The sequence below is a fragment of the Manis pentadactyla genome, chromosome 5, assembly GCF_030020395.1.
Source record: "Manis pentadactyla isolate mManPen7 chromosome 5, mManPen7.hap1, whole genome shotgun sequence".
Classification (NCBI taxonomy): Eukaryota; Metazoa; Chordata; class Mammalia; order Pholidota; family Manidae; genus Manis; species Manis pentadactyla.
Window position 1 is genome coordinate 157,338,074 of NC_080023.1, and position 286,863 is coordinate 157,624,936.

Genomic DNA, 286,863 nt, shown 5'->3' on the forward strand with positions numbered 1-286,863 from the left:
TTGGGTGGATCTGAACTCTATCTGTATGTGCACGCCTGCCTGTGTGCACTCCACTCAGCAGGAAATTGGGGACAGGAGCAGCTTGGGTGCATGTCTGGGCCTTCTCTTTGCTAGGAAACCAGGCTAGAGCTGGAGGGGCCCTAGCAGTGCTGCCCTGGCCCCGCCTTCTCCCTAGTACTCAGATGCCTGCTGGCAAGGGCACTGGCAGGTACCAAGTGGCTGCTGGCCCGTGGCTGCTGCTGACACACATCGTCTCTGGGCTACTCACATCTCTGCCTTTGACAGAAGACCCTCCAGTGGGGCAGAGGGATCACCACGGAGGGAGCTGCCTGCCTGCAGGACGAGCTGCTGCTAGCATGGGGAAGTCCTGTTCACCTTGCCAGAGAGGGCGTGCCTGGCTTGCAGCAAGGGGAGGAGGTCTGCCCTGGGAGGTGGGACCTGAGTTTCCTGGGGACTTGGAGTAAGTCAGATCCCTCTCTGGTCCTAGTCCATAGTTTCCCATCTGGACAGTGGCTGTGGAGTGGGATAGATTCGGTGATTTCAGAGGTTCACTGGTCTGAATCTCTGCTTCCCACTTCACTAGCTGTGTGATCTTGGGCAATTAACTTCACTTCTCTGAGCCTCAGAATATTTGTCTATATTCTTATCCCCATTTTAGTACTTACTTTCTAGGACTTCTGTGAGTAGAAGCAGGTAAAACTCATGGAATGCTAGGCACACAGCGTGCACGCAAGATAACAAGTACACAATCTAACAATAAGAGCTAGCATTCTTTGGGCCCCTCCATGCACCATATGCTGCAACTGTGTTCTCTCTTCACGACAGTCCCTGAGGTCAGTATGGTGGTTGTCCCCATTCTAACATTGAGGGAACTGAGGCACAGAGAAGGTGAGAACTGAGGCTGGGAAATGTGTAGCCTGACAGGCCATAGCTTCCTGCCTGTCCTGAAGTAGTAATCTCCTTTCCTGAATTCTCAACCCCCCTGCAGAACTGACTCCCAGAGTGTTTGCTGAGGGGAAGGAACCCTGTCTCAGGAGCCTGGCTGGGATTTCAGCACCACGGACAGCCCTCGGTGGCTGGCTGAAGGGGAGAGAACTGAGCCTCGGCTGTGCCTGGGACCCTGGATAACATGGGGGTGGGACACTGCCCTTCACCCTCTCCGTGTGGAGAGCACAGACAGCAGGTGGCAGAGGCACTCCTGAAGCCCAGGTCCAGGAATCCCAGGGTAACTTCACCTTGGGAAGCCCAGGGGCTGAGTGTAAAGGGTCCTGGAGCCGCCCCTGGCTGTACTCTCCCTCCAGCCGACTGTACAGATGGGGAAACCAAGGCCAGCAAAAGAAAGACTGGGTTCCTGGGCTGTGACAGCTGGAGAGTTCCCAGGGATCAGCTGGCCCCTCTGATCATTGTGGATGGCAAAGGGATCACCCTCAGGGAGCTCTGCCATAGGCACCCATGTGGTCGTCTTCTGGAGGAATCCCAGTTCCTTCCTCACGTGTGCCATGATTTGAAAGTATGTGTTTGTGTGTTTGGTGTCTTCCCTGCTGACAGACAAGCTGGGGTCAAGGCTATTTGCTCATGGCCATCTCCCAGAGCCAGTGCACACCTCAGTGGTTAGAGCATGGACTCTGGGACCAGGTAGGCCTGAGTTCAAATCCCAGCTCCACCACTTACTGCTGGGAGACCTTAGGCAGGTCACTTTTTCTCTCTGAGCCGCAGTTTCTCCATCTGTAGGATGGAAAATTGATAGCACCTTCCTCATACAGTCATTTTGAAGATTTGCTCAGCTAATAGGAGCACCAAGCATTGTGCACGGCAAGTACCAGCCAGTGTCATCTATTGTCTTTGTTACTGGTTAGTGGGTGCTTGATAAAGGGTGAGTGCAGGAGACCCACCAGTCTCACCGTAAGGGCTTTCCTCAGGACATCAGAGGCAGCCACCTCTCAGTTCTGTTAGGTTTTTTTTTCATTCTAGTGGACATTCACTCCTCTCCCATCTTGTTAGAGGGCCTTGAAATTTTGCATAATTAGAATCCCTTGGAGATACATGGCAATGCAGATTCCTGGTCCCATGAGACCACAGGGGTCTCAGTGTCTGGTCAGAGTCCAGGGTCGGCCTCACTGTGGGCACCCCACGCTGTCCTCAATGCAGGAGGCTCTTGTGGCTACCTTGAGGGTTCGGTGGTGAACTTTCCTGCAGCCTTAGGGCTGGCAGGCTGATGAGGTGTTCCTGTTTACCTTCAGCAGTGGTACCTGAGGCCTCTCTCCACAGGCACTGGAAGCCTGGGCCAAGTTAGGCCTACCCAAGGGACAGAGGGGTAAACCAGAGAGGAGCCATCAGGGAAGGCCTCCTGGAGGCAGTGGTGTTTCAGCCAAGCCTTAAAGAATGGGGAGGATGTTGCCCTGCTGAGATTGACAGATCACATAGAGGATGGAGGAGCAGCATGTACAAAATGGTGGAGGCAGGAAAAATTGGTTGTGCCTGATGTGTGGTGTGGGATGAGCTAGTAGATGATATATTTGGAGAAGTAGGTAAGGTTTATCCAGATTGTCTAGGGCCTCGAATGCTGTCTTACACAAGCATCTTTACTTCCTTTCTCTGTTTTTCTTCCATCAGTCCAAGGTCTTAGGACCTATTTATTCGACCCCCTGACCCCAATTCCCCCTCCTCAATCCCAGTTCTTTCCCACCCACCTTTGTCTCTTAAAACTCATTCATGCCCTGACCATGAAACTTGTTCTCTATGAAATGAATCCATGCTGAAGTCACAGTGGCTGAAAATGGGTTGATTATGGTGGGGATAGGGCCCTGGGGATGAGGGCTATATCCTGTAATGGGGGCTTTCAGTACTGTAGCCCAAAACGGGGATTCCAGTGGTGGGGCAGAAACTCAGGTACGACAGAGCAACAGGGAGGAGGCCAGGGTGGCTGCGGCACCTTTTCACAGGTCACTGTGAGGATAAAAAGTAACATGTCCAGCCTGTAACATGTCCAGCATTCATCCCAACATGTAGTAAGTGTCTCTTTAATAATATGCCCATGCCAATATTTTCTCAGGTCAGTTCTGGAGTAATTATTAACAGCTTCCCTTTCAATCTAATAAGTGTCCTCATTTGGATAATAAAATACATGGTCATTGCATCAAAAAATAATTGCAGTTTTGGGAAGCTCAAGCCGCAAGGTGTTTCTGGACGAGCAGCATCCTTAGCATCCCCAGGAGGACTGCCTGCCCACGTCAGCATCTTCCCTGCCCCAGGCCCTTTCCTGCCCCTGGTGGAACAGCCCCACTGGGCACAGCAGTGTTTGTGCCAGCCCCTCACCCACGTGGGCTCCCAAATGAGTGAGGGCACCACTGTGTTGCAGTTGCCACGTTTCAGCCTGTGGGTCCCGGGTGCCTGCTTGATTTCCCCAGACATGTCTCTGGAGGAGGAGCCTGGGGACAGGAAAGCAAACTGCACAGGGAGGCAGAAGGCTGGCCTGTGCCAAGCCTTGTTCATCCCTTCCGCCCAGCTTGGCTTTGAGCCTGGCTGGCCCCATCCCTCCCTTGGCACCAATTTCTCGTGTGTTGGAGAGACGGTCCCCTGTTGAACATGGGGCACAAATTAGGTAGCAGCTTAGTATCTCGGGGCTCTGGGAGGCAGGAGCAAGTTTCTGGGTCCTGGTGAGGACAGTCCCTCTGGCCCAGGGAAGCAGGTGGTCTCCTGTGATCTCTTTCATCCTCCTGGCCCTGGGGACAGTCCCTCTCCATGCCAGCACTTGCCCCATCTTGACCCTCCTGAGACTCAGAATTTGGCTTCCTCAGATACCTGGACTTGTAGGTACTTGATAAAACTGTATGCCTCACTTTCCTGATGTGTGAAATGGACCTGATATTACTCACCTGTTATTTCTGTGGGGAAAATGAGAACACTGTGGCTGACAAGGGGATTATCTAATGTACCAGCAGGTGGGGAGTGACAGCCCTTTGTTCCCACAAGCGTCAGCACAGGCCTCTGCACACAGTAGGTGAGTGCTAAGTGCTCCCCAGCAACGGTTGCAGGGAGGTGCTGTGTACTGAGGGGCTCTCTCTCCCTTTTGCACCCACTGCCTGACTCCTACTGGTTTGGGCATGAGGCCTCTGCTGCCCTCAGAGGCTGGTCATGAGTCAGGGGGCACTGTCCCCGCCACTAGGATGACCCTACCCTGCCTGTCACTTGGCAATACCAAAAGCCACTAACTCAGAACCAGTGACAGCCAGAGGGGTCAGTTTTAGACCAGGGCAGCTAGATTTGTGGGTGGGCAGATCTCAGTTTTAATCCAAGCTCCTGCTGGCCGTCTGGCCTCAGGCGAGTCATTTCACTGCTCTTGGAGCTTCCGGTTCCCTCTTTGTAAAACGGGGATAGTAGAAGAGACTTCACAGAGTTGGGGGCCCTGACTGCCTGGCACAGAGGAGCAAGTGGCCCCTGCTGCTGAAACTGTTCTTATCTTCATGCCGACTGCCAGTTGGCAGGACCTGGCAGGTCACTGTGATGGCACTATAAATGGCAGATGCCCTACAGGACAGGGGGCGGGTGCTAGGTCTTATTCATTTGCTCAAAAAATATTTATTGGTCACTTGCTATGTACCAGTTACTGGGCTGAGGGTTGCAGGTACATTTGTAGGGAAAAGAGATGGTGTCTTCCCTCCTGCACTTACCTTGGGGATAGGGCTCTTGAAGCAGCCAGTAAGCCTGCTGCACTGCCATGGCACACAGGGTGAAGGCTCTAAGGCAGCCGGAAGGACAGCAAGTGAGGGCAGAGTCACTCAGGGGTCTGAGTCTGGTCCCAGACAGCCTAGCTGGCAGAGGCCTCTGCTGGGAGCAGGAGCCTGTGGATACCCAGGGAGGAGTGCTCCTGGTGCAGAGGGGTCTGGGAGTGGAGTGGGTTGTGATGGAGGAACAGCGGGAGGCCAGTGTGCAGGAAGGAGCTGGGAGGTTTGCCTTGGGGAGTGGTGGGAGGTGAGACCGGAGGGCGCCTGGAGGCCCCGTGAGCCAGGGCAAGCCCCGCAGCTCCCAGTCTGAGTGAGGTGAGAGCCACGGAGGGCTCTGAGAAGACTTGCCTCTTAACGGGTCCCTCTGGCTGCTATGTGGAGACCAGTCTGATCTAGAGGGGAGGCAGGGAGGCCATTGGGAGGCTATGCTCTGACCCAGGAGAGAGATGATGGTGGCTGGGACCGGGTGGCAGAGGTGGAGATGGCAAGGGCTGGTTGGATTCTGGAGATGTTTGGAAGGTAGGGACAACAGAATTTCTTGATGGATTAACTATAGGGACAGAGAGACTGGGAACAGGAAGGGATGGAGGGAGGAGAAGAGAGAGAGAGAGAGAGAGAGAAAAGTTGGTGTTGAGAGCCACAAGGCTGGATGTGCTGGTAGAAAGGGGACTGAGCCAGCGTCCCTCTTGGTCATTTCAGAGAGCGATGTTTGAGTGACTGGAAATGTGTGTTGTGAGCTGAAAATCAGGGTGTGGGTCTGAGTTATAACATAAGCACATAAAGAAGAATAATGTCATAAAAACCGTTGGAAGGGACCACAGAACTGAGCTGGGTGCTGAGGAGGCACAGGTTCTGGGCTGGCCCTGCCCTGCCTGTGGTGTGGCCTTTCTTAGGGACCCACCCTCTTTGGGCTTCGGATTCCATTTGGAAGATCTGGACTCTGACTCTAATGGGTCACCTTCAGCCACCCCCACAGAGGTGCTGGGGCAGCTGCGAGGGTCCAGGAGGCCTGTGTTTTGGAAGATGAGGAGCAGGCTGGACAGGAGTCCTGGTGAGCTCAGAGCTGAGGGCAGGGAGAGAGCTGGCCTTTCCTGGAAGGGATTGCGGACAGAGCAGTCACAGCTGAGGAGGAGGAGGGACTCATGGAGAGCAGCTCGCCCCTCCCTGTCCAGTGGCAGGTCCTGCAAGAGGCACAATGACCTCAGGATGGGCCTCTGTCCCAGCAAATGAGCTGAGCTAGCTTCTGGGCTGAGCTTGGCTATATTCCCCCAGTGCAGCTCCTCAAGGGCCCAACATGATAGACGTGGCCCGTCTGCCTTCTCCCCAGCTCCATATAGCCTTTCTCTGCTGCTGACCTTTCTGGGGATGTATTTTGTTTCCACCATAGAGGGCAGAAACATATGCAGTAAGCACCTGGTCACAGAACTTATCATGTGGCAGCCGCAAGGGGCCTAAGAGCTCATTGTACAGTTGGGAAAACTGAGGCCTTGTATGGTAGAGTGACTTGCCCTGGCCACAGTTGCTGGGGCAGATCTGGGGCTCAAACCTGGGCCCACCACTCTACCATTCAGAAGTCTGCCCCACCATCTGCCCTGCTCTTCTGTTTTCCACCCCGTTGGTTGAGGGTCTGTGGGTAAAAGGAGCAGGCTCTTGAGGCAGGCTGACTTGGGTGCCAAACCCACTTCTGCCATTTACTTGCTGTGTGACTTTAGGGCAGCCACTAAACTTTCTGAGTCTCATTCTCATTGTTAGGCAGATGGATGTAACGATGACAATATGTCAGGGATGTGGGGAATAGCAAAGTGTAGAATTGGAAATAATAAGAGGCCCTTGACAGGTGCCAGTCTCATGCCCCCTGGGCTGATGGGAATGTGAGTTATTGGGTGGGGGGAGATGCCCAGAACTTGAGTGAAGTTAATGCTGAGAGTCTCCCCACTTGATATTTCACACAAAGATAGCACACAGAGCACACCCAGAATTTGTCTCAAAGGGTCAGGGATCCTGAGAGGGGTCTGGAGAAAATGCCAGAACACGAAGACCTGGGAGACTGAGAGCCACGCTCTGTACTCCTTTCAGTGCTGCCTCCTCCATGCCCTGCCTAGCCCTGGGTGCTGGGACCTTGAGATGCAGCCACCGTGTCCTGGTCAGCACACGGTGGCCTGGGCATGTCCAGAGCCAGCCCCAGGAAGAGCCATCTCCCCAGTGGGAGTGGCGGCTTGCTGGGGCATGGCAGCATGGGCTTTGGGCAAGCTGCCTGCTTCCAGGAGTGCGTGACTGAGCTTAGAGGGGCTGCATCCGCCCCCACACCGCCGTCTCCTGGTCCTAGCTACACCTGTCAAGAGGAGACCACGCCCACTGCCTGTTTTCACCTTAGCCCACTCTGCTCCCCGCTTCTCTTCCCAGATGAGCATCTCAGGGATGTTGATTACGCTCACCGACTCCACTTAATCTTCACCCACTCCCCATCCCTCCATGGCCGCTGCTCTCTCCAAGGCCCCCAGGACCTCCAGTGGTACACCCGGTGGCCACATCTCAGTCCTTACCAGAGGCAGTGACATGGTGGACCTCTGATAGCCCACACCTCTCTAGCTGCAGTGTCTCGTGCCTTTCCCATTTCTGTTCCTCCAGCAGTCTCCTGAATGTTTCTGTTTCTCAGGGTCCTGCCTGGCTGCCTTCTCTTCTCAGGTCCCCCATCTTCAGGGAGTCAGCAGCTGCTATTGCTTCAGTGTCCCTCTGAACACCCACGGTCCCCAGACTTCGAGCTCAGCTCCATCCTGGCCTTTCCCTGGAGTTCTTCTGGACAATGTCCCATGCTTAGCATGTCCAAAGAGACCTCAGCATTTGCTCTCAGGCCTGCCCTTGCCACTCTGTCCCCTGACTAGTGGGTGGCACCATTGTCCTCTGCATGGACCTTGCTGGCTATGCCCCAGCATCCCCTTTGTCATCAGCTTTTTCTAAAAAAAAAGCTTTATTGAACATAGTTCATATACCATAAAGTTTAGTTATTTTAAGTATTCATTTTGATGAATTTTAATAAATGTATACAGTGTGCAAGCATTACCAAAATCCGGAAGTTCCCTTGTGCGCATTTGCAGTTCGTCCCCACTCCCATTTCGGGCCCCAGGCAACCACTGATCTACTTTCTATCTCTATGGTTTTGCTTATATTTAGAAAATACATGTAAATGGAAAAATGCAATATGTAGTCTTTGTGTCTGTCTTCTCAAACACAACTCAGCATGTTGGTTTTTATTTTCATCTATGTTGTTGCATCAGTTTAGTGCTGAGTAATATCCCATTTTATGATATATAACTTTTTATGACATATGATATATATAATTTTTTTATGATATGACATTTATCTGTTCCTTCATTGATGGGCATTTGAATTTTAGCTATTAAGAATAATGTTGCTATGGACATTCTCCCACAAGTCTTTATGGAGACATATGCTTTTTTTTTTGCATTCCTCCCTTTTTTCCACCATCCCACCAGACCCTAATTTTCCTTGAGGTTCCAGGGAAACTACCTCCCCAACTCAGGCCCAGAGGCCCAGATTAAGCCAGTCAGTCCATTCCACAGACAAAATGATTGGTTCCTGGATGGGCATGTGACATAAGTAAGTCCAATCAGAGTGATTCTTGGGACTTGGGTTGGAAGGGTAATCCTTCCTCATTCCTCTGATGGTGTGATTTGTCTGGAACAGCTGCAACCATTTTGCATGCATGAGGGAAGTCAACCTTAGGATGGAGCTGACATATGGAGAAGCACTGGGTTGAGAAAATAATGGTGAAACAGACCTGGAACCTAATTGAACTGTGCCTGAAGTCCCCCCAAATTCTGACTTTTTCAATTATATGGGTTGGTCAATTCACTTTATTGTTAGAGCCAGCTTGAGAGGGCTTTTGTTGGTGGTTGCCTTGTGATTGTTCTTATAGCTCAGGGGTTGGCAAACTATGGCCATGGCTGGCCTGTTCTTGTAAAAAATATTCTGTGTAACACAACCATGCCCATTCACTTATGTATTGTCTATGGCATCTTTGAGCACTGAATGGCCCACAACTCTAAAATACTTACCATTGGCCTTTTAAGAAAAAGTTTGCTGGCTCTTGTTATAGCCAAAAGCTTAGTATATATATAGTTCACCAGTCACTCAGGACAGAAACCTGGGAATCATCCCTGACCCTTCCCTCTACCTTGTCCTCCATGTCTAACCAGCCCCAAGTCTGATTGATTTTGTAGTCGAAATAGCTCCTGCATCTGTCTGCTGTCCCCTAGTCCTGGTGCCTCTACCCTGGGCAGACCACTCAGCAATCACGTGGATCACAATGCCCACCTCTGGGCTGCTCCACAAGCTGCTGGGTGACCTTTCTCCCCCCTAAACTTTACTGAGCCCTTGAACTCCCCACTGCTCCTTTGGTAAAGGCCACACTCCCTGTACTGGCATTGCAGGACCCTCATGATCGAGCCCCCACCTGCCTTTCCTCCCCCTTCTTCCCCACACAGAGCAGCTTCCCACCTGTGCAGAATCTTTCCCAGTTTCCCAAACAGGTCCGGCTTTATCTCCTCCCTCTGCCTCCAGTGCCCACTGTGTCCACCTAGTGGACCCCTGTGCATCCTCCAAGGCCCAATCAGAACCTTACACCTTTTGGGGGCTTCTCGTATTCCCCCGGGCTGGTTGGGACTCCCGTGTGCTCCTGGCTTCCTTCCCGAGCTCCAGTCATATTGGACTGCCTTGTCTATTTACATATTTGCCACCCCCACTGATTATTTCCTTGCTCTCAGTGGCCACACACAGACAAGGAACTCAAGAAATGTTTGTTTGTGGGGCACAGTGTTCCCTGCCTTCTGCTCCAAAGCCACCATGAGTAATCAGAGGGGCTGCAGGCTGGATGAGGCTTTGCACAAGGGACCATCTGGGCTCAGTGTTAACAAGGGGAGATGGCAGGATTGGAGTTGCCTGGCACCCCCAGATGGGCATGCCTTCAGGAAGTGCAGAGAAACACTTCCCAAGGAGAACAAAATGAGCCAACCCTGGGCTCAGAGAAAGATTTGGAGAGCAGAAAAATAGGGCAGGTAAGAGCGGGCCACTGCAATGGGACCTGAGAATGCAGAATAACAATGAAGGGAGCACAGGGAAATGTCCTTAAAATGAAGGTCTTCCATGGCCTGCCAGGTGGCCAGTGGGGGGCCACTGGGTCCCATCACAGCTGCCAGAAAGTTTAGGGATTTGCAAGACTGGCCCTTTGGAGGATTTAGAGGTCATCTAATTTCCAAGTTCTCTACTGAAAACAAATTTGGGCACCAGCTGGCTGGATCGGGGGGTGAACCTTCCCAAGAAGCAGCTGTGGAGGATTCAGGGAAGCGCCAGCCTGGGAGTCCAAGCTAGCTCTGCCCTCACTCACCACGGGGGTCCTGGCTTCCACACCCCAGGGCTTAGAGCTGTGGCCCACACTCAGTGCTCATTCCCAGATCCCCTGCAGTGTATGCTGATGTGAGTCCAGAGTGCTGAAAATCAGAAACCAGGTCGGGCCTGAACCCCTCGCAGGGCTACAGCAGGGCCTCCTTGAGACAATGGATGTGAATGTGTCTTGCAAACCAGGAAGTGCTATGACTCCATTTCAGTGTCCCCTCCTCCACGCAGCCTTCTCAGACTCCTCTGATGAGCTAGTCACTCTGTCCTCATGGCTCTCCTGACTGTATAAACCTCATTCTTGCACCCACCCACTCTGTCATGCACCCCATTGTAGGATGTGCCCCCCACCAGACTGAATTTGTTGGGGGCAGGGACAAGCATGTCTTTGACATCTGGCTCATTGCCTGGCCCAGAGCAGGAGTTTGGCAACCAGTTCTTGAATGACCTGGAATTGTAAAGAAGCAGCTAACTTGTGGGTTCTGGGTAACCTCAATTTATAAAAGCAGGGACCAGGTGGTACACAGTAGAAATCTTTCTAGCAAAATGACAGAATGCTTTGGGAGTTGTGGCTCAAGAAGTGTAAGCATCTGGAAATGCTGTCTTGGGATAGAGAATGCTAAAAGCTGTCTGGTGTCCAGAAGGGTAGCTCTGAGGCACATGTGGCTATTTGAATTTAAATGTTTTAGTTGCACTAATCACATTCTGGTCTCTCAGGAGCCACATGTGTCTCATGGCTACTACTGGACGGGGCAGATGAAAGCCTCTCCATCGCTGCAGGAAGTCCTGTTGGGCAACGCTCCTCAATACCTTGAAAATTCATGTCTGCATTATCGTGGGCCCTGATCACTTGTGGAGGGTTTCTGAGGCTTCAAGGGGAGAGCAGGGCTCCAGCGTCTGAGGTTTTGGGGAGAGAGCAGCTCTCCTGGCCTCTTGGTTACAGAAGAGGGTCCTCTGTCTCCAGGTACCAACTTAGATTATGCTTGTAGAGGGCAGGGTCCCAGAGAAGGTCACAAACTGGACCCGAGACACGAGGTGTGTGAGATGCAGACAGGCAGCCAGTAGGAATTTGACTCTGTAGACTTGGAGCTCTGAGGGGCAAGGCGGGCTGGAGAGAGGAATGTCTGTGACAGAGGAGAGGAAATACGGAGCTCCTGACAATACTCCATAAGTATTTATTCAGCATTGAGCATATCTGTTGAGTGAAGTCTTCACTGAGTACCTCCACATGCCAGGTGCTGTGCCCAGCCCTGGGGACCTGGCAGTAAACTGAATAGACAAAACTCTCTGCCCTGTGGGGCCGACATTTTAGTGGGAAGGACAGGCAATAATTGGGGTAAATTACTCATTTACATATCCTGTTTATGTAGTGATAAGTGCCAAGAGGAGCACTAAAGCGGACTCTGGGGGTGTCAGGTGGAGCGCTGGGGAGCAATGATTTCAGCAGACGTGGAGGTGGCACCCGCTGAGTTCATTTAAGCCTCACAACAACCGTATGGGGAAGGTGCTATAATTACTCCCCATTTTAGAAATGAGCAACTGAGTCACAAAGAAGTTAAGAAACTTGTCCAAGGGCACTCAGCTGGGTAACTGGCAGTGCCTACATTTTTACCTCAAGCCCAAGCTCTTCAGTTAAGAGTCGCTGCGCTGAGCTGCCTTTGATCCTAAGGTCAGGTCTCAGCAAAGATCTGAGGGAAGGGAGGGAGCAGGGCTCTTAGACCTCCAGGCAACTGACATCCCAGGCAGAGGAAGCACAAGTCCTCCTGAGGCAGGAGCGGGCCTGGCGTGTCTGTGGGACACACAGAGACCAGCGTAGCTGGGCAAAGGGGGCTGGCGGGGAGTGAGAGGAGAACCAGAGGCGATGGACAGGCCACTGTGGCATCGGCAGGGCCGTCAGCTTTTACTGGAGGTGAAGTGAGGTCACGGAAGGCTTAGAGCAGAGGAGGGGCAGGGTCTGTTGTGTATATTAACCCGATTCCTCAGCTTTGTGTGTCCGGAGCAAGGACAGAGCAGGAGGCAAGAGAGGATGAATGATGCAGGCCAGAGCTGATGGCGGCTCCATGCACGGTGGGGGTAGCCACGGTGGTAGCCGGGGGTGCATCAGTTTTGTCAGGTATTATGAAGGTGGAGCCGTAGGGGTTGCTGATGATTTAGGTGTAGAGGGCAAGCGAAAGAGACATCAAGGAAGACTCCAGGGGTTGGGCCTGAGCGGCTGGAAGGAGGGGGTTCCATCAGCTGCGGGAGGAGCCCCTCCATAAAGTACTTTCCACATTCACTATCCCTTTAGTCCCCTGGCTACTCTCTGAATAGGCACTGAGACCCTCAAAGGTTATGTGACTTGCCCAGGATCGCTCCACCACAATGTGGTGGAGCCAGGACCCGAAGCCAGGTGTGCAGCGTAGGGTGGAGAAATTCGACCCATTCATTCAGCCAGCAAACATTTCTGGAGCGCCTGCTATGTGCTGGGCTCTGCACCAAGTGTTGATGATGTCCAGCGGCAGTGGCTCTGCTCTCACGAAGCTGCCAGTCCGATGGAGGAGGAAGTGCCAACCAATGGCCATGGAACATCAGCAAGAAAAGTGGCGAGAAAGAGTAACTGAGGGAGCTCTAGGAGCCAGTAACTGGGGACATGACTAGCTGGGAGGTCAGGGAGGGCTTCCTGGAAGAAGTGAATGTGAAGTTCAAAGGCCTCTGGGTTAGAAGGTCTGTGGGAGTGTGGGTGTGAGGGCTTCTTGGGAAGATGCTCCCTGGCTTCCTGGGACATAGTGGGAGAACCCCAAGGGGACTGCAGGCCCCCAAGGATGGCTGCCCATCTGGAAGTTGTGGAATCTTTTTAGTGTTGGGTTGTGTTAACAGCTTTATTGAGGTAGAATCCACATGCCGTACAATTCATTCATTTAAAGTGTGAGATTCAATGGTTTTTAGTATAGTCACAGAGTTGTGCATCCATCACCAAGATCCACTTTAGGACATTTCCATCATCCCCCAAAGAAACCGTGAACCCCGTCGCTGTCACTCCTGCCAGTGCTCCCCCGGCAACCACTGATCTACTTGCTGCCTGTTCTGGGTGGTTCATACAAGTGAAACCATTCACTATGTGATCTTCCGTGACTCACTTCTTTCACTTAACATGTTCTCAAGGTTCTTCCGTGTTGGAAGTCCCAGGCTCTGAAGCACCATCAGGGCTGGCAGGGGCCTGACAGAAGGCCGTATGTGCTTCAGCGCCTGTTGTAAAGTGCGGGCTCGCAGAGGAGACTTGCTCCAGTTCCTCAGCAGGGAATTGGGGGTCTCCAGAGCGCATAGAGCAGATCAGGACGCCTGCCTCTGCTGTCACCTCTTTCCCTCCAGCTTTGGGCTGTGGCTGATTTTGGCTAAAAGGGACACTTTGGTCAGGAATTCATCCTCCCAAGCACTAATTTTCTTGCCCTGTGGTTTATCTTGAAGTCTTTGATGCATCCTTAAGAATTTGTGTCCACTAATTCAGAATTTTTTGGAGTCTGGTATTTTGTTTTCCTGCTACTTAAACACTTTTCTTCCAGACGGTTGTGCCTGTTTTTCTTGGTGGGTGATTTTTCCACTGGCGGAACCAGGGCAGCGTCAGGGCTTCGTGCTGGGTCTTGGACTCAGGTGGCCTTCCTCTTCTTCAGTGTGTTCCATGGGGTGCTTTCTGAAGCTCTGAGCCTCAGTTTCTCCCTTTGAAAAATGTGGCTAACACTGGAAGGCTGCGGCAAGGAGGAAGTATGCCAGAGGTGCCTGTTACGGGCTTGGCACAGAGTAGGTGCCGATACAGGGAGGTGAGTGGCCGAGGGCTTTCCGGGACCCAGGGTAACCCAGAGAAGAAGGTGGACCTCCCCCAGCCCTGCAGTTCCTTTCTCCATATTCCTACTTGAATTGACCCTGGTGTCTCCCCTCCCAGGGCTGAGGTGGAAAGCCTGCGTTCAGAGCCCAGCTCAACCATTTGGGTTCTGTGTCCCCACGGAGCTTGGTTTTCTCTTTGCCTCGGTTTCTCCACCTGTAGAATGAGTGGGTGGAGGGGTGCGGCTCCCACTGAGGCCCCCAAGGCTCCTGGACAGGGGGTGTAGAATGGAGGGGGCTTTTTCTTCTCCCAGGAGGGCCTAGTTCCTGCTGGTTGAAAGTTCCAAGCAGAGAAATGACACCTGTTCAGGAGAGGTAGGTGGAGAGGACCACCTGGCTTCCCTTTGCTCTCACACAAGGCGCAACATGTGGGAGGTGGTGGGGTGGTGATGCATGAAGGGCCTCCTGTGCCAAGTGCAGGTGCAGGCGCAGAGCCTCTGTGAAGGGTGTGCAGCTCATACCCCTTGCCAGGTATTCTACCCATGTTATCTTCTGAGTCCTCACAGTGGTACTCAGACGATGCCCTCTTCTTCCCATTTGACAAGTAGGGAAACTGAGGCTCAGAAAGAGGCAGCTGCCTGCCCACTGTTGCCCAGCGAGTGAGGGGCTGAGTTGGGATTTGAACTCAGGACTGTGTGACTCCAGCCCTTTCCCGACTGCCCCCATCCACAGAAGGAAGGAGAAGCAAGCTGGTTGGGGGAGGATCAGAGCCTTTGGAACCCCAGCTTCCCAGCTGCTGTGGGGATTCTGTGGGTGGTGGGAAAGGCGTCGTAAATATGCACGACATATAAATATGCCTCTGAACAACATTGTGGGGGCCCAGACAGGCCCAGATGCCAGAGCGCTTTGGAAGATGTGGTGTTGTACAAGCATGAGGGTTTCTATGACTGTTGGTCCACGGTGTCCCCCTCCCCGCTATCCCAGGGCCAGTCCAGGGGTCCCAGGGTGGAGAGATTATCCCAAGAAGCTTCTAACTGATGTTCTCCCTTATCCTGCAGGCACTGTTGCCTCCCTCTCTGCCAGGGGCCTGGTGGCCAGAGCTGGTCACTCTGGGCCCTGGAGGGCCCCTGTCCCATGCTGCTCCCCACCAGCACCTCTGATCAATGCCTGGAGGGATGTGTGTGCCAGCCCTCAGTCCGGCGCCCACTCCTGATGTGACAGACTGCTGGTTCCCATCTTCCCTCTGCACGTAGCTCCCTGGCTGGTAAGTAACTGCGTATACAGCCTGGGCACATGGAACCAGGGCTGCTCACCACCCACCCCTGCTTGGCACAGTTGGGAAATGCCCAGCCTTCCCCCCAGCAGTGCCCACATGATAGGAGTGAAGGGACCTCAGTGAGAGCTTTCATACTTTGGGGCTCAATTTATAGTTGAACTTCTTGTCTCATCCAGTCCTCCCAACAACCTAGGAGGGGGCTATGGTGACTGCCCCCATGTTATAGAGGAAACCGCCTCAGAGAGGGGAGCCACTTGCCTGAGAGTGCACAGCAAGCCCAGCTCTGTCTACCTCACAGGCCTGGGGCAGTTGGGTTGGCTCAGTAGGGGAAAGGGAGTGGGGAGCTATGCTGGATGCCACAGAACCTCTGCGGACACTGGGGGCTGAGGCGAGGCCCTTAGAATTCCTGAATCTTGGGGGGACCGTCTCGATCCTGCCCACCCTGCCTGTTCCTCCCACACTCCTCCAGCCCCCACCTTGCATAACCCCAACTTGGGATGAGGAGCAGAGCTCTGCGGCATCTCTGACCACCCATCTGAGGGTGCCCCGGCCCGCCATGCCAGATCCGGTCATCCGTCCCCCAGTGATGGTCCCAGTAGACTGCCTGGATTCGGCGGCAGCTATGGCACTGTTCCCTCCCTGCACTCCTGCATCTCTGCCTCCAGCCACCTCCGGAGGCCATGCAGGCATGACTGGGCTCGTTCACAGAGGCGGGAACCAGGGCTCCAAGGAGCTCAAGGGGCTTGCCCAGGCAAGTCACCCAGCCACCACTCAGCGCTACATGGGGCCACTTGTTACAATCTGCCTCCTGGTCTGACCTCAGTTCCCCAAGGGTGAAAAATAACTGCTCCATTCCCCACTGGACAGCCAGCAGCTGGCACGGTGCCTGGCATATAGTGGGTACACAGTAAATAGCTGTGGAAGGTAGGAAGGTGGTGGGGAGGGAAGGCACTCTCACCCCCCCTCCACCCAGACACTGGCAGGACCCAAGAGCGCCCTGATCTTTTGGCCAGTGGCTGGTCCCTGCTGACCCTAAAGAGCTTGCCGTCAGCTCAGGCCAGCCCCTTGGGTCTCCATCCAACAGCTCCTCAGCCTCCCTGATAGAATAGTTATGAGAAGGGAGAAGACTCTCGTAAATATGTATAATATGCAAATGTCATAGGCTAAGAGAAAACCCATGGAGTTCGCTGCAGGTAGGTACAAGAAGTGCCTTTTCAGGAGCCAGGAGCTGCACGCTTGTATGATGCCAGCTTTATTATTAATAACTGTGAAAGGGCCCTGCTCATTTGCTGACCCCCACCCAGCTCCCTTGACCTGTTATAGTGACCCCAGACAACTGTTACATGTGGTTGGGAAGCTGTCACAGGAAAAGAATTGACAAGGACACCTTGGCCTGAGAGCTGTGCGTGTCTGTGGGATTTAGTCATTTGCAAACACTCCTGGTCCTGCCCTAGTTAGTGTCCTGCATGTCCTCCCCAGGGACTATGTCTATTGCTCAGGGAGCACAAGCATTTCTTGAGCAATTACGTTGTGCCTGGCAGCACTCTAAGTGCTCCATGTTCTTCCTTATCACAGTTAAACTACTTATGAGCCTGTGGGACATTCCTGGGGAGACTGAGGCATGGACCTGGGAGAGAGGGCTCATCTATCAACATTCTAGTCCTTCCAGAAAGGGCCTGCCTCTCCCCCTGCCGCAGGCCAGGCATGGTCAGAGGGTGGGATTGTGGCTGCTGAGAACGCAGCATAGCTGGCAGCTCCTGGAGTGTGTGGCCTAGTGACGGAGAAAGGGATTCCTTGGCACGAGCTGGGAGAGCAGCCGTCAGCATTGCGTGGAAAGACGGAGGCCCGGACGGCGGCGAGGGAGGTGTTACTGCTGTTATTTTGCTAACAAGCTGGTTATTTAAAGAACAGCTGAAGCCGAAATTGGGAAATCGGATGGGGAGTCTCTGGGCCCAGAGCAGAGGCAGCCAGGAGCCTGGGCAGGTCAGAGTAGCCACACATTTCTTTTTCATTTGCTTATTATCATTAATAACAGTGACAGCATCAGAAAAGTCTGGAAAAGCATTACCTTTGTGGGAAGATCTAAGGATTGGGAGGGAATCAGGAGGGGTTTCCAAGGGGCAGTGCTCTCAGTGACCCAGGTGGTGGCCACACAACTCTGTGTTTTGTGATAATTATTGCAGTAAACATTTTTGTTTTGTGCACTTTTCTCTGTATTATATTTCACATAGTAAAAAGGCTAAAAAGCGATTTGAACAGTAATAGTTAATATTTATTGAGCATTTAATAAATGCCAGGCTCTTTGGTAAGCATTTTAACCTTATGTTATTGAATCCTCACAGATTCTATTATTCTATCCACTTTGTAGAGGAGGAAAGTAAGGCTTAGAGAGGTAAAGTTACTTGCTGTGTAGGCAAAGAGCTCAGGTGGGGGAGACAGGATGAGAAACCAGACAGGCTGACTCAGGCATCACAACCCCATGTTTGAGCATTGGGGGGCCAGGAAGTTCCCCCCAAACGCAGGGGCTCCTCCATTTGTTCCTCAGCATGTATCAGCACCTGTTTAAGGCTTGGGAGGCCAGGCAGGTGTCTGTGGCCATATTTAGCAGATGGGGCATCTGGAAGTCTGACAAGGGTCAGAGCAGAACATTTAGCTATTTAACCAGAGTTGAAGGATAGGAATGGTATATCCCTAGGGACAGGCCAAGGGAGGAGGCCAGGGAATACTCAAGAGTCACTCAAGGTAAAAAGAGGTCATGCAGGTGAAAAAGGGTCAGACCTAACCTCTGAACTAACTGTATGTCAAGCCAAACTGCTGTTTTGTGAAGCCCTACTATATTCTGAGCACATCCATTATCTTTCTTAATCTTCAGAACAACTCCATCAGATCAGTAGTATTAGCCCCATTTTACTGATGAGGGGACTAAATAACTGGTCTAAGGCCATACAGCCAGTGGGTGGTAGAGCTGCACTGCCAGCCTCCCGTGCCCTGCATCCTGTGCAGGCAGCATGCTCGGCTCAGTGTCTGCAGGGCAGGCCCTGACATGGAAGGTCCAAGCAGCCCACGAGTGGAATCGAGTTCTAAGGCAGATCTGTGGGTCCCTGAACTGGTACTGGGTACATGGCATGGAGGATGGCATGGCAGAGCACATCTCCAAGCCCTGAAGGAGGGGTGCCTGCTCTGCAGACAGAGCATCAGCCTCAGAGGCATTGCTGTGTACCTGGAACATTTATTGAATGCCAGTCCCTGCTAGTCTATGCCCTTCACAGAGCACACGGCCTTGGGGAGAAAAAGACAGATACTACACAATCACCCAAACAAATAAAGTGCATATTGGTACAGTGAAGGAAATTAGCATGATGGTGTTATAAATATCAACAGGGAGTGGGGCCTCTGTGACATAGAATGGTCCAAGACAGCCTCTTTAAGGCAGTGGCATTTGAGCTGGGACCTGAAGGATGGCAGGGATCCAGACATGCTAGAGAGTGTTCACTGTGGCATTGTTGATAGTAGAAGGACAATTGGGGACAATCCATTTGTCCATCACCAGGGGACAAGTAAAATCCATCCACTGTGGCCAGAGTGGTGCCTGCTGCAGCTCTTAGAAAAGTGGCTGTGGATCTAAATTCCCTGTTACAAGAACTTCATAGTGTATTATAGAGTTGAAGAAACAGAGGGTATAAAGCAGCATGAGTAGCATGGTATCATTTTTGTAAGAACTATACATGTTTCTGAAAACTGTCCACAGTGGGGACATGGGCAATCTCTTATTTTTTTAAATTATTATTATTATTATTTTTTATTTTCATTTATCTACAATTACATGAAGAACATTATGTTTACTAGACTCCCCCCATCACCAAGTTCCCCCCCACATACCCCATTACAGTCACTGTCCATCAGTGTAGTAAGATGCTGTAGAATCACTACTTGTCTTCTCTGTGTTGCACAGCCCTCCCCGTGCCCCCACACATTATGAGAGTGGGCATCCCTGTCTTGTTCCTGATCTTAGAGGAAAAGCTTTCAGCTTCTCACTGTTAAGTATGATGTTGGCTGTGGGTTTGTCATATATGGCCTTTATTATGTTGAGGTACTTGCCTTCTATACCCATTTTGTTGAGAGCTTTTATCATGAATGAATGTTGAATTTTGTTGAATGCTTTTTCAGCATCTATGGAGATGATCATGTGGTTTTTGTCCTTCTTTTTGTTGATATGGAGGATGATGTTGATGGATTTTCAAATGTTGTACCATCCTTGCATCTCTGGGATGAATCCCACTTGGTCATGGTGTATGATCCTTTTGATGTATTTTTGAATTCAGTTTGCTAATATTTCGTTGAGTATTTTTGCATCTATCTTCATCAGGGATATTGGTCTGTAATTTTCTTTTTTGGTGGGGTCTTTGCCTGGTTTTGGTATTAGAGTGATGCTGGCTTCATAGAATGAGTTTGGAAGTATTCCCTCCTCTTCTATTTTTTGGAAAACTTTAAGGAGAATGGTACAATGTCTTCAGGCAATCTTTTTTATACTTTTCTGGATTTGGAGTCTTTCCTGGGTGTTAGGGCTTGGCAGGGAGGAACAGGGGGTGTGGGGACTTCCATAGTCCTGCCTGGGGCAGTTCCCTTCTCCTGCTACCTACCCCAGTAAAATGGGATAAGGCATTCGCTGGGGTATCAGCAGATCAGGACCAAAACCCAGCACCACTATGTCTTGGCTGTGTGACCTTGGACAAGTCACCTCCTCACTGTAAGGCTGTTTCTCCTTCTGTGCAACAGAAGCAAGAAGAGTATCAGAAGGGGTTGTGGCCTTTAGTGAGTCAAAACACATAGAGGGCTAGATAATCCCAGTGTTGCATCTCTGATGGCTGCCACTGTTACCACTGTGACCCCAGAGGTGACACCTACTGTGTGCTTGTCACATCCTTCCTGGGCTCTCAGTGCTGACTGGTCCCCCAGGCTCTCCCCTCAGTACCCAGAGTCAGACCCAGTGTGGGGATGAGGCCCAGGGAGGCGGGCAGCTTCGCTGGGCACACATGGCCAGCTGGACCCCAGACCAACACTGCCTCCCACCGCTCCCTCTTCCCCAACCACTTCCCCAACTCACTCGCTTATCTGCTAACAAGCATTCTAGCCAGAGATGCCCTGTTCCTGGGTTTGCTTTGTTTGTTTTGTTTTTTTTATAACCACTGAACCTGCCTGGAAAGGCAGTTACTTTACAGACACTCAGAGAATCTTAAATCTCAGGCAGAGAAACTTATGAAGTCAAATTCTTGGAATCGTGGAAACTTAGTCTTAAATAATCCAGCAAAAGCAAACATACATTTTACAAATAAGTTCACTACACCTTTCTTAATGATGGTGATAAATTAGAAACTAGCTGATTATCTATCAGCAAGAGATGGTTAGATAAATTCCAGTCTACTCTGACAATCATATTCTCTGTAGCTGTAAGGCAATGCCATAGCTCTAGACTTGTTGACACAGAAGCATTCTCAAGATATACTGTTGAGGAAAACACAGGAGGTTACAAAATAGTATATGTTATATGATTTCGCTTTTGTTAGAAAAAATATATAAATATATGCATGCTCTTGTCCAGAGAAACATCCAGAATGACAACCCTCAAACTGTTCATAGCAATTTCCTCTGGATGGTGAGATACAGAAGGGCCCTATTTTTTATTTTGCTTGTATCATTCAGGTACTTTTCAGGTACAAGTGCCAGAAAACTCTGCCCAAACTGCTTTAAAGAAAAGTAGAATTTATTGGCTTGTAACTGTAAAGTCCAGATTAAGTCTCAGGTCCAGCTGGATGCAGGTGCACGGACACTGTCACCAGGACCCCATTTTTTTTTTTTTTTTTTTTACCATTTCTCAACTCTGCTTCCCCTGGGTTGTCCCCATGTTCTTATAGGTCTCTCTTGTATAGGTGATAAGATGCCTGTCTAGAGGAGAATGCAAGATTTCTTCCCAGGTAGTTCAAACACAAGTCCCAGCTCTGAGTCTTGGCATTGATTGGTCAAATCTGTGGATGTGACCCCCCCTTCAACCAATGGTCCTAATTGACAACCTGAGCCTCTGCGCCACCCCTCAGTTGGAAGTGGAGCCACTACCAGTAGAACTTCACCAGTGAGGAGGGGGAAAGGGCAGCTCCCCCAAGCAGGAATGCAGGCTGTGGCCTAAAGTGGCCAAGCGGTGGCCAAACACAGCAAACTCCCTCTCCTGTATTTACCTATATTTCCCAAGATGCAGGACTTCCTAATCAGAGAAAACAACACAACTTTTGAAAAGAGTCCTGAGCCCAGACCAGACAGCCAGAAGCTCACTGAGGTGGCTTCAGACTCGCTTTCACAGGCCACGCTTGGACACTGGCTTTAAGGGGCTTGCAGTCCTTGGGGAGAGAGAGGAGCCCACAGGTGATTCATTGGGAATGTGGATATGCACATGGGCTGGAGGAACACAAAGTCCAGCTTGAGAGCAAAGGCCTTCCTGGAGGAGGTGGCACCTAAGCTGAGTAGCCAAGAAGATGGGAAGAACATTGTAGGCAAGAGAAATATGTCAGAGGCCCCAAGGCATGTGGTGGGGCAACAAGTGGCAGATGAGCAGTGGCAGGTCCAGACCACAGGGGCCTTGAACGCCAGGGTAAGAGCTTGGACTTGACCCTGAAGGCAGCAGAGAGCCTTTGTGGGAGGTTGTGGGAGGAAGGAAGTGTCAGCAAGCTTCACCTGGCTGGCGCCGAGAGCCAGGTTGAGGCCTCACCAGAGGAAGGAGAGAAGGAGGCCAATGGCCCCTCGAGGGGGCTTAGATACCTACTGGTCTAACTTCCTTCCCACCTTGGATCAGAATTCCTGTCCCATTGCTTGTATACCCCCAGAGATGGGAAGCTCATGCTCTGTTCCTTCCACCTCTGGTTATAGAAAGCCCCTTCACAGGATCAAGTCCACGATCTTGCCACTGCCTGAAGCATGCCTGGAATGCCCTGCTCCCACGCCACTGAGGTCTCTCTCCCAAATGTCCTGCTGGGAGGCCTGACAGGGGCCTGTACTTTCAGGCAAGAGGGTTCCAAGACCAGGGAGCCCTTGGTGTCTGCATGCCCTGCTGGGAGCTTGAATGGAGAGGGGTGGGCAGAAAGAGTCAACATCGACCTGACAGCAGAGTCAGTGTTGAGGCTTTTGGACACACATCTGCCTGAATCAATTCTTCAAATGCCCTTTGCATTTTACAAACAAGAAACTGCGGCTCAGGAGGCCAGGCCACCTACACTACAACCCAGAGCAAGTTACAGGCAGGTCTGAGACATGGACTCCACCCCTCCCACCCCTGCCCTCTCCGTGGCCCGCCTCCAGGGCAGTCCTGGTCATTTAATCTACTCAGGCTTGGAACTTTTTTCTGGAAGCTCCAGCCATCCCAGAACATCCCCTGATACCCTCCTAAACTTGAAGGCGACCAGCAAAATCCTCATTAATCAAATGTTTATGACTGCTTATTTTGACAGCAGCATGTTTTGTTTCTGATACATCAGAGCTATGACACACACAGGCCATGTTTTATGGGTCATCTCTGGTACTTCATTGTGCCCTACAGTCCCCATTTAATCACTCATTCTCACACTCGCAAATATTTATTAGCGCCTACCATGTGCCAGGAGCTGTGCTAGCTACCAGGCTACGCAGATGCGCATTAGATCAGCCCCTGCCTGGGGGAGATCGCAGTTCAGCCAAGGAGAGAGGCACCTCCCCCAGTGACAGCAGGTGACGCATGGCAGATCAGAGCAGAGCTGATCTCTCAGGGACCTCCCTGGCCAGAGCAATTGCTTCTCTTCCTCTGAGCAGAGTGTTGAAGGATGAACAGAGGTTCTTTAGGAGAAACAATGAAGAGGGTGAACCAGGCAGGAACTGGATCATGCAAAGATCTTGCCTGTCTCCTGCTAAGCTCTTAGGCCACAGGGTGTAAGGGGTGGGGGTGGGGCGCAGAAAAGGCTGGAGATGTTGGCGTAGGGAGCCAAGGGCCGGGCAGGGCCTGGTGTTAGAAAGGTTCTTGTGTTGGGGGGCTGACAGTTGGAGGTGACAGTGGGCAGGGCAGGACTGTGGGATGGTGTAGAAAGACATTTAGCAGAGAGATTGAACAGGACTTTGGGACTTAGTGGGTATTTAGAGGGAAGATGTTTTATCCTGGGATGGGGCTGGTGTGGGCTTGGGGGTCCTGTGGACTAGTGTCCCGGTGAATCCTTGCAAAGGCTGGGTTAGTGGCAGCGAGAAGGTCCTCAGGTGGGGCCAGCAGGGACCCCTTCAGCTTTCATGAAACCTAGAGCAGCAGCCCAGTGGGGCCTTCAGGGTCCCTGTGTCCCCACTGACTGTCTGGGGCAAGTCTCTTCCCTTTGTGGAACCTCAGTTTGCTCCTCTGTAAAATGGGGAGATGACAGGATGAATCCAGGGACTGTGGTGAGGGTTGGGAGAGGGCATGCATGGGGCAGGCTGCGCATGGTGCCAAGCACACAGTAAACACTGGGGGCTGGGGCTGCTCTGGTTACCATGGTCAGGGAGCAGAGGTAGACAAGGGAACTGGAATGTGTCACCTTCAGAAAGGAAACCAGGGGCCTGGAAGGGCCTTGCTCCCTGCCTTTCTGTGTCTGTTGGGAGAGACAGAGTCTGGATATGGAACTCACACGGAAAGCTCCAAGGAGGGACATTCCAGCTTAGGCTAGGAGAACCTTTTGTCTACAGAGAACTCTGCAGATGGCCTAACTTATATGGTAATGAGCTCTCCATCACTGGGAGTATTCAAGCAGCAGCTGCACCACACAACTTGACAGAAAGGCCTATTGAGTATGCATGATTCAGCTGAGGATCTGGAATTTCCTTTCCAACCCAGAGAGTTTTTGATTGCATGTTTTTCCTTCTCTGACCCTCAGCTTCCTTATCTGTAATATAGGGAAAATAGCAGCCTATAGCTTAGAGTTGGTTACAAAGTTTAAGTGAAATCATCCAAATAAAGTGCTTAACCCAGATTTAGCATACAGCAAGTGTTCCTGTCCCCGTGGCAGCTGTTATACTGCTGTTGATGTTATGCTAAATTCCTGCGTGTGTGTCGCCTCCATGAGAATGCCTCAGGTCGCTGTCAGTGGTGCACCTACCTGCCCGCCCTTCTGGACCTGCTCTGTGCCCTCCTCATTGCCACTGTCTCTGTCTCTAGCTCCTCCACCACCCTAACCACCCCACCCCCCAACCCTCCACCCTGGGAGATGGTAGGAATTCCAGACCCTTCTGGGCCCCTTTTAGCTCCCACTTTAGCGAGAGTTGGCAGGTTGGGGCGGCGGGCGCCATCCGCCTCCCATATGCTTCCTGCTATTTAGGGGAAAACTCTCCCCGCATTTCTCCAACCATACACGGGCTGACATTTTCAGACAGACGCTGGAATCAGCTCTTTGGGGGATTGGCAGATAAATTTGGCCCTGGCTGTTGGGAAAATCTTCAGCCTTACCAGGGAAGCGGAGCCCAGGCTCACTGACTTCCGTCCACCCTGCGACTCCCCAGGCCTGGTCCTCCAGGGGCTGGAACACTGTTCTACAGCCTTGCAGATTAGGGTAAGTCTTACCAGCCCAGCCTTCCCCCATGAGAACTGCTGGCCAGGAAGTTGTGGCATTCAGAGGCAGCGGAAGTTTGCAAGAGGAAGCAGTGCCTCCTCCCCTGACTCCAAGATACCTGGGTGTCGCCCAGCTCTACCTGGCAGAGGAGCAGGTTTTAGATTAAAGAGACTTTAGTGCAAGACTGCTTATTGTCTGTGTGACCTTGGGTAGGTGGCACCACCTTTCTTAGCGTTTTTCTTCTTCATCTGCAAAGTGGGGATAATAAGAATATCTCTCTGGTAAAAAACCTTTGGGATGGTGTCAGGCACATGCTAAGTGCTCCACGAACACTAGACACTGTCGCCATGATCATTGTCATCGTCATTGTTATCTGGCCTGGAACAATGCCTGGCACATAGTAAGGGCTCAGTAAATGTTAGAGTTTTTCACGTCTTCTTTCTTACAGCTGTTAACTACTTAGGGGATACTGGGGCATTTCAGTATTAGCTCAAACAGGGATAACTAGAGGCAGAAATGGAAGAAGGACATACAGAGGCTGCCACGTCCAAGGTAAAGTATAGGTAGCCAGACCCCCCAGCACATGCACATGCACATGCTCACTCTGTCACAAAGTTTCATTCACCCCCGCTAGAGTCTGGAATGCCCATCTGCTTGAATCCTGAGGATGTAAGACACAGAACAGCTTGGTTCTGATGGACAGAAGTTCTGGATGGGGGCAGGGGTGGGGGAGGCTCTGGGCAGCAAGTGCAGTGGGAGGGTTCAGGGAAGCTTGAGGAGTTCTGTTTGGCTGGAGTAGAAAGTGGGTGGTGGGAAGATGTGGGAAGCAAGGTGGGCTTCATTCAGCACCTCCTGATTGAGCCTGAGTGCCAGGCCTCATGCTAGACACTGGAGGAGCTGGTGGAAACGACAAGTGTGCTGCCTGCCCTCGAGACGCTCTGGTTCTGGTGGCGGGGAGGGGAGTAGATGGCAGACATGCAAGTGGTGAATTCACAAGATTCTAGGTTGTGCTCAGGTAGACCCAAGGGCTGAGAGAGAGGATGACAGGGGTGCGGGTTGGGGGGAGGCGGGGAGTACATGCTTGAGGCAGGGTGGTCAGAGAGGGCCTCTCTGTGCCTGGGGATGAACTGGAGCTGCCCCTGGAAGTGCTGGTCAGGGTAAAGGGGTGGAGGGCAGAGGGAAGAGCAAGAGCAGATGTGCGGAAGGTGGCAGGAGCCAGACCCTGGGAGCCTTCAATGCTGGGTCCAGTCAGAACTGCTCTTGAGGTGTGTCATTCTGGGGTGGGTACAGGGCCCTGGGAAGGAAGAGACAGGAACCAGGAGACCAGTCTGTGAAGACTGATTGAGAGCCTGGTGGGCGACTGTCAGTGGGGGAATTCTGGACCAGCAGAGGTGGATGAATAGAGAGGAGGGAGAGAGCATGTCACTGGGGTCAGGATCTGAACAGAATTCTGGGACTTGAAACAGATATATTTTGAAGGAGAGTTATGGACCTGTATGTAGCTAGGGGTGGAGTCAGGTAAGAGAGGAGACAACAGGGAAACTTAGAGCCAGACTCCAGAGTGGTCAGGAAGAGTCTTATAGGAAAGTGCTCGGCATAGGGAGGGGCTTCCTCACAGCCTGGGACTTCAGGTGGGAATGGCAGCACACAGGTGGCATAGAGAGCACAGTCTAGACCCTGCACTAGACGCAGGGCCGTTCCAGTTCTGTTTATCTACTGTGTGACTGGGAAATCGCTTGACCTCTCTGAGCCTCACCTGTTGTAATAATACTGAATCAGTTGGAATTACATTTGGCCCCCTGTAATAGACGGAACAAAAGTAACAGTGATATAAACATCCATGAGATTATTCTTCTCATGTAACTAGGATCTAGAGGCAGGCAGTCCAGAGCCAGTGAGCAATTCACGTAAGTGATCAAGGGCCCAGGCCTCTGCCATCCTTAGCATGTATCTTTCATTCTCTTGGCTCTGAAATGGCTGCTCCACCTCCAGATGTTGTGTCCAAATACCAGGCAGGACAAAGGAAGTAAAGACTGTATGCTTCCTGATTAAAATCTGCCATTTTTATCAGGAAAATAATGGATTTCCTGGAAGCCCCACTCAGTGGACTTTTACCTACATTTCATTTACCTGGTGTGGTCATATGGCCACCCTAGCTGCAAGGGAAGCTGGTGACATGAATATTTCTAACTGAGCACTTCTGTTAACTAGGCAAAAGGAAAGATTGGCAAGTAGAATAGCTAGCAGGATCTGCTTTGAAGTGCCTACCTCTCAGGGGCTGTTGGGAAGATTCTATGAGATAATTAATGCACATAAAACACTTAGGACCTGGAATACAGCAAACTCTATAGATAGTGTCTGCCTTTATTATACTGCTCTACCTGTGTTCATTCACTCATTCACACATCCAGCAAGTATATATTGTGTTCTGGGCACTGCGTACAGTCCCGGAGACATGACAGGGACATTCCCTGCCCTTTTGGCACTCACAGTGAGTGGGGAAAATGGGCAAGGAAATAAATTCACTCCACTGCAGTCAGTGTCATAGAGGATCGGAATGTCCCTTTGTGTCTGAGTTTTCTTACTGCTGTGGTCCTACCAGCTAGAACAGTGCCTGACATACATAAGGACTCAATAAATAATTGATGAATGAAATAATTTAAGAAACACTCATTAGGGGCCTACTATATACAAAGCTCTTTGGGTTAGATAAAGAAAGTGGGTGACCCCGTGCCCCTCCCCACAGCAGAGGTAGGGAAAGAAAATTGCTATAGGCCAAGCCTGTAAGTGGATGCTGGAGACTAGGAGTAAGTAAGAGTGTGGCGGCTCCTGCCCCCACTGAGCCCACAGTCTAGGAGCAAGAGCAGTGGAGGAGATCTGTTCGTGTGTCCTAAGTCCCATCCCCTCCATGGGCCTCCGTGTCCTCACCTGTATGACAGGTGTAACCAGCCCCATGTGGGATATCAGTGATGCTGGGGATGATGTGTGAAGGTGAAATGGAGGCAGGTGGGCTACATGCCAGTCTTTCATGTTCGCAGGGGAGGCAGCTGTTGCAAAGATGGGAGGGATTGCATCTGAGCCCCTTGAAATCTCCTTGGGGCCCAGGAGGGTGAGGAGTCTGTTCTGTCTCCATCCTCACCCAGTCTCTGTACCTGGTGGCTTGTCAACAGCCAACCAGCTGGGCATGGAGCTTCCAGCACTGAATGTGGACAAGCAGCAGAGAGGCTGTGCTGGCCTTCCGAGTGAGAAGTAAGGGTGACTGTAATTATCAGAGATCTGGAGGTGGGGAAGCAGCCTGAGGTTTGAGGGTAGAGACATGATTCTGTCAGTTACTTGGCTGTGTGATCTTCGGAAGATTTCTTGATCCCTCTGAGCCTTGATTTTCTTATCAACAAAATGGGTATAATAATACTTACCTTCCCTGCCCCTGAAGAATTCAACCCAGCACCTGGCACTCAGTCGTGGTAGGCACTCAATATTGGTCGTGATCATCATTGCCATCGCTATGTTTTCCTTGCTGGGAAGGGAGAACAAACATTCACAGAACCCTGTTATGTGCCAGACTCAGTGCTGAGTACACCATCTCATTTTACCGCAACTCAGAGGAGGTGGCCTTCGTCCCATTTATCAGGAGAGGACACTGGTATTCTTGTGCACCTCATCTTCCCCTTCTCCTCTCTCAGAAGGACTGAGTTGCTGGGTTTGTGGAGTTCCCACGGGACTGAATCCACAGGGGTCCTTAAAGAAGGGCCCAAGGCAGCTCAAGATGTTTGCTGGAGACCATGCCAGCGGCCTGGGAGGTCCAGATAGAGGTGTTCAGGGCAGGAAGCCAGGAAGCCAGCCCTCGTTAGGTGGCCAAGGAACCAGTAAAAGATGGCTTCAGGGATGAGTGATGGAATGGGACAGGCTGAAGGATCAAAATGCTTTTCCTTTTTATTCAGTGTGAGAATAGGGCCTTGAGTCCAGTCCTTGCGATGAGGTGGCAATGGGCCTGGCCCTTGCTGTCACTCTTGGCCACCACACTCTGCCCAGTGGCCATTACTGCTTGTGTCTGAAAAGAGGCCAGGAGTTAGAAGGGGAGGGCTTGGGAGGTCTCCTGGCCCAGGGAGGTAAGTTTTCCCAGCTGAGCACCCCCAGAAAGCCTCTATGGGGTCCCCTCAATCACCAGGTGAGAAACAGGAAAACAGGCCCCTAGAATATAAGACTGCAAATAGAAATACAATCGGAACTAGCCCATTGACTTTCAGTGCCACCCCAGCATGGGGCAGGGGGGTTGACACTGACTGACCCTGGCCTGGGCTGTTGGAGGTGCACAGAGCACACACATTGGCCCCATCCCTTGGGTTGATGTCACTGGTGTTGTCCTTGGTGCTGAAAAGAGAGCTTGACCCTCGCATCGTGGCTGCTGTCCATGGTTCTATCTTCAAGAGCGTTCTCATGTATCATTTCCAGGACTCTGGTTTTTGAGGAACCCAGCTGAGAGATCAGAGGCTTTAACACTGGTGTTGAGAAAACTGGAGCAATATCTGGGATAGGATTCGGGCCTGTGTTACTGTCTACCAGGCATCCCTTAGAACTTTTTATGTATTATGCCATTTATTTCTAAACACCAACCTAAAGGGGAGGTGCTGCTACGTATCCCCACATTAGATGTAAGCAAACAGAAGCTCTTGCCTTGGTTTCTTCCGTCGTAATAGGAAGGTTGATGATAGCATTTCACAAACTAATGGTTTGGGCCAGGCTTTGTAAACTGATGAACAGGTGGGAGATGTTAGTCTTACACACAGAGGAAGGCGTGAGGGGATTATTATACACATATACTCTTAGAATTCATGGGGTTTACTGGAAGGTGTGAGATTGGAGCAAAAGGCGTGTGAAGCTCAGGGATTGTATGGGAAAGAAGGGAATGCCCATCTATTGAACACTTCCTGTGTGCCAGACCTTGTGCCGGGCACTTGACCAGTCGGATCACTCCACCTCCACCACCACATTGGAGAGGAGTGACTGGCCCTGTTTTAAATATAGAGAAGCAGAGAGACCTCACAAGGTTACTTAGCTAGAAAGCATTGGAACTGAGAAAGGCCTTGACACCTGGGAGCCACAAACTGGAACATCAAGTCTGAAAAGGACCCAGGGTGTCATCTGGTCCAGCCCAGAGAAAGGGTATGACCAGCTGGGGGTGTACAGCCAGCAGCAGGGCTCAGCCTGGATTTGGTTTCCTTTAACGTCTTTCCTTTCCCAGGATGGTGGCACCGCCACTGTCCCCTCACCACCGCCTAGGCTCCAAGGAGATAAGAAATTGGCATGGTGTCACAAACCGGATTAGGTGCCGAAGAGCCCCAAAATTCAAGTCGTGGATCTGCCATCTGTGAGCTGCGTGGCTTCAGATAAGTCACTTGCCCTTTCTGGGCCAGTTTCCCCATCTCTAGCAGAGCAGAAGGGCACTGTAATCCCTTCCTTGCAGGGTGGTTTTGAGGATCAGAAGAGACAGTGGGTGGGAAAGGGCTGAAAGATCGTTGTTAGTGGAACTAAGACCCAGAGAAGGGAGGGAAACCTCCCAATGTAGCACAGCAAGTATCAGAAGAGCCTTGTAGAGAAGGGCCTATAACTGCTGTCCTGTGCCTCCAGTAACACCCCCTGGGGACACTGGCAGCCAGGCTGGGGCAGCACCTGGCAGCCCCAGCTGACAGACATTCCTTCTGGCAGGCAGACGAGCCCCAGAGCCAAGTGTCCCCGTGGGGTCGGTGGCCGGGTCAGCTCTGGCTGTTCCCATCACCCTAACAGCTCCAAGCTTAATGTGCCTCCCAGGGCTGTCTTCACACCCGATTAGTCTGTCCTCGGCCACCCTCTCTCCAGGTTCCTATTGTGATCTGAGGCCCTCGTTGTGGTCATGGCTACTGCCCTTGGCAGCTGTTTGGCTTTGGGGAAGAGGTGGCCACTTGCTCTTATGGTCGCCTATGAGAGGTGACTTCCCAGCACCGCCTGGGAGTTCCTTAGCTCCTGGGCCCAGAGATTTGGCTGCACCCTCCCCATACTCTTTCCTTTCACTCCAAGGCCTGGCACTAAAGCAAAGTGAAGGAAAGGAGGGAAAGATGGCAGGAATGGCGGAGGAGGGAAGGGAAAGGAAGGCAAGGAGCCGAGCACTGCCAGCCAACCTCCTCAGCTGAGGCTGGTGTCAGCCGTAGCATCACCCCTCCCCATGCATCTTAAGAGACCCCCCGTCTGCATCCTCCTGTGAGGCTCTCCAACGATAGCCATGCAGCCAGCAGGATGCAGGATCATGCACATGTCACAGGCCCCAAGAGACCGTGCGGCACAGGCTCTGAGGTGAGAGGTCAGTCTGCAGCCAGGCTTAGGGGTTGTTCTGGGGCTGGATTGTAGTGCAGTACTTTACATGGCAAGAATACCACTTGGGGCCTTGGACTCATGCCAGCACCTGTCAGCGCAGAGCAAGCATGTTTGAGGAGGGGGGCAGGGAGGGTGGAAAGAAGGAAGGGAGAGGGAAAGGGAGAGACGGAGGGCAGAAGAGAGGGAGGAAGGCAAGGAAATACAGAAAGGCATTCAGCACAGCGGGAACTTCACAAACCCAAGTTCAGGAGCATTATTAAATGGTTCTCTCACGTAAGGTATATCATAACAAATTCATTTTGCATTTTGCCTTTTTCACTTCCTTTTTTGACATCTGTCCAAGTGTAGCTGTAGTCCTTTCACTTGTTCTGCTAAGCAGTGTTCTACTTTTGTCCATCCTCTCGCTGGCAGACACTTTGGCCTTTCCAGCCCTTCACCAGAAGCAGTGCTGCCATGAACTTCCTGACGGACATGGCATTAGTGTTTCTCTGGAAGCAGGGTTTTCTGTTTTAGTGAACACTGCCAAATGGCCCTCCAAAGTAGTTCTGCCACTTTGCACTCCTGTTAGTATATACCTGAGTTCCCATTTCCTTAGCACCTGACCAGCAGTTGATTTATCACTCTTCAATTTTACCAATCTGCAGGGAGGAAACATTTCATTTTCATTAACATCATCTGACAGTTCGAGAGGCTGAGCTTCATTATGTTTAATGATCATCTGAATGTTCTTGTCTGCAAAGTGCCTGTTCTTATACTTTGCCCAGTTTTTTATGGGTCACTTATCTTTTTCCTATTAATTTGTTAAAGAGGTTTATATATGTGGATATGAGTCTTTGCTATGTTTTTAGTAAAGCATCATGTTTGCCTTTATTTACAACTTGTTTAAGAAGGCCTTCCCCACCCAAGGTCATAAATATGTGCTATATTTCCTTCTAATGACTTTAAAGTTTTGTTTCCTTTGTTTCATATTTAGATCTTTAATTTTCTCTTTGCATGTGGTGAAGTAGAGATCTACTTCCATTTTTATATGGATAGCCTGCTGCCCCAGTAGCATTAGTTGAATACTCTGTCCTTTCTCACTGTTTTGAAATACAATGTCTGTTTTATATTTAAGTGCTCATGTATTTGCAAGTCTATTTCTGGGAGTCTATTCTGTCTTGCTGATCTCTTTGTCTATCCTTTTGTCTATTCTAGTTCTACACTAACTACCGTATCTCATTGTTTTTCCAACAGGGACTTGTTAGCATTGGGGTAGGACAGTTCTTTCTTGGAGTGGACTGTCCTGCTCATCATGGGTTCTTCAGGACCCCTGATCCGGCCCTTGGCACTTGTACTAGTAGAATGCCTCTCCCTCCACTCCTCAGTCATTGTTAAAACCAAATACCCCAATCATTTCAAACAAGGGCCTAGGAAAGCAGTCACGACTGATGTTGAGAACCACCACATACAGCTCTCTAATGTGGTTTGATATACATAGGACAAGCCCTTGCTGCATTCCTGATTCTTCCTTGTCATGATCTCTTTCTACTCTGTTTGCTTTCAGCAGTGGAATCTGTGCTATGACGCTGGGTCAGATTTCTCTGGAGCTGGGACTTCCTTCAACCAAGGCAGCCCACTCCTTTGGGAGCAGTAGCGCTCTGATGATTAGAAATCACTGTCTAACACTGAGCTGAAGTTGGCCCCTGTGACGCACTTCCTTCCCAGATCTGGGAGCCCACAGAACACAAGTCCCTCCTCCCTGGCCTATCCTTCATTGACCTTAGACTGCAGACATTTCCCTTACACCTAAACTCTTCTCTCCAGACTCCCAAACTCAGTAGCTCCAGTTCCCTCCAATGTCCTCAAGAATTTGGCTTCAATGGCATGTTTGAGATGGAGTTGGATACACTGGATTAGAATTTCTAATCACCTACCTATTTGCTGTGTGACTCTGAGAAAGTCAGTTAGCCTCTCTGTGCCTCATTCATTAAATGGAGATAATATGTCCTCTGCCTCACAGGGTTAATAAGAGATGAAAATGATTCATTCCATGACAAGTCCTGGGCCTGGTGGGGATGCTCAAGAAGAAATAGCTGTTAATATTGTTCTTGTGTTGATTAGTTCTCTGTGACTCTCATGGTGCTCACTGTCCCATGAACACCCATGAAGAGAGGTGCCCAGAGCGGAAAGCACTGACCGGGTGGACTCTGGCCAGGGCAAAGACCACAATCACTGACTCTGCCTAAGAAACTGACATGTCAGGATTTGCTGCTGGACTGGTTGCAGGGATGATAAAGAGAAGTCAAGGCTGAATCCAAGATTTTGATCTGATCAACTAGGATGGAGAGACTGTGGAAAGGCATGCTTGTGGGGTCAGGCATGCAGGTTTGGACGTGTCAAGTTAAAGATGCCTATTAGATGTCCAAGTGAAGTTCTTGAGTGGACATTTGGATGCATGAGTCTGGAGCTCAGGGGAGGGATCCAGGCTAGAGATATAAATGTGGGAGTCATCAGACCTGCCCAGATCTTTTTCTGTGTCATTGCATAGATGTTGCTTTATTTTGTGTGCCTGTCTCATAAGTAGATCTGTACTCTAGTTTATCTGCAGCCTGCTTTTTTTCATATATTCTATGGTTTGGAGATTTTTTTTCAGGTCGATACATAGAGACAGACCCCACTCTTTTTGTGGCTGCATAGTATTCCACAGCATGGCTATATGAACATTATGTCCCCAGTTTCCCACTGTTGGACACTGGCTTTTCCTGCCTTTCTCTCTCACTCACTGTTACTGTAAGCAACCTTGCAGAGGTCTCCTGGTGTAGGTGGGCGGGGTTGCTCTTGCTGACCTTGGAGTTGCTGCTGGCTATTCCAGGCTTTACCCGTTTTTAATATTTGGCCTCTACTGAAGGATTTGTTTAAAACATTTCCTTGGAAAGTTTGAAAACAAATACTTATTCTAGGCTTGAGTTCACAGCCGCAGACACACCTGAGGATCCCTCTAACCTGGAGATCCCTGTGTCCTGGGTCTGGGGAAATAAAGCACATTGGTTATGCAGCCTGGCTAGGAAGTCAGATGGTTCAAGTCCCAGCTCTGGCTCTTTCTCACCATGTGTCTTAGGGCAAGTTACTTCCTTTCAACAGGCCTCTGCTTCACCATCCACAATGCATAAGTAACAAGAATGCCCACCTTGCCCTTATGTAATTGAGAAAAAGAAAGAAAGAAGAGATCAGGAGGAGAAAAAGCAAAGAGAAAAATGAGGTAATTCCAGGTTACAGTTTGCTAAAGGTAGGCTATAAATTTGCCTCTGAGCTTCTTAGTAGACCGAGGTAAAGGAAAATGCAATAGTGTCTTTGAAAGGGAAAGAAGGCAATTAATTGCTAAGGTGTGTGCAAAGTGACCATATCTTATGTGCCATTCATACAGTAAGTACAGTGGTAGGGGGGCGGAGGTATGATTCTACTCTGCAGATATGTGAGGTTCAGAGGGGTTGTCGGTGTGGGGTCCCTGGAGATAGGATACCAAGGGGTAGGTGGTGGAACCGGAGCTCTCGGCCTCCCAGTCTGCTGAGGGAGACGCCAGGACCACACGTACTCTTTTTCAGTGGGCTCCAGGCTGAAATGAGGGCTCAGAAGTGTGCAAACTGGACCCAGGGGCAGTGAATATCAGTGGGGGAAGGCTTTGTGGAGGAGGTGGTATTTGCCCCAGACCTTGAAGGCCAAGTAATACTTTGACCACGGGAGATGAAGATGGAAGTCATGAGATCCCGACTAGGTCCTGCCTGGGGAAGGAGCATCCATTCCTGGCCACTAACAGATAAGGGGAACTTAGAGATTTGAGTTCAATTGCCCTTCCCATGATGGGAAAACTAGCCCAGAGAAGGCAGGATGACCTCAAAGTCACACAGACAGGCAGGGGCAGAGCAGGCCTCAGACCCAAGCCTCCTGCCTCCCTGACCAAGGCTGGTTCTCCCCTCACACCCCCGCCCACCGTGGCTCCTGCTCTGGGTTCTGACTTGCCTCCTGCAGGGTCATTAACCACCTACGACCTGCCACGTGGTGTCCCCTTATATTTAACTCCCACGTTGTGACTTACAGAGGCCCAGAATAGCAGCCCTAGGAGGGGGGCCATGCCTCCACTGCCCTCCCCTCTCGTCTAACAGTTCCTTCCCCAAGACAAAGCAGAGTCCCAGATCCTGGACTCTGTGTCATTGCAATAAACTGGCTTGTCCCTAAGACTTGGGTATGAGAGGTGAGGTACCCACCTGGAGAGAACTGGATGCACACTGAGCTGCCGCTTGAATCCATCCCAGCCTAAATCCTGACCCTAGTCCCGCTCTGGGTCTTGATCTTCATCCAAGATTGAATCCTAAACTCTATCCAGGGTGAGCCCTGACCTTGGCCCCAGACTGAGCTCTCACCTTAGCTCAGATGGCTGGCAGTTGGGGACATGAATAGTTAGGTCAGCCCTTCACCCCATAAATGCTTGAAACTCAGCTGAAGACCCCTTCAGTCAAGGCCAGTGGTTCCTCACTCAAACTGTCTCAAAGACCTGCCCCCTACATGCTGGCCTTGGCCTCAGTGGCCTGGGAGAGCAGCAGCGTGGGTGCCAGACAAGCCATTCAGTCCCACCCACTCTGACCGTGAACTCTGAATGCTCACATGGGCTGCCAACACAGCTCAAGTCTTCCCTCCGCCTCCTAATTTGCCTCCCTTCTAATTCCCTGTGCCATGTGACCCATGGTGAGAGCTGAGATATTTATAAAATCTGTGTCCTTCATGACGAAGCCCCAGGGACCAGGGTCAGAGCAGCTCTATGCGTCCTTCAAAGCCCCCAAAACTTCAAACCACACCTACTGTGGAGGGCCTACCCTGAAGTTACACCCCCATTTTCAGAGCTGCCCCTCTCTTGTGCCCTGCCAGACTTGGAACACTGTTCCCAGAAGCCACCAACTCTGGCTGAGTCGAAGGGGCTGGGTGCTGCACGCAGGCAGCTCTGAGATGAGGCACTACCCATCTCTAAGCACCAGTCTCTGTCTTAGAAGTGGAACAGGGCCCCTGAGCCTGAGGGCTGGGAGTGGGATTCAGTGAGGTGCAAAGCGCTCAGCGTAAGACCTGGCAGAGGGGAGCTGCCACCGGCCACAACCAGTACCCTGTGAGCAAGTGGGCAGGACTGACTCTCACTTTCCCACATCCTTTCACAGTGCCTGACGGTGTACCATTTGGGTTGTCTAGAAATCTCAGTTAAAATACAAATCACCCTAGAAGGGAGGCAGTTTAAGGCTGAAATTGCAAGGAATTGCAAAGGCTCCATGTGAAAGGACCATGTGAAGTCAGGTGGGCCTCAGGGCCTGGGTGATAGGTAGAGAATGGCTTGGGGCTGTGCCCCTTAACAGTCCCCTGTACCATCAGCACCTTTACCAATAGGTCAGAGGCCTCAGAAGTCTTCCCCATGACCCGTTCTTAGGGCAGAACACTCCTCAACTTCGGCCAGCTTTACTCTGGCCTCTGCTTGCCAGCATCCAAGCTCACCCTCTCCCAAGCAGCCCTCTGCACCATTAGGTTTTCTCTTAAAATTTGCCATAATATTTATCCTTGTAATTTCTGCCCTCTTATCCAGATGCTTCCACTTGGGACATTTGTAGTTCAGCCCAGCCCTGTGCACTGGGTTTTGAAGACCCATGGGAAGTGAACCCAACATGATTCCTGCTGTCAAAGAGATCACAGTCTACTTTTAGTTCAGCTGGACCTGGATTCCAATCCCAGCTCCACTTGTTACTTGCTGTGTGACCTTGGGCAGGTCATGTAACCTCTGTGTCCTTGTCTGTAAAATGGGTTGCCATGCACACGCTATGTGGTGGTGTGTGTGAGGCTCCTAGGACATGGCTTGGCACATGCTTGGAACCTGATGTGGTTGGCTTGGAAGATGCAGGCTAAGGGCTGCATGGCCCAGGCTGGAATAAATACCCGCTCACCCTTGGGCAGGGGTGTGGTTTTGAGAAGGTGGTGTAAATCTGTGTGGCAGAGAGAGGAAGGCCCTCCTGGCAATGGGAACTGATGGAGGGAGGTCTGGAGGCTTGACACCCACAGGCTGTCATGGTGACAGAAGCATGTGTGTGTAGTGGCAGTTGAGGCTGGAGAAACCACCTGAGTCTGAGTAATGTCACAAAAGACCCTTGTCATTGTGCATGAAGTTTGGGCTGCAGCCTGTGGTCACCATGGAGTCAGCGAGGAGTTAGGAGGCATGGTCAGTTGGTGTGGATGGAAGGGACTGGACTGGTATGACCCTCCTGACAGGTGATGGCGGCCAGGTTCGGGGCTAAGGCAGCAAGGGTGCAAAGTAACAGGAAGATTTGAGAGTTGGCTCAGAGATGAATTAGCAGACCCGGCCAGTAGGTTTGAGGGGGAGAGGCTGCTGGGGCAAGAGACAGGGAACAGGGGACCTCAGCATCCACCGCAGGTGCCGGGGGCTGCCACTAGGATGGGGACACTGGAATTCAGTTCAAATGTGCTGAGTCTCAGATGCCTGGTTGACATGCAGGGGAGGTGGCCAGGGACTGATCGCTCATTCAGTCATTCATTTGTGCATTCTTCCACTCAGCACACATTTACTAAGCACTTCCTATGCTTCAGGCACTGCATCAAGCCCCAGGATTTTGCAGTGGACAAGACCCAGCCCCAGCTTTAATGGGGTTCTCAGTCTAGTGGGACAGATAGGTATTAATAAGCAAAATAAGTAAATGAACAAATGCTCTGAAGAAAATAAGCCTGAGTGACAGGGGGTGGGGGAGGGGCACCAGCCTAGATGGGAAGGGGGTCAGGTAGGCTTCTGAGGAGGGACATCTGAGCTCAGCCCTGAATAAAGGAAGGGAACAGCCACATGAGGATCTGGGGCAGAGCACCCCTGGTCGAGGGAACCCCAAGTGCAGGAACCCGAAGGTAGGAGTGTACTCCTGTGTCCCAGGAAGGAAAAGGAAGCCAGGCGGGCTGAGACCTGTGGAGAGGGGTTTCAGGAAGGAGTATGTGGCCTCCAGGAGGCGTCTGGTTTTGTTCAAGAACTCAGGTGAGGTTGAGGTGGGACTGGAGAACTAAGAGATGTCAGGGCAGAATGGGTGACTAAAATCCCAGCGGGGTCAAAGTGCACCAGGGAGATGGAGTTGAATGGGAACCATCTGCCTGGCTAAGAGTCTGAGGAGGACTGCAAGTAGCCCCTGGGCCTTTGGGTCAGAGAGGCCTGGGCTAGAACCCTGCCTCCTGCCCCCCATTCACTCGCCCAGTGGCCTGGGCAGGCCTTCCCTTTGCTGAGGGGTTCCGGAGGCCCAGCCCCTTTGGGTGAGCTGGGAAGGCAGGGTTGGCCTGGATTTCTGGACTTGCTTCATCCTGGAGTCCTGGACAGCACTGGGGAGAAAATCCAGCTTGGTGTGTCTGGTGGGGCGACTCTGGGCGGGCTGGCTGCTGCGCGCACCGACCACGCTAGCCCGCCCCAGCTCCGGCCCCATGCAGGAGCTGCTGAGCTGAGTGAGAGACCAGGGCAGTAGCTAGCACAGGAGAAAGAAGGAAACGGAGTGAGGCTCCATTTCTCCAGTAGCTCCTGCGTGCCTGCCCCTTCTGTGGGACTTCACACGTGTTGTCTTGAGATTAGGTATGTGAGTTGGGGTCTGAAGTGTGCAGATGAGGAACTGAGGCTCAGAGAGGGAAGCCCGCCCAGAGGTACACAGGGAATGAGTGCATCCCAGTCCTAGCCTGTCTCTCGGCAGCCCTGAAGCAGCTGGCGCCAGGGCTCAGGGATCCCGCAGCAGCCCGTGGGCTTGGCCGTGGGCCCTGATGTACACACAGAGAAGGCTGGCCTCAGCGGTGCAGTGGTGCACGTTCCTCCCGCCTCACTGGCCTCTGTAGTTCCTGGGACCTGTGAATCTTTTATTTGGCCTCGGGACTGTCCCCTTCCTAAAACACACACACACCCTCATCCTACTCATCTTTTAGACCTCAGATCAAATCTCACTTTCTCCAGAAAGCCTTGTCCGACTTTCTCTCCTTAACTGCTCTCCTCGACCCACCTACCCCATGTCCTAAACTCTGGTCACTACTGTCACTTCCCTCCATCCGTGTGGTCTTCTGTTTATCATCTCTCTCCCCTGAGAGACTGACTGGTTTTGCCCCTAAAGGCAGGGACCACATTTTTCCTAGTTTCCACGGGCCTAATGCAGAATAGGGCCTCAGGAACTCTTATTTGGGGTGCTGCTCTGTACCTCTGCCCAGGGGGTGTATGAGGCTGCAGGAAGTGTAGACCATCCCTGGCCCTGCTCCTGTCCCCCACACTACCACCTTAATCCCGAGACAGATTCCCTGGCCCCTATCTCCCCTGGGGTGACGTCAATCATTAAGTGACTTCTGAGAGGAGCAGGGATTGCGTGGGCTCTGTGGTGCGTGTGTGTGCACGTGGCCCTGGATGCACGTACATGTGCACATAGGCCTCCGTGAGTGATTCCAGTGGTGCCTCCAAATGCTGTCTCCATGGAGAGGCCGCCCCCACCCGCCCCAGCCCCAGGTGGCTTGCCTCTGCCACCCTTCCCAGCTCCCCTCCTGGCTTTTCTATGACCCAGATTTGACTCGCCCAGCCTCCCACATACACAGTGCTCTGGCTTCTGAAAGCTCAGGGTTCAGGGGCCTTTCCCCAGACATGCTTCTCATTCAGGATCAGCTCCAGGTTCCAGCAACACTTGTTGAGACCACGTGGAAAGAGAGAAGGCACTGGCGTGCAACTGCCTGGGTGGGAAGCTGGTTCCTTCACCTTGGCTGTGCGGCCTGAGGATGATGACGGCTCATTTTGTAAAGAGGATCCATCTCTCCTGTGGCCCCCAGGACCCTCCATGGTCTGCCCCTGCTCTGACCCACTCCCATTCGCCCCTCTGCTCCAGCCACACTGGCCCCCTTGCACTAAACCCACACTCACACACATGGACACACTGCATACACACAGATGCTCTGACACACACTCGCATTCAGACACACATTCTGACACTCCCACATGCTCTCCTTCTCTGGCACACCCTGTACCCCCACACGCTTACTGTGACACACTCTGGCACTCACACCAGCTCCACTCTTGCTTGTGCATCTGCTGCTCTTCTACCTGGAATGTTCTTTCCTCAAATAGTGCCAGGACTGACCCCTCAACTACTATATGCAAATACTGCTTTTCTAGAAAACCTGTCTTAACTATCCACAACTCCCATTCTCTTCACCTGCTCTAATTTGCTTCCAAGAAGGTATTGTTATCTGACATTATATTATATACATTTGTCTGTTGTCTGTCACCCCTCTAGAATGTCAGCTCTATGAGGACAGGAACTTAATCTTTGCTGCTGTATGCCAGAGCCCTGATTGCCTGGTTTGTAGTAGGTGCTCAGTAAATATCTGTTGAATGAATGAATGAGTGAACCTAAAGTCCTTTGCCTAGAGCCCAGCCCTCAGTGATTGGTGACATAGCTTTCATGGTTACTGCCACCATTGTTAACCCCAGAGCATAGTAGGAATGTGACAAATGTTAGTCTGCTCTGTACTGGGCACTTCCACACATCTTACCATTTGATATCCTTACAGTCAATTCTATGAGGTAGGCACAAATATTATTTTCCCACTTTCCAGAGGAGGGTCTGAGGCTTTGCAAGGTGCCAGGGATCCCTGAGCCTGGCCCAGCTGATGGAGTTGGAGTCCAGGCCTGCCCATTCCCAGCCTCCAAGCCCACAGCTTGCCACCAGCTCCAAATGCAGCAGTCTTAGGAGCCCCACTAAATAGTATCATGGCAGCTGGACTCCAGTCCTGTGAAGAAGGAGAAGCCAGGTCCTGGAGGCTGGAGCCTCAAGTTCTAGTCCCAGGTTGACCTCATTGCTGGGTAACCTTGGGCCAGCATCTGCCCCTTAGCACCCTGCGAGTTCAGTAAGTGTGGGACTCAACCAGCTTGAGACCTCTTCCAGGTCTACTGTTCCTGGGTCTAAGAGAACACCAGATAGCATGGAGCTCGGGACCTCCCAGCTCTAGTGCCCTCACCCAGCCCACACACCAGGACCCCATGAAGGAAAGGGATGAGGAGGTTTGACCTCATTTTTGGGTAATTTGAGGGGCCCCCTGAAGATCTTGCACCCCAGAAGTAGCCTAAATCAGCCTCTGCTTTTTTATTTATAAAACAGGGACCCTAACAAGCCCTTCCTGCCATCCAAGGACTGTTGTATTCAAATGATTCAGAGGAGGGAAGATGGCACTTGTGAGCCATGCCGTTTTGAGGAACAGCAACCAGCAATGACACCCCTGTGATAGGAAGTTGACCTGTGTTCCAGGAAGGAGTTTTTTGAAAGAAAAATCCTGAAGCTCTTAAGTGCGGGGGAATAACTATCTTTATTCCCATATTACAGGCAAGTAAACTGACTTGGATTTGGGACCTGATTTCTCTAAAGTTGTATGGAGCACATTGTGAAAACATCAGTGGGGAGGAGAGTCCCTAAGGGAAGGGTGGATTCCCTTGGCAGACACACCTGATCTCACACTTTTCTCTGAGATTGCCTGCTGTCCCTCACCTTGGAGCTCAAGGTCAGTGCACATGGGATTTCCCAAGAGCTTGTTAGGAAATGTAGGTTTTGGGGTTTCATCCCGTTTAGACTCGGATGGGCCCAAGTGATCTGATGCAGGTTGTCTTGGAATACCAACACAGAAAATGGAATAGTGAGAAACCAAACCATGTTGCACTCACAGCATGCATTCAACTGACACTACAGTCTTCCAGTGCTGATGGGCACCCAGAGATGCCCCCATGAGATGTGATGAGGGAGACAGATGTGGAAGTTGGCAAGCATTCCACTCTGAGTTTATTCTGGTGTTCTTTTTCTAATTTCTTAAGTTGGATATTTATATGATTTTCCGGTCTACTTTCCTAATATAAGCTTGTAAGCCTATAAATATCTCTCTAGGTACTGCTTTAGCTGCATCCTACAAATATTGATATATTGCGTTTTCATTATCATTCAGCTCTAAGTATTTTCTCATTTTCCTTTTGGCTTCTTCGTCATCCCATGAGTTATTTAGGAGTATATATGTGTATGTTTTGAAGTGATTATAAAATTTAGTGGAAGACAGCAAAGAAGATCTACATTAATTGAGAGATAACACTATATTCATGAACAGAAAAATTCAGTATCTTAAAGATGTCATGACACCTAACATTGATCTAGACCTATAGAGTTTGTTATATAACTAAACATTTAACTTACATGGAAAAGGAAAGAGTCAAGAATAGCCAAAACACCCTGTTACTATATTTCTAAGTGAGCTTTCTAAACCGTTAAGATACATGAGCATGAAATATACCAAAAATCAAAGTACTATGTGAGCTATGTGAAGCTGTTGGATACCAGTTAGGAATGTACATTTAAAATTTTTCAAACATATGGGTGACTTTAAGTTATCTTTTGTTATTACTTTGTGACTTGTTAAAAGATGTTTGTAAAATACTGTTTCTTTGCTAGTTGTTGAGAGTAATGGCCTTTCTAACATGGCCTAAAATATGGCCAGTTTCTGTAAATGTTGCATAAGTGTTGAAAAGAACATATATTTTACATTTATTTGGTTCAGGATTTTCTCTATGTTCTTAATGCTCAGTGTCAATTCTGATGTGTTAGAGAGAAAAACCAAGGGATGTGGGAACCAAGAAGAGGCTCCTGACCTAGTCTGTGTGTCTCAGGGAAGATATTCTGGAAGAGATACTACTTAAAAATGTGTTAGCTTGGTATAGGCAAGACAGAAAAAGCATTTTGTCCCAGGGAACAGCGTGGGCAAAGGTATGGGCAAAAAAGTGGAAACACTGGCAGAAGTTTCTAGGAATCCAGGAAAGGTAAGATAAACCTGACTGAGGTGGGAGGGTCATGGAGTGGTGTTTATTTATAAAACAGGAACCCTAGGGCATATGATCCTAGGATGGTAGGATGAGTCCCAGTTTCAACTAACATAGACATACAGAAGGCATGTTAGGGGGCAGGAGCTGCAATAATACTAATTCCAGCTAACATCTGTGGAGCTCTTACTACTTGCCCAGCACTGTGCTAAATGTTCTTCATGAGTGGCTCATTTAATCTCCTCAACAGCTCCATGAGGTAAACACTTATCATCTCCATTTTACAGATGAGAAAACATAAGCCAGAGAGGTTAAGTAACTTGCCCAGGGTCACACAACTCCAAGCCAGGCTTTGAAGGCAGCCAGGTACAATCTGACTCTAGCTCTCACACTCTTAGCCACTACACTGCTGTTTCCTAGCTATGAGAGGGAATTGTTAAGGAATAACGTGTGGCCCACTATGACTGGGCTTGGATTATTACCTGAGACAGGATGGGGTAGAAAGCACAGGCTAGACAAGGTAAGGGGTTTACCTTCAAGAGAACTGAGTTACACGGCTGACAGCTACCCAGCTCTGTGACCTTGGACAAGTCACTTCTGCTCAAAGAGCCTTGGTTTCCTTATCTGTAAATGGGCTTGATACCCCCTGCCCTGCCTGCCTCATAGTGCTGTGTAAGGATCAGGTAAGAGCACGCATGTGTTGCCGCCTCTGAAGTGCTCTGCACATATGTGTCATTATTTGGCCAACTCAGGGAGAGCTCGAAATGTCAGGCTAAGGGAGCAGGGCTGCCTGTTGTCAGCAGTGGGGAGCCATGGACAGGCTTTGAGCTGGGGAAGGGCAGGAATTCCTGAGCCTGAAGCTGAAAAGAACCTTGCAGATCCTTCACTCAGCTCTGTCAAGTTCAATAAATAATTGTAAGAGTTGAATATGTTTCAACATTAAGCCAAGTCTCAGCTCATGAGCCAATTCCAGCTCATGAGCCTGAAGATTCCAGGCCTTATTCATTCATTGAAAAAGCGAGTTTTTGATTAACCATGTCTGCTATGGGTGCAGGAAATGGAAACCATCGGGGTGGCAAGCTCTGTATCTGCCACCTGCCATTCAGCCTCTATTCTCAAGGGGTGAGTGCTGCCCCACCTCCACCCCCGCCACTGCCGCAAGGACCACTTTTGCCCCCACAGTAACTGGGCAGGCACTACTAGCATTTAGAGTCAAAGAACTGGGAATACTTTGGCCAGCCCCTTAAAGGAAAGAATTGGTTCACCTGTATCCCATGTGACTTTCAAATGTCCTGCCAGCCTTTCCAGCAGGCAAAAATGTCTGTTTCTAATTCCTGGAGTGGGCCCCTCACTCTTTTTCATATATATTCATGTAATATTTCCTGTACAGTTATAATATTCCCTGAATTTTCCAGGACTGTAACTATCACGTATACCGAAGGTATATGCTTTGCTCTTCATTCAGAACTTTACCAAGAGCTGGTTGCCATTTTAGAAAAATCACACCCCTCTCACTGGTGGTGCCGGTGATATTTGAGTGGCTGATGCAACAGCACACCTTCTCTGTCTGCATTTGGAGCTGTCACTGATTTTCTGCTTGGAGGTGCCAGCATCTGATTCCTTCGTTACGCCTTCCACTGGAGTTGTGTCCCAGCATTTATGCTTTATGATATGCTGTATTATAAATCCCTTTCATTTTTCTTATATATCAGTTAGAGCACTGCAAAATTATGCATGTAGATAGGTAATATTTTCTATGAATTTCATTTCAGGATAATACAGGGGGACATTATCAAATATTTGCTATAAATATGGGAATCAGGGTCTGATGGGTTTGGTGAGGTGAGAACTACTGCTGTAGCCTGACCCCTTCCTTTCAACCCCTCCTTCCCGCCTTCCTTTCATGGGGAAATGGAGGTCTAGGGAGGGAGGAGGCTTGCCTTTGTTCATATGGCAAGTGGGAGGCAGAATTTGAAACTTACACTTTAGGAAGATTTGTCTCATTTTGGAACAGAGAGAACATGGAGGCAGACCAGTGAGGCACCTGGGACAGAAGAAAGGGGCCAGAGGAGGGCTTGGCTGTGTCACTGGGGATGAGAGACTGTGCAGTGCTGAGAGATGGTCTGGGCCAGGCTGGTGCGTGTCACAGGGCCCTGGGCTGGGGTTGCTGGGGGAGAAATGCCTGTGCCTTTAGTTCTTTCTTGAGGAATTCCTCCCTTTGCAGGAAGAGCTGGCCATCTGTGGCTAGGAACCTCAGAGGAAATCGGGCCACCCCACAGAGAGGCCAGACAAATCTCTTGCCACCCACCCCAGAGCAATCAGAGGCCCAAACTGGGCCCAACCAATAGGGCAGCCTGAGGCCAAACCAGTTCTCACCCAATCCTGGGTGGCAGAGGCTTCCACTCCCTGGGAAAATGATGTGTCTGTTCCGAGAAACCAAATACCCTACAATGAATCCAATTAGATTTCATAGGCACATGAAAACGCGATCCATCTCAAATGTCCTCTGCAAACCTCCAGCCACAGATAAATATTTTATTTCATTCCAAGCAGCCCCAGGCAGAATATCAAGCAGCATTCAGCCACCTCCCTGGCGGGTGCAGCCAGTGCTGCCTGAGGAGGGGGTTCTGAGCAGAGACAGAGCCGGGTCTGTGCCGTGTGCCATTGCTTTAGCCCTCACGTGACCTCAGGCAGGTCGCTTCGCCTTCCTGGGAACTGCACGGCCTCAGTTGTAAAGTGGGTTTTGCAACAACCCCTGTCCTGCTTCTCTCCTCCCCCTGCAGTGCTGAGCAAGGTGCTAGGCAAGCCAGAAGCTCTTGTTCATTTACCTGACAAACAGTCACGGAGCAGCTGCTCTTGCCAGCGTCATGGTTGGTGTAGGGGACACAGCTGTGAACAAGACAGGCCAACCCCCACCCTTGCAGAGCTCATGATCTGGAAGGGGCAGAAATCAGCACATGAACAAAGACTGCCTTTGACAGAGATGAGTTTTGCAAAGGACACCGTCAGGCTGCTATGTTGGAGAAAAACAGGGAGTGCTCACTGTAGGCTGAAGCATCAGGGCTGGGAAGATCAGGATCTTCCCAGAGGCCAAGATCTGAATCGGGAAGAGTATTCGCAACAGGGCTCAGCAAGTGAAAAGCCTCTGAGGTTGGAAACTGGGGGGTGAGCTTGAGAATCAGGAAAACCAGTCTAGCTGGAGCAAAGTGCAGCAGGGCAGAGAGGTGTGAGAGGAAGCTGGAGCTAGAGGCAGGCCCATGCAGGATGTCAGGTCCGCGCTACACCTCAGCTTCGTGTTCACCAGATGAACCATGAAACTGTCCACAGCTGCAGATGAGCAGCAGGATGACACGCCTCACCCCAGCGGCAAGAGCCCTGAGGCGGCGCGTTTGGGCCCAGGTTCCCTCATGCAGCTCCACTGCTAAGAACAGGCTGGCAGAAAGCCATTTCCCCTGACCTCAGATCTCCCTCTGGAGATTTGCAGAGCCTGGGCAGAGTCAATTGGGGTTCAAATCTCAGCTCTACCACTTGCCAGCTGGGCACGACTCTTTATTTCTTTGGGCTCTGTTTCTTCCTTTGTAAAATGAGGCATAATCTCACCTTTCCGGCAGGACTATTAGGTGGGCTAATGTGTGTCGTGTTCAGTAGATCATATGTTGCTGTTATTATGCCTTCATCATTATTACATTAACCCATTTACTTCTCCAACGACCTCTGTTGTCCATATCTCACAGTGGCTAAGAAAAGGGAAATAACTCACCCAAGTTCACATAAATAGAGGAACTGGGATTCAAACCTGGGTCTGCCGGAGTCTGTAGGTGGTATTACCTGGGTAGGAACCTGGAGGTCCATCCTTTGAGAAAGAAGGCCAGAAGGTGGGGTGGCTGTGCAGCCGGCAGGGCCAGAGGCATGACCAGTCCAGGGTAGAGGGAGCTTCCGTCTTCTCTAATCCCAGGGGACATGAGGAATTACAGCTGGAGCCAAGGAGGAAACCCCAGGGAAACATAGGACTGAGCTGCCCAGTGACAGAGATAGCTTTATTAAGTAGTGAGCTACCCATTTCAGGAAGTATGCAAGCAAAAGCCAACATGTTACAGGGAAGATCTGTATTGATCAACTCCAAATAAAGTCTGGAGTTTAGTTAATAGTGATGTACCAACATTAATTTCTCAAATGTGCTGTTGTTATGTAAAATGTTAACATTAGGGGAACATGAGTGAAGGTTTACAGGAACTCGCCATGCTCTCTTTGCAACCTGGAATAATCTAAAATTATTCCAAAATAAAAGGCTTGATTTTTTTATTTCTAAAAAAACACGAAAAGTAAAAAGTCCTCCTCCTGCCCTTTCTTCCATCCACCCTGTTCCTAGTTTTTTGGGTAGCCTTCCACAAGTAAGCAAAGATGAATACTATTCTTTTGCCCCCTTTTTAAATGACTGTACCTTTCTGTAGCAGATGCCATGGGAGCCCTGCCCCTGCCGCCTCACCTCATGCCAGCTGCTTCCTTCTGCAAACACCTGTAGCTCTCCAGCTGAGGGCTTGCTTTCAGCCTGCACAGTGGCAGGGGGTGGAGGGGTGGAAGTGCTAGCAATTAGTGCCCCCGGGCAGCCCTCAGCCAGTGTGGAAGGGGGTGGAGAGCAGCTGCCCCAACAAACTCACCCTTGGTGGGGAGACTGAGATGCGTGTTCCCCCTGTGGCTCAGTCCCCCAGGGGGACTGAACCGAGCTGCCCGCAGCTCAGGAGCTCAGGAAAGCGTTCTTTATTGCCTTCCCTTGCTTCCCCCTCCCTCAAGTGCTTCCTGGTACAGATCAATCCCTGGCTGGGGGTCTGCCTCCAGGAGGACCCGGACTAACACAGATACCATCGCCCTGTTCTGCCCTTACTGTTTTCACTTAACACTGTATTTTAGAGCTTTTTATGTCAGTGCTTAGAGCAGCCTTACTCTTTTTTACAGATGTATAGTATCCATAGTATGCTAGATCACAATTTGCTTATCTAGCCTCCTAATAGACAGGATCTGATTGGTACAGTGTTTCAAAAGGCACCGTGCATGCCCCCATTTCCCATGGGCATAAGGCGAGGCTGCTGGATAATTCCTAGAAGTGGAGTTGCTGGTGCCAGTGGCCTTTGGGACCCTACTTTATTTTGTTGGTGGATGGCCTACAGTTTAAATTTAGAATCCCTGGGTTTTGGAAGGCCCTCCATGATCTGTCCCCAAGCATCTGCTTCCTCCTCCCTGTCAAAGCCCACCTCACCACATGGACAGCTTGCTGTTCCCAGCACTGCCTCAGTCTCTTCTTACCTCTGACCATGATTTGTCTATGCTTTTCTTTGTCACGAAATGCTCTTCTCTATGCCTTTATCTGTTGAAATCGTACTTGTCCTCAGAGATCTGGCTGAAATTTCACCTCCTCCAGGGAGCCTTCCTAGTGCCCCCGTGAGTATTAATCCCTCCTTTCACTGGGCTGGACACCCTGGCTTCATTACTTCCTGGAATTTCTTTTTCTGTGTTGTCTAATTGCTGTGTGTATTTCTGCCTCCTGCACTTGGCTGCATGCTCTTTAAAGGCTGGAATCATCTGAGTCATAGAGCAGGCCCCATAAATGTTAAAGGAATTGAATTAAATGTGCTGGCAATTGCTGCATTCTGACCATTTTGTTCCGCTGTTCGCCAACACGACCTTCCAGGATAGTCCCTTAGCAGGGGCCAGAATGAAACAGGCTGAAGCAGGTGACCTCCAGGGCTGCCTGCCCCACAGTCAGAGCTCTAAGCCCAGAGTGAGGGGCAGTGTGTCCCCTGAATGACCTTCCCCAGGAAGGTCTTGATGAGCAGGCAGTTAGAGGTTGTGTCCCCTGACCTAAGTCCCACGCTTTGTGAGCTGGTGGCAGATGGGACTTTGTTAGCTGAAAGCTGTGGAGTAGCTTAGGGAGGTGACTAGAGGCATGGGCGTGGAGCCAGACTGCCTGGGTTCAAATCCAAGCTTTGCCACGTCCTACCTATGTGACCCTGCGCAAGTCGCTTCTTCCTGTGCCTCAGTTCTTCCTCTGTAATGTGGGGCTAACAATAAGGTGCACACTTCATAGGGCTGGTCTGAGGGCTCAGCAAACAATTCATAGAAAGTGCTTGTGTATCTGGGGGGAGCACTTCATAAATAAGCTTCAGAAAGATCTCGAAAGGCTCTTGGGGTTCCCATAACAACAGCTCCTCTTCATCACATACCTACCAGAAACTTTACTGGATGGTCTGCAGGCACACTCTTGCTGAAGTTTATAAATATCCTGTTGGTGAAGTATCTTCATTTTTTAGACTGTAGTAGGATACATACTTTAACCAAAGTTAGCATTTTAACCATTTAAAAGTGTATAATTCAGTGGCATTAAGTACACCCACAATGTTGTGCAGCCGCCATCATTGTCTGTGTCTAGAACTCTTTCATCACCTCTAACAAAAATCTTATACCCATTTAACAGTCACTCCTCACTGCCCCTCCTCCCAGCCCCTGGCAGCCACCAGCCTACTTCCTGTCTGTTCACTTCCCTCCTCTGGGCATTTCACATAAATGGAATCATACAGCATGTAAGCCTCCGTGCCTGGCTTCATTCACCTACAGTAACATTCTCAAGGTTCACCCATGCAGCAGCGTCTATCAGCACTTCATGCTTCCTTATGGCCAACTAATAAGTAGTCTGTAGTATAGCAAGCAAAGTAGCTTATCAGTACTTACCAGCTGAAGATACTGAGGCTCGGAGAGGCCCACTGAGCCCCGTAAGGTCACATCCCTGGGAAGAGGTAGAGCTGGATTCAAACCCAAGTCAGATTGGATCCAACACCTGCTCTCTTCCTCTCTAAGCATCGCCTGGTTGACAGATGCTCTCCCATCCGGCCACATGCTAATCCCATTTGGCTCATCACAGGAGCCCCACACACTTGGGATAATCCCCTCCACTTCCAAATGAGAGATCCAGGGTGAGGAAGGAGACTTGCCTGGGGCCACTCAGACTGAGGGGCCCCACAGAGGTCCCTCCAGATGCTGGAATAGGAAGAGGAGATGAGTCCTGCCTCTGCCCCCTTCCCAGCCCGAGTCATCCAGGGGGTCCTAGAGAGCCATCCATGACCTACTGTCCCCCAACATCCATCCCAGAGCAGTTTTTTGACGTTTGGTTCATCAGCAAAAAATAATTTCTATTGACCAGCAGCTCTGCCAATCATGGCCTGACTACTGACTGCCCAGCCTGAGCAGCGGAGTGGGGGGTGCAGCAAGCAGAGAGTTGGGAGACCCAGGCCCTTCACAGCCTCCACCTTAGGTGAGTCTAGTTCCTGCCTGGGCCCAGTCAGCAAAGCATAGCCTGAGAAGGTTGGACAACATACGCCAGATTTAGTGCTGAATAATCCACAATTCGTAGGCTTTAAAGAGGCTTCTGTGGGGACTAAGAGGGCAAGACCCCATTTTCACCCCCTCCAGTCCCACATAAGCATCATGGGCAACCACCGCATGCGGAGATCAAGTTCCAGGCCAGCGCCGGCCCGGAGAGCTGGCTGTGTGGGTGGAAGCGCCTCTACTGCACTGTGTGGGTGGTAGCCATCAGCCAGATTGGCCAGTGAGCAGTGGAAATGTGGCTAGTGCAACTGAGAAACTGAATCTTAATTTTCACTTAATTCTTTTTAAGTTTAATTAAATGTCTACAGCAGGTCTAGACAGTTAGGCTCAGGGGACAAGAGGAGAGGTGAGGGCCACTCAGAAGGTACCCACAGCCAAAACACACCCAGCTCTTGGTTTGAGACCTCTAGAGAACACTGGCCCAGGTGTCCAGAGGCCTGGGTTCATATCCCAGCTGCCAGCAACATGCTGTATGATCCAAGCCAAATCTCATTCCATCTCTGAATTTCCAAGTGGCTAAAGAGAAGTGGTGCCCGTCCCTGTGGGTAGGTCCTGTTGGTAGTACAGCAATACCTGCAGAACACTCACTGCGTGCCAGGTGCTGCACCAAGCCAGCTATGTTAACTTGTTTATCTCCCCAACAACCTTCGAGGACGCTGGACTCAGGGAGGTTCACTAGCTGGCTCAGGAGCACACAGCAACAGGACTCAAACTTGAGGCTGGTTCCAGAGCCACATTCTCAGCCTCCATCTGCACTGCCTGCAGCAGCAGGGGCGTACTCAGCTCTCCCTGGGGCCACTGCAGGGAGTGGTTGGAGCAGGGTAGCTAGGCCTGGAGTGTCAAGTGGTGGCCCCCAGGTAAGACCTGGAGGTGGAGGAGAGGAGAACAGTCATGGTCATCAACCTCTCATCCCCCCAACTCAGTGTGGGGTGACCCTGATTCTGCTAAGAGTGAAGGGGTCCTGTCTTGGGAATGTAGAGAAGAAGCTCAGATCAGATCTCATTTACTCCATCTCAGCCACAGATCCCTCTTCCTTTGCCTGTGTTCTCATATTCTTGCTTGCTTGGGTTAAGCATATAATTCACCACCTAAACCATGACAGTTTTGAGAATGAAACAGGGCACCCACCACCAGGCACTCCAGGACAATGGGTGGGGCCCAGGCAAACCAGGGTGTATGTCACCCTCCTCCTGCATGAACATTGACAAGTGCCAGCTCTATGCAGGGTCCTGTTTCTGGTACAGAAGGAGACCCAGTGCCATCTGTGATTCCGTAGGGCAGTAGCTCCCATCAAGGGGACACCCAGGAGAGGCCTTATTCCTCACCTGCAAGGTCAGGGAAAACTTAGAGGAGGGGTATTTTTCTGAGCTTTAAGTAAGCAGGGAAAGAGCCTAGGGACAGAGCATTGTCAGGCAGCTTCTGAGGACAGAGGAGCTGCCACACCCACATCCCAGACCCTGTGCACAGAGTTCACCATCAGTATGGGCAGCACCGGAATTTGGCTTTGAGCAGAGGAGGGGGCCTGAGGTAGGAGCAGTGTTGGCCACACATCCCGATCAGCCCAACTCAGGGGGATCTGGCCCAGCCGTTGCCTGCTATCTCATTGACCAAACCACCAGCTGATTGGATGTCATGCTTTTCAAGCAGTTGCTATGGACACAGGCTTAGGCTAGAAACAGTTTGGACCTTGAATCCATCAAGATAACGGAGCTGTTGTAGATGAAAAGGATCCTGGAACCTCAGCCTAGTGGGCCAGGCCACGAAATGTGGGGCTCAGGAGTCAGACTGATTCGTACCAGGCTCCACCCCATACCAGCTGTGGGGCCTAGAGCAGGTGACTTTAGCCATCTGCTTTTTCTCCTCTAACATGGGTATATTAGTTCCATATTTCTGCATAAAAAAATTGTACCAAAACTTGGCAGTGGCTTAAAACAATAAGCATGTCTTATCTCACACAGCTTCTGAGAGCCAGGAGCTCAGGAGCAGTCTCAGTGGGTGGTTCTGGCTCAGGGTCTCTCGTGAGATTGTCAGCTGGGGCTGCAGCCACCTGATGTCCCAGCTGAGACTGGAGGATCTGCTTCCAAGGTGGGGCGCTCACAGGGCCGGCAGGTCAGTGCTGACGGCCTCAGTTCCTCCCCATGTGGACCTCTCCTTATGAGGGCTGCTTAAGTGTCCTCATGACGTGGTGGCTGGCTTCCCCCAGGGCTGTTGACCCAAGAGAGCAAGGCAGAAGCTGCAGTGCGGTCCTGACTTACCTCAGAAGTCATACTAGGCCAGTTCCACGACATCCTGTTGGTTACACAGTCAACCTTACCCAGGTTGGGTAGGGAGTGTGCACGCAAATTACCAGGAGGTGGGATCCCTGGGGTGCATGCTGGAGGCTGACTACCACAGTGGATTCATCATCCCCACCAAGACAAGCTGCAGTGAGAATAAATGAACTCACCTATGGGAAGCACCTGGTGTACAGTAAGCACTCAATAAAGGATCACTGTTATTATCTTGAGCTGAAAACTCAGCATCCTATAGCTGCCTCAATGTCTTCATCATTTCTAGGCATCCCCTAAGACCTTCTGCCCCTCTTTCTTTTAGCCAAAGCCGTATAAGCCTCTGCTGCATCCAGGCCCTGTGCAGAGTACTAGTGACACAGCAATGACAAAGTTTCAGGCTCCAGTGGACATCAGTCTGCGTGATACAGCAGAGGGCTGGCAGGTAAGGGGCAGCTGTTGACCAGTGGTCAGGGCTGGCCTCTCTGTGAAGGTAGCCCGTGCCCTGAGACCTGAGAGAAGTGAGGGAGTAGCTGTGTGGTCGAAGGGGGACACAGAGCATTTCAGGCAGATGACACAGGAAGGGCAAAGGCCCCAAGATGGGAGTTAATGGTCTGTGGTCAAGGAACAGAACGGAAGCCCAAGGGAAGAGGGGCAGGAAACGAAGTTGGGAGAGCAGGAAGCAGTCAGAAAAGTAAGAAGACTGGCTCCTAGTCTGAGGGCCACGGGAGTCTTGTCTGTGAGAGATGAGAGGGGCGTGGACCCAGCAGGGCTGTGAGGGAGGTGAGAAGTGGTAGGACTTTGGGCTGTCCAGAAGGTAGAGTTGCTTATGAAGGATTTGCTGTTTTATGGGATGGGGGCGGGGGTGAGAGAGGACGCAGATGATTCCAGGATTTCTGACCGGAGCGAGCAGGAGGATGGTGCTGCTGTGAGCAGAACCGAGGTGACTGCTGGGACAGGTCAGGGTGGGCGGGAGAGCAGGCACTTGATACTGGGCCTGTCACACATCCAGGGTGAGATGTCAGGGAGGCAGTTAGAGATATAAGTCTGGTGTTTGAGAGAGATGAGGCGGAAGATGTAAATTTAGGAATTGTCAGATTAGGTGGTGTTTAAAGCCACGAGTCTGGATGAGATCAGCAGGAGAGCGAGTGGGGAAGCAAAGGGCACCCAACTCCTTTAGCGTTTAGAGGTCAGAGGAGAAGAAGCCGGCAAGAAATGGAGCAGGTGTGGCAAGAGCTGGAGGAGGAGTACCCAGAGATGGGGGCGCAGTACAACTCAGCCTGCCTCTCTACCCCCAGCCCCAGCCCTGGAGGCCCCCCAGAGCCCATCCTTCCCCTTCCACACATCAGCCCCCTCAGAGGCCTAAGGCAGTTAGGTATCCTGCACAGACTGCTGCGAGCATCTCCAGAATGGTCAGCCGTTCCACCCAGGCCATTTCCAGTCTTCCGCCACTTGACTCACCCTCTCATGCCCCACCCTAGTTTCTGTCTCTCTCTTAATAACAGGGCTCAGCATTGAACAGGGCTGTCCCCTCCCTTCATTTAGACCCTCTATCTCTGTTAATGCAATCTTAAATAAAATCTGCCTTTCTAGTAGTACCAAATACAGAAGATATAACCAGGAAATAATAAGGGATCTGGGCTTGTTAAAAGGGGGCTGTGAAGAAGGGAAATGGGATTGGTAGTATTGAAAAAGAATTCAGGGTTAGATCAGTGAGGGTCATGCCAAGGAGTTTGAATGCAGAAGGGAACAGGATATGAAGAAGGTTCTAGATCAGGGAAATGAGGCGTTCAGGTGAGTTTTGCTTCAGGAAGAGCCATGCTGGGTTCTGTTCCTAGCTTTGTCCCCAGTGAGTCCTTCCACGCTCACAAGCCAAGTGCAGTTCCAGGATGAATGAGGGTAGGGCAGGGGGGCCCCACTCTGTGCAGATGGAGGTAGTGGCTGCAGACACAGAGGCACCACGGAGCAGGGATGGCTCCAGGGAGGCAACAGCTCTGCTGGTTCCCCAGTGTTTCCTTGAGGGCAATGAGGCTTATATTAATGAGAGGTAATTATGGGTACCCATATGGGCCTAAGTATAGCTCAGAGACAAAAGCAGTGCGAGGCAGCCAGCTGCTTCCCCTACAGGGCCAAGGCTGGCCTATTTTAGGGCCTCCCCGAGGTAAGGCTCCTGCCACCCCTGGGTGTTGGGTGGCTGAGGTGCAGGCGCTCGGTGTTCCAGGACCCTCACCAAGAGAGCTCACAGGGAATCAGTGTGATCAGATGCCCTGACCACCCTCACTCAAATCCCCTATTGCCTAGAGGTAGAAACTGAGGCCCAAAGAGAGGAACCAGTCTGAGGTCACAGCAAGTAAAGAGCAGAATCAGGATTTGAATCCAGGTCCAGCTACATGCACTTTCCACTCTGCTACACAGCATCCCTACACTGGAAGGCTCGGCCGGTCCCCAAGAAGCACAGTGAGGTGAAGAGGGGAGCATGAGTGATATTTATCCAGCACCTGAGTGCCAGATGCTTCCTATATGACATTACAGCAACTCTTTATAATAATCTTAAAAGTAAGCATCCTCATCCCTGTTGTAGAAGAGGAAATGGAAGCTTAGGAGCATTAATTAAATCAACCAGTGTCTCTGGGAAAGGAGGGAAAGAAGTAGAACCCAGTGTCCTGTCTTAGGGTCGGTCAGGTTCCCCAGGTAACAGACTCTGGGGTCGGCATGGAAGTCTCTTGTGGACACCTGTGACAGGTGAGGGGCACAGGACTGGGCAGAGGGAGGAGTTGAACAGAGAGGCAGGTACAATAAAGGCGACAGATAATCCCCTGGGGAGCTCTGGAGCTGGGATGGTCTTTAGGGTGTTCTCAATTGGGCAGTGGACCAGGCCTTGGTGCCTGGCCACCAACCAATCACTGTACACTTCAGGCTCCCCTGGGGAAGGAGATAGCCTTGGGTGAGGCATCTCCCGTCGGCTGAGAGCAAGGCCCAGCAGGCACCCAGCTGTGAGCTGTCAGCGGCCAGTGCTCTCGGCAGCTGGAGACATGAGTGCCTCAGTCCTAAAGGGGGGACCTGGGTGGCCACCAGAGCACCCACGACATCTCCATAGCCAGGTCCTTTCTCATTCTGCCCTCCAGATGAGAAGAATCAGCCCTTCCTTGCCCACAAGGAGGTTATGGGAACATGGGATCATGTTCCTTGTGGAGCTGATGGGCCAGGGGATGCTGGAGGGAAGGGAGGCCATCAGTGCTAATGAGGAAAGAAAGAGTGAGTGGTTGGTCCATCAAAACTTGAAAAACACTATCCATTAAAAACCTATAGAGACAGAATGGGAGAAAATACTTGCAAATCATGTATCTGATAAGGGTTTATTAATATCCAGAGTATACAAACTCCTAAAACTCAACAGCAAAAATGACCAATCACCCAATTCAAAAATGAGCAAAGGACTTAAATAGACATTTCTCCAAAGAAGATATACAAATGGCCAATAAGCCACATGAAAAGATGCCCAGTATCATTAGTCATCAGGGAAATGTGAATCAAAACTACACTGAGATACCAGTTCATACCTACTAGGATGGCTATAATTTTTAAATTTCTTAAAAGGCAAATAACATGTATTGATGAGGATGTGGAGAAATTGGAACCCCGTACATGGCTGGTGGGAATGTAAAATGGTGCAGACACTGTGGAAAACAGTTTACTAGTTCCTCAAAAAGTTAAACAATTACCATATGGCCCAGCAGTTCCACACCTAGGTATTTACCCAGAAAAACTGAAAGCAGGGCCTCCATCAGATACTTGACACTGGTATTCATTGCAGCATTATTCATAAGAGCCAAAAGGTGAAGACAAACCAAGTGCCCATCAGTAGATGAACGGACAAACAAAAAGTGCTACCTACATACAATGGAATATTATTCTTCCATAAAGACGAGTGGTATTCTGACACATGCTACAACATGGACAAACTTTGAGGATATTGTGCTAAGGGAAATAAGCCAGATACAAAAGGACAAATGTATGATTCCACTTATATGAAATATCCAGAATAGGCAAATTCATAGAGAGAGAAAGTAAATTAGAAATTATCAGGGACTGGAAGAGAGGGGAGAATAAGGAGTTACTGCTTAATGGTTATAGAGTTTCTGTTTGGGTGATGAAAAGGTTTTGGACATAAATAATGGTCCCACAACATCATGAGTGTAATTAATGCCACCGAACTGGACACTTAATAATGGCAAATGTGGCAAATTTTATATTTTGTATATTTTGCCACAGTAAAAATAAAATGCATGCAAAATAAGTAAATCCAGAGAGAAAGAAAATAGTCTGGTGGTTTCCAGGGGCCAGGAGAAGGAGGGAACAGGGGGCGACTGCTTATTAGGTACAGGGTTTTCTTCCGGAGTTAAGAAAATGTTTTGGAACTAAATGGAGGTAGTGGTTACACAGCGTTGTAAATGTATTAACTGTCACCAAATTATATACTTTAAAATGATTAATATTATGTGAATTTCACCCCCCATTTTAAAAAAAGGGTTGGGGGGAACCTGTGGGGAAGTAAAGTCTATGAGATGCAGCCAAATAGGTAATCAGGGGAAAATGCATAGCCTTTCCAATGACACATTTATTAGAATATAAGAAAGTCAGAAAATAAAGGAATTAAGTTTCCAACTCAGAAAGGTAGGCGAGTTGTTAGAGGAAAGAGAGGAGCTAAGCATTCATCCCCAAGAGCCTTAGGGAGCCACTGAAGGGGAAGAACATTCTTGCTTTGGCATTTTAGAAATTCATCCCAGTTGTAGTTTGGGACCTGGATTGTAGGGGTCTTAGAGTGAATGCAGAGAGACAAGAGAGGAGGCTGGTACGGTTGTCCAGGTGAGGGCTGGGAGTGACAGAGGTAGACGATACAGAGAGGGGATGGCATCAGGAAACAGAACTGAGACAGCATCACTGTGACAGTGACTGTCATAGCTGGGGTTCCCCAGAAGCATGCCCAAGACAAGGATTCAAGTCCAAGTACTTCATCTGGGAACAGGGCGCACAGTGTGGGAGTGGAGAGATAAGTCAGAGAAGGTGAGGCAGCCAATGAAGGGGGCTTTATCAAGCAAGTCACTGCCATAGACAACTGGAGCTCAGTCCTTCTGGGCAACTCCAGGAGTCAGTGTAGAGACTGGTTCTGGTGGGTGGAGGAGCTGGGGTATTTATACACCAGCTTCCTGACAGTCACTGGATGAGACCTCCAAATGGGTGAGGGGTGTTGGTCATTAATCTCTGACAGTTCCTGCTGGCTACCACATGTAAGCAGTGCAGGCTCTAGCTGCTGGACAAAGCCTCCCTGCCCCCACAGGGATGCCGATGCTGACAGCTGGAAATCAGCCTGTTGGCACCACAGTGATGAGACCATAGGAAATATGGGCAGGGCACCCACAGCCACTGCTGTAGTGACTGACTGGACATGAGGCCAATCAGTCAGGCTCTTGTTGAAAGACACATAACCCAACTTAGGCAAAAAGTCTCTTAACTCTCATGTCTGAGACATCAGGCAAGGTCTTGATGAAGGACTCTAGACTGATACTCTGCCCAGCACAGCAGCCTGAACAAAAGGGAGGGCATCTCTTTCCCAAGGGTCCAGCCATAATCCCAGGGCTGACTCTCATTGGTTAGCAAGGAACCTGTTTCCATCTCTGAGCCAATCAGTACTCAGGGATGTAAGGCTCTGATTGGCCAGGCCAAGGGCATGTGTCTGCCCCTGGGCTTCTGGGATGGGCTGGCTCCACCTGGATTATAGGAACTGAGACTGGGGCGGAATCATTGTTCAGGTACAGTGAGGCTGTTACTAGGGTAGGACGAGGAAGGTCAGGAGGAAGAGAAATTCAAGGCAATGCCCAGGTGTCTGGCTTGAACCCTACTGGGTGACACTAGAGCATTTTACTGATATGGGAGCACTGTGGACCTGCCCAGGCCCCTGGGGTGCACCAGCATTTAAAGTGGATTTTGACCACCAGAACTCAGGGAAGGGTTTGTCCCCCAGGGAATGAGCATGTGCCAGCACCTCACAGTTCACTGAGTACTTTCCTACACCTTCTCTCCCTCACTTCCCCCTCCTGGCCCCATTTGGCAGCCGCACAGTTTGAGGCTCGGGGAGTAACTATGGGTCCAGGCTCACAGGGTCCTCTGGGGGACAACTCTGGATTCCCTGGGTCAGGAATACCTGAGATGTGAAGCTGAAGCCAGCTTCTCCCTGAGAGGACTGAAGAAGGTGTCCTGGGCTGGGAGAACTAAGTATAGTGTGCACTTCCAGGGCAGGGCGGGGCTCTGCAGCTGCCTTGTGCTCCCGGTGACCAGCCCTCTCCAGCTCCAGCATTCCTAGGGAGTCAGGCCCCTGCAGGGCTGGGTTTGCAGTGTTCTCAGTTTTCAGTATCACTGCCTTAATTGAGCGGGCATCAAGGACGTATTGCTGAATCACACTTTCCCAGCTGGAGAGCCAGGGAGGCTGGCCCCTGAGCCCAGGGCTCACTGTATGGCCCTGTGGGGACATAAGGAGGCCAAGAAAAGCCTGGAGAGCAAAGGAAGGTGGTTTTGCATTTGCCTGAAATTATCTTCAAGAAGAGATTTACCTAGAGGAAGCTGCTGCTGCCTGGAGTGGAGCGGGCTCCTTGACTTCTGGGACACTGAGGTGGCTGAAGTCTGAGTTACCTTGGCTAGAACTGCCTCTCCCAGCCACAGTTCCCCCATCCGTGAAGTGGAGGTAATGGTCCCCCATCTCCTGCGGCTCTGTTAGAAGATGGTGTGGTGAAGGCAGAGGTGTCGGTCAGTGGACTTCCTCTCCAGGCTGGGGATAAATGCTCTGACAAGCCACCTGGTGGAAACATGTTCCGATGGGACTGCTGCACCATAAGGCTGTCACTAAAGTGCTCTGGACTCCAGGAGTGGGGTCTGTCTGGCTCCTAGAGGCAAGGAGAGTCCCTGGCAGTTCAGGGGGAGAATTTGAACCAGGTGGACTGCAGAAGTCTGAGGGCTCAGGAAGGTTTAGGGCACTGTTGGTCATGAAATGGCTAGGTCCCAGGAAATAATTCTCAGATCCTTGCAGGTCTTGGGACCAGCCAACTCAGAGTGACAGTGCAAGGCAGCTATGCAGAGGAGTAGGAAGAACTGTGGATCCCAGTCCTGCATCAGCACTGGACCCACTGTGTGATCTTAGGGAACTTCTTCCTCCCAAGCCCTCAGTTTACCCATTTATGAGTTTCACCTGGCCCGTGTTTTCATGCAGCATTTGGTGGGGTCTGGGATTTGCCTAAAGAGCTGCTCTGAGGGGTGGGAGGGAGTCTCAGACAACTGAACCCATGCTCGGTGTCTTAGTTTCCTATTGCTGCTGTAACAAATTACCATGAACACAGTGGCTTGAAACAACTGATTTATCCTTTTACAGTTCTAGAGGCCAGGTCTAAAATGGGTGGCAGGGGAACATTCCTTCTGGAGGCTATTGGGGACAACCTAACTTCTTGCCTCTTCCAGCTTCTGAAGGCTGTTTTCACTCCTCAGTTCATACCCCGCACCATGCTGACCTCTGCTTCCGTCTGTGCAAATTCTCAGACTCTGACCCTCATGCCTCCCTCCTGTAAGGACCCATGTGATTAGGTTGTGCTCCTCCAGATAACCCAGGACAATCTTCCTATCTCAAGATCCTTAATCATACCTGCAAAATCCATTTTACTATGTAAAATAACGTAATCACAGATTCTAGGAATTAGGACATGGGCATCTTTGGAAGCTCTCATTCTGCCTCCCACACTTGGCTTCAGCCAGAGCCTGCCCACTCCTTCCTAGCCCAGCCCCTCCAGGGCTCTTCCCTGCTGCTCTTGTCCTTACTTGCTCTGCTCCAACTACACTGACTCCATTCAGACCCCCAGCACACCAGGCACATAGTCCACACCAAGCCTTGGGACTCCTCCAAACAGGGTTGGTGGGGTCCAGGGCTTAGAAACTCACTGACCTCCCCTCTGCTCCATGGTATAAATGGAAAGGCTGGGGCCCAAAAGGGAAGGGACTTGCCTAAGTTTGAGACTAGTATTTCCAGGGTGTTCCTGGATGGAACATCCAACTCGTCCCACTACCCTATTTTACAGATGGGGAACTGGCACAGTGGTTCCACCTGAAGGCCACCCCATCCTGAGGCCTTATCCTGTCCAGACCTAAGAATGTGCTCCTGTTATTAACTCGCTAAGAACTCTGTTCCAGGATGGCTGCCATTGATTCATCCCAGTTGGAAATGATATGGTAGTGGGCTTGTTGGCCTCTCTGATGTCCGCAGCCCCCAGAGCCTAGCACAGAGGTCACTCTCAGCAGACATGTGTTGAGGGACAGAGCAGTTTTTTATAGAGGGTTTACATTTGATGTAGGATTTCTCTGCTAAAATGAGAGCTGGACAGTACTTTCATCAGACCTGGATAAAACTGGGCTCTACACTTCAGAAGGCCACTCTGGCCCTCTTGCAGCCATTTTCTTCCCTATCATGCAAGGCTTGTTCAGGGGCCAAGGGGCCATGCCCATCCAGAGTATGTCCCCACTTTAGACCACACTGTGGGTACTGGAACACTGGAATTCCAGACCCAGATGAGCAGGCCTGCTTCCAGCACCAGCATGGGATCACCCCCGAGGCCGACACTGCCAGTGAGACCATCCCTAGGCCCAAGAGGTGGCTGTTTGGGGGCATGTGAAGTGAGCTTGGGGGACATGGAGGTGTGCAGCTCCTGTGGTGAGGGACAGAGTCACAGAAGGAAGAAAACAGAGGGTAGGCTGTCCCCCCACCACATTCCACCATGGAATTTGGAGAAAAGCAAGAAGTCTGAGTTCAAACCTGTCTTTCCAGGTTATTGTGAAGATATGTTCATCAAAGTAGGAGAGTAGAACATATTTTTTGTTTAACAATTTCATGACCTGAGTTGTAACTTTTATTTATACGTATGGGCCTCCATTTGTATTCTTGTCCTGCACCCCACCTTATTAAGGGCAGGCCAAATGTCTTTAAAAAGAACCCAACCCTGAGCTCTCTGGGGATCTGGCTGACCTTCCTGGCACCCTGTCCCCTCCAAATCCAGCTGACTCTTCTCTGTCTTCTCCTCCTAGGATAGCTGCTGCCCGGGAGAGGCAACCCCGGGCACCCCACTAGGGTGACGGCCCCTGCCGCGAGGGCCAGGATCATGAAAGGCCTCGGTGACAGCCGCCCCCGCCACCTCTCCGACAGCCTGGACCCACCACACGAACCCCTCTTCACAGGGCCTGACCGCAACCCCTACTTGCTATCGCCCACCGAGGCCTTTGCCCGTGAGGCTCGCTTCCCTGGGCAGAACACTCTGCCAGGAGACGGTCTCTTCCCACTCAATGACCAGCTGCCGCCACCTAGCAGCACCTTCCCCCGCATCCACTATAACTCCCACTTCGAGGTGCCAGAGGAGAGCCCCTTCCCCAGCCATGCCCAGGCCACCAAGATCAACCGGCTGCCTGCCAACCTCCTGGACCAGTTTGAGAAGCAGTTGCCCATCCACCGGGATGGCTTCAGCACACTCCAGTTCCCCCGCGGTGAGGCCAAGGCCCGTGGCGAGAGTCCTGGCCGCATCCGCCATCTGGTCCACTCAGTCCAGCGGCTCTTCTTCACCAAGGCTCCCTCACTGGAGGGCTCGGCAGGTAAAGTCGGTGGCAATGGCAGCAAGAAAGGCGGCATGGAGGACGGCAAGGGCCGGAGGGCCAAGAGCAAGGAGCGGGCCAAGGCCGGGGAGCCCAAACGGCGCAGCCGCTCCAACATCTCAGGCTGGTGGAGTTCTGACGACAACTTGGATGGTGAGACTGGTGCCTTCCGCAGCAGTGGCCCAGCCTCTGGGCTGATGACACTAGGCCGACAGGCAGAACGCAGCCAGCCACGCTACTTCATGCATGCCTACAACACCATCAGTGGGCACATGCTCAAAGCCGCCAAAAACACCACCACCGAGCTGACCACCCCACCACCCCCACCTGCACCCCCGGCCACCTGCCCCAGTCTTGCGGTGGGCACTGACACCAACTATGTCAAGCGGGGCTCCTGGTCCACTCTGACCCTCAGCCACGCCCATGAGGTCTGCCAGAAGACTTCAGCCACCTTGGATAAGAGCCTACTAAAATCCAAATCCTGCCACCAGGGTCTAGCCTACCACTACCTGCAGGTGCGTCCCTGCCAGGGGCAGGGGTCGGGTGAGGAACTTGGGGAAGGCACCAGTTTTGAGGCCCAGCTGTACCACAGACTTGGACAGTTAATGCACTCTGTGAGTGAGGGCCTCTGCTTGTTCACTTGTGAAATGGATGTCTGGTGGTACCTGCCAATAAGGGGATTTCTTCTACTAGTCATGCCCTCAGCAGGCATTGATTAGGGCCCTTCTGAGCCTAGTCCTGAGTAGGGACTAGAACGTGTCCCTGCCCTTTAAAAGACAAACTTGGAAACTTCCATTCACACCCCTCATAGGACCAATTGCATGGAATTCTAAGTGCCAGCCTCTTGCCTGCTGTCTCCAAACCCCAGGACAGGGTCTGGCATAGAGAAAGTATTCAGGAAATGCAAGGAGAGAGGGGATAGAGAGAGGAACAGATGGACACTTAAATGAACAGAGCTAGAAATAAATAAGACATAGCCCCGATTATCAGGAAGCTTGAAGAGAAAGACACATGAACAGTCATGTCAACGTGAGCAGTGTGAGGAAGTTGGCATGGAGGGCTGCTGGAACCCAGAGGCCCTAACCCAGCTTGGAGGACTAGCTTCTTTCAAATTCTAATGTTTATTGAGGCCCTTTTATGCACCAAGCCTACAATTCTGCAAAGTGGCGGAAGGCTCAGAGATGTCCCTGCTGCTCCAATATTCCTGGGCTATCAAGGGCGGGGCGAATGGCTGTGACTGGGTGTACTTCCTCGGGGCAGAAGCCAACTGCGGGTGGAAATTTATAGAGAGCAGATTTCAGTACACATAAGGATGCAAGGGGCTGTTTCTGTACATCATGAGGCCTCATCCTGGGGCCCTGGGCCAGGGGAGTGGGGGTGCCAGTGCAGGCCTGGCCAGTCTTTGGGAACATTACATGCATTTTGAACCAGATGAACATCAAAGTCTAACAAAGCCCCGAGTTCTTGTCATTCTATATAAAATTCTAAAGAGAGTGAGACTATAGGGGAAAGCTCTTTTTTTCCAATAGGAGGAAAATGAAATCTAGACAGTATTTTATATATTTAAAGCTTTTGTGGCTCTCAATTCACTTCCTTGGTTCAGAAACATCCAAGAGGGTGGTGTGTGACCTGGCTCCCTCTCAGGGTGGTGTGGTTTGGTCTGATGATGCGAAAATGCTTTAGAACACCATGAAAGGGTGGCCCTACAGGCCTTGGGGTTTGTGCTGCCTGCTTAGGTCACAGGAGGTGGGTGAGTGGGGCTAGGGTAGCAGGAATATACAAGGCCACCTTCCTAAGAGGCAGGTGGAGGTTGCAGGATGGACTAGCAAATGGTTTGGGAAGTAGATTACTGCAGGCCCTAGTGACTGGGCTGGGCAGTTAGCTGGGGGATAGTGTATGGGAAGGTTGAGGGTTGTGGGTGGAAGTCTCAGATGGGGACCCTCCTTCCAGCAAAGACTGGCCACTGGCAATGTAGGCACCTGGAAGGATGCAGTGTCTATGCAAGTGTGCTGCTGAGAGTGTATTTTGCATAATGGATATGTTGTGTACACTGGGAAATGTGTGTATCTTCACTGTGGGTAAGTCTACACACCTGTGTTGAGGCAAGGCCATGGTGAGGTAGGGACATACTGAAATGTGTCCAGTGCGGTGACTGCTGGTACATGTATGAGGAGGGGTGTCAGTATGCTCTGTGTTCATATTGTGTACACCTTGAGGCACATGCTTGTGATGAAGTGGCCACTGGTGTGCATCCTTGATGAGATGGGTATGTATGGGAAAGTCTACCTGCTCTCTGCGATGTGTATAGTGAGGCAGGGTCGCTGTGTGCTCAGGACAAGGTACATGTAAGTGCTGAGTTGTGCATGCTCATTCATCACGAGGTGAATATCCACCAGGCGTACGTGTCAGTGTGCATAAGGTGGACAAGCGGTGGAGACTGCATACCACCCTGGAGCAGCTGGTAGAACCTGGCCTCAAAAGGGCAGCGAAGTTCCCCTCAGTTGGTTTCTGCTTCTGTAACTCCTGGGGACCAGGGATGCCCTCACAGCTGTGACCTCACTTGCCCACTTCCACAGGTGGTGTCCCTAAGGTTCAGATGGGAAAACTGAGCCCTTTTACCAGGTCACCATGTGGCTGCTGGACTTACAAAATCTTCTCCATACCTCAGTGTATCCACCTGTGGGATATGGACTGTTGACTGGCTCCAAGGACCCTGCTGCCATACTGATGTGCAAAGATCCTCTGACCAGCCCTCCTCCCAGGACCCTCCCGCCACCCACCTTCCTAGGGCCAGGCTCTTGGTGCCAGATCTGGGGGCCTCTCTCAGGCCTGCTGTCCTTCTCTGTGCAGTGGGATTATAAGTCATCCTCTGAGATAGTAGGGTGCATGATGGGTCATGGTGGGCACTCAGAAGGGTAACTGCAGTAGAGGCCATTGTGATCCTAAGGCTGGGTGGCTTGGGGGCTCACCCAGCCTGGGATCCATGGAGAAATCTGAGGCCGAGGGGGCAAGGATTTGCTTAAGGCTGCACAGTGAAGTGGTGGCAGAGCCGGCTCCGGAACCCAGGTATCCCTACCACCCCAGAGTTCAGCTGGGTGGCCTCGAAGGCAGTACAGAGCACGAAGGCCGAACTCTCCGGGAGTTCGTTCTCCGGGAGAACGAGGGAGCTTCAGAGTCAGGGGCTAAAGGTTCTCGCCCCCGCTCATTTTCCAGGTGATGTGCCCCAGGCTGGGCGCCGGTGGCATGCTGCGGGTGTGCGCTGCCCCTGCGCCATCCGCTATGAGGCCTGTCCGCCCATCTCCAGGTGCCCGGCGGCGGCGGCGAGTGGAGCACCGCGCTGCTGTCCCCACGCGAGGCGGACGCCGCGGCCGAGGGCCCCATCCCGTGCAGGCGCATGCGCAGCGGCAGCTATATCAAGGCCATGGGCGACGAGGACAGCGACGAGTCCGGCGGCAGCCCTAAGCCCTCGCCGAAGACGGCGGCGCGACGCCAGAGCTACCTGAGAGCCACGCAGCAGTCGCTGGGAGAGCAGAGCAATCCACGAAGGTGAGCGCGCAGCCCCGCCCCCTACAGTCCCGCCCACAAGCAAGCCCTGCCCCCTGGGAGCCCCGCCCACCAGGAGCCCTGGCCACTTGTGAATTCGGCTCTCCACGTGGATCACGCCTTTAAGGCGAGCCCCGCCCCCGATGGAGCCCCGCCCACAGGCTAGCCGTGTCCCATTGGAGTCGCGCCCTCACGTGAGCTCTCTCTGGGAAAGCTTTTCGCGTAAACAAGCCCCGCCTACAGGCAAGCTTTACCCATTGGGTGAGCCCCTCACAGGTATGCCCAGCTCCTGAGAGTATCGCCTTCTTCCCCTCCGTCCGCACGGGAGACGGTGGACCCAAGGATGAGTCCTGCGCTCCAGCCGCAGATCCAGGTGAACCCGCGTGCACCATGATCCAGGCCCCCTAGGTGAACCCGGCTTTAGGGTAACCCCCTCCCTGAGGCCCTCGTCCTTAGGCTGGCCCCTGCACTTTGACGAGTTGACTCCCGAGAGCCCTGCCACTTGGTTAACCAAGTCCTGACCACACAAGTGAGCCTCACCCTTTGATAAACTGTAAGAAGAGCCTCTCTAGAGTGACCGGCCTAGGTAAACCCTGCCCACAGGAGCCACATCCCAGGTGAGTGCCCCAGGGGACCTTCTTCCTGCCTTAGTGACCCTGCCACTCGTACCAGCACTGCCTGGGCAAGGGCAGAGTCCCCTCTGCCCTTGCCCCTGTAACTGATCCCTGTGGTGAGCTCCACACTGGGGAGGGGGTAAATCCAGTCCAGAAGCCAAGGGGGGATAGACTGCCTTCCCCTGCCCCATCACCTGCCAGGAATTCCACCATTCAAGCCCCCATCCTATGGCTTTAAGACTTGGAAGAGTTGGTGAAAGCGTGAACAAATAAAATGCGAACACACAGTAAGTAGCAATTAAATGTTAGAGAGAGGTAAGGCTTTACATATGAGAAGGATTAGAACAGAAAGGAATGAGAGGAAAGTTATGGCAAGTCTGTAGAAAGTACAAAACAGGTCAAACTTAGTAGAGGGGATTCAAAGTCCACTGAGGAAAAGAAACCAAAGAAGTCACAAACAAAAGAAGACTTGGAAGAGTTAAAATAAACAAGCTTAGTTCTACTTTTTCATCCACCCGGGGCCTCAGCCAGGCTTCTTGGAGGTAGGACTGCAGCAGAGGGGAGAGAGCCGCCCTTGACAGCACTGAGGGTGGGAGGCGCGGGGCAGTCAGAGGAGCTGGGGGTCTCGCTAGGGCAGGGATTTGCCTAAGAGGTGTACAGTGAGGCGGAAAGCAGGGAATTCATACCACTGCCAGCCAATGCCCGGTCTGCCGCTCTCTGAACCCCCGTCTCCCCATCTTTAAGTGGGGGAGCTGAGTTGGATGATCTCTAAGGCCCCTTCTAGTCCTGGGATCCTGCAATTCTATGAATGACCAGTGATCACTGAGGTGGGAGAGGTGAGTAGGACCGAGTCACAGACCTTGAATGAAAGGGAATCAATAATAGGAGGAGGAGGAATGTAATGGGTGCCATCTGTTAGCCCTTGTGGCACTCTGGGCTCTCTGCCTGCCCCAGTGCACTTTCATCTGCCTCACTAGATCCTCATCACAGCCCCAAGCAGGCAGGTACAGTTTCACCCCCACTGTGTCAAGGGCCTGAGTTGTTAACAGCTTGGAACTTCTCCCCAGAGCAGTGGTGAAGGAGGCCCAGGGGCAGGTAGGCCTGAGAAAGATGGAAGTGCCAGCGCCACGGGGAGAAGTGATGTCTTCAGGGACCTGATGGAGGCCGCCTGGACAGTGTGTGGAAACTGATGCCCTCTGGGCAGGCCTAGCTTGAAGTCAAGGCCGTGGGCATTGACCCACCCCCTCTATCCAGCTCCTGGTATTGTCCCACACCTGGAGGAGAGAGAGCTGTGGAATTGGGCTGGGGGTGGGGGTGGGCTGCCTTGGGTTTGAAATGGTCAAAAGCAGGCTTTTGCTGCCATCTTGTGGCCACATTAGATATGACAGGAAAAGGTACCTGCACCTTTTAAGACTCTCAAGGCCTCCAAAAAGCTGACTGTCCTCCCCTCATCACCCTCTAACACTGCCTGGACTGGCAGTGACTTCCATTTTCCCTCTGCCACTGGATGACCTTAGCCAGTCTTTACCCCCCTGGCCTCAGTTTCCCAGACTGAACAATGGGTGGGCTGAGCCCTGTCTGCTCCCCACTCCCACCAGGAGTCTGGACCGCCTGGACTCAGTGGACATGCTGCTGCCTTCCAAGTGTCCAAGCTGGGAGGAGGACTACAACCCGGTCAGCGACAGCCTCAATGACTCCAGCTGCATCAGCCAGGTGAGGGTGGTGAGCAGGCAGAAGGTCAGTTGGCTTGGGAGAGCCCCAGCTCCTCCCAGGAGGCTAGACATCCGGGCCCAGCCTGTTGAGCAGTCCCCAGATGTCTACACTGTGCTTCTGCTTGGTCTTTGCTCCTGAGGTTGCCTCTGTGTGTATCTCTGCCCCACCAACTGTCCTGTGGCTGGAGCACAGTCAAAGGCCTGACATTGCATGGCCTGAGCTGTGGGTCCTGAGGGAAGGGTCACACCACTGCTGTAGACCCAGGAACCCTGAGGATAGGGAACTGGAGGCCTGGATTTGAGTAACTGTCTTGTTACTGACAGTATGAACCCATGACAAGTCACTCTCTTCCTGAGCCTCAATATCCTGACTTACCACAGAAGGGTGATAATTCCTATTTCAAGGGTTGTGAGGAATACAAACATCATGTGCTTAGAAAAGCATAGCTACCTTTATAGCTATTGTTGTCATCTTGCTGTGTGACCTCAAACAAGTTGCTTCTCCACTCTGAACCTCCATGTCCCACCTGCTTATGGGAAAGTTGGACTTGCAGGGACCAGACAGTTCTGCCTCTAACAGCAATGAGCACACTGTACTATACTTTAATTCACTCAAACATCAGCTCCATGAGCCCTCACAGGTACCTCCAAAGGGGGCCTTTTTATCCACATCCACATTTCACAGGTGAGGAAACAGGCTCAAATAGGTGAGGTCACACAGCTAGGAAAGGATCCAGAGATGGCCAGGATCCAGGGCCATCAGACCCAGACCTGAATCACAGCCCCTGCCATGTGCACAGTACTTCAGGGTTTGCAAAGGGAAGACCAACTAAGGCTCAAGGGCATCCCTCTATGGTGTGAATGGGGACATGAGGCCAAGAGAGGACAGACACCTGCCAGTAGTAGCCCTGAGGCAGTGAAGACAGTCAGGTGCAGACCCAGTCTCCCGCGCTGGACAGGAACAGGCCCAGGTCCCACTGTGTGCAGCCCCACAGTCCAGGCTAATGAACTGCTTAGAATTGAAAGACTTTCAGATCCCAGCTCCTCACCATTCCTGTATTCCTGGCTGGCCAAGCCCTCCCCAGCATCCCCCACGCCTGCCCCAGGACTGTCATTCCCAGACTTCACGGAGACCTCCGATGTGGGGAGGGGCGAACACCCCAGCAACGGGACCCTCTGTCCAAGCAATCCTCATCTAGGACCCACCAAGTTTCACCTAAACGGTTGTCCTGGCCTCCATGCCTGCCACTTCCAGTCTGCTCTCAGTGACCAGAGGTAACTTGTAAACCTCGCCCCCTTGGCTCCCGCCTCACCCTGAGTGGAAGCCGGAGCCCTCACTCAGACCTGTGAGGCCCCGCCTCCCTCTCAGACATGATCCCTGACTTGCTCAGTTGCTCTCCAGGCTCCAGCCCCTCTGGCCTCCTGCTCCTTACACACCTTGTTCCTGCCCCACCTCGTCACACTTGCTGTCCCCTTCCCCAGGATCACTGTTCTCTCAGATCTTTGCCCAGCTGGCTCTTCTCTGCATTTCAGGTCTTGGCTCAAGTGTCACCTCCTGGGAGGGGCCTGCCCTGTCACTGTCTAAAGGAGCCCCCAGGGCACTATTCCCTTATCCTGTTTAACTTTCTTGACAGCATTGATCACTACCTGGAGTTATATTTGTTTGCTTATTTATTTGATGTCTGTCTTGCTCTTAAGACCCGGAGCTCCCTGCAGTTAGGGATCTTGCTGTCCTGTTCCCCACAGTGTCCCTATCACACAGCACAGGGTACGTGTTTGCTGAATGGACAACTTCCCACTGCGTTCTCTGGTCTCTCTGTCTTCCTGTTTGTGTCTGTCTCCCTCTGTTCTCTCCCCTCATTCACATTTTCCCCTCACTCTGCCTGACCCGGGCACATGGAATCAGCCAGGCTGGGGACCCTAGCAGGTCTTTCCCAGGGCCCAGCCCCGCTCTCTCCTAACCCAGCATCCTCTGAGCCCCCAAAACCTCACCTCCAGAAGTATGAGTGACCTGAGCCCCATCGGTGGCCTCTGTCAGAGATCTCCCAGGTCTGGCTGTCTCTGAGGCCTTGCCTCCTGCCAGCGGAGCTCCCCCACCACCTCCCACCAGATGCTGGACTGTGTCGCTCTGACCAGGGAAGACAAGGCAGTCTGGGGAAGTTAGGCCAGCCAGCTGCAGGGTCTTTTGCAGCTGAGCCTGAATATGCCACCCCAGCCCCGTCTCTGGTCTCCCCATAACCCTCCCCCTCTCTTTCCTGCAGATTTTTGGACAGGCCTCCCTGATCCCCCAGTTGTTTGGCCATGAGCATCAGGTCAGTATGTTTGCCATTCTCTGGTACCCCAGTCCGAGTCCAGGGCTAGGTCTCGGGCCTGGTCTCTGGGTGGTCTTAGCCCTGACCCGAGCAGGTACAAGCTGAGCCGGCAGCGGGAAAGCCGCCTCTAGTGAGGATGGAGGCGAGACTTACGTTGGTGCCCTGGCATTCCGCTCCCAAGTCCTATTGCTTTGATTCTCCGTGCCCCAGCTTCCTCTTCTCAAAAATGGGAAAGAATGGGCTCGGTTCTGTGGAGGCAAGAAATAGCCTAGGCTATACCCTGAGAGTCTTCTAACTTTTCCCTGCCTCTCCTCCCCCAAAGCCTGGGAGAGGTCTAGGGAGACTGCTTTATTTGGACGGGTTGAGGGCTGGTGATATTGGCCTCCAGGTCCCACCCCCCAGATCCCCTGATTTCTTGGGCTCCAACAAGACCTTTAAGGATGTTGGGGTGTTGGAATAAATTCAGAGACTTTTCAGTTTTGCAAAAGTTAGTGGAAGTGGTGTCAGTCCTGGTGCTGTCTGCCTGTGCCAAGGGTATCCCCCTCCCGTGCACACCCATCCTGCCCCTGGAAGTGGTTGAATCTTCCCACTCTCCCCCACCAGCCCCAAGACCAGAAAGAGAAGCAAGAAAGGTACTCTGAGCTCAGTCCCTGATTTTGGCCAGGTGTGAATAAGGAACTCATCATCCAAGGCCACACAGGGCCTGTAGGGTTGGCTTCACATTTGATTCCAGCTGTGGGTGCCTCCTGTGCCTCCCACCCTCCTGTCATAGTTCCTTTTGAGCATATGATTTGAGGGTCTTTGGGGAGCCCACAGTGGGCCAAGTGGCCTCTTCCTTCCCTAACTTGCACAGGCTTATGGTAAGGATATGATGTGCTAGCATGCAAACCCCCCAGGGCAGTTCCTGGCACACAGTATGTCCTCAGCGATATACACACCAATAGCACTGACCGCTAACCTCTCCTCCAGAGGGTAGGGGCATCTTAACCAGTATTTACACATCCTGGCACTCGCTGCACGTTGCTGCCTGTAATAATAGGTACAGAGCTACCAGGTGCTTACTCTCCTGGACACTATTCTAGTCATGTGATATGAATTATCTCATTTAATTTTGACAGCGACCTTATGAGACTCGGTCTGTATGTAATTAGCCCCTGTTTCACAGATGGGGAAACTGAGGTGCAGAGCAGTTAAGTGACTTGTCCACGTTCCTGTTGCAGGGAAATGATGAGTCTGGATTTAAAACTCTGGCCATCTATTCCAGAGCTGTGCCATTACTGTGCAGTCCATAGGAAGGCCTTACTGCCCTTGGCCATCACAGGGGCCTCTCAGAATACTTCAGGTTGCAGCTCTGGCGGATAAACACGTATCTCGTTAATAGCCCCTCCAAGTGAGTTTTGGGCATGCCACACAGCTTCCCTTTGCTTTAGCAGTGCAATCCGATAGAACTTTCTGCAGTGGTGGAAATATTCTATAATCCTGCCATCTGAGGAGGTAACATGAGCAAGTGCAAAAAAATGTGGCCAGTATGACTAAGGAACTAAACTTTTAATTCAAATTTAAATGTAAATAGCTACACATGGTTAGTTGCTAGCATTAGGACAGCACACATTTAGACCTTTCTAAACATACATGCCAAACCTGGTGATGGTCCGTCTAGTGGTTTTACCTGAGGCAGTGCCAGACGAGCCTGTGGCATTCCATTTCACACAGACGACCAGAGGATAGTGATGGCCCACAGAGCCAGGCAGAGCTTCTCCCCAACGTGGTGTTTAGTCAACTCCCGCCCCCTCTCATCTAGCCCAGGCCTCCCCCGGGACCTCCACCCAGTGTCCATCTTGGCCAGCTAATTCCTCAGCTTATGCACTGTGATCTCCAGTTACCAGCATGGCATGAGACGTGGGCTAGACAGACCTTTCCAGAACACGTGAGGAGTGTATGCATGCTGGGGCCCCTGTATGCTAAAACCCCCAGCTATGGATTTGTGTGACCTTGGATGTTCTCTAGAGGGACACTTAGAAACCACCTAGATGAGGTTTAACTGGATCTGAGATGGCAAATTGCAAACATACCACCATTCTCCACACTGCCCATGAAAGACATCACTGATCATTCCTCACTGTCACCACTCTCATTCTAGTCTTATCTTCTCTCACCCAGCTATTGCATCAGCTTTGTCTCTGGCCTCTGCCTCCATTCCAGTCTCCCTTCCCAACATTCATTCTATATGCCAGGGCTAGATTAATCTTCCTTAAATACACATTGGGAGTATTAATTCTGCATTTCCTCACTGAGTACACCTGGCAAGTTATCTTTCCCTCATTGGCCCATAGTTTCTTTGCTTGTAAAAATGAAAGAATTGGACCAAAGATGGTAAATATCTAGCACAACTATTGCTACCCCCATTCCAACATTCACGACAGACATTACTAATTGATTATAGCCTTCTTCCCCACTGAATTCAGATGTGACCTCAAAGTCTATAAATTGATCAGTGTGGACACATAAGATATCATCTAGTTGATACTCTGGTGAGTACCCTTAATAGTTCCTCCTGCATTGTAGAGATGGGAACATTGAGGCCCAGAGGGATGAGAGGAGCTGTGTATTTCTTAAGGGCTCCATCTGCCCACTCCATACCCTGAGTGAGAAGGGAAGGGGTGGGTGGGCTGAGCTGAGACCCCACAGACTCTCCCGCCTTGCAGCTGAGCTGACCACCAAACACCCTGTCCCTCCAGAATAGTCAGTGCTGGCCCCTGATGCCTGCCTTTGCCCGGACAGGTACGGGAGGCAGATCTGAGCGACCAGTATGAGGCAGCCTGTGAGTCAGCCTGCAGTGAAGCAGAGTCAGCTGCGGCAGAGGCGCTGGACTTACCACTGCCCAGCTACTTCCGCTCCCGCAGCCACAGCTACCTGCGTGCCATCCAGGCGGGCTGCTCGCAGGAGGAGGACAGTGTCTCCCTGCAGTCCCTCTCCCCTCCGCCCAGCACTGGCAGCCTCAGCAACAGTCGCACGCTTCCAAGTGAGTACCAAGATGGGGAGAAGTTCTTTGGGGACCATTCCTGGTGGGCAAGTGGTGGGGAAGACTGAGGAGGATCCATGTTGGGCTAGCCAGGACTGGAGGGATAGTTAGGAACAAATGCAGGAGGTCTTGAAGCTGGACTTCCTGACATTTAGCAAACTGGAGCTCAAATGGGGATCACAGAGGCACATATCGCCACTGGTAGTGGGTAAGCAGATTGGAGAAGGCTCAGGCGTGTGGGATACTTGGTTGCCCCTGTCTGCCCAGACTGTCTCAGGGCAGCCACCTGCTGGTGCGAAGGGCTCACTGAAGCCCTGCATACCTGTTTGGATTCGTTCAGGTACACCTGCAGGGAAGAGGATGGGATTGGCACTGAGCCTTGTCAAAGGGATGGGTTTGCAGCTCTCATATTCACAATTAGAGACAGCCCTCCCTTCCTGATACTTGTCTAAATCCTCTGAAGGTAACCCATGCGTGATCAGAGAAAAAAGGGAACTCTGTGTCATAAGCAAGCCATGAAACTCAAGAGCAAGGATAATCACAGCAAAATTTCTAGTTTAGCAGAGAGGGCTTTGAGCTTAACTCTGACTAGCTAGTTTTCCCCTCTGAGCCTCAGCTTCCCTATTTATAAATTGAGGCACAGCTAGACCCCAGAAAGTTCTTGGGGAGATGAAATAAGACTGTGGAGTATTCAGGTAGGGCCTTGCACATGGTAGGAGCTGACAATTGGTAACTTATTACTGGTTCTCAGATTTGATTCCTGACAACCAAAGGCAATGAGGGTTGAACTATTGTCAGAGGAAGAAAGACATATTTCAAGTGCTTAATTGGTGTCTGATGTAAATAAATGAAACCTGAATACTACAGATACTCTATACTCAGGAAACTAGCTTATTGACTGAATGAACTGATCTTTGCAGAGGGCAGAGCAAGAAACTACTTTGTTTTACTATTGCCTCTCAAACGCTGGGAGATATCTGGGGAGATCCCTGAGTTTTTCCAGTCACTTTTAGACCTTAAGGAAAGGTCTCATTTTCAGGTATAAAAAGTCCAGTCTGGTGTGATTGCAAAACTTTAGTCTTGTCCACCTCACCTGTCATGCACATGCAGCCAGAGCCTGACCTGGGCTAGGAGCCCACAGTGGGGAGCTGGTCATGATGGTCAGTGTCTTCTTTGTCCCTCGTTCACCAGAGGCTGGTTCTGGCCTCTCAAGGTGGGAGGGGAGGCTGTCTGTGCAGGTGTTGTCTGGCCTCAGGTTTCTCTGTATGGCATACGCCACCATCTGGCTCTTTCTCCTAGGTGATGCGTTTGTAGTTCCTCCTGTCCTGCAGGGCCCTCATGGCGCCTTCTTTGGCACAAGCAATCCCCCTCCAGCTCACTGCTTCTTATTCCCCCTCAGCTCTCCATCCTTCGTCCCACCCGCCCACCCTGCCCCTTTTTGCTAGGGAACCTGGCTCTTCCGGGCAGGTGTCTTGATCAAAGTCCTCCAGTGACAATTCCCACCCTACTTTCTTCCTTAACCTATGTGAAAATGAGCCCTTTGCTTTGCAGAACTCTGAAAGTGCTATATAACTAATAGCCACAGTTCACACTCCTGTTCAGAAAGAGGGAGAAGGGATTCAGAGTCTTACTGATCCATGACTGTTCTGAAGTCCTTTTGGGCAAATGTTGGTCTTCTACAGCCTTCCTTCTAGACTTCCTATCACAGGTAACCCTGCCAGCCTCTCCATTTTAGAGGTATCCAAGCAGGTGTTGAGGCCCAGGTTCTATGGCCTCCAAATCCAGGGGATCCCTGACAGGCTCTCATCTCCCAGTTACTCCACTGGAGTCTCATAGGAGCCTCAAGGTAAAGGATGAGGTCCATCCCCACCTCATCAGGCCTGTGAGAAGGTCTCTAAACATAAGGTAGGCCTGGTAGGAACAAATAGTATCCCAGCGATTTTTTTTCAAATAGACCCTCAGTCACTCATGAATGGGCTGAGGATGGGTAATCGGCTACATGTCCCAGAACTGTTTGGGTTCCAGTATTGGTCAGCTATTGCTGCAATAGTGCTATATAACTAACAGCTACAAAATCAGTATAATGTAACAGTTAAGATTTATTTCTTGCTCCCAAGTTTGGGGGTCAGCTGGGACAGCTCTGCTCCATGTGTCTCCTTTCATCCTCCTCCTGAGACCAAAGGGTTCTAATGGGATCCGTGGACCAACCAGGACATGTCCTTCTCATGATGATGGCAGAAGCGCAAGAGAGCAAACCTCACTCCAGTTGGCACAGTTCAAAGCCCCTGCTTGCATTATAGCCACTAAAGTTCTGTTGGCTCAACAAAGTAATATGGCTGAGCTCGAAGACAGGAGATGGGGAAGTACCCTTCTACCTTTGTGTAAGAAACTATTTATATGGCAAAGGGTGTGGATACAGGGAAGGGAGAAGAGTTGGAGTCAATAATTCAATCTACTGTAGTCTACTCTCTTGGTCACATTTATTTAGATCTCTCTCACATAGAAAATACACTTTACCTACAAGACCCCCAAAGTCTCATTCAATCTTAAAATCAGGCTCTCACAATTGGTGTCAGATCTGGATGTGGCTCATCTTGATTGAGGGACCTAAAATCAAAAGAAGGTTATCTACCTCCTACCCCAACCCCACACACACCTGGGATACACTAGTGGAATAGGGACAGGATAACCGCAGTTCACACTCCAGAAAGAGGGAGAAGGGACTCTGAGTCTTACTGAGCCATGACTGTTCTGAAGTCCTTTTGGGCAAGTGTTGGGGGAATGCTGTGGGATAGGGAATATTCCTTGATTAAGCCAAGTACCACTCCCTGGGGCTGACTCCCTAATCTCTTGTCATCCTCGGCTCTTGGCTGTGCTCTCTGAAAACCCTTTCTTTCCATTAGCCTTTTGGCCACTTCCTAAAGAGAGCATAGGCTGCCCTTTGGACAGTCAAACAGCTTTCTTAGCCAGCTTCCTGTCTGAAGAAAGCTAGGAACCCAGGTGTCTTTTATATCTTGAATGGTCTCAGTCCCTTTAGCCTAAGCTGATCATGGTTTTGGCCATGCATCTACCTCAGACACTTGATGGGTTGTCTATGTAACTGGTTCCATTTAATTCTATGTGCCAAAAGCCACACCTAAAATTATTTTTGAGTCATGCTAGTCTCTCTAGACTCATTTCTAACTACTGTGAATACATCAGGCTTCTGAGGAGCCAAGCCTTTAAGCTTTCTGGAAGCGCTTCTGAGCAGCTGAGGGCATCTACTAGATGGTATCTTATTATTTCAGAGTATTAATGAAAGATGTTATAACCATAGCCTTGATGTGATCTGGCCCATATGCTGTGTCTTAACTGGCTGTGTTTTTGGTTTGATCTTTATCTCCAAGCTGTAGCTTAATTTGAGAATGACTTACTGGCTGGAGAGGATGGAGTTGACTGATTTATTTTCCAACTCAGCAAGTTCTAGACTCTCTATATTACTTCTAAACACTCCCCACAACATTCCCTATTTTGTTTATGAGTTCTGCTCGTCTTGTAAGTCCTTTTCAAATGCAGTCCAAAGGAGCCAACTCTTGCTTCTAACATTTTTCCTGGAAACTATCTTGCCCAAATTCATTTGCTTTTTGCAGTTATTGTAGATAGACAGTTTTATTAAGCATTTGTCTCTATAGAATATGGGTCACCTTTTCTCAAGCCTCCTATCACAGTTTACTCACTGCTCACCACTGCAGTTACTTGGTCTCAGAGCCAATGCTACATATTTTCATTTTTGTTGCTAACACATCCCACTCTTGGTACCAATTCCTGTATTAGTCACCTGTGATCACACTAATGCTGTGCAACAAACAAGTACATACTTTCGGTGGCACACAATACACATTTGTCTTCATTCCTGAGTTTTAAGGTTGGTGGGTTCTGCTCTGCATGTCCTGCATCCTCCCCCTGGAACCAAAGGGTGCTCCTGGAATCAGTGCTCTAGCAAGGACACATTCTTCTCATGGTGGTGGCAGAAGTATAAAAGGGCAAACCCCACTGTTCAAGTATGTTTTAAGTCTGCCAATCTGCAGACATCTGGTTGGTCAAAGCAGGACACATGTACCCAAAATCAAGGTCCAGGGAAATACACTCCCCCTCTCGTGGGAGAAACTGCATTTACATAGCAAAGGGCATGAATACAGGGAAGGACTGAGAATTGAGGCCAAAAATATTCAGTCTATGCCCTTGCACTGTTCACCATGTAAGAACTTATTCACTATGTAAGAACTTGTTCACCATGTAAGAACCTGTTTGTTATGCTTCAGAAGATTGGAGACTGTTGAGAATTAGGCTTGGGGTTGATTAATGATTGTGCATTGAGTCCCCTATACAGAATTTTATCATTGTTAACAACCATTTGATCAATAAATATGAGAGATGCCCTCTCAAAAAAAAAAAAAAATTCAGTCTATCTCAGCCACCCACCCAGCACAACCCATATGGATGATCCAGCATCTGGCTTTATATATAGGGATGTGGGGCTCCAATTATTCTTATGTTAGCCCAAATCAATACCCTTAAGAAAGTGTCATATAGCAACAACTAACCCAGACATATGCACACATGCACCTAGTTCTAGACATATTTAAAGATGTAAAAACACATATAAAAACACATGCACACTGGTATTCTCACATGTACACACATATACCTAATCTGTACATACACCTGCATAGGCCTTCACATACATGAGTGTCTCCTTCAAGGCTCATGCCACCTCCACAACTGTGAAGAGATTGTGCCTCGATCAGATTGGAGTCACCAAAACAATTCACCCCCCACGTTTCCCCTGTCAGCTCTCCCTCAGGGCTCCACAGGAACCACCACACACTTGCTCCTCTCTCCTCCACCCTCCGACCCCCTCATGTTCAGCAGGTAAACCACCTGCCTCACAGAAAAAACCAAAGCCACCAGATTATCAAACCTGTGCCCAGAGCTGCAGCTGGTCGATGTGGTACTTTTGTGCTGGGTTAAGAAAGGGCATTTGCTCCCTGACACTTAACTGCCATCTGTTGAAAACTTGTCATGATGTACAATTTTTATTAGAACGAAGTTCTTTACTGCCATCTGCCACAAATTTGTCATAATAAGTATAAAATTCAATTATATTATGAGCAGCACACCTCCCTCACCCCACCCTGTATGTGGCATCTTTAATCAGTGTAACACTGGCACATCCGTGCATGGCAGTCCTGCCCATAATCACTTCCCTCCATACAGACACACACAACATGCAACACCTTGCTGCTCAGCCACTGTCTCCCTGCAGTGGCCACTCCTTGAAAGGCTGCCCCCTCTCCTCAGCATCTGTCTCCAAGAAGTGAGCAGTTCAGACCTTGCCCCCAGCCTAGGGCTATTCTGAGCCCACACTGCTGATGGGCAGGAGATTTTCCTACTTTCTCACTCTCACACGGGCACACATGCATCAGGCCATGTGCAGGTGCATGGGGATGGTTATTGAGGCAGTGAAAGCCTGGAAGGGGCAGGCACCACGTGTGTGGCTGTGGGCAGGGCATGGAGCTGCCCACCCACCCACCAGAGCCTGCCAGCTTCCCAGCTGCTGCTGCTGCTGCCAGCTCCCCCTCTCCTTTCTGACCCAGATTCCACATTCCAGAAATAGCTCTGGCAGGTGACTGGCAGGCAGGGTCAGCTCCAGCTGGGGTGGGGGGAGAAGCAGCAGCTTGTCTGTGTGTAAATGCCCCTCCCAGCCTTAGGACCTACTGAGGAGGGACCACAGGGGGTCCGTCACCCCTCAGCCTGCTCCCTCCTGCCTCCTCTTTGCCTCTGAGAAAGATGGGAAAAGAACAGAGAAAACTTCCCTCCCACTCCCTGCCCTTCTTCCTCTGCCCACCTCCCGTTAGTGCTCATCGCCTCCTCCCTCTTTCTCCCTCCCTTTCTCGGCTCCCTCTCCCCTCCTCCCCACCCCCTTCCTCTTAGCCTTGGGGCTGCCTCCCTCAGCTCTGTTTCTCCCACCCTTTCCTCCCTCTCAGTTTCTACCCTCCTTCCTTCCCAGCCTCCCTTTCTCTGACTCTCTCACTCCCTCTGAACCACAAGGGTGATGTCACCCAAGGGCCTTGGCAAGTGTGCTGGTGGTGGGCTGCTGGGTGGCACCCCCACTCCTGCCAACTGCATTCTCTGCACCTGCCCGGGTTTACACATGGGTACACACACATACACATGTGCACACACACACAGATACACACTCATGGGGTCATTCCATGGCAGTGCTTGAGGCTCTACACTGAGCCGGGATAGGTTCCTAGCCCAGGATACACCCTTACTCCTTGCTCAGGAGCCTTAGTTCAATTTCAGCTCCCTGTGTCACTCTGGGTGGGTGCCTCCCCATGCCTCAGTTTCTCCATCCATGTTGTAAGGCTTGAGTTTGGGGACCCCCTCCCAACCAGCCACCTCCCGTCCAAGTCACAGAATGTTCTACCCCCTTCTTTGTCCCCACTCCCATCCCCAAGAACTCTCTGTTTCTTCTCTGGTTTACACCCCCCTCCATAGACAAAGGAAGGGAGGCTGATAAAAATTCCAGTAGTCAACCCTCCAGTCAGCCTTGTCCCACAAGCCCTCTCCCAGGCCTAGCCCTCCACAGTCTTTTTAATACATTACAAGCTCCTGTCAGATTGGACACTTCAATCCCCAGAATGCCAGGGTGGAGAGGAACCTCAAAAACCATCATGTCCAGAGATTGCATATAGACTTCAGTCCATCTGTCCTTCCTGACCCTGGAGCTCAGGACTGAGATTTAGTTAAGCAGAGAAGTGTGCAACCATCGATTAGTGATGTCTATCATGGCCAAAATAGTTACACATATCTGACATTCCTGATTTAACCCGGTTTAACCTCACACACATATGCGTATACACATTTACAGATATTCTACAAAGAAACTGCAGCCTAGAGAAAGTGACTGTCAAGTCAGAGTCACCCAGTTAGAGGTCAGGGAGCTGTTTCCCACCTGGGTCTGTCGGACTCCAAAGCCTTGAGTTCTCCATCATCCTGGCGGGTAGGGGGAGCCATCCAAGGTCCTGGTAAAGAGGTGTGGTATGCTTATAGGAGTTTCAGGGAGAATGACCTGGCAGCCTGGGCAGAACGGATTGGAGGCTGGTACAGTAGTCCTGGCAGAGCACAGGGAGGCCTGGGCAGGGGCCATAGAGTCCGAGAGAGTCATGGGAGGACGCAGGATGCTTTCCGAGAGTGAGTGCTGAAGAGCTAGAATCCTCTACCACTGCACGTCTCCATAGAGAGCGCTGGGCAGAAGGCAGGCTTTCTCCCTGGGCTCCAGAACTTGGGCCAAGACATTCCTGGCTAATTGACTGCCTATTGTGTGTAGAATGCACAGGTAGTCACTCTTCTAAATTCCTTTTTAGGCAAACCTATTGGGTTCTCTGGGGAAATAGTAGCTGGGATTAAGGATTTGTGAGTAGGCCTTGAATCCCAGGATTGAGATTTTTGAACAAGACAGGGCATTCCCTGTACCCCCAGGTGCAGAGAGGTTACTCCAAAAGAAGAGAGACTGAGGTGCTCAAGTCAGACCTTGGAGGCCCTTCAGCATAGAGGGTAAGGACATGAGCCCTGCAATCAGGCAGCTCTTTCACTGGATAGATGTTTATTGATCACCTACAATGGGCCAGGTCATGCTCTAGGCACCAGGGACACATCAGTGAACAAAGCAGAACCCCCTGCCTTCATGGGGAGTATTCTGTTGAGGGAAGCAGACAAAATAAATGTAAATAACACAAGTAAGTATATGGTTCATTGGACAGTAGCACAGGGCAAAGGGTTTGGAGAATGCTGGCAGGGGGAAGGGTTGGGGTGTTGCAGCATAAACTGGGTAGCTAGGGTAGAACACATAGAGAAAGAGATGTTTTGAGATTAGGAGGAAGCTGGAGGTGTACTCCGTGCAGGGGCAAGAGTGATACAAAGGCCCTGAGGCAGGAGGGTGCCTGGTGTGTTGGAGGAGGAGCAGGGGCTAGTGTGGCTCCCCAGAGCAAAACCCAAGGCAGGCTTGTGCTTAGGAGCTTTCTGAAATTTTCCAAGTAAATAAATTTAAAGGTAAACACTAAATGAATAGTATGGTTGTTAACATAGTGTCTGAGTAGGACAAAATAAGCTAATACAGTTGACCCTTGAACAACACTGGGTTTAGGCGCCCAACACCCATGTAGCTGAGAATCCATCTATAGTTTATGACTCTCCAAAACTTTAACTGCCAATAGCCTACTCTTGACTGGAAACCTTACTGATAACATAAACAATTAACACATATTTTTGTATGTATTATATACAGTATTTACAATAAAGTAAGTTAGAGAAAAAACGTCTTTTCAGATTGGCAGATCTGAAAAAATTTTCCAACACATTTATTGAAAAAAAATCCATGTGTAAGTGGACCTGCACAATTCAAACCTTTATTCAAGGGTCAGCTGTACTTTCAAAGCGCTTACCACAATGCCTGATACCAAAATGGCTCAATAACCCACAGTTGCCTTTATTATTATACCTTTATGCGAATATCTTGACAGTGGTGTGGGAAACACTGTTACCTTCAGAAAGATACTTTTTTCTATTTCACATTTGGTAAAGAGATGCACAGAGAAGGTAAGGGACATGCCTAAGTCACCCAATAATGCAGGTCGGGGAACAGGAGCTCTCTGGAGATGGTGGACCGGCCATAGGTGCAGCCTGGATGAGGCCCTCAGGCAAACCAGGACCAGGATTAAGTGAGGAGGGGGCACTCGCAGAGGACCATGAGGCGTAAAGATCTCTTTACGATTCCAGCAGCACCTACTGCACTTTGCCCTCCAGGGCACGATGGGTTTCAGTTAGCGGAGGAGTCAGGGAGGTTGAATGAGCATTTCATCCAACGCCACACAGACCTCCAGAGGCAAAGCCAAAACTGGAGTCGTATCTGGGGTACTGCGGATGAAGACAGCACTGCGAGGACGGAGCGGAGGGTACAACTAGAAACACTTAGGACATGAGACGATAGTACTTGAGGACTAATTTCACTGTGACAGGGTGAGAAGGCCAGCTCAGGGCTGATTGCTCTGACCCTCAGGTTCTCCCGATAACGGCGAGGTTTCGCCACGGCGGAACGGTGCAGACTCCGCTAGGACTTCCCCGGCATGGAACACGTGTCCTGTTCCAGCTGGAACCGGTTTGGCTGGGAGTCTCGAGGGGCGGAGTCCCCGGTGCTCAGGCATGAGCGTGCCGACGTGGGCGCGCGCTCCCTCTCAAGGTCTGTCCTGGGCGTGGGCGGGACCCAGCACCCCGCGCGCTTGCGCACCGGCCCAGCCGCGCGCGCCCGACGGCCCAGGTGCCGAGGAGACTACGCGCGCCCCCGCCCTCCTCGGGAGTCCCGGGGGACGCGCGCATGCGGCTGACGCGAGGGGCGGGGCGGGGCGGGGTCGGCGCGGGGCTTTAACCCGGAGGCTCCGCCCCTCGGGCGTACAAAACCGGAGCCTCGGGCCGGGCCGCGTGAGGGAGGAGGGTGAGTGCCCGCCGCTGGCCGCAGCTGCCGCCAGCCGGTCCGTCACTCCGTCCGTCTGTCCGGTCCACGTCGTCGCCGCCGCCGCCGCCGCCTCAGCCCGGACGCCTGGGGCCCGCCCAGCGCCGCCCGGAGCAGCCGCGGCCCAGCGAGGAGACGGGCGCCGCCCCCGCCCAGCCCTGCCCTGCCCTGCCCCCGCCCTCGCCCTCCTCCCCGTCTGTCCGTCCGTCGGTCCACCCGCCCGCGCTTCCGCCCTTCTGTCCGGCCGTCTCCCCGCTCCGCCCGCTTTGTCTCTCCCTGGCTCGCTGTCTCTTTGTCTCTGCCCTCGCGGTGCCTCAGCCCCTCCCTCGCTCCCCGATCTCGGGTTCCCCTCAGTGCGCCCCTCTCATCCCTCAGAGCCTCCCTTTCTGAGCTCCTCCATTCTTCGGGACTCCCCCTCAAAGCGCCCCCGCGTCTTTGGGGACCCTTCCTTCAGCACATCCTCCACACTCCCCCAGCGCTCCCTGTAAGCTTCCCTCACATCCTTTGGGGTCCTTCTTTGCATCTGTACCCCAAATCCCTGTGGCCTTGCTCCTCTTAGCCCTCATTTCCTCAGGATTTCCCCTCTTTTTGTGCCCCCCATATACACTGGGACCTCCGAGATTCCTTGGGGTCTCTCTCCCTGGGACCCCGAAAAGCTCCCCAGCACCCTGCCGTCGGCTGCTGTTGCTCTCCGTGTTCTCTCCCAGACCTCCTCACCCGCCCCTCCCCCTCCAATTTCTCTGGGTCAGGGTCCCCTCCTTTGCTCTCCGTGCCTCTCTCTGCCCCTACATCTGTCTCGGTGGTCTCACGACTTAATGTCTCTTGCGCTGAAGGTCCCCTTTTGAGCCTGCTCCTTTGCCCAGGGCTCTTGGCACCCTCTTGCTTTCTCTGCCCCAGCCTCCAGTCTCCCCTGCTCTCTGCTCCTGTTTCTCTCCCTCTCCCCTTTTCTGTCTCTGCCGGTGTCTGGGTATCTGACCCCCATCCGGCCCTCATGGCTTTGTGTCTGGAGCTCTTGAAGCAATGTGAGTGGTGGGGTGTCTGGGTCGGGCGGAGCCCCCCCGCAGGCTGGCCGCGGCTGAGGCTCCATGGGGTTGGCGCTGGGGCAAGGGCTGGCGCTGGGGCAGGAGGCTCGGGGGCCTCTCGACAAAGGGGGCAAGGCGGGAAGGGCCAGGCCTTCTGGCAGAGGTGGGAGTGGGGGGCCTTCTTGCTCTGAGGCTTCTGCTTTATTCGCTTGAGTGTGTGGGAGTGCCATCAGCTGGACATCCCTGCCCGCTTGGCCCTGCATGGCCTGGCACTTTGTGATCGCTTGTGGGCAGGCCTGGGCTATTTTGGAGCTGGCAGGATGTGATATCACTTGGGCGTTTATTTAGACCCGGCTAGGGGTGGGGGCTGCGTTCCTGCCAACTTGAGTAATAAAATTTTGCAAGGGGGTGCGGCCTCCTAGGCAGCTGGGCTTTGTGGCCAGAACTTTGCAGGCCACCAAGCTGGGAGGTGAACAAGGGGCTGTGTTGCCTGGGTCTTGCTGAGACTTAACCATGATAAGGGGAAGGAGAGTTCTTCTCAATCTGACTGCCCTTGAGTATTGAGTTTGGTGGTCTCAGACCTCTGGGGCTTTGATTCTGCTGGCTTCAAGCTGTGTGACCTTGAGTGAAACCCTTGGCCTCTCTAAGCCTCAGTTTCACCATCAGTAACAAGGGGATAATTGTGCTTGCCTCACAGGGTTGTCATGAATATCAAACATCTGTAAACTACCATTGTGAACTGTCGTCCTGTGTTTAAATTGTGCCCCACATAGGGAAAGCAGCTTGCTGGGTACACACACCTACGTCATGGCAGAGCTGGAACAGGGATCCAGGCCCAGGACCCCCCACCCAGGGTTCTGTTTGCTCTCCATTACATTACCACCTGGTTATTCAGAAATACACCTGCCCTTCCAGTAGGGCAGTGAGTAGGCTGTCTCATTTATGCCCTAATTCCTGGTTGATCTCTGTTAGTTTGTAAAGATAGGCTGGTGTGCCCAGCTGGATGTTTGTGCTGGGAGATGGTTGGATTTTCCATGTTCCATCCCACTGTTATTTAAGAGGTGGGCCTTGCTTGGTCAGTGGCACTTGGGAATACAGTCAGTCAGTTCGTAGCTGTGAGCTTTTTTGTGCTTCCTCACAGGGTGGGAGAACAAAGGCCCCATCTGAGAGACTCCACAACACAGCTGGGGTCTCCTGTCAAGGAGCTAGGATGTCCTAGAACTTCGGAGCAGACACTGAGGTCATCTTATAATACCTTTGTCCTGTAGATGAGACCCAGATAGGCCAGGGACCTACAGAGGGCCTGTTCCATGGCACTGCCTCTGAGAAGGTCACTGTCAGGTGTTACTTGCCCATTGGCATATAATGACAATTTGCAACATCCATTGACCTTTTACTATGGGTCCTGTGCTTGGCACACTATACAGACTATTTGCAGTGAGGAGGAGGAAGGGCTTGGTCCCTGGCCTGGATGTGAGGAGATTAGGGATCTGGTCTGCACATGTCAACCACTCTCAGGGAGGCCCCTCTCCCCTGGGCTTCAGCTTCCTTATCTGTGAAATGCAAATAATAATCCTTGTCCTAAGACTGATTCTGAAATCATGGAATCCCTAAAGAAATTCTGTGAGGCAGAATGCCAAGGTTCTGTTCCTGGCTCTGATGCTGAGATGCTGTTTGACTTGAGACAAGTGTCTTCTCTTTGTATTTTTCCTTCTGAAAAATGAGGGAGTTGGATAACATGGTCTCTTAGGTGCTTCCAGCTCTGACATTGGAGGATTCTAAGGTAACTCCAAGGCCACCTGTTTGTACCTGTGTCACATCTTACCTGTTAGAAGTATGCTTGAACACAGAACAGAGGGAGAATGTGCTGAATGCTGCAAGACGTGTGCTGCTCATGTGTTGTGGATTTCATAGGAAAGGTCCTGTCTGGGCAAAGGGATCAGCAAGGCTTCCAGGAGGGGGCGGTGCTTGAGTTGGGCCTCTATACCAGGCATGTTCTGCCTCTTAAGAGAGTAGAGCAATTGTGAGCATGGAACACTGAGAGAGTACAAACAGTGTGGGTTTCAGAGCCACAAATATCTGGCTTTCATCGGTCTCCATCATTTGCTGCCTGTGTAATCTTAAGCAAGTTACTTTCTTTGAGCTTCAGTTTCCTCATCTGGACTGAATATAATCATATTTACATAGTAGGCTTAAGTGGGATTATATGTAAAAAAAAAAATCACAGGCACTTAATAAATGTGAACTTTGACTTCCCAATAATATCTGGATCACTTTTCTCTTTGTGGGACCAATACAGAGGCCCAACCTCACCTGTCCCACTCTGTGGTTAGGATTCACATGACAAGGAAAGCACCTTTAGGTGGTTCTGATAAATAATAGGATTTACCCTCTAATCTTTTCACTTGCTGTGTGAGGTATTGTGTAGTCTGTCAGGCTCTTTCCTGACCATTGTTGTTCACAACAGTCCTGGGAGGAAGTCAGAAGCCAGTGCAGTTCTGTTTCACAGGTAAATGAAGAATAGGGAGTCCAGAGAGTAAGAGGGACCTGCTTGAGGTCCCACAGTGTGGCAGTGTCGGGCTGGGCTTAAGCCCAGGACTCCTGACTTTTCTCCCCGCCAGCCCACAGCTTTGCTCCAGATTTTTTGCTCCTGCCTGGTAGCCTACCCCTCGGGCCACTTTCTCTGGGTCTGGCATCTGTTCTGCAGGGAGGGTTTGCTTGACATTTTCCCAGCCTCTGAGCTCATCTCAAATTTAAATGGGACTAGCTTCAGGCTGGGTGGGGACTGAGTCACCACCTTCCCTAGCTTTCTCATCCTGTGCATCAACCAGACACACCCAGAGGGCCACTGCTGGACACTAGTGGTGTAGACAAACACACAACAGGTTTTTCCTCCCAGAAGCTCAGATGGGCTCAGGAATGTCTGTCCCTAGGCTTTTGAGGGAAGGCTGCAGTGGTGGCTCCATATGTATTTCATCGCACCCCAGGGATCTAGAAGCACAAGCCACACTGAGCTGTTGTTGTCTGGCCTTTCCTGCAATCCTTTATTTGCCTGTACCCTACCCCTATGGTGCCCTCTCTTCTCTTTGAGGCCCATGTTGTCAAATGCCACCCTGTCCTCCAGGAAGTCTCTGATTGCTGCCTCTGGAGTCAGACTTTGAATTCCGTCCTAAGTCCATACTTGTTGAAAGTGACCTTGGCAGGTTTCTTCACCTCTCTGTGCCTCAGTTTCCTCATATATAAAATTTAGTTTCCTCGTCTTTAAAAGTTCAGGTTCCCAAGCTCCACCCCCAGGATGGAGGCCTGAGGGCAGGAATCAACTCTATAAACCAGCCCTCTGGAGCAGTCTTCTGCCCGGAGCCTGTGGGCTGCACTCTGGGAAAAGCTGAACTGAGAGTTTCCTGGGTTTGTATCACAGCTTGGCTTGTCCTACTGCCCTTGGATTAATCAACCTTCTGTGCCTCGTTTTCTTCTCTGTCATACTGGGATGGAAATACCCTTCTCATAGGTTGCTGTGAGGATGAGAGCTCATGTAGTAAAGGCCCCTCAAGAAATGGGAACTTTTATGCTACGCTGCCATTCACTGAGTGTCAGTGACTGTGCCAAGTGCTTTAGGGCTTTATTTCATTTCATTATTACAACAATCCTATGATATGGGTACCAGTATTACCCCCATTTTATAGATGAGGAAATTAGTTCCTCATCATCATCATCTTTGTTTCAGGCAGAATTGTTTGTTTCTTGAAGCAAGTTACCCTTCCCCTGCTTATCCCTGGCAGCAGACACTGTCAGACCTGGCCAGGGTGAGGGCTGTGGAATTGAACACCTGGGCAGGCATGCAATCTAGTCATTAACAGGAATTTAATGAGGTTGATGAGGTGTGCCGTGTGAGTACGTCTCAGGTTCCCAGCTTCCCCAGTCTTGGCTATGGCTGCCTCTGCTCTCTCACCCTGTGTTGGAATCAGCTGGTTCCTCACCCACCCACTCCTGGGAATCAAGGCTACTACCTCAAAGACAAATACATCCATATTCCAGAACTCAGAGAGTGTTTCTTGTTTCACAGTAAGGAAGCAGGCCCAGGGAGGGGGAGAGACAGGGATGTGCCTAGGATCCTAGAAGAGGACCATGCCAGGGCCAGGCAAAAGCCACAGCCCTGTGTCCTCTCCTGGGTCTCCCTCATTTCTGTGTGTTGCTGACTGGGTCACCCAGTGGAGACCTGGAGCACTAGGGTCTGGTTTCCTCATGGGAGGAGAGCAGGGGAAGTGGTCCCAAGCGGTGGGAGCTAGACTTGGCTCAGCCTGGGGGAACTGGGCTTGGAAAACACATTCTGACCTGAGGCCTGCCCTCCCAGCTCTGGGCCAGGCTCTGAGAGGATGAGAAAGGACAAATAGAGCCTCTGCTCCTGAGAACTTACGGTCTGACAAAGGAGACAAGGCCTGCAATTATGAGAGACTGTGTGACAGTCTGTAATTAAGTGTCTGCTGAGGAAAAGCATTGTCTGAGAAGGAAGAAGTGAGTGTGAGCCAGAGGCAATAAGCACCCTCCTGAGGGGGGCTGGATTTTGCAGAAACAGGGGGTGGGGCTAACCTTCTGGGGAATGGTTTGTGCAAAGGCTGAGGTTTGGGGGCTGGTATGGCAGGTGAATGTTATTTAGGGAAACAGTGGACTAGTTTTGTTGATGCAACAGGGCCCTGTATGAAAAATCTGGGAGGGGCCTCGAGGTTGTAGGCAGTGTTGAACATTAGCTGAACAGTAGAGGCTTTGGGGAGCCATGGGAGGTTTTAGAGCAGGGGTGGTCCAACTGCAACTAATTTTCAGGAAGACAAATCAGGCTGGGTGGATTGGAATGAATGAAAATGATGACTGGGAAGCTTTTCAAGCCTCCAGATGAAAGCAGAGGGCGAGGTTCAGATGGAGCCCATGGGATGGGAAGGCCTCGTTGGGGTGGCTGAGGATGTGCTCCCTGAAGACAGCCTGGCTGGGGCCTGAAGGGCCGGAAAGATGGGTGTTGCAGCTTTGGGAGGAAGTAAGTCTGTGTGCGTTACTTGTACACCTGCTCAGTGCCAGGCTCTGTGCCAGAGCCTGTGTCAGAAATCCTTAAAGTAAGCCTGAGGCAAGTGAAGTTAGCATCCCCTTTTACAGATAAGAAAAATGTGGCTCCGACCCAAGGCTGACTGTAAGTAAACCCTTGCTCTTCCCACAGTTCAGCTCTGCTGCTTAGAAAGGGAACTCCTACTTTAGGATCCCAGGAATCTGAACTTTCTTGCCCCTTGAAATGAGGGCATGCAAAATACATCCCCTCAAGTTCACAAACCCTTACTCTGGGGCCTCATGCCAGCCTAGAGTTACTTCAAAGTAGGAGAGTCAGGAAAGTGGGGTGTATTCACATCAGCAACTTTATTTGCCAGGCTATAAGCAGCCTCCAGAGTTGGGCCTCATATGTGCCTGGTCCCACAGTGGGCATGTCCATGGCGGGCCCGTTCAGATTCTCAACCAGCCCACACCAGACAGTGTGTTCCCTGGCCCAGCCCGAGGAATCACTTACATTACAAAGCCAGGAAGGGACTTGTTCCAAGGTGCTCTTGGCACAGGAGAGCCAGGTGATAGAGCCTAGTTTCCAGGCTGCAGCCAGGGATACCCATGGGGCATAGGGAAAGGGGAGTGTACTTATCAAGTGGCTGCAGTGGGAGGCAGCAATGGTTGGTCCTAGTGTGCAGCTAGGCAACTAATGGCTTGGCCAGTCATTCTCCTCTGCATGCCCCCCTAAGCAGGGCCTGAGCACAGCCTCTGTGTGCCTCCAGTAAATAACCCCTGGTCCATATGCCAGTCTGCTTTGGCAACTGCTTTCTGAGGCCAGCTATATGCAGGGCTAGCATTGTAACTGCACCCATGTTTTTATACCAAAATCTGGACAGGTTTTAATGAGGGATTTTTGTGCTACTGAGGAACAGACACAGCCTGAGAAATAGACCTTGCAACAGTGGACTAGAGTGACCTGTGTTGTCCTTTTCGGTTATAGTAATTTATTTGATTAATGCTTTACTATTTACCAAGTGCTTTCATGTAAATTTGATCATCTCACCTGTTTTCATTCTTTTTATTTTGTTTACAGCACATTAGTCCTGGATCCTTAATATTTATTTAGCCTATTTTTAATTTGCAAAGCACTTTTATCCACCTTATCTCATTAGATTGTTATACAGCCCTGGGATTCATTTCTGTTCTTGTCATCCTCATTTTCCAGACAGTGACTTGACCAAGGTTATTCTGGGATTCGCTGGCTAAGCTGCCTATTTATTCAGCAAATATTAAGTGCCTGTTGTTTCCCAGGCAGTGAGCTGGCCTTGGAGATAACAGTGGTGAGCAGAGCTTAAAGACATAGTTTCTGTCCTCCCAGAGTTCACAGTATCAATCGAGGTCTAACTAGTATCCACCCCAGCACTCTTGGCCTCCACCCTGGACTTTTTCCAATGCAGACCCCCTGGAGTTTGGGCCTGTGGCTTAGATCTAGATTGTTGTAGCCCGTAAGCCCTCAGCCTAGAGCATCATCACCATACAGCAAGCCAAGACAAAGTCTCTGCAAACTGAGCTCAAAAGTGACAAAAGAGGTCTTCAGTTATGACTTAATTATTGATAAGGAGGTGAGGAAGGGCATCTCAACAGAAAGCCATCTGCTCTTTCTCCCCACGGGGAAGTCACCCAAGGGCTGCCATACCTAAGATCTTGGCCTGAATTTTCTCCAGCCTCTGAGTATTTGATTATTGTCTGCACAGGTGTAGAGCCCTGTGGCCATGTGCTGACCTGGGGACCCTTCCTGCCTCCCTTAATATTAAATGAGATAAAATGAAGGCAGATCCTAGAATACCAGGTCTGGAAAGGACTCTGGCCCAGCCCCCTTGATTGCCATGAGTGGGAATAAAGCTAGGAGGGGAAGGGACTTGCCAGGATCCCATATTGAAATGGAGGCATTCCTTCCCTTTCCCCTATCTTACCATCCTGACTTAATTCCCCCAGTCCTTCTGGTAGGTACCCTCTCCTCCCAGCTGGACATGTTCCATATTCAAAGCCCTCCTCAGATCCTTCTGAAAACCTTAAGGACAAGTTTTTCCTGAGTCTTCCTGGACATTTGCTCCCTCACGCAGAACCCTACGGTGTCCAGGCTGCCTCTGTTTACTCTCAGAGGCTGACAACTTCTGCAAAGCTTGACCAGCAGCTGTTGAGGAGACTTCAAAATCCTGTTGCCTGGCTCTATTCCATGGGAGTCTGATGCCTGAGACCTAGAGGGAGGCTTTCTGGTGCATTTTGCTGGAGTTATTTTTGTGTGTAAAAATTGATGTTTTTATTGAAAGAGCAGTATGTGTATGTGGTTAAACATTTCAAACATTGTAGAAAAGAGTGCCCATTGAAAAATTAGTGTCTTTCTCGCCTAGGCTCTTAAATAATCACTGTGAACAGTCTTGATGTTTCCTTCCAGGGTATTCTGCATATTTGGGCAGCTGTGTCAGTAACAGTGCATTTTAATCACATAAATGGTGGCATATTCTCTACCTACTGCCCACTGTTTCTGTACCTTGTCTTCACACAAGGCTGTCTCTGTTGTAGGTTATTCCCTATGGACACACACAGGTTCATGGCCTCCTTTTCCATACTGTGTGACAGCCCCTCAGTGGGTAGACCATTGGTTGCTTGTCCAGTCTTCTCTACTCAGGGACACTGAAGTTGTTCCCAGTCTTCTGAGGCAGTGCTGCAGCCAGCACCCTTACCCGCATGTCCCTGTGCACACGTGTATGCGTAGCTGTGGGACCCATTCCTGCAAGTGGAATTGCTGTTTCAAAGAGTCTCTGCACCTAAAATTTTGTTAGATATTTTTGAGTTGCCTTCTTTTGCATTCTGAAAATGTGTAACTTTTTAAAAAGTGCCCTGTCCCCTCTGCTGGATTCAAATTCATTTCCTTAGTTAAGAATGAATGACTATTCTAATCCAGCCCAGAGAGAGTAAAGGAGTTGGCCAGTGTCACTCAGCAGCCCTCAGCCAATGAGGTGTCTCTAGAGTAAGGTGCAGATGGAAGGAAGTGAGGAATAAAGGGAAGAAATAGTCTGGAGTGGTGACAAGAGCGGGGCCAGCATTTGGGGGAGGGGACTGTGTTACAGATACCTTGGGACCTGTTTGCGACTTGGTATTCAGGGAGAGGCATCCCTTCCAGGGCTTTCTCTTCCTTCCTGTGCTTACCTGCTTGGCAACAGCTGGATTGATGATCTCATTCATCCAGCAAATATTTACCCAGCTCCTGAATCCCAGTTCTGGCCTGGCCACTGTGTCCCTGCCCTTTTCTGTGCCTCAGTTTTCTTCATCTGAAAGGTGGGGAGGTTTATCCCTGCCTTTCTCATGTCACCAGGCTAGTGGGAATATTCAGTAAACCAGCCATTGGGAAAACAGCATAAAACAGATTACAGTGGTCTTAGCTAGACACTGCACCAGGCACTCTGAAAGCAGCAGAGAGTCTGAAGTTTGGAGCAGTCCTGGGTGGGCTGCTGTCAGTCTTAGCCGATAGCCTGGTCAGCCCTTGGGCTAGGAATTTGGGGGCAACTGTTGGTATCTCTTCTTGATGTGCCAAGACAGGGTCAAGCTCATGCCGAGGGGCTTCTTGAATTTGCTTTGCCTCAGGTTGCTGGGACTCCAGGGCCTGCTCAGGATAAAGGCATTCAGATGACAGGTAGGGGAGAGGTAGTCAGGGAAACCAGGAAGATCTCACTGCAACCAGAGTTTTGCCTCCTCCTCCAAGCCAACAGGAAAGCATTTCTGCAGCTCCTTTTCAACCCTTGGTGGCAGAGATGAGGAAGGGAAAGCTTTATCATTTTTCTAGTTTAAAGTGACATTTTAAATCACTAGCTTAATTCCACCCTCTGTTTTATCAATGGGTAAATAGGCCTGGAGTTGAAGGCCACCTCCATAGTTTCCCAGTGAGTCTGCAGCCTTACCAGGATTAGAAGCTAGGTGTTCCAACACTTCCAGGCCTTAACTCTCACCATCTTCTCCACATCGTACTAGTTTAGTTTCACTTTGGGGTTAAAAACCAAACTGAAAGAAAAAGGCAAAGCAGGAAGCAGCTGCTTCAGACCTAGCCCAGGCTGGAGTGGGCTCTGGGGAACCCATGCCAAGCTGGCCTTACTAGGAGGGGAGCAGGCCTCTTCCCCACCAGCTCCCATCCTTGCTCTGAAGGCCTGGTGGGATGGGGCCCCTCAGGGAGAGACGCCAGGCTACAGACAGGCAGGCGGTAGCATTCTACCCTGGCCTGCTACTGTCTGGGAGACAGCCAGTCGGACGGGTTCCCTGGTGAAGTCAGCCTCACCTGGGTGCGGCCCCAGGTGAGGAGCCACTGCCTTTTAAACTCCTGTCCTTCCGGGGCAGGGCTGAGCTGGAGCTGGGTGTATGTTGGTCTGGGAAAGAAATCCTGGCCTCCCAAATCCAGCTTTCACAGAACAGTTCCACTCTTCCTTAAGGTAAGATCTAGGGCCCTGTCTGTACCATGAAGATGTAAACTTCTGGTCACTGTGGGCACCAGCTCCTCAACCTTAAGGACCTAGATGACCTGAAAGCCCTCTTGCCCTGGTTCCAGGTCCAGTCCCTGGGACTTGGAGAGGACTGGGGATGGGAGAGCAGAAGCCATGGCTGCTGCTTACAGAGTTGGTAGCTGGCCTCTGACAAGGTCCTTTCCAGCTCTGGACCTCAGATTCCGCATTTGTTTCTTGACAGGATGGTATTCCTACTAGCTCTGCTGTTCAGTGGAATAGATTTGGGTCCCTTGGAAACTAGTGAGAGAGTATCTTAACATCTGCTTTGGCTGGCTGTGTATTTCAAAGATTAGCTGTTACCTAACTAAATGGGGTCTTAAGTTCCTGTTTTCTCTCAGACTTGCCAAAGCAGACAAGGTTGTTGCTTCAGCAGATAAATTTTGTTGCTTCAACAAGTAGGGTTTTTGTGTACCTCTCCTCTGCACAATCACAACGTCTGCAATCATTGGTTCAGGTCCATTCCCTGAGGGCACAGGCTGAGCACCCAATAGGTGATCGGAAAGTTGAGTTGAATGACTGCATTGGTGATCTGCACCTGGCTATGCAGCCCCCAAGGTGGGGTATGCAGAAAGCTGGCATTTATAAAGCCCAACTGTGTAATGCTGAGGTGGGCACAGTGGGGAGAAGCCTACACCCCAAAGGTCATGCAGACCTGTAGTTAGAAGCATGGCTCTAGAGTCATACTGCTGGGGTTCAGATTCTGGGCTGCCACCCTAGAGCTGGGAGGCTTTGAGCAAGTTGCTTAACCTCTCTGGATCTCAGTTTCTTCACCTGCAAAATAAAGATGATAGTATTACCTGACATCAGTCTCAGCATGAGGACAAGAGAGAGAGTGTGTGTACAGCACTGAGTATGGTGCCTGGTACAAGAAGCCACTTAAGAAATGTTAGTTCCTGCTGGATATTCGAGACAGGAGAGAAGACCTGACGTGGCTAAAGAGTCTCCATGTCCCATGCCTGGAAAGATGTAGGCGGCTTGTGTGGTACATTTGGAAGGATGTCATTGTTTCATACCTGTTTGCCAAGTGCAGAGCTCTGATGGGGAATATGGAATGAATCAAGGCAGGCTTTAGAGAGGAGGTGACCTTCAGGACCTCAAAAGCTGTGTAGGTTCCAGGTGATGGAGATTTTGAGGGGAAGACTCCTGGGTGGGAGGGGGCAGGTACCCTGGGTAGAGGGAGGATGCCCTGGGTGAGGGGTGGGGAAGACACTCAGGCTCGGGGAAGGGAGGGGACACAGGTGGGGAGAGTGGGAAAGGGTGCCCTGGGTTGGGGAGGAAAGGCAGGGGTTGGCTGTCCAAGGGCCAGGAAAGCCAAGATCAGGCTAGAGAGGCTTGCCCAGGACCATCAGAGCTGGCCAAGCACTCAGAGCCTGGGTTTGTCTCTGCAGGGTCATCACTCCATGGGGCATTTTCCGGCTGGGGGCTATGGTAAGGAGAAGCCCACTATTGAGCGTGCTGTGAATAGATTTGGTAGTTACAGCCTCTCCTGGAATTTTCTTGCCTTCCTAAGCTCCATGCATCATGACTTGGCTGTTGCCCTGCACAGGGGTGTGGTAGCAGTCAGGAGGTGTCTGCCTACCCGCCCGCAGACAGTGCAGGCCAGGGTGGCGTGGGGAGGAGTGAGACCTGTCTGACAGCACCTGTAAAGGCAGGGCTACACCACTACCGCCACCCCAGCAGTTTCCTGAAAGGGACACACGCAGCAGTAGGTGGGAACAGTCCCCAGGGAGAGGTTTGGGGTTTATCCCAGCCAACTCCTCCCTCCTCCACACCCCGTCTCCGCTTCTTTTTCCAATCAGCCATTCTTGTGCTCAGAGTGCCAGGTGCTGAGCTAGGGGGAAAGGAGGGAATGAACGAACTTGTCTCTTTCCTCATTGAGCTTCTACCCAGCTTGGAGTTAGTCCCCCTCCAAGCAGGTAACAAATACGCAAGATACTGTCTGGTTGTGATAAGAGCCCTGAGGGAAACAAAGAGGTGTTGAGAGGGACCTACTCAGACAGGATGCGGAGGTCTGCCTCTCAGGGGAGGTGAGGTGGCCAATGGGAAGGAGGCAGTGAAGGGCAGACTGGAAACAGCAGGGGTCTGGACCTGGGGTGGGAGGTGTTTGGTATATTGGAGGAACAAGGAGAGGCACGGTTACATCTGGAGCAGTCTCCAAGGTCAGGCCGGGCTCATCAGTCCTGGGGAGCCTTGTTAGGTCTGAGACAGCTGTGCTTACCCTGTAAAAGGCAGAGGTGTGATAATCAAAGTATGACAAGTGATTGTGTTTTAAAATTAATTTCCAAATACTTATTATTGGTTTTCATACTAATCCTAAGTCATCAAGGAAAGGCTTCTTCAGCACTCCCTATTATTGCTAACTTTTCATGTACTACAAAGCTCTTTTGCATCTATTGCTAAGGGAGGAAGGTTGCTATTATTGCTGTTTTTAGAGGTGATGGAACAGAGAGGCGATGTGACTTGCCCAAAGTCACACAGCATAAGCAAGATTTGAAGTCGTGGTTCACTGTTCTCCCTACTCTGCCACACTACTTCTGCTTAAGAAGGCCAAAGCAGAAGTTTCTGTTTATTTTTCACGTGGTTACCATATCAAAATGATCATAGTTAAAAAGTTTTGGTGTAGAATGATATAATAATTGTGTTAGGGCAATAGGATTAAAAGGACTTGTTTTTTCTGTAGTGTCATACAAGATATATGGTTAATTTTTTAAGTTTAAATTTTTTTATCTCCACATACTCTCCCATTCAGCTCCTTTCCAAGGTTCTGTGATGCTAACATCCATCACTGCCCTTGCAGACCTCCAGTCTTTTTAATTTTCCATTTGAAGCCTTCCTTTTAATTTTATTTCTATTCCCTGAATCTCAGGAAAGAGATTGTAGGCAGATTATAAATCAGCCCCTGCTCACAGATACATTTAACTCAAATCAAAAATTTTTAAATTCATGTTTAAAGTGGTTTTATATATTTCACTTGTGACTTTTGGATTTGGGGTGAAAAAAATAAAATCAATTTGATAACTGGGGTTCATTTGTAGGGAATTCTTCACTAGCCCACTTTTTTAAATTGTGGTAAAATGCACCTAACAAAAATCTATCATTTTGACTATTTTTAAGTGTACAGTTCATTGGCATTAAGTACACTCCCATTGTTTTACAACCGTCACCACCCTCCATACCCAGAGCTCTTCATCTTGTAAAACTGAAACTCTATACCCATTAAACAACAACTTTCCATTCCCTCCTCCCTGCATCCCCTAGCAACCACCATTCTACTTTCTGTTACATGAATTTGACTACTCTAGGTACCTCATTCACTGAAAGGGGAAGTAGATGATGTCTGAATAATTAAATCTTTTGGTGGTGATTAATTCTCCAAGTTAATGCACACTGCAACCCTAAGCTTTCTGTGGCTGGGTTCCAGCAGAGTCGTTAAAAGACTGATCATCTCCTGGGAAGGCTTTCTCCACACCGGGAGCCTGGGTTTCCAAGCCCATGGTGGCTGTGTGGAGCCTGGCCACAGCCCTGCTGTGCAGGCAGGATGAAGCATCGTGGACTGAGGATTTCATCACAGGACTCAGGCATAATTCCTCAGTTAGCTACTTACTTGCTGTAGAATTTGTTCCAACCCCCTCCACCTCTCTAGGCCTCAGTTTCCTCCTCTGAGTAATGGGACAATACTTCCAAGTCATGTATATGTCCCCAAATCAGTGATACCATTAGTGAACTTCCTTTTGCAGCCTTGAGACTCCTAGCACATTGTTCAGATGTGCAAGGAAAACAGGCCTCCTGATCCCTTTTTTACAGAAGAAGCAGAAACTTAGAAGTAAACTGATTGGCCCAAGGTTAATTAGCACTTAAGTGGCAAAATTAGGCTGAAACCCAGCCACTCTCACTCTACAAGTCGCAGCTACTTAGGGTTCCTTGTTGGTCAGTTTTCTGAAAGACAGTAGGCTGTGACACAGATGTTTGCTTCCCATCTTAGTGGATTTAAAACTGCCCATGAAGCTCTCATGTCAACAGGCCTTCAGGGGAGGACAAGGGGTAAACGTTTGGAAGGGAAATCAAGGACAGCGATTCCGCACCATGGGAAGAGAGGCCTAGCGTATTTCTGAGGTGATCGTCTTGCCCAGGGACAGTGAATACTTTGCACTTGGCAGTCACTTCCCATTCTGAGCCATAGCAGACAGGATCAATCGATCACAACACTACCACTGAGCCCAGACAGAGCTTTAGGATCCTTCTTAACACAGGCAGATACTACCAACCAACCCGAAGTAGCCCAGCCAGTGGAACCTATGCCATCCCAACTTGGTGCAGTTCCCAGCTTTTACAGATAGATGGCAGTCCTGGGAGGGGAAGGCGGCTGTGAAGGACTAGTGATGTCACAGGTCTCTTTGTGAGTGTGGTGGAGGGTCTGGCAAAACAGCCCAAACAAAGCTTAGGGAGGTGATGAGTATGCCTGCAAAAACATCAGGGTAGAGCAGCTCCCAGACGGGTAGAAGTTGTCAAGGTGCGTCTGCTTTCCTCAGGTGCATCGTGGGTGCTGGCTGGGTATGAGGACTTCGTGAAAGTGCACTGTAGTCAGGCTTTGTCAGCAGGACAGGAAGGCCAAACTTGTCTTTCTGTGCCTTCCATGTCTAGTTTGTAGGAGTGTGTATGGCAGTCTTGCTTGTCAGCAAACTTGTGATTTTACTCCTTGTGAGACTGGATGCTACAAAGGTTAGATTCTGGAGACTGAAACCTGTAGGGTTTGCACTCAATAGATAGAACAAGATTTGCTGTGTGATGCTGGGCAAATCATTCAACCTTTCTGATCCTGTTTCCTCAGCAGCACAAGGGGAGAGGGTAAAAACACCTTCTTGTGGGCATCAGGTGTAAGGTATAGGTATAAGGTCCTTGCACAGTGACTGGGCCACTGCAGTAGCCACTGATTCCTGAGCAGTCAGTAAACACTGGTAACTGCAACTATCAGCCGCTGATGTTCACCCAGTTCTTACAGTGAGCTGGACACTGTGCCATTGTGGTGGCAGGGTTCTGGGAGTAGGGTTGGGGAGCTGGTGACCTTCCCTTGGGTAGGGGTTCTTTCAAACAGATCTTCCCAAATGTCACCAACATTTTGCTTTCTGAGGTAGTTGGGAGCCTTGTCCCAGCACCTCTGTCTCCTGTGCACCAAATTGCGTCTTACAGACTCTTCGCTACATACTACATCCTCAGTATCTTCCAGGGAGAAAGCCTTAGAGGTACACACTTGTGGAGGGGGGGGTCAGAAATGGGGTCTTGCCTCATAAGGTCACCAGGCATTTGCCTGGCCACCTCTTCTGGGCTTGGGATGGGGCTACAAGGATGGAAACCATGTAGCCCTGCCTTCAGGAGCTCAGGTTCTAAAGGGAGAAGTAGAGAAGTAAACGGGCCTGGAGCACAGTGTGGAGGCAAGGGTCTGTGGCATGCGTAAACATGGAGTCTTGACCCAGTGGGAGCCAGAGTGGGAACCAGGGGGACAGTCAGGGAAGGCTTTTTGGAGGAAGTGATACTGGGACTGAGATCTGAAGGAGAAGATGGAATTAGGGAGGAAGAAGGGTGTTGTAGGCAGGGAGCAGCCAGTGCAAAGCCTGGAAGCTGAGAACATGGTGTATTGGCTTGAAGGGGGTCGTGGAGAGAAGTTTGAGGGGAGCTTAGCAAGGCCAGGACGTCAGTGGTTATTACCCTCAAATATTAGAATGGCAATGCAAGTGTGGCATGGAGGGGGTGAGTGGCTCTTTGTCCTCAGGGCACTGTACCTTCGTGACCCAGCCCCTCACTTCTGCCCTAGGCTAAACACCCCCAGCCTCTGGCCTGTAGAGTCCCTTGGAGGGCCTAGATTTGGGCAGCAGCTATGCAGGCCCCCTGTTCAGGAGTCCTTTTCCACCTGTCTTCTCAAGAGATTCTTGCAGCAGTCCCAAGGCAAGCCAGGATTGTTCGCATTTTATAGATGGGAGAAATTGAGGCCTGGGCACCTAGGTGGTGCAGTGAGTGTGGGCAGGAACCCCTGCCCACATTCACATTTGGTGCTCACTAGCCTACAGGTTGCTTCTGTAACTCAGCAGCAGGTACTGGGGGGGATGTGGTTCATCTCCTATTCCAAGGATGGTCTGTCATCTCAGGCCAGGGCTCTGTGCTGCCAGACTTCCCAGAGGAAGGCATCTTAAGCCTTGGCAGTGCTGTCTGAGGCCCTGGTTTTAGTCCTCACATCACTTCCTGTGCAGCTTGGCTGTATAAACATTATCTGTCTTTTCTGCTTATTGATAACAATTCTCTGGAGGCAACAGTTTGAACTATGAATGTCACACACAAAAATGTGTCACATCATATCCAGAACTGGGTGTGAAGTAGGAGGGCAAAGAAAGAACCAACTTTTCAGGCCTGAAAGGAATCTTAAAGGTCACACCCATGGGGCTTGGGTCCCCTCCCCAGCATCCATCATGCCTGAGTCAAGCCCAGCTGGCCACCTCCTAGGCAGCTGTGCCCCTTAGAAAGTATGTCCTTATAATAACACAAACTCTGCTCCCCTTAACAGCCCCCACCTTCCTGTCCCCCTTCTTTGCAGTGTGATGATCCAGACTACATGTGTATGAGACAGTCTCCTAGGTATTTGAGGACAGTAGCCATGCTTTTCTGAATTGCCTCTCTTTTCCAGACCATCGTCCCAGTCTCTCCAAACCCTCAGGTTAAACTGGGCACGACTCATGGTGCACATGTGTCACATCCCATTTGTGGCAAATCTGTGACATACATCACTAATCAGCCACAGCACTCTTGTTCCCAGTTTTCTCAGGCAGAGCTCCTTTGGTCAGTAGAAGAAGCTTTTTATTGTGAGTTTCTTCAGGACCAGGGCTACTCCTGCTGGGTCCTAGCTCCCACCCAGGGTGACCGGATCCATGGCTTCCTCTGTATAAATAAGCACTTGTCATTAATGGGATGGATTTGAGATATCTCCTCATGTGATTGTCCTCTTCTCATCAGGCTCCAGTTTGGCAACATCCCTTGTCCAGAATCGCCAGCAGTACCACAACATTCATCCACCTATGTTATTGCAGCCTCAGGCTATGTCTGTGGTCAGCTGGAGTTGCTATGGCATTTTTCCACATGGGCTGCTTTCTTGTGTAATTGACTTAGGATCCCAAATTCAGTATCTTAAGCTGAGCTCTGAGGACTAGGTTCTCTCCCTTCCCATGTCTCTGTCCCCAGGCCTGGCACCAAGGCAGGCACTTGCCTGTGCTGACCTGAACTGAACTTATGGTTTTCCCCATTCAATTCTGCACTGTTCATCTCATCCCATTTCTCCCTTGGCCAGGGTTCTTGGCTCCTGACTCTGCTACCCGATCCTACCACCTGTCACTCCAGGCACCGTGAATGAGCCTGTTAACACCATCTTTCTATTCTAGGATCCTCTTGGTCATTGAGAATGATGAGAGAGGCCAGAGTTGAGGTGTGCGGGGCCTGGCAGTGCTGGCTTTGCACACTGGACAAAGGGGCCTGTGACAGCTTGGAAAAAGCCAGGCTTTTGCGACTCATCACCAGGGTTTAACGTGAACCCTGCAGAAGTAAGGGTGGTGTTTTGAGGCTCTTTCTAAGGAGTACTTCCCAGGCTGGGCTCTGAGATCTTAGGGCTTTGGAAAGGCTCCCGAGGTCTATATACTAGAGCCAGTATTTGAAATCCCAAATAGTATTTGAAAAGCTATATTTTGGGTCCTCCACTCCACCACCAGGCCAGATAAGGGGCTATATAGTCAGGTTTTTGCACTCGACTGGAACCATAGCAACATGTAACCCTGGTCGCCATCATCTCTTCATCAGCACTCCCTACTAATGGTTATAACTTTACTCTACAATGAAGAAGTCATTACTCAGTAGCCACAGCTTGGAAGCTGGCATCTTTTAGGTGGGACTCTCCGAGGTGGTGGTAACAACATGGCCTGGAGGGTAGGGCAGGGGCCTCTGAGCAGAGCTGTTGGCAAAGCTAACTCTGCAGGCAGAGGGTAAATAGGATGCATTAGTGGCAGATTCTGACACAGAACGGGAATGATGAGGGGCGCACATTGCCTGACAGGTTGCTTACCATGTACCATTGCAGTGGTGGTGCGAGTGTTTTTGAGAAACAGTATGCTGTCCCCTGGTCAGGGGCTGGGGGACATGGGGCTCAGCCACAGGCGGGTGCCTCCCTAAATGTGTGGAGTGCTGGTGGTCTCCAGGCTAGGAACCTGAAGGTGTATTCCTTTCTCAGTTGGGGAGAAGGGAACATATCCATAATCACAGCCCAGGGCAAGGGTCCCTGTTCTACCACCTTATCAGGAAGTACATTTGCCTTTCTGATCCTTGGTTTCCTTGTTTGTACTATGAGGAAGTCGAATTAGTCTAGTGGATCTTGAAATACCATGTGCAAATTCCATACAGAGAATAAAAGAAAAATGGTGCTGGTCTGGGGGACCTGGAGTTGGGTGGAGGTCAAAAAGCCTTCACTGGGTCCCTTCAAGGGCCCCAGAACCTGGTTTGAAAATCACTGGGATTACTGTCTCCCAGGACTCTGGAATTTGGAGGCTCTATATTCTCATTCCAATCCCAGTGCCCCATCAACTAGCTGTGTGACCTAGAATAAGTGACCTCACCTCTCTGGGCTTCACTTTGAGACTATAGTGAGACTTAAGATTTAGCCAAGCTGAAAAAGTCCTGGGTGACCAGGAAACCCATGTGAAGGGTTCTGGTGTTTCTGGTGAGAGGGTCAGAGTGTCTAGGACCACACATCTGGAGGATAAGGGCCTAAGGAAGGGCAGTAGGTGGCAGTGGTCACAGGCAGGGTGGGGTGCCTTTTTCTTCCATATGCTAGGATTCTCATCCAGGGTACATCAGGCCTCTACCCTCTGGCCAGGGGAGCCAGAGGCTGCTGCCATATAACTCCCTCAGAAGAAATCATTGAGCCCTGCTTGAGGGCAACTAACTCCTGCCTGAGGGCAGCATGGTGAAGTAATAGCTACAAGCACTGGCTCTGGGATCAGAAAACCTGAGCTCAAATCCTGGCTCTACTTACTGGCTGTGTGACCTTGGGTAGTCATTTCTCTCTGAGCCTCACCTTTCCTATTTGAAATGGGAATGATAGGTCTGGTAAAGAGTGCCGAGTTGATACAATTAAAGCACTTTATGCTAGGCAGCTGTTGGCCCAGCTGTTAGCCAGGAGAGATGCCCTGGAGCTGGTGAAGTATCCCGACCAGCTGCTTCCCATCCAAGAACCACCTGACAAGAACCATGGGCCCATTGGAAGGGCATTCATTGCTTAACCCCTTCCTCCAGCCCCTGTGGACTGAACATGTTGGGACAGAACCCCCTCACACCTTTGACTCCAAATAGGGTATGAACACTGCTTGTAAGGAGCAGCTGTCTCTGACAATGGGGGTGGGGGGGTTGTTACCCTGGCAACTGAGCAGGTCCCTCTCCGGCAGCTGTTCCAGGCCCATTAACGGGTGACCATATGCGCTCTGGATGGGGCTCTCCTGCCGCTGTGCCTTGAGCATAAAACCAGACCTGGCCTGCCAACTAGAAAGGGCTTTCTCTGCTTTAGCCTAGCTCTGAGACTTCATACGCTAGGATAGGAGTAGGGGTAGTGGGTAGGGCTGGGGCTAGGGCTAAGGTTAGGGTTATGAAATGACCTCTTGAAATGCCTCCTGGCTGCCTCAATTTCAAGGTTCTCAAGGGTCTCCTGCCTTTCCAAGGGGAGGCTCTGATGGACAGGCTTTCTGGAGAGCAGGGGAGAGGGGCTGGGGCTCCAGAAGGAGAAAATCTGAGGGCATCTGCTAGCAGCCACAAACTTGTGTGCCACAGGCAACATTAGCTGGCAGGCATGTACCTGCATGGTGTTTTTTAAAACTTCAAATTAGCTAACCCCATTTAAAAATTGACTGGTTTTATGATTTTTTAAAGTCCAGACTGGTTTCTCTCACCTGCTGTGGGCCAGAAGGGTTAGATGCTCAGTCTCCTATAGACATTTGAACTTGTGACCCTCATTCAAGGTCAGCCCACTTAGTTACAGCTGGGGAAACTAAAGCCCAGGAAGGATCAGGCCCTGTACAAATACATAGCCCACCATGGCCAGTGTTGGGTTTAGAGCCTGGCACCCTAGCCTCACAGAACAGAGCTTCTCTACATTGCCACTCTTAAACGTGAGAAGCCTGTGCTCTCATCTATAAATCATCAGTGATAATTACCTGTCCTCCTAGTCCTCTGTCTGGAATAAAGCAGCGCCTGGCCAGGACTTGCTCAGTATGATTATTTAAGTCTGTACACATGATCTGCCTCACCCGGGAGTGCCAGAAGCACTGCCTACTTTTTTTCTCTGCCTTCTTTCAGAAGTGGTTATTTTTCAAAAGTTTCTCATACCCAGTGCTTAGGGTTTGTTGAGCCCTCGTTTCCATGGCCTCATTGCCCAACTTCAGAGTTGGTCAAGGCTTCTCCTCCCACCAGACTGTATTCCAGGTGTGTGTGTGTGTGTGTGTGTGTGTGTTGGCGGCTGACCTGAAGGGAGTTCAAAGCCCTGGCCCTGGACATTAGACTTTAACTCACAGTCAGGAGTAAATCATTCTGCTTCCCTGAGACTCAGTTTACCCAACTATGAAATAGGGATGTCTTCATTTATTCAATAAATATTTACTGAGCCCAGCCATCTATTGGTTCAGTGCTGGGAAAACATAATTTCTAAGATACTCAAGGGTCTCCTCCCTAAGGAACCCATATTAAATACTCAAGGATCCCTATCTGGTAGGCAAGAGACAAAAGACAAGTGAACCAAAAAGTTGATCAATACTTGAACAAAACAGGGTCTTCAGAGAACGATTAACAGCTTTAGACAGGTGATCAGAGGCCCTCATTGAGGATGTGACACCTGACACTTGAGCTGAAGATGAGGATGGGAAGGTGTAGGCATGCAAAGGTAGGAGAGGGGATGACCTCAGCAGGTTCAAAGGCCCTGAGGTGGGCACATGCTTCAAGTGTTTGAGGAATAGCAAAGAGGATAGTGTAGAATAAAATGAGCAAGTGGAAAGTCCAGGAGTTGAAGTGGGATAAAGGGGGCATGGGCCAGTTCCTATTGTAGGCCAAGGTAGCAACATGCCTTTTATTCTTTGTGGATTAGGGAGCCTTTGAAAAGCTTTACAAAGGGGAGGAAGTAATCCAACTTGTACTTTTAAGAAATTCCTCAGGCTGCAGTTTGAAGAGTGTTCGTGGATGGGTTGGGCCACTGACAAAGCAGGGAGGCCAGGGGGTAGAAGGTGGAAGTCTAGACCAAGCAGGTGGGGATGAAGAGAAGCCAGTCTCAGTAACATGCACTTTTGTTGGGGAGGGCTGGAAGAGGTGGGTAGGAATTCCCAGGCTTCTTGGGTAAGAGTGCACGGGGTCCCCTCTCTAGGAAAGCAAGGCCATTGTTGGGGAGGGGAGGATCCAGATTCTTCTTGGACACACTCAGCTCCAGACAGCTTTGGCATTTCAGTGCTTGCAGAGCTGCTATTGAGATAGGAAGTGACAGCACCCTCCGGCTGCTCTCAGGTGTACCTGCAGACAGCATCTCTGACTGCAGGCCTATTGGGAGGGATTTTATGAGAGGTACTATGGGCAGGAAGAAGATGCGTCTGTTACTGCTGTCCAGGTGGCCCCAGGAAGCTTAGGACCCTCTCTGGGGAGAGGCATCTGCCTCTCAGGCCTCTTTGCTTCATCTCTGTCTTTCCTTCACTAGCTAAATTACTGAGATCCCACTTGGCCAAGCCATGCCCTGGTTCCATTTGTCTTCCTGTGCCTTGGCTGGCCTGCCCTGCTCCTTTGCTCACAGATGATCCCTTCACCCAGAAGCCCCGCATTTCCTTACCACTGGGTGACTGGTTCATCCTTCCAGGCCCAGTCAACCTTCATGTCATCCAGAAGGGCCCTCAGGCTGTTCCCCAGGAGGTGATTACGCTCTCTTTCATCCAGAAACCATGGTCACTGGAGTTGTGGGGGCTCACCCCACAATTACAAAGTGTCATCGGTAATTATATGTCATCTCCTTGGCTCTTACTAGGAGCACATTGGGTATCACACCCAATTTTCTGAGTGAAACAATTGATGTGCACAAGGCTGTGAGAGGCAGTTAGAAATGCCTGGCTATGGGGCATGGAGGATGTTGTGGTGTGTGGGGCTACCTGTTCCTCTTGCTGTAGTTTTAATTTAAAGTTTGATGTTGCTGACTCACTGAGGTAGCTTCTAGACTGACACAGTGGGAAAGTGGGGGCCACATGGGCTGTCAACAGGAAAGTGACTCTCAGAAGGCAGTCTGTCCCTGATGCTGAATCTGCTTGTTTGGAATTCTCATTTTGGGGGAAGAAACAGAGGGAAGAATTTGAGGCTGGGTGGGTGGAAGCCTTGAGTTCTGTTTTTGCCATCGCACACAAATGAGTTGCCCGATTTAGCTGCATGCTTTGACAGGTTACTTGGGGGAGAGAAGGAATGGGATCTTGCAGTCCTCAGCCCTTTGCCAAGCCCTCTCCTAAGCCTGACAGGGCCAGCAAAGGCAGTTTAAGGGATTCTGGCCCTAGGACCAGCTTTGTCTATTCACGTGGGGCCTTGGGTGACGGCCCTGCTACCTCTTCTGCAAAGCCTGCTGCATGGCTCCCACACTGTCTATAGTCTCCTGAATTTGTTCCTCTTCTGGAGGCTTGGCCTCTTTAGCCTTTCTTCCAAGCTCAGGCCTCTAGGAGCCAGCAGGCATGAGGGCTGTGCTGGGCCTCCAAGGACTTGCAAGGGGCTAACTTCCTGGGGTTGCCGTGTCCTCCAGATCTCTATCTTGGGAGATAGAGTCACAGCCACTCCTCTGAGCATCTAAACTGTTTGGCCGTCTTATACACTTTGACATTAAAAAACAAAATTCAGAAACAGATTCATTCTGACCTGATAAATAGTTTATCAGATAAAGTCTTGGGGCAGAAGGCAGAAATGAGACAAAGGGAGCTTCTACTTAGAAGAAGTAAGGATTTGTGCACTGTGGGGCAGGGAGGCTGGGCTGCATGTCTGAGTCTGGGGGCAGGCTGCAGAGATGGGGCATCGCACAACTGCTTCCTGTCTCAGCTTTGGCATGAGAGACTGGCATGGCCAATATGGGGACAGGGAAGCATTGCCCCTGGGCGGGGGGGATTCAGTGTGCATGCACTGCTGTGGCTCAGTGGATGTTTAACTCAGGATCTTTGAAAATATGCACAAGGACCAGCTGGAGGAGATGGTTGCTCTGGAGGGATGTTCACCCCCAAGATTCCTGGGAAAATCTGAAAGTTTTACAGAGTGAATGGACAAAAAGTTATTGCCATGTTATAAATTGTGGCACAAGCAATAGCATGTCTCGTGTAGCTCAGAGAAGACAAATAGGGACTCTGTGGCATCTTACTACACTGATGGGCAGTGACTGCAATGGGGTATGTGGGGGGAACTCGATAATAGGGGTGAATGTGGTGACCACATTGTTTTTCTTGTGAAGCCTTCATAAGAGTATATATCAATGATGCCTTAATAATAAAAAAAAAAAAGAGATCGCATGTTTCCCCAGGGCAAGGAGGGTCATCCTGGAGGATGTAAGGCTGGCCGGTCCAACACCTTTGGTCTCTGGGGCACTTGCTCCTTCTAGAGTTCAATTGGCAAATGATGGTTGTGCACCCTCTGGGCTGGGCACTGGGTTGCCAGCACGCATGGACCACAGTTCGGCAGGCTCCATTGGTCCACAGAGAAGGGAGAAGGGCAGACAGACTCTGCCTAGACCAGAAAGAGCTGGGGGTGGAGGAACTGGCAGGAGGACGACAAGCACAGAGTACCCGAAAAGGGATTCTGGTAGAAACAAGCGCAGGTGCAAAGGCTTGGGTGCATGAAGAGTGTGGTGTGTTTGGGAAAGGGTGCATTTGCTTCTGGGAAGCTGGAAGGGGCATGCTGAAAGGGGGTGGGCTGGCAGGAGATGAGTGGGCGGGGCCAAGCTTTAAAAAGGGCTTCAAATTTGGGAGGAGACTAGAAACTTGGATACTAAAGTGTTGGGAGCCTTTACTATGGCTACATAATCTTGAATTTTGGCAGTTGAGTTTTACAGTGATGATGAGGTTCCTTTTCTCATTCAACAAATACTTACTGAGAGCTTTCTGTGCCTGAGCTGTTACCTTGGGCCTGGGATATAAGCTGCTGTGCCAGGAAAGACAGTTCCCCCAACTGTGCCAGGCCTATAACCATCAGCAAGGAAATGCCCAAGTGAGCTGATGACCAATGTAATAGGTGCTCCTGTGGAGATCCCTGGGTGATGGGGAAGTTGAAGGCAAGAGGCCTCTCTGAAGAAGTGACATTTGAAATGTGAGGAGCCGAGAGAAACATTCCAGGCAAAAGGAGCAGCATGCATAAAGGCCCCGAGGTGGGAAGAAGTGCAGTGGGTGTGAGGTACACAGAGTGGCTGGAGCACCCGGTTGGAAGGGGCAGGGTGGGGATGTGGCCTGTATTTCCTGGTGCTACACCTGTGTAAAATGAGAGCCTGAGAGTCATTCAGTTGTGTCCCCTCCCCCTGCTGCTGGGGAGAAGAGTTCCGCAGAGCTGAGAGATGCCTGCAGCCCAGGGAGCCCCCAGGGCCCCCAGATGCCCTCTGTTCGGTGTACCACTTACCTGGCCGTGGCCTGTGCCCCAGGAAACACAGAGAATCCAAGACAAGTTCACTTTTTCTCTTACCACATCTGGCCTGGCCTCTGGTTAGTTTACTTTCTGTCTAATGAGCCTGGGCTCAGGGCTTCTACATATATATCAGCAGGACTCTGGGGCCTAGACAACCCTGAAAGAGGCTGGAGGGTCAGCCATCTGTCCAGACCCCTGGCTGTGGGCATCCCATTGTCTCCTGGTCGGGGTGCCTCTTCCATGCAGATCCCTGCATACACTGACTCCTCAGGCCAATAATAGGCCCCACCCCACAGATGGGGACAAGGACCCTGACTGGGATCATACAGCCTTAGCCAGTCTTAGAGCCACTTCTGGCTCCTTACACTCATTAACCCCTTTAAGAGGACATCTCCCCCTTAAACATTTTGGGCAGATTGGGGCTTCCCTCTTCTGATCTAGGGCAAAAACTCCTCTGAAATCCCCGGTGAGTCCTGTCTCTGCTGAGCACTGGTGCCATTGGTTTCAACAGGCTGCCCTAAATGTCCATCTCTTGGGGTAAACTGCCCCTGGAATGGTCAGAGAACCAGCCCAGCCTCCCCACCAAGGGCTGGGAAGTGGTAAATTTTGGCTCACCCGCTCTCCAGACCTAGCTCCCTCTGTACTAGAAACCAGTAGGAGCCAGGCCAGCCCTGGGCCTGTCTGAGCCTTACCATCTGTGATGTAGCCTGTTTGATCACTCCCTGTGGCCACACAACTGGTTCATGACAGCTGCGGCCTGAATTCAGCCTTGTCTGGTTCCCCACTGCCCTCTGGCTTCTGGATCCTCACCACCAAAGGAATAGACTCTCAAGTGATAGACTTTCAACAGTAAGAAGGGATTCAGAGCAGGAGTCCTAGCTTCAGTCAGTAATAGGAAGCTCCCCATCTGTCCTTGAATGAGAGAATGATTGAGAAAATGCTTTGAGTTTGCCAAGAGCTCTGTGAATGTGTTGTGAACTACACCTTTCCCTCATTGAACAGATGAGGGCACTGAAAAGTTCAGGGAAGGGACAGGGACTTCTGTGAGGCATTGCTGGGGCCTGGAAGCCAGGCTTCTACCTTTAGGCCTCTCCTACTCCAGCAGTCAGATTTCAGCTTGCATGTGCCCCTGCAGAGTGGTTCCAGGGTCCAGCAGTCTGCTGGGAGCACAGTGATCAGTGAAGGTCCAGATACTTGCAGGGAGGAGCCTGAGGCTGGGGAGCCGAGCAAAGTGGGCTGTGCAGCCGACAAATGTGGTTGCCACTTACTGTTGGCAATTCTGGGTAAGTTATCTAACCTTTCTGAGCCTCACATATCCCATCTGTAAAGTGGGTATAATTATATCCCCACCTCACAAAGTCACTGTGAGGCTTAAATTACAAAGCCATAAAGCTGCTGAGCACAACTCAGTAAATGACCCAGCTCTTGCATGTGAGCCTATGCCTTACGGCCAGCTGAACTTGGGAGCTGATCCCAGAGCAGGCCTGTCCCTTCTCCCATGGGGCCTGCACATTGGAGGGCCATTCGCCCTGTGGACCAAAGTCCTGCATCCTGCTTTGCCTACTGCCTTTGTTACCTGCCTGTGCGATGCCCTACTCAGGTTGGGGAGTCAGAGATCGTGGGTGTGTCTTTCTGTGGGATTCCTGGGTTATTTTCAAAGCCTGAGCAGGACTGGGAAATTCTGAATGGAGTAGGAGTTGAGTGCTCTGGCTCTGAGCTCCCAGCAACCTTGCCATCTCTAGACTAAGTCAGGCACCAGACACAGCACCCAGCTCCTGTGCTCTTCCTTTGCAACATCTGTTACTGTTGAAGCACACATTTCCAGCTGTTTCTCTGCTAGTGAGGGCTCCTAGCTTTCCTGGAATCCAATTCAGGACCTGGCTTAATAGATATCTATCTGGCAAACAGATGGAAGGGTTTTTTAAATTAAATTTTTATTTTTAGGTAACTTTCATTCACATATAATTTCAAGAAATAATACAGAGGGGTCCTATGTACCCTTGACCTAGTTTCCCTCAATAGTAAAATCTTGCAGTAATACATTATCATAACCAGAATAACGACATGATACAACCCACGAGTCTTACCCAGATTTCACCATTTTCACTTGGACTCACTTGCGTGTATTCAGTCTTGTGTAGTTTCATCACCTGTGTAGGTGATGCAGCCACCCCCCACCTCCCCACCTGTTTTGTCAGTTAGTACACCAGGTTTCTTCTTGTTGCCCTTCTGTAACCACATCTCCGTCCCTTCCAGCCTCCTCATCACCTCTCCCTAGTCTCCCCACCAACTGTTAATCTGTTCCCCATCTTTATAATTAAGTCATTTCAAGAGTATTTTATAAATAGAATAAACAGTACCTAACTTTTGGAGATTGCTTTTTTCACTTAACGTACTTTGCTTGAGATTGATTCAAGTTGTCGCTTATGTCAGTAGTCCATTCATTTTATTGCTGAGTAGTTCATTTTTTGACATTAAATTCATGACAAATAAGGCTGCCATGAACATTCATGTTTTTTGTGAACGTGTTATTTCTATGGGATAACTTCTCAAGAGTACAATTGCTGGGTTATATGGTAATTGCATGTTTAATTTTAAAAGAGACTGCCAGACTGTTTTCCAGGGTGATTGTATTATTTTACATTCCCACCAGCTGATTCAGTTTCTCCACATCCTTACCAGCATTTGAGGTTGTCACCTTTTTTTATTTTAGCCATTCTCATAGATTTGTGTGTGATAGTTCATAGTGGCAGATGGATGGATTCTGCTGTACCTCGTCCAAAACCTCTGTGGCACTGGGCCTTGTTTTGTGGTCACAGACCCATCAATATCACTGTGCTTGGTAGCTCCTTCTAGGCAAGGCTTAAAGTCACTGCTTTGGCTCCCCCTCCTTGCCTGGGCCAGGGCCCCAGTACAGTCTTGTTTCAGTCTTCACTGGGGAAAGAGCAGTTGGAGATAAAATACTGGGAAAAGCCTTTGGCTCTGACCCAGCCCCTCACTGCAAATAACTATTGCTGTTTGAAAACACCTTCTGTGTCAAACAAAAAGTTCTGCATTTAAGAAGCTAGCTGTGGGACAGAGGATTAAAGATGGCAGCATGAGAGGTAACACAGAGGCTTCCTCCTAAAACTGCATATAATACGAAAATATAATTAATACAACTAATCCTGAGAGAGCAACAGGAAATAGGATGGCGCCAGGGTGCATATACCTGGAGAAAAGAGCAGACCTCATGGAACAGGGTAACATACCAAAGCTGTGGCCTGGCAGGACCCAAGCCCTTCCCCCACCCCAGCTCATCAGCGAGAGGAAGAGAAACTGAGCAGGGAGGGAGTGGAGGCCTGGGACTGCTGAATACCTAACTCCGGAGATCTGCTCTGGGAGCACAAACCTACATTTCATGGTGCTTTCATGATACTCTGGTGATTACGGGGTTGGAAAGCTAAGACAAGCAGAATTCCTGAAGAGACTGAGATTCCAGCCGCTTGTGGAAAGCAGGGACCCATAGCCGGCTGCTCTGGGACAAAAGCTTATACCTGTGTGTTCGGACCACTGGTTCAGGTAGTGGAGACAGGCATAGCAGCCGGGAAGCAGGAAACAGCTCTTTCCTCCCCCCAAGCACCAATCCCACTCCCCTGCAGCCCCCGACATTGCTTCAGGGGGCTGAGCAGCTCCAGAGAGTAGAGCTTATGGACACTAGAGGGTGCCATACACAAATATGAAATGCCAAAGGAACCTGGTCCAGAGTAAAATTAATATAACTCCGGAGAAAGATTTAAATGATATGGACCTTACGACTCTTCCTGAAAGGGAGTTCAAAATAAAAATCATCAACGTGCTAATGGAGGTATGGAAAGATATTCAAGAGCTCAGGAATGAATTCCGGTCGGAGTTACAATCATTGAAGAGCACAATGGAAGGTATTAAAAGCAGATTGGATACGGTGGAGGAGATGATGAATGAAATAGAAACTAGAGAAGTGGAATGAATACAAAGAAGTTGAGGCACAGAGAGAAAAAAGGATCTCCAAAAATGAAAAAATATTCAGAGAACTGTGTGACCAATCCAAACAACAATATTCGCATTATAGGGATACCAGAAGAAGAAGAGAGACAGAAAGGGATAGAAAGTGTCTTTGAGGAGGTAATTGCTGAAAACTTCCCCAATCTGGGGAAGGAGATAGTCTCTCAGGCCATGGAGATCCACCAATCTCCCAACACAAGGGACCCAAGGAAGACAACACCAAGACATATAGTAATTAAAATGGCAAAGATCAAGGATAAGGACAGACTGTTAAAAGCAGCCAGAGAGAGAAATAAGATCACATACAAAGGAAAGCCCATCAGGCTAACATCAGACTTCTCAGCAGAAACTTTACAGGCCAGAAGGGAGTGGCATGATGTATTTAATGCAATGAAGCAGAAGGGCCTGGAACCAAGATTACTTTATCTGGCAAGATTATCTTTTAGATTTGAAGGAGGGATTAAACAACTTCCAGATAAGCAAAAGCTGAGAGAATTTACCTCCCACAAACCATCTCTACAGTCTATTTTGAAGGGACTGCTATAGAAGGAAGTGTTCCTAAGGTTTAATAGCTGTCACTAGAGGTAATAAAACCACAGTAAAGAAAATAGAACAGTTAATTACTAAGCAAATGCAAAATTAAATGAACTCTCCCCAAAGTCAATCAAGGGATAGACAAAGAGTACCTAATATGATACCTAATATATAAAGAATGGAGGAGGAAGAAAAAGGAGGAGAAAAAGAAAAGAACCCTTAGATTGTGTTTGTAATAGCACATTAAGTGAGTTAAGTTAGACTCTTAGATAGTAAGGAAATTAACCTTGAACCTTTGGTAACCATGAATCTAAAGTCTGCAGTGGCAATCAGTACATACCGATCGATAATCATCCTAAATGTAAATGGACTGACTGCACCAATCAAAAGACATAGAGTCACTGAATGGATAAAAAAACAAGACCCATCTTTATGCTGCCTACAAGAACTCACTTTAAACCCAAAGACATACACAGACTAAAAGTGAAGGGATGGAAAAAAATATTTCATGCAACTAATAGAAAAAAGCAGGAGTTGCAGTACTTGTTTCAGACAAAATAGACTTCAAAACAAAGAAAGTCACAAGAGACAAAGAAGGACATTACATAATGATAAAGGGGTCAATCCAACAAGGAGATATAACCATTATAAATATCTATGATCCCAACACAGCAGCACCTACATATGTGAAACAAATACTAACTGAATTAAAAGGGAAATAGAATGCAATGCATTCATTTTAGGAGACTTCAACACTCCACTCACTCTGAAGGACAGATCAACCAGACAGAAAATAAGTAAGGACACAGAGGCACTGAACAACACATTAAAACAGATGGATCTAACAGACATCTACAGAACTCTACACCCAAAAGCAGCAGAATATAAATTCTTCTCAAGTACACATGGAACATTTTCAAGAATAGATCCTATACTAGACCACAAAAAGAGCCTCAGTAAATTCAAAAAGATTGAAATTGTACCAACCAGTTTCTCAGACCACAAAGATATGAAACTAGAAATAAATTACACAAAGAAAATGAAAAATCCCACAAACACATGGAGGCTTCACAACATGCTCCTAAATAACCAGTGGATCAATGACCAAATAAAAACAGAGATCAAGCAATATATGGAGACAAATGACAACAATAATTCAACACCACAAAATCTGTGGGATGCAGCCAAGGCCATGCTAAGAGGAAAGTATATTGCAATACAGGCCTACCTCAGGAAAGAAGAACAATCCCATATGAGCGGTCTAAACTCACGATTAATGAAACTGGAAAAAGAAGAACAAATGAGGCCCTAAGTCAGTAGAAGCAGAGACAATAAAGATTAGAGCAGAAATAAATAAAATTGAGAAGAATAAAACAATAGAAAGAATCAATGAAAGCAAGAGCTGGTTCTTTGAGAAAATAAACAAAATAGATAAACCCCTAGCCAAACTTACCAAGAAAAAAAGAGAGTCTACACAGATAAACAGAACCAGAAGTGAGAAAGGAAAAATCACTACGGACACCACAGAAATACAAAGAATTATTAGAGAATACTATGAAAAATTATATGCTAACAAACTGGATAACCTAGAAGTACAACCTTCCAAGGCTGACCAAGGAAGAAACACAAAATCTGAACAGACCAATTACCAGCAATGAAATAGAACTGGTAATCAAAAACCTACCTAAGAACAAAATCCCTGGACCAGACGGCTTCACCACTGAATTTTATCAAACATTTAGTGAAGACCTAATACCCATCTTCCTTAAAGTTTTCCAAAGAGTAGAAGAAGAGGGGATACTTCCAAACTCATTCTATGAGGCCACCATCACTCTAATACCAAAACCAGGCAAAGATACCACAAAAAAAGAAGATTACAGACCAATATCCCTGATGAACATAGATGCGGAAATACTCAACAAAAATATTAGGAAACCGAATTCAAAAATACATCAAAAAGATCATCCATCATGATCAAGTAGGATTTATTCCAGGGATGCAAGGATGGTACAACATTCGAAAATGCATCATCATCATCCACCACATCAAAAAAAGGACAAAAACCATATGATCATCTCCATAGATGCTGAAAAAGCATTTGACAAAATTCAACATCCATTCATGATAAAAACTCTCAACAAAATGGGTATAGAGGGCAAGTACCTCAACATAATAAAGGCCATATATGACAAACCCACAGCCAACATCATACTTAACAGCGAGAAGCTGAAAGCTTTTCCTTTATGATCAGGAACAAGACAAGGATGCACTTTCCCCACTTCTATTTAACGTAGTACTGGAGGTCCTAGCCACGGCAATCAGACAACACAAAGAAATAAAAGGCACCTAGATTGGCAAGGAAGAAGTTAAACTGTCCCTGTTTTCAGATGACATGATATTGTACATAAAAAACCCTAAAGAATCTACTCTAAAACTGCTAGATCTAATAATATCTGAATTCAATGAAGTTGCAGGATACAAAATTAATACACAGAAATCTGTGGCATTCCTATACACTATAACAATGAACTAGCAGAGTGAGAAATCAGGAAAACAATTCCATTCACAATTGCATCAAAAAGAATAAAATACTTAGGAATAAACCTAACCAAGGAAGTGAAAGAGCTATACCCTGAAAACTATAAAACACTCTTAAGAGAAATTAAAGAGGATGCCAATAAATGGCATCTCATTCTATGCTCATAGATAGGAAGAATTAATATTCTCAAAATGGCCATCCTGCCTAAAGCAATCTATAGATTCAATGCAATTCCTATCAAAATACCAACAGCATTCTTCAACGAACTAGAGAAAGTCATTCTAAAATTCATATGGAACCACAAAAGACCTCGAATAGCCAAAGCAATTCTGAGAAGGAAGAATAAAGCTGGGGGCATTACACTCCCCAACCTCAAGCTCTACTACAAAGCCGTAGTAATCAAGACAATTTGGTACTGGCACAAGAACAGACCCATAGACCAATGGAACAGACTAGAGCACCCTGATATAAACCCAAGCATATATGGTCAGTTAATATACAATAAAGGAGCCATGGATATACAATGGGGAAATGACAGCCTCTTCAACAGCTGGTGTTGGCAAAACTGGACAGATACATGTAAGAGAATGAAACTGGATTATTGTTTAACCCCATACACGAAAGTAAACTCAAAATGGATTAAAGGCTTGAATGTAAGTCATGAAATTATAAAACTCTTAGAAGACAACATAGGCAAACATCTGAATATAAGCATGAGCAACTTCTTCCTGAACGCATCTCCTCGAGAAAGGGAAACAAAAGCAAAAATGAACTCATGGGACAACATCAAACTAAAAAGTTTCTGTATGGCAAAGGACACCATCAACAGAACAGAAAGGCATCCTACAGTATGGGAGAATATATTTGTAAATGACATATCTGACAAGGGGTTAAAATCCAAAATATATAAAGAACTTAACACACCTCAACACCCAAAAAGCAAATAACCCGATTAACAAATGGGCCAGGATATGAAGAGACAGTTTTCCAAAGAAGAAATTTAGATGGCCGACAGACACATGAGAAGATGCTCCACATCACTAATCATCAGGGAAATGCAAATTAAAACCACAATGAGATATCACCTCACACCAGTAAGGATGACCAGCATCGAAAAGACTAAGAACAACAAATGCTGGCGAGGATGTGGAGAAAGGGGAACCCTCCCACACTGCTGGTGGGAATGTAAGCTAGTTCAACCACTGTGGAAAGCAATATGGAGGTTCCTCAAAAAACTAAAAATAGAAGTACCATTTGACCCAGGAATCCCACTCCTTGGAATTTACCCAAAGAATAGAACTTCTCAGATTCAAAAAGACATATGCACCCCTATGTCTTTCACAGCACTTTTTACAATAACCAAGATATGGAAGCAACCTAAGTTGATGAATGGATAAAGAAAAGGTGGTACATATACACAATGGAATACTATTTGGCCATAAGAAAGAAACAAATCCTATCATTTGCAACAACATGGATTTTGCTGGAGAATATTATGCTCAGTGAAATAAGCCAGGTGGAGAAAGACAAATGCCAGATGATTTCCCTCATTTGTGGACTATGACAATGAGGCAAAACTGAAGGAACAAAATAGCAGCAGACGCAGAGACTCCAAGAATGAACTAGTGGTTACCATAGGGGAGGGGTGTGGAAGGGTGGGTGGGGAGGAAGAGAGAAGGGGATTGAGGGGTATTATGTTTAGTACACATGGTGTGGGGTATCACGGGGAGAACAGTGTAGCACAGAGAAGGCACATAGTAGATCTGTGACATCTTGCTGCACTGATGGACAGTGACTGAATTGGGGTATGGGTGGGGACTTGTTAATATGCGTAAATGCAGTAACCACATTGTTTTTTCATGTGAAACCTTCATAAGAGTGTATATCAATCATACCTTAATAAAATATTTTTTAAAAAATAGAAGCTAGCTGTGGGCCTTCAGTGTTTTGTACCTCAGATGGGTGTCAGCACCAGGCTGGGCTGGGATTCAGAGATGACCCCAGCTCCCACCCATGGCAGGTCCTGGTTCTTTGAATGTTGGTGGAGAATGAGAAATTGGACCAAGTGTGAGTCTTGGGGAGGCAGACTGGTGTACAGGGTTTTAACATGAGGAGGGTGGGAATGGCAAGACATCCTGAAGGATGTGTTGGCCTTTGACTAGACAGGGAAGGGGCATCCACACAAAGGGAACAGGTCAGAGGGAAGGTGGAATATAAGGAAAAGACAAGTGGGGAGCAGTGGGTCTCTCAGTGAGCTTGGGGAAAGCAAGGTTCTTAGCTGTTCTGACCTCCACTCACCTGTCACTGTTCCCACTGGCACAGGTCAGGCTCTGTCATCACCTGTGCCCCTGCTGAGTAATACATTTGTGTGTGACTTTGAGGCGGAGGGTGTCTTGGTCCCTGTTGGCATCCCCCACTAGACTTGGCCTTGGCCTTTCGAGGGTGGCAGGACCTATATCTGTCTGTCTTTGGTTATTGCTGTGTCTGACCCCCATTCTTCTACTCCAGAAAACCTATCTGCGGGAACGGCTGGGGACAGCTAGGGCCAGGTCAGGTAGGGCCTCAGACTTGAAAGGGGTTCCAGAGAGTTGAGACCTCACCTTCCCTGACCTCTTTTCACCCATCTACAGGTTCATCATGCCTCGTGGCATATAAGAAGACACCACCACCAGTCCCTCCACGCACCACGTCAAAGCCGTTCATCTCAGTCACAGTCCAGAGCAGTACGGAGTCTGCCCAGGACACTTACCTGGACAGCCAGGACCACAAGAGTGAGGTGACGAGCCAGTCAGGCCTGAGCAATTCATCGGACAGCCTGGACAGCAGTACCCGACCACCCAGCGTGACACGGGGCGGAGTCACCCCAGCCCCTGAAGCCCCTGAGCCACCCCCAAAACATGCAGCTCTGAAGAGTGAGCAAGGGACACTAACCAGCAACGAATCCCACCCTGAGGCCATCCCCAAGAGGAAACTGTCATCTATAGGAATACAAGTAGGGGCCCCTTTCACACTCTGTCCTCTGCCCATTCCATGCACCTGTCTGCGTGTAATTACATCTGGTGGAGGCCCACTAGGTCTCCTGGGAAATGGTAGCTTATCTATTTCTGGGGGTTGGCCCCAAGTGGCCAAACTAAATTCCACCCATAGCCATGCCTTCCTTTCATTCACCACACATGCCAAGCTGCTGTAGCCATGGGCACATGTCCCTGCTCCTCTGATGGGCTGTCCCAATGAATGTAGTTACACTCAGCCAGCCATATCCTGTCCACTGTTTGCCTGTCCACCATCTGTCTGTCCACTCCACCCTTTGACCTGCCAGCTGACGTGTGGGAGGCGGGACTGGCCTAACAGTTCTCTAATCCAAGGTTAGCTCGGGTGCGGAGGCCACAGTCCCGCTTGGTGGCGGGAGCAGCATGGAGCATAAACGCAGATGGGCCAGGGGCCCAGGACGCAGGGCCCCTGAGCTATGGGGGTTGCTTGAGGGGAACTTTGCCCAGAGCCCTCTTGGGCTTTGGGAACAGGTAGGTGGCTCAAGGATCCAAGCCCATGTCAAATTGAGAAGTGCAAGGCCAATCCCAATGCCCCCCTCCATGGGAAAGGATCCAGACAGACATTTCCCCAGGACCAGATAGCCAAACCCAGCAGACCCTCCTGGAAGCCAAACTGCGCCCATGGCTGTGGCACACAGCTGGGCAGCATATGCCAGCTTACCCTCCCCTGCTGCACTGTAACTCCTGCGGGCACCTGACATCACCAATCTGTCTTGTTAGAAGACCCGGGGAAATTGGGGCCCTGCCTTGCAGTTTTTAAGAGTTGCTCTAATTGCAGAATGAGAGAACTCTTCTGCTCTGGCTGGCCCCCCAGACTAGAGTGGAACGCAGGGCAGGGATGGGGCAGCTGAGGAAGACAGAGCCCTCCCAAACCTGGGAGGGTGGGGGTGGTGCTCAAGGAGGTCATGGTGGTGTGCATTGTGGCCTAGGGTTGGGAGGGATCTCCATGGATGTGGCCAGGTGGATGACACAGCACTAGAAGCAGGAGGAACTTGGGACGCAAAGGGGGTCTGAATGGTTTGGACCAGAGAAGACACACTGGCTAATTTCTTATACTTGCCTGGATTTTTACCTACAGAGGCCAACTCAGAGCTTCAGTTTCCCCACAAGAAGAGAGTTGGCCAGGAGACTCTTCTGTTTTCTGGGCTCCTTCATAAAGGCTCTAGCCCCTGCCCTGTACAGCTGCTCCAGGAGGGATTCTTAGGAACACAGAAAATGGCCTAGTTTCTGGCTCTTGATCCTGACCACCCCAGGTCTTTGGCAGCCCCACCTCTCTTTGGTCAAACCATAAGGTCTTATCTTTCCAGAAGGCCTGAGAAATTTAGGCTCACCCTTCATTCCTTTCACAAGAAGATCACATGGGGATAAGGACTCTAGCTCTTCTCCTGTCCTAGACTTCCCTTTCCCAGATTCACCCATCCCCATTCCATGCTCTCCCACAGCCCCTTGAGATCCAGGGGTGCTGCATTCCCTGAGCCCGCTCTTGCTGAAGGAGAAATCCACCTACATCCCCATGGCGAGGAGGAGCCTGGCACTCAGCCCCCTGCCCCAGAAAGTCTCACTGGCCCCCATGAAGCCAAGAGACTGGAAAGTCACCAATTTCCAAGGATACCCTGACAATCCCTATCCCAGCCCTTGGTGCCTCAGGCCCTAGGTCAAGGGTGGGTTCTCCCTCATTCATGAGCACAGATGGAAGGGCTGGCCTGGCTGCTCCATGGCCACACACACACACCTTTGTCCCAGAAAAGAACAGCAGGCCCAGGGCATCCCTGTCACCAGGTCTTCTTCCAGTTCACAGGAACGTAGAGAAATAGAGCTAGCTTAGCACTTGGCCCTGGCCCTGGTCCTTCCTCCTGCTCCCCAGACCCACCCAGTGCTGAAAGTAACCTCAGCCATTGAAGCCCAAGGACGGCATTCCACAGTGTCCAGGGATGTTACCAGCTATTGCCCTTGTGGCAGTTTTCAAATCAAGACTACTGTCCAAGATCTGCCCCTAGTAGAGGCACCTCCAGCCTGCCCTTCAGCTTCAGGGCCGGGGGACTGATCTTTGCCTTGAGACAGCCCCCAGCTGCGACTGCACCAGATAACGGCTGTGGCTTTGTGTGTGTGTGTGCGTGTGTTTTCTTTCTCTTTCGTTCTTTTTTTTTTTATCTTCTCTCTGATGCGTGTAAAGGAGAGGACTAGAAGGAACGGTTCCCATCTCTCGGAGGACAACGGACCCAAAGCAGTCGATGTGATGGCACCCTCCTCAGAGTAGGGAAAGCCAGTCATCTCCACCCCATCCCACCCTCTGCCCGCCTCTGCGCGAATGAGCAGTGCCCGGCTTAACCTGGTCCAGCCTTGGACCCACGTGCAGTGTCCGCATGCCTCGTGTCCGTCTGTCCACATGTCTGTTTGCATTGTCCCACTAATGTGAATTTCAGCAGCAAGTGTGCTGTTTGTTTTTTATTTTTGTCTTTGTCTCCGTGCCGTCGCTGTCGTTGTCCTTCAATAAGGTTGACTGCATTCAGCCAGTGCCAAAAGAGGAGCCCAGTCCCGCTACCAAATTCCAGTCCATCGGGGTTCAGGTAGAGGACGACTGGCGGTAAGTCACACAGAGGTGGTGGCTGCTTCTCCCCTCTCCTCTCCTTCCATCTGCTCTCACCTCTCCTGTGCCTTCTCCTCCTGCTCTCCCTAACCCATTTCTCCTTGCTGGATTTCTATTAACCGAGCTGGGTTTGGGGTGTGGGCGGTGGCCCAGGCATGGGAGGCTGGGCGGGCAGGGGGGCGGGCAAATGAGCGCTTGCTCTGAGATTAGTCAGCCCCCAGGGGGCCACAGTCGGGCTGAGACGTGGCCCAGCACCCCGTTGTTGGTGGTCTTCCTGGCCCCACTGCAGTAAACAGGCAACCTTATAACCTTGTCCATGTGTGTGTATGCGTGTGGGCGTGGGTGGGTGGGGCAAGGGCTGAGCAGAGAATGAGGGGGGCTGTGGGACCCGCTTCAGGCGCATGGTGAGCAGATGATGCATCCGTTTCTCTGTCTCCCGTGTGTCCGGGTTGGGATGGCGTCCAGTCTCTGGTCCTCTTGGTGACTCTCCCCTTTCCTGTCCGTCCCCATCCCACCTCACCCCCACCCTCAGAAGCAGCGCCCCGTCTCACAGCATGTCCTCCCGACGGGACACTGACTCAGACACCCAGGATGCCAACGACTCAAGCTGTAAGTCATCTGAGAGGAGTCTCCCGGACTGTACCCCACACCCCAACTCCGTCAGCATTGATGCCGGCCCGCGACAGGCCCCCAAGATTGCCCAGATCAAGCGCAACCTCTCCTATGGAGACAACAGCGACCCTGCTCTAGAGGCATCCTCGCTGCCCCCTCCTGACCCCTGGCTTGAGACCTCCTCCAGCTCCCCAGCAGAGCCAGCGCAGCCAGGGGCCTGCCGCCGAGATGGCTACTGGTTCTTGAAGCTACTTCAGGCAGAAACAGAGCGGCTGGAGGGCTGGTGCTGCCAGATGGACAAGGAGACCAAAGAGAACAACCTCTCTGAAGAAGGTGGGTGCTGCAGCCATGGCCCTGGGGTGAGGGGAGGACGGTCCATGGCTAGTTCTCCAGCTTTGGGGCCTCCAGGTGGGGAGGGTCTCAGGTTCCCTTCTTGGGTCAGTAGTGAACTCCCCTCCTTTCATTTCTTCCTCTCTTCCATCCTTCTATCTACCTAACCTAACCTTTTTCCAGAAAGGAAACTGCTGCTAGTTGTACAGACTGGAGTCAGCCACACCTGGATTTGAATCCCAGTTCAGCCCTTACTATTAAGTGAAGTGACAGTGGTTGAGTTACTCTGAACCTCAGTTTTTATATCTGTAACATAGAGATGATCCTACCCTGTAATTGCATAAGCATTTGTGAGGTTGAATGTGGCAATGCACGTACAGGACTCGGTGAAGTGCTGGACACAGAGGAAGTTGTTACCATAATTATGCTTTCAGTAGCTCTTTATTGGGTGCCTACTGTGGGTCAAGCACCAGGGATCTAACAACCTCCACAGGGTGTGAAGAACTATGAATTGGTGAGACAAAAGTTTCTACTTATGTTTCTGTCTACATCATGCCTATTTCTAAATATTGCCCTGACAAATTAGTTCAAGAAAGAGCTAGAAGCATGTAGAGAGCCAGGGTTCATAGGTGGGAGGGGTGGCTTGGAGGCAGGTCCCTGGGAAGCTCCAGGCCCCAGGGAGGGCCCCCTCCACAGAATGCACAGAAGGACAGGTCTCCAGAGTATCCAGAAGGGGCGGAGCCAGCATCCCACTGCCCCTGATGGATAGGGCCTGAAGAAAGTGCCCTTGGATAATTCAGAGTTCACGAGTCACTGTTGTCACACTGCTGAAGAGAGGCAAGGAACAAAGAGGGCACTGAAAAGCCAACAGAAACCAGCCCACTGCCTTACCTAGCTGTCCCCACTTCCAGCTCTCATCAGCTGTATATTCTGGAATTTACCTTCATTTTTTTTAAAAATGTGATTACCTTTTATTTCCACTCTAAAATTATTATTATGTGTTGATTTCCTGCTATAATAGATGAGTATTTAGCTCTCACTTCCACACTCCCACCTTCCATATAGTCCACCACAGTTTTGTATTAAATGACCAATGGTATTTATTATGAGTATGTAAATAGTGTTCACTGCAGAATTAAAGATATATTACTTTAATTTTCTCCTCTTACACATTTTGTTTTTCCTAGAATTAATGGTTGCTCATCTTTTTTATGTACTTCATTTTCTAAGCTCTTATTTATAATTTTTCACATACTTCACCAGATGTGCCAACCTGATAATAAACCAAGGAACAATTATTTATTATTTAATACCAAATATTAAAATCATCAATATTTTTTTCCAGGTATAAAAAAATGTATCAGATAATCTCATGATTTCATACTTTCCCTGGTAGCCTCTGCCCTCTGCACTGATCTGACCAGGTTGTCTTCTAGGTCTACTGCCTAGTTCCTATCTAGAGACTGACTTCCTTTTCATCATCTGGGACTGCCCTTGGCCTCTTTCCCATGATGGATGCCATGCTTTTTGGACCACATGGTTTTCTGCTTTCTTGGTTTTAGTACCTCGTTTTAGTGGCACACCTGAATTCAATTAGAGCTAAATTTTTGGAAACTGCATGTCTTTATTCAGATCTCCCACAATTTGGCTGGGTTTAAAGTTGAAAATAATAAATACAAATTACTTACATAAATGTATTTGTTTATATGTATATGTAATCTATATATACATATAAAAATTAAGTTGAAAATAATTTTCCCTCAGAATTTTAACAGCTATATGTGTCGTGCTTTCATTACTTGTGCTGAAAAGTTCAATTATCAGTCTTTTGCATTGTTTTTATCTCTGGAAGTTGGTAGAACCTTTGCTTTACTAAACTCTCCTGTGAAATTCCTTAGTGATGTGCTGTGGAATGGGTCTTTGCTCATTTTCTATGCCAGTAGCTCATAGACCATTTCTATGGTGAGACTCAGGTCTTTTGTTTCTGAGAAACAGTCTCACATTAATTTTTAAAAATAATTTCCTTACTTACATAATACAGTGAACTGTTTTCTTTCTCTAAAATTCCTGCCGAATGTGGAACTGCTGGATTGATCCTTAGTCTCTGATCTTTTCTTCCTCATATCTATCTTTTTGTTGTCTCTTTCTGGAAACTGTTTTTCATGCTATAACTTTATTGAGATGTAATTCACATGCCATAAAATTTGCCCTTTTAAAGTGTACAATTGAGTGGCAGTTAGTGCACTCGCAGTGTTGTGCAAGCATCATTACTCTCTAATTTTAGAACATTTCCATTACTCCAAAAGGAAACCCCATAACTGTGAGCAGTCACTCCTCATTCCCTCCTCCCCATGTTCTGGCAACCACTAATTCTGCCTCTTGTGAATTTGCCTATTTTGGACTCTCATATAAACAGAATCATACATTATGTGGTCTTGTGTGTCTGGCTTCTTTCGCTTTGCATTTTGAGTTTTCATCCGTATTGTGGCATGTTTCAGTACTTCACTCCTTATTTCTGAATAATATTCCATTTTATGGATATACTACATTTTTTTTTTTTTTAATAATTATTTTTTATTGAAGGGTAGTTGACACACAGTATTACATTACATGAGTTTCAAGTGTACAACACAGTGGTAGAACATTTATATACATAATTCTAGGTTCCAGCTATCACCCTACCAGGCTGTTACAATATCTTGACTATATTCCTTATGCTATACATTACATCCCGGTTACTAATTTATTTTACCATTGGAAGTCTGTCCTTTTTTTTTTTTTTTTTTTTTTTTTTTTGTGAGGGCATCTCTCATATTTATTGATCAAATGGTTGTTCACGACAATAAAATTCTGTATAGGGGAGTCAATGCTCAATGCACAATCATTAATCCACCCCAAGCCTAATTTTTGTCAGTCTCCAATCTTCTGAGGCATAACAAACAAGTTTTTACATGTAGAACAAATTCTTACATAATGAATAAGTTACATAGTGAACAGTACAAGGGCAGTCATCACAGAAACTTTCGGTTTTGCTCATGCATTATGAACTCTAAACAGTCAGTTCAAATATGAATATTCATTTGGTTTTTATACTTGATTTATATGTGGATACCACATTTCTCTCTTTATTATTATTATTTTTAATAAAATGCTGAAGTGGTAGGTAGATACAAGATAAAGGTAGAAAACATAGTTTAGTGTTGTAAGAGAGCACATGTAGATGATCAGGTGTGTGCCTGTAGACTATGTGTTAATCCAAGCTAGACCAGGGCAATAAAACATCCACGTATGCAGAACATTTCTCTCAGAACGGGGGGGTGAGGTTCTAAGCCTCACCTCTGTTGATCCCCAATTTCTCACCTGATGGCCCCCCTGCGACTGTGCCTGTCTTAGGTTGTTCCTCCCTTGAGGAATCTTACCCGTCTCTGGCTAACCAGTCATCTTCCGGGGCCATACAGGGAAATGTGAAGGATATACTACATTTTATTTATACATTCAACTGTTGATGGACATTTGGCTTGTTTGTACTTTCTGGCTAGCATGAATAATGCAGTGAACATCTATGTACAAGTTTTTGTATGGATGCATGTTTATTTCTTTTGGATATATACCTACGAGTGGAGTTGCTGGGTTATATGGTAATTCTATGTTTAGCTTTTTGAAGAACCATCTAACTGTCTTCCAAAATGGCTGCACCATTTTACATTCCCACCAGCAAAGCACAAGGGTTCCAGTTTCTCTTCTCAGTAACACTTGTTATTTTCCATCTTTTAAAAAAATTATAGCTACCCTAGTAGCATCTCATTGTTCTTCTGATTTGCATTTCCCTAATAACTGATGATGAGCATTTCTTCATGTTCTTACTGGTCATTTGGGTATCTTCTTGGGAAAAATACCTATTCAGTTCCTTTGCCCATTTTTTAATTGGGTTGTTTGTCTTTTTGTTGTTGTTGAATTGTAAGAGTTTTTATATATTCTAGTTAATAAGCCCTTATCAGATACATGATTAGCAAGTATTTTCTCCCATTCCATGGGTTGTCTTTTCACTTTCTTGGTAGTATCCTTTGATGCACAAGAGTTTTAATCTTGATGAAGTCCAGTGTATCTATTTTTCTTTCGTCATTGTGCTTTCACTTATTTTTTAAATTATGAACATATATTAACTTAATAAAAATAAAAATTAGGACAAAAGATTGAGACACTGAGAAACTATCTGGCAGCTCAATGTGGGCAGGACTTGTTGAAAAGTAGACTTCTATAGACACCTCAGAAATTACTTTAAATAGCATAAAGTAAAAATTATACAAACATCACCTTACTTGGTTCTCACATTTCTGTGAAGCCAGTGTCAGAACAAACCTGAATTATGCTTCTCCTCATACTTATGTTTATATAAAGAGGACTTGGTGATCACCTTGGACTGCGCAGTGATAGACGGCCGCGTTACCAAGTACATGCTCAGCAGAGGGGCACAGACACGTGGTGGCAGTTCGCAGCTCTGCTCTCTGTACCCACTAGAGAAACCACTGCCCTGAATCCTCTGTATTTTGGTGAAATAAAGACTCTAAGTCTCTCAGGAAAAAAAACAACTGTATGAAGATAACAAAGGAAACTTTACATTAATATAATTATCAAAGCACTAAATAAATTTTGTGATATGGTACAGTGATACATGTACTTATCTGTTAAGGTATTAACACAGTCTAACAGTCTAATATGACTTTGAAGTACTGATGACAGTAAACATTATTTGAAGATAACTGTGACAACTATAACATTGGTATGAAATTTTCTGTGATTTCCATCAGTGACAAAGTGACAGGTGCTCCTAACATTAAACTCAAGTGGTTTGTTGCCTATCTAAGTTTAAGGACATCCTGTTCTAGGTGCCTGGGTGACAAACTGGCCCTTTCCTTATGAGAAGACCTTGAAAAGTCAGTATCATTTCTCTGAATTCAGAATCTTCAGAAAAAAATCCTCTAGTTTCTCTGAGGGGCAATATTTTCTTTCATACTATTGCTTGTCTTTTAAAGTTAATGATGTTTATCACTATAGTTATTTTGAAAGGCTCATACCTGTTCGTTTTGCACCTTTGATGCTTTTAAAAAAATTTTTTTATTGTGGTGAAGTATGCATAACATTACCATCTTAACCATTTTTAAGTGTACAGTTCAGTAGTATTAAGTACATTCACATTGTTGTGCAACCACTACACCATCCATCCCTATAACTCTATCTTGTAAAACTGAAACTCTACACCCATTAAACAGTAACTCCTCCTTCTCCCCTCTCCCCAGCCCCTGGCAACCACCATTATACTTACTATTCACTACTCTAAGTACCTCATAAAGGTGGAATCATACAGTAGTTGTCTTTCTTACCATAACGTCCTCAAGGATCTTCCATGGTATACATATATCAGAACTTTACTCCTTTTTATAGATGAATAATATTCCACAGTTTGTTCATCTGCTCATCCGTCAGCAGACATCTGGGTTGCGTCCATATTTCAGCTAATTAAATAATGATGCTATGAACATGAGTGTACAAATACTACTTCCAAGTTCCTGCTTACATTTCTTTTGGTTATATACCCAGAAGTGGAATTGCTGGATCATATTCTATTTCTAGTGTTTTGAGGAGCCACCATACTGTTTTCCACAGTGGCTGTACCATTTACATGCTCAAGGGTTCACACTCTTGCCAACACTTGCTTTTTTTATTTTTTATTTTTTATTAAGGTATGATTGATAAACACTCTTATGAAGGTTTCACATGAAAAAACAATGTGGTTACTCAAGACAAATGCTGGGCATAAAAGCCACAGGGCATAAATCTGCAAAGAAGTAAAAGCTAACCTTTTCAAACAATATTGCTTCTCTCTCACTTAACAACTTTACATTTCCCTGTATGGCCCCGGAAGATGACTGGTTAGCCAGAGATGGGTAAGATTCCTCAAGGGAGGAACAACCTAAGACAGGCAAAGTCGCAGGGGGGCCATCAGGTGAGAAACTGGGGATCAACAGAGGTGAGGCTTAGAACCTCACCCCCCGTGTTTTGAGAGAAATCTTCTGCATGATCATCTACATTTGCCCTCTTACAGCACTAAACTATGTTTTCTACCTTTATCTTGCATCTACCTACCACTTCAGCATTTCATTAAAAAATAATAATAGTAATAATAAGGGAGAAATGTGGGATTCACATATAAATCAAGTATAAAAATCAAATGAATAATCATATCTGACTTGATTGTTTATAGTTCATGATGTGTGATCAAAACCGAAAGTTTCTGTGATATGACTGCCCTTGCACTGTTCACCATGTAAGACTTGTTCGTTATGCTTCAGAAGATTGGAGACTGTTGAGAATTAAGCTTGGGGTTGATTAATGATTGTGCATTGAGTCCCCTATACAGAATTTTATTGTTGTTAACAACCATTTGATCAATAAATATGAGAGATGCCCTCTCAAAAAAAAAACAAAAAAACAATGTGGTTACTACATTTACCCATATTATCAGGTCCCTACCCATACCCCAATTCAGTCACTGTCCATCAGTGCAGCAAGTTGCCAGAGATCCACTATGTCCCTTCTCTGTGATACACTGTTCTCCCCATGATCCCCCACACCACGTGCCCTAAACATAATACCCCTCAGTCCCCTTCTCCCTCCCTCCCCACCCGCCCACCCACACCCCTCCCCTTCAGTAACCACTAGTTCTTTTTTGGAATCTCTGAGTCTGCTACCATTTTGTTCCTTCAGTTTTGCTTATTGTTATACTCCACAGATGAGTGAAATCATTTGGTACTTGTCTTTCTCCACCTGGCTTATTTCACTGAGCATAATACCCTCTAGCTCCATGCATGTTGCATATGGTAGGATTTGTCGTCTTCTTATGGCTGAATAATATTCCATTGTGTATATGTACCACATCTTCTTTATCTGTTCATCTCCTGATGGACACTTAGGTTGCTTCCATTTCTTGGCTATTGTAAAAAGTACTGTGATAAATATAGGGGTGCATATGTCTTTTTGAATCTGAGAACACTTGCTTTCTGTTTTGTTTTTTTTCTGATAGTAGCTCTCCTAACAGGTGTGTGGTAGTTTCTCATTGTAATTCTGGTTTGCATTTCCCTCATGATTAGTGATATTGAGCATCTTTTCATGAGCTTATTGGCCATTTGTATATCTTCTTTTGAAGTCTTTTGCCCATTTTTAAACCAAGTTGTTGTTTGTTGTTGTTGAGTTTCAGGAGTACTCTTTGGTATCATAACCAAGGAATCACTGCCAAATCCAATGTCCTGAAGATTTTGTGTATTTTTCTTAGTCTTTGATCCCTTTGAATACATTTTTGTATATGGTATTAGATAAATTTCTTTTTTCTTTTGCATGTGGATATCCAGTTCTCCCAGCACTGTTTGTTGAAAAGACTATCCTTTCCCCATTGAATGGTACTGGCACCCTTGTCATAAGTGATTTGACCATATATGCAAGGGTTTCAGAGCCATCATCTATTCTATTCCATTGGCCTACATGTATGTCTTTGTGCCATACCACAGTTTTATTATGGTTTTGTACTGATTTTGAAATCAAGTTTGTTGTTCTTTTTCAAGATTGTTTTGCATACTCAGGGACACCTGAGATTCCATATGAATTTTGGGATGGCTTTTTCCATCTGCAAGTAACATTATTGGAATTTTGAAAGAGATGATGATGAATCTGTAGATTGTTTTGAGTAGTGTTGCCATTTTAACAGTATTAAGTCTTCCAACCCATGGCCATGGGATGTGTTTTTATTTATTATGTCTTTGATTTCTTTCAGCAGTTTGTAGTTTTCATCATACAAGTCTTTTCACCTCCTTGGTTAGTTAATTCCTAAATATTTTATTCTTTTTGATGCTATGGTAAATGGAATTGTTTTTGTTACTTTTTTCAGGTTGTTCATTGTGAGCATATAGAAATGCAACTGATTTTTCTGTGTTGACTTTGTATCCTGCTCCTTTGCTGAATTTATTTATTAGTTCTAATAGTTTTTGTGTATGTACATGGAATTTTTAGGGTTTTCTATATATAAGATCATATGGTCTGCAAACAGATATTTTCTTTTTCTTCTCTAATTGCTCTGACTAGAACTTCCAGTACTATGTTGAATAGAAGTGGTGAAAGTGGGCATCCTTGTCTTATTCCTGATCTCAGAAGAAATACTTTTAGTCTTTTACCATTAAGTATCATGTTCATTGTGGGTTTTCATATATGGCTTTTATTATGTTGAGGTAGTTTCCTTCTATCCTAGTTTGTTGGGTGTTTTTTGTCATCAAAGACTGTTGAATTTTTCAAGTGCTTTTTCTGCATCAATTCATATGGTTTTTTTCCCTTTATTCTTTTGTTGCAGCATATTATATTGATTGATGTTCTTATGTTGAACCATACTTGCACTCTAGGGATAATCCTACTTGATGTTTAATTCTTTTAATATGCCTCTGAATTGTTTGCTAGTATTTTGTTAAGAATTTTACATCAGTATTCATCAAGGATATTGGTCTGTAGTTTTTTTCTCTTGTAGGGTCTTTATCTGGCTTTGGTACCAGGATAATGCTGACTTCATTGAATGAGTTAGGAAGCATTTCCTCCTCTTCAATTTTTTGGAAAAATTTGATAATTGATATTAGTTCTTTAAATGTTTGGTAGAAGTCACCAGTGAAGCTATCAGATGTAGGGATTTTCTTTGTTGGGAAATTTTTGATTACTGATTTAGTTTCCTTACTAGTTATAAGTCTATTCAGATTTTCTATTTTTTCATGATTTGGTCTTGGTAGGTTTTGTTTCTAGGAATTAGTCCATTTCATCCGATTCATTTATTATATCCAGTCGGTGTACTATTGTTCTAACATTCTCTTACAATTCTTTTTATTTCTGTAGAATTGGTAGTAATGTCCCCACTTTCACTTCTGGTTTTAGTATTTGAGTCCTTACTGTTTTGAGTCTTTTTCTTGTTGTTAGTCTTCCTAGCTAAAGTTTTGTTGCTCTTTCTGAAGAACCAACAATGGTTTCATTGATTTTTCTGTTTATATTATTTCCCTCTTTCTGCTAGCTTTGGGTTTAGTTTATTCTTTTTCTAGCTCCTTAAGTTGTAAAATTAGGTTATTGATTTGAGATCTTTCATACATTTTTTAAATGTGTTTATAGCTATAAATTTCCCCCGTAGCACCACTTTTGCTGCATTCCATAAGTTTTGGTGTGTTATGCTTTTGTTTTTATTCATCTCTAAGTATTTTCTAATTTCCTTTGTTAAAACCTTCCCAAAGATTTCTTCTTTGATTCATTTTTTATAATGTTATGAATTTTACACTTTTCCCTTTTTATTTCTAAATTTATCCCATTGTGGTTAGAGAAAGTAGTCTGTATGATACCTGTTTTAAAAACTCTATTGAAACTTAATTTGTGACCTAACACATGGTTGCTCCTAGAAAATATCCCATGTTACTTGAGAGGAATGTGCATTCTATCATTGGGTAAAGTATTCCATCAGCTTTATTTGGTTTTCTGTGTTGATTAAATCTTCTGTTTCCTTACCTCCCTTCCAGTTGTTTTGTTATTGGGAATGAGGATATTGAAGTCCTCAGCTACTATTGTAGAACTGTCTACTTCTCCCTTCAATTCTGTCAGTTTTTGTTTCATATATTTTGATGGTCTGTAATAGGTGCATAAATGTTTATAATTGTTATATCTTCCTGCTGCATTGAATGCATCTTTGATTCTTAATACCTTCTGTGTCCAAACAGCATAGAAATTTTTTTTATGGTTTCAAAGTTTTGAGTATTTTTTTTTCATTTTCAGGTGCTTAATCCATCTGCAGTTTATATTTGTTCATTCTAGGATCTCATTTTTCTTCTTTCATATGGAAAGCCTGTTATCACACCAGTTTTTGAAGTCTCTACTTTCATCTCAGATTAGTGATAGTCAGTCATAACCTCTGCTAGATTTCCACCTATGCAGGGGTGTGTTTCTGGGCTCTATTCTGTTCTGCTGCTCTTTTGTCTATCTCTGTTTTTTTTTTTCTGTTTTGTTGTTTTAATTATCATTTTAAGACCTTTATTAACAGGTGCTTGCTGTTTGTTGACTTTTTTGAAAAAAATCAAGTTGTAAACTTTTATTACAAATTAAAAATGAGGTTCTTAAAAATCTCAACTTGACCAAATATGAACAATTTATAACCCTTTAAAGGTACAGTGAGAAAAACCAGGCTTTTTTTAAAACATTGGTCATTACCAAAAAGAGACATCTTTAGGTAAAAATAATAAAAACCCCATGCTGCATAGATAGTTCTGGTTATCTGGTCAGTGGGAAAAAAGCAAGCACTTAAGGTCTTCAGCTCCAATATTTTGTGATTTCTCATTTCTGGAATTTCATATTCATTTCTTCTTGTTGGATAACTAAGCCAAATGATGGTAGAGAAGGTAAGCTGGCATTTACTCAGCCCCACTCTGCTCGGCCTCTGGAGCAGATGAATTCTCAACTGGTGGGTTGACTGTTTTTGTCTCTTTGTGATCTTGTGGTTTAGGGTTTTCTGGGCATCTGCATCAGTAATTAAAGTTGTGACAGTACTGACATCATGGTGGCTGCTGACCTTAGGATTCATCTTCTTCATTTTCTTTGTCCTCTTCATTGCCATCCTCCTTTAGGCTGGACCCTGTGGAATCATGGTCTCACTGGTCTGCCTCATTCTCCTGTACCCTGGTTGTCAGCACCCTCCGCCACTTCTCTCTGCACAGGAGGGTTGGAATATTGTGGTCAGTGCCCATATGGTCTCCACATGTAGTAAGGTGGGAGCTGTTGCCTGTGGTAGGGCCAGCGCTGTTGGGCCTGGCCTTCAGGAGCACCCTCCAATCCCTCATTCTTTTCCCACTCTCACTGTTGTGGTAATTCTGCTGGTAATTGTGTGGAGTACCCCTGTGACATGGGTAGCATCTATAATGGTTAAGGTCTGCTGTATATTTACTGCCTTGCACTAGCACTCCACCAGGACCTGTAACATTTGCTGTCTTTGCACCCTTTTCTCCTTCAACATCAGACTCCACAGTCTTCCCATCTCTGACACTATGAAGGTACTTCCTGGAGCTATTTTTTTATGACAGTCTGCTCTACAAACACATCTTCCTTTGTATCATCTCTATTGATGAAACCGTATCTGTTTCTTACATTGAACCAACCATTTTACTATTCCCAAAACCTTTGTTGCAATGACCTTCTTGTCCCCACTGGCAGACGCTGCTGTCGTGAAGCTGCCGGGGTCCCCACCCTGTGTGGTGCGGGGATTTGTTTTGGCAGTGCTGAGGGCAGGGGCAGCAGCAGGTGGCTGCTGTGTCTCAGCCTCACTGCTCTTGGTTGTGGTGATGGTGATGGGCCAGTGGCGGCACTGGGGCTGCTCAGGGCTCTCTAGGCTCTGCTCTCCACTCCTATTACTTGTCCAATTCTATTGCTGTGTTAATACAACTTTTAATTGCCATACCTTTTAGTATGCCCTGGTGTCTGGTAGGGCGAATCCCTCGTTCTTACTCTTTTTCTTCAGAAAGAAAAAGTCTAGTTAGATCTTCATTCTTCCAATACTGATTTAGAATTAGCATATCAAGTTCCTCAGAAAAATCTTTCTGGGAATTGACTAGAAATAGAGTTTATAGATTAACTTGGAAAAAATTTATACCTATAAAATACTGAGTCCTCTTAGCTCTGAAGAGTTTCTCTATTCAGATCTTTTATATCCTTCTACTCAAGTTTGATTAATTTCTCTGTGAAGGTTTTACATATTTTTATTAGGTTTATTTCTTGGTACTTTCTAGTTTTTATTTTAATAGTAAAATGAATCATTTTTATATTTGTATATTCTAGTTAGTTATTTGGGGACTTGTACATTGATCTTGTGTCCAGCAACCTTGCATAACTCTCAGTTCTCTTGGATTTGCAGAATGATCATGTTATTTGCTATAATGGCAAATTTATGTCTCTCTAATCTTATCTTGTGTATATATTGTGTAACTGCAGGACAGTTACTTGGTGGAACAGCAGGAGGAAATCATCATCCCTCCTCTGCTCCTGACCTTCCTTCATTCAGTGAATATTTACTGAGTATCTACCAAATGCCAGGGACTGTTCTAGCCTCTGGGGATGTAGCAGGCAGTTGGATCAGTGAGTCAGGGAAAGGTCCCGATTGACAGTTATATGTGGGAGCTATCCGAGTATAGATTAAGGTTAAAAAATGAGAATGCCTAAGGAGTAGAGAAGTGAAGGGTTCCAAGAGCCCTAGACAAGTAACGGAGGGAGTGATTGGTGAGGCCGGAGAAAAGGCCACTGGAGCTCCACTGAATCGTTTTCAAGAGCAGAATCAACTGTGTCAGATGGTGCTGATGGACTCAGCAGGTCAGATCTAGAAATGTGAGGTCATTAGAGACCCTGAGAGTTGGTCTGTTTGGTGGCATGGTGATGGTGGGGGCAGAGGGAGGGCTAGCCTGGTTGGAGAAGGATTAAGAGAAAATACAAGAGTAATTGGAGACCACAGTGTAGACTGTTGTATTGATGAATTTTTCCATACAGGGAGCAGAGAAATGAAGGGACATAGGGCCAAAGGAGAGGGTTGGGTCTGTTTTGTTCTTTTTGTTTTTAAACGGAGTAATATGTGTTGAGAATGACTTCATAGGGACAGGATATTCATTGTGCAGGAGAGAAAGGGGGATACTGTATAGAGGTGATACTCGCAGGTAGGGGAGACGGCACTGTGTTAGTGCCCCAGTGGAGAACAGAGTCCTTTGCAGTGACAGAAGGAAGCAAGGTGTTTGAGGAGAGTGGCAGCAGAGCAAGGAAGTAGGAGGCATAGGCGGCTGAGGAGAGGTCCTGGTGGTCACTGAGTGCAGGGCCTCGAGATGGGGTAGAGGGTGAGCTGGTGTGGGAGAGGGGAGGGCTGATCCAAAGACTAGCTTGTTTTCAATTAAAGTGTGCTGTATTTAGGGAATGTGTATCATACTGCTTTTTCTGGGTTGGTGAGTTTGTCCATTTCTCCTTAGAATTCTGTCAAATTTTCCTTTATATTATTTTGGAGATATCTTAGATGCGTCAAGTTTAGTATTGCAATATTCCTGGTGAACATTTAGTGATCCAGTGTCTATTTTTCCAGATGTATATTTGTGTTTTGCCGTTTCACGTGTGAGGACTGTTGTGCCACCTTGCCTTGGGTAGTGTTTGCCGTAGACGTGTCTTTTCCATCCTTTCACTTTCATTCAGCCATTCGCTGTCCTTTATAACCATGTCTTTTATAATCAGCACTTACCTGGATTTTGTGCTTTATCCACTCTGCTTTTATTTCAGAAGTAGAAAATGTAGTCCATCTACAGTGGTATTTCTATGTGTTTTTTATTCCACCACGTTAGTTTATGATGTTTGTTTTCCAGGTTTCTTTTTTCCCCTTTCTGCTACCTTTTGGATTAACACACCCCTCACCCCATTCCCTTTACTAGTTTTGAAACTGTATTAATTGGGATTAGGTTTGCCTACAAATAATGTTGAAAATAAAGAAAGAGAGAAAAAGTGGTTTGAACATAACTGTATTCCTCTCAAGTTCAAGAATGTCCAGGATAGTGATGCTAGAGCCCCAGGCTTCTTTTTTCTTGAGGTTTGATGTTGTAACTGGCTTCCACTCACAAGATCTCTTCGTTCCAAGTGGGTGCTGGATTCCAGAACCCCAAGTGCATTCCAGCCAGCAAAGAAACCAGTAGCAAAAAAAGGAGCATGCTGGCTCCACACAACACTTCTTTTTCTACCCCTTTGACTAAGCTTGTTGCAAGGGTAGTTTAGGAAATGCTTGGGTCCGGGCTGCTATGTGCCCAGTTAGAAATGAGGGTCCCCACAGATAACTTGTTCTCAGACACAGTGTGCACATTATAGAGATGTGACATAATACTAACAACAGAAGTCCTTATACTAACCCTGACTCTAGTGTAACTTGCTATATGATTCTGGTATTTTGCATCTGCCACTTTGTCACATTTTGACACTGCATTTGACACTCATTTTCCATTTGACAGTTTGTCCTAGAAAATTCACTGTGCTTAAGAAGTTTCTGTGTTTTCATCTGAGTAAAGCTGCTATTTGACATGAAGGGAAAAAATCAGAAGTTCTATTTCTGAGGGAAAAGGAAAAACATTTGGGACAACTAACCATAACTGCCACAGAAGTTACACACCGTATTTTTATTCTTTTAACCCTTAAAATTTTAATATTAAGCTACTCAACATCTTTACCTTTCTCCCAGATAACACAAGGACCTTAAAATATGATTTATCTAGTTGTTTTCTTATAGTTCAACCACATAATTATTATCCCATCGTTTTCAATTTATTATATAATTATGATAATTATTATTTTATACATGTATTTATTTAGTTTTTCTATATGTTTTCTCATTTTCCTTGCTCACTCTTCCCTCCTCCATCTTGGATCATTTACTTCTTTGCTGAGTGCATCCTTTAGAGCTTCCTTTAGTGAAAACCTGAGCACTGGCATTAACCCTTGTTTTCATTTATCTGAAAGTCTTCATTTTGCTCTCATTCTTCTTCTTAACCTTTATTTTTATTGTAAAATATACAGAGTAAAGGAAAATAAACACTAGCTGTACCCACAACCTCCTGTAAGAGAGAGAATGCTACCAGTGTCTCTAAAGTCCAGAGATACATCTTGCTGCTACAGAAGTCAGCCTATCCTCAATTTTGTTAGTTACACCCTTGCTTTTCTTTGAACTGGTACCATATGTATGTGTGACCCTCAGGAATATATTGTTTAGTTTAGCCTGTTTTTAATGTGTATATTAACAGAAGTGCAGTGTATATATTTTTCTGAGGCTTGCCTTTTTTATTCAACCTGTTTTTGAGATTCATTCATGTAAATGCTTTTACCATCCCTGTAGTACATTCTTTTTATTGATACATAGCATTCCACTGTACGAATATACTGTTTATCCACTCCATTGGTGAACATTTGAAATGTTTCTAGTTTCCACTTGTAAAGTTTTTTATAGCATGGTTGAAATATAACTTCCATACCATAAAATTCACCCCTTGGAACTAAACAACCCAATCGTTTTAGGTATAGTCCCAGAATTGTGCAACCATCCATCGCTGCTACTAATTTTAGAACATTTTTATCACCCCAAAAAGAGACCCTATAGCCATTCAGTCATCATTCCCTAGCCCTCTTTCCCCCACCTGCCGCCCCAGCAAACGCTCATTTGCCTTCGGTCTCTGTAGGCTTCCTGTTCCGGACACCTTGCATAAGTGGGGTCATACAGTACAGTCTGCTGTGTCTGGTCGCTTGCACTGAGTATGTTTCCAAGTTTTATCCCTGTTGTAGCAGTATCAGCACTTCACTCCTTTTTATTGCTGAATAATATTACATTGTATGGATGTATCCCATTTTGCCTATCCATTCATCAGTTGTTTTTACTTTCTGGCTACTAAGCATTCTTTGAAACACAAAAAGTTACTTTAGTCAAGTCCAGTTGGTTTTTTCTTTTGTTGCTTATGATTTTAATATCAAGTTTAAGAAACTTGGCAAAACTGGACAGCTACATGTAAGAGAATGAAACTGGATTATTGTCTAACCCCATACACAAAAGTAAACTCCAAATGGATCAAAGACCTGAATGTAAGTCATGAAACCATAAAACTCTTAGAAAAAAGCATAGGCAAAAATCTCTTGGACATAAACATGAGCAACTTCTTCATGAACATATCTCCCCAGGAAAGGGAAACAAAAGCAAAAAATGAACAAGTGGGCCTATATCAAACTAAAAAGCTTCTGTACAGCAAAGGACACCATCAGTAGAACAAAAAGGCATCCTACAGTATGGGAGAATATATTCATAAATGACAGATCCGATAAGGGGTTAACATCTAAATTATATAAAGAACTCATGCACATCAACAAACAAAAAGCAAATAAGCCAATTAAAAAATGGGCAGAGGAGCTGAACAGACACTTACCCAAAGAAGAAATTCGAATGGCCAACAGACACATGAAAAGATGCTCCACATCGCTAATCATCAGAGAAATACAAATTAAAACCACAATGAGATATCACCTCACACCAGTTAGGATGGCCACCATCCAAAAGACAAACAACAACAAATGTTGGCGAGTCTGTGGAGAAAGGGGAACCCTCCTACACTGCTGGTGGGAATGTAAATTAGTTCAACCACTGTGGAAAGCAATATGGAGGTTCCTCAAAAAACTAAAAATAGAAATACCATTTTACCCAGGAATTCCATACCTAGGAATTTACCCTAAGAATGCAGGAGCCCAGTTTCAAAAAGACATATGCACCCCTATGTTTATCGCAGCACTATTTACAGTAGCCAAGAAATGGAAGCAATCTAAGTGTCCATCAGTAGATGAATGGATAAAGAAGAGGTGGTACATATACACAATGGAATATTATTCAGCCATAAGAAAACAAATCCTACCATTTGCAACAACATGGATGGAGCTAGAGGGTATTATGCTCAGTGAAATAAGCCAGGCGGAGAAAGACAAGTATCAAATGATTTCACTCATCTGTGGAATATAAGAACAAAGAAAAAACTGAAGGAACAAAACAGCAGCAGACTCACACAACCCAAGAATGGACTAACAGTTACCAAAGGGAAAGGGACTGGGGAGGATGGGTGGGAAGGGAGGGATAAGGGGGAAAAAGGGACATTATGATTAGCACACATAATGTAGGGGACAGGGACATGGGGAAGGCAGTATAACAGAGAGAAGACAAGTAATGATTCTATAGCATCTTACTATGCTGATGGACAGTGACTGTAATGGGGTATGTGGGGGGGACTTGATAATAGGGGGAGTCTAGTAACTATAATGTTGTTCATGTTACTGTACATTAAACAATACCAAAAAAAAAAAAAACATTGCCTAGTACAGCATGGAGAAGACAAGTAGTGACTCTATAGCATCTTACTACACTGATGGACAGTGATTGCAATGGGGTTGTGGGTACTTGATAATATGGGTGAATATTGAAACCACAATGTTGCTCATATGAAACCTTCCTAAGATTGTGTATCAATATCTTAATAAAAAAAAAATACAAAGGTGAAAAAATGTTAAACAACACTAACCTAGAATGTGGGAAGTTCTATCCCATAAAAGACCCAGGTTTTTGTTCCTTTATTTAAACAAAAGACATGGCAGTGTTGGAAGAGAGAACTCCTATAGATTAAAAGTATCTTAAGGGATATATTAAACAAATGCAACATGTGCATCTTGTTTGGGAAAAAAAAAGATTGTGTAGCAATGATACCTTAATTTTTTTAAAAAGTAATAGCTATTCAACTTGAAAAACAAAAAGAAAATAAAACAGCTTTTATGACAAAAAAAGAGACCATTGCCTAATCCAAAGTCATAGATTTACTCCTATTTGTTTCTAAGAGTTTTATAGTTTCAGCTGTTACATTTAAGTCTATGATCCATTTTGAGTTAATTTTTGTACATGTTGTGAGGTATGCATGGATCTTCATTCTGTTACATTTAGATACCCAGTTGTCCCAGCAACATTTGTTGGAGACTGTTCGTCCTTGATTGAATGGCCTTGGTACCCTTGTCAAAAAGCCATTGACTACACATGTAAGGGTTTATTTCAGGACTCTCAGGACTTGGTACTTACACCCATACCACAATGTCATGATTATCATAACTTTGTAATAAGTTTTGAAATTGAGAAGTATGAGTCTTCCAACTTTGTTCTCAAGATAAAAATACAAATAAGTTTATGGTCAGCTCTCAGATTCTCACTAAAGTAAATTCTAAGTACATACTTTGTTCTTGCATTTTCATACAAATTTTAGGAACAGCTTGTCCGTTTCTGCAAAAAAGACAGCTGAGATTTTATTTTGATAGGGATTGTGTTAAGTCAGTAATTCAATCTGAGGAGTAGTGCCATGTTTCCCGATCTGTGAACATAGGCATCTTTCCATTTATTTAGGTTAAAAATTTTTCTTTCCATGTATCGTAGTTCTCAGTGTACATGTCTTATATTTCATTTGTTAAATTTACTCCTTTTGTATTTTATTATTTTTGACACTCTTGGAATTATTTAATTTTACTTACAGGTTGTTCATTGCTAGTATATAGAAATGTGATGGGTTTTGTATATTGATTACACTACAACCTTGCTGAGCTTGTGTTTATTCTACATTTGGGGATTCCTTATGATTTTTAATATACAAGACCATTTCATCTGAGGATAGATAGAGGCAGGTTTACTTTGTTCTTTTCCACCTGATCCCTTTTGTTTTTTGCCTAATGCCAGCTCCCACATACTGCTGAGTAGAAATGCCAAGAGCCAGGGCATCCTTGTTTTTGTCTCTTTTTTTATCTTATTTAGGGTGAAACTCTTCAGTATGATGTAGGCCATTAGTTACTGTGAACATATTTGACCATGTTTCCTGGTCTCCATACACAAGAGTTCAGTGAAGTATATGCCAGGAGTGGAAACGCTTGGGTCGTCAGGTGTACATGGGTTTGATTTATAAGAAAGGCCAAATTGTGCTCCAAGTGGGAGTCATAGTCCCTCAGCACTGTGTGAATATTCCCACGGCTCTACATCTTTGTTTCCACTGACTACATAAGAGTTATTTTTCCTCTCACAATCAGTGGATATAAAATAGTGGTTATAATTGGCATTTCATTGGCTACTAATGACATTGAGCATATTTTCACATATTAGCCATGTATGTTTTGTCCTCTGTGAAATGCCTGTTCATGGTTTTTTTTTTGCTCATTTTTCTATTAAGTTTCTTTTTCCTATAGCTTCATAGTTGATCTTACATATCTGGATTCTAGAACCTTTCTTTGTCAGTTATATGTACTATAACTATCTCCTAGTTTGTGACCTGTCCTCTTTATATCTTTTAAATTAACAGATATTCTTATTTCAGTGTAAATTTGTCAGTCTTTCCCTTTATGATTTGTACTTTTTTTGCATTAAGAAATCCATCCTTTTTCCCAAAGTCAAAAAGATATTTTACTGTTTTCTTGCAACAGTTTTCATTTTGTCTTCCACATTTAAGTCCTGATCCCTCGGAATTGATTTGGCTTCATGGAGTGATATAAGGCTCTATGTTAATTTTTTCTTATTGGATAATTATAAAAATGTCCTTATCCTATTGACATGCAATATAGATATGACAAATATCAGGTTTCCTATAGGTTTTTATCTATTTCTGAGCTTTCTCTTCTGTTCATTAGTCTATCCCAAGGCCCAAATCCTATTTTCTACATTGTTCTAATAGTATAATGAATCTTGATAATTGGAAAGATAAATTCCCCCAACCTTATTCTTCTTTGAGACTCTTGCTTGGCTAATCTTTGCTCTCCCATATAAATTTTAGAATCAGCTTTTCAAGTTCCATGTTGAGATTTTGATCACAGAGTTAGACTAAATCTGTAGATCAGTTTGGGGGAAATTGACATGTTTATGAGAATTAAGTCTTTTCTATCCAAGAACGTGATTATGTCTTTTCATTTATTTAGGTCTTTAGTGTCTTTCAGTTTTTTTTAATATATAAAACATTTACAAATTTCTAAAAGATTTCTTAGATTAGCATTTTAATTTTGAAGGGATAGAAGTAGTGTTTTTGTTATGTATTTTCTGTTTATTGTTGATGAAATGCTCTTGACTTTTATACTGATCTTATCCCTAGAAACCTTGCTATATTCTTATTTTATTTATAAATAAGGAGTTGCTTTTAACACTGTACCATTGAGTATGTTTACTGTAGATTTGTTGAATATATTCTCATTCTTATTAAGAAAATTGTTAAATTTAATGGAATATTTTACTAAATTTCTAAGTAAATTTTAGATGATCATTTCTCTTTTTTAACCTAATTTGATAAGATTTTATTAATAGATCTCCTTTCTTGCCTTCTTTTTGGATTAATCAAGTATTTATTTCCACTTTTCTTATTAAGTAGTTTCTTTCTAAAGCTATCACCTGCATGCTTGACTTTATAAAGACTAATCTAAATTAGTACCTTGGCACTTCACAGATGATGTAAGGGCATAATACTTTTATTCCCCTCCTGACTTGTGTGCTATTGCTGTGAAATACTTTAGTTCTATGTATATTCTAACTGCAGCAAGACATTTTTGTTTTATATAATCAAATTACAATCAATATTTACTTAGCCTTGACCTTTCTGTTACTCTTCACTCCTTTATTTCTCTGCTTCTACTTAGTTCACTTTCCCACTGCCTAAAGAACTCCCTTTAGTATTTATTTTAATGCAGTATTTGTCTTAAAAGGTCTGTTTTTCCCTCTTTTTTTTTGCTTGTTTTAATAGTATTTTTGCTAAGTATAGAATTCTAGGTTGGTATTGATCTTCTTTCAACACTGCATAATTAAGTCTTTGACTCCATTCTAGGTCAGCTGTCATCTATTTTCTTGAACATATTCAAGAAATAGTTATTTTAAAGCCGTTGGCCAGTAACGCCAGTATCTCTGTCCCCTATAAGTTGTCTTCACTCTTCTGTTTTTGCTCTTTTGGTGTATAGTCATTTGGTCCTCTCTCCTGGTATGCTTGGTAGTTTGTATTCAGTGCCAGAAACTGTATGTGAAAACTGCAGAGATAACTTGAGGCTAAGGATAATTTTCTATTTTTCAAGAACAGATTTACTTTTGCTTCTCGCAGGCAATTAGAGTAGGGCCAGACCAACTCAATCCAATATGGGACTGACATGAATCAGAGCTGGGTTTTTCAACAGTCTATTTCTAGTTTGCCCTTATCCTGGTATATACACCCTTCAGGGGTTAGTTTGTGGTATTTTTTACCAAGTGTCTCCTCCATGACAGACCCTGAGGTCCACTTTTTGTCTCTTCCATACCTTAAGACTGCTGAAAACATTGCTTAGATTAATGCACTTTCCTTGACTCCCAGTCCTGTCTGCCTTGGTAGCTCTGAATTCCAATTTTGGTTTCCCTATCCGCATGAAACTGCCACAAACTCTGCTCAACTTCTAAACCTCTTCACCACCACTGCTTGGTGTGTTAGCCTCTCAGCCTTGTGCTGCGTATGAACTGGGAGATGCCTTAGTGTACAAGCAGCATAGAATATCAGACTTGCCTAAATGTTGTTTCCCTTCTCACTGGGATCTTAACCTCTCAAATTATGGTTACTTTGGTAGTTTTTTAATGCCAAAAAATCTTTAAAGAGATGTTTTTTGTTGATTTTTGCTATTTGTTCATCCTCATTTGTTCTTGGTAGAAGGGTTCAATTTGTCTGATACTAACTGGCTTTCCATGGCCAGAATTAGAAGTTATTAGAATAAACCCAGCTGACTTATATTATCATTTTGGTACATCAATAGACTACATTTATTAATATCTGATTTAATACTTTGCCTTTGGCTGGTAATTTTCCTTTCTCATCCTTGTCCTGTTTTAGTGTCAAGGTTATCTAGCCTCATAAGATAAATTTGGGATGTTTCCTCTATTCCTATTCTCTTTTGTTTAACAAAATTACCTTTACTTCACTGTTTTGCAGAATTATCTTTTTAAAATCTTCTCCAGTTTGGTGGTGTCATATAGTCATTTTTCTATTTCTATTCTTTTTTAATTTGTACCTGTCTCCTGTTTATCTTGATTAGTCTGTCAGGGTTTGTTAATATTATTAATCCTTTATTATTTGTTTGTTTTATTAATTTTCTCTCTCTTTGGGTTAATTGTATTGTTCCTTCACTAACGTCTTAAATTGGATACTTAGCTCGTTTGTTTCCCTGCCTGTCTTTTTTAAAACATTACATTTTGAAATCTATGAATTTCCCCTATAAGTACTATCTAACAAGTTAGGATATATGTCCATCTTCCACTGTAATTTCTTTGACTAGCGGGTTATTTAGAAGTATGTGTTTTTGTTTGTTTCTAAAATGCGAGGGTTTATTAGTTGTGCTTTCATTATTGGCTTCTAACCTAATTATAATATGGTTAAAAAACATAATCTGTATAATGCCCAGTTCTTTGAAATTTGTTGATATATATGATTCATGGCCTAGAATATGGTGTTAGTGAATGTTCCATATATGTATGAGAATAATGTATACTTTACAGTTAGTGGATAGTGGATATACATTTAGTGAATATATTATGTCTTTTAGGTCAAGTCTGTTAAGTAAGTGAATCAAGTGTTCTCTGGCTTTAATTTTTTTTGGTCTGTAGTACCTGCTAGCTTCTCAGAGGAGTTACATCAAGGCTTTCCACTCCGATGATAGATATGTCCGTTTCTCCTTATAGTCTGTCACTTTTTGCTTTTCATACTTGAAATTATGTTATTAGATGACTATGAATTAATGATTTAAATTTTCCTGGTGAATTGAACCTTCTCTCAATATTTAGTGACCCTTTTTATTTCTACTTTTTTGGCTTAGTCCATTTATATATATATATGAAAAAGAATTCCTTTTTCAGTGTTTACCTGCTTTACCTTTTTCTATTTTCTTATTTAAAATCATCGTGTTCTTAGGTTTTAAGCGTTCCTTGTCAATGGCTTATATAAATGGATGTAGTTTTATGTCCAGCCTGAAAATTGATTTATTTTAATTGGAAATTAAGTTCATTTGTAAAGGTTGTAATCACTAATATATTTGGATTGACTTATACATTTTTTTAAATAATTTTTTTATTTGTGGCAAAATACATATAACAATATTTACCATTTTTAAGTATACAGTTCCGTGGTGTTAATTACATTAACAGTATTGTACAAGGATCACCACAGAAATTCTGTATTCAGCAGTAGCTCCTTATTCCCACTATTACCAACTCCTAGTGATTTCTAATGTACTGTCTTTGAATTTGCCTAGTCTAAATATTTGTCCTTTTATGTCTTGTTTTACTTAGCATATTTTCAGGGTTCATCCATGTTGTAGCATAATATCAGAATTTCATTGCTTTCTGTGGCTGAGTAATATACCAATGTGTGTTCATACCACATTTTGTTTGTCTATTTGTCTGTTGATGGGCAGTTGGGTTGTTTCCAACTTTGACTACTGTGAAAAATGCTGTTATGAATATCAGCATACAGGTATCTGTTTTTAGCTCTCTTGGGCATATGCCTGGGAGTGGGGCTGCTGGGCAACATGGAGATCCTGTGTTCACTCTTCGAGGAACTATCAGATTGTTTTCTGTAGCGGCTGCACCATTATATAGTCCCCACATCTTTGCCAACACTTGTTTACTGTTACTACTCTGTTTTTATAATAGTCACCCTAATGGGATACAGTAGTATCTTGTAGTTTTGATTTGCAGTTCCCTAATAACTAATGATGTTGAGCATGCTTACTGACCACTTGCATATCTTTAGAGAAATGTCTATTCAAGTTCTTGCCTATTTTATAACTGGATTATTTGTCTTTTTATTGAGTTGTAGTTCCTTATACAGTCTGGATATTAGGTGATCTGAAAGTAGTTTTCCATTCTGTGGATTTTCTTTACATTTCTTCTTTGTATCTTTTTATTGCATAAAAAATTTTCAGTTTTAATGAAGTTAACTTTATCTTTTTATTTTTCCTTTTGTGGCCTGTGCTTTTGGTGTCTTATTTAAGAAACTACTGCCAAATCTAAGGTCATGAAGACTTGACACTGTTTTTTATCTAAGAGTTTTATAGCTTTAGCTCTTATGCTTAGGCCTTTGATCAGTTGTGAGTGAATGATCTTACATGGTATAATGAAGGTAAGGGTCATCCAGCTTCATTCTTTTGCATGTGGATATCTAGTTTTCTCAGCACCATTTGTTGAAGAAACTGTTCTTTCCCCATTCACACTCATTCTTGAATGATGGCTTCTCTGGGTGTAGAATTCTAAGTTAATACTTTGCTCAGTACTCAATTCATTCTTCCTCCATTGTTGCAGCTGAGAAGCCTGCAGTTTAACTCATTGCTTTGGCAGTACTGTCTTTCCTTTCCCTTTGGCTGCTTTTTAAGAGCTTCTCTGTGTCCTTGGTTTTACTGTGGATTTGCTTGACATTCCTGACTCTGAAGACTGGTGTCATAAGCCATTCCTGGAAAATTCTAAATCATGATCTCTTTGAATATTTCTTTTCTTCCATTCTCTGTTCTTTTGAGAACTCTGACAGATGTATATTAAGTGTCCCTCTCTCTCCTATGTCTCCCAGTTGCTTTCTTTTTGATAATTTCTTTAAGAATAAGGCACCCAAGTACAGCCTTATGGTTAGGAACTCTCAAGGAAGAATTTTCATTTTCCTTTTATTCCTACAAGCTTATTGGCTATTCATTTAAAAAAGATGTTTGCTAGTCAAGCACTTTACGTGTTTTGCAGCACCAGGAGCATTTTTCTTCTGCTCTCCTTGTCCTTCACTGGTTCTCAGCAGGATTTATTCTTTGTGCTGCTCCAGCTTGGCCCTTGTTTCTGTTGTAGTAGCTCCAGAGCTCACGTTTCAGCTCCTTTCATCGGCTTACCTCTCTTTTCAGGGCACATCCATTTCTGCTATGAACTACGTTTTAGGTATTTGTGGCTAAATGTCACACTTTTCATCTATTCTCTAGCAACAACTTTCTGGTCAATGTTTGTCTGCCATTTGTTGTTCCTGTAATAGCTGTTTGGCTCCTGGGTTGGTTCCTTTTTAATTACTACTTTCTTAATGAGGTAAAATTCTTTGATGAACTCTTATAAGGAGATCATTGTGGGAGAAGGGCCAGGACTGTGTCCAGGCTGACATGGGGAGGGATGCAGGGATACATGCTAAAGCCTCACCTCTCCAGGCCACTGCAGGGGCTGCTTACCATGCGAAGTCCCCCAGGTTCAGGAAAGCTCCTACTGCAGTCCACACTCCCCTTTTAAATTTGAGGGTTTCTCCCCTCAAGATGTACTACTTTGGAGAACTCAGAACTGCCTCCTTTGTCTGAGGTCTTGTGTGGCCATCACTGTACATGGCAGTGTTCCTCATACACTGCACTCCAGAGTCTCAAACAATCTGCATTTTGATTTCTTGTTCACTCTGTTTTGTTCTTCAGTGATTTCACAGGGGGTTTCAAGGTAGCATTGTCTTTATGCAACCATTCTAAAACTGGAAGTCACACTAAATGATCAACCCTTGCATTCCTGGGCTAAACATTTCTTGGTTAACTAATGTTGTATTGAAAGAAATCTATTCTCAGCATGTCCTTAATGTTCTCAAAGATCCTGAAATTAGATGTGTCATTTTCTATGTTTACTTACTCTCTGGAACAGTTTTAATATACATAGGATTATCTGTTCTTGAAGGTTTTGTAACACCTCACCAATAAAACTACATAGGCCTGGCTCCTTTTTCTGGGGAAGATTATTAAAGCAGTAATTTATGGTTTTCTGGAAATTTTTTCCATTTAAACTCAGTTTTCAAATTTTTTGCCATAAAAATATCCTTAGGAACTAGGGGATGGGGTTCACTTCATATGTATTTGCATTTTTCACAGATTTATGTATAAATAAAATGAAGACCAACTGCCATTACCAAATAATGATTAGTATCGTATGGTGGGATTAGGGGGATGAGAGCCGGGATCCTGATCCTACGTCCCACTCCCAGCAAACCCTGTCCTCTGCTTAGTCTCTTCCCACCTTCTCTTTCTCAGTCTTAGGAAAAGTCCTCAGTGCTGTGGGCAGTGCCCAGCTACTAATGTCCCAGAAATTCCAGCAGTTCCGGGGCCTCTGTGAGCAAAACTTGGTGAGTGTGATTCCTCTTCCCCCACAGCAGGGCCCCCAGCCTTTGGCTGTCTGCTGGTCCCCTAGTTGGATCAGCCTCTCCAAGCTTCTGGGGCCTCCTCTGTGACATGAAGAAGATGATGTCAGTGCCTAGCATCAGAAAAGGGCCCTTTAGATCTCTAATACCTTTTGAAATAGAAAAGTAAACCCTATGTAAAAACAGCCACATGAAAGTTAAAAATCAGCACAGATTATTTATATAAAACGTTCTGTGTCTAAGAAGACAGTCAAGGTAAGAGCTAAAGAAATAGCACCACTAGGCTTGGTGCTTTTCCCTCACCCTTACCTGTAAGGGGGGCCACTTTTCCTGTGAAAGCTTTTCTCTCCAACTGGCCAGGGGTGGTAGACTCCTCTGGGTGAAGAACAGTGTGGGTTTTCGTCCCCAGGACCTGTGGGGCTTGGCCGGGGTAGTCATGAGGATTGTGTTGTCAGAGAACAGAATGACGGGAGGGGAAACCACATGGATTCTGTAATCATAGCCACCTGGTGGTAACCGTAAACTGGCTTCATTCACTCAGATACTGACCCTACCCTGGGAACAGGGGCACAAGACTAGGTAGGCCTCAAGAGGCCCTAACTAAGGCTGACAGAGCCAGGCTTGAGGCGGGGTACAGGAGAAGCCTCTGCCTTACTTGCCCACTGATCCCCATCTGCCCCACAGAACCCTGACGCCAACCCACATCCAACAGCCCAGGACCTGGCAGGGTTCTGGGACCTGCTGCAGCTGTCCATCGAGGACATCAGCATGAAGTTTGATGAACTCTACCACCTCAAGGCCAACAGCTGGCAGCTGGTGGAAACCCCCGAGAAGAGGAAGGTGAGCATGGAGCAGTGCGGAGGGCAAGTCCAGGGACAAATTCCTGGTCGGCAGTAACGCTGCCCACATCGGTCAGTGCTGCTTGGCTCCTTCTCCGTGTGTCGTCTTTGAGCTGGGGGCTCACGTCCATCAGCGCGCGGGGTCCACGCTCGGCACTTGTCCAGCATGCTGCTCTCTCTGTGTAGTTGAGACTGCCCCCCTGAAGCATGCCATCCTGTCCTGCATGTTCAGAAAACGGGGCTCCAGGGAGACACTAGTGTTAACATGGCTGTTGTGACTTTGGAGGCAGAGAAATGGTCCTTCTGGGGCCAGCCTCTTCCCTGAGGCCCAGGCTTCTTTCTGTAAAACTGTGGCACCCAATGACCCTTCTGGTTATTGGTGCTGGACTATGGCTCTTGTGAATTCTGATCCCCTAGAATAGCATGAGAAATGTGACCTGGGAGTTGGAGGCCCTGAATTTAAATCCCATCTCTGGCTATCGATTCAGGCTTGTTCCTGAGTTTCAGGCTCCCAGTGGTTCAAAACGGGTGGGAATAGGTGCCTTACTGCTAGAACATTCTAGGATTCTCAAGCTTGCTTTCTGCTCTTATGCCTTGTGCTCTGCCCACTATCATCGCTTCTTGTGGCTTTCTGATTCCAGACGTGTGTTGCTTGTGCCCAATGCAGGGAGGCTGGAGTGGAAACTCCAGCTGCCAGCATACAGTGGGTGGTAGCCCCACATAAAACGTGGCACCTTTATTTTATTTTTCTTCCCTCCTCACTGTCTCACTAAAGGAAGAGAAGAAACCACCACCTCCAGTCCCAAAGAAGCCAGCCAAATCCAAGCCGGCAGTGAGCCGCGACAAGGCCTCTGACGCCGGGGACAAGCAGCGCCAGGAGGCCCGCAAGAGACTCCTGGCGGCCAAGCGGGCAGCTTCCGTGCGGCAGAACTCAGCCACAGAAAGCGCTGACAGCATCGAGATTTATGTCCCCGAGGCCCAGACCCGGCTCTGAGACCAGGATGCAAACAATTTTAAATCATTAAAAAGAAAACTAAATGTGAATAGAACAAAATTTTCTCAACCTTTAATTATGTCTAGAGACCCTGAGCCAACTTCCAAATTGATGCATACAAGGGCTCACAATTTGGCTTTTTTGGGTCCCTCCCAGCTTTAGGTTCTGAAGACTTTACACAAAAAGTCAACAGAAAGATAAAACTGTAAAACTTTGTTTTCCTCTTGCTGGCCATGGTGGACTAGATAGATGGACTTCGGCAACCTCCCCAGCCCAGCCTCGAGACTGCAGTCTTTTTACTTGTTCTGTCTAATGAGAACTTAAACTAGCTTGTTTACAAGACTACGACAGTCCAAGGGCAGCCTTGGGCACCTGCCATGTCCTTCCTTTTCCAGGCGCCCCCAGCTCTGACCTTGCAGTTTTCATTCCTGCGTTTTTCTCTTTCCCCTTCAGAACTCACACAGGGGCTACCGTCCTAGCTATGGGCTCTCTGGTCTCAGCCCTTTGAGCCCAGAGGACAGAAAGATGGACACTCATCCCCTCCCCCCCCAAGTGCTCACAGGCAGCCTCTCACACGTGTGCAGACCAAGGCCCTGCTGCCATCCCTAGCCCCGGGCAGGGGCCTCGCCTCTCTGAGAGGAGGAGGGTTTAAGTCTTTGAGTGGGGGAATAAGATAAAAGCCAGCTACCACACCCCAGATGTCTGCCTTTTTCTTCTCTCCAGCCTCTTCTTCCTTCAGCAAAAAGTTACAGCTCACAGTGACTTACAGGGGGCACTCAAGAGTGGGACCCCATTTTTAAGGGGTTGTCTGTCCCTGGCCAAGCCTGTGTACAGAACCCAAGGGGCAGGCAGCTGTCTGTATGTATGTGTACATATGCACATAGACCTTAGAGTGTATATTTAACAAATGCCCCTCTGCTCACCCATGCCCACCAGCGCCACCGCTGGCTCTCGGGGCACCTGGCAGGAGGCGGGTGTGTGAATAGCATATATTTTTACATGTACTATATCTCGGTGTGTGTACAAGTGTGTGTAAAAATATATACCTGTGTGTAACGGCCCTTATAATTTGGTCTCCCACCTGCCCTCCACTGTGGGCCCATCTATTTTTTTACCCCAGTCATCTTTCTCTCTCCCCTGCCCCGCAGCCCCACTCCCAGGGTGTCATGAGCCCCAAGCTGCAATGGCCAAGCCTGCAGGGTTGGGGGAGGGCAGGGGGAGTGCAAGGCCCGGCCCGCAGCGAGCTCAGTGCACGAGGGCTGCTCTGTGCCATGTACAGACGATGGCACTGAAGACATCCTCGTGGCCGGCACTTGCTGCAAGGGCCCCGGGGGAACTGAGGGCCTGCTCTGGGGCCCCATTCCAGCTTGGCTGCCGTCTGTGACCTTGGGCAAGTCACCTGACCTCTGTGTGCCTCAACTTCCTCCTCTGTAAAGCGGGGACAGTCCCTGCCCCTCCCTACCTCACAGGCATGTTGTGAGAATAAATGAGGTAACGTGTACCCAGGGTCCGTGGTGTTATTGCAGTGGGACAGGCCTGGCTGGGATCCGGTGGGTGAGGTGGACGCCCCAGGAGACTCGGCCAGACCCCCTTCCAAACACAGCTCTTTGGAGACAGGCTGACTTAAGTGCAAACTAATTCCAGTTCTACCCGTATGAGCTGGGTGATCCTGGACAAGAAAAATAAGCTCACCTGGAAAATGACTGCAACCTCTACCTTACCAGCTTCCTCTGAGAAATAAATGCTTAATAGTTGTTATATGGGAGCCAAGATGGGCTACCCTTGCTGACAACTCCCCTCCACGGACTCCATCTCTCCTTGCACACCTCCTGGGATGGGGTACTCGGTACCTCCACCCTGCAAGTTGCATTCACTGAACAGACTTCAGGACCTATTCTACCAGCCCAGTGCCTGGCAGTCACTGACTGAGCTCACACTCTGGTGGGGAGACAGACAGTGAGCATGTCAGAGATGAGTGCAGGTCTACAAAAGGTGGTAGAAAAGATGTAATGCATTGAGACTGTGGGAACCATGAGAGCACCACCCACTAGTCTGGACAGGAGGCATCTCATCAAGCCCAGAAGGCTAGCCAGTATGAACCACCTTGCGGGGAGGTGGTGGCGTGCAGGCAGGGCAGAGCCTGAGGACCGCACATTCTGCGCAGAAGGAACGGGGCAATGGGGGTAGGGGTGGGGCGTAAGGACGTTATGTGTGGGTAAGTTCTGGGTCAGCTACAGACAGCTGGTCTCCCTCCACTGACCAGCCTACATCCTGGTGCCCTCAGGGCAGGGGAGGCACAGAACCACCTTCCCAGAACTTTGTTCTTCCCCAGTGAGGCCCCTCATAAGCTCATCCCAAACCTGTGGGCCGGACCTCCTGTGCCCAGTTCGGCGTGCTGTCTCTGGGTCCTGTTAGTGGTGGCTGAGTGTCCAGTGACCATGGCTGGCTCTGATTAACTCCTGGGGCTGGCAACTTCTTGAACCTACCCCTACCCTGGCTGGGGGTGACTTGAAGGGTGAGCAAGGAGGCTCCAGGCTGCCTTAGGCACAGAACCAGACACTCAGGGCATGGGGGAATGCAGGAGGCAGCCAGCTGCACGTGAGGCCACTGTCCAGCTGGCAGTCCAGCTCCCCTCCAGACAGGCCTTGGGAGACCAGGGTGAATTCTGACCCTTCAGAGCCCAAATGTTTCTGCTGCAGCAGGAGGAGCCTTGAGGGTTGGATCGGGGTCCTAGGGATTCCTTGTATCAGGGTGCCAGGCAGGGCAGCATTTGATGTGCCAAACCCAAGCCCCCGCTCCCAGGCTGACTGGTGCAGCGGTGGAGGGACCCCCTCCTCGACCCCTAAGTTATAAGGACAGTATAATGAACACCATGTCCTTTACCCAGAGTCACCAATTGTCAACATTATGCCCATTCGCATTATCCCTTACAGGTACATACACAGACATTTTCCCTCCGCAGCCATTTGACAGTAACTTGCATACACCATACTTCACCCCCAAATATACCCTGCAACTCCTAAGAGTAAAGACATTTCTGAATGACCACAATTATTCCCTTTATCAAACGAGTGGCCCTCGAGTGTGTGCCGTACCAGAATGACACTCAGTGCCCAGACATTAATACTGACTAAAGCACAGCCACACTCCAAATGCCCTGCTGACACCCTCTGACTTCTCCTTTGTATCCACCACAGATCCCATGAAGAATCAGACACTGCTTTCAGTTACCATGTCTCTCTAGTCTTGGTGAACCAAAATTTCCTCACTTTTTTTTCACGATGCTAACATTCTTCAAGTGTTCGAGCATCTTGTAGAATGTTGCATAATCTGCATTTATGTTGTCTCATGACTAAATTTAGCTTGAACAGTTTGGACAAGGATATGGCTTAGATGATGTCCCATCTCCTGTACTCGATCAAGGAGGCATTTGTCATTTCAGGAAAAGGCTGACAGCAGCTTTCCAGAAAAGCTGGGAATGAATCCTCGGCTTCTGCATTTCCAAAGCCTGGCCTTTAAGGGAAGGGAAAGGACCAGGGCCAGCAGAGACGGGAAGCACCCTCCCGAAGGCTGCAGGGTGCTGGGGAAGAGGCAGAGGGAGGAACTGCGCCATTGCTGGGGCCCTGAGAACCACCCACAGGACTGCAGCCCAGGGCCCAGGATCCCCGCCTAGACCCCATGCTCCCCAAGCCCTGTGGGGTCTCCACTCCACCCCCAAGCCTGAGAGCAAAGAGCGAGAAGGCTTGGCCACGGCCAGGCGTGGCACTGGTCCTATGGCCAAGACGGCAGGACAAAGCCATGGCCACTGTAAGCCAGGGACCATGTAGATGCCAGCATGGGTAAGTGCCCTAGGGACCCCCGACAAACAGAGATGAAGTTCCTACGACCAGCACTGAAGTGGGGTTTATAAGGGAAATTTAAGATGAAGGTGTGTCTCCTGCCCATCTGAATCTGGCTTATCTGAAAAATCAGTGTGGTCCCCACCAGCCCTCCTGCCCCTCCTGACGGCATCCAGAGGAGCTCTCCAGAAGTCTTCCCTCTGCTCCCTCCAAAAGTTACCATCTGCTCAGAGCCCTTCACAGCCTGCCCAGTGCCAGCAGGAGAATATCCAGCCTCTTCGCCTTGGCCCTGGAGGCCACTGCCCACCTTCCTAGCTGTGCCTCCCCCGGGAGCCCACCCCTGGCTCTCTGCCCTCCATCCCCACCGCAGGCCTTGCACAGGGAGGCCATGTCTCCCCCACCAATGCAGTAACCAACTGCCCTGCCCTCAGGTCTCAGGGTAAGCCCTCCCGAAGCACCCTGGCCAGGCCGAGCGGGTGCAAAGGCCCCTGCTCTGCACTTGGGGCAAGAGAGTCACTTCGCTTGTTGCTGTCACTGGTATGATGATACTTGCATCTGTGTGACTGTATGTGGATATGTCTCTACCAGTCTCAAGGCCTAGCACAGAGGACAGCCTCAAGAACTATCTTCTAAATGGATGACCTTGTTCAAGGAAGGAGGTGTGGGACTTCACAGAGAAGGCAATATTTGAGCAAGCAGGAGTTCTCCAAACTGTAGTAGTGAAGGGCACAGCCAGCAGAGGCAGAAATGTGAGACCGTGGCTACTCCTGGAGCAGGTGGTGCTGGACAGAACCTGAACGCCAGTTTAAGGAGTAAAGGCCTTCACCAACTTTACATGGAACAAGGGTCCACATCGCTTATCATCAGGGAAATGTAAATTAAAACCACAGTGAGATACCACCTCACACCAGTTAGGATGGCCAACATCCAAAAGACAAGGAACAACAAATGCTCACAAGGATGTGGAAAAAGGGGAACCCTCCTACACTGCTGGTGGGAATGTAAATTAGCTCAACCACTGTGGAAAGCAATATGGAGGTTCCTCAAAAAACTAAAAATAGAAATGCCATTTGATCCAGGAATTCCATTCCTAGGAATTTACCCAAAGAAAACAAGATTCCTTGATTCGAAAGACATGTACACTCCTATGTTTATTGCAGGACTATTTACAATAGCCAAGATATGGAAGCAACCTAAGTGTCCATCATAGATGAATGGATAAAGAAGCTGTGGTACATACACACAATGGAATATTATTCAGCCATAAAAAGAAAAGAAATTCTGCCATTTGCAACAACATGGATGGATCTAGAGGGTATTATCCTCAGTGAAATAAGCCAGGTGGAGAAAGACAAATACCATATGATTTCACTCATTTGTGGAGTATAAAAACAAAGCAAAACAGAAGGAACAAAAAAAAGCAGTAGACTCATAAACAGAGAAGGGACAAGTGGTTACCAAAGGGGGAGGGGTGGGTAGGTGGAGAGGGAGAAGGGGATTGAGTGGCACCATAATTCCCAATCACAATATAGGCAGGTCACGGGGATGGTAGTACAGCACGGAGAACACAATGACTGTAACATCTTACTATGTTGATAGACAGTGACCGCAATGGATAGGGTGAGGGCTTGACAGTATGGGTGAGCACTGACCCACTGTGTTGTGTATGTGAAAACATCATAAGATTGTATATCAATGATACTTTAATTTAAAAAATAGAACAAGGGCATTTCCTTCCACAGAACCCAGCTTCCCATGAGACAAGGGCCCACAGTCCCAGCATCCATGGAGCCATAGCACCCTGGTGACCCAGCCAACACCGGGGTTTGTCTCCAAAAGATGTCCATAGAGCCCAAGCCTGGGGAAGCCCTGTGCCCAAGGGGATCCAGGCCCTTGGGGACCCTAAGTGGCCAATGGCTTTTACCTTCTGTAGACTGACAATTCCTGCATCTAACTCTATAACCTGTATCCTTCCTTACAGTCCACATTTTCCACTCACCACCATCTCTTCTTGGATATCTAACAGGTGACCTCAAAACTAACATGTCCACTAACTAGTAAAAGGAAAAGGAAGTGAGAAGGGTTAGAAAATCACCATTTAGCAACCATCATAGAAACAACTGAGTCATCAGTGGGGTTAAAGTTGTGGGTAAAAGTTTGCTGAGAAACAGAATATTCAGTCTCAAAGGAGCACCGCAACAAATTACTTACGAACATATTAACTACAAAAGGGAAAAATAGTAACTTTCTGATGGATAAATCTGGCAGACACTACCTTAACTAGGGCCAAAGGTATTACTGCCAGTGATGGGAAAAATACCATCATACGTCTCCTGACAAGATGCACTGAGAAGGACACAGCTTCACTTCCACGATACTGCTGTCAAAAGTCCAGAACCTGAAGCTCCCCATGAGGGAGCGCCCAATAGTGGCCTGGACTAGCCAAGAATGTCAAGTGTCATGAGAGACCAAGAAAAGCTAAGGAACAATTCCAGATTAAAAGAGATTAAAGACATCTCAATAGATGCAAAAAAAAAAAAAAGGCATTTGACAAAACCCAACACCCTTTCATGATAAAAACACTCAACAAATTAGGAATAGAAGAGAACTTCCTCAAACTGGTAAAGGGTGTCCAAGAAACACCACAGCTATTATATTCAGCAGTGAAAGACTGAAAACCTTCCCCTTGAGGTCAGGAACAAGATAAGGCTGTCAGCTCTCACCACTTCTAGTCAACACTGGACTGGAGATTCCAGCCAGGGCAGTTAGGCAAGAAAATGAATGAATGAATGAATTGCATCCAGATTGATTGGAAAGGAAGAAGTTAAACTTTTTCTATGTGCAGATAACATGATCCTTCACACAGAAAATGATAGGTATCCAGAAAAAAACTATTAAGAGTTAGTAAATGAGTCCAGCAATGTTTCTGGAAATAAGATCAATATCCAATGATCAATTGCCTTTCTATGGTGCTATAATAAAATATTTGTCCTTTGCCCCTAGTTCCTGAAACATACAGCTCCTAAAACCCTTGGAATCTCTGGAGTAATGAATGTGTTTTGTATGCTAATGAGATAACTGGTGACTGGGGATCTCTGGGTAGCTTCAAGATAGAGGCTGGCTGATTTGAAGGGTGGAGCTCTCAGCTGCACTCCCCAAACTCCAGGGAGGGGAGAGAGGCTGGGGACCCAGTCAGTCATCAATGCCAATGATGTAATCATGCCTCTGTAATGAAACCTCCACCAAAACACCTAAGCAACAGGGACAGAAGTGTGGGTAACCTGGGGACTCCATACTTGCAACGGGTATCTGATGTGAGGGCAATCTCATGGAAATGAGCCCTTAAACCTGTGGAGTCTGACACTAACTCTGGTTAGTGAACCAAACTGAAATTCAGGACACCCAGTTGATGTCTAGAGAGTTGGAGAACTGGCTAATATGAGGAAAAATCTCAAACATTTGGTGTCAGAAGGGTTGTGAGTAAAAACGGTTCAATTACCAGTGAACACCTGAATATGAATTTAAAAAAAAAATTCCATGTACCATAGTATAAAAAAAAAGTAAAGTACTTAGGAATTAATTTAACAAAAGAAGTACAAGACTTGTACACTGAAAACTGCAAAGCATCATAAAGAAATATTTTTAAAGACCCAAGTAAAAAAGGGAAGGTTTCATGTTCATGGATCAGAAGACTTCACATTAAGATGGTAATACTCCCCCAAATTAATTTATAGATTCAACATAATCTCTACCAAAACCTCAGCTGCATTTTCTGCAGAAATGGACCAGCTAATCTGAAAAGCCAAAGCGATCTTGAAAAAGAAGAACAAAGTTGGACAGCACGCTTCCTGAGTACAAAACTGAAGTAATCAAGATGTGTGGTACCAGCGTAAGGGTAGACATATATATCAATGAAAGAGAATTAAATAATCCAGAAATTAATTTTCAACTAATTTTCAACAAGGATGCCAAAATATTCAATGGGAAAAGTACAGCCTTAAATGGTGCTGGGACGACTAGATACGCAAAAGAAGGAAGGACACTGGACCCTTACCTCACACCACATGCAAAATTAACTTGAAGTGGATTAGAGACTTGAATATAAGACCTAAAACTATTAAACCCTTAGAATAAAACATAGGTGTAAATCTTCATGACTTTGGATTAGGCAATGGCTCACTGGATGTGATACGAAGAGCAAAAGAAACCCAAGAAAAAGATAAACTTCATCGAAGTTAAAAACATTTTGCTACTTGAAACTATCAAAACAGTGAAAAGATAACCTACAGAATGGAGAAAATGTCTGCAAACCATGTATTTGGTAAGGATGTAATAGCTAGAATATATATAGCACTTTTGCAACCATACAATCATTCCTCCAAAGAAGGTAAACAAATGTCCGATAAGCACATGAAAATGTGTTCAACATAACTAGTCATTAGGCATATGTTCATCAAAAACACAATGAGATACCACTTCACACCCACAAGGATGGCTAGAAAACAAGTGTTGGTGAGAATGTGGAGAAACAGGAACCCTCATATATTACTGCCAGTGTTAAATGATGCAGTATTGTGGAACACAGTTTTGAAGTCCCTCGAAATTTTAAACATAAGAGTTACCAAATGACCCAACAATTCACTCTTACATATCCAAAAAAGTGAAAGCATACATCTGCACATAAACCTGTACACCAACGTTCCTAACAGTACTCATAAGGGCCAAAGATGGAATAACTCAAATGCCACCAACTGATGAATACATAAACAGAATGTGTTATGTGAACAGAATGGAATACTATTCAGATTAAAAAGAATGAAGTGCTTGTTCCTGTGTGGTGATCTCCAATAAGTTCTTCACAATGGTATAAAGGGCATATCAAAGTATGGGCAAAGGGTTTGTTTGTGTTTATACAGAGGATCAAAGCCTAATTTGGCTACCCAGAAAATGAATTAAGATACGATATGAAGAAGAACTTCCAACATCAACACCCTCTGGAAGAGTCATTCCAGAAGATGATCATCAAAAAACTTCAACAAAGATCCTGGCGCTGTTGCAGTTGTAGCTGCATTCATCCCACCGGTTCCTGGACTTGCCATGGGAATGAAGGAGATATCTAAGCTGGCCTGTGCAGACAGTAAAACAACAAATTTGACTGGATCTATACTGTCGGAACCCAACCAAGAATTAGGAGAAGTGCAAGTTGCAGCGCTCCAAAATCTTGCAACTATAGACTATCTACTGTTAAAAGAACATATGGGATGTGAACAGTTCCCAGGAATGTGTTGTTTTAATTTGTCTGATTTTTCTCAAACTATTCTAATTCAGTTAGACAATATCCATCATATCATTGATAAGTTTTCACAAATGCCTTGGGTGCCTAACTGGTTTTTTTGGTTTCACTGGAGATGGCTGGTAATTGTAGGTCTGCTTTGGTTATGTAACTATACTCCTATTATGTTAATGTGTGTGCGCAATTTAATTAGTAGTTTAAAACCTATACATGCTTATGTTACTCTACAAGAAGATATGTCAAAGAAATCATCAATCCTCCCATGTTTTCTTCCATCTGCTACTTCTATAGCTTTTCTTCTTCCTTCCTAATTACAACCCTTAAGTAGAATTCATGCCTCATATCGAAATTACCGAGTATCATAATTCTTCCAGGTGGTAAAGATACCTCAAGACAAATGCTGGGCATAGAAGCCACAGGGCATAAATATGCAAAGAAATAAAAAGCTAACCATTTCAAACAATAAGGCTTCTCTCTCACTTACCAACTTCACATTTCCCTGTATGGCCCCGGAAGATGACTGGTTAGCCAGAGACGGGTAAGATTCCTCAAGGGAGGAACAACCTAAGACAGGCACAGTCGCAGGGGGGCCATCAGGTGAGAAATTGGGGATCAACAGAGGTGAGGCTTAGAACCTCACCCCCCCTGTTCTGAGAGAAATCTTCTGCATCCGTGGATGTTTTATTGCCCTTGTCTAGCTTGGATTAACACATAGTCTACAGGCACACACCTGATCATCTACATTTGCTCTCTTACAGCACTAAACTATGTTTTCTACCTTTATCTTGCATCTACCTACCACTTCAGCATTTTATTAATGATAATAATAATAATAATAATAAGGGAGAAATGTGGGATTCACATATAAATCAAGTATAAAAATCAAATGAATATTCATATTTGACCTGATTGTTTATAGTTTATAATGCGTGATCAAAACCGGAAGTTTCTGTGATGACTGCCCTTGTACTGTTCACCATGTAAGAACTTATTCACTATGTAAGACCTTGTTCACCATGTAAGAACTTGTTCGTTATGCTTCAGAAGATTGGAGACTGTTGAGAATTAGGCTTGGGGTTGATTAATGATTGTGCATTGAGTCCCCTATACCTAATTTTATTGTTGTTAACAACCGTTTTGATCAATAAATATGAGAGATGCCCTCTCAAAAGAAAAAAAAAAAAGAATGAAGTGCTTGATACGTTATAACATAGATGATACATTGAAAACGTTATGTTTTAAGCGAAAGAAGCCAGACACAAAAAGGCACATATTGTATGATTCCATTTACACTGAAATTCCAGAGTAAAAGAATCCAGGACAGAAAGTTGAGTCGTGTTTGCCAGGGAATGGAGGGAAAGAGAGGCAGGGAGTGATGGCTAATGAGTATAGAGTTTCTTTTGGGGGTGATGAAAATTATCTAGAATTATATAGTGGTATTAGTTGTGTAACTGTGAATATTCTAAAACCACTGAATTGTATATTTGAAAAGGGTGAATTTTATGGTATGTAAATTATCTAAATTAAAAAAAAATTTAAGCAGAGAAGCCCACAGAATGAGAGGAAATTTCTGCAACTCATAGACCTGACAAGGGGTTAATATCCAGAATATATAAAGAACTCTTAGAACTCAACAACAAAAAAAACAACTAACCTGATTTTTTAAATGGGCAAAGAATTTGAGCAGACATTTTTCCAAAGAAGATACACAGATGGCCAATAAGCACATGAAAAGATTGCTTGGCATTAGTTATTAGAGAAATGCAAATCAAACATAATGAGATGCCACTTCACACCCATATAGAGTGATTATTAGTTAAAAAAGAAAAACAGAGAACAGTAAATGTTGGTGAGGATGTGGAGAAACTGCAACCCTCATGCACTGTTGGTGGGAATGTAAAATGTTACAGCTTCTGTGGAAAACAGTGTGAAGGTTCCTCAAAAAAATTAAAAACAGAATTATCATATGATCCAGCAATTTCAGTTCTGTGTCTATATCCCAAAGAATCGAAAGCAGGGACTCAAAAGGGTATTTGTACACCAGTGTTCACAGCAGCATTATTCACAATGGCAAAGGGTGGAAACAACCCAAATGTTCATCAACAGATAAAATGGATGAGCAAAATGTGGTATATACACACAGTGGAATATTATGCAGCCTTTTTTGAAAAGGAAGGAAATTCTGACACATTCTATAAGATGGATGAACCTTGAGGATGTTACACGAAGTGAAACTGGCTGGTCACAAAAGGACAAACAGTCTGAGTCCACTTACATGAGGCACCTAGAGTAGTCAAATTCGTACATACACAAAGCAGAATGGTGGTTGCCCAACCATTGTGGGAAGAAAACAGGGAGTTACTGATTAATGGTATTGTTTGGGAAAGACAGAAAAGTTCTGGAGGTGGATGGTGGTCATACAATGTGAATGTAATTAACACCACTGAACTGTACACTTAACAATGATTAAAATGGTAAATTTTGTGTCATTTTATCTCAAACCCACACACACATTAGGGAAATTAAAAAACATGATAACCTTGAATTGGCTCCTAGACAAGAATAAACATTTTCTGTAAAGAGCATTATTGGGATAATTGGTAAAACTTGAATATGGATTGCATATTAGATACTAATATTAAACCAGTGTTAAAATTTTCCTGGTTCTCATAGCAGCAGCCTCACAGACTCCAAGAAGGGACTAGCAGTTACCAAAGGGGAGGGGTGGGGAGGGTGGGGGTAGGGAGAAGGGGATTGAGGGGTATTATGATTAGCACACATGGTGTGTGGGGTTCACGGGGAAGACAGTGTAGCACAGAGAAGACAAGTAGTGACTCTGGCATCTTACTACACTGATGGACAGTGACTGCAATGGGGCATTGGGGGGACTTAATAATATGAGTGAATGTAGTAACCACTGTTTTTCTTGTGAAACCTTCTTAGGAATGTATATCAATGATACCTTAACAAAAAAATAAAAATAAATAAATAAAATTTTCCTGGTTCTGATAATTGTACTATGGCTATATAAGAGAATCTCCTTTTTAGGACATACTAAGTATTTCAGAGTAAGAAGGCTAAATGTATGCAAGTTGCTCTCAAATGGTCCCACAGGGGAAACACACACACACACACACACACACACACACACACACACACACGGAAAGAGAATATAATAAAACCAAATGCTAACAACTGGAGAATGGAGATGAAGGTATACAGGAGTTCTCTGTACGGTTCTTACAAATTTATTACAAGTTTTAAATTATTTCAAAATAAAGTCTATAAAAATTATTATGTCCAAAACAGACCTTATCTCTCCCAAAATCTGCTCCTCCCATAGCCAACCCATCTTGGAAAATGGCAGCTCCCTTTCTCTCCAGTTGCTCCAATCAAAACCCTTGAAGTCATCCTTGACTCTTTTCTTTCACAGACATTCCAATCCATGTGCAAATCTTACTGGATGCAATTTCAAAATATTTCCAGAATCCCAACCCTTCTCGCCACCTCCATCATTACCACACTAGCCTGAATTCACACATCATCTTGCTGAAGTGCACTAGCCAGTTTCCCTGCTTCACCCTTGTTCCCCCACAACCCACTTTCAACACAATACCCAGAGAGATTCAGTTAAAAACCAGGTCACGTTGCCCCTCTGCTCCGAACTCTGATGCCTTTCGGTGGCCTACAAGGAGCCACGAGCTAGGTCCCTACTGCTTCTCAGACCTCCTGTCCCACCTGTGTGCCCTCACTCCCAGCCCACAGTTGGCCTGGCCTCTCGCACTCCTGGACCACTGGCCGGGCAAACGCTCGCAGGCCCAGCTCGCTCCCTCACCACGTCAGGCCTGCTCCCAGTCCCTTCCTGCGGGCACCCCTCCTGTTACCCTCTCCCCTCGGCCTGCCTTATTCTCCTTCGGGACACTCAGAGCCACCCTCCAAGCCAGGTAGCTACTGGTTCGCTGCATTTCCCTCTGCAAGAAATGCTTCCTGACTTCACCCTGTTCCACCAGCACCCAGCACAGGGCTGGCAGGTAGTGGGTGTCAGTTCATTTTTACAGAGTAAGTAGTTGGGTGTTGGGAAGTCCTCTTGGGGACGTCTGTGTTGGATCAGCGAAGGCCTGAAAAAAAAAGCTGGGCTGGAGTACAGGCAGGGGCTGAAGGACAAGGAGTTCCTGCAGGGTCAGAATGATGGGCAGGACCTGAGGCCCGACTGCGGAGGGGGCGGCTCTGTCCAGCCGGACTCCATCCTCCGACTGGGACCAAGAGGAGGTAGGGGTGCTGCCGAGGAAGCACCCGGGGTCCCCCAACCCCTGCCCCTCGCTGTGGCTCCCCACGCTGCGTGGCTCTTTCTGGCCACTCATTCTCTGCATCCTCACCACCACCCTCCCGTTTTACAGGGGCAGAAACTGAGGGCGGCTGGAGAGTGACTGGCCCGGGGGTCTGTCCCGGCGTGGTCCTTCCCAGCCTCCGCGCACACCCCACATCCGCAGGCGCCTGAAGGCGGCCTTCTTTACAGGAGGACAGAGGGTCCTCTGACATGCCTCCTCTCTTGGACCAGGAAAAAGCCATACTTGGCTTGGTGGAAGGAAGGCCTCCCACGGGACGCTCCGGGCAGGGGCAGCGGGGCCTTGGGAGGAAAGCGGGAGGGGAGGGTCTAAGAACTGGAGGCTCCGGGATGCTTGGCAAGGTGGCCTCGCCAGAGAGGAAGGGGCGGCCCAGACGTCTCCCCCTCCCCAGGCTGTCCAGGCCCCCCACTGACCACCATCACCGCCCCCCCCCCCCGCCCACAATGGAGAAGGCCCGGTAACTTGGGGGTTCGCCCGGGCGCGCCCCAGCCTCCCAGCCCGTGGGTCAAGGCCAAATAAGGCCGGGAGCCAGCCGCGCCCGCCCCGCCCCGCCCCCGCGCACATTCTTCTGCCTTGTAAGGCCCTGCGCCGCGCCCCGCCCCGCCGCCGCGGCCCCTCGGCCCCTCGCCACCACTCGCCACCGACGGCGGCTCGGCACCGGCTCCGCAGCCAGCTCCGCGCAGCCAGCTCCGCGGCCAGCGAGCGCCTTCTCCGCACCAGGTGGGGGCCCGCCCGCCGAGCCCGGCGGTCTGGAGTGGGCGACATGATGGCAGGGGCTGGAACGTGGGGCAGGCCCCGCGGACGGGGACGTTTGAGGGGCTCGGCTGGGCATGCACAGCCCTCGTGGGGCTGGGCTGCGAGGATGCTGGGGCCCCATAGGGATTCTGCCTGGGGCTGGGCAGCAGGGAGAAAGTTCGGGGCTCTGGGAGCCAGTGGTCCTTTATGGAGAGGACTGTCCAGGCCCAGCACCCTCTGCCTGTGGTTACAGACGCCAAGCCCAGAGCTCGGGGGTGCCCAGGAGGAGGGGAGGGGGCTGTGGTCGCCAGGGTTCCCAGACCCAGTGGACCCCTGTGTGTTACAGACAGGAAGCAGAGCCCTGTGAGGCACCCTGTGAACCCTCCGGGGCATCCGTGTCCCCTCCCCCACCTCCTGGGACAGGAGAGAGGGATGGAGACTGGGGCAACAGGGCTGGGGGGCATCTGCCCGTCCGTCAGAGCCTGCCTGGGGTGGCAGTTCTGCCAAGGGCCCTGCAGGCTCACCCCTGGGGGCTGAAAAAGGACCTGGGCTGGGAGAACTGGTCCCTGCCCCTCCCCACCCTCTGAGAGCCCCGGCTGCTCTCCCAGCCTTGCCAAGTTTACCAGCAAGGTGTCTGGCACTGCCCGTCATCGGGACCAAGACCCTGGGGGCCGCAGGCCTTGTCTGCATGGTTATGGTGGGATTTCAAGAACAGAAGGGAGGAGGTGGCACCTAGTTGCAAGCCAGGCTAAGTCCCAGCTCTATCTGATCCCTGCTATCCCCGGGCAGAGGCCGTGGCTCCAAGGCTAAGCGCCCACCCTTCAGCCAAACCTAGAAACTACCTCCATCACACACAGCCCTCAGCCTCTCAGCTGCTGTAGGCCCACCTTGAGCCCCTTAGGATAGATGTTTTCTTCTGCGTTTAGGCATGGAGGGCAGCAAGGACTGACTGTCTTCCACCCACTGACCCAAGCCCAGCACTCAGCCCCTCTCCTGAGCATGCACTTCCCTTCTTGGGCGTGTTTTACTCACTGCACTGGGGGCGGAGGGGGCACCTCACCCTCCCCACCATGCTGCCCAAGATTGCTAGGATGGACAAACATAAAACTTGGTGACTTGGTGCTCTCAGCCATGCCATGAAGAGCGTGAGGATGGGGAGGCCATGGAGGCAGTGGGGCCCAGGCACTATCAGAGCAGTGGGTGAGTCTTGGCCTTTTCTGCCCCTGGCCTTGCCTTCCTCTCCCCTCCAGCCATGTCCACCCTGGAGCTTTGCAGACAGGACGCTGGTGGTGACAGGGATGATGACCAGCACAGCCTCTGCTGAACACAGGGGCTACTCAGTTACCTTCTATAGGTCCATGCATCATAGTTCCCAGAGAACACCAGTTTCAGGGAGAGATTGGGCCCTGCACAGCACTGCAGCCAAAGCCGACGGTGCCAGCCCGCTCCCACCCAGGCCATGGGTGGGAAGGGATTTTGTCTACCCTGAACTGTGTGAGGAACACCGAGGCGAGTGCCGGTCCCACGGGACACAGCAGCCAGTGTAACATGACTACAGGCAGCTGCGGCCCTGGGGATGGGCCGGGGCTGGGGCTGGCCAAGATCCCAGCTTAGGGTTAAGGGTCTCAAAGGCCAAAGAACTCACAGGATAAAGGCCTCTAAGACAGTTCTTAGCCACACAGCTTGGGATGAAAACAAGCAGAGGCGGCCTGTAGGCCCAAGGCCCCAGGGCTCATGGCGGAGGAATGCAGGCAGCAGCGGTTCTGGGGCACTGGCCCGGCCCACAACTGCCCCAGCCAAGGGGAAAAGGGCACAGGGTCTTCAGGGCACAGTCCCCAAAGCCATGACAAGGGGAAGGGCCCCTTGCTGGGCCTCAGTTTCCCCATTTGTAGAGTGGGGCAGTTGGCTGGCCATGGTTGACCTCACAGTCATTCATTAAACAAGCACCCAGGAACCTCACTGTGGGTTTCGGTGTAGATCGGGGTCTGTGCCAGCCCCAACTGACTGTGGGGGAGAGAGACCTTTACGTGTTTCTTGTCCAAGCAGGAGTGTGGGACCTGCTCCCCAAGGCATGTCTGAAGAACTGGGCTGGAGAAGGGAGGCATTCCAGGGGGACCAAGGACAGTCTAGGGCACAGCCAGAGGTCCAGCTCCACAGGATCACAGACCGCGGGAGGGACAGGGTGAGGGGTACCACAGCCAGTCAGACAGAAAGGCAGAAGGGGTTCTCACAGGGCCTTGAATGCCAGGCTGAGGGCTCAGACTTGCTCCAGGGGATGGCAGGAACCTTCAAGGGCTTCAAGGGGAAGTGACAGGTGCAGGTCTGGGTCTGTATGGAACGGGAGAGGCTGCCTGGGGGCTGGGATGCCAGAGCTAAAACAAGAGTGACAAGAAGCTAGGGTTCTCAGCCTGGGGGAACCTTGCACCCCAGTAAGCACTGAGGAGGGAAAACAAGGAGTAGGGCCCACATCAGCCCGCCTCCCACCCAAGGCTGGGCCAGTGTGGGCAGCTGCGGGGAGGGGGGTGCCCAGAGCGCAGGCCTTGCAGAGCCTCCAGAGCGAGGAGCCAGAGGACCAGGCGCAGGAGAGAGGACGGGGAACGTCAAGAACGCAGGGCTGCTGACCCAGCTCCTTCCCGCTGGTGAGGAGGCCCTCCTCGGGGCCTCACAGCTCCCACAGGTTGACCCACCTTGTCACCTGGAGAGGAATGGCCAGTGGAAATGCTATCAAGGATTAAGGGAGGTAAAGCATGGAAATGGCCGGCACCAAACCCAATCCTGAGTGTCTCGCCCAGATAGTCACAGCGAAAATGGCTTACTCCACTCGCAGCACCGTTCCAGGGCTTCTCAGACACTAAGTCAGTTAATCCCTCCTGTTGGATACTCTTCGTGTCCCATTTCCCAGCTGAGGAAACTCCCTCAGAGAGGTAACTGAAGTTGTTTAAGATCACACAGCCCACTCTTGCCTGCTTTTGTGATGAGCTGGATGGCAGGAGCCCCATGCCTGTGGGAGGCCTTGAATGACAGGCCCAGGCACTGAGAGCTGGTGTGGGGTAGGCAGGAAGGTTCCCTGGCCCTGGGTCATGGGCTTTTCCCCCCCAACGCCCTCTTCCTGCAGGGAAGTCCACCCGCCTGAAGCCAAGATGTCCAGTAAGAGGGCCAAGGCCAAAACCACCAAGAAGCGGCCACAGCGGGCCACATCCAATGTCTTCGCCATGTTTGACCAGTCCCAGATCCAGGAGTTTAAGGAGGCCTTCAACATGATCGACCAGAACCGAGATGGCTTCATCGACAAGGAGGACTTGCACGACATGCTGGCCTCGCTCGGTGAGCAAGGACGGGGGCGGGCCCGGGAGGGCTGCTCCCCACTGTGCAGCATGTCCTGCATAGCAATACATGCGCCCAGCCTGGATTAGAAGCCATTAGTGTCTCCGTTTAACAGATAGGGAAACTGAGGCAAAGAGCGTTCAGCATTGGAACTGAACCCAGACAAGCTCACTCTAGAGCAGGACTGCCTGGCAGATCTGTGGAGTGGGCTGTCCGGTACCATTTCATTCAACTAAAAAAGTGTACTGTATAAAGTTTCCATAGTACAGATGGGGAAAGTGAGGGTAGAGTGAAGGCCTCCCTTCCTTCAGAGGTCACCCTGGCCAGGCTCTCTGTGAGTTCAGTGACTTACCTAAAATCAGAATCTTAGAGCTGAAGGGGCTTAGGAATCTAGTACAATTCACCATTCCTCAGATGGGGAACAGGCCCAGAGGCCAGGCCTGCAGACCCCCCACCACCAGCCTGTGGCCCTGTCGCCACATCCCCCACCAGCCGCCCTCAGCCCCAGTTCCTGATGCTGCCTCCAGGTGACAGTGTCTCCGCCAGACACCGGCCAGGGACAGGGGAAGCCTCTGGCAGCACAGACAGCAGCGTGCAGTAGTTAGGCCCCAACTTCTGGGGCCAGATAGGCCTGAGCCAGTCCCCAACACTGCCCCTTACAGCCTGGTGGCCCCCCTCTGTGCATTTCCCTTCCTGTGCAACAGTAACCCTGCCCTCGCGTGCACCCTCAGAGCATCAGAAGGCCACCCTGAGCAGAGGGCTGACATGGAACACCACCCCGGCCCTGTGTGCCAAACCTCTCCCAGCTTCAGGCCAGCCTCACTCGGAGGTTCCCTCCTCCTGGAAGCCACCCGGCAGGAGGACAAGGGAAGGGGCTGTGGGTCCTGACGTCACAGCTCTGCTCAGGCCTCAGCCCCTCCTTGGGGCACACAACAGGGCGGGTGAGACTCAGAGGAGGGAAGAACACAAAGACTCCTCCCCATTTACCAGGCACCCTGCACCCAGGGCTCTAAACCTCAGAGATTTGAGGACAGCCCTGGGCGTCACTCAGGAACACCCTCACTCCTGTTCACAGCGCCTGTCAGGGGGTCCACAGATTAGCTACGGCCTTCTGGTTAAGAACATCACCCTCAGGATAAAAACACAAGAGCAGCAAATAATAACAAGCAGCAGCAGTTCAGCAGGTATCTTAAATGTCAAAGCAACCCTACTGGGTAGATGTGATTATCCACTCTCACTTTACAGATGAGGAAAGAGGCTCAGGGAGGTTAAGTGATTTGCCCCAAGGCACACAGCTACTAAGTGGTAGAGCTGGGATCTGAACCCAGCAATTGACTGAGTCCATGAGGCTCTGCTGATTGTTATGTGCATTTTACAACCATTGCCTTCTTCACCTAGAAGCAGGGGACACTGAGGCACAGAGCTGGGACCCAAACTCCGGCCTATGTGACACCAAAGCTCACTGGTTTAACCATTTTCAAAACAGCCTGGAATCTGGGGTCTGGCTGCTGGGTTGCAATACAGACTCTACTTCTTACTCGCTGTGTGACCTGGGCCAAGTCTCCTCACCTCTGGGCCTCAGGTTCCACACCTGTGAAGGCTGAGGAGGCAGGTGGGGTGGAGGGCTGACCTCAGGCTGGGGAAGGACCACGCAGTAAAGCACGTGGGGCGCCAGACGCGTGCGCAGTCAGAGATGGCGGCTCTCAGCTTGGAGTGCCACCGTCTCTGATGTCCCCAGCCAGAGTGCGAGGGAGCCCAGGGGAGGGAGCAGCCAGAACTTTACAGTTTCCGAAACTTCAAGGGACAGGACAGGGAGGCGGGAGGGGACAGGGCGGTGACCACAGGCGCGGGTGCCCCACCTGCCACAGGGAAGAACCCCACGGATGAGTACCTGGAAGGCATGATGAGCGAGGCCCCGGGGCCCATCAACTTCACCATGTTCCTCACCATGTTTGGGGAGAAGCTGAACGGCACGGACCCTGAGGATGTGATCCGCAACGCCTTCGCCTGCTTCGACGAGGAGGCCTCCGGTCAGTAGCCCCAGAATGGAGGCCTGGACGGAGCTGGGGCTGGGGGTGGCCACCTCGCCCACGGCATCCCTGCGTATGCATATGGGGCTGGGCGCGCTGTGACAGCTGGACCCTGCCCCCCAGGGCCAGGACAGAAATCACCCGGCTGCTGGTTTCTGCCTCCAGAACTATTAAAGCCACTCTGCTCCCTTGTTCTCCTCCCCCGAATGCCAGGCGGAAACAGCCCACCTCCACCAAGGCTTCCCACCTCTTGAGTCCACCTGGTGGCCCAACACTCTCCGCCTCTGCTTTACACCTTCCCAGAAACAGCCCATGCTCAGATCTTCCAAAGGGCTTCCTGACTCCCAGGGACGGGTCAGGGCGACGCTGGCAGTAGTAGCTTCAGTGGGTTCCAGGGACTGCAGGCCACTACCTTCTCAGTCCCCTGCCAGGCTGGCACAGTGTCACCCCCGTTTTCCAGATCAGACAGAGAGAGATGAAGCTGCCAGCTAGGAAGCCGGGGGGCCAGCTCACGCCCTTGAGGTGGGCGTGGCCAGCTCCCCCACGCCCCCAGCCCCGCCGCCCCGGACACGCCCCACAGACAGTCCGCTGCAGAGCTCTGCCCTCGGGTGCAAGGCCAGCCTGAATCCCGCAGAGTCTAGGGCTGGGTCTTTCCCGGCCCCTCTCCCACCCAGAGGCCTGCGGGTGGTGCTGGGACTGTCCCTGTCTCACGGACCCGGCCCTGCCCCAGGTTTTATCCACGAGGACCACCTCCGGGAGCTGCTCACCACCATGGGCGACCGCTTCACAGATGAGGAAGTGGATGAGATGTACCGCGAGGCGCCCATCGATAAGAAAGGCAACTTCAACTACGTGGAGTTCACCCGCATCCTCAAGCACGGCGCCAAGGACAAAGACGACTAGGCCACCCGACCCCCGCAGGGCCCCAGCCCCACACACACTGCCCGCACCCACTCCCTGCCCACGACCCCACGGGACCCTCGCAGGGGCTCTGCCCTCTGAGGGGCTGGGGCTCGGCTCCCAGTGCAGGACGTGGGCCAAGAGCACAGTGCCAGGAAGCCAGTGACGCAGGTGTTCCCGCCAAAGGACATGGCGAGAGCTGGGCCAGAGGGCAGGGAGGAGGCCGCAAGCGAAGGCCCATCAGGAGAGCCCAGGCCTCAGCCACTGCCTCATTCCCAGGCTGATCCCGCAGGAAGGGCCCTGCGTCCTGGTCTGGGACACCTGGGACACCACGTCACGTGCACCCCCATGAAGGCATGAAAGCCCTTTCCCAGCCACTGCCACAAACACACAAACCTCACCAAGGTCCCTTCTCAGAGGACGGGATGCCAGCCCCCTCCCCTGTGCCCTGCCCAGCCACCAGAACACAGCCCACTCCCGGTGTGTGCTCCAGAAGACAGTGAAGGGTGGACATCGTCCTGGGGGAGGCAGAATCTTTAATACAAAGGCTGAGTGCGGCTTTGGGTCTGTGTTTCTGTTGTTGGGGTGAAATAAGGGAGCCCCAAATACCCTCCTATCCTCTCCTCCCATCCCCAGGGGCTGTCCCATCCTCCCCCTGGCCAAGGGAAGCCTCGGCCAAGACGCCACCAGCTGTGGGGAGTGGACAGAAGTACTGAGGGAAACAGCCCTCTTGGAAGGGAGACAGTGGGGAGGCCCCCAGAATCACCACAGCAAATCCAGGCCAGGGTTCTGGGTCTCTGAGGGGCACAGGCCAAGGCTGCATAGCCTTCAGGACCACAACCTGGATCTCCAGGGTCACCTCAATGGTCCTAGAAAGCCAGGGAGGCTTTAGAATAGCGTGGAGGTGCATCCCAGTAGCCTGGGTGGTGGGGGGAATGTCTGGGTTTCATGGATTCCCCGAGGTCAGCTCCAGGCAGCCACCAGGTGTGCTCCGGGGTGCGCCCTCCACAGCTGGAGGGCCAGTTCAGCCACATGACCAGCAGCACAGCTGGCCGTGGCTTTTCACATCCCTGATGCACACAAGGTGGGCAGGGCTGGGATCCTGTTACAACTGAATGGTGGGACACTGACAACAGTTCCGGGGGCTCAAGAGGAACAATATTGGTTGAATGAACAGGGACCCAAGAAGGGCAGGGACCACGTGAGGTCACCCAGTGGGTATGGAGCAGAGGGAGGGCTGGACCCTAGCCTCAGGACATTCCATGGGACTCAAGCCGGGGCTGGACATATCCCATCTGACCCCAGCAAAAGTTAGGTGCTAGGCCTGGCTTGGTCCTGCTGCCTTCCCTAAAGCTCACCCAGAGCCAGGCAGCCACAGCTCATGGCAAAGCTCCAAGATCAGACCCAAGGCAGTGCCGAGTGCTAAGGGAACCCTGTACTGGCCTGGGAGGCCCTAACTTCCCACAGGCCTCTGCCCTTACCTTGGTGCCAGACCTGGGTCAAAGCCCCATGAAACCCTTCCTCTTGCCTCCAAATTGAGCCCCACAAATCCCTGATCTCAACTCCAGATGGAGCAAATCCCAAACAAGCTCCAACCAGGCCCAAACAGCGGCAACCATACCCTAAACCCCAGCCCCAGACAGTGGGCCCTAAGCAGTCCTCAGCCCAAACTGGCACTAAGCCTGGCCACCCACCTCCTGCAGCCCACCCTGAGGGAGGGCCCCCGGGACTCCCAGAGCAATGGCCGCACATGCCCCGTGCCAGGGTCACAGGTCAGAGCCACTGTGGTATCACAGGCCTTGCAGGAAGAAGGCAGGGACATGCAGCCAGGAACAAACCTTGGATTTGACACAACCTCCAGTGTGCGATCCTGTCAAGCTCACACCTCCCCATCCCACTTCCCAGGGACAGAAGGATTCACACCTGGGTGTGAGGAGGACAGAGCCAGTCCAGCCTCACTGGTTTCTGAGCTGGCCTGGGCTAAGGGGACCCAGAGGACAGGAAAAGGAAGTGTTCTGTGGGTAGAAGGGCAGGACCAGCAGGCCAGGAGGAATCTGCAGAGGCAGGGCTAAGAAGGAAAGGGCGCTGCGGCAGGTGGCAAGCAGCTCTTTTCATTTCTCACAGGCAACGTTTAGAGGTAACAGTGAAGCGAACTTTCAGAGTCTGGCACAAAACCCAGAAGCCAGAAAGGAAAAGCTTGGTGGGTATAAATGCATGAAGACTAAACACTTCTGTAGGGCTAATGAAACCATAAGCAAAGTTAAAGCCAAATGCAAATCTGGAGAAAATACATGTAGCATATTCAACAAAAAGTTAATGACACTAACCTGTAAAAAGCTTCAACGATTCAATAAGAAAAAGACCACTCAGCAGAAAAAAAAAGGGCAAATAATAAAAGGGAATCTCAGAAGAAATTCAAACACATAATAAGCATATTGTAAGTGCTCATTATCATCATAAAATTGTAGAAACATTCCATTTTTTCCTAGTACTTTTCTAGTTTTAATTTTTATACTTAAATCTTGGATGAAAATGCCTGGGTTTTTGATGACTGTATTCCCAGAACAACAGTTCTATCTGGGAAAAGCAATGTGACCTCAGACAACTCACAACAGTATTACCTTTTTTTTTATAACTAGTTTTATTTTTAAAACTTTGTAAAATACACATAAATAAAATTTACCATCAACCATTTTTAAATGTACAGTTCAGCAGCATCAAGTACATTCACACTGTGCAACCATCACCACCACCTCCAGAACTTCTTCATCCTCCCCTCTGACACCTGTACCCATTAAACACTAACTCCCCAGCCCCCTCCCCTCGGCCCCTGGCAGCCACCATTCTATTCTGCTTTCTGTCTTTATGTATCTGACTATCCCAGGGAACTCATTTAGGTGGACTCATACAATACCTGCCCTTTTGTCACTGGCTTATTTCACTTGGCGTAAAGTCCTCAAGGTTCATCCGTGCTGTAGCCTGTGTCAGAATCGCCTGCCTTCCTAAGGCGAATAACAATTCTATTGTACGTTGTGAAAATTGATAAAAGGAAACCTCATTTAAAATGGAGTCAGGAGGCCAGGAGGGGGCGCTCTCACACCCTACCGCTTCATCAACCGCAGACCCCCGGGAAGAGACGACCTGCACTCCCAGCGGGAAGAAGCCTCTACTTTACTACCCCAGCAGGAGGAAGATTGATTTCTCCTCGCCCAGCAACAGCCCAGCCAATGACACTGTCACAACTCAGGCCAGTGAAAAGCCAGCGCACTTGGAAGTCCCAGTTTACCCCAGGGGACCCTTAGTTTATAATAAGCCTCTCCCAACTCCCCCCTTCCTCCTATAAAAGAGCATTCCCCCTCCTTTGTTCTCCAGACTCATCTATGGTTTTGCAGTAGCTTGCTTGTTCTGAATTGCAATCTTTTGCTATTCCCAAATGAACCCATTTTTGCTGATTAAATAACTGACAGTTTTAAGGTTAATAGTATATATCACATTTTGGTTATCCACTCATCTGTCCATGGACACTTGGGTTGTTTCCACCTTTTGGCTACTGTGAATGATGCTGCAATATACATGGGTGTTGATTAGGCTTTCTGTACAGATGTAGAGCACCTACTGTGTGCCAGGCACATAAAAAGCACTGGAGCTCTCAAAACAGACAAATCACAGTTCTAATGCTAAGGAAGTTCACGCTCTCATGGGGGAGACTGTCCGGAAACTAGATGGCCATGACAGGCTCACTCAGGGATGCCCTGAGATGGGGAATGAGGCAGAGGTCCAGAGGAAGGTATGAAATGAGGCATAAATAAGGCCAGGTTCCCCAGGCAGAGGAAACCACTGGTGCAGAAGCCTGAGGTCACAGCCAAAGGGCCTGAGCTGTGGCTCCATCCTCAACCAACCCAGAGACTTCCAGGAAGCTAGAGGGAGATGAAGGGACCTGCCAACACTATCCAAAAACAAAGAACCTGCTGGATGAGGTGGGGAGGTGAGGAGAGAAGGAAGGATAAACAGCAGCCCAAAGCAGAACCAGGGTTCTGGAAGGGTTAGAAGTCTCAGCTATGCCTCTTTGGCTCCACCACTTACCCAGAACTTCAGGTTGGCCTCAGGAAGGGGATTGGAGCTTACCAAAGCCCTAAGCACTACACTAGTTGGGGGTGGGCATTTAATAGTAACTGTCAAATCACTATGTTGATATTTGCAACCAATATACTACTGTAAATCAACTATACTTCAAAAAAGGAAAAAGCGCCTAAGCATTCCTCTTCTAATCATGAAGGACACAGTACTTGAAAAAGAACTGTGCCAGGGTGGAACTAAGAGTAACACAGAGGCAAAGAATTAGTGATCTAAGACCAAGAACTCATCAACTACATGCCAACAATTTTGAAAATGTAAAATGAACAAATTCCTAGAATAGAGCCTTAGAAAGAAATAAAAGATATATAATAAGGCATCTAAAAATAGGAAAAAATAAAAGGAAAGCCTGAGTTTTCTTTTACATATTGACAACATTGAAACAGTGGTTAAAAATCTCACAAAGAGAACATTGGGCCCAGAAAATTTTATAGGCATGATCTACACCACACTTTCAAGGAACAGATCACCCCAATTCTATCTACACTGTTCTAACATAAAACTATGATACCAAAAGCAGACAAAGATATTAACAGAAAAGAAAATAACAGGTCAGTTTCCCCCATGAATACAGATACAAAACTCTTAAACAAAATATTAGCAAACCGAACTTTCTAAGTGTATATAAAAAAAAGATAATAAATAATGACCTAATTGGATTTAATCCCAGGTATTCAAGGATGGTTTAATATTAGAAAAGTCATGAATATAATTTGTCACATTAATAAATTAGAAGAAAATAAAAAACACATATGACTATATCAACAGATGGGAAAAAAGAGTTTTAAAAAATCAACTACTTATGATACAATCATCCCTGACATGATAATGTCATAGAGGGGAATATCCTTAACCTGATTAAGAATATCTGAAGGGAAAAAGCCTGGATCAAATAGCATCCTAAAAAGGGAAAAATTAAAGACATACCTTTTATAATCAGGAATAAGACAATGGTGCCCACTACCACCACTTTAATTCAACACTGCGTTGGAAGTCCCAGATAGTACAAAGAGAGAGACATGAAAAAAAATCAGAGGCCTAAGGACTGGAAAGGAAGAAATAAAACTGCCAGTAATTACAGTTATGATTGTTTACAATCTACAAATAATTAGAAATAGGAGAATTTAGTCAAGTGGATGGACCTAAGATTAGTATAGGAAAGTCAACTGTATTCCTATATACCAGCAGCAAACAGCTAGAAAATGTAATTTAATAGGAAAATAACACTAAAATAGCATAAGAATATCAAACATCCAGGAATAAACTAAACAAAAGATGTACAAGACCTAAAGTAAAATTATAAAACTTTATCAAGTGAAATTAAAGACCTAAAGAAATTAAAGAAGGGGGAAGGAAGCTAAAATAAACATGATGGTGTGATATTGGTGGAGAGGTTGACAAACTGATCAATGGAATAGACGAGAATCCAGGAACAGACCCACACAATATGTGGCACCTGTTATATGACAGAGGTGGCACATTAGATAGGTGAGGAAAGGCACAACTTAGTAAATGGAGATGGCGCCCACCAAAGGGGCTGCCATGCACAAAACCCTCAATACCAAGTATTGGTAAAAATGGGAACACCTAGAACGCTCACACACTACAGGGAGGAGTGTGAATAGGTACAACCTCTTTGGAAACTGTTTGGCAATATCTACTAATGTGGAACCTCCATCGACCCCGTGATTAAGCAATTCCACTCCTAGTTATTTATGTCCATAGCCAACAGACATTGTGGGCACATTCACCAAAGACAGACTCAGGAAAGCTCACAGCAGCACCACGTTACAGCCCCACTTGAGGCAACAACCCCATCTGCCCACCAACAGAAGGGACAAGGAAATGACCGTGAACTGCACGCATTGTGGATACCTCTCACAAACATAATGTCAAGCAAAAAATAAAAACAGACACAAAAGAGTACACATTTGTATCAATTAGGGTTCCATCAGGGGACAGAAATCACACTGGTTATTTTGACAGAAATTATTTAATATAAATAGTTGCTAACTCGGTCAAAACTTCTAATTAAGTAACTGAAAGGGTAAAAAGAAAACTCAAGAGATGTGAAAATATGGAAGGAGTTTTTTTTCTGGGGAAATACAAGAAACAAGAAAATCTGAATACAGTCATCACACCAAGAAAGTAAAAATGAAAACAAAGTATTTGCAAATCATACATCTGGTAAGACTTGTATATGAAGAATTCTCACAAGTCAATAATAAAAAGATAAATAACCTCTGTTTAAAATGGGCACAGGATATGAGTAGACATTTCGCCAAAGAAGCAAATGAGAAGATGCTCAACATCCTTAGGCATTAGGGAAATGGATGACAATAAAACCAAACAACAGAAACCCCAGAAGAGATGTAACAAGTGTTGGGGAGGGTGTGGAGAGATAAGAACCCTCATATACTCCTAGAGAAAATTAATATGGTGCAGCTGCTGACGTAACAATATATATCCAAGAAAATGAAACTACACAGCCTCACAAAAATCTGTACACACAAATCTACACAGCAGCATTTTCCAAAATAGCCGAAAAACAGACACCACCCTGCTGTCCACCAACGGATGAATGGGAAGCACATGTGGTGTCTCCACACACTGGACCATATTCAGCAGCAGGAAGAATGACATCCTGATTTGTGCTACAAGGATACGCCTGAAAACCATCAGGCTAGGTGAAAGACGTCCGTAACAAAAGGTCACACATTGCATGATTCTATTTATATGCAATGTCCAAAATAGGCAAATCTACAAAGAATAAGGTAGATTAGTGTTGGCCTATGGCTGCAGATGGGGAGTGAAATTAGGTTATACAGCTCTCTAAATATACTAGATGAATTGAACTATATATTTTATTTTATTTTTTATTTATTTTTATGTTATGGTATCATTAATATACAATCACATGAGCAACATTGTGGTTACTAGATTTCCCCCCATTCTCAGTCCCCACCACATACCCCATTACAGTCACTGTCCATCAGCATAGTAAGATGCTAGAGGCACTACTTGTACACTCTGTGCTATACTGCCGTCCACATGACCCCCTATATTATGTGTGCTAGTCGTATTGCCCCTTCATCCCCTTCTCCCTCTCTTCCCCCCAGCTCTCCCCAGTCCCTTTCCCTTTGGTAACTGTTAGTCCATTCTTGGGTTCTGTGAGTCTGCTGTTGTTTTTGAACTGTATATTTTAAATGAGTGGATTTTCTGGTATGTGAATTATATATCAGTAAAACTTAAAACAGTAATAACCAGTCAAAAAAAAAAGCTCTCCCAAGGGGAACCCTCCTACACTGCTGGTGGGAATGTAAATTAGTTCAACCTTTGTGGAAAGCAGTATGGAGGTTCCTCAAAATGCTCAAAATAGAAATACCACATGACCCAGGAATTTCACTTCTAGGAATTTACCCTAAGAATGCAGCAGCCCAGTTTGAAAAAGACAGATGCACCCTATGTTTATCGCAGCACTATTTACAATAGCCAAGAAATGGAAGCAACCTAAGTGTCCATCAGTAGATGAATGGATAAAGAAGATGTGGTACATATACACAATGGAATATTATTCAGCCATAAGAAGAAAACAAATCCTACCATTTGCAACAACATGGATGGAGCTGGAGGGTATTATGCTCAGTGAAATAAGCCAGGCGGAGAAAGACAAGTATCAAATTATTTCACTCATATGTGGAGTATAAGAACAAAGAAAAAAACTTAAGGAGCAAAACAGCAGCAGACTCACAGAACCCAAGAATGGACTAACAGTTACCAAAGGGAAAGGGACTGGGGAGGATGGGTGGGAAGGGAGGGATAAGGACAGGGAAAAAGAAAGGGGGCATTAAGATTAGCACATATGATGTGTGTGGGGGAACGGGGAGGGCTGCACAACACAGAGAAGACAAGTAGAGATTCTACAGCATCTTACTACACTGATGGACAGTGACTGTAATGGGGTTTGTGGTGGGGACTTGGTGAAGGGAGGAGCCTACTAAACATAACGTTCCTCATGTAATTGTAGATTAATGATACCAAAAAAAAAGGTCCTCCAGCTAACATTTTTGTAAGGTTTGTTTGTTTTTCTCCTTAAAGGCTAGCACATTTAAACTATTAGAAATTCTATTTCTTTATTTTTTAGGAATTTACTTACATACATTCACTTACACAGTTAGCTATGTAAGCCCCATTGGCTCTAATAAGCCAGTCAAAACAAACCTTAAATTTAATAGATGTTACAATTTAGCCTATTAATTCACATACTATAAAAGTAGGAAAATGCTTCAGACTCACACAGACACAACCTCACCCATGTGCCAAAGTAAACCACGAAACACAACACCCCACTGGCCCATATCTCAGTGGACTGTTCTCTTTTCAGTCTTTCTTAATTCTACTTCTCTCAACATTTTCTTAATTGATGTGAGCTCATAGATAAGCAAACTATCAAAAAATAGACTAACAAATCAGATAGCTACTCTCTCATCTCCCACTGGGTAGAGAATAGACTCCCACTGCCTTGACAGGGATCAACAAACAGATGGTAAAACCAATTGTCAATCATCACTGCCAGCAATGGGATATACCTGGCTGAGAACTAAAACCAATCCGAGTCAGAAAATAAACAAAGAAAAGAAGAAAGAAAAAGAGATGGTATGGGGGGAGAAACAGGGAGCCAGTGAAAATAAAGTTTTATTGATGCTTAAAATTCACTCCAGAGGACAGAAAAAGGTGTGCCTTAAACAACCCATGAGACCCCCCCTTCACACATAACAGTTTAATTGGCAGGTAATTCCTCTGAGCAGCACAGTGACATGGTCTGATACTAAAGTGTAATGTTCAAGAAGTCAGACATGACTCCTGGGCATTCTACAAAGTCTTGACCAGTACTGCTCAGAATTGTCAAGGCCATCAAGAACAAACTGACAGATCTGGAAACAACCCAAATATTCTTCAAAGAGTAAACAGGTAAAACAAAATGCGGTACATTCATCCGACGGATGCTGCTCACAAATAAGAAGGAACCAGCTGCCTACTGGTACACACACGTGGGTGAATCTCACACGTGCTGTGCTAAAAGAAAGAGATCCAAACTGACCCAAAAACCATATACTGTACAACTCCTTCTATGTGACTGTCAGGATATGGCAAAACTAGAGGACAGAAAACAGCTTAAGGATTTCCCAGGGGCGAGGGGTGGGAAGAGAAACTGTAAAAAGGGCCTGAAGGATTTCAAGGGGTGACAGAACTGTGCTACAGCTTGAATATGGTGGTGATTATATGATTGTACATGTATATCAAAAGATGTAAAAAGGATGAATTTGTACTGTATTAAAATGAAACAAGGAGAATCAAATAGGCAAATGGGAAAAGCATATAAACAGGAGATTCACAGAAGGGAAATTTCAACTAACAAGTACAATATAAAACCTCACTGGTGTTCAGAAAGCCAATTAGAAACAAGAGTCCACTTTATACTCATCAGATTGCTAGACATTAGAGAGATGGAGAACACCAAACACTGCAAAGATGGGGAGGAAGGGGAGTCCTCATACCCTGGCTGACAGGGGACTGGTGCACCCATGTGGGGAAGCACCCGACAGCATGTGTGAACAAGGAAACTCTCTGGCTCAGCAGCTCCACCGGACACATCTCCCAGGCACTGGGTGTAGGCGCAGAGCAGGCAGGGCACGTTCGTCTGAGCAGCAGTGATGGTAGTGGGGCACTGGAGGGAACGGATGCCACTGTCACGAGGCGAATGATGGCTGCGTGCTGTGGAATACCATGCAGCGCTCAGATGTGATGAACTCAACATTCAGGCATCAACAGGGATGGACATTAAAGACAACGTGTGCGGGGGAGAAACAGAATGACAGCAGCCGCCCCGTAACTCCGCTGGGATTTTAAACCCAGCACAGGACAGCTCAAGGGACTCTTCACACATTATCCAAGGGCCCAAAGAAAACATTTTAGAGTGGATTTGCAGGGTGGGGAGGAGCACAGCGTGGGGACTGGCAACAGGGATGATGGCAGTGTGTCACGACGGGGAGAGTGAGAAAAAGGAGGAGGGGGGTTCACCCAGATTCAGGGAAAGGAGAAACAGAGTGAGACTTACAAAGAGTTCCTGAAATTAACAGGGCCCTGCCTGACAGACACATCTCCACAGGACAGAAGTGCAGTGAGTGGGTACACGCACAACAGATTAAGGTTTATCTGAAGTTCAGAAGGAAACGCGGTCACCTTAACTGATGACCAAAGAAATCCAAGCAGGGGAAGGGACTGTGCACACAGTCTCAGACCTGGAGCGTGAGGGTGTGGGGGGCTTAGGGTGAGGAAAGGTCTGAAGAGCCTTAAATGCCAGGTAGACAGCTGGGTTCTCCTCCTCCCTGTCACCAGAGCACCAAGGAGCCTCTGCAGGCTCTGAAGCAGGACACAGCTGGATCAGATTTGCCCAAGAACATGGACGTAGGGGAGCAGGCTCATATTCAGAGCCTGAATATGGGACGTCTTGGGTGTTGGGGGATTCTGTAGTGAATAAAGGAGTTTACTGTCAAGCAGGGGAGAGAGACAATAAACAACAAAATCAATCATTACAAACTAGACTAAGTGTGATACTGGAAATAGAGTAATAAGGAGCTGGGGGGATGGGAGACCAGTCCTGAGTGGTCAGTGATCAGGAAGGACGCCTTCCTGAGGAGATGACTTTTAAACTGCAATCAGGGTAAACAAGTTAAAAATAAAAACAAAAACTGAGTGGATGTGAACTTGGCATGAAGTGAGGCTGAAACTGATGTGAGACAGAAGCAGGCAGGGGTCCAGTGAAGAATCCAGAACTCTCTAGGACACTGGGGGAGTGTAGATAGGGCTATAAATGCCCTGGGAACCACTGGAAGGTTCCAAGCAGGGACACGTTTTCGTTTTTATTGGGCACTTACTATGGCCCATGTGCCAAGACCTACATTTCACATGGGTAATCACATTTTATTCTGCACAACTCCTCCATAAAAAGGGGCTGTAAGTAACCCAATTCATACCTAAGAAACCTGAGTCAGGAAAAGGCTAAATGGCCTCCTCAAGCCAAGGTCACATAACAACCCACACTCAATCACTATACAGGCTGTTGCTCAATAAAATAACATCCCACACTAATGAGCAATTACTACATGCCAGACAGTCTGATTCCAGTGCCCTGTACTTCCCACATTAGTGAGGAAAGGGATCTTTTTAAGAATTTCTCTGGCTGTAAAATGATATGGGCAAATCCAAGTCCCTCTCTGGGCCTCAGGGTCCTCACACATAAAAATGAAAAGGTTGGATTTGTATCAGGGACAGCTAAAGGGACCTTCCATATCCCAGCCAGGGCCTAGGGAGGGGCAGTTCAAGACAAAGAACTCAGAATCCCCAGCCTGATCTGCTTTCCCAACGCCACTGCCTCCTGAGGACCTCCGAGGTCCCTCCAGCTCTGTGACCTCAGGATCCCACCTTGGGCCCAGCATCCCAGACCCAGGGAGCCCTCCAGAAGCTCTGGCCGGATCCAGTGCACCCAGGCTGAAGAGTTCCTTTCTTCAAAGATGACACTCAGGGTGGGGCAGCAGAGGTCATAGGCAACGACTGCAGTGGCAATCAGAAAGGACATCCCAGGACTACTGTCCTGCCCACCTGTACCCTTGGCCAGATCCCCACACATGCCCCCGGAGTCACCCCAGGGAAACCGCTGACCCCCATTTCTACCACATCTGCCACATAAAGGAAACAACAGAACCAGCTTTATTTTATCCGTGAACTTCAGGGTTACTTTATATAATCACTTAACATGGAACCTACCTCTAGTGAACTTGTAGAAATTAACCCCCCAGAAGAGAAAAGTGGGTATTCCCTAGGGCATACCCTTCACCACCAGGATATTTATGGAAGGCCCACTCTATGTAAAATCCTGTGCCAGGCTTGGGGTGGGGGGGTGCATCAAAATAAATCTGAGGAAAGAAATGTCAATAAATCAAACCTTAAAGCAGTTCTTCACATGCCACCCCCCACCCCTCACCCATCTTACAGATGAGGCTCTGGGGACCTGGGTCACCCTGAAGAGCAACTGGGGCTCTGATCCAAGGTTAAGTTAAGTTAAGTTCATCTCTTAGTACCTTATTTACTGGCCTATAAGATACACAAGTACATAAGATGCATCCCAATTTTACACGGAAAGTACTGGGAAAATAATTTTGAAGTCAGAGATAACACAATGGAGTAATTAAGAGAACAAAATTAGGTTATGACCCTGGTTTTCCATTCATTAGTTGTGCAAACTTGAGCACATTATTTAACCTGAGGCTCAAGTTTCCCCTGAATAAAATAAGAGTAATAACACCAACCCTCACAGAGTGGTTATGAGGATTAAATGTTTCTAGTTATAAAGCACATAGAACAGTATCTGCTACATAGAAAGTACTAATTTCTTCAGTTCTACATAAAAAGAATACTAAAATATATATTATTGAATGTCTTAGAGTAGTTTTATAGGAGAAAACACAAGCCTGAAAAGGACAAAAATCTCAAAAGCTAAGAAAAACATGACATTAGTGAATAATGACACATAGTAAGTAACAAGATACACTGGATTTGAATTTGTTAATAAACTAAGCCCCATTCCACACATATAACGGTATAGAAGAAAATACTAGGACAGCATCCAAGTGAATAAAAAGCAAGCTGCAATGCAAAAAATATAGTGAAGGAATTTCCACCTGGTACCTGCCCCAAAAGTATACCAACAAAATTTGGTTCAAAGCCGCAAAACCCATCCTTGCAGGGATGTTGTGTGTTGCCACACTCCCCCACTAGGGGTCCCCCAAGGTCACCCAGAGATCTTGGGACAGATGATTGAATTCTCAGCCCTCTGCTTTCCAGGATGCCAGCTGCTTCTAGGACCTGCAAGGTGCCTCCTGGGCTAAGATGCTCAAGGGACAAGTGGCCCCAGGCCCATGGAGTCTTGAAGAGCTTAAATAAAGGGATTCTTCAGCCTGGGGTGCCCAATGCCACACTTTGCACCATCTACAGTATGGGCACATTGCAAGGCAGCAGGGAAACTGCAAAGTGCATTTTTTAGGAAGGAGAAAAGGGGGCAAAAGTTAAACGCAAGCAAATAAGATAGTATCTCCACTTTACAAGTGAGAAAATTGAGGCTGAAAAAGCAACCTGTCCAGGGTCACACTGCTTGGGAACTTCACAACCAGAATGCATACCCATGTGGGCCAGACCCTCCTCCCTTGGTTACTAATTCCCCACTCTCAGATGGGAGGTGAGAAGAAACAAACAGGTAGAGGGGAGTGTATGAAGGAGGGGTCACGAAGGGATGGCTACTCCCTCCCTCAATTCCTCCCTGCTTTCACCTACTGGCCAGAAAACCTGGCCCCTTTCTGCAGTGATCCATGACACCTGAGGACGGCATGTAGGCTCCCTGGCTCCCCATCTTAGCAGAACCCCAGAGCTACAGAGTAAGTTTATTCACTCACTCAGGGCCCCTGAGCCCCATTCAGAAATGCTCATCTTTAGTGCTCTAACATGACCTGATTTCCTCCCTGTCCTGGCCCCCAGTTCTTCCCCCAATGCCTCCTCCTCTCAGTTTCCCAAGCTCTCCCAAACCCTGTCAGTTCTACAGCCAGAATTCCACTCAAGTCCCTGCACTTGTCCCAGTGCTCCCAGCCTGACCTGGAGCCCCTTTTTCTGCCCGGTGGACATCATGTGGGCTACACCGTGACAGTCTTTTGTTCTCGTTTTTAAAATTCAAGTATAATATGTAGAGAGAAAAACGCATGCATTTTAAGCATGCAGCTCTATGAACTGCACCGAGCCCCCTACCACCTTCCCGATCCCCCAACCTGCCTTTCCTGCCTCCTCCACAGAGTACTTCCCTAAGGGCTGCTCTTCCCAGGCACATCTGGTCATGTTGCCGCCCCATCCCCTGCTCTGAGGCTAGACACCTACAGGAACAGAACAGAAGCCCTCCTCACCTTTGAGAAAGAAAAGTGTAAAATCAGACATAAACCTGCCCTTAAGAAAGGAATTCACTTCAGATAAAGGGAAACTGCTAGCCTCAAGGTTCTTGGACCTTAAAGGATTCTGTTTATCCAGATGCTGAGCTGGAAAATGTCTCCATCTGGAATGATGACAAAGTAAATTACCACCCAGTGAACAAAGAGCAGAGTTCGGTGTATATAAGCTGTTGGTTCACTTAAAATTTAATAAATGATTAATTTTAACCATTTGGTTTTGAGGCATTTATTATTGCTTTGTCTATATCCCATAGTTTTTTTTTAATAAAATGTATCCCCTTTAAGTGCCACATGAAATTAATTTTGACAAATGTTTGTTTACTCCCCTTTATAGGAGAGCCCTTCTCCCCACCTCTCAGTGCAGACAACCACTGACCTACCTTTTACAAATTCCTTGCCTTTTCTACAGTGTTGTATAAATAGGTCCTTAACAAGATTTATACTTTTGTGTCTGGCTTTTTTCAGTGAGTATATTTTTGAGATTCACTTACATTAGTGCCCATATCTCTAGCTCCTTTTCAATCCTGAGTAGTATTCCCCTGCAAAAATGTACCACCATTTATTTCTCTTTTCACCAGTTGAATACTTGGGGCTATTATGAATAGAACTGCCACAAACACTCATGCACATGTCTCCATGTGGCCATCTACTTTGTCCCCACCGAAAATGACAGATTTCTCTGTGCCGCTTCCTGCTATTCCATGCAAAAAATAAGCATGCTCTTGCCTTTGATTTGATTTACTACAGAAGCCTGGCTTTCCCATATAAAACACACACACACAATGATTTGTGAAACACAGATTAGAAAATTGTAGGAAGTCATAAAACGTAACTAGCAAAGCTTGTTTTGTGCAGTTTCCCTTCCTATTTGCCAAGCACTAGGTAGAGCCGGGCATAAGCATTTTGTCGTTGGTCTCTCACAAGAGCCTCGGGAGGAGACAGTGCTGTTATTCCCTTTTCCCTTATGGAAAGTTGAGCTCAGGGAGAGGAAGGGAATGACCCAAGGAACACCCAGCATCGGGGTCCACCAGGGTCAAGGTAAACCCCAGCGCCGGGGCTTGAGGACTGGCTCTACCATTCACTTGCTGTAGGTTTAACCTGGGCCTTAGTTTGATGACTCACTCAGCATCACAGATCTCTGAGACTCTTCTGGAAAGTCCTGCCTTCAAATATTCTGCTCCTACAAATGATCAAAATGTCCAGAAAATGCCAACATTTTACCCAATCACAGCAGAAAATCAGGGCAGGAAACCGGCATGGGAAGCCAGGTAGGAAGTTTTCTCATCTAACTGCCGGCCCTACACTACTGTTAAGTTAATCTTGGCTTGGGAAATACCTTGAGGGCCTTGACCAAAGCAGACAAAGCCTGACCCTTGAGAAGGCCATTCAGTGGCCCTGCAGAAGGCAGACGGGGAGATGCAGCATTGCTCCAGAGAGGGAGAGGTTAAGGGGAGAGAAAGGGGAGTCTGGAAACAGAGGGGAGAGGAGACCAGAGCCTGGAGCAGGTGACAGAAGGTGATGGAAGGCTGCTGGACCACGACAAACCCTCCAGCAGCTGGGGCACCAGGGGACGCCCGTGGATGGAGACTGTGGAAACCGTGTTTCTATGGAGTGCGCGTTTCCTCTCACCTCCTGCAGTAAATGGTTTGCTTCTCCTGTGTTAGCAAGGTTTGGTGAAGGGTGGGGAGCCTGAGGGGAGCCGCTGGAGAGGTGAAGGGTAAAGTGATTGGGAAACGTGAAGACTACAGAACTGTCGGCAAGCAGGCTCCAGGGCCCACGACGACAGAGTGCGAACGTCTAGCAATCTGCAGGCATCTTGGGAAGGGCTTGGACGCCTCAGAGCACAGAATGGAATTTCAGCTGGTCTTATCAAGACCCAGGGCAGGAAGATCCACTGACACAGAACACGTGGGTGAATCTGGAATGACTGAGAGCACAGGGCCTGGAGGAACCCCTGGGGATGCACCTTCCAGGAGGCAGTTGGGGTGGGGTTGGAACATGGACTTAGGAGTCAGACTGTCTGGGTTTAAAATATTATTCCCTACTGGAAATAAAGAGGGACGTTTTTATAATAAAAGGGGCAACCCATCAGGAACTTATAAAGATTTTAAACATGTATCTATCTGACAAGGGACTACAAACATACACGTAGCACAAACTGACAGAAATGAAGGGACAAGAAGACAATCCAACAGTAATAACTGAACCCGTCAATACTCCACTTTCAATAATGGACAGGAAAACTAGGCAGAAGATTAATAAGAAAATACACTTGAACAACACTACAAACCACCTCGACCTAGCAGACCCCTACAGACCACCACCCCATAATCATGATGCATTCTCTTGACTGCACATGGAACATTCTCGAGGATAGACCACAGGCTAGGCCATAAAACAAACTTCAACAGATATAAAAGGACTGAAATAATACAAAGTATGTCTCTGAGCACAATGGAATGAAATTAGAAAAACAGAATACCAGAAAGAAATTTGGGAAACTCACAAATATATAAAAAGTAAACAACATACTTCTAGATAACCAATGAATGATGCAAAGAAGAAATTACAAGAGAAATCAGAAAATACTCTGATGTGAATTAAAATACCAAAACATAGTCTGTAGCTAAAACAGTGTCCGAAGGGAAATTCATAGCTGTAAATGCTTATTTTTTTAAAAAGAGAAAAGATTTCAAATCAACAACCCAAACTTCCACCTTAAGGCACTGAAAAAGAAGAGGAATAAACTAAATTAAATCAAGCAGGAGGAATCAGTTAATAAAGATGAAACCAGAAAGTAACGAAATAACAGAAAAATAGAGAAAATTAACCTTTGGTTTATTTTTGGTTGGTTTTAGAAAAGATATTTTTAAATTGACAGCCTTTAGCTAGGTTGACCAAGACACAAAGGGAGAACACCCAAAATTACAAGAACCAGAAATGGAAGAGGGGACATTACTACTGATTTTACAGAAATTATACCCTATCTCCTCCAGTGACCAGCGAGTCATACCGGGCAGGTTACTTAGCCTGTCTTTCCCTCCACTTCTGCACTCTTCAGAAAGTTACCATTTCTCTCAAAGGGTTAGGACGAGTAAACAAAAGGATTTATGTCAAGTACCTAGTCAAACTCAGTCGATCACTGCCCCTCCCCCAGTTGCTTAATGTCACTCTTTTCCTCTCCCACATCCAATCCTGCAGCCCATCTGTCTCATTGTCTCTACCTTCAAAATATATCCCAGAACCAGCTGCCCGTGCACCCCATCCCCAGCAGGTCCAAGTCACCATTCTCCCTCTCTGGTTAGGATACCAGCCTCCGAACCGCTGCTGTGCCCACCTCCCCTAGCCTGTTCTCTACAGACAACCACAGCCATACTTTTAAAACATAATGATGCTCGGGAAAGGATTAAAGATGGCGGCGTGAGAGGAGAGACAGAGGCTTCCTCCTAAAACTGGATACAATTAGAAAATAGAGTTGGCACCGTGGGACCCCTGGAAGGTTAACTTGACCCCCTGCCTCCATTTTGTGTCCTCCATCTTGAATAACTATGTCCCCTACCCAGCTCAAGCCACGCCCATTCCCGCAGAAACCATGCCCAGCAACCTGTGCAACAAGACCCTGACTCTCCTCAGCCAATCAGCTAAGGTCACAATAAACCAACCCCCTTGGAAAGCCCCTACCTGTTTTTCCAAAAGTATAAAAGCAAAAAGGGAACTTTGTTCAGGGTCTCAGACCAAGTCCTGTGTTTTGACGGGCCACTGAGACCCTAGTTCGAACTAGCAATAAAGACCTGTTCTGCTCTTGCATCTTGCGACTGAGGCTGGTGACTGCAGCTCCACACGGGGGACTCAAGGAAACAGGGCACAACATTTGGGGGCTCGTCCAGGATCCCCATGAGGAGCAGCAGCCCCAGCCACCTGGTAAGGTCTTTATTGAATCTGGAAGTGACTACTTCCAGCCAGCTGCAGGCCAGCTGGAATAGAGGGGGCAGAAGTCCTAGCAGGATCTGCCTCCGTCTGGTTCAGGGCAACGTAAGGCCAGGGCCGGCAGACGCGCCGGGAGGCTGTTGCAGGCTCAGGACCGTAGCAAACGGTCTTGGGTCTCTGGGGTCAGTCATCTCTAGAGAGAAGACTAACTGAAAGATATTTCTGTCAGACTTCTGGGAGAATTTGTTTTTTTGGTTGGTTTTGTTAGTCTTATTTTCCTGATTTGTGTCATCATTATTTACTTCTGTTAGTCATATTGTCCTGTTTTATGTTGTCATTGTTGTCTGGCCAGTTCTGACTTTTTCCCTCTATCACTCTTACTCTCACAGACATCATCCAACTATGGGGGAAGGGCAGTCTTCGCCACTGACCCTCATGACTGACCATTTCTCTGATTTCAGAACCGAGGCTCGTAATCTTAGTTTGGAAGTCCGGAAGAGCAAACTCATAACCTTTTGTTCCACAGAATGGCCAGCCCTCGGTGTGGGATGGCCCCGAGAGGGATCTTTCACCCTCTCTGTGATTCAGGCGGTTCGAGACAGAGTCATGGACCCAGGGTCCGGAGGCCACCCCAACCAGGTCCCCTACATACTCACCTGGCAGTACCTTGTTAAGAACCCCCACTCACTGGCTAACACCTTTGCTCTTTCCACCTGCTCCCATGGCACCTACCCCCCCGGGGCCACCACCCCCAGCAGTCCAAGCCATGATAGCAACCACCTCAGATGACAAGAAGCCAGCAGTCTCCAAGGTCCTCTCAGAGTCGGCCCCCTATCCTAGTGCTCTTGATTTGGAGGCTGAAGCAGTCCAACCCACTGCGCCAGCGTTACCGCCTCTCCCTCCCCCATATCCACGGGCCAGCATTCTGCCTCCAGAGGACCCTGAGCCCAATCAGGCCCACCCCACCCAGGGACGGCTACCACGGGGGGGCCGGCTTTCGGCACCAGGGGTAGACACCAGACTAGCAAATCCTCTGCCTCCACAGACACGGATTCGGATGACTCCAAAGTCCAAGCCCTTCCAGTCCGAGCAATCAGGCCCCGGAGGTCCGATGGGGGTCGTAACTATCAATACTGGCCTTTCTCCTCTAGTGATCTCTATAATTGGAAAACACAAAATGCCCCTTTTTCCAAGAAACACCAGGGTCTTATTGACCTGGTAGAATCTATCCTCTTTACCCATAGTCCTACTTGGGAGGACTGCCAGCAGCTCCTCCAGGTACTTTTCACCACAGAGGAAAGGGAGAGGATCTTGACAAAGGCTCGCAAACTGGTGCCAGGCATCAACGGCCGACCCACCATAGAGCCTCACCTCATCAATGAAGGATTCCCCTTAATGCGCCCCGACTGGGATTTCGAAATGGCAGAAGGTAGGGAGCATCTCCGAATCTACCGCCAGACTCTGATGGCCGGTCTCCGGGCGGCCGCCAGGAAGCCCACTAATTTGACAAGGTAAATTCCGTTAGACAGGGGCCCCACGAGAGCCTAGCCGCTTTCCTCAAAAGGATAATGGAAGCATTTAGACAATACACTCCCCTAGACCCTTCACCAGATGAGACAAGGGCCGCCTTAGTCTTAGCTTTTGTTAACCAGGCCACCCCTGATATCAGGAGAAAACTACGGAAGATAGATAGACTCGGGGAGCAGACTATACAAGACCTACTCCGAATAGCAGAGTGGGTCTACAACAACCGAGAAACCCCCAAAGAAAGAGAGGACAGGATCCGGAAAGAAGAGAGGAAAGTTAGGGCAGAAGAAAACCAAAAAAATCAAAAGGAACTAGCCCTTATCTTCCACTTGGGGGCCCAGGACAGCCGTCCGCCCCGAGGCTCCTCGGGCCCCTTAAGGGGAGAGAGACAGGAGGAAGGAAGAGGGGTTTACTCCTGCACCTGCCCAGGAAATGGCAGCTTATTTTGGAATAGAAAAAAAGTGGGGCCTTTTCCCAGAAAACTAGGACCCACCCAGTGTGCCTACTGCAAAGAAATGGGGCACTGGAAGAATGAGTGCCCCCGCCGGCATCGTCCTCACACCCTGTGAGAAGGGCAAAAATCCGCTGAGGCCCCTAGACATCGGGTGATGTATGCAGGAGAAGACAGCAACTGAGGGGGTCGGGACTCAAGCCCCCTCCCCAAGTCCCGGGTAACTTCACAGATTGAGGAGGAACCAATGCATTTTATGGTGGACACTGGGGCTCAACACTCTGTCATAACTCAGAGTGCTGGACACATTTCCTCCCAAAAGAGCTGGGTATAGGGGGCCACGGGCACTAAGTGCTATTCATGGACTACTCGCCAAGAAGTTAAGTTGGGGTCCAAAACTGTTCAGCATGCTCTCTTAGTGATTCCGGAGTGCCCCACCCCCCTCCTGGGTCAAGATCTCCTAAGCAAAGTCCATGCACAGATTCACTTCCAACCACATGGAATGAAAGTCACAGATGGAGAAGGGAGACCTCTACAGGTACTGACCATGAGTCTGCAAGACGAATACCGTCTCTACCAACCTGCTGAACAGAATCACAAGCTATCACCAGAAATCCAGAGGTGGGTACAGGAGATTCCCCAGGCTTGGGCGGAGACGGCAGGACTAGGGGAGACACGGCACAGACCTCCTGTGATTATCCACCTGAAACCGGGAGCTGTGCCGACTCAGGTAAGACAGTACCCAATTCCCCGGGAAGCCTGACAGGGGATCACCCCCCACATACACCGTCTACTGAAGGCGGGGATATTGCGGAAGTGTCAATCCCCCTGGAACACCCCGCTACTCCCTGTGCAGAAACCAGGAGGGGCTACTGCCCAATGCAGGACCTCCGAGCTGTGAATGCCAGGACAGAAGACATCCATCCCACCGTCCCGAACCCATACATGCTTCTCAGCAGCCTAGAGCCCCGACAGGTGTGGTACACCATCCTAGATTTAAAGTGTCTTTTTTTAGCCTCTCCCTGGCCCCCAAGAGCCAGGACCTCTTTGCATTTGAATGGACTGATAATGAACAGGGGATGCTGCAGCAACTGACCTGGACTCGCCTGCCCCAGGGGTTCAAAAATTCCCCCACCATTTTCAACGAGGCCCTGGGAGAAGACCTCCAGGAATACCGGGCTAGACATGCAGAAGTGATCCTCCTCCAATATGTAGATGATCTCCTCTTAGCCGCAGCAACACAAGAAGAGTGCGAGCACGCTACTGTCGACCTCCTGAGAGAGATGGGGTGCCTAGGATATCAGGTGAGCACCGCGAAGGCCCAGATAGCCCAGAAGGAGACACGCAGTGGATCGAGAGACAGCCTGGGATAGAGAAAACGGACTCCGGATGGTACCGAGACCAAGACAGATGGCTAATATTACCCGAGGCCTTGGGGAACCAGATACTAACTAATTTACACTCCTCTATCCACCTGGGTGAAAAGAAGACTCGAGTGCTCTTAGAAGAAGCCAAGATCTGGATCCCGGGGGCCAAGGCCCACATACAGGCTCTCTTGAGATCATGTACTGCATGCCAGGTAATGCAACCGGACTGAGTTAAAGGGACACACACAGGACTTCGCCTTCGGGGCCATGCACCAGGGCAACATTGGGAAGTGGACTTCACCGAGGTGAGACCTGGCTGATATGGGTACCGGTACCTGCTAGTGTTAGTAGATACTTTTTCCGGGTGGGTGGAGGCATTCCCCACAAAAAGAGAAACAGCACTAGTAGTGGGTAAGAAATTACTAGAAGAGATCATGCCTAGGTATGGCCTGCCCTCAACCATAGGATCAGACAATGGACCAGCGTTCTCCGCAGAGGCTGTACAGAGGGTGGCTACCCACATGGAGGTAGATTGGAAATTGCATTGTGAGTACAACCCCCAGAGTTCAGGACAGGTAGAGAGGATGAATCGGACCTTAAAGGAGAACCTCACTAAATTGGCACTAGAGACTGGCGGAGATTGGGTGACCCTCCTTCCCTTCGCCCTGTTCCAGGCTTGGAACATGCCTTATCAGCTAGGATTGACCCCTTTTGAGATCATGTTCGGGGACCCCCCCTCCTATCCTACCCCACTCAGCCCCAACTCCTGAGTCCCTGGGACCCCGGCCCTTCGGGAGGCCTTAAATAGGCTGCAAGAAGTACATCAAGAGGTGTGGCCCCTCTTACAAGCTATTGGGAGGGGCCCCACCCACCAGGAAGCACAACATGACATTGAACCAGGGGAAGAAGTGTGGGTGAAATGTCACCGTTCCAAAACTTTAGAACCTAGGTGGAAGGGGCCTTAAGTTGTACTCCTTACTACCCCTACAGCCCTTAAGGTAGACGGCATTGGGCCATGGATCCATTACCCGCACGTCCAGCGAGCCAACCCAGAGAAGACACCCGCACCTGCTGGGGAACAGTGGACAGTAAAAGCGCACCCGCAGAACCCCCTTAAGCTGAAGCCGCATCGCCACCCCGCGCCATGACACTCCAGCTGCTGCCCCCCCATCTCAGTCCTCCTCGTCCTCGCTGTCACCGCGGGCGCGACTGACTTCGGACCGAATGACTCACACCAGGTCCTGACCGTCACCTGGCAGGTCATCGACATGGCTTCTGGGAAGGTCATGAACTCCACCCACGTGGAATACAGACCCATAGTGGGACAAGAATGCCCACTAAGGCACAAAAGAAAAGGGGGGAATGTGGGACCCCTGGAAGGTTAACCTGACCCCCTGCCTCCATTTTGTGCTTTCCATCTTGAATAACTATGTACCCTACATGACCCCCTGCCTCCATTTTGTGTCCTCCATCTTGAATAACTATGTCCCCTACATGACCCCCTGCCTCCATTTTGTGTCCTCCATCTTGAAAAACTATGTCCCCTACTTGACCCCCTGCCTCCATTTTGTGTCCTCCATCTTGAATAACTATGTCCCCTACCCGGCTCAAGCCACGCCCATTCCCACAGAAACCATGCCCAGCAACCTGTGCAACAAGACCCTGACTCTCCTCAGCCAATCAGCTAAGGTCACAATAAACCAACCCCCTTGGAAAGCCCCTACCTGTTTTTCCAAAAGTATAAAAGCAAAAAGGGAACTTTGTTCAGGGTCTCAGACCAAGTCCTGTGTTTTGACGGGCCACTGAGACCCTAGTTCGAACTAGCAATAAAGACCTGTTCTGCTCTTGCATCTTGCGACTGAGGCTGGTGACTGTGGCTCCACACAGGGGACTCAAGGAAACGGGGCACAACACCGCAACTAATCCTGAGAGAGCAACAGGAAAGAGGACGGCGTCAGACTGCACACACCTGGAGAAAAGAGCAGACCTCACCGAACGGGGTAATGTACCAGAGCTGTGGCTCCACGGGACCCAAGCCCCACCCCCACCCCAGCTCACCGGCGGGAGGAAGACAAACGGAGCAGGGAGGGAGTGGAAGGCTTGGGACTGCTGAATACCTAGCTCCGGAGATCTGCTCTGGGAGCACAAACCTACATTTCACAGTGCTTTCATGAGACTCGCATGACTACTGGGTTGGAAAGTTAATACAGGCAGAGTTCCTGGGGAGGCTGGGATTCCGGCTGCTTGTGGAAAGCAGGGATCCATATCTGGCTGCTCTGGGACAAAAACTTATACCTGTATGCCCAGCCCACTGGCTCAGGCAGTGGAGACAGGCACAGCAGCCGGGAAGCGGGGAACAGCCCTTTTCTCCCCCCAGGTACCAATACTGCTCCCCTGTGACCCCCAACATTGCTTTAGGGGCTGAGCAGCTAGAGAATAGAGCTTCTGGACACTAGAGGGCTCCATATACAAATATGAAACACCAAAGAAACCTGGTCCACAGTAAAATTATTAATACAACTCCCGAGAAAGATTTAAATGATATGGACCTTGTGGCTCTTCTTGAAAGGGAGCTCAAAATAAAAATCAACATTCTAATGGAGGTAAGGAAAGACATCCAAGAACTCAGGAATGAACTCAGGTTGAGATCCAATCATTGAAGAGCACAATGGAGGGTATTAAAAGCAGGTTGGATACGGTGGAGGAGACGATGAATGAAACAGAAACTAGAGAAGAGGAATACAAAGAAGCTGAGGCACAGAGAGAAAAAGGGATCTCTAAGAATGAAAGAATATTGAGAGAACTGTATGACCAATCCAAACGGAACAATATTCACATTATAGGGATACCAGAAGAAGAAGAGAGACAGAAAGGGAAAGAAAGTGTCTTTGAGGAGGTAGTTGCTGAAAACTTCCCTAATCTGGGGAAGGAGATAGTCTCTCAGGCCATGGAGATCCACAGGTCTCGCAACACAAGGGACCCAAGGAAGACACCACCAAGACACATAGTAATTAAAATGGGAAAGATCAAGAATAAGGACAGACTGTTAAAAGCAGCCAGAGACAGAAATAAGATCACATACAAAGGAAAGCCCATCAGGCTAACATCAGACTTCTCAGCAGCAACCTTACAGGCCAGAAAGGAGTGGCATGATGTATTTAATGCCATGAAGCGGAAAGGCCTGGAACCAAGTTGACTTTATCAGGCAAGATTATCACTTAAATTTGAAGGAGGGATTAAACAATTTCCAGATAAGCAAAAGCTGAGAGAATATACCTCCCACAAACCATCTCAACAGTCTACTTTGGAGGGACTGCTATAGATGTAAGTGTTCCTAAGGTTGAATAGCTGTCACCAGAGGTAATAAAACCACAGTAAAGAAAGTAGAACAGCTAATTACTAAGCAAATGCAAAATTAAATTAACTATCCCCAAAGTCAATCAACGGATAGACAAAAAGTACAGAATATGATACCTAATATATAAAGAATGGAGGAGGAAGAAAAAGGAGGAGAAACAGAAAAGAACCTTTAGATTGTGTTTGTAACAACATACTAAGTGAGTTACGTTAGGCTCTTAGATAGTAAGGAAATTAACCTTGAGCCTTTGGTAAGCACGAATCTAAAGCTTGCAATGGTAATAAGTACATACCTATCCATAATCACCCTAAATGTACATGGACGGAATGTACCAATCAAAAGACATAGAGTCACTGAATGGATAAAAAAACAAGACCCATCTATATGCTGCTTACAAGAGACGCACCTCAAACCCAAAGACATGCACAGACTAAAAGTCAAGGGATGGAAAAAGATATTTCATGCAAACAACAGGGAGAAAAAAGCAGGTGTCGCAGTACTAGTATCAGACAAAATAGACTTCAAAACAAAGAAAGTAACAAGAAATAAAGAAGGACATTACATAATGATAAAGGCTCAGTCCAACAGGAGGATATAACCATTATAAATATATATGCACCCAACACAGGAGCACCAGCATATGTGAAACAAATACTAACAGAACTAAAGGAGGAAATAGAATGCAATGCTTTCATTTTAGGAGACTTCAACACACCATTCACTTCAAAGGACAGATTCACCAGACAGAAAATAAGTAAGGACACAGAGGTACTGAACAACACTCTAGAACAGATGGACCTAATAGACATCCATAGAACTCTACATCCAAAAGCAACAGGATACACATTCTTCTCAAGTGCACATGGAACATTCTACAGAAGAGACCACATACTAGGCCACAAAAAGAGCCTCAGTAAATTCAAAAATATTGAAATTCTACCAACCAACTTTTCAGACCACAAAGGTATAAAACTAGAAATAAATTGTACAAAGAAAGCAAAAAGGCCCACAAACACATGGAGGCTTAACAACATGCTCCTAAATAATCAATGGATCAATGACCAAATTAAAATAGAGTCAAGCAATATATGGAAACAAATGACAACAACACACAGCCCCAACTTCTGTGGGACTCAGTGAAAGCAGTCTTAAGAGAAAAGTATATAGCAATCCAGGCATATTAAAGAAGGAAGAACAATTCCAAATGAATAGTCTAACGTCACAATTATCGAAATTGGAAAAAGAAGAACAAATGAGGCCTAAATCAACAGAAGGAAGGACATAACAAAGATCAGAGAAGAAAAAAAATAAAATTGAGAATAAAACAATAGAAAAAAATGAATGAAATCAAGAGCTGGTTCTTTGTGAAAATAAACAAAATAGATAAGCCTCTAGCCAGACTTATTAAGAGAAAAGGAGAATCAACACACATCAACAGAATCAGAAACAAGAAAGGAGACATCACGATGGACCCCACAGGAATACAAAGAATTATTAGAGAATACTATGAAAACCTATATGCCAACAAGCTGGAAAACCTAGAAGAAATGGACAACTTCCTAGAAAAATACAACCTTCCAAGACCGACCAAGGAAGAAACAGAAAATCTAAACAAACCAATTACCAGCAAAGAAATTTAAGCAGTAATTTAAAAACTACCCAAGAACAAAACCCCGGGCCAGATGGATTTACCTCGGAATTCTATCAGACATACAGAGAAGACATAGTACCCATTGTCTTTAAAGTTTTCCAAAAAATAAAGGGGAGGGAATACTCCCAAACTCATTCTATGAAGCCAACATTACCCTAATACCAAAACCAGGCAAAGACACCACCAAAAAAGAAAAGTAGAGACCAATATCCCTGAAGAACGTAGATGCAAAAATACTCAATAAAATATTAGCAAACCGAATTCAAAAATACATCAAAAGGATAATACACCATGACCAAGTGGGATTCATCCCAGGGATCCAAGGATGGTACAACATCCAAAAATCTATCAACATCGTCCACCACATAAACAAAAAGAAGGACAAAAAACACATGATCATCTCCATAGATGCTGAAAAAGCATTCAACAAAATTCAACATCCATTCATGATAAAAACTCTCAACAAAATGGGTATAGAGGGCAAGTACCTCAACATAATAAAGGCCATATATGGTAAACCCACAGCCAACATCATACTGAACAGCGAGAAGCTGAAAGCTTTTCCTCTAAGATTGGGAACAAGACAGGGATGCCCACTCTCTCCACTGTTATTCAACATAGTACTGGAGGTCCTAGCCATGGCAATTAGACAAAACAAAGAAATACAAGGAATCCAAATTGGTAAAGAAGAAGTTAAACTGTCACTATTTTCAAATGACATGATACTGTACATAAAAAACCCTAAAGACTCCACTCTGAAACTACTAGAAATAATATCGGAATACAGCAAAGTTCCAGGATACAAAGTTAACACACAGAAATCTGTGGCTTTCCTATACACTAACAATGAACTAATAGAAAGAGAAATCAGGAAAACAATTCCATTCACAATTGCATCAAAAAGAATAAAATACTTAGGAATAAACCTAAACAAGGAAGTGAAAGACCTATACCCTGAAAACTATAAGACACTCTTAGGAGAAATTAAAGAGGACACTAACAAATGGAAACTCATTCCATGCTCTTGGCTAGGAAGAATTAATACTGTCAAAATGGCCATCCTGCCCAAAGCAATATACAAATTCAATGCGATCCCTATCAAATTACCAACAGCATTCTTCAATGAACTGGAACAAATAGTTCAAAAATTCATATGGAAACACCAAAGACCCCAAATAGCCAAAGCAATCCTGAGAAGGAAGAATAAAGTGGGGGGGATCTCGCTCCCCAACTTCAAGCTCTACTACAAAGCCATAGTAATCAAGACAGTTTGGTACTGGCACAAGAACAGTGCCATAGACCAGTGGAACAGAATAGAGACTCCAAACATTAACTCAAACATATATGGTCAATTAATATATGATAAAGGAGCCATGGACATACAATGGGGAAATGACAGTCTCTTCAACAGATGGTGCTGGCAAAACTGGACAGCTACACGTAAGAGAATGAAACTGGATCACTGTCTAACTCCATACACAAAAGTAAACTTGAAATGGATTAAAGACCTGAATGTAAGTCATGAAACCATAAAACTCTTAGAAAAAAACATAGGCAAAAATCTCTTGGACATAAACATGAGTGACTTCTTCATGAACATATCTCCCCGGGCAAGGGAAACAAAAGCAAAAATGAACAAGTGGGACTATATCAAGCTGAAAAGATTCTGTACAGCAAAGGACATCATCAATAGAACAAAAAGGTACCCTACAGTATGGGAGAATATATTCATAAATGACAGATCCGATAAAGGGTTGACATCCAAAATATATAAAGAGCTCACGCACCTCAACAAACAAAAAGCAAATACTCCAATTAAAAAATGGGCGGAGGAGCTGAACAGACAGTTCTCCAAAGAAGAAATTCAGATGGCCAACAGGCACATGAAAAGAAGCTCCATATCGCTAGTCATCAGAGAAATGCAAATTAAAACAACAATGAGATATCACCTCACACCAGTTAGGATGGCCACCGTCCAAAAGACAAACAACAACAAATGTTGGCGAGGTTGTGGAGAAAGGGGAACCCTCCTACACTGCTGGTGGGAATGTAAATTAGTTCAACCATTGTGGAAAGTAGTATGGAGGTTCCTCAAAAAGCTCAAAATAGAAATACCATTTGACCCAGGAATTCCACTCCTAGGAATTTACCCTAAGAATGCAGCACTCCAGTTTGAAAAAGACAGATGCACCCCTATGTTTATCACAGCAGTGTTTACAATAGCCAAGAAATGGAAGCAACCTAAGTGTCCATCAGTAGATGAATGGATAAAGAAGAGGTGGTACATATACACAATGGAATATTATTCAGTCATAAGAAGAAAACAAATCCTACCATTTGCAACAACATGGATGGAGCTAGAGGGTATTATGCTCAGTGAAATAAGCCAGGTGGAGAAAGACAAGTACCAAATGATTTCACTCATCTGTGGAGTATAAAAACAAAGGAAAACTGAAGGAACAAAACAGCAGCAGAATCACAGAACCCAAGAATGGACTAACAGTTACCAAAGGGAAAGGGACTGGGGAGGATGGGTGGGAAGGGAGGGGTAAGGGTGGGGAAAAAGAAAGGGGCATTACGATTAGCATGTATAATGTAGGGGTGGGGAACGGGGAGGGCTGTGCAACACAGAGAAGAGAAGTAGTGATTCTACAGCATCTTACTACACTGATGGACAGTGACTGTAATGGCGTTTGTGGGGGGGACTTGGTGAAGGGGGAAGTCTGGTAAACATAATGTTCTTCATGTAATTGTAGATTAATGATAAAATGAATTTTAAAATTTAATGTAGTCATACTATATAAAACTAAAGCAAATAAGTATTGATATCAAGTATACAGCAAAATTAAAATTTTGTTCTCAGTTATAAAAACAAAGTTTTTTTAAAGTATTAGTGTGCTTTCAATGTTAAAAAATTGCAAAAAGTTTTTAAATTGTTTTATCAAAGTAGTTTCTCATGCTTAACATTTCAATAAATTATTTAAGTATTTAAAATGAAATCTTAATATTAAAAGAACTAAAAGCTAAATTTAAATAAATAAATAAATAAATAATGATGGTGAGTCTCAGTTCTCCTGTTCTCAACTCTCAAATGACTCCAACTGCTGAAGAATGAGATGCACCCCCTTTTCCACGGCCTACCAGGCCCTGAATAATCTGGCCCCGAGTACTGTTCTCTCCTTTGCCCACAGGGCTCCAGCCACACTGTTCTGGTTATTCCTCAAACTCGCCCAGGTCACTTCTGTGTCAGGGTCTTTGGCTCAAGTTTCCAATTCATTAAAGACTCTACTCAATGTCACCTCCGGAGATGGCGCTCCTCTGACCAGTGTATCTACAATAGACCAACCTCTCAATCTATGCCAGGACTTTGCTTCATTTTTCTTCCTGGTACTTATCCCTATCTGACTTTATCTGTCTATTTCCTGTTTCCCTTCACCAGTATGCAGTCTGTATGAGGCAGGGGTTTTGCTTTTACCTCCAGTGCTTAGACCAGAGCCCAGCACGAGAATGTGCTCAATAAATACCTGGAAACAGAAGGGAAAGCTCAATACTATAACCACAGACAAATGGGACTCTGTATTTGGTATAGGATAAAAGTGGCATCTGAAACCAGAGCGAGGAAGGTAGACTCACCAACACAGGGTGGTGGGACCACTGGGAAGCCATGTGGAAAAATAATGAAGTTGAAGATGGCGGATTTTTTACAGGTATGTAACTTGGCCCCCTCTTAAAACTCCACTTTCAAAAAGCATAAACCCAAAAGAAAGAAGAGAATGGGAGAGGGGACCACAACAAAATTTTTGAGGGTAGAAAATAAATGAACAAGTACTATTAGCAAAACCAAGCAAGCAGTAAGAAAAGGTGAAAATTTAACCCAATTTACACCCAGAATCCTTACAAGGCTCAGAAATTAGTGGTACCTCTAGAAGGGGACATGAAGGTAAGACAGTAGAGGGGGGCCACTATAGGAAGATTGATAGAAGAGGGTTTAAAAAGCAACTTAAAAAATAAAAACAGTAGAACCCTAGATCCCCTGCCAACCTTCCCCCCACTCCCACCCCTCATGGCTACAACCCAGATCCTGGCAGACCAGAAATTTATTTTTAGGAGAGAGTAGAAGGTCCCTGGACAGGTGGACACAAGGCACAGGAGACACAGAAGAAACCAACAACAGGATTATATGAAATCACGTTCCGGCTGTTGAGGAGGTTCAGACCCCAGCCTTCCTCTTTTACCCAGCCTGGGAGCACTGCCAGCAAGGCACGGAGCTCATGACAATAAATGGTGAGATCTCCCCAAACAGGCTTTCATCCCCCACCAGACCCCCAGAACTCCTAGCACAGTGGAAAAAATACACTGTCATCAGAGCATATCATCAAGAAAGTCCAGTTCACTAAGGCTGAGAGGAGGTTCTAGAAATTTCTAGACAAGGAAAAGCAGGTCATATACAAAGTATCAGTACTCAGAATGACTGGGGACTTCCCAACTGCAACACTGAAAGCTGGGACACAACAAAGCAATTCCTTCAAAATCTGTTGAGACTTCTGGGTACATGGCCCAAAAGAATCGAAAACAGGGCCTCAAACAGATATTTGTACACCCATGTTCACAGAAGCACTATTCACAATAGCCAGAAGGTAGAAACAACCCAAGGGTCTACTGATGGATGAATGGATAAACAAATAGTTCATACACACAGTGGAGTATTACTCAGCCTTAAAAGGAAGGGCGGTCTGCTACAAGCTCCAACATGGATGAACCTACACTAAGTGACGTAAGCCAGACACTAACGGGCAAACGCTATGTGGTTCCACCTATATGAGGTACCTAGAGCAGTCAAATGTGTAGACGCAAAAAGTAAAATGGTGGTTGTCGGGGGCTGGGGAGACGGGGGAAAGGGGAGCTGCTGTTCAATGGGGACGGTTTCAGTTTGAGAAGACGAGAAAGTTCTAGAGATGAACAGTTGGTGATGGTTGTACAACAATGTGAATGTAGTTAATACCACTGAAGTGTACATCTAAAAATAGTCAGAGTAGTAAATTGTATGTCAAGTCTATTTTTCCATAATAAAAATAAATCTGAAGAAAAATTATTACCGGCTAAACTTTTCTCATACACTCATGGGAATGTATGAGAATTTATCCCACAATTGTACTCATATGAAATGATAGAAGTCTAAGGTTACTCACTGTAGCATTGTCTGTGATACCAACGCTGGAACCAACCCAAATGACGGGACAGCAGTGAGATAACGTTATTTCCGTACAAGGGAAAAAGAGGTAATTGCTGAAAACAATGAAGCTCTTCAAGAATGGAGAGAGGTCCCCAAGATACACTCCTAAGTATAGAACAGAGTGCATAAGGTATCATTCCCTAAAAAGCCTCTTTAAAGGTTTTATTTCAGGGTCAAATAACATAGTGCTTCTATTAATTAATTGCCTGAAACACCTCTAAGTCTTTTTTTCTTACTTTCTCAGGTATATTCTTTGATTATCCTTCATATGGCAATGGCTTTGTGACATCATTTTACAGAGAAAAAATAAAGATGACTCTGTCTTCTAACATGTACATTTATAATCATAAAACTGCCTTCTTAAGCACATTCCTGACAGAAGAAAATTTCCATTTTCAATAAGTGTTGATAAGAACTGAGTCCTCTGCTTCCATTTTTACAGTCTTTATGATTGAAATAACTTTCCATAGATCAGCTTCTGACTCCAGATGCTTCAAATCCTGTTTACCTTCCTTTATGTATGTCCATCTGGGGCAGATGCCACAGGACACCTTTGTATGGTGATACCACCTCTGTTCCTGCAACTTTGTTTTTTTTTTTTTTTTTTGTAGATAATTATTTTTTATTGAAGGGTAGTTGACACACAGTATTACATTACATTAGTTTCAGGTGTGCAACATAGTGATTCAACATTTATATACATGACAATTCTAGGTACCAGCTATCACCATACCAAGCTGTTACAATATCTTGACTATATTCATTACATCCCAGTTACTTATTATTTTACCACTGGAAGTGTGTACTTTTTTTTTTTTTGGTGAGGGCATCTCTCATATTTATTGATCAAATGGTTGTTAACAACAATAAAATTCTGTATAGGGGAGTCAATGCTCAATGCACAATCATTAATCCACCCCAAGCCTAATTTTCGTCAGTCTCCAATCTTCTGAGGCATAACAAACAAGTTCTTACATGGAGAACAAATTCTTACATAATGAATAAGTTACATAGTGAACAGTACAAGGGCAGTCATCACAGAAACCTTCGGTTTTGCTCATGCATTATGAACTATAAACAGTTCAAATATGAATACTCATTTGATTTTTATACTTGATTTATATGTGGATACCACATTTCTTTCTTTATTATTATTATTTTTAATAAAATGCTGAAGTGGTAGGTAGATACAAGATAAAGGTAGAAAACATAGTTTAGTGTTGTAAGAGAGCAAATGTAGATGATCAGGTGTGTGCCTGTAGACTATGTGTTAATCCAAGCTAGACAAGGGCAATAAAACATCCACATATGCAGAAGATTTCTCTCAGAACAGGGGGGGTGAGGTTCTAAGCCTCACCTCTGTTGATCCCCAATTTCTCACCTGATGGCCCCCCTGCGACTGTGCCTGTCTTAGGTTGTTCCTCCCTTGAGGAATCTTACCCGTCTCTGGCTAACCAGTCATCTTCCGGGGCCATACAGGGAAATGTGAAGTTGGTAAGTGAGAGGGAAGCCTTATTGTTTGAAAAGGTTAGCTTTTTACTTCTTTGCATATTTATGCCCTGTGGCTTCCATGCCCAGCATTTGTCTTGAGGTATCTTTACCACTTGGAAGAATTATGATACTCGGTAAATTTGATATGAGGCACGAATTCTATTTAAGGGTTGTAATTAGGAAGGATGTTCCTGCAACTTTGTGTCATGGCAGCCTTTCCTTTCAACATCACAGACTGACATCTGACCAAGAGCAAAGTTTGAACATTAAAACAAAAACAAAACAAAACAAAACCCAGCTTAGAAAAATGTCAGGCAAACAATAATCTTGTGGGAAAAACGACCTGCAACAAATAAGACAAACATGAGATGAGCATCCTTAGTACTGAGAATAGTTTGCAGGTCAAAAACTCATGAAGATCTCAAGAGATACGGAGGTAATTCACAGGTGACAAATGTCTGATAATCATGGACTTGTAAAATACTCAATCTCACCAATAATAAAAAACGCAGATTAAAAGAATTGAAGGCCATTCCTCAGCCATCAAATGAGCACAGATCAACACAAACTTGCAAACACTTGATGTAGCTAAGGACTGGGTAAGACAAACCCTCCAACACTACAAATGCTGTCTTGGAGGGCCCTTCAGTTCATATGCCTTAAAAACAGTCTTACTCATTGTCTCAGTAATTCCACTCCAGAAATCTATTTCAGGAGATTTTCAGAATTGCAAAGATATTTATGTATGAAATGCTAATTGCAGCTCTGTTGAAAATTGGGAGAAATGTAAATAAGAGGAAGGAGAGAAAACACCTCTTGGGATGTGTGTCTATATTTGCAAGTGTTTACACGAACGTGGAGCAAGGGGGGAGGATACGTACCTGTTATCACCCCTAATGCTGGAAGGTGGGGATGGGGGGTTATTCACTTTTCTTTATATCCCTCTGCATTGTTCAACTTGCCATGACTAACGTGGTGTGTTTGCTTTTGTAATTTAAAAAAAAATGCTCCAGGAAGTCAGAAATTTCCACACATAAAAAAGATAAAACCATACTAAATGGAATCTGATCCCCATCTATCCTAACACTCAGACCCTAATAAAAAGAGCGAATTTAAAAAGTACAGTCATTAGGTCTCCCAGGGCCCACAACAGCCAACTCTGACCAGTACAGCCATGATTAGAGGTGTCCATACCTAGCAGTTTATGGGTAGGAAAGCAGGTTACCAGAAAAAACAAAAGGGATTTTTTAAACCTCCAAATTAAAGCACAACATTCGTGACTTAATCTGTGTCTAGAAGCAGAGGGCATCAAGAGAGGAGACTGGCATGCCTACCTGCAGGTCATCACCACATCCCTGCCACACTGACACCCCAGGTTCAAATGCTGTGACTTGGGCCCATTCAAAATATCCCACTGGAACAAAGCTTAGCCTGGCTGTTTAAGAAAGCCATGAAGACATAAAAAAAAATACAACTTTTGCATAATACTCCTCACCACTTAAACTAGCAAAGATAGTAAAAAAAAAAGATAAGCCCCAGTGTTGCCTCAGCTGGCAAACAGGTATTTATATATATGCTGCTTTCAGAAACATCTCAGCCTTAGACGATAGAAGGCCAAAGAAGAAACAGACCCTTCAGGGTTATCATGTTCAACTTCTCATTTTTCAGAGGAAGGAAAAGAAACTGGAATTCAGATTGTCAAAGGCCACGCAAGTTATTAAAGGCAGAGCTCAGATAATCTGATAAATGGTACTTGCTCTTCCATAAGCACTGAGCATTAAACACAAATGGCTTTCACGTCATTATTTTCTTTGAGCCTCACCAAAACCGGATGTTTCCGCAGCTGAGAAAACTGAGGCTCAGTGGGTTTCGGTGATTTGCCTACATCACCTGGCTGGTAGCTCCAAGTCTCATACCCTTTCCACCACCCAGCACCGTTGCCCAACCCATTATGGCAGCCTAGGCAATGTGTTCCCCAGCTTCAAGCACACAGCCTGTCAAGTACTAGGCACTCAAAAATTAGATGAATGAGTCAATACCCAACAACTACGAGAAAGCTAAGCAAATGGTGGGTGACCAACAAGATACAACACGGTCTTTATGAAGGGAGATGTTGGTAAGCTGAAATCCACATTCAGTGAAAATGCAGAAGCTCACATAAGAGGGCCACAAGCCTCCTAGGCCTCCAAGACAGGCCTCCACCTGTTTGGCCTCAACTTCCCAGAGCTGCCTCACCTGATCACCCTACCTCCCATCTCTTCTCAGCCAGTCTCAGGAACCCGCAGGGGCTCCCTACTGTCCACAGTGCCAAATCCAAATTTACCCTGGCCTTCCCAGGCCCCACCAGCTGACTGAACCCAGCTGTTTCCTGAATTACTCACTGACCCTGGCCTTTCCTGACTCTTCCCCTGACCCCCCCAGAGCCCCTCCTTTGTGCTGCCAGATCCAGCTTTGACTCGTGGTGACTCCCAGTGAACACTGGTTCCTTTACCCATTTCCATCAACCCCACATGAAAAGGGCAGCAGCGTTTTTTTTTTTAATGAAAGTGTATTTACATGATCATTTTTTTGAACTTACGTGATAACCAAGGTCACTGGAAACAGACACAATCAACAGGGACCCCATTATCAGACACTCTCATTAGGGTTTCCCAGTATAGAGGCAGGAATTGCCTTATGCAAACTATCCAGTCCCTTTTTGGGCCTATGCGGCCTTGAGTTCTTGACTCTTCCTAAAATGGCCCCCTGGAGGCAGCAGGATAGCCTGGGCTCTGATGCACCCCCACCTCTCCCTCCCCTCTGAGCCCCACCCCAGAGCTGTCCCAGAAGTCAGCACCCCAGGTGCATTATCAGGCAAGTCTCTTTTTCTCTCAAGGACCCAGCTTTTTCATATGTGAAAAGGGGGAAGGGGAGAGCAAAACTGGATGGGAGGAAATTAACTCCTCAGTTAGAAAAGGTTTTCCCCGTGAAAGCTCTCACCAAGTACATCCAAAGCTCCTTTCGCTGGGAGTCTACAAACCATCACAGCAAATATACCTCAGCCATCCCCTCAGTTAGTGCACACAGACTTACTCACTACAACATCCCACTGTACCGAGGTCCCAGAGTTGCTGTAAGCGGTCAGCTCTCGGGTGAGGGGTATGGAGTGGTTTGCAATTTTCCACCCAAATGAATGGTGCTGCAAAGAACAATCTTGTATCAGCACTTACCTTTGTTCTGTGATTATTTTTCACCCCAGATTCCTATAAGTGGACTTACTGGCTTAAAGGCTGCACACATTTTAAATTCTGATACTTACTAGTTGAGAAACCTTACATGGTAATTCTCAATCTCTACCTGTACGTAGGTTTTACCTGGGGAATTTTTTATGCTTGGAAATTCTGACACATTACAGCCTCCCTCTACCTCCCAGCCTTCCCGCTCCCTTCCCCCTCCAGGAAGTCTGGGGAGGGTCTCTTGGAGCTGCTTTGTTATCAAGCTCCCAGGTGGCTCTGCTCCAGGTTAAGGGGAGAAAGAAGCTGATCCCTTCGGTCTACCCCAAGCTCTACTCATCGAGCACAAGGGGAAGCACTGGCCTAAGAGGCTGCCACTGCCTGAATCTGTCCCCTGCAAATTCTCTGGCTCCAGCCAGGTCCCCAGTGACTTCTCTAAAATGGGTAGTCAGCACAATGCCTGGTGCCGAGCGCCAGGGACAGTCACATCTCCAGGCTCACCTGGCTGCACCCACCTTCCCTTCCAGGCCCCCCTTCTGAGGGCCCCTGCCGCACACGAGCTCTCTGATCCTAGTGGCCATGATTCAGGGTTTTACCTTTCTTACCTGAGACTTCCCCAGCCTCCCTTTTCCTCTCAGAAGGCTCCCATATGGTGCACTAAATTCTCAAGAAATTATTTCGGGGATCCATTCTGGGCCTCAGTTTCCTCATCTTTGAAATGGAGAGTGCTGGGCAGTGGCACTGACAATCTTGGTGCTGCTGTGAGAGGGGTGGGGTGGCCAACTAGGTTCCAAGCATTGCAGGGAAGTCTGGCTTCAATGGGGGAGTCCAGGTGCACCTCAGTCATTTAATCAACATTCTGATGGGCTTAGAGCCTTTGGAGAAAATTCCATTTCTTTCAGAATTCTCCATTGTTACAGTGCAATTAAGACCAAAAAGTGTTTCAAGTTTCAAGGTTCCTGATTTCCAAGCTCAGCAGTCCTGGACATCTGGGACCAGATGAGGAACAGAGGCCCACAAAAGGCCTTGCCCAGGTCCAGGCTGACTCTATGCTGGGCTGTGGGAGGCAGTCTCCCCAGAAAGTCGGGCGGGGGTTGGAGTGGGGGGGTCAACAAGTATTTCACAGTATGTGGTACAGAAAGCAAAGAACAGGGAAGAGAGCGCTGGCAGGGCTGGAAAAGGCTAAGGGCAATGTCCAGGAGTTGGGAGCTGCCGTCAGAGGAAAAAGAAACCAACAGGAGCGCTTGGAGCGCCTAGACGAAAGGGCTCCCTCCTAGAGCCTGTCCCAGCAGGGTAAGGACTCGGGTTCCGCTGTCAGACCCACCTGGCTGAGTGACACTGTTGACCATGACAAGACCTCTCTGCAGCTCATGAGTAAGCCAGGGACTGATACACAATCACACCTACTCCACAACCCGAGGATTAGACAGGAGGATTTACACAAGAAGTGCCTAGCTCTGCGTCAACTGTTACACACTCCTTAAGCATTGGCTGTTTTTACCTCTGGCTGCTACTTGTGTGCCAGACCCTGGGGCTATGTGCTTTCGGGTTGTGTACGGGGCAGCCTTCTACCCGCTTCTGCGGGTCCTTGAGGGCAGAACAGCCGTCGCCTTCGGAGCCCGGTTCTTACCAGCTGGGGGTAATCCCCGGAATAACTGGGCCTCAGTTTTCTCTCGGTGCAATGGGGACCACCACACCTCCGGCGGGAAATCCTAGTGCAGCGGGCGTTCTTAAAAACGTCTGGATTTGCATTATTTCTCCTCTCAGCAATGGCCCTTCCAGCGAGGAGCACACAGTAGGCGCTCCGGAAATGCTCTCCAAAAGGGGGAACGAACACTTCCTGCCCCTGAGAGAGCGGACTACCCCGGTCCGGTTCCCATCGCTCCTCCTCGGAGGCCATGTGGCATTCCTGAGGGTGGGGGTGGGCTCAGGAAGAAGGTGCCCTCACGGCCCCGCCCCCTCCGGGCGCGGTGGGCGGGGCAAAGCCCCTCGCCGCCGTCGGCCCGCCCCACGGGGGGTGGGCGTAGCTGGCCACGCTCCGCATAAAGTTTGTTTTCTGCCTCCGGGTGGGTGGGGGAGGGCGAGGAGAGCGCCGCGGGGAGGAGAGGGGATCTGACGTCAGGCCGCGAGGTGCTTTCCAGCCGCGAGCTGTCAGGCCGAGTGTCAGGCCCGGCAGGTACGCGGCGCGGTCCTCCAGCGCACCCCTTCTCCTGCCAGAACTCCCGGGACCGAACCCAAGGCCGCGTGGACGGAAACCCGCTCGGGAAAGTCAGTGCGGGCCGCAGGAGTGGGACAGATGGGCGCGGAGGCGCGCGGACAACTTGGAAAGTTTCTTTTTCTCGGAGGGCGGGGGAGGGGGCGTCGTCCGACGCATGCGATTGTGGGTGTGTGAGCTCCGGTGTTTTGAGTCCCGGCCGCGGGGTGCTAGCGGGGGCTGGTGGGAGGCTATCCTACCACCCGGCAGGAAGCTTGTTGGGGGCCCTTTTGAGGGGCCCACGCCCTTGGATCCCACTTCGGGAGAGAGCCGACCCTGCCCCGAGCTGGGGTGAGCGCGCGGGGGTGGTGGCGGGTTTGTTTGGTTTAAAAAGTGCACGTTGCTAACCGCCGGCTGCTCCCCCCACCCCCGCCGCGGCCGAACCAGGGAGGGGGCCGCTGAGAATGACAGCTGCGGGTGGGGGCAACGGGAACGGCTCGGAGCTGGGGAGCCCGCGCGAGTTCCCCTTTCCTTTGGAACAAAGGAAAGTCTGTCTCTGAGGCATCTGTCACTCCCAAGCAGGCCAAGGAAGCGGGGCGCGTGGGGCCGGGGACCCGAAGAAAGTTTGTGCGCGCCGGGACCCTCGGGCAAGCCGAGCGTGAGCCGAGCCTCCAGCGGGGGAAGCGCGCAGCGTCTGAGGCAGGGGGCGGCCAACATGGAGTCTGGGCGCAGGGCTGCGGTGGGGGGGCGGTGCGGAGGTGGGAGCCCAGCCCCCTCCCCTCCCCCTTCGGGCCGAGTTCGGAGCACAAAGCCGAGCGCGCAGGCTCGGCCAGCCCCGCGCCCCGAAGAGTCAGTCTGCGCCGAGCGGCGGGGGAAGGGGGTGGAAACCAAAGTTTTTCCTGCCTCGGGACAGACACGTGAGTTTTCTTTCTTCCAGAGCCCTCGCCCCACCGGACCTGCAGGCCCGCCAGGGGACTGGATCGCCGAGTCTTGACGCGGGCAGGGGGCGCTGAGGGGTGTGGGCGTCCCGAGCACAGGCTGATTCCTCTCTGCCCCGGGAGCCATGTGCTCCGATTCGGTCTGGGCCGCGGGGGAGGCTGCACGCTTTGTGTGAACTGCTGGGAATGCAGCGCGAGTGCGCGGCCCGGGGGAGTGTCCGGCTGAGCTGGGGGAGTTGTCAGAAAGTTGGTGCGGGAGTGTTTGTAGGTCCGCGTCGTGGAGCGTGTAGGAGGGCACACCGGGTGTTGTGTCGAGAGGGTGCAGCCACAGACCAGTTAGGTTAAGAATTGATCGCTGTTGTGATGACGTCCGGAGTTTTCCCAGTCTAAGAGATCGTGGGTGGGTGGGTCCGCTGGAGTTCATGGGTGGGCAGATATCTAGGAAAAGGGCTGATTGCGTGGGTACCAATTGTTCGCGCTAGATGTGGGGTTTGTAGACAGTGTGTGTGTGCTGTATTTGTGAAAATCATTGGCGTTCCAGGGGCTGAGCGTTGGTGCCTGTTTCAAAAGTGCTGTAGAGTTGCCTAGTGTGAGGGTTTGAGTGTAAGGTGTGTATGTGGGAAACCTCAACTGTATGCGGACTGGCGAACAGGACACTATGGTGGAGAGGTCTGTGTAGACTGAGGGGTCATCCCCACGAGTCACCCCTGGAACCCTGCAGACTGGGATTTGGCTGGCAACCAGGGTGGAATTTGTACAGATAACCTTGAGTAAACGTCTCACAGCCTGCAAAGGGCTGCATCCCTGAGCCCAGATCCTAACTGCCCTGGCCAGCTAAACCTCAGAAACTTGACCTCAGAAAGCAGCCTGCAGTCGGTGCTCTCTGAGGAGTGGCACTTCCAGCCGATGCCTGTCTTGCTTCCAGGTGGCCTGGCTGGGAGGGCAGACCCTTCCCTCGAAAGCCTGGCCTAGTCAGCCCAGATATCTGGGCTCAGGCCCAAGTTGAGGAAACAAAACCTGGAAGATGCCAGAGTCTTGGCCCAGCCTGCTGTGGAGCTGTTAAAAGGCTGGGGAGGGAGGAGCCTGGAGATTCTGGCATCAGCTTGGGTTGGATCTTTTGGTTTTAAAATGTAAATCTCTTTTGGGTGTGTGAACCAAGAGTTTGTTAGGGATGGGCAACTGAGTTGGGGTGTCTAGGGAAATGCCTTCCTTCATTTGACAGGTGAAGAGGAGGCTCAAGCCCAGAGAGGAAGAACACTTGCTCAAGGTCATATGACCAAATTGGAGAGCCCAGGTTTCAGGTTTGCTTATTTATATGGATTTTTGATTAGTTGATTCCAGGACCAGGCCATGGGCTAGATGACAAAAGAGTGTCTGAGAGACCACCAGTAGGGATGACTTGACACTCTATCTGCAAGGGTACACAGACGTGCAGTAGAGGTTACATGGACCGCTACAGGATCATGGTGATTGATAGATTTTGCACACTCCTAACTGGTCTTGGAAGACCTGGGAGGCAAGATAGTATAGAGTCGGGGGAAAAGCAGGGGCAACTCTCTTGCTCCAAACCCTATTTCCAGAACCATGACTTGAAGGTGAGGGTTTTTTTTGGTAACAGTTTTATTGAGATGTAATTCTCAAGTACCATACAACTTACAACTTACCCATTTAAAGCAAACAAATCAGTGGCTTTTAGTGTATTTACAACTACAAAACCATCACCACGGGCAATTTTAGAACATTTTTGTCCCTCAAAGGAGATTCCATACTCTTTAGCTATCACCTTTCTATGCTGCTTCAGCCCATCCTGAACATTTCATAAAAATTGAATTGTACATGGTTTTTGTGACTTGCTTCTTTTATTTAGCATATTTTTAAAGTTCATCCACACTGTAGCATGAATTGGGGCTTCAGTACTTTCTGTGACCTAATAATAACCACTGTATGGACAGCCACATTTTGTTTTGTTTATCCATTCACCTGTTGGTGGACACTTGGGTTGTTTACACCTTTTGACTATTACGAAGAATGTTGCTATAAACATTTGAATACAAGGTTTTGTGCGAACATAGGTTTTCATTCCTATCACATGGTAATGGCCATGGTATCTTGGATGGCTTTCTTAATCTCTCAGGGCCTTGGTTTTCTCATCTATAAAGTAGTAGTGATAACAGTGTCTCTCCTACAGTGGATTTGTTAGGATTGAATGAGATAATGAATGTAAAGTACTCAGTACAGAGTGTGGAAAACAGACATCAATGATTACTATAATTATTTCTAGTCTGGTACTTACTGTTAGTGAGCTGCCGTTTATTTTGTTAGTCATCTACCAGCCCCATGAAATGGAGGCATTTTAGACTCATGGCTTCTATCTTGCCCAGGCTATGGTATGGCTTGAGACTTTGAATTGCAAGTCCCCCGTTTCTGGTGTCCCAGGCTCTAGTAATGGAGTGTCTGAACACTACAAAAATGGTGTGGCCCTGCATGATGACAATGTCCCTGTCCCCTTTGTCACTTATTCCAGGCTTGCCCAAGGTCCAGCCTAGCCTCTAGACACCATGTCAGACAGTGATCTGGGTGAGGATGAAGGCCTCCTCTCTCTGGCAGGCAAGAGGAAGCGCAGAGGGAACCTGCCCAAGGAATCCGTGAGGATCCTCCGGGACTGGCTGTACCTGCACCGCTACAACGCCTACCCCTCAGAGCAGGAGAAGCTGAGCCTTTCTGGACAGACCAACTTGTCAGTGCTACAGGTAAGGTGTGGGCAGCAGAAGACCTGGCTTCTAGCCCTGTCCTAGTCCTGTCGCTCACTGGATGGCACTGGACTGGTCACCTCCCCACCCTTGGCCTCAATTTCTTGGCTGAGATGAGAACACCCACTCTCCCTGCCTCGGAGGAAGACAGCAAATGACATGAGACCATTACAGCTAGATTTCAGATTTTGGAAAGTTCTGAAGAGGTAAAAAATGCTTATTAATGTCTGGGTGTCATCATTAACATAGGAGGGTGTGAAAAAAGGCGTTGTGTGGCTGGGTTTTGGCTCTTCAGCCTGAGAGATGCTTGGGTGGCTCCTTGGCTGCAGGAGGTGACTGGTGATCTGCAGTGCAGTTAAGAAATGAGTTGGAATCACAGTTAAGGAGAGAGCAGAAGTCAGATGTTCTGGGTTCAAAACTCAGTTCTGCCACATAGGAGCTGTGGACCACACCTTAATTTCCTCACTTGTAGAGAAAGGGTTAGAATCTCCCCTCTGGGACTGAACTGTTGAGAAAAACACCCCAGATTGGACATGGAAGTGGTTTGCACATGAGCACACTCAAAAGACTTATCCACTTCTTGTCAGAGTTTAAGGTAGTAACTCCTTTGAATTGCCCTGATTGGTGACCTTTAGGTGTTTCTGGGTTTTTATGGTGCTGAGGCAGAACACCTTGAACTACCACTGTGTAACCTTGCCTCCTTTTTGCCTCTCATCTGTCTGAGAGACACAGAGCAGGCCCTCAGCCTAGCAAAGGCCATCTACTGGTGCCCACTGCTCCCTTCAGAGCCAGCCAAGCTTCTCTCCCAAGCACCCCTGCCTCCCTTTACACCTGTACCGTTTCTTAACCCATTGCATCAATCCATGGTGCTTGCTCTCCCTCCTGCCCTTACCCAACTCTGAGCCTCCCGTATCTTCCCAGCTCCAGACCCCCCTCCATGAAGCCTCACAGTGAGTCTTCAGTCCCCAGAACTTGTGTCACCTGACTTTATACTCCTGCACAGTGGTCAGTCGGAGTCTGTCTGCGAGAAAGGCTCTAGGTTACAAGACCCTCAGATCCCATCTTCTCCACTAGAGGAAGCCTGAAGCTTCACCAAGTCACTGCCTTCCTCACCTGAAAAAGGGAGAATGTTTACAGCACTTTCCTAGCACGTAAGGAGGAGGGCCTGAGAATTCAAGGCTCACTGTGAGGCGTTTGGCACAGAGCAGGTGTCTGTGCTCTCTCTGTCATGCTCATCTCTCCTGGGTCACAAGCCTTGAACTCACCCCATGAGTTTCGCAGTGCCTCACATCTCACTGTGTACTGTTGAGCACCCCACTATATCCAGCTCTATGCTGGGCAGAGTTGGGATCCCAGAGAGCAACCACACACATTCCTACCCTCAAGGAGCATCTAGCCTGGAATGGAGTAGCAGGGGAAGACCTGGCCACTGATATTTTCAGAAAGTGATCCCGGCTGGGACAGAAGGCAGCAGAGACTAGGGGCAGGGCTTCTGAGCCAACCCAGAGCCCTCAAAGGACCCCCAAAAGAGGTGGACTTGAACTTACAGATGTAGAATATCGCAGGTCAGAGGCTGGAGCCTGAGAGCAGTGATCACCCAGACAGCCTCTGCTGGTCCTCCAGCCTTGTTCCTTAGGTCCATTCTCTTCAACACGGAAGTATAACTCTGACTGTGTCTCTGGGCCTCTGGGCCTTCTCCCTTGGCTTCTTTCTGACCCTGCTCGCCTCATTTAAGCATTTTCTCATGAAAGCATTCCTTGACTCCCCCAGCCTAGGTTTGAGCCTGCTGCTGTGTATTCCCAGTGGGCTTTGTACCTGTGCTGTCAAACCACTTGTCACACTGTATTGAAATTGCTTTTTGTCAGGGACACATTCTCAAATATGATTTATGTACCGACTCTTTTTTTTTAATTTTTTTATTAAGGTATCACTGATACTCTTATGAAGGTTTCATATGACCAACTCCTTTTTTAAAGAAAGTATTTTTCATCAGCCCACCTCCCCCCAAGCATGTTGACTTGACTGATTGATTCATTATCACATCACTTCAGCATGTACAAACAAAACTGGGTAAAAAAAAACTTACTGCTTTTTGCTCTTATGCTCAATTTTACAACCAGTCTTCCAAAGGAAATAAATGTGAAACCAACGAGATTCCACTACCTAACTGCATTAATGTGGAATGGGTGGTGTTTGGCTGACTGGGCTGTGGAGTATAGAATGACAGGCACTAACTCGGGAGTGGAGTAAGTGTGGGTTGTCAGAGGCCACAGTGTTCCTACTCACTATCAAAATGTAAACAGAAAACCAAAACATTCTTGTGGAAAACTAGTGGACCCCTAGGATGACATATCGCCAGGTTCCACTTAGAGAAATGTTAGGTATGGGGCAAGGATTGGCCGCTAGAGACTTCAAGGAAGGGCACTGGGTCCCAGCATCCCGTGGTGGGAGGGGTTCCAGTGGAGGCCCCTCTGCTCTAGGTCATGTTGAGAGTTCAGGAGCAGTGGGGGGCATTTGGCACTCCCTGATGGAAATTGTGCCAAGAATCCCAAAGAGCTCCAGCCAGACACTTCTGCTTGGAGGTCTCACGGCACCTTGATTTCCTGACTGATGACAGGTAACTTCTGCAGGGCGGCTCCTTCCTTTTTCTAAGGGGTTCCTCCCGAGATAACCCTTTCTCACCTTATTTGGTCAGTCACTGATTCCTACACATTTACCCCTGAAGTATTTCTTTTCTACCCTGGTCCAACCTGTCATTGTCTGATCACTTGTCACCTTCTCCTCCCTGCTTCCCCCCACTTAGAACCCTTCATTGTCTCCCACCAGCCTGGTGACATCACCTGTCCCTGTCTGTGTAGCAGGCCTGTCCCTGGCCCATCATACTGCTGCCACACTGATCAGTCCCCAAGATGACTTGCCCCCACCCCAGACTCCGCACCTGTAGAGGAGCTGTACCCTTCCACAGCACCAGGACTAAGTCAGCATTTTGGACACTTGACTGTCATTGCTTTTCAGAACAGAGGCCTAGTCTTATCCACCATTATATCCCAAGTGCTCAGTTAATTCCCGGTATCTGGTACGTGCTCAGTAAGTAATCGTTGAAGTGAAAAAATAAAAGTGTTGGAATGTCCACAGACAGGGCCTCAAATAAAGAAATATAGTGACTCCTCAATCTGGAAAAGTTAGCTTAAGTCCCTGGAGGCAGCTCTCTTTCTTGATTTAATTTTAGAAATTTGTTTATCAAGAACATTTCCAAATATCCACAAAAGAATATTATAATGCACCCCTGGTACCAATCACCTGGCTTCAGCAAGCATCAACAGTTTGCCAAGCTTGTTTTCTCTCTCTCTGGGGACCTCTTATTGTCCCCTTTAACCAGGAGCGATCTCATTAGCAAGTCAATGAGTCATGTAACTAACTGGTTTGCTGGTACTTGCCTGGGGCTAGGCAGTTGGGAGAGAGACCAAAAAAAAAAAGTCATTTATGGAGTTCCACAGATCCCTGTGACACCTTCTAAACTCACTTTATTACTGTGGTTTCTGGCTGTTCAAGGGGTAGGGAGGGAAGGGAAGCGTGGCAGGGTGGGTGCAGGCCCCATTCCTTCACCCTGTAATGCTGGGTGGGGGTGTCCCTGTGCCAGGCCCAGTGTTTGATGCTGGAAACAGGGCAGTGGAATAGACTGTCCCTGCCCTTGGGTAGTCTCCTGGGGGAGAGAAGACATTATTTAAAGGATTAAGAATTCAGTGTAATTAATTTCCAGCATGCTGTCAGCAGAGCTGCCCTTTTTGTTAGGAAAAGCTGCTCGCAGGAAGTCGCATTTGAATGGAGTCCTGACAGGCCAGAAGGAATGGGAGGTGAGGGGCAGCAGTCCCGCTGGTAAGGGCGCGAGGCAGGAAAGGAGCCTGGCCCTGCCTAGCGCAGGCCGAAGCAGTAGTGAACTGCGGCGCGCAGTGGTCCACCCCGGCCCTCAAGATCCTTTGTCACGGGAAGCTGTTCTCTTACTCTGGCTCCAAAGCTAAGTGCCTCCCAGTTCTGCCCCCTGGCAACCTCTGTCTCCCTACCTCAAGGCCATTCCTTTTTGCTTGCATGGCTTGCCCTACAAGGACAGGTTAAACCAGTGGGTTAAATCACTAGTTGTTAAGCCTGGGCAGCAGAACTCTGGGGAGCTTGTTTAAAAACACACATGCTGCCTCTGCCCCCGCCCTCACCAGATCTATAAAGTGGATGAAAAATAGCTATTTTTTAAAAACTCAAGGTGATTCTAACACAACCCCAGCTGCCTTTAAGAGCACCTGGATATAGGGGGGTTCACAATACAAATGGAGGTACTGCGATGTTTGAGAAAGGTCTCTCTCCAAGGCGTTCACTTCTCTCCCCTCTTGTACTTTGGTCTTTTCACAGCTGAAAAGATACTAAAATTACAGCATTTGTGTTGCCTTCCTCAAATGCCCTGCTCTTATCCTCATGGCCTTCATCAGCTTCCTGGTGCCCCTCCCACTCCCATTTGCCACAGTGATTCCTCCCTCATCCTTCATCTCAGCCACTGATTAAAAAAATACTGACAGGGCAGCAGCCTTTCAGAGACGGCCAGTTTTATGGTAGAGACAGGCTTTCAGGCACCCAGCCAGTGTTTTGCCGTATCAGTTTCAGAGTTCACATTGGCATTCGCATTCTCCCCACCACCTTCCCAAGGACCCTGAGTGGAGGCAAGTCACGTGTTCTCCTGACTCAGGCATGGGCCAGGTGCTGGAAGAGGCTAGAGAAAGTCCTGATAGCCCATTAGCACAGCTGGTGCTGGTGGCGAGCTCAGGCCTCCTGCCCTGGCCAAGCCCCCCTCAGCTGTGCATTTCTAAAGAAGAAGAAGACAAAACACACAGCAGGCTGCCAAGTTTCCTTCAGATCAGGGTGAGCATGTGGGGGAGTGGGTATGTATGTGGGGGGCGGTGGCAGTTCTGCTGTTCTCTTCTCAGAATTATAAGCCAAAACAGGAGGCACAGCAAAGGGCTAGGTGCCCACACAGCTGTTAGTAAACGCTCAGGTTCTCTCCAAGACTGCTTTCTCAACAAAAACACTTTTCCCTACTTCACTTGACCCAGGGCACTGGGACCTGAGTGGTTCCTGCGTTCGGTGGAGAGGTGCCGCTCCCCTGTAGCACAGGTAGCTGAGCAGGCAGCTGCGGGATGGAGGGATGGAAGCGTCTGAGCAAGAAGAAAAGGCCTCAGGCTGACTCCCTTCAATCCTTTCTCTCGACCTGGCACCAGGCTGTCTGGATCAGATCAGCCTTTGAACTTACAACCTTGAGCGAGTTACTGAACCTCTCAGCGGGGATCTCTGTTTCATGAATGGTTCAAATGCAGATCATTACAGGACCTGTCTCATAGGCTGTTGGGGATTAAATAAGACATCAGATGGGAAGTGTTCGGAACGGCACCTGATTTGTCTTGTTTTTAACAAGTGTTTGCTTCCAGGATTATGATTCAGCTCTCTGTTTGGTAAGTCAGAGAAAGCACAACAGTAGGGGCCAAAGCCAGGGCACCTGGGTTTGAATCCCAGCCCTGTACTTGGATGCTTTGGGCAACTTCTTTCATGTCCTCGAGTCCCGGTTCTCTCTTTAGGCCTTTGGGGACACTGCTTACTACCTTCTAGGCTTGTATGCAGATTAAACAATGCAAGTAAGGTGGCTGGCATGACATTTAGTATCAAAGGTGCTTAGTTCCCTTCCTGCATTGCACCCCACTACTCCACCTTACCTTTCCTTGGGGCTCCCCTGCAGCCTAACCAAGAGTCAACTCAGCCAGTATCTGATGGTGCTTGATGTCAGGTGTGCTCAGTTGGGCTAGAAGGACCATAGACCTGAAGCAGGTAAATGAGAATCCCAGGAGCAGGATCCTTCCAGCCTGGAACAGAAGGGAGAAGCCACAGAAAGGTTCCCAACCTGACAAGGCCAGGGGCCTAGTGCTGTCCTGAGTTGCCTGTGGAATGGGTGCAGCTTCAATCTGCTGGGAAACGAGCCGTGTCAACTTGAGACATCAGCTCCTGTCATCAGTGGCTGTCCCTTGACTGGATAGAGGTAGGGAGAGTCCACAGAAAGATGGTGCCCAAGGACTTGCCCAAGAAAGGTGATAAGCAGAGGTAGAAACTGGTGCAGGATCCCTGAGGAGAGCTGGGCTTCTGGTCCATTCAACAAACATTAGGAGAATGTTACGCATTGCTACAGCCTACATAGTTCCCAGCATCCCAGTACATGGGAGGTAAAGGAGGTGATTCCTGTCTTTTTCCCTTTTTGGCAGCTGGTACCTGCCCTGTAAAGTGTCTGTTGATAAACTGATAGGAGAGAAGGGATAGGACCAGGACAAGGACTTGGAGTGTAAAATTTAGGATATGTCACTGTGTAGGCCCATTAGTGGTTTACCATGGTGTTCTGGCCTAGTGGGGTCAGCCCTGCCTGCTCTGTCAGTTCCTTAAACCAAACCCTTTTCCTGCCTCAGGACCTTGGCATTTGCCTCGTCCCTCTGTCTAGAATATTCATTCTTCAGCTTTCCGTATGGCTGGCTCTTTATCTTTTAGTTCTCAGCCTTCCCAGACCCCTTATCTAAGGAAGCCTCTCTTATCTTTATATGCTACCCATTATTCCTGGGTGTTTCCTTCCTGGCACTTATTGGTGGCTAGTCACCATATATTTGTTCATTGCCAGTCTCCACAGCTAGATGGACTGTAAGCTGCGCAGGGCAGAGCGCATGTCTGTTTAACTCACAGAGCTATCCCCACCACAAAACTGGGCCTGCCAATAGTAGTAAGCACTCTGTAAGAACTGAGTGAGCACGAAGCTTTGAAAGGGAGACCAAGGAGAAAGTGAGAAGTTTTGACTTGACTGTTCTAGTGAATGAAAAAAGCTGGGCTCTGGGGCCCTGTGACAGACAGCCTGAGGAAGATTCGGAGAGGAGGGGCTCCCACTCCTCCACATGCAAAGGCCCAGGACTGGGGAGTGCTGGCTGGAGTTGCAATATTGTTTGACTTTGCTAGGCTGAGCTTTAGGTATGTTCATCAGTAAAATGGGAGTTGACCAAACTTACAGGGCTGATACAGCCGTAAAAAGAAAATTGTGTAAATGTACAGTGCTTAATAAATGGCAACTACTGGTAAATTCTTCTCAGCAAAGGCTCCCAGAAAGACGCCTAGATGTGTGGCTCTCCACACCGCCCATGCACCACCCACACCACCGTGCCCTACACATTTCTAATGTTTCTCCTCTCCTACTTCTGAGTTGACTAGAAAGTGATTAGGCAGCTTTTCCCCTATGGTGGCTCCTCCAGCAGAGGCAAGAGGGAGAGAGACTTGGGAAAAATTATAGGAGGTTTTATTTGCCTATTTAAGGAAGTAGTCACTGTTTTAAAACATTTTGTATTTATGAGCTTATACCAGCCACAGAGCTAAGAAACTGTTTTCTAGTCTAATCTGTAACTGTTTCTGAATACTGCCTAGGTGAGCTATTATAGAATTGGTCTTGCCACATCTCCAGGACATCAGGAGTACATGAGAGGAAACGAGTGGTTTACTTTTTAGATGGTCAAGAATGACGCCACAGTTAGGTGCCTGCTGCTCTAGGCTATGCAGACACTATTCTAACACTTCCTGAACAGTTATCTGTCCTCCTGGCATCATTCATTTATGTACAAAAAGAAACTGCCAGGCCCTGCACCAGCCATAGGTGAATAGAGATGTGCTTTGAATCCATTTCCACTGCTCTGGACCTATCTCTAATGTTAGATCAACCAAGACTTAGAGGAGTAGGCATTCTCCAGGTGGATGAGAAGGAATGTGATGTACAAAAGGCATGAAGCTATTTTAAAAGGGGGCGGGGGGCGGCCTGCATGAGAGTTGGTGAGCAATTTCACATGCTAAAGAATATAAGGCTGGAAAGGTAGGCCATGGCAGGGGAGGTTTTAACACCCAGACGCCGAGTCTGGACTTGATTCTCTAGGCAGTAGGAGACAGAAGGCAGTATCTAGAACAGGAACAGTTACTGAATTTTGGATAGAAGTGACAACCAATGAAGAGGCTGAATCGGGAAAGCTATGAGGCTGAGGGTTGTTAAAAAGTCCAGACAGATAGGAATCAGGGTGCTAGATAGGTCTTGGCTGTGAAGCATACCACTTAACAGAAAGAAACGTCATGCCTCATGCATAGGTCCAAAAAGATTAATCTAAACAATCAGACAGGAATGGGTTAAGGTTAATGGTAGCTTCCTCAGCAGCTTGTAGAAAACAGACGTTAGGATGTTAGTTGAATGCACATTCAGCCTGGAGCCACTGACCCTGCTTTTGCTTGGAAATAGTAATTTTTCTTCCACCAGACAATCCCCTGGTGTCTTGTGGTTCTTTCTCTGACCTGCTGCAATACTCAGTAACAGTAACAGAAAATTAGGAGTGAATCATGCTTGGCACCATCCCCTTTCCTCTTTTATACTATACTCCTTTATCCAACAGGGCACCAGGCCTTCATTTCTAATTTCCCAAATAAATCAAACATTTGTCATCTTCTCATCACTTCCCTTAACATGACTTGAACTACTAACCTTTCTCCCTGCTTCCACCCTATTCTCTACATAGCAAGTTACTTATTTGCTTAAAAGCCTTCTACAGCTCCCTATCATCCTTAGAATAAAGAACCAGCCTCCACTGTAAAAGGTAACCTCTAGTTACCACTCTGAGCTCCAGCCAATACAGGCCTGCCTTCTCTTGAGTTCTTCATAGGCACTCTGCTGCCACCTGCCACTGGGTCTTTAAAGAGGCTGATGCCTCTAAATTCAATGTTCTCCCTTCCTGCCTCCCACCTAAATTACTGCTGATCCTTCAGTTCTCAACTTAACAAGCCAAAGACACTACTACCGAGTCCAGAAAGACCAGATTGGGTCTTCCATCATTCTAACAGCACCTCTGCACCTTCCTTCACTGGCTGAATCATAGTTGCAATTTTACATTCCTTTGCATGGTTTCTTCTGTAACTCTCTCAACCCAACATAAACCTCTGAGGGCTGAGATTATGTCTGTGTTGTTTGCTGCTATGTTCCTAGGGCCTGGAACATAGGTTGTTTCAGTGCTGGTTTTGAATGAGTGAACTGATCAGTTTTTTATTTTCATTTCAGATATGTAACTGGTTCATCAATGCCAGGCGGCGGCTTCTCCCAGACATGCTTCGGAAGGACGGCAAAGACCCTAACCAGTTCACCATTTCCCGCCGCGGTGGGAAGGCCTCAGATATGGCCCTCCCTCGTGGTAGCAGCCCCTCAGTGCTGGCTGTGTCTGTACCAACCCCCACCAATGTGCTCTCCTTGTCCATGTGCCCCATGCCACTCCACTCAGGCCAAGGAGAAAAGCCAGCAGCCCCACAAGGGGAGCTGGAACCCCCTAAGCCCCTGGTGACCCCTGGTAGCACACTCACCTTGCTGACCAGGGCTGAAGCCGGAAGCCCAACAGGTGGACTCTTCAACACGCCACCACCCACACCCCCAGAGCAGGACAAGGAGGACTTTAGCAGCTTCCAGCTGCTGGTAGAGGTGGCACTACAGAGGGCTGCTGAGATGGAGCTTCAGAAGCAACAGGACCCGTCGCCACCGTTACTGCACACTCCCATCTCCTTAGTCTCTGGAAACCCCCAGTAGGCATCTGCCGACAGGGGTGCTCAAGGCTTGAGCTGGCTGTCCTTGGTTTCCATTTTGGTTCCCCCTCACACAGAGGGTTTTCTTTGGATCACTGCCAAACATTGGGATCATCTCCTCTGTCCAGAGGTCTTCACAGGAAGCTGCCGGCCGATGTCAGCACACTGGGGTAGGGGCCTTTCCTCTGCTGACTGTGCCGATTCTCCAGGCCTCCTTAGTGGTGAGACCAAGAGACTGGAGACGGGCATGGCGCTGCTGCTTCTCCAGAGAGCTCCCAGGCCACCTTGTTCCAGCCTGCTCTCCTGGGCTGGGCACAGGAAAGCTGCCAAGTTCAAGCCTATCCTGGGTCCAAGCTGCCCCTGAGCCGGGCCTCTTTGGTGAGGCAAGTGTGGACATTCCAAGTTCCTAAGTGTGAACAAAAGAAAAGAGGAACCAGCAGATGTAACAGAACCGACTCCAGTTGAATGTTTAGGTTTTCACCAAACTTTGTGTTTATTTTTCCCTTTTTGCTGTGGTTTGCATTAATGGTAGTAGTTAGTCCAGGTGTGGGAGGGCGAGAGGGCATTGCGTGATGAGTTTGATGAACTGGGAATGACCCAGCACTGCAACTGGTGATTGTTTTACAAGGAGTATTTTTATTTGGGGGACCAGCTAAATCTCTGCAAAATTCCAAATGGTTGTTTATTGTTGATTTGGTTGACCCAAAAAAAAGCAGAGAAAAGTTTTATGGGCTTTGGCTTTCTGCCTCAGGCACAGAAGGAGATAAAGCCACAGCCAGAGAGAGGGTCCAATAGAGAATCTGACCAAACCTAGGCGCAGCACAGGGAAGGATGATAAAACCAGAGGTGTTTTGTTTTTTTATTTTTATTTTTACTGTATGGGGGGGTGGGGGAAGTAAGCTAGACTGAGGCAGTGGGGTTTTTTTTTTCCTCTTTAATGTTTTCTCCTTCTTTATCCTTGAAAGCTTTGCCCTGCAGCCTGAGTTTTGAATTTCTTTCGGAACTTGGATTACTTGGGCCAGAATATCAAAAGCTCCCATAGCTCCCACTTGGAGAGAAGTGAGCCATCTACTGGTCAGGAAGCCCTTTTAGCTGACTGACATGGGCAGCTTTTCCCACGACGGTGGCAGGAAGCTATTCCTGGAGGAAGCAGAGAATGGTGCCCCCAGCTGCCTGAGGAACTGCCTTCAGAGGAGGCTGGGGCTGGCAATCGGTTAAGCCTGTTTTGCTATGTCTTTGTGTTGCACCTTTCTTTAAATTGGAGTTGCAGAGGCCTCTGCTCTCAACTTCACAGTGAAACAGATCAAGGTCTTATTCTCCCTCCGCCTCCCTGTTTTTTATTTTGCTGTTTCAGTGCTGACAGCAACACCCCATCTTCATACTCTAAGAAACACTAATCCTAGGTTATTGTTAGCGGAAATATTTTTTATTCTGAATGACATTGTTACTGGGCCAAAAGACAGGTCAGAAACCAGCTTGTAGTTTCCTGAAGCTGTAAGGTTGGGCACAAGGAGAGAGTGTGCCTAGGTTTATCTGACTTGGGTGGGCCTGGCCAGGAAAAAGGCAGCGACGTGTGCTCTGTCCTTTCTGGGGTGACCCCTGAAGCCTTTAGGGAGTGTCCTGACCACCCATTGCTGAGGGAGTGGGCATTGGTTCTTTAAGGAGAGCTTTGCTCTCCACGAGTGAGTGAATTTCCTAGGTGCTGTCTTTTGCCCCCTTCCACCCTCCTCGCATGCCCCCGGGGATCAGGGAACCTCACCCTCCTGAGGCCCAGCTAGGGAACCAGGTGAACAAGCAGCTGCGGTTTGCCCAGCCTCTTCCACCCCACCTGTGTCTGAGTCCCGCTCTTGTGTGACTGTTAACAGACCCTTGTAGCAGGGGACTCGGGATGTGCATAGACTAGGGTGCGGTTTTTCCTTCCTACAGTGCACTGAGCAATGGAGACTGAGGGGTAAGGAGCCATGCTGCTGAATTCTGGTTGGCATTCCCCCCCTGTGCAAGATGGGGACGCTGGGCAGGGAGGCATTCTCTGCCTGGTTTGGTTGTGAGGAGGAGAAGCACTGTTATCCAGTTGAATTATTTGAGCAAAATCTACTGTAAATAACTTGTTTTTGTCTTTGGTCAAATAAAGTTGGTTTTGGTTTTGGTTTTTGTTCTCTTTTTTGAATCAGATCAATTTAATGTAACCCTGGGCCCAGCGTGAGGTGGACAACTACTGAGTTTTTTACTCAGCCTCACCTCTTTTGCCCTCTCTCTGTTTAGTAGCCACCTGTCAGTGCTGTGCACCCTGCATCCTTACTTTCCAGGCCTAATTCCATTCCATGTCCCATATACCACACTGGAGGAGGCACATGAATCATCCCCAGCTGGACCAGTTTTCTCCAGGATTGAGAGTCAAGCTTTGGGGTTGCCCAGTAGTGAGAGAACTTAGAGAACAGGCAGCTTTGTTCTCCCCTCTCCTGATGAAAGCACGGCTCCAGCATGAAGCCGTCACAAGGAAGCAGAAATGAGATGGATGCTCTAGTCTCAAACCAGTACCACCTCTGGATTTCCCTATATACAAACTAGTAAATTCCCCTTTTTGCTTAAGCTAGCTGTTTGCATTTTGTCATAATGAAATACCTATACATTGTAACTATAGCCCAACAGTGCAAAATTGAGGTCTGCACTGTTCACTGGCACTGCAGGAGACTGCTGTGTGCCTGGGCCTGTACAATGTTTATTATCTTTGCTATACACACAAAAGAAGTGAAATGTCCTTCTCATAGGTAAACAGTATTTGTTACATTACTTGCCTGAACTCAACACAGCCAGTATTAAGTGGAGTTGGGATATGAATTCAACTGTGCCTTGCTTTAAGTTCACTCAGATCTGCCCAGACTTTATTTGAACTTATAGTGGTGGGTAACATGGTTTGGGCTAAGCACTAGAAGTTTTTTTCTACTGACCCAAATCAGCTTCCTGATTTCCCCAGTGCACCTGGGTGGAAGATACTGAATCTCCCACAGGTCACTCTCCTTTGGGAATGGAGACACAGCCTCTCAAGTTCCCCCCAAAAAAGAGCCTCCAACTCCTCAGTCATTTATCCAAGGTCCTGGTCTTACTTCCCTCTGTAGGTATCCTTCAAACAACACTTGGCAAAATACCAGCATGTTGGAAGGGCTTTTCAAAGTAAGTTTCAAAATCATTTTACATCTGGGAAAAGAATATTAATGTTCCCCTAAAAGAGGAAGTGAATTGGATGGTTCGACAGGCTCAAGAGAGCTTCTTACAAAATACTTTTCAAAGAACTAAAACCAAAAGTTGTCTTCTGCATGGAGCTTCAGTGAGCCCTGTAGTGGGCAAGCACTCTGTAGATAATGAAAGTTGACAAGGGTAATGTGGCTAGGGTTCTCTAAGAATGTTATCTAAGGACATATACCTTTCCTGCAACAATTTCATTAAGGAAATAGCTTTGAAATGCATGTCTGCTCCCTGGTCCTGTGTGTACCTGCTGTTAGGTTGCCGATCCATTACTGGACCCCTTTTTTTTTTGTAGATAATTATTTTTTTATTGAAAGGTAGTTGACACACAGTATTACATTACATTAGTTTCAGGTGTACAACATAGTGATTCAACATTTATATACATGACAATTCTAGGTACCAGCTATCACCATACCAAGTTGTTACAATATCTTGACTATATTCATTACATCCCGGTTACTTATTATTTTACCATTGTAGGTGTATACTTTTTTTTTTTTTTTTTGTGAGGGCATCTCTCATATTTATTGATCAAATGGTTGTTAACAACAATAAAATTCTGTATAGGGGAGTCAATGCTCAATGCACAATCACTAATCCACCCCAAGCCTAATTTTCATCAGTCTTCAATCTTTTGAGGCATAACAAACAAGTTCTTACATGGAGAACAAATTCTTACATAGTGAATAAGTTCTTACATGGTGAACAGTACAAGGGCAGCCATCACAGAAACCTTCGGTTTTGCTCATGCATTATGAACTATAAACAGTCAGTTCAAATATGAATACTCATTTGATTTTTATACTTGATTTATATGTGGATACCACATTTCTCTCTTTATTATTATTATTTTTAATAAAATGCTGAAGTGGTAGGTAGATACAAGATAAAGGTAGAAAACATAGTTTAGTGTTGTAAGAGAGCAAATGTAGATGATCAGGTGTGTGCCTGTAGACTATGTGTTAATCCAAGCTAGACAAGGGCAATAAAACATCCACGTATGCAGAAGATTTCTCTCAGAACAGGGGGGTGAGGTTCTAAGCCTCACCTCTGTTGATCCCCAATTTCTCACCTGATGGCCCCCCTGCGACTGTGCCTGTCTTAGGTTGTTCCTCCCTTGAGGAATCTTACCCGTCTCTGGCTAACCAGTCATCTTCCGGGGCCATACAGGGAAATGTAAAGTTGGTAAGTGAGAGGGAAGCCTTATTGTTTGAAAAGGTTAGCTTTTTATTTCTTTGCATATTTATGCCCTGTGGCTTCTATGCCCAGCATTTGTCTTGAGGTATCTTTACCACTTGGAAGAATTATGATACTTGGTAGATTTGATATGAGGCACGAATTCTATTTAAGGGTTGTATTTAGGAAGGAAGAAGAAAAGCTATAGAAGTAGCAGGCGGCAGAAAACATGGGAAGATTGATTATTTCTTTGACATATCTTCTTGTAGAGTAACTTCAGCATGTACAGGTTTTAAGCTACTACTTAAATTGCGCACACACATTAACATAATAGGAGTATAGTTACATCACCAAAGCATACCTGTAATTACCAGCCATCTCCAGTGAAACCAAGAAAACCAGTTAGGCACCTTAGGCATTTGTGAAAACTTATCTATGATATGGTGGATATTGTCCAACTGAACTTGAACAGTCTGAGAAAAATCAGACAAATTAAAATTAAAACAACCCATTCCTGGGGAATGTTCACATCCCTTATGTTCTTTTAACAGTAAATAGTCTGTAGTTGTAAGATTTTGGAGCACTACAATTTGCACTTCTCCTAATTCTTGATTGAGTTCCAACAGTATAGATCCAGTCAAATTTGTTGTTTTACTGTATGCACAGGCCAGCTTAGATATCTCCTTCATTCCCATGGCAGGTCCAGGAACTGGTGGGATGAGTGCATCTACAGCTGTAGCAGTGCGTGGATCTTTGTTGGGGTTTTTTGATGATCATCTTCTGGCATGAGTCTTCCAGAGAGTGCAGATGTTGGAAGTTCTCTTTCATATCGTATCTTAGTTCATTTTCGGGGTAGCCCAATTAGGCTTTGATCTTCTGTATAAATGCAAACAGACCCTTTGCCTACACTTTTATATGCCCTTTATACCCTTGTGTAGAACTCATTGGAGGTTACCACACAGGAACTGCCCTTTTTTTGTTTTGTTTTGTTTTGTTTTTGGTATCACTAATCTACACTTACATGACGAATATTATGTTTACTAGGCTCTCCCCTATACCAGGTCCCCCCTATAAACCCCTTTACAGTCACTGTCCATCAGCATAGCAAAATGTTGTAGAATCCCTACTTGCCTTCTCTGTGTTGTACAGCCCTCCCTTTTCTCCTACCCCCCCATGCATGCTAATCTTAATACCCCCCTACTTCTCCCCCCCTCTTATCCCTCCCTACCCACCCATCCTCCCCAGTCCCTTTCCCTTTGGTACCTGTTAGTCCATTCTTGAGTTCTGTGATTCTGCTGCTGTTTTGCTCCTTCAGTTTTTCCTTTGTTCTTATATTCCACAGATAAGTGAAATCATTTGGTATTTCTCTTTCTCCACTTGGCTTGTTTCACTGAGCATAATACCCTCCAGCTCCATCCATGTTGCTGCAAATGGTTGGATTTGCCCTTTTCTTATGGCTGAGTAGTATTCCATTGTGTATATGTACCACACCTTCTTTATCCATTCATCTATCGATGGACATTTAGGTTGCTTCCAATTCTTGGCTATTGTAAATAGTGCTGCAATAAACATAGGGGTGCACTGATCTTTCTCATACTTGATTGCTGCATTCTTAGGGTAAATTCCTAGGAGTGCAATTCCTGGGTCAAATGGTAAGTCTGTTTTGAGCATTTTGATGTACCTCCATACTGCTTTCCACAATGGTTGAACTAACTTACATTCCCACCAGCAGTGTAGGAGGGTTCCCCTTTCTCCACAGCCTCGCCAACATTTGTTGTTGTTTGTCTTTTGGATGGCAGCCATCCTTACTGGTGTGAGGTGATACCTCATTGTAGTTTTAATTTGCATTTCTCTGATAATTAGCGATGTGGAGCATCTTTTCATGTGTCTGTTGGCCATCTGTATTTCTTTTTTGGAGAACTGTCTGTTCAGTTCCTCTGCCCATTTTTTAATTGGGTTATTTGTTTTTTGTTTGTTGAGGCGTGTGAGCTCTTTATATATTCTGGACGTCAAGCCTTTATCGGATGTGTCATTTTCAAATATATTCTCCCATACTGTAGGGTTCCTTTTTGTTCTATTGATGGTGTCTTTTGCTGTACAGAAGCTTTTCAGCTTAATATAGTCCCACTTATTCATTTTTGCTGTTGTTTTCCTTGCCTGGGGAGATATGTTCAAGAAGAGTGGACCCCTTTTCTATACCCCTATTCTTAAGAAGGGGGCCATGGTGATGCTTCATGTCCCTAGGTATCAGTGTAAACTTAGACTCTGTGTCCTATAGTAAAAAAAGGGGGAAAAAAGTAGTAGTGATGGAAAAGAGTGTATACCTTTGGACTGGTGGTCAAGGAAGGCCTCTTTCTACTGTTTTTGAAAGTGTAATTTGACTTCTTCATGGACCCCACTGAGAAACTTTTCCCCAACTCACCCCCGTGAATAAGAATCTCTATGGTGGGACTCAGGTCTCTAGATTTTTAATGTACACTCTACTCTGGAGGATAAGGTCTGGAACTCAGGAGGGATATGGAATTAATCGTCATCATTGTTCTCGATGGTTCTAGTTTCCAAAGCATTTCTCTTTGATCTAAGTCTGGGTTCAAATTCTAGCTTTGTCATTTAATTAACTGTTGTGATCACAGGCAGGTTGTTCTACCACTCCAAACTTCAGTTTCCTCATCAATAAAATGGGGCTAGTAATATTCACCCCTTAGGAGGATGAAATAGAATAATCCACATGTTACTGTTATTATGTTATTACTGGCCACTCAGCACAGAGCTGAGAGTAGAACAGAACTGTTAAAATAACTTACCCCATACCACACAGCTTTTAAGTGGCAGAACAAACTAATTAACCAAAGAAGTAGTCCTCAAGCCTTACTATGCATCAAGGTCGGGAGAGCATACAAAATTGCGAATTCCCAGACCTTACACCCAGAGAGTCCAGGAATCTGCTGCACACTTCACTGATGCCACAGAAGATTCTCATGATATTGCTCCAGGAACCGATCGCTTATAATCAAGACACTGACTTATTCCAGGAAACTGAGGATTTGGGAGGGCAGCACTACATCTTTCAAAGTTACAAGATGAGATAGACACTGAGAAGGGACTAGTGGTTACCAAGGGGGAGGGGTTGGAGTTGGGGGTGGGGAGGGAGAAGGGGATAAAGGGGCACAATAGTTCATAATCACAATATAAGTTGGTCAGTGGGGATGGTAGTACAGCATGGAGAATAGTTAATTTTGAAATACCTTACTACATTGATGGTGACCGCACTAGAAGGGGTGAGGATTTAGTATTGGTAACTGTTGAACCACTGTGTTATATATTCAAAGCCAACATAAGATTGTGTATCAACGATACATTAATTTTAAAAAAAAGTTACAAGATGAGAGGAAGAAGGGTACTACCAAGTAGTTCCCCTGAATAATTTGACCTCTCCTTGGCCCCCAGGATTCTATGGTGGCCTGAAGGTCAAGTGTAGCCTTCTTGAGATTGTCATTTTAATTACATGAGTAATCCACATTCACTGTAGAAAAATTTTAAATAAAGGTGAAAGGAGAGGAGTTCAGTATAGTGGTTAAGAGCCCAGTCAGCTTTGAGAGGAAGACAATGTACGTAAAACATTTAGCAAAGTTGGCACCAACTAAGGGCTCAGTAAGTACTAGTGTTGTAGGCAAAAAGAAAGAGGACCAGGCTGCGAACTGAGACCTCTACTTCAAACAGCTCGCAGGGTTTCCCCAGCTCATGGGTTCTCCCCAGGACTCCTGACTTCTGTAATTCCATTTGTCTCTCTGGGACCACAGTCTTACCCGTCAGCACACCTTCCTCTCCAAACCTTAACACGAGCAGCTGGTAGTGGTATAGCAGCATTCAGCTGGGAGGACATCCTCAGCCCCAAGTCTGAGTCCCAAGTTAACTGGTGCCAGAAAGCCACAACCTCACAAAGGCAAAATTTGTCCTACTTCTAAATCTGTCTCTCCCACTTCCAAATCTGAGTCTTCATTAAGTTCTTTTCCATTTTAGACCACCCAGAATATTTATTTTAACCAGATGGATGCACTGGGATACAGCCAAATTCCCTAATTCCTAAGATAAGGAAAGTCTTGGGTGAAAGCAGGAAGGGAACAAGTCTCAGCCCCATAGATACCTTCTAGGCAAGGGCTCTTCCTGCTAGCTCCCAGCTTGGCTTTGCCTGCATCTGTAAAGCCAAGAGGAGTAACAAAGACAAGGTTTCGGATGCCTATTGAACCTCTGACTTGCTGTGTAACCTTGGGCTGGACCACAGGATCTGAGGCCCCTTCCAAACACAACTTTCTGTGACACTCCCATCTCCTCCTGTGTATACACAAATTTAGTGAATCTCGGAGTTAAGGTCAGAGCCTCACAAAATAATATGACATATAAAGAATTAGCTTTTTTTTTTTTGAAAAAATGAAGTTACCATGTTTGCAGATATGATCATATATGTATAAAGATTCCACAAAAAAGCTGTTAAATAAATGGATTTAGCAAAGTTGCAGGATATAAAATCAGCACACAAAAATCAGTTGTGTTTCGATACACTAATAATGAACAAACCTAAAAGGAAATGAAGAAACCAGTTCCATTTGTAAAAGCATCAAAAAGAATAAAATATTTAGGAATTAACCAAGAAGGTGAAAGATTTATACACTGAAAGCTACAAAATACTACTGAATGAAATTAAAGATGATATAAATAAATGGAAAAACATCGTGTTCATGAATTGGAAGACAATATTGTTAAGATGTCAATACTACCCAAAGTGATTTACAGATTCACTGCAATCTCTATCAAAACCCCAATACCTATGATTAGCATGTGTAATGTGGCGCACGGGGGCATGGGGAGGGCTGCACAACACAGAGAAGACAAGTAGGGATTCTGCAGCATCTTACTACGCTGATGGACAGTGACTGTAATGGGGTTTTTGGGGGGGACTTGGTGAAGGGGGGAGCCTAGTAAACATAATGTTCTTCATGTAATTGTAGATTAATGATACCAAAATAAAAAAAATAAAAAACCCCAATACCTTTTTTCTTTGAAAAAATAGAAAAACTCATCCTAAAATTCACGTGGAATCTTAAGGGACCCCCAATAACCAAAACAATCTTGAAAAAGAAGAACAAAATGAGAGGATTCACACTTCCTGATTTCAAAATATAGTACAAGGCTACAGCAATCAAAACAGTGGTACTGGCCTAAAGACAAATGGCTGGATAGAACAGACAACCTTGAAATAAACTCTCACATATATGATCAAATGATTTTCAACATGATGCCAAGACCATTCAATGGGAAAAATAGTCTTTTTAACAAATGGTGCTGACAACATGGGATATCCACATGTAAAAGAATGAAGTTGGATTCTTACCTAACACCTTATAAAAAAATTAAAATGAACCGAAGACCTAAACATAAGAGCTAAAACTTTAAAATTCTTAAAAGAAAACAGGAGAAAATGGTATTGGACTTGTTAGTGATTTCTTGGATATGACGCCAAAGGCATAGGCAACAACCAAAAAATTAAATGAATTGTAGTTCATCAAAACTAGAATCTTTTCTGTATCAAAGGACACTATCAAAGAGTAAAAAGGCAACCCACAGATGGAAGATAATATTTGCAGGTTACATATAAGATAAGGGATTAATATCTGGAATATATACACAACTTCTAAAATCCAACAACAAAAAAACAAATGACCAGACTAAAAAATGAGCAAAGGTCTGGAATAGACATTTCTTCAAAGAAGATATACAAATGACCAACAAGCACATGAAAAGATGCTAGGGAAATGAAAATCAAAACTATGATAGGCTACTTCATAGCCATTAGGATGGCTATTATGGATAAAAAGAACAAATATTGATGAGGGAGAAACTGGAACTCTTATGTACCATGGGTGAGAGCATGTAAGATGGTGCAGCCACTATGGAAAACAGTATGGTGGTTCCTCAAAAAATTAAAAATAGAATTATCATAAGATCCAGGATTCCACTCTGGGTATGTTCACAGAAGAACTGAAAGCAGGGACGTGACCAGTTCTTTGTGTATCTATGTTCGTAGTAGCATTATTCACAATCCCAAGAAGGTGGAAGCAGCCTAAGTGCCGCCCAATAGAAGAATGGATAAACACATGTGGCATATACATACAATGGACATGTAACAAAATTTTAACCAAGTTATTATTCAGCCTGAAAAAGGAAGGAAATCCTGATATATGCTACAACACGGATGAACCTTTGAAGACACTATGCTAAATGAAATAAGCCTATCAGAAAAGGATAAATATTGTGTGATTTCATTCTTAGGAGGTACTCAGTCAAATTCAGAGACAGTTTAGAATGGTAGTTATATGATCTCACTTATATGTGGAATCTACAAAAAAAACCAACACTCATAGAAAAAGAGATCAGACTTGTGGTCACCAGAAGCAAGACGCTGGGAAGAGGGGGAAATGGAGGAAGGTGGTCAAAAGATACAAACTTCCAGTGATAAGATATATAAGTAGTTTGAGACAGGGACCCTGGGTGTAGTCAGAGAAGGGTGAGGGCCTCCGGAAAAAGGCAGGATATTTGCAATCAGAGCAATATAACTACATTCAAGGAAACCCCCTAGATGCTAATCATTTATAATTATGTGTAAGATTCACCTTAGCATGTTAAAAGGCCCAGGCCTATGTGCTGTCTTTCCTCCTTCAGATCTGATGAGGTGATTTTGCAAACTGGTCAACTAATTTAGCAAGTAAGCCCAGGCATAAACAACAAAGTAAAAGGCAAGGAGGATTCCACCTTAAAGATAAGATTACATTTTAATACCCAAGAAGTTAAGACATTAGAAATTCTTGACTTATTCTTTAGCAAACAATACCTCAGCCCACCTTGGGGGCTGAGCAGGTGGCCTTGTTTCATATGCCCCCAGACCAAGATGCTGGTCTAAATATTCTGGACCACTTAATAAGTCCACACCCCTAAGCTTTTTTTCATGTTCTCGAAAAATCCTCAACTTCCTATAAAACCCCTAGACAATGCACCACCGCAGACTCTCTTGTCCCCTCCTGGTGTGAGCCAGGAGCTCTGTCCTTTCACTTTATCTGTAAATAAAAGCCTGTACCTTGCTCTCCTGCGTTGAGTGTTTGTGGAGCTCATTCTTCGGCTTCGTGAACAAGAACCCTGACATTAGTATTAGGGAGATAATGTACAACATGATGGCTATAGCTAACACTGCTGTACAAAAGGTAGAGAAGTTACTGAGAAGGAATCCTAAGAGTTATTATCACAAGGAGAATTTCCTTTTCTTTCTTTTAACTATATCTGTATGAGAAGATGGATGTTAGCTGAACTTACTGTGGGAATCATTTCACAAAATATATAAGTCAAATCATATTGTATGCCTTAAACTTCTGCAGTGATGTATGTCAGTAACATTTTAATAAAACTGGAAAAAAAATTATTCAGCATATCCCTCCCCTACCTTTCCCAGCTTGTGGCTTTATTCCTCACCACTAGCCAATGTTGTGGTTTCATCTCCTGGACTGCTCTCTTCCCGTCTCTCCTACTCTTCCTTCAGAACTCAATTTTCCCTAACCCCCCAGATCAGATTCCCCACTACAAACCTTTACAAGCAGACCCAGCAGACTGAAAACTTACCTTTTCTGTCTCTGACCATGGGCTTCTTATTCTTCCAACATCCTATGACAGAGTGATCAGTTTGTCTCTAGTGCTGCGTGCCACCAAGGATTCTGGAAACGAGGTTTTCTGTTAATGGTACACTTCCAAACTGGAATGAGCTGGTTGGGCTCATTTTTGCATTTAGGAGGGAAACTTGTTCAGAAAAGAGGTAGAGCTGAAAGTAACAAGACCCATGAGAAAGTTAGGACTAAAGGTGTACACCCATGTCAGGTATATGGCCCTTGAGCCAGGTCCAGACAGAGTAATGTGTGTTCCAGGCTGTGTACCTTTGGGGTCCAGCCCCACTCAACCTACTGAAAGAGGATCTTGGGATTGGGTTGTGGTGGAAAACACCAGCTATAGTATTCTGAAAAAGCTCCCTAGGAGATTCTGTTGGTCATCTAGGGTGAAGAACTGCAGGTGAATGTCGATAGGAATGCAAAGGATGTTCTGAATTTAATGATGTCCTTTAAGAGTTAAAGCTTAAGGTGAAAAATGCAGATTTTGGAGTCAGAGAGCCTCAGGTACTAGGTTAGTGATTGTGGGCAAATCACCTTGTCTCCATAAACCCACCATACAGAAGTGCTATGCTTTCGTCTCAACTTATTACTGAGCACATGGCACCACAAGGAGAGGGCTTATGAAAATGTTGATTATGGGCCCCACCCCACAATGTCTGATTTAGCAGGTCTGGACCAGATGGGGGTCTGAGGATTACATCTCTAATCAAATTCCCAGGTGATGTGGCTGCCGGTGATGCAGAAACACCTGGTGACTAAGGACCATGCACATGAGAGGACACAATAGATGAATACTCAAGATACTCCGACATCTAATTAAATATTTTCTCCACTTTCCTCCGATGAGGAACTCTCAGGTGTTTCCAACTTGCTATATAACCTTAGGAAATCATTTTCCCCTTTGGGTCTCAGGGCTCACATTTGTCAAAAGAAGGTGCAGAGCAAGATAAGACACTAAATTACAGCAGAGTTAAGATCCTGAACAAGGTCCTACGAACTTGCAGGAGAGAAAACAAGCAGGGGCTAAATCCTGAGCGGCTTGGAGCTCCCGGGGGGAGGTCTGGGCTCGAAAGAACGCCTCGGGGACGGCAGGACCGCGTTCTACTCAGCTCAAGGGGACAAATTGCGACAGACTGGGCGACGCTCACGTCCAGGCTCAGCTTTCGCCTCAGACGCCGCGGTTCTTCAGTCTCCTGAGCGCCTCCCTGCGCTCGTGTCACTTTCCACTCCAAGTTTGTCCCCTTCCTCTCACCCTACTACGCGCCTGGCGGAAGCTTGCCATCACTTCCGCCACGAGTAGCGCGTTTGCGCCAAGGGGACAACTGCTATTATAAGCAGGAGGGCAAACGAAGCTGCGCGGCCGCCGATTGGCTGCGTGGGCACGTCGGCGGAGGAGGTGCAGGGTCGCCTTACTCCTCCCTCCGCGGCACCTGGCCTCGGCCGAGCGAGGCAGTTTGGCCGGTGAGGGCAGCCTCAGCACGCCACCGGATGCGACTGCTGAACCTGTCGCTGCTGTCCCCGCCGCCCCGCGCGCTGTGACCCACGACCCCAGATCCTTTTGGCTCGGCCCGCGCGCCCCAGGTCCGGTCTGGGCGGCGCGACGGGAGGATGAGCGGCGGGCGGCGGAAGGAGGAGCCGCCTCAGCCGCAACTGGCCAACGGGGCCCTCAAAGTCTCTGTCTGGAGTAAGGTGCTGCGAAGCGACGCGGCCTGGGAGGACAAGGTGCGATGGGACCTGGGGGGACTTGGGGACAAATGACAGGCCCGAGCCTGCGCCAGTCCCCTTCCGGGCGCGGCCGAGACTCTCGCGTGGTAGGGCGCGTGGCGTCAGGGTGTAGGGGAGAACTTGGCGGGCCCGGGCCTGACAGCCGGGGTCGGGGCTCACCGCCGAGTGGCCTAAGGGTGAAGCCGCCTAGATCACGCGGGAAGCGGCGAGAAGGGGGTAGAGGTTGCCACTCGCGGGCGAGGCGTGTGCTTGAACAGCGAGAGCTGAATTCGACCTCCGCCTTTTACTCCCAGTAGGACTTTCGCTAAGAGACTTACTTCCGGATTAATTACTTAACACAGTTGTTAGCATGAACAGTAACGGTAGCGGGTTTTTGCTGTGTGCTTTCTGTGGGTCTGGTGCTCTCCATGCATTCTCTCACTCAATTCTCAGAACAACTGTGAAGTGAGGTACCGTGGTACATTAAAGCATTAACCACAGGCTCACTAAAGGTGAACTGCCATTGCATTATTGTTCAATGACGAAAAACCCAATTCTTTAACAGGTGGGAGAATTGAGAGGTAATACTGAGACCACCTTTGCAAGATAAGTGTAGAAACCACCAAACGTGTTAGGATTGGTTGTGGCTTCAGTATGTACTTACTGGTCACAGGCATTCAGCCCTGCTCCATGATCTGGAAGGGACCACCACAAACAAATTAATTCCAGTCGGCCAGAAAAAAATGTTATATTTGCAGTCTTTCCTTTGTTTTTCTGGACTGATGCAGTTTTCCTTGCCAGAAGGGTTTTCCTTTCTGGGGTTCCCTTAAGGCGGGGGGGGGGGATGGGAGGCACTTCCGGAAGGTGCCCTTGTCCTGCTGCCAGCCCTGCCCAGCTCTTGTAAAACCTTTCTGATTTGCTGTGTCATTTCTTTCTTTCCTTGTATGAAGACTAGTTTATGCAATCTAGGGCAGGTCAGAAACCTGAGTCGTCCATGTCCTTGTATGAAAATTAGATAATGCTGGCACCTGCCTCTAGCACTTTAATTCTATACTAAATATATCACTTTTTAAGCATGTTTTAGTATAAGAGGTGGAGCTTCAAGAACCACATACCATTGCTCTGGGGGAAAATTTCCCAGAAAGATGTGTTTAGTAGAAAGCTTTTCTGTTCTTCACTTATTATGGGAGGCTCTCTTGTGGCACCCACTCCAGATAATGCATGTATTCTCTTTCTTTTCTATAGGATGAATTTTTAGATGTGATCTACTGGTTTCGACAGATCATTGCTGTGATCCTAGGTGTCATTTGGGGAGTGTTACCTTTGCGAGGTTTCTTGGGAATAGCAGGGTAAGTCTTGGGTGTCTTGCTCTTTCAGCTTACCTTCCCCCCCGCCCCAAATAGACTTTGTTTTCCTCTTAAGGAAAAGGCCATTGCTACTTTTTAAGATAATGATTTTTTTTTTTTTTTAATGACTGTGTGTGTGAGTGTGTATAAAATGACTAAAGCAAAAAAGTGGCCCTTTTTTTGGTAACACTCCTGGGTCTGGTGTGGTGCTCCTCAGTTCAGCAGGCCTAGAAGCATCTGCGATTAGGCATTTTACCTGTCTGAAGGTGGACCAGTTCATTCATTCATGAGTCCATAGTGACCTCATGCAAGAGGTTGCTTGTTGGTGTTCTGGTGTGACTTTTGTTTATACCTATGGAAGTTTGGGAAGTAGGGGAGCTTCTGTAATTGATGACCACTCCTTTGTGCCTGGTATTCTAGATGTCCTGAATCTTGGCTTTGGCAGAAGCTGTTTCAGATCTCTACATTTTGAAGGCAGTGAAAAAGAAGATTCATCTGTGCACCTCTTACTGTGATTTTGTTGCTAGTGGCAGCATAGTTGACATCATCCCCTGGTCATGGCTCAGCTTGTTAAAAAGCCACAGAAAGTGAGTCCTCATGCCCACCAAATCGAATTAAAAGGATGTGTGGGAGTTGTCTTAAGATGGGAATTGTAGACAAGCTATAGTGGAGATGGACAGTTTCACACAGGGAATACAAACTCTCCCCTCACCCATAGAAATCACACTGACTGTTTTAGAGGGCATCACATCTCTTCTTCCTTTTCCCTAGGCCAAAATGGGTGAAACAGATTTCAAACTCATTTGAATTCCTTATTTTCTCGGAAGATAATGCAAAAGGAATGTATAGTCCCTGCTCCTAACTAAAAAGGTTTCGATATATGACATTGAGCATTTGTCCAAGGAAACCAGTAAGAGTTTGACAGAGTGACTTTGACAGAGTGGACACTTGATGAGGACTGGTTAAGGGTGATGAAACACAGGACCTGGGGTTCACAGAGGTCTTCCCAGGTTGGAGGTGGTATCTAGATATATTTTTAGAATGTTGGTCACCACCCCATTTGAGCTTCCTGTGAAAGAAAAGGCAGGTAAGAGGAAAATGCCAGAGAAAGGCAATCTAAAGGTAGGAGGGAATCTTTCGTCTTCTCAAGGCCACCTTTCTAGAAGAGGGTAACATTGGTTCAGACTCCCTGCACTGTCTTGTAGAATTCCTAAGGGGTTTGTCTGAAGTCACCCAATCTGGGAATAATGTAGCAAAGATTAGAGCTAGTCTAGTATCTTTCCCACTGTGGCAGATGAGTTAAGCTGCCCAAATGGACTTTTTTTTTTTTAACTTGATAGAATGCTCTGGATTCAAGTTCCAGCTCTGCGACTGTTAAGCTACATAATTTTGGGCTTACCTCTCTGAGACTGTTTCCTCATCATTAAAATGTGGGCCAAAAAAGTGCCTTCCTCATGAGATTGATGTTTGAATTAAATGAGATAATGCAAATAGATTGCTAAATGTAGTGCTTAGTACATCATGGGTACCCCATAAATAGTTTACTGCAATCATCAGATGATTAGCTTTACAAGAAGTGGTAAAATATGGCTGTTGAGAAAACAGGAAACATGGTGTTTTGGAGTGAATTGACCTTGGAGTGGCTGGCTTGCCCACGGTGCTGCTTTGCACACTGCCTGTTTTCTGGGGTTCGTCTCACACTGACCTGCCAGGGCCAGTTGCTCTCACTCCAAATGAATCCCTTTCCTCTTTTGGTTGGCACATTTCCCCTGCTCTTGGAAAGGGGCCAAGGACATTGGTTTTTCCACACACATCCCCTCTCCATCTGCCTGACCCAGATGCCTGGGTTTAGGTGTGGGGCTGCTCTGGTACTCAGTTCTGGTGAGTCTCTTCTCCTCGCTTCTTGCCTTAACTGCTCTCTGTCTGGTTTTGACCAGTTTGGCTTCTTGTTTCTGTTGTGGCCACCAGTTAGGGCCTGTTGAGGTAAAACCGTTTTCTTCAAGTCTGTGTTTTGCGAGAACTGAGTGATGGTTCTGCTCTGCATGCTGAGGTTTTGCATTATCGGAGAGGGGCACTGTCCATCCCTTCCTGCCTCTTTCTGTCATAGAGCTTGGCACATGATTAATAGATGTTCTGATGAATGCTTGTTAAAATTTTTTAAATAATAATAATAAAAAAATAAAATAAAAATAAAAATAAAAAACTGAAACAAATTCCCATCTACCTTTAAAAGCAGCTTTGTTACACACCACTGTTGTGTAGGCTTCCAGCCCCATAGTCAGAATACTTTGTTAGAGGTTCATTATTTTATCAAAATCATGTTTGGAGTTTTTTAGGGTAGAATTTTAAAAAACCCATTTGAGAGGCAGTCTTTTTAATAGCTCCCCCAACCCACCCAAGTCCAGCACATTCATTTCTTTGTCTGCATATTTACTGTGTAGTTCTCTTCCTTATTAACAGTATAAAGTTTATGCCTGTCCTTAAAGCTCAGTTTGAAGCCCTTCTAGTGCTTTCCCAGTCCCTTCCTCTTGACCACCAAATATTTAATGCCTTTGTTTCTGTGACTTCACTTTCTACTTAGTAACTCTTAGAAGGCAGGACTCATGTCAGCCCTTTCTCTCTTCCTGTCATGCCATATCTCCTCTTTCCCTTGTATTTCCCTATTTCATCTACCTAAGCAGCCACTTTACACCTGATAGTCTCTAGTCATCTCTAGCCCTGTCACCTGACCCCCAGAGTAACATTTCTAAGTCCTTTTAGTAGTCTGTCTAGAACCACTAACTCAGCCTGTCCAAAATGAAACCCTTGCCAGATCGAGATGGCTAGGTTGGTGAGGTGGCTTGGTTGGCTGGGTCCCAAGATTTCAGACAGAAGATAAGGATATGGCCACAACATGGCCAAGCCAGGGACTGTATTTCATACAAAATCCAAGAAAAACCTTCTGTTCTTCCTGAGTCCCTTCTTGTGTAACTGGAACCATTAAACTCCCAAGTCCTTAAGCTTGAAGCCTTTTGGAAACTCTTGCCCCACCCTTCCTTCAGCCATTTTCCTAGTCCCTATCCTCAACTTTGTGCTCGTGTCCTGGAACGTGGTACAGGGTCTAAACCAGTCTCTCAGCTCCTGCTCCTTTCAGTCATGAGAAAGCCCATACTCACTACTCACAAACTAGACTGCCTGATGTATGCAAACCCTTATCATCCCCCCCTTGCTCAGGGGTCTGCCAGCACCCCTTCAATGATGTATACTCAGTGTCATCTTACTGTTCTGCCCTGCGCCAGCCCACACTTCATCCTTAGGAGGAACTGCTCTGTGTTTTTCTACCATAGCCTTCAGAGGGGTTGTGGCCTAAGACATACAGTCCCCATTTAGATTAGATGCTAACTGGAAAGATTACTTATAAAGTCTCAATCACTTTATGAAAATTACTTCTACGTGATAGCACTACCAAGAGATCAGTAGAGTGGATTATGTTACTGCTCACTGCATTCTAGTTCCTGTATCAGTTAAATAATGCATGGGGGGGTGGTCAGAGACCTTCATGGAGGTGCTCACGTACCTCTGGTTTCAATTCCACTCTCCCTGTTGTTTTTAGCTCCTAATAGCTGAGGGCAGAACTGTGATGTTTGCCTCTGTGTCGAGTGCAGTAGCAGACAGTGGACATCCAGAAATTATCTCCCATCAGGAATTATGCAGGGCTCCATTAGCATGCCTTTGCTCACTCAGCTAGGCCATGAAGCAGCAGCTTAACGTGTTTGTCCCATTAACCCCCTCACCCCAGCCGGAGCTACTTGGAGGCCTGTGTCAGGTACTGGTCCTGTTTGGAATGGTTCAGTAGCCATCCTGCCTTATTTCAAGGGGGCTTGGAGAACTTAAATGTGCTTTTAAAATTGTTAAAATTTTTTTTACTCTTGCTGGGCAACTCAAGAGTTGCTCCTTCTTTAAGTCTGTAACTCAGCCAAGTGGGCAGCTCCTGAAGGGCCTAAACATTTTCCTGTATCATTTCACCTCCCTCCATAATACACTTACCTGTGCAAATGATTGCCTTGATAGAGCCAGACCATTGTTGAGGGGAGTTCGGAGTCTTCTGTGCTTATGTTCATGATTGGTGCTTCTCCTCTCCAGATTCTGCCTGATCAATGCAGGAGTCCTGTACCTCTACTTCAGCAACTACCTACAGATAGATGAGGAAGAATATGGTGGCACATGGGAGCTCACAAAAGAAGGGTTTATGACATCTTTTGCCTTGTTCATGGTACGTGTAGCTGATAGTTTTACAGTAAATCCTGTAGTTTCAGGAGGGGTCAGTTGCTCAAGGGGAGCCCACTGGCTGCATTACTGTGTGTTTGGGGTACCATTTTTCAAAAGGCTCTTGAGGCTGGAGGGCATGTCCTCTCCCCAGTCAGCATTGTCGCAGATGATGTGGTGTGGTACACTGCAGTCTCCTGTGTGCAAATCCAGGGCCCATCATCTTCTACATCTCATTCCCAACTCTGACCGCATATTAGAAACTGGGGAACATTTAAAAATACATTCACAGCATTATTCATAATAGCTGGAAAGTGAGGACAACTGTTCCTTGATGAATGGGTAAATAAAGTGTTGTATATCTATACAGAATATTATTTGGCCATATACAGAAATAAAGTACTTATGCCTGCTACACCATGGATAAACTTTGAAAACATTACGTTAAATGAAAGAAGCCAGACACAGAAGAACACACCGTGTGTTTCCATTTATGTGAAATGTCCAGAATAGGCAAATCTGTACAAGACAAAAAGTAGATTCATGATTGCAGTGGCTTGGGAGCTGGAGGGGGGAAGGGAAGTGATCGATAACTGATAAGGGAACAAATTTTAAGGGTGAGGAAAATGTTCCAGAATCAGTGGTGTTTGCACAACTTTATGAATATACTAAAAATATGTGAATTGTACACTTCAAAGGGGTGAAGTTTATGGAATTTATGTTTCTTTTTTCAGTTTCTTTTTTTATTAACATTTCATTGATACAGTCTTATGAAGGGTTCACATGAGCAACATTGTGCTCACTACGTTCACCCATATTATCGAGTCCCCCTCCGCCCCACACCCACTACAGTCACTGTCCCTCAGCGTAGCAAGATGCTACAGAGTCACTACTTGTCTGCCTTGTATCTGTTATTTTTTTTAAAAAATAGAGCCTAGCCCAGAACAATAAAAATCTGTAGGAGGTGGCACTTCGGTATCTCTCTGTATATATTTGTCTCAGGAGATTGCAATGGGCAGCCAGTTTGAGAAGCTCTGCTTTATTTGATGTGAAGCTGAGAGGATATGGTGGTTTCACTTTCACGCTGGTTGCTAATCCTAACAATTAATTGGCATTGTTGTCTGCTTTCCCTGTATCATTTCCACATGTGTGACTCCACTCCCTGGTGCTCCACAGCTGTATGGTAGGGGGAGAGGCTTGTCCAGGATGCCTTTGGGAACACAGGTGGGAAATCCTGGGCTTTGTTAGAGACAACCTGATTTTGGTGAAATTATTTAGGCTACCAAGCAGATTATTCTTTGGATAGCCCCTGAGAAGCCCACTGTGTACACATTGTTATCTGACATTTTTGTTTTGTGGGATAGGGTGTTAAACAGGTGACCTATGAACATTGCTTGTCTCCTCTCTAGGTCATTTGGATCATCTTTTACACTGCCATCCACTATGACTGATGGTGTATAGCTCACTGTCTGGTCCAAAGGACCCTCTTAGTTACAGCACAGAAACATGATTGTAGGGGCATCCCAGCCACGTGGAACCTGGAAGACCCATGTTTCCTGGACCAAGAATCATTATGTTGGGCATGTTTTCTGCAAGGGTTGTGACCTAAAACTTTTTAAAGAACAATCTACCTTTTGGGGAAGCATTTCTGAATTGTCCATCACCAACTTTTCTTCTTGGATATCATCATGAAACACCTCTCTGCTGACTGGAGCTGTCATTTAATTTGCTGCACCTCTGGATCTGGATGAAATATTAAATTGTCTTCCTCACTTCTCCACCAGGTGTACAGTTTTTAAACTATCAGTGGCATTTCAAGTCTCCTGAAAACAGTATGGCAGTTATGTCCGTAGCACAGTACAGGCAGCATCGAATAACAGTTCCCGTTGTAGAATGTTTTCAGATACTTGAATAAATCGATCTTTAATTGAGAACCTGTTGATGATGCTTGGTAAAGCCTTTCCCACCTCACCTCGAGCCTCAGAACCCAGTCTGCCCTTCCCTGTCCCTCTTCCCTCTTCCCTCTTCCCTCTTCTTCCTCTCCCTGGGCAGCTCCAGGTAGGGCCCTTTCCCTTAATGAGCAGCAGGGAAATCAAGGGCTGGAGTTGGTGTGGTCTGTGGCCTTGGCTTTGTGGAGAGAGGGCTCACCACCTTCTGATGCCCCTGCCCAGTGAGACGTATGACTCACCTAACTGCAGTGTGCTAGGCTCAGGTGTCATTTTGCATTTGGCCACAAGATGGCAAGGCCACTGTAGCCAGGAAAGCTTGTCTACATTCAGATGATAAGCCATAAAGTGAAGTAAGAGGTCTGAGAGCTGGGACTTTCCAGAGAAGGGGCTTAAAGGAAATATTTGAGGACCTTGGCTGTCGGAAGTGCCCTTTGCTCTGAGGGGTCAGGTAGACAGCCCGGGTTCTGCTGCTGTGGTGAGCCAGCTGTCCCATCTGCTTTCCTGTCCCTTTGAGAACACATCCTATTCTGAGGGAGACTTATAAATTTTCTTAAAATGCTGTTTTTTTTTCCTTGATACTAGTGGTTGGTTGTACCTTGTGGTGGGGTGGTGGGGTGTAGAATGGGACTCAGCAGGCAGAGGAGAAGATAGTCCTGGAAATCCCAAGCTAAGGAACCAAGTGGGTCAGACCCCAGAGGAGGTTTAGTTTCTTTCTGGAGCCCTGGCCCCATTCAACTGATCTGTAGTTGAGCCAGAGGTTGCAGGGGGTGGGATCACAGCACCGGCACGAGGTTAACTTCTTAGGGCTGAAAAAGGAAGGAGCAGAGGCTACAAGTGGGATCCTGCATGGCCTCTGTGTCCCAGCCCTCCCCGCCTCAGTGTACAGCCTTGCCTCGGGTTCCCAGCCAGGCTCAGCTGAGTTGGGTTCTAGGTACTACAGCCTTGGTTCCCCTCTCGGCCTCTGCTTTGAGCCTTGGCATCATCCAAGGAGATGTCTCCAGTCAGGCTGATGTAGGAGCTGATGGCTTCCCGGAGCCCCTCGCTGAGGAGGGCTGCCTCCCCCGTTGCAGGTGCCTCAGAGAACAGGAGAGAGCTGTGGAGAGGGGGCAAAAATGGGGCAAGGTGCCCATCCCCCTGCACTCACCACACACATCACTGTTCTCAAAAACTGATGAAAAATTCACAGTGGCTCCCCATTCCCTGTCATATCAAGCCCCAGCTTGACATCTCCATTCAGGACTGGTGCTGTTGGGCCCCTTCTTGTCTGGCCTGCCTTCCCTCCTGGCCACCTTGGTGTCCAAGTGTGCCCTATATTCATGCTACTTTCTCCTCCCTACCAGTCCACCTACCAACCTGCTGAGCCTGGGCTGGCCTCCAGGAGTTGTCAGTGCTCACTGGCCCCCGTGGGTCCCTGAACAGGCCCATTCTGGGGTTTGGGTGCTCAGGGGTGGGTCCTGTCCCTTGTTCCGCCTTCATGTTCCAGTGGTCCCCTCACCTGTCCAGCTCTTCCCAGTTGAGGGGTGTCCTCTGCACAGTTGCAGGTAGGGGTAAGGCCTTGCCAGGCAGTAGACCAGCCCTCTGCAGGGCACAGGGCTCCTTGAGGAGGCAGCAGATGTCCTCAGCCAGCTCTGAAGAAGAGACAGACCCTTGGCACAGCTGACTCCAGCCCTGCTCTTCTCCCCAACCACCCCCACCCTTACCCTGACCGCTTTCCAGATTTGGCAGGTGGGTGCATGGTCAGAAAAGAGTGATGGCATGAGTCTGGAGCTATTGATCTAGAGGCTGAGATGCAGTCCGAGGTCATTCTGGGCAAGGTTTTGCGAGACTCAGTTTGCTGTGTGATATGGGTAAGGTGACAGACCTCTTTGAGCCCCAGTTTCTGACAAGGAAAATGCTTTGGAAAGAAGCAAGCTAAGGAGTGCTCAGTCTCGACTTGTCTGTCAGTATCTACTATGTGGAATGACCCTCTGGAAAACCCCTGATCAGTTTTTCCAAGAGTGGTCTTTCCTCTCCACCCCTTTGCCAGGATGCCCTAGTAACTGCATCTTCTGGTGCCTGTTACAGGACAAGCACCAGAAAAATGCTGACAATCAGTTGAATTAGACAACAGCAATAGTTCTCGGCCTAGTTCCTGTGGAGAGAACTCTGCCTGCTGTTTGGGGCTTTAGCTCAGAACCACAGTGGTGGGCGAGGCCTGTGTTCACACAGATTTATATGGCCCTATCAGGGCAGAGTATGAAGACAGAGCTCCCAATCTACATTTCTTGGCACAAGGACTGGCATGAAGAGAGAGGAGGCCCTCTTCTGTCTATCTATATTCTCCAGAAGGTAAAGTACCCAAGGGCACAACTGTCTGTCCCCCAAGACCCCACATTCCAGTATACTCTAATGGCAGCAAGGAAAGGCCATACCAGAATAATGGTCCACCAGGGCCTGGAGTGAGGGGAAAGTGAGGCGCGGTGAGATGTACAACCAGCCATTGTCAAGGCGCTGGATCCTGTAGTGTCTGATTCGGTCCCAGGATGTAGGGCGGCTGAGGCGGACCGACAGGGAGTAACAGCCTGGGGAGAACAGCCGAGGGCGAGACTGAGGTCCTGCTGGGACCCAGCCCAGCCCAGGTTGGGAGAAGGAAGAGATGAAGTAGCTGTGGAGCATGGCCACAGGCCCAGACCGAAGGGAAGCAGACAGGGGAGGGACAAGGACTTAAGTCTCTTGGTCATAAGTGACAACACATTCATAAGAGAGAGGATTTTCATGAGGATTAAATGAGATCATGACACAGTGCTCAGAAGAGGGCCTGGTGCAGTTCATGTGAATATTAAGTGTTGGCTGTTACTATAAAGACTCAAGCGACAGAAGTGTCAGAATGTGAAAATGTGTCATGTCAGCAAGGAAACTGAGGAGGAGGAACTCACCCTGCTGGTGGGAAGATAAATTAGCACAAGCCACTTTGCAAACAGCATTAACTAGTGAAATTCAAACGTGCACATACCTCACAAACCCAGATGTTCTATCCCAACATGTTACCTGTACCATCTAACAAGAATATTCATAGCAGCCCAAAACTTGAAAAGCCCAAAGCTGCTAACAGCCCATAGGCACTCAATAGAATAGGAGAGTATAGAATAACACTATACAGCAGGAAAATGTAACTATTACACACATAAACATAGATAAATCTTGAAAATAACGAGCAGAAACAACAAGTCACAAAAGCATACATTCGGCACTATTCTATTTAAAGTTCAAAGGCAGATAAGACTATATTGCATTAGAGATACATATACGGCATATAGCTATGAGGAAAAGTAACTGAATCATTAACACAGTGAAGCATGCACAAGGCTTCAAAGGACTGTTACTGTGTAAGTTTTTAATAGTCTTTAACCTATACATACATATTATATATACTGATACATGACAATTTTTCCAGTTTTGCTTTTTTAATTTTTAAAGTTAACTTTGAGGGAAAATTTACATACAATAAAATGTACACATTCAAAATGTAATTTGATGGGTTTCAACCAGAATTTTTTAGTGTAGTTGATACACAATATTATATTGGTTTCACCAAAATTTTAATGAAAAAAACAAAACTGGCCAGAAGAGGAAAGCGCATGGCTGAAAAATGAATAGAGAATAAAAACCCTGTAAAATTGTTATAATACACAGGCCTCCAGTAGTAGTTTTCAGCAGAATGAAGATACATACGAGAGCATTTAAAACTGTAAAGTGGGATTCATTTAAGTCAACACTTCATAAAAGCCAAATGGGAAGAGAGTGCTTAGTGTACTAATAGTAATAATCTAATACTATCATCTAATGACCTAAAGTTATCTGTAGCTTTCATTTATTGATTGCTTACTATGTGCTTTATATGGCTTATCTAATTCTTAAAACCACACTATGAGGTAGGTATAGCTATTCCTAATTTATAAATGAGTACACTATGGCAAAGAGAACCTGGAAAAGGAGGCAGTGACCTTGTACTTGACCTTCCCCTGTGGAATGCCAACAAAAAGCAAGAGTGTATTTCCCCAGCCACAGGCACTGCTCCATTTTAAGCAGCATTTACTTTGAGGAAGTGCTCTAAACACTAAATTTAAAAGGATTGAAATCATTAAAGGTACATTCTCTTACAACAACATAAATTATAAGTTAATAACAGTAATCTATATGGAAAATCCCTAAATACTTGGAAATAACCCAGGGATTGAAGAAGAAATCACAAGCAAAATTAGAAAATATTTTTAAATAATAAAACAAAAATTTGTGACATCAGCTAAATCAGTACTTAAAGGTACATTTGTAGTTTTAAAAGCTTACATTCAAAGAAAAAAAAGGTACAGAATAAATTAAGCTTCTACTTTAAGAAGCTAGAAAGGGAAGAGTAAATAGAAAGAAGGAAAGATAAAGCAAAAATAAATGGCATATAAAACAATAGAGAAACCAAATGCTGATTCTTTGAAAAGATCTATAAAATTTATAAACCTCAAACTAGACTAATCAAGAAAGGAAGAAAAAAACAAATTACCAATATCAGGAATGAAGAGAAGACATCGACATAGGTCCTACATACATTAAAAGGGTTATAAGGGCATATTATTAACAACTTTATGCCAGTCAATTCTACAACTTGGATGAAATGGACAAATTCCTTAAAAGACACAAATTACCAAAATTGACACAATGAATAGAAATTTTGAGTAGTCCTATATCTATTGCAGAAATTGAATCCATAATTTTAAAACTTCCACAAAGAAAACCCTGGGTTTTCTTTACTAATGAGTTCTATTAACTATGTACAGAAGAAATAATGCCAATTTCACATAAATTATTTAAGAAAGTAGAAGCAGAGGGGACACTTACCCACCATTTTTTGAGGCCAGTATTACCTTGCTATAAAAACTAGGAAAAATTATAAGAAAACTATAGACCAGTATCTTTCATATACCTAGACATAAAAAATCCTTAACAAACTGTTCACAAAAATTGAATCCAGTCATGTATAAAAAGTATAATGCATTATGACCTAATTGGCTGTATCCCAAAAATACAAGTTGATTTTTAAATTAAACAACATAATTCACTATATTAATAAAGGAGAAAAAGCATCACCTAAAGAATGCAGAAAAATCATTTAACACAATGCAACACTCATTATAAAAAACAAAAAATTATAAATACAAGGTATAATAGTTTCTTATTGGTGCTGTAACATTACCACAAATTTGGTGATTTAAAACAATACAAATTTGTTATCTCAATAGTTCTAAATGTCATAAATCTGAAATGGGTTTCACTGAACTAAAATCAAGGTGTCAGCCTACTTGTATTCTAGCTCATGGCCCCTTTCTGCCATCTTCAAAGCCAGCAGTGTGGCATCTTCTAATCCTCTCAAACTCTGACCCTCGTCATTTCACTGGGCTCATCTGGATGATCTGGCATAATCTCCCCATCTCAAAATCCTTAATTTAATCACAACCACAAACTCTTTTTTTCAATGCAAGGTAACATACAGGTTCCAGGGATAAGGAACAGCACATCTTTGGAGGGCTATTACCCGGCCTACAACAGAAAGGTGCTTCCTCTCAACCTGACATAGAGCATCTGTGAAAAATCTGTAAGTAACATCCTACTTAATGGGAAAGACTGCATTTTTTTCCTTCTAAGATTGGGAACAAAGCAAGAATGTTCTCCACTTTGACTCATTGTACTAGAGGTCCTAGCCAGTGCAATAAGGCAAGAAATACAAGGTGTATGAATTGGAAAATAAGTAGTTAAACTATATTGTTTATAGACAATGTGATCATATATGTAGAAAATCCTAAGGAATCTACAAAAAAAGCTACTAGAACTAATAAGTGAATTTAGCATTGCTACAGGATACAAAGTCAGTGTACTTTGAGAAGTGAGGAGTAGGGTCCTTGATCCCTTTTCTTGTTCTCTGCCTGATTCTGGAGGCCCCTTGAGCCCTATACCTCTAAGAAGAGTCTCTTCTGGAACTGTGCTGTGACCCTAAACAAGCTCTGTGGTTGGGAAAAGGCCAAATACTGAAAATAGGACCTGAAGGCCAACCAACCCAGCTGAGCTAAGTGCACAAGTCCCTACATCCTCTGCATGCATGGTTCCCTAGCCACCCCACCCTGGCCACTGTCACCACAGTTGCTAAAACCAGGAAGGGTAGCAACACTAAAGATCTGGTTGGTAGGCTCAGGGATTATAAGTAAGTTTTGTCAACCCCATGTGGGGTTGTCAGCCCCACTGTAGGATAGGTTGCCTACCTAGGCCATCTGTGACTGGCCCATGTGCCTGGTATCCCTCTGTTCCTTCTCACACATGCTCCAGCCAGTCCCAAACACCTACTCTCTCCCCCAGTTCCAGGACATCTCCTTTTTAACTCAGACTCCCTGGGTTCAAATCCTACACAAAGCCATGTACCATAACACCACTGCTGTCCCATGATCACTATCTGTGTCTGTAAAGCACATTATTTGACTTCTCAGACCTGTTTCTTTATCTGCAAAGGAGGATAACAATTGTCTCAGTCTCACCAGATCACCTCACAGATTCAGGTAGTGAAGCAGTTAAACAATTTGGCAGCAACTGGCATGTAGCAAACACCCAATAACCCTTATCAGGCCTCTGTCCTTCGCTCATGCTGTTCCTTTTATATGGAAGAGTATTCCACCTGAATAACTCCCAGCCTTCCTTTACAACTCAGTTCTGCTCAGGCAGCAACTCTCCAGAACACCTTCCCCATCTAGGAGAAGCCCCAGCTCTAGGCTTGCCCAGGCACGAGGGCTTTGTGGCTCTAAGGGACTTGCTCTGCCATTGTCTGTCCTTTAAGCATCCCCAACCATATAACCAATCATAAGCCTCCTGAGGGATGGTTCTGATTTATCCTCCCACCAGCATCCCATCTCAGAAAACAGCAGTGCTATTCATCCCCAAGGAAGTTCTTAATCCTCGAGGCATCCCTGATTGCTTCCATTTGCTCATATGTCACATTCAGCTGGACAGATAACCCTGCTGGCTACATTCAGAACATATCCAGAATCTGACCACTTCTCACCCGCAAGGAGCCTGCAACAACTTCCCATGTGGCTTCTCACTTCCGCCTTGTCCTGCCCCCAAATCTCACAGCAGCAGCAGATGAGGGACCTGGTCATGCTGTTCCCCTACTCAGAACCATCCCCTTTACACTTAAGGCAAATCCAAAGTCTTCACCTGGGAAGCCCTGAATGAACTGACTCCCAAGTGAGCTTGGATCTTCTCCAGGTACACTGCCTCCTGGAAGGGACGTGTCTACCTTGAGGCTTTTGTGTGCTGGCACATGTCCTATCACTCCATTCCTCCTATTGTACTTTACTGTTCCTCCATGGCACTTACCATTGACACGTTATTATTTATTTGTTCACTCTCCACTTTGCCAATTAGCTTATGAGCAAGGATTTTGCTTTGTTTACTGTTGATTCCTGGGTGCTTGGAACAGTGGCTGGCGCAGAGCTGCCATGCAATATCGATCTGTTGAATGAATGAATGAATCTTTTGATAAACACTGGGTGGAGCTGTGAATACAAGCAGTTTTGAGAAGTCCCTGTCACCATTTGCACTCCTGCTATCTGGGAGCACAGTGGCTTGTGGGGCAGTCTACCCTACCCCAGATCTTCATCCTCTGCCCTCCCTTCAATGTATGCTCACGCACCTCATGCACTCATCTTCCCATTCAGTAAACATCACTGAGCACTTACTACATGTCTGCACTGCACTAGGCCCAGACACAGGTAATCAGATCTTCATACTCTGGGGAAAGAAGTGCTGTCCTGGCACACTGCACAGCCAGAATTTTCCTTTATGGTCCTCATTTCAAATATTTAGTTCCTGTGCTCTTAGTCTACATACCCTGATTTTTTTTTTTTTTTTGTAGATAATTATTTTTTATTGAAGGGTAGTTGACACACAGTATTACATTAGTTTCAGGTGTACAACACAGTGATTCAACATTTATATACATGATAATTCTAGGTACCAGCTATCACCATACTAAGCTGTTACAATATTTTGACTATATTCCTTATGCTATACATTACATCCCGTACATACCCTGATTTTAAGAAATAAGTTTACTGCAGCTAAAGAAGAGGTCCTTTCAAGATGCTATGGGAATTGAGAGCCAAGAGTGACAAAGGCTGGGGAAATGACATTGCAATGAGCAGTGAAGGATGAGTGAGTTTGCCAAGTAGAGGAATGAAGTATATGGCTTTCCAGGCTGAGGGAGGACTGTGTGCAACGATGCAGCCGTGGAAAGAACAAGGTATGTTCTGGTTCATGGAGTGTTCTGGTGGGCAGTGGGCCACAAGGCAGGCTGTGGAAAGGAATGGTGGGAGCCATGGCTGGGTGCAGGGTCTGCAAGGAGACCCATCAGGGAACAGGCAAGGAAGGTATGAGGTCCGGATTCCAGAAAGCTCCATTAGGCTTAGCCATTGTCCCACCTTAGCCTGCAGGAACCTCTTGGGTCGGGCACCATGTTTTTCCCTGGTGTTTTGATGAGGTCAGAAAGAGAGATGGGTCCACAGTGGTATGAGGGATCAGATTAGGAGCTTTGTGTGGGAGGTGGACTTAGCAGGAACCTCCTGAACCTCCTCCATTGAGGCCTCTGAGAAGCTGATAGCCTTGGGGATGCTGTACCTTGGACCTTCCACTGTCTGCAGCCTGAGGACAGGAACCTTAGTTTGACGGGCCTGACTTGGAGGAGGTGCACAATAGGTGTTTCCCAACTGACAGAATGTACAGAGATGAATCCCTAGTGGCAAGAAGCATGTCTTGCTCATCAGTCTCTCTTACAAAGTCCAATTCAGGAAACACGTGATTGGACAGCAGGAAGCTTAGGGGGTGACACTGCTTGGGCCTGGCTTTGGAACTGACCTCTGGAGCAGTCCTGTGACCTCCACAAAGTCTTCAGTGCTCCTTCAAAGACCAAGGTTTTGGGTCTCACTTGGGCCCTGCCATGGTTCCCCCCAGGCCTAGTATTCAAACAGGTATGCCCGAGGGCCTCTAAGGAAGATGGGGGACTTCCCCTCCCCACCCCAGACTCTTTGAATAGTGTTCTGGGAGTTCACGGGCCCCAGGCCTCCCTCCGTGGTCCTCACACAGGCTCAAAGCCCATGTAGAATTCCCTTCCCAGGGGTATGTCTAGACCTCTGGCCTAAGAAAAGCTGATCCTCTGGCTGCCATCCAAAAGACAAACAACAACAAATGTTGGCGAGGCTGTGGAGAAAGGGGAACCCTCCTACACTGCTGGTGGGAATGTAAATTAGTTCAACCATTGTGGAAAGCAGTATGGAGGTACATCAAAATGCTGAAAACAGACTTACCATTTGACCCAGGAATTGCACTCCTGGGAATTTACCCTAAGAATGCAGCAATCAAGTATGAGAAAGACCAGTGTACCCCTATGTTTATCGCAGCACTATTTACAATAGCCAAGAATTGGAAGCAACCTAAATGTCCATCGATAGATGAATGGATAAAGAAGATGTGGTACATATACACAATGGAATACTACTCAGCCATAAGAAAAGGGCAAATCCAACCATTTGCAGCAACATGGATGGAGCTGGAGGGTATTATGCTCAGTGAAACAAGCCAAGCAGAGAAAGAGAAATACCAAATGATTTCACTCATCTGTGGAATATAAGAACAAAGGAAAAACTGAAGGAACAAAACAGCAACAGAATCACAGAACTCAAGAATGGACTAACAGGTACCAAAGGGAAAGGGACTGGGGAGGATGGGTGGGTAGGGAGGGATAAGGGGGGGCAGAAAAAGAGGGGTATTAAGATTAGCATCCATAGCGGGGTGGGAGAAAGGGGAGGGCTGTACAACACAGAGAAGACAAGTAGTGATTCTACAACAGTTTGCTACGCTGATGGACAGTGACTGTAAAGGAGTATATAGGGGGGACCTGGTATAGGGGAGAGCCTAGTAAACAAAGTATTCGTCATGTAAGTGTAGATTAATGATTAAAAAAAAAAAAAAAAAAAGCAGTTCCTATGTGGTGACCTCTAATGAGTTCTACACAATGATATAAAGGGCATATAAAAGTGTAGGCAAAGGGTCTGTTTGTATTTATACAGAGGATCAAAGCCTAATTTGGCTACCCCAAAGAACTAAGATACGATATGAAAAAGAACTTCCAACATCAGCACTCTCGGGAAGACTCATGACAGAAGATGATCAGCAAAAAAAAAAAAACTCCAACAAAGATCCACGCACTGTCACAGGTGTAGATGCACTCATCCCACCAGTTCCTGGACTTGCCATGGGAATGATGAAGGAGATATCTAAGCTGGCCTGTGCATACAGTAAAACAAAAATTGGACTGGATCTATACTGTTGGAACTCAACCAAGAATTAGGAGAAGTGCAAATTGTAGCACTCCAAAATCTTACAACCACAGACTATTTATCGTTAAAAGAACATATGGAATATGAACAGTCCCCAGGAATGGGTTGTTTTAATTTGTCTGATTTCTCTCAGACTGTTTAAGTTCAGTCGGACAATATCCACCATATCATAGATAAGTTTTCACAAATGCCTAAGGTGCCTAACTGGTTTTCTTGGTTTCACTGGAGATGGCTGGTAATTACAGGTATGCTTTGGTTAGGTAACTATATTCCTATTATGTTAATGTGTGTGCACAATTTAATTAGTAGTTTAAAACCTATCCATGCTGAAGTTACTCTACAAGAAGATATGTCAAAGAAATAATCAATCTTCCCATGTTTTCTTCCGCCTGCTACTTCTGTAGCTTTTCTTCTTCCTACCTAATCACAACCTTTAAATAGAACTCGTGCCACATGTCGAATTTACCGAGTATCATAATTCTTCCAAGTGGTAAAGACACCTCAAGACAAATGCTGGGCATAGAAGCCACAGGGCATAAATATGCAAAGAAGTAAAAAGCTAACCTTTTCAAACAGTAAGGCTTCTCTCTCACTTACCAACTTTACATTTCCCTGTATGGCCCCGGAAGATGACTGGTTAGCCAGAGACGGGTAAGATTCCTCAAGGGAGGAACAACCTAAGACAGGCACAGTCGCAGGGGGCCATGTGGTGAGAAAATGGGGAGCAGCAGAGGTGAGGCTTCGAACCTCCCCCCTCATGTTCTGAGAGAAATCTTCTGCATACATGGATGTTTATTGCCCTCGTCTAGCTCGGATTAACACATAGTCTACAGGCACACACCTGATCATCTACATTTGCTCTCTTACAACACTAAACTCTGTTTTCTACCTTTATCTCGTATCTACCTACTTCAGCATTTTATTAAAAATAATAATAAGAGAGAAATGTGGTATCCACATATAAATCAAGTTTAAAAATCAAATGAATATTCATATTTGAACTGACTGTGTATAGTTCATAATGCATGAACAAAACCGAAAGCTTCTGTGATGACTGCCCTTGCACTGTTCACCATGTAACTTATTCACTATGTAAGAATTTGTACTCCATGTAAGAATTTGTTCGTTGTGCATCAGAAGATTGGAGACTGACGAGAATTGGGCTTGGGGTGGATTGGTGATTGTGCATTGAGTATTGACCCCCCTATACAGAAATTTATTGTGGTTAACAACTATTTGATCAATAAATATGAGAGATGCCCTCATAAAATATATATATACATATATATATATATATATAAACACACTTCCAATTGTAAAATAAATAAGTAACCGGGATGTAATGTATAGCATAAGGAATATAGTCAAAATATTGTAACAACCTGGTATGGTGATACCTGGTACCTAGAATTATCATGTATATAAATGTTGAATCACTGTGTTGTACACCTGAAACTAATGTAATGCAATACTGTTGTCAACTACCCTTCAATAAAAAAAATAAAAATAAAAAAATAAAAATAAAAATAAAAATAAAAAAAAAAAAGAAAAGCTGATCCTCATGCCACTCAGTCCTAACAGTTAATTTCCATTATATACGACAGGATGCATTATGTAATTGCAAAAAAACATTTTCTCTTGCTACTTAATTCTAGGTTCCCTAGACTGGAACTGTGTTTTCAAACTTAAAAAAACATAAGAACCATCCTGACAGCTTGTTAAGGAAGCAGACTTCTGACCTCTACACAGAGTAGTCTGATTGGTAGGTCTGGGGTAGGGCCCAAGAATCTGCATTGTCAAGAAGTTCCCCTGACAATTCCTGTATACTACAGTCTGAGAACCAACATTCTGTGACATCACTCGGGCCCCTAGATCTGCAGTGTCAAACATTTTTTAAACCATAGTATATATACTGTGATCTGGGACGCACTTAAAATTACCTAAAATAAGAGTTTGATGGAGTATTTCCTCCATCCTCAGGGATGCACCCTGAGGTTTTCTGTTGTTTTTCATGCCACTCACTCACTGATCCAGATCCACTAAATCAAAGGGTGCCAACCTTGGATGTACATCAGAATCACCTGGGGGACTTTTATAGATTCCAGGGCCCAGGCCACACCCCTGATCAATTGACTGAGAAACTCTGGGAGTGGGGTGCAGGCATCAATAATTTATAAAGCTCCCCCAGATGATTCCAACATACAGGCAAGGTCTAGATGAGTTGTTCTCAAAGTGTGGTCCCCAGACCAGCAGCAGCACCTATGAACTTTCCGGAAAGGCAAATTCTCAGGCCCCAGCCCAGACCTAATGAATCAGAAAATACTGGGTAAAGGGCCAGTTCTTTGTTTTAACAAGCCTTCCAGGTAATTCTGATACCTGCCCAGGTTTGAGACCCACAAGTGTATAACCACTGAACAAACTGATTTCTTAGCTTGACAAATGTTTAAGTACTGAGGAAATGTGGCTTTTCCTGCAGAATTGGCAACTTTCTTCCTTGTTTGATAATGAGGGCTACATTCTGATTTATCTCCTTTTAGTGTTGGCTGTGGGGAAGCTCAGAGTCAAATCTAACTTTAATCTTAATAATTATGTGGATCCCTACGGAATCTTATCTGCTTTTTCCTTGATTTCTCAGCCAGTTCTTGTGTATGTGCCTTCTTTTAGGAAAGGGGCAGAGAGGCAGAAATGCTGATCACTAAGTTCTGGAGGCTGAAGCAGGCAGGAGAAGGGGTGGGGTGGATCAGCTGAGCATGGAGCGCTTCCTGTGGCTTCTCAAGCTCCCAGGGCCCAGTCTGCAGCACCTGCCTCAGGCAGTGCTGCCGCTGTGGTTTCCTGTTTGCAGTTGCTGTGCACACGCAGTCCTCCACCCCAGCCAGCCTTTGGGTGAAATGTTGATGCTACCTGGAAAAGGGCAGGGGGTGCTGGGGAGAGGTCAACCCAGGGAGCTTCTGAAGGAAGTTAGGGAGAGGCCCAACTTTTAGTGTTGGCTGTGGGGAAGACATGTTGGACAAGGCCCCAGGAGGAAGTGAGTAGAGAGCAAAGGACGCTGACCACCCAACACAGTTGTCAGGGTTCAAATGAGGGTGAGGACAGGATACTGGCCTGTACGCTGTGTATCTCCTCCCTAGTCTACCCCTGTGCTTGCAGTTCTACCATTATTGTCACATATGGGCCTGTCTTGGGTATCTGAAGTGAGATGAACCTCAGCTGGGTTTGAATCCCAGCTCTGCACTTATCAGCTTTCTCTTCAGGCAAATCATTTCTTCTAAGCCTCAGTTTCCTCATCTGTAAAATGGGGGCAATGGAAGTACGAGCCCCACAGGGTTGTTTGAAGGCCCTTAAAGGGCCTAACCTAAGTGTGGGCACTGCCACTCCTTCAACAACCCTCTCTGCCCCTGCTGAAAGGGACTTGAGGCAGCAGCTAAGAGACAGACTCTATCAACTCTGTGCTTTGTTTGCAAAGGTCCTGCACCTGACGTGGTTGGAGTCCCATGTAAATGTGCAGTGTGACATGTCCCTACCCCTTTTGGGCCTCCATTTTTCCATCTGTACAGCAGGGAAAGAATGATCATAGGATGACTTTAATGAGTTTTCTGGCTCTGAATGGCTAGTGACCCAAAGCACAGAGACTTTGTGAACTTGACAGTTTTTTGCCAAGCAATCAGGATTGTGTTGTGTCTTGGGAAGGGAGGAATCACTGTAAATCAGGGCAGGGAAATCCTATGACAATATGCTATTACAAGTCCCAGTTGCCAAAGCGTTGGCTGAGCCTGGATCCCCACTGTGGGCCTTTCACACCCACTCTGAGAAATGCAGGTGATTGCTTCATTACTGATGGGTTCTCAGGGCAGCAACATGGTGGACAGTCAGCCCAACTGTCTGTCCAAGGCCAGGTATTCCAGCCCTTCACATTTGACCTCCTGCCTCTACCCTCAACTCACATCACACTTGGCTCTTGGCATTCAAGGGACAAGCAAGCTTACCCACCTTTCCTGGTCTGGCTCTCGCGGATGAGGAAGGCTCCCCCGGGGTTTCCAGGCAGGAGCAGGAGCTCCTCAGCTTTCTCCCGGCTCAGGCCCTCATACAGCCACCTGGGAGAGCAGCAGAGAGGGGGACCGGGTCAGCCCAGCAGTGGGTGGGCTGACTCTCTCCTATCCTTGCCCAGCAGCCCAGCACAGCATGCTAGCCACTCACCTTTCCAAGAATTGCCCCTGTTCTCTCCTTAAAAAAAAAAACTTTAGTAAATACTCTATTTGAACATTTTAAAAGTTTAACTTTGTAGCCAAAAGGTGTGGTGATGAACATTCATTATCACTGAAATCTAACTCCCGTTGGAGCTTAATTGTAGATGGGAAGGTTAAACTGGAATGTTTAAGGCATTCTAAAATCTTGGAAAAAATCATGCAGCCTGCTGATCACCATACGTGGCTCCCAAGGCAGACCTTCTTCCAGCTACGCCTCAGTGTCTCTTTCACTGCTGGGGTTGATTACGCTGCTCCCACATTTTCCTCCCTCTTTCCCCTGATCCCTTACCTGTAGATGTCCATGAAGGACTTTACCTCAATAGAAAGTTCAGGGTAGTTTTGCAGGAATTATTTTGCTTACTAGTCTGTCAGCCCCCTGATGTTCCCAGAGCCATACATACCCTGTGGTCCCAGGCAAAGCCTACAGAAACTGATTTGATGGAAATGGCTGCCTCCCTGTCATTTTGTGAAATTCCACCCTCAAAGCCAGAGTTAGGGTTGAACTGATTCCAAGCAGATAAATTAGAGAAGCTGTGACTTGCTTGGTGCCAGCAGCAAACTTAGCCTAGTTTTATAGTAAATAAAACAGTTGTTCATATGACTTACAAAAATTGACAGTGTAAATGAAAGGGTGGTAAGGGAAAGGGACTCTTGGAGGTAGTGTTTCCTAGACTTAAACTTCCTTAAACAGCATGCATGCAAAACCTCTGACCCGCCACTAAGCCAGGAGACACATGGCCAAAGTGGACTTCACCAGGCCTGCACACCTCTGTGCAAGCTGATTCTAAGGGTGCCCACACTTGTGTCTCGGGATTCCTGTGTTACTTTCATCACCCAGACATACCATGAGCCTCAGCAGAGGAAGGCCATCCCATGCCGGAGCCGTACTTCTCAGAACTGGAGGGCGCTGACCCAGCCCACCTGGTGACACATTCCCGGGGCTGGGCTATTCAGGAAAACCCCACTGAAAGGCAGCTTGCTTCCTTTCTTATGACAGAATTTGCTGTGTGATTTCTTTCTTTCTTTTTTTTTAAATTTTGTTATCATTAATCTACAATTACATGAAGAACATTATGTTTACTAGGGTCCCCCCTTCACCAAGTCCCCCCTACAAACCCCATTACAGTCACTGTCCTGTGTGATTTCTTTTGTCACTCACTCTTGGCAAAAGATGGCTCACATTTTCTAAGAGACCTTGCATCCCCGTCTCAAGTCCTCCCTCGAAGGGCAGGCCCACGGAAGCTCGCCATGATGGGGGCACCACCCTTCCATCTTTGTGCCTCAGGACATTTATGCAGGCTGCTCGCATCTCCTGCAGGTCCTTTTCTGTATTCACCACCAGATTCCTGGCCATCTTGCAAAGCCCAGATGTGAACACTCTATGAGGGCTTCCCAAGGCCCCTCCTCTGGACTCCTAAGTCTTGCAGGCAGACTTGAGAGAGTTCGTTTTCTACTCCTTTTGAGGGCAGGGCCTGGGCCTGATTCTGCCCTGACCCCTGTCCACCTTGCTTAGCACAGCACTGGACATAAAGGACTGTGCTTGTGAGAAGAGAAAGCAGGAAGCTCCCCTAAGAAGGGCCTGTGGTGTGAACTCACCCATGAGAGATTTTGGCCACATGGATGCTGGGGATTCTGTACTCTCTTCCTGAGTCTTCTGACAGCACCGTCCACCAGTCTCCATCCCTGGGGAGAGAAAAGGAGGGGAGACTCCTCTTAGAAGGGCTAAGGCCCCAGAAACTGCTCATTTGGGATTCATAGGGATCCTGCTGCCACCTGTCCCACCTGAGTTTCCCAGGTTTCCTCGCATCTGCCAGTCCAGGTACCTTGTGGGTGGTGGATGACAAGATTCAGAGAGACCCCTACCAGGCCCCACTCCACCCATCACTTCTCCTTGCACATGTGGCAAGCTGCCTAAAATTCCACCATTAGGGCCACGTGTGAACTCAGAAGCAAAGGCCATGGTTTCCCCTGGCGGGGGGTCCTGGTGCAGAGGACCCGACCCAGTGCCCCTGGAAGGACTTACTCAGAGATGATGGTCAATGGCTCCCCGAGTCTCAGTGACAGCTCTGCATGCTCACCTACCGGGTAACTGCTCAGGGCCACGGCTGTGGCCTTGCTCCTCTCTGGACAAAGGACAGAGATGGTCACTCTTTCAGTCAGCCCTCCCTCCAGACACGAGGTCTTGAGGAGTCTGGGTTGCCACCATCAACCCTCCCACAGGCAAACTGGGAGCATGTCTGCTGGGATCCTGGGAGAACAACCCTGGACTCTGAAGATTTTCTAGAACTAGTGGTTACCAAAGGGGAGGGGTGTGGGAGGGAGAAGGGGACTGAGGGGTATTATGTTTAGTACACATGGTGTGGGGATCACAGGGAGAACAGTGTAGCACAGAGAAGGCCACACAGTAGATCTGCGGCACCTTGCTGCACTGATGGACAGTGCCTGCATTGGGCTATGGGTGGGGACCTGATAATATGGGTAAATGTAGTAATCAAATTGTTTTTTCATGTGAAACCTTCATAAGAGTGTATATCAATCATACCTTAGTAAAAAATTAAAATAAAAAAGATTTCCCAGCAGGGCTCTGCAAAGCCTCAGGGAAGGGTTGGTGTGGCAAGAGGAGCAGAGATCTTGGCTACAATCCCCTTTTATATACAGATCTTCACAGACTTTGATAAAGGGATTCTGCTGCTCAGCAAACTTAAAACCTGTAGCTCTGAGCAGCTATCAGCATGGATCTCTGAGCTCAGCTTCTGGAAGGTGCTGATGAGATGGGCAGTGGATGCACTATCAGGGCTGGGGCCCTAGAGGGGGTCGCTCAGGAGGAGGAGGATTCCTGGAGGGCCCATGAAATCACAGATGTGAACAGGCTTTGTAACTCTGGACTGCCCTGCACTTGGGCAGAGGGCTCTCCTGTGCTTTTCCAGAAGGGTGGCTGTAGGTCTGTGCTGCCCACTGAGAAGAGGTGCAGCTGTGCAGCCCACTGCGCCAGGCACCAGCAGGTGGGGCCCAGTCAAGTGCCCTGGCCTCACGTCTGCCACCTTTACTGAGTACCTGCTGCATGTTAGGCCCTGACAGTGCTGTGTGCATCCTCTCCACCCTCACAAGCCCAGCAGTCATCTCTAGTCATCCCTGTTACACAGCAAGGCAACCGAGGCTCAGCAGGGCACTCTACTGGGCATGAGGGCACAGCTATGCTTACTACCCTGTCCCTCACCTCCCAAGAGGCACTTGGGGTGGGTGATTGTCATGGCCACTCACAGCCCCAGGCTAGGGGACTGGGCTTCAGCAGCACATCCCCAAAAGGGCCCAGACTCCCCAAAGATTGACATTCAGAGGGTGTCACAGAACCAGAGAACCCCAAGCCACTGCCTCCACCCTGCACCGTCACACCAGGACTGGTCCTCAGGCAGCCATGAGGCTGTGAGGCCCAGATTGGAGCTCCTCCTGTCATTCTCTCTCCTTCTCTGAGCCATCTGCATCACAGGGCCTGGCCATCCCATGGTGAAGGGAAATGCCTGATGCCCCCAAAAATGATGCAAGCCAAGTCTTGCAGAGGACATCCTCCAACAAGGGTAGAACCAGGTGGCCTGGAAGGGCCCCTTCCCCTCCTGGAAGTCCTGGTCTTGCACCCTAGGAGCCACTGAGTTGCATATACCCCTTATTGAACCGTCCACCTGGCTGACTTGCCTTCATTCTTCACTCCCTGGATGAAATGGCCCTTCCTTAGGGAAGCCTTCTTTGATGAATCCTTTGGCACACAGTCCCTTAAAACACACAGTTACCCAAATTGAACACCATTGTATAACTGATTATGGGTTTAGCACCTGTCTCTGGAGCTTGACCGTCCCTGAAGGCAGGGACTATGCCTGTTTTGTACCCTGGTTCTGGCACAAGACCTGGCATGTGGTAGGGCCTTGGTAGATTTTGGATGGAGGCAAGGCTGATGAATAAACAAATGACTAATGAAAGGGACTGCCCAAAATCCACGCTCTTGCTGGGACCAGGGTCATCCTACCAAGAGAGGCCCATCCTTTTCCCTTAAGACCCCAGCGTGGGGGAACACATTTCCCCTCAGAGAGGGCCCCCAGGACACCTATCAGGGGAGTCAGCTCCCTCAGCAGCCTGGGCATGACTCAGAGCAGCACTGGGGCCACTGCCTGTGGCTAGACTCACAGGAAATGAGGTGCAGGTTTGTGTGGTTTCCAGGTCTCTTCCTGTGGGGCCTGCTGGGTGCAGACTGAGTGGCTAAAAGGAGGCAGCTGCCTCCCCAACAGAAATTCTTCAGGGCCCAGGGCTTCAATGCCTGGGGGGCCTGCGGCAGCTGGTAGATAAAGATATTGGGGTTAGGGGCTGAGGAGTCGGAGGAAAGCACCAGCCATTGTAGGGGAGTTTTCAGACTGGGGACAGTTCCTGCCCGAACATGGATATCCAGACATTTGGCTCCACAGTCCCCTAGTTCTGCTTCGGTGGGTGTCCATGCCCTTCCTCCTACAAGTGCTGCTTGGTTTAATCTTGTTATCTGTGATGATTCATTTTATGTGTCAGTGTGGCAAGCCCACAGTACCCAGAGATTTGGTCTAACAGCAGTCTAGATGTTGCCGTGAAGGTATTTCTTAGATGAGATTAACATTTAAGTCAGTGGACTTTGAATAAAGCAAATTACCCTCCATGATGTGGCAGGCCTCATCCAGGCAGATGAAGACCTTGAGAAAAAGACTGAGGTCCTTTGAGGAAGAGGAAATCCTGCAGCATCAACTCGTCCCTGAGTCTCCAGCCTGCCCGCCAGCCTCCACAGTTGCACGAGCCAATTTCTTAAAATAAATTCCGTGCCTGTGCCTACACACACACACACACACACACACACAATTGGTTCTGTTTCTCTGGAAAACCTGATGAATACATTATCTAACCCTAAAACAAGATGTGATTTGAGAAAGGATTTGTTGACTGTTTGGGGGAAAAAGGAACAAACCAGGGGCTGTAGTTTTGCCATCAAAATATTAGAATTCTAGGATATTTTGATTGTCCAACTGTCCTACACACTGGTAATTTTAGTCAGGATTATCTTTGAAAATCACAGTTATAGGTTCAGCAAATGTACTTGTATGTGCTAATTTTTTCCAATTACGATAGCTCTAGTTTTTGCTTCAAGTATTTCACAGCCCCTCTCAGGAGAAGAGAACACTGGAGCACCACTGCCCAGTAGAACTTCCTGTGACGATGGAAATGTTCCGTTATTGTGCTGTCCAATAAGGTAGCCACTAGCTACACATGGCTACTGAGCACTTGAAATGCAGCTAGTGTGACTGAGGAGCTGAATATTTAATTTTATTTCATTTTAAGTAATTTTAAATTCAAATAGCCACATATAGCTAGTGGTATTGTAATAGACAGCACAGCCTTGGAGAGTTACAGATATCGGTTGGTCTTAAGAGTTGCCAGCTCAGTCTCGGAAGAAAGTAGCTGAGAAAGGGAGTTCTTGGGAGATGCCCAGGGGACTGTCATGGGTTAGCACCTGTCACTCTTCCTTGTTTTCTAGTTTATCTGGCTGGGGAATGTTCTGACTGCTGAAGTGTAAACTCTACAAGATCAGGGAACCTGCTTCATGGCTCACCAGGAAGGGCCTGGTATACAGTAGGAACTCACTGACATTTGAAGCTGTGCTGGAGTGGCTGGTCAGGCAGGCCCACAGAGGCCTCACAGGGCCTAGCTGTCCTGGGCCCCATGGCCTACCTGCTTGCATTGGCACTAGGCCCTGGCTTTGCACAGAGGGGCTTGAGCTTGGGCTTGGCAGGGGTTTCCCTCTGCTGGGCTGACTTCCCATCATTCCAAGCAGAACACTCAGAAGCACATCACCGAGGTAAATCTGAAAGAGATGCTGTGATGGAGACAGAGCCATGGCTCAGGGCCTGGTCCTGACATCCTCCCTCCCTGGCTCAGTCCTGCTGACCTCGTTGATGCATGTGAATATCTCCCTCCGGTCAGCACCAGGCTCCCACCACTCCACCAGACTCTGAGGGCTCTCGGCACCCTGCACTGTTTTCTCTGCATCCCGTCTTCCTACCTGAGCCATGCTGCACTTTGTTCCTGGCCTCTGTGGTCCCAGTGTCCCCCACCATGCATGGGAATGCCCTTCCTGCCTTTCTGCCTGCCTGGATCCCATCGTTCCCCAGGAAGCTTTCCCTGAATCCCTCAGACCTCACTGGTCATTTCTATGGCTTTCTCAGAACTATTTCCTGACCTGGGATCACATTCTGCCACCAGATGGCAGGGGACAGTGACAGAACAGAGTTTACTCCAGGCACACCAGAACCCATGGCTAGGCGGGCAAAGGGCACCTGAGGAGGCTGAGAGCTGGTGTCAGAAAAGCTAAGGTGACACTGAGCACAGTGTTATTGGTTGCCATGGGGCAACATAAAATGACAAGGAGACTGTGTGCCAGTGGTGACTTGCTTTGGAGGATTGGCTGTTGAGCCACTTCCCCTCTCTTTGCCTCCATTTCCTCATCTGAAAAATAGGGATAAAAATACCCAACATGTGGGTCTGAGAGATAGCACATGTGAACAGCTTGGCCAGGGCCTGCTTTTCTTTTATCATGGCCTGACTGTCCCTTCAGAGGCCACCCCCGGAAGCCTCCTCTTTTCTCTCTCTCCCTTAGCGCCCCATTATATTCTTTCCCAAGTTTTAATTACTCATTTATTATAGTGTTTGTTTAATCTGCCATTATCCTATAGCTAAATTGGTACAAGGACCTCTTTCTGCCTGTTTCCTCAGTATTTCACGAGGTACCTGACCCATAGAAGATACTCAATATACATTAAGTAGATAAAGTCATTATTAGCTCTTTGGACAGGTTTCTTATCCCTAGAATAATGTAAATTCCCAGGTTTCCAGGGTAATACTGATTCTTCCAAACACTTTTTAAAAGTGTTTCGGGGAGGTGGTTTCATCTTTCAGATGGTTTCATCCTCAGGAGAGACAGGGCACAGTTCCATCAGTGTGGTTCCATTCAGCTGGCATTTGTCAAGTCCTTGCTCTATGCCAGGCCCTGTGCCAAGGGGTCCAGGGAGGAAAAGGTCACATTCTTTTCCCTGGAGGAGCCCACGGAATGGCATGACACGGCAGGCTTCCTTGCCCTTGTGCCCTTTACCATGCCAGGGTAAAGCATGGGTGTCTGTCATCACGGAGTGACTTTCATGGTCTCACAGGCCAGTCCTGCCTCAGAGGACAGACTACCCCTCTATCTATGCAAGGCCATTGCCCTCTGTTCTGCAGTCTCATGTCAGGGACACGGGGTAACGGTACCTATTTGCTGCTGCCTCCCATGGGAGTTCAGTGTTCATGGGGACGGGAACTCTTTAATACAAAATGGCCTATCCTTAGGAAATGTCTCCTGGCAGCTACTTTCTGCTCAGACTTTGATATCCTGAAGCCTTTGGCAGCTTGAGATGGTGATGCTCTCTCCTGAGGAGGTCTCTGAATACCTCCCTGCTAGGGCACCCCTTCCCATTAGGTTTTCAACATTCCTGCTTCCTTTCCCCTTGGGTATGAGGTGCCAGCTCTATGCTTAACCATGCAGACGTAGGTCCAGAAAATCTCAGGGAGCAAGACTGCCTAGGCAGCAGGTAGCACAAGTGATTAATTTAGACCAACCAGGCTCAAGCTATGTGACCTCAGGTAAAGCATGTAACCTCTCTGAGTCCCATCTTTAAACTGGGTAAGACCAACTCCACAGGGTTATGGGAAGAAGTTCAGGAGCCTGGCACGAAGTGGGTGCTCAATAAAGTCTACTTTATTAGTAAATTTCTCCTTCTTCAGCTAGACAAATTCACCACCATCACTGGCTGCACTAAACCCAGAGACTTCTTCCTGCAGCAGGGGGAGCTCGGGGATGGACTCGAAGGAGGTAAGAGAGCTGCGCTCAGGCTAGGAGGCCCCCAGAACTCTGCTAGCTTCCCTCACCTGGTCTGGTCAAGGCCAAGAAGCTTCCTGGGGGTAAAATGAGGGCCATGGGCAGTATAGCACAGAGAAGACAATTAGCATCTTACTATGCTGACAGTTACTGCAATGGGGTGTGGTGGGGACTTGATAGTATTAGTGAATGTAGTAACCACAATGTTGCTCATGTGAAACCTTCATAAGCTTATATATCAACGATACCTTAATAAAAAAAAAACTGAGGGCGATGGGGTGGGCAGGCCTAGGGCAAGGAGGTGCTGGCCCATACTTTTCAAAGAGAAAAATCTAATCATTAATTACACATGTATTTGAGCAATTTTCTATGTGCTAGATAGGCACTTTCCAGGGGTCCTGGGCCAGGGGGTGGAAGGAAAGAGTAAAAGGCAGCTGAGCTCAGCACACTGCCCACACTTGTTTTTGGTTGTTTCATTTGATCCTTTGAGAGGTCTGCCAGCTTGGAATCCCATTCAGATATGATCCCAGGGCCCAGAGAGGGCAATTTTGGGATCATGTCACGTAGCTGGTCAGTGCAGATCTGGGTCTACAATGCACATCTATGTTTTTGTGCTTCTTAAGATAATTTCTCAGGGGTGGGGGTATGAGTGATCAATTTGGATTTAACTAAAGGGGGACCTCACCCTCTCTTTCAACTGAGAAATACCACCCTTTTGAGAGGAACTGTAGTCTTGAGCTGAAAGCATCTTTACAGATTGTACTAGATTCTGCTCATTCTCTGATTTTGGAAGGCTGTCACCCAGAGAGGGTCCCAAAGCCATACAGCAAGTTGGTAACCAAGGGACCAGAACAGGCATGAAGACAGGCTGGAGAGTGCGATGTAATTCTCCCGAGGGCAGCCACAGGTAGAGGGGGAGACCTCGGTTCTGTCGGGGACCCTCAGACCACCCCTTACAGCTTCAGCAGAACCACTCTCCCTCCTCTTCAAGCTCATTTCCCAACTGTAAAGCCCACTCCCAGTCTCTGAGGGCACCACCCTTCCTCACAGTCCCAAGGCCGTTGGAACAACAAAGCAGCACACTTACTGGATTCCCGTCATCAGAAGCATGTGGCAGGGACTCAGCTTAGACGCATGCTTTGGCCGGAGAGGTTTGGGCTTGGGGCCCTTCTGGAAGTTTGCCAAAGTCCTTTGTCCGAGGACACACAGACCGCTCCAGGCTCAGGAAAATCTTCAGCAAGAGGCTCCCCGTATCGCTTTGGGTAGCTCTATATCTGCTGGGAGTCAGCAGTTTGTGCGCCTGAAATGGGGCAAGAGTCCTGGGCTCCTTTCAGATCACCAGTGGGCAGCCAAGCCAGGGAAGAAGGCCCAGGGCTCTTTGAGCTCTGTCACAGGGTCCTTGGGACTCTCAGCTTGCGTCTGCATGTTCTGTGGTTCTCACAACCACCTGCTTCCTCTGACGGCATCACAGACCATCAAGGAGCCACCTTCCTCGAGTTCCTGTTTCTAGGGCAGAAGAGGCTGCCTTATCGTGATCCTGGAGGGAGAAGTTTCTCTCTGGCTTTACAGCTTGGTCTTGCCCAAGGAACACAGAACTGAGGTAAATAAGCAGGAGTTTCCCATGCTTACCTGAATCATACATAACATTCACCTGAGGAAAATCATTAGTACCAGATTCTGGGATCCTCCTACATCTTCTGAATCCAAGCCACCAGAGCAGCAGCCTAGGTGTCTAATTTTAAGCAGTCCAAAAGATTCCTTTGTCTGGCAAACCTAGGAAGCACTGCCTTGGAGTGATGTGTCTCAGCCTTTAATGTGTACAGGGGATCTTGTTAAACAGCAGATTCTGGTTCAGTGGGTCTGGGGTGGAGTTCATGATTCTGCATTGCTAACAACTCCCAGGTGACATCCAAGTTGCTGGTCTGAGGACCACACGAGTAGCTAGAGCTGCCAGACCAGAAACCTTAGCATCATCCAGGAATCTGTTAGACATGCAAATTCTCAGGCCGCATCTCAGATCCTCTGAATCAGAAACTCCTTGGGTTAGGCCAGCAATGTTCTCACAAGCCCTCCTGGTGATGCTGGTTCATGTACTCTGACCTTGAGAGTCAGCTAGGATAAAGCATCTGACAGAATTGTCTTTGGTATGTTATCTTCAGCATTAAAATCAAAATCCCCAGCTCATTAAAATCTGACCCACACCCACTTGCTTTCCAGGAGGGGGCTTAGTATTCCTGAGGACAGATGCTTTTTAACACAAAATGGGCCCCACGTAATGAAATAGCTCCTGAGTCCAGTTCAGACTACACAGCCTTTTCTGGGGCCTTACCAGCAAGGGCACACTCCAGCTCAGGTTCTTCCTTTCTTCCAGAGAATGTTGGTTTGAGATGTAACTCTGCAGGCATTGGCGTGGAGAGCTGAAGAAGCCAGTGTGGGTGCTGATCTAACCAGGACGTTAGAATGGGTGACAGCCACTCCAGGATGTGGCCTGTGGCAGGGAGGGAATTGAGCACAGGCCCACCCTCTTGTTCCTGTCCACATACCACTCTGATGTCCACCTTACTTTGCAAGGAGACTTCCATACCAGTCTCAAGGCGAGGTCCATGCATGAGGTAGGAAGTAGGGAATGACCACCTCTGGTGTCTAAAAAATTCTCAGATACCATTCAGAGAGGGACCCAAGAATTAGCCTTTAAAAGTCTGGTGCAGGGAAAATGAAAGTTTCTATGGTCAGGATCCTCAACTGACCCTAAGCTACTTGATGATGTAATTGGCCTAATGCTAGGCTACTGCTTCCACACCCATTGGCGATGAGCCATTACTGTGGTGTTACTAATATAAAGAACTTTGCCCAGTGCTCTGCCTCCAGAGGCAAATGTGCTTCCAGCACTTGACCTGCCACCATGAGCATAAAGCCTGGTATAAACCCTTTTATCCCTAATGTTCTGTTGTAACTTGTCTGGGGTCAGTCCCCTCAGGTGAGACAGTGACTTTGGCCCAATCACTTCTCTTCAGCTGTTCCTGGTCTATAAAGCAGACACTGCCCACTTAGCTGGGTTGCCATGAAAACTGGGTAAGGCAATTTGTAGGAATGACCTTGTATAGAGTATATACTTGGTCACTTCCTGCCTCTCCCTAAGCATGCATCCTGTGGATAAAGTGAAGGCTCCTGTGGCCAGGATTCTTACCTGGCCCTGGTTGGCTAGCTTACTACACATGTGAGCAACATGTTGTTATTGACTCTATATAAAATAGAGCTCTGCCCAGTGCTCTGGGTGACAATGGTGGCATGGCTGCAAGCCTGCAGCAGAGCAGAGCAGAGGCTGGAGTGGCAGAAGCATTGAGGACAGAGGCCCAGAGGATGGCTGTGCAGGCTGAGAGGCCCGGCTTGCTGAATGCAGACTCGATCTGAGTGAACGGGATTTTAGTGATTGACCTGTGTGAATAAAATGAGAGTTCCTGTGGACAGGATTCTCACCTGGCCCTGGCTGACTAGCTCACTGCACACCTGTGGGCAATACATGGCTGTTGACTCTATATAAAGAGCTCCACCCAGTGCTCTGGGCACAACATGGTGGCAGGGCTGCAAGGCTGCAGGAGAGCAGAGCAGAGGCTGGAGTGGTGGCAGTGCCAAGGACAGAGGCCCAGAGGACGGCTGTGCGGGACAACTGTGCAGAGAGGCCCAGAGGATGGCTGTGTGGGACGACTGTATGGGATGGCTATGCAGGCAGAGAGGCCCAAAGGACAGCTGTGTGGACAGAGGGGCCCAGAGGCAGAGACCAGCTTGCTGCATGCAGACTCGCTCTGAGTGAACGGGATTTTAGTGACTAACCTGCCACCTGGAAATAAAGTTGGGTATAACCCTTTCACCCCAAGAACGTTTTGCTGTCATTTTCTTTGGTCACACTGAATCCATAGCAAACTTGCCTGGGGCTGAAACCCATTAGCAAGACAATTGGCATAGTCGGCAGGATTCACTGTTGACCAAGGAAAAAGACAGGCTGCCCTTATGGGAGGGGTGCTTCAGCAGGCTGCCCCTATGAATGGGGAAACAGTGGATAGTCCCCCAATGGGTATGTGGTCCGAGGTGGCTTGCCTCCTAGAGGACTGGGCCCCACCCCAGGACTGGAGGCAACTGGAGGTGACACCTGAGGCAGTAGGGGTGGCTCTTGATATAGTAAGCAGATCCTTTGAGAAGCAGAGTGCCCATGAGGCAGTGGGGACTGTGGGTTGGCTGCTTCTCACAGTCTTAAAAAAAGGTCTACAGAGGAGACCCAAGAAATGGTGGCACGAGAATGCGAGCTGCAAACTTCAGTAGATGCCCTGAGGAGGGAAATGGTATTGATGCAAGAGGAGGTGGCACGAGAAGGCGAGCTGCAAACCTCTGTGGATTCCCTGAGGAAGGAGATGGCCTTGATGCAGAAGGAGGCAGCATGAGAGCGCCGGCAGCAAGGTGCCATTGGAGACGAGATGGCAGTGCTGCCAGATGTTCTGAGGGAGGAAGAGGCCATCAAGGAAAAGGACGAGCTCCTGAGGGAAGCACAGGCAGAAGTAGCATGAGAACATCAGCTGTGAAGAACTGAGGTGAAGGTAAGAGAGCTTCTGAAGACTGAGCTGGCATTGCTGTGAGGCACTGTAGCAGAGGAGGCACTCGGGGGAGGGGAGAGAAAGGTGCCATCAGTCCCAGAAATGAAGGAGCTGGGGAAGGATGAAGGCGTGGTGCCGGAGGCACTGGCCCCTCCTGTATTGAAAGCATGCCCAGTGGCTGTAAAGAAAATAAAGACCCAGCAGCTCAAAGTTCCCCAGGGAGAGGAGCAACTCCCCTCCCCAGTTGGTGGAGCACTCTATGGTCCGTCCCTATACTCAGGCTGAACAGGTGGCTGTGGGACTTAGGAGTGGATGGAATTGTTCTGTCGGGATCAGAGATGGGCAAGCTGTCTTCCCTGACAGTGCAGCCCTCCTTGAGGCAGCAATTACAAGATGCGAGGTGACAAGTACAGTAGGTGAAGCAAGAAGAACCCAGAAATAAATAAGACCTGGTACTCACAGGAATTTGAGGGGCCTTGTGAGGGTTATGAGGACCCAGATGTGGGTTGATTTGCTATGGGCAGGAGTAGATGGAAAGAAATTAGACAGGAAGCCAAATAGGATCTTACTGGAGCTATGGCAACAACTGAAACCAGAGCAGTATTTCCAGCCATTAAGACCAAAGAGGCAGAGGTCAGGGACAGAGCCACGAGTCCGGCCTGTGTGTCTGCAAGATGTTTTGCTGGAGAGACTGGAGAACAATGTTCAAGCTTCCTTGCACAGGGACCATTGCAGAGGACTAAGGGCACATAGATTGAGAGGAGAGAATCCTGGAGGGGTGGAGTGTGGATAAAATGAGAGTTCCTATGGCCAGGAGTCTCACCTGGCCCTGGCTGACTAGCTCACTGCACACCTGTGGGCAATACATGGCTGTTGACTATAAAGAGCTCCGCCCAGTGCTCTGGGCACGACACGGTGGCAGGGCTGCAAGGCTGCAGGAGAGCAGAGCAGAGGCTGGAGTGGTGGCAGTGCCGACGACTGAGGCCCAGAGGATGGCTGTGTGGGATGACTGTGCAGAGAGACCCAGAGGACGACTGTGCAGGACAGCTGTGCAGGCAGAGAGGCCCAGAGGACGGCTGTGCGGACAGAGGGGCCCAGAGGGAGAGACAAGCTTGCTGCATACAGACTCGCTCTGAGTGAATGGGATTCTAGTGACTGACCTGCCACCTGGAAATAAAGTTGGGTATAACTCTTTCACCCCAAGAATGTTTGGCTGTCATTTTCTTTGGTCACATTGAATCCATAGCAAACTTGCCCAGGGCTGAAACCCATTGGCAAGACACCTGCCACAGTGAAAATAAAGTTGGGTATAACCCTTTTACCCCAAGAATGTTTTACCGTCATTTCTTTGGTCACACTGAATCCACAGTGAACTTGCCTGGGGCTGAAACCCATTGGCAAGACACACCCCCATGTGTTTTTGGACTAAAAAAAAGGAAATGAGAAAGGATATAGTCATTTGGGGCTTGATTTCAGACACAAAGCTAAGGTGGGAAAGCAGGTAACCACCTGTGCTGAATGTGGCCAGGTAGGCTGGAGCAACATGAGCTATAAAAGCAACTGTGGTCATCAGACCACCTCCAGGTCCAGAACTCCGTGTTGACCTGTACTGTCAGGAACTCAGCTTGGTGACCTGAGTCCATCCACATGCATGTTTCATCTCCCATGCCAGAATGAACAGGGTCCATGTCATCTTACAAGTATCTCCCACGGACACAGCAACATAAATGTACTGTGGTAGCAGTAGATCATTCAAAACTGAGGTGAAGGCCTCGTGAAATCGTTCTTGGTGGGCATAAAGTCAGCCTTTTCTGGAGACATATGGCCTGGTCTGTTTGAGGAACCCATACAAGTGGCTGCATGTTAGTCGGGGTGGGATCCAGCAAGCCCCCCAGACGGCAGAGCTGAAATGGGAGTGCCTTCCCAAGACGTTGGCACATCCTTCTTCACCACAAACTGCACGGTCGGGCTTCTCACAGTTTTTGGTTTGAGAGGAATACAGGCATGTCAGATGGGCTTAGGCTTTAATCCTGGCCAGACTTATGACCAAGTATGTGAAAATTCCCAGCATGGAGCTCACATTAACTCGGTCCCTGCCCAAACCCTAGTGAGTGGCTTGAGAGAAATAACACCAGCAATCCAGTAACAATGAGACATATACAGCTTTATTTAATAATCTGTAAAAAGTTGTATTCTGGCAGAGTGACGCATTCCCTATCTCAGCAGAAAGCGAACACTATATCTGAAAAGCTCCTTCCTCAGAGTTGGAACTGTATTACCTGAGCTTACACCTCGATGCCTTGAAGAGCTGGGCCCTCGCTGAGTGGCAGTTGGTTTCAGCTCCCCGCAGCGATACTCTCTGGCTGTGATCCCCTCATAGCAGTAAACTAAGCACAATTTTCCCTGATCAGGCTGCCCTTGAGGACTGGCCCCTTCCCTCCTACAGAAGAGAGTTCACAGGATTAACAATCTAAGAAATGGGCTTCATATCAGTTTTGTTTAGCTTCCTTTAAGTCTGATGAAATCTAGGCTATGTACGTTAAACATAATACTCTGTTAATGTCTTCTTCTCCCCTCAGCCATTTCCTCACCATCTACCTAACTTTTAAATCATACTTCTCCCTTTTCTGAGATTGTGGGATGGAGAAACACTCTCCATCACAGACCTGGGAGGCACTTCTTGCAGCTGCCTGCTAAGTGGCATCAGACAACGCTCGACAGCAGCCTTGCTCCTGCAGAGCGGAAGCCTGACATTTTGTTTTCCACCTTCCTGTGCTAAGACAGCCCAGTTATTAAGCCACATTTACTGCTTGGGAAAAACTCCTTGTTGCATAAGAACCTAATCATTCATGGGCTTCTACTAAAATATGCCCCTCCCTCTTACTTATAGGACAGTATTTGTGAATTCATTTGGACAGAAGGAAGTGGCTGGCCACCCTGTCTGCCTCTTTATGTGACAGGCTCCGTTCTATTGGTCACAATCCATCAATAGTCCAGACAGTAATTGTGATCTTCCACATTCCTCAGAGCTACTCTCCTAAAGTCACTATGCAAATCTTGTTGACCAATCAGGAACCAAAAGAGAATGCAGTGGCCTATCCAACCTACAAATCTGTTCTGCATATTTCCCCTAAAAAACCTTTGAAAATGAAAAAAAAAAATCCCTTTGTTTTTTGCAGAAGCTCTACAAGAAAGCATGTCTAAAATCACAGAACTAAGCACACACAAACACAGACACGCGTGCTCACACACATACGTCAAGATCAAAGAATCTTATCAGATACATAGTTAGGAAAGCACGGGAAAGCTGGCAAGAGAAGATATGGAGGTTTGATCAAAGATGCTGGAATGTTACAGTAATGACATGGAAGTGGTTCTTGGTATATACAAAAAAAGGGTGGGCAGGCAGATAGAATGACAAATCCAGGATACCAGAGAGAGAGTCAGTGACCATGCAGGAGTTAAAGATAGATGCCAGTTTGCTGGATGAAATGTTATATTATGGAGTGGTCATTTGAAGGAGGATGGACTTGCATGGTCCAGGGGAAGAGCATTTGCTTAGCAGGACACCTCCATGGTCTGGTGTCTGTCCAGAACATCAGGGGACTCAGAGGATTCTTGAGTTCCATCTGACTGATTGCTGGTGACAGATCGGCTGAAGGTACTTTCTCCAGAGCCGATGCTACTTGAGGTTGAGTGGGTTCGTGATCGGGCGAGCCGAGTCATGCTGGCAGATGGTACTGTAAGAAAGAACCATGAAGACTAGGAGATGGAGCCCTGGTTAAGCTCAGTTAATCCAGAAGTTTCACCAAAGGCTTTAGGTTTAGCTTTCCCAACCCATTTAAGGTGACACCCAGGACAAATATAACCATCTCCATTTTGCATTATTTGCTTTAGGTGAGTGGCTATATTCAAGGCTGCTTTAATCCTCTGGAGTTGGTCAGAATCTCAACTGATTCTAGTCCACAGCAGAACAAGGGAACACCTAAGTCAAGAGTATATCTCTTAGCTATGCCCACACCATTCATACAGTGATTAGGAAGGAGGCTTTGGGAACCCAAATGGGTGACCAAATCCTGCAGTACATGCAAGACTAAACCAAAAGAAAGACAAACACCACACAAATATGAAAGGTATTTCACAGACACAGTGCAAGCCCGATACAACAAGACTACCATCCGTGTCCACAGGCTACCCTTGCTAGCTGGAGAGGAGATGTGTGGGAAGGTATGGGTGTAGGGGAGGGCAGGTGGGCCTGGAGCTGGCCTCTGCACAGACAGTGAGGTACAGGCTGCCTTTGAGGGAAGAGTTCTGGGGAATGGTGTTTACTCAGATCCTGTTCTATCACTGCTTTAACCCTAATGTCCTTCCAGCTTTTCCAGCTTAGCCAGCATAGGGCCTTACCTAGTACAGCCTCCCTATCTTTCTGAGGCACTAGTCACTCCTCTCACTGTCATTTCAACGTGGGGGTCAAAAGATGCCATCACTTGCTGTTCTCTGGGCACAGGCTCTGACACTCCTATTTAGAATCAAGGCTGCCTCTGTCTGGGGGTTAATGCAAGGATCAGGAGGTGGTGGTAGAAGAGGGGCCCTGCCTGTAAAGTTTCACCTGTTGTTATGACCCTAGATTTAAGAGGACAAGAGGAAGCCTGCTTTTTACAACCTGCTCCTTTTTTCTTTTCTAAGGGACCAGGGCTGGATCTGTAGGCTAATCCTCTTGGGCACAATGAGCCACGTTCTATCGGGCTCTCACTGTACAGGAAAACCGTGGACATGCTGCAGGCAGCCAGTGCAGCCAGGAGAGCGGGGCTGGGAGAAGGGGACAGGGCCAGCACAGAGGAAGGTACCTGACTCGGTGCTCAGGTGACTGAGCTGCACATACGGGACTGGAAGCAGGATGGACACAGGAAAAGGCAGGTTAGTGACCTGAGAATGCCTAGTGGCACTTCAGCTGCCTAGTAGACACTGACAGAATATTCTAGGTCAGGGATGAAGCTTTATTTTAAGGTCCAGAGAGGAGGTGAAGCTGGCTGATGTTTCAACATCTCAATTTTACTTTTCTCAACTAGTCAAAGGCAACTGTTTTCCCCTTCACTATAAACATCCATCCTGCTTCAGATTAGGAATGGGCTGGAAGATCAGTTGTTTCCTAGGAAAGGGATAAGGAGATGTTTCCTAAGAGAGGGACCTCTGCTCCTCCCAGTGAGCCAGAGGGATGTGAGTGTGGGCTCGGTTGGTAGTGGCTCACAGACAGGGATGACACAGCCACTCTAGATGAGACATACACAGTCTGCCTGCCAGGTACAGGGCTGTACCCAGGGGCCCAGCTGCTGCCCAATGGCCACTTTCCACACTAATACCAAAGACAGGAGAAAAATCACCCTACTGGGTAAAGAGCTCTGTACCTGAGTGGAAGAGGTTTTCTTCTTAAAACTCCAAGAAAGGAGCAAGTGTGGATATTCTGTGACAAATGAGAAAGCTTAGGGGTCTCACAATACAAGAGACCAGGACAGCAGCACATGATAAGGACACACCCTTGGACTCACTCTAAATACTCTGCAAGGTCATCTCCTGTGTTGGAGCAAATCTAACTGAAGACACTACCCTTTTTTTCTAGAGTTGTCATTTTGTTTTCAAGGCCACCAGCCGAGTGCAAATGCTAATCATAATTTCAGATTCACAGCTAGGACAGTCTAAACTTGAGTGTTTGAAAATTTGGGATCTGGAGTCAGATTGCCAAGGTTTAAATATGGTTCTGCAACTGAATTGTTACCCTGAGAAATGTGCTTAGCCTCTTTGAGTCTCAGTTTCCTCTTCTATAAAATGGGACACATAACAGAACTTACCTCTTAAGGTTATAAATATAGAGCATTGGCACAAGGTAAGTGCTTAATAAGTGTTAGCTCATCTTATGTGCATGCAGATGTATGCTCCATTAACACTTTAGTTTCTACTTAACTTCAGGCTAGTTAGCATAGAGATTATACCCTGAGAATGGTGGGCTCCACAACTCTCAAAAGGACCCCATTATCAGTAAATCTCTGCTAGATAGAAAGTTGTATACTACTCACTGTAGCCCATCCCCTGCAAAAAGTACTTGAAGGCCTCAGTAAGCTTCCCGGGCTAGGGGGACAAAATAAGAAGGCATTAATCTTTGCATAAGCAGAGAGGTAGAATCAAATTGGTGCTTTAAAAGAAATCTCCTTACCTGAACTACTTGGGGCAGTCCACCACAGTCTGCCATCTAGAAGAGAAAAAATATGTAAGTTAGCTGGGACTTGAACTTAGGGGAAATACTCTGAACATCCACAAGTCACCCATAAAACTGAACTGTAAGTTCCTTAACTAACTGCAACCTAGTGTACATCTCCTCAGTGCACACTTACACAGACTTAGATCCTAGCAATAACCTTGGGTATAGAAGATGATTCAATATTTATTAATCAGTAAGTGCAGAGCCTGGCTTTCAGACCCCTGGTGGGAGGAGTAGAAGTGAAGTTAACCACTATATTCAACCATGGTTCCACCTCCACCTGAAGAATGTTGCTTAAAGAGTCCTCAAGTGTGATTAACTTCTCAGTGTACCATGCTTTCTAAATTCCCTCTCAACTCTGTTATCTTTATTCCATGATTGAGGGGATTTCTCCAATCTGGCACTGTGGCTAAATTCTGCCAGCTCGCTTGGTCAGCCACTTTCCTCTCAGAGCTGGATTTGGTGAGGCTGTCTCCACTTCGTAAAGCTTTATAGTTGGTTATTCTCACCTGTGCAAAGATTTCTAGAGTCAGGTTTTGTCAGCATGCACTGGAATTACCTGGAGGACTTGTTAAAACTCAGATTCTTGAGTCCCTGCCTTAGTGATTCTGATTTAATAAAACTAGGATGGGGCTCAAGAACTTGCATTTCTTACAAGCTCCTAGATGATGCAAATTCTGCCTGTCTGTAGAGAGCACTGTTTCTAGGGCATAGTGGTCAACCACGAGCCCACCCTCTTCCTTACAGCTGTTATGCATTCTGTACTCTGTTATACCTATTTGGGCCAACTGGCATTTAAAAAAAAAAGATGTGAACCCCATGGTTTCTACTCACTAGCATGGAAACTTTGTTTGAGGCGGGGATGGAATGCCACAGAAGGCACAGGAATTTGAGATTAACAAGGAACAATTCCCTGATAATTCTAAGCATAATATTAGCCTGATTTAAGTACAAAACAAACCTAACTGGCGCAGGCTGTATTTTCATGAAGTTTAGGGAGTCAAAATGTGATTAGAACCATAAAACAGCTTCCATACGCAGAGAGAGAACACTGGTAGAGACTACTTCCAAGCTGAATACCTGTGAAATAGCTGGAAAGTCAGTTCAATCATGTTGTTGTGGATGGGCATTTTTGCCCAGAAATAACCACATCTAAGGCTACTGTAGACTTTAGTTTTATGTTTCTGGATTCAGACCTGCAGTGAAAAACTAATCTGAAACCACATACTTTTAAACAAACATTCATCTTTTAGACTAGTTCATCAATCACTTGGACCCCAGAATGCTGAGTTTTGTTACCTCACAGCATTAATCTCATGTTATATTTCTAGGAACTATGGGCTATTTTTGGTGAGAGCGCTCTCCTTTCAAGCACAAGGGAAGAAAACAGAGGCCTTTCAGGTGGGAAAGTAGCAGGAAAGAACATAAGATGAGCACTTCAATCCACAGTAAACTAAGAGTTCAGGTCCCTAACACTTCACTACAGGTTCTATAAAAAGTGAGGTTGACACTCTTGCCTGGGGAACAATCACCAGGGGAGACACTGATACCAACCCTAGAAATTTAGTAGAAGAGTTGCTCTTTATTTGCCCTAAGTGAAAGAAAATGCATCCACCCTCATCACTAGGATGTTATTGGACACTTCCTTACAAATACAACAAGATTAAGCATATGAAGAATTTCTAGCCATTATCTTAATTCTTACATTAAATATTGCTTATGGAATTTTTAACGGCAGGGGAAGGTACTCATGTCAAAAAGCTGAAGAAAACAAATAGATTATAAATATTCTATGATCTTAATGATGTAAAAATGTATAAGAAAAAGACACTGATATTTTTATCAGAGGTTTTGGGTGGTAGCATTATGGGTAATTTTTTTCTTTCTACCTTTATTTCCAAATTTTCTACAATGAGAATATATTCAGGAAAAAAACATTAAAAAAAAAAAAGAGAGAGAGAGAGAGAGAGAGACAGAAGCTTTCCTTCCTTCTGGGCAACTATTCCAGAAATAGAATAATTTGAACCATGGATAATTTATTCACAAATGGTTGGCAAATGAGGATAGAATACCTTTAGCAAAGTTGTATTTATAGGATTCAGGCGAGAATTGCATTCAACCTTAAAAAAAGAGAGAGAACAATTCTATGAACTGCTAGAAAAATAAGATACAGCTTGATATAATAATGATCTTCTCATATAAACAGCTCAGTTTGGAGATGGCCATAGGTCAAAGAAATTACCAAAATACAGAGTGGGAGATACATGATGAACTTTTTATCCGATCTGAGCAGATCTAAATTTGGCTAATATCATCTTCTCAATCTGTTACAAGCAGATTTTTTAACAAACTACATGTTGAGTCTAATTCCACCTATTGGTTACATAACATGGGGCAAGTTACTACTTCTTTAAAGAGTGAACGGGACTACGGCCCTCACCTGCTAGGTCCTTGATGGCTTCCCAGCACAAAGGGCCCTGACTGCCTCACTCATTTCTCACCCCTTTCCTCTGCCCTGAGGTAGTGAGTGCGCCATTCTGTATACCCTCTTTTCCACCTCAAGGTCTCTGGCTATCCCACCTACTTTTCTCACCACAGTCATCATAATTAAGAATTGCAAACTTAAGTATTTACATGTTTGATATCTTGCATTTTGTATCCACGAAGGAGAAGATGTTTTGGGGAGATACTGTCTAGGTTCAGGATTGTTTTTTGAATTATTTGATCAACTGGATGGCTCCTTTACACATGCTTACCAAGCACACACATACACAACACTATGCTAAGAGTTTGGAATCTTGTGGGGTGAAAACATAGAGGACAGAATGACATCACTTCAAAATTTTACAACTAAGTTGAGTAAGTATAGAAGGATGAGCAGGAGTTCTAGTTACTGTAGGAAAAAGTGCACAATTGAAGGCTTCCAGAATCAAGGTGAAAGCATAAGCAAAGACCCAGGGGTTATGACGTGAATGTGCAGGACACACACGGGGTTACAGAGGCAAACATGGTATGAAGATACACCAGAGGTGAGGCTGGAGAGGTATACTGAAACTGACTGTGGAAGGCAAGAAGCCATGGAAGGTTTCTAAGGTGGCAGGATTTGAGTTGTTAAGGAAAATAACCAGCAGTGGCCTGTATGACAGATTGTAGAGGCAGCAAGCCAGTTAGGGAGTTATTAAAATTACCTTGGCAAGAACCAATAATCTAGGTGAACTTTTGCTCTGGGCATTGATGATGGACAGGTACACAAAATGCTTCTAAAATCAGGGGATAATCTAAAAACCAGGATAACCAAGTCAAAGTTTGTGCTTTCTACAAATGACAATGCAGATAGTGATAAACAAATGTACTAGTTTACTATAGAATATGTATTGACCCTAAAGGATAGAATTTAAAAACTGGATCCTTAATTGCCAGGCACAGTACTTAGAACACAGCATATACACAAATAATGTTTTCTGAAGAATGAACTCCCAAGTCTGAACTAAATATAATAAATCATGCTTTCCTTGGTTCACCACTTTGTAACTTCTATAACTTTCTAAGAAGTCTCCGTATCTGGTAGGCCAAGCACAATGGTGGGTTTTTGACATGTCTACTCTCTGCCCAGTTCCCCAAACACAGATGCCATCTTATTCATTTTTGTATTCTCCATAACATCGATAAAATAGAAGCTCAAAAAGTCATGCTGAATGAGGAAGTGAGCAAAAATACCGAGTGGCATTGACCAGAATTTGTGGAGTTTTTTCTGCTTTTTCATGTATGGAAAGCCTTCTAGTATTACCAATTTGTGGGATAGAATACTCAGTGGGGAAGTTAACATTTGAACTGTTTGGAAGAGCATCTTCTTTGTGGCACAGATGGGGCTCCTGAAGTTCTTCTCTATAAATGTTGAAGGTTTGGAAATCCCAAAAAGAGACCTTACCTGTACTGGCCAATCTACATAGTCTTGAAAAATAATGCTGCTTTAAGTCCACACAATTTGAAAAAGACAACTCAGCATGATTACAGAATTCAGATTAAGGATATTTTCTAAAATAATACTATTTTCCTGTTTCAGGTATACATGTTTATGAAAAAATGTCTTTGATAGATATTTTTATAGCATGCATCTCCACCTTTTTAGCCATAAAAGACTGACACCTATAAAACTCCTTTTTGAGGGACTGGGATCATCACTATAACTTTACCACCATTGGAGAAAAAATTATTTTTTGGGGACTTGAGGGTCATTTGCCTCTGCACTCAAGCCATGCCATGTATTTTACACCAGAATGCTTTACAAGGGCAGTTCAGGGAGGTGTGAATATATTATCATATCTATCTCACAAACACACCCCTTTGCCCAATAAAACTTCTCACTTATGTCTACACCTCTGATTAGTTAGTAGACCCTCTTTCCAAAAAGCCTTACTCCCTAACGTTTTGCTCTAAATAGGACAGAAGTGAAAGCTGACAAAGAAAACCAGGTAATTTCACACAGATACTTAGTTAAATAACATATGCTGGGGGAAAGATAAGCCAATGCTAATAGACAACTGAAAACTGTCAACTTCATTTGTAATCAAAGAAGCGCAAATTAAAACAGTGGGACACCAATTTTAACCTATCAAATTAACTGTGAATAAAATTAAAAAATCCAGTGTTGGACAGCATACTATGAAACAGGCACTGTCATACAGTGCTGGTGCCAAGAGAGTGCAACATCCTTTCTGGAAAGGAATCTGGCAAAATATATCAAAATCCTCGCAAAGGTTTGATTTCTGACATAGTAATTCCACTTCTGGAAATCCATCCCAGGGAAATGATCAAAAATTCAAAATAAGGACGTTCAAAAGCAACAGTATTAATGGGAAAAATCAGAAATAATCAACTGGAGAATGAGGTTAAACAAAGGTACATCTTTAAGACTGAGTATTATACAGTCATACTGACTTTATAATATGGAAAAACGCATTAATAGTATTAAGTAATCAGGTCCCGAAACCTTCTATAGCTGGTATCATCCTGTGGATAAAATGAAGGCTCCTGTGGCCAGGATTCTCACCTGGCCCTGGTTAGCTAGCTCACTACACATGTGTGGGCAATACATTGCTATTGACTCTATATGACTCCCAGTGCTCTGGGAGGCATGATGGCATGGCTGCAAGGCTGCAGGAGAGCAGAGCAGAGGCTGGAGTGGTGGCGGTGCTGAGGACAGAGCCAGAGGATGGGTGCATGGGCAGATAGGCCCCAGAGGACGGCTGTGCGGGCCGAGAGGCCGAGACCAGCTTGCTGCATGCAGACTCGCTCTGAGTGAACGGGATTTTAGTGACTGACCTGTCACCATTGAAATAAAGTTGGGTGTAACCCTTTCACCCCAAGAATGTTCTACTGTCATTTCTTTGGTCACATTAAATCCATAGTGAACTTGCTCAGGGCTGAAACCAATTGGCAAGACACACCCAATCCATGGTTTGTTTGCTTCTTAATCCAATCTGCGGTAAAAGAAAAAATAGTCTGCCTTTGAGAAACAGGATTTTGATTTTTCTCTTTTTTCATATATTTTACAGTGAGCATATATTATTTTTTCCAATGTGCTTTGTGTTAGAAAAGGAGACAGAGAGAAGCTTATAGGCTCTCAGCAGTCCTACTGATACACTTTCAGATTTATGGTGGCTGCAGAAGGCCAAGGCTGTCAAAAATCTGACAGTAAGATAATGTGTTTAGTTGTCCTACTTGCCACAAAGTGAACCTCACCACACAGCAATCAGGGGCAATATGATCCATTCTGATGAAACCTAGTGATTGATGAGGAATTAATTACTGGGTAACAAAGAGAAAACCCAGATATGTGTAATCAAAAATAACAGAAACCAATATTTACCAACTGTTTCTAGGGTCAGCAGTGTGCTGTATATATGTATACATTTCACTGCATTTTAATCTCATTCCTCTTCACATTCCTTCCAACATCAGGACATACTTACCACAGCTTCAACAGCAGGTGAATTGTCTCCTACCACCAACAAAGTAGAACACCTGGGGAAAGGCAAAATAAGAGGTGACACTGCGCAAACAGCACATATTCTCCACTGAACTCTGCATTAGTCTATGAAAGGCAAAGACAGATATTTAGCAACTTACTGGGGAAACTGAGGGACTTACTTTAATGTCTTTGATCTATTATCATTTTGGCCCAGCACGGGTCTTTCAATCTCCAGGTCTCTGCGTCTAGAAAAACAAAAACAGCAATACTCTTTTCAGGTAAAATCACAGCAACTCGGGTTATTTCTTGGTTGTGAAAACCAAAATGAATCAAGAAATGTGGAAACTATCTTTCCTTCGCATGTGATGAGAAAAGGGGCCCTTGTGCACTTTGTTTAGGAGTAGTCATTTCAGGGTTATCTTGAGGGGTACAGAAGAGTTGTTCACAAGGCTGCTGGCTCAACCGTGGGGACTCTGTGGGATACTAAAAGTTTAGAGGCAACCTCAAAACTCAACATCAATGCTACTGAAACCCACAAGTCCAAAGTGTTTAATTTTCCAGTAGTTTACAGGAATAAATTCTTTAAGAGAAGGGGAACTATTTCCTGCAACTAACACAGTTTAGTGCAATACTTAATAAAGCTTTCTGATTTGAACTAAAAATAAGGAGACTGTGTTATACAGAGGGAGGAGCTAGAGAGACCAGGTTCAAAACCAGCTTTGCTCCTTACTGGCCGGGTAACTGTGGGTAAGTTACAGTTGACTCATTTTCTCATTCTTTTCCCACATATCCACAAAGCTAGCAGAAGCTAACATCTTTATTGGAGTAGCTGGTACCAAGGTAAGAATCAGGCTCTTTCAGTAAGTAGGGGAGATGTGACAGTAGGTTTTGGAAAACACAAACAAAAGAGAATTTACTACCATCCATGTGTTACTTCTGTCTGATGACAATGTATGAGTAAAGAGAGACTGAGTTAAGCCTCAAGACTCCAATCCTTAGCATCCTCTACATGTATTTTCCTGTGTTACCTCAAATTAGTTGTGCATTTTTGTGTATGTACACAACTTAGGTACAAAACATCTTAAAACTACAACTACTATTTGAATATGCCTGAAACAGCTTTTAGTTCATTCATTCTTGAAAGTTGTTTTCCTGTCTGTGAAAGAGCTCCCTCTTCTATGATGAAACAGCACAAAAGCAGCCCCATCACACAACAGCAGAAGCAGCAGTTTGTTTCCCTTCCCCAGTTCCTGAAATGCCCATTATCTTTTTAGACTTAGTCTGCATGTAAGTGAAGGCAGAGGAAACAACTGTACCCATTATAGGAACCCAGGAAGAGCTGTAGGTTTTCTTGGTTGATATCTTGGGCAATATGTAGTCTGTAGGTTTGAATCAGGTCCAGGTTGGCCTGCAACTCTTCCTAGAAAAATTGAAAGAAAACACAGGTAAACTTCTGAGCTATTGTAAAAATCTAGATTTGAGTTTGGCCAAATCTCCCTGTCCATGATGGGAAATGGGGCAGAGCCTGGGGTCTACTAACACAGGTAGGCTGAATGGTTGGAATTTTTAAAATTTGCATCAGACTGGTTCAGCACCATATTCTGTGTGGGAAAAGGGCACCAAAGAACCTATTATGGAAAAGGTAATCAACTCCAGATCATTTATAAAAACTTGGGATACATTTTTGGATATCTTTACTTGCAGAACAATGAAAACTGCACTAGACTTGGATCTAAGTACTAGCTATGGAACTTAGGTCATCTAACCATTCAGAATCCTAGTTTCCTTATCTGTGTTTTATCCATGTTTTGCCATTTCTCATAAAAATAGAGATAAGTGTCTATAAAATGAATAACCAGCTATCTGATATGGCTGTTTAAAGATTAAATAAGAAAAGGTATACGAACTGTAAAGTGTAATGAATGGAAGGTAACATTTCTTTTAATAGCCATAAATCTGTTTAATTATCTGTATCTTTAACCAGTATATTATCTATTTATATAGTATCATTTAATAATATGTTATAGAATTATATATTACATTCCATTTATGGTATTTTATTAAGTCAATTTATCATTTATTTAATATTATCACTAATACTGTTAAAGGTATAAAAAAGCAAGAGAAACAAAATTGTCTGCACAGTGAAAAACGAGTTTCCTCCCCCACTACCCATTCTCCAGTGGACCCTCTACTGCTGGCCTTCTCAGAGACCATAAGAATCAGTTGCTAGGTTCTTGTACGCATAAGCATATATGTATACATTATACACACACACACATGCATGCATACCTCATTAAGCAGAATGGAAAATGTTTGTCTTGGAGGAAAGAAATGTATCAGGGATAGTGAAAGAGTCAGTTAACACAGGGCAGTATAGAAAGGTCACCATCAAGCCTTGTAGAGAAACAGATAAGGAGAACATTTGTTTGCATCTCACTACCATATGGGTGAACTAAGCCAAAAATACAGTTGGAAACTGACCACATGATCAGAGTCTACCTGAAACTGAAGGGCACTGGAGTCACTCTGAGGAAATTTGGTAAATGCTAAAGATATTATAATAAAAGTAAACAACAAATGGAGCACATGGTAATTAGAGATGAAATGATCTAGCCAGTTCTCCCTTGAAGGTATGGAGAGGAACTTGAGCAGCAAAGTCTGAGATGAAAAAGGGAAGAAACTATATTGGTATAAAAGGGGTAAGACCAGCATAAGTGCTAATGGAGCTTCTTAGGCAAGGCTGTTATGTATAAATTGCCCCCCATCCATCCATTTTTTCTAAAAACAACAACAAAACAAAACAGAACACAAATTGTAGCCTGGTAGGCATACTGTCCTATACCTTGCTTTCAAGTATGATAGAGAGCATTCCTTATTAGGGCAAACAGAGCTGTCTTGTTTATTTATACTACCTGTTTCTCCACATCCTTACTAGTACTAGTACATATGGCCACTCTTTTGACTTTTATTAATTTGACAGATTAAAAAGAGGGGGATATCACTGTGTTTTTTTTTTCTCTTATTAGTGAAGAGATTATTCATGTTTAAAAACTTTGTTTCCATTTCAAAGCAATAAAAGCACTACAAGCACTTGCTTGCTTAAATTTTAAATAACTCTTCAGCTTTGTGACAACCCACCATCTATGACCTCATATGTTTTTAACTAAACACACATTATGTATACGTTGTAAAGATTTTCTTGCTTTATAGAAATTATTAAAATCTGCTCTCAGCTTTTCCATTTTTGAAATAGTGTTTCTAACATATTTGAATGCAAATACTGCAACCAAAGCCTCATTCTTCCCCATCAGGCACCATCAAAAGACCTTAGAAATAACTGCTTTGGCTAATCAACCTGCCACAGGTATCCTACACCAAGTCTCCTCACAGGTTACTTAATACCCTCTGAATACATCTTATAGTTCCTTTCTTTTTTTTTTTTTAAGTAAAGGCTTCATTTTTTAAGAGCAGTTCTAGGTTCACAGCAAAATTGAGAAGGCAGCTTCCTCTTTGCTTTTGAGCAAATTTTTGCCTCTTCCTGGAATGAACCTCTTCCTCTTAGTCTAAAATGTTGAATTTTATCTATCCTTCAAGGCCGCACTGGGATACTGACTCTGAAGCCTTCCCTGATCCCCATATCAGAAGTAAAACTCTCCTGCCTCTGAATTCCTCTAGGTCCTTTACAGTGCCTCTAGTTCTAAGAGGCACCCTGGCATGGTATAAAGAAGAAAGCTCAGTCAGGCTCATCTGATTTCGAATCTCCTTCCTTGATAATGTTACTAGCTACTGTGTAAACCAATTCATTCAGTGGGAATAACACAATTCCCATTACGAGATTATAAGATTGAATCGATTACTTATATAAAACATCTGTTCGGAATTTATATGTATTCAATGAAAGGTAGTTCTTATTACTTTTCCCTACCAGTGCTGTAATATAGTATTTCTCTGTATCTCATTTCCCCAGAGTGAGCTCCTGGAGAAATAATACCTTTGTCTCTTGCAGAGCCTTAGCATGCAATTCTGTAAAAATTTTGTGAACTGGTTTTTAATGTCTACAGTCAAAACCAA

The 286,863-nt window shown here is 47.2% G+C and overlaps 6 protein-coding genes across 26 annotated transcripts in view; 4 read left to right on the top strand and 2 right to left on the bottom strand.

Annotated features, from left to right (window-relative positions):
- Positions 1 to 14,989: 14,989 nt before the first annotated feature.
- Positions 14,990 to 151,139, top strand: DLGAP4 (DLG associated protein 4). Of its 8 annotated transcripts, none has more exons than XM_036902386.2 (13): positions 14,990 to 15,195; positions 52,966 to 53,085; positions 61,758 to 62,830; positions 65,620 to 65,861; positions 68,071 to 68,185; positions 70,446 to 70,496; positions 73,278 to 73,518; positions 118,071 to 118,432; positions 120,986 to 121,074; positions 121,610 to 122,022; positions 147,694 to 147,785; positions 148,485 to 148,640; positions 149,415 to 151,139. In XM_036902386.2, exons 3-13 carry the CDS (start codon positions 61,832 to 61,834, stop codon positions 149,631 to 149,633), a joined length of 2,979 nt encoding a protein of 992 aa, XP_036758281.2. In that variant the 5' UTR covers positions 14,990 to 15,195; positions 52,966 to 53,085; positions 61,758 to 61,831; the 3' UTR covers positions 149,634 to 151,139. The 8 variants fall into 8 exon arrangements, with proteins under 8 accessions (XP_036758281.2, XP_036758280.2, XP_036758284.2 ...); XM_036902389.2 differs by lacking the exons at positions 14,990 to 15,195; positions 120,986 to 121,074 and adding exons at positions 50,209 to 50,299; positions 120,664 to 120,743; XM_057502966.1 differs by lacking the exon at positions 14,990 to 15,195 and adding an exon at positions 50,216 to 50,299.
- A 12,535-nt stretch (positions 151,140 to 163,674) lies between these two features.
- Positions 163,675 to 170,657, top strand: MYL9 (myosin light chain 9). The gene is made up of 4 exons (XM_036902383.2): positions 163,675 to 163,831; positions 166,962 to 167,170; positions 169,039 to 169,200; positions 169,931 to 170,657. Exons 2-4 carry the CDS (start codon positions 166,987 to 166,989, stop codon positions 170,101 to 170,103), a joined length of 519 nt encoding a protein of 172 aa, XP_036758278.1. The 5' UTR covers positions 163,675 to 163,831; positions 166,962 to 166,986; the 3' UTR covers positions 170,104 to 170,657.
- A 37,922-nt stretch (positions 170,658 to 208,579) lies between these two features.
- TGIF2 (TGFB induced factor homeobox 2) lies at positions 208,580 to 224,185 on the top strand. 9 transcript variants are annotated; one of them, XM_036902376.2, is made up of 4 exons: positions 208,658 to 208,676; positions 210,855 to 210,926; positions 212,157 to 212,382; positions 221,528 to 224,185. In XM_036902376.2, exons 3-4 carry the CDS (start codon positions 212,191 to 212,193, stop codon positions 222,041 to 222,043), a joined length of 708 nt encoding a protein of 235 aa, XP_036758271.1. In that variant the 5' UTR covers positions 208,658 to 208,676; positions 210,855 to 210,926; positions 212,157 to 212,190; the 3' UTR covers positions 222,044 to 224,185. The 9 variants fall into 9 exon arrangements, with proteins under 9 accessions (XP_036758273.1, XP_036758268.1, XP_036758271.1 ...); XM_036902375.2 differs by lacking the exon at positions 208,658 to 208,676 and adding an exon at positions 208,710 to 208,768; XM_036902378.2 differs by lacking the exon at positions 210,855 to 210,926 and having other exon boundaries at positions 208,580 to 208,676.
- An 11,400-nt stretch (positions 224,186 to 235,585) lies between these two features.
- RAB5IF (RAB5 interacting factor) lies at positions 235,586 to 243,396 on the top strand. The gene is made up of 4 exons (XM_036902382.2): positions 235,586 to 235,889; positions 237,117 to 237,220; positions 241,340 to 241,469; positions 242,872 to 243,396. Exons 1-4 carry the CDS (start codon positions 235,776 to 235,778, stop codon positions 242,911 to 242,913), a joined length of 390 nt encoding a protein of 129 aa, XP_036758277.1. The 5' UTR covers positions 235,586 to 235,775; the 3' UTR covers positions 242,914 to 243,396.
- SLA2 (Src like adaptor 2) lies at positions 243,103 to 267,286 on the bottom strand. Of its 2 annotated transcripts, none has more exons than XM_036902370.2 (8): positions 267,067 to 267,286; positions 263,801 to 263,933; positions 260,088 to 260,187; positions 259,661 to 259,747; positions 257,808 to 257,911; positions 245,823 to 245,972; positions 244,907 to 245,039; positions 243,103 to 244,504 (listed from the first exon to the last, which is right to left on the bottom strand). In XM_036902370.2, exons 2-8 carry the CDS (start codon positions 263,892 to 263,894, stop codon positions 244,339 to 244,341), a joined length of 834 nt encoding a protein of 277 aa, XP_036758265.1. In that variant the 5' UTR covers positions 263,895 to 263,933; positions 267,067 to 267,286; the 3' UTR covers positions 243,103 to 244,338. The 2 variants fall into 2 exon arrangements, with proteins under 2 accessions (XP_036758265.1, XP_057358952.1); XM_057502969.1 differs by having other exon boundaries at positions 263,714 to 263,933.
- Positions 267,287 to 272,711: 5,425 nt separating this feature from the next.
- The window catches only part of NDRG3 (NDRG family member 3), a 75,179-nt gene continuing 61,027 nt past the window's right edge, over positions 272,712 to 286,863 (bottom strand). For 2 of the 5 annotated variants that reach the window (XM_057502973.1, XM_036902368.2), the window contains 7 exons: positions 284,106 to 284,209; positions 282,969 to 283,034; positions 282,791 to 282,842; positions 278,891 to 278,938; positions 276,774 to 276,809; positions 276,637 to 276,688; positions 272,712 to 274,305 (listed from right to left, as the gene is read on the bottom strand). In XM_057502973.1, coding sequence (XP_057358956.1) covers positions 274,124 to 274,305; positions 276,637 to 276,688; positions 276,774 to 276,809; positions 278,891 to 278,938; positions 282,791 to 282,842; positions 282,969 to 283,034; positions 284,106 to 284,209 — 540 coding nt within the window. In that variant the 3' untranslated portion in view covers positions 272,712 to 274,123. Of the gene's footprint in view, positions 274,306 to 275,412; positions 275,452 to 275,596; positions 275,715 to 276,636; positions 276,689 to 276,773; positions 276,810 to 278,890; positions 278,939 to 282,790; positions 282,843 to 282,968; positions 283,035 to 284,105; positions 284,210 to 286,863 lie in introns of those variants that run through there. The other 3 variants (XM_057502972.1, XM_057502975.1, XM_057502974.1) reach the window with 3 other exon arrangements.

What these genes read in the sequence shown, in the direction of transcription:
- DLGAP4 (XM_036902386.2), top strand. Translation starts at nt 61,832, where the DNA reads ATGAAAGGCCTCGGTGACAGCCGCCCCCGCCACCTCTCCGACAGCCTG. An exon ending in CAACAGTCGCACGCTTCCAA is followed by an intron (nt 73,519 to 118,070) that starts GTGAGTACCAAG and finishes ACCCATCTACAG; the next exon opens with GTTCATCATGCCTCGTGGCA. An exon ending in TGTCATCTATAGGAATACAA is followed by an intron (nt 118,433 to 120,985) that starts GTAGGGGCCCCT and finishes TCCTTCAATAAG; the next exon opens with GTTGACTGCATTCAGCCAGT.
- MYL9 (XM_036902383.2), top strand. Translation starts at nt 166,987, where the DNA reads ATGTCCAGTAAGAGGGCCAAGGCCAAAACCACCAAGAAGCGGCCACAG. An exon ending in CGACATGCTGGCCTCGCTCG is followed by an intron (nt 167,171 to 169,038) that starts GTGAGCAAGGAC and finishes CACCTGCCACAG; the next exon opens with GGAAGAACCCCACGGATGAG. An exon ending in CTTCGACGAGGAGGCCTCCG is followed by an intron (nt 169,201 to 169,930) that starts GTCAGTAGCCCC and finishes GCCCTGCCCCAG; the next exon opens with GTTTTATCCACGAGGACCAC.
- TGIF2 (XM_036902378.2), top strand. Translation starts at nt 212,191, where the DNA reads ATGTCAGACAGTGATCTGGGTGAGGATGAAGGCCTCCTCTCTCTGGCA. An exon ending in CCAACTTGTCAGTGCTACAG is followed by an intron (nt 212,383 to 221,527) that starts GTAAGGTGTGGG and finishes TTTTCATTTCAG; the next exon opens with ATATGTAACTGGTTCATCAA.
- RAB5IF (XM_036902382.2), top strand. Translation starts at nt 235,776, where the DNA reads ATGAGCGGCGGGCGGCGGAAGGAGGAGCCGCCTCAGCCGCAACTGGCC. An exon ending in GGTTTCTTGGGAATAGCAGG is followed by an intron (nt 237,221 to 241,339) that starts GTAAGTCTTGGG and finishes TCTCCTCTCCAG; the next exon opens with ATTCTGCCTGATCAATGCAG. An exon ending in CATCTTTTGCCTTGTTCATG is followed by an intron (nt 241,470 to 242,871) that starts GTACGTGTAGCT and finishes TCTCCTCTCTAG; the next exon opens with GTCATTTGGATCATCTTTTA.
- SLA2 (XM_057502969.1), bottom strand. Translation starts at nt 263,894, where the DNA reads ATGATGGGAAGTCAGCCCAGCAGAGGGAAACCCCTGCCAAGCCCAAGC. An exon ending in CCATTGACCATCATCTCTGA is followed by an intron (nt 259,748 to 260,087) that starts GTAAGTCCTTCC and finishes TTCTCTCCCCAG; the next exon opens with GGATGGAGACTGGTGGACGG. An exon ending in CGAGAGCCAGACCAGGAAAG is followed by an intron (nt 245,973 to 257,807) that starts GTGGGTAAGCTT and finishes TGTTCTCCCCAG; the next exon opens with GCTGTTACTCCCTGTCGGTC.